General features: G+C 42.2%; 2 protein-coding genes across 3 annotated transcripts; one reads left to right on the top strand and one right to left on the bottom strand.

Moving 5' to 3' along the window:
- The first annotated feature begins 117448 nt into the window (after positions 1 to 117448).
- Positions 117449 to 186529, top strand: NINJ1 (ninjurin 1). The gene is made up of 4 exons (XM_088478692.1): positions 117449 to 117657; positions 168195 to 168420; positions 178110 to 178279; positions 181694 to 186529. Exons 1-3 carry the CDS (start codon positions 117586 to 117588, stop codon positions 178259 to 178261), a joined length of 450 nt encoding a protein of 149 aa, XP_088334818.1. The 5' UTR covers positions 117449 to 117585; the 3' UTR covers positions 178262 to 178279; positions 181694 to 186529.
- Positions 186530 to 202418: 15889 nt separating this feature from the next.
- On the bottom strand, positions 202419 to 229366 carry CARD19 (caspase recruitment domain family member 19). 2 transcript variants are annotated; one of them, XM_088478697.1, is made up of 6 exons: positions 229143 to 229366; positions 213711 to 213853; positions 211795 to 211948; positions 207332 to 207391; positions 206283 to 206354; positions 202419 to 203746 (listed from the first exon to the last, which is right to left on the bottom strand). In XM_088478697.1, exons 1-6 carry the CDS (start codon positions 229162 to 229164, stop codon positions 203631 to 203633), a joined length of 567 nt encoding a protein of 188 aa, XP_088334823.1. In that variant the 5' UTR covers positions 229165 to 229366; the 3' UTR covers positions 202419 to 203630. The 2 variants fall into 2 exon arrangements, with proteins under 2 accessions (XP_088334823.1, XP_088334824.1); XM_088478698.1 differs by lacking the exon at positions 229143 to 229366 and adding an exon at positions 224119 to 224363.
- Between the last annotated feature and the right edge of the window lie 45064 nt (positions 229367 to 274430).

Raw genomic sequence — 274430 nt, 5'->3', positions numbered from 1 at the left:
TCCAGAGATTGAAATTCCTGTTTCGTAGGCAATCATCTAACATGAGAAAGTATTTCACTAATCTCATCCAATATTTTAGAAGCAGGAGTATTAATAGGCTGAGTATCTTCCGGTGATAATCTGCCTAGGGAGGAAGATATAGTAGGGGAGGATGGCATTGAAGTAGCACCTGAAGAAAAAGGTATAAGCGTATTTTAGGAACTGACATATCTATGAGATCCGCTGTCGGATCTACTACCGACTTTTGACTTGAACCTTTGTTTCTTGTCTTTCCCCATTCTTATATTTCTGGAGAGTTCTGTGTCAAAATTAAGCACCAAAATCAACTTCTGTCACCGCAGCAAATCTTTTTTAAGGTGTACCGAAAGTTTTAAGCAGAATTTGGGGATTTTTGAAAAAACAATTTTTTTGCCTATTTTTAAGGTCCGGGTCTTACGGAATTTTTCATCCGGGTAAATATATTTCTGGAGAGTTCTGTGTCAAAATTAAGCACCAAAATCAACTTCTGTCATTTATTATTTATTTATTATTAACAGTTTCTTATATAGCGCAGCATATTCCATTGCGCTTTACAATTGAAAACATTGATAGAACAAAACAGGGTAATAACAGACAGACATAGAGGTAAGAGGGCCCTGCTTGCAAGCTTACAATCTATAGGGAAATAGGCATTGATACACAAGGATAGGTGCTATATATATTGCAATTTGGTCTGGCCAGAATGCAGAGTTTCTTGGTGGGCTGCATGATCCAGTCACACAGGAATGTCGGCAAAATGTCAGGAGTATGTGAAAGAAAGACAATATGTGAGGTTATGTGTGGACTGTGAGAGGGGATGTGATAAGACATGGAAGCTATGAAGGTTTATGTGGTCGGTTCTGGAATCTGATAAGCTTGTCTGAAGAGGTGAGTTTTCAGGGAACGCTTGAAAGATTGAAGAGTAGAGGTAAGTCTTATTGTGTGTGGTAAGGCATTCCATAGAGTGGGTGCAGCCCGAAGAAAGTCCTGTAACCGTAAATGGGAGCAAGTAATGCGTGGGGATGAGAGACGCAGTTCTTGTGCTGAGCGGAGAGGTCGGGTTGGGAGGTATTTTGAGATGAGTGAAGATATGTATGTTGGTGTAATTCGGTTAATGGCCTTATGTGTAAGTAACAGTATTTTGTATTGAATACGGTAGAAAACCGGCAACCAATGGAGGGACTGACAGAGCGGGGCAGCAGACGATGAACGTTTGGCAAGGAAGATAAGCCTCGCAGCTGCATTCATAATGGATTGTAATGGCGATAGCCTGTTTTTGGGAAGACCAGTAAGGAGACTATTGCAATAGTCAATGCGGGAAATAATGAGTGCATGGATTAGAGTTTTTGCAGTGTCTTGTGTGAGATATGGTCGAATTTTGTATATGTTTTTTAGATGTATGTAACATGATTTTGAGACAGATTGAATGTGGGGAACAAAGGACAATTCAGAATCAAGGATGACACCAAGGCAGCGAGCTTGTGAGGTGGGGTGGATTGTTGAGTTATCAACAGTGATAAAGAGATCAGATTGGTAACTGTTATTGGCCGGTGGAAATATAATTAATTCTGTTTTAGAAATATTAAGTTTCAGGTAGCGAGATGACATCCAAGATGAAATGGCAGAAATACATTCAGTGACACGGACCAATACAGATGGTGATAAATCTGGAGAGGATAGGTAGATTTGAGTATCATCCGCATACAGATGGTACTGAAATCCAAAAGAGCGGATTAGTTTGCCAAGAGAGGTGGTATAGATTGAGAATAGCAAAGGAGCTAAGACAGAGCCTTGCGGTACTCCAACTGATAGAGGTAGCGAAGAGGAGGCAGAATCAGAAAAACGAACAGAAAAAGAGCGATCAGATAGGTAGGAAGAGAACCAAGAAAGGGCTGTGTCCTTAAGACCTAGGGATTGTAATGTTTGTACGAGAAGAGAGTGGTCAACAGTGTCAAAAGCAGCAGAGAGATCTAGAAGAATTAGAAGTGAGTAATGGCCTTTAGCCTTGGCAGTGACCAAATCATTTACTACCTTAGTCAGTGCTGTCTCTGTGGAGTGCTGGGAACGGAAGCCAGACTGAAGTGGGTCCAATAAGTTGTGGGTGTTAAGAAAGTGTGTGAGGCGGGTGTAGACAAGTCTCTCCAGTAGCTTGGAGGGGCATGGGAGCTGGGAGATAGGATGGTAATTAGAGAGAGTGTTAGGGTCAGAATTTTGTTTTTTCAGAATGGGAGTAATCACTGCATGCTTGAACAGTGATGGAAAGATGCCAGTAGAAAGAGAGAGATTACAGATTTTAGTTAGGGTTGGGATGAGCACAGGAGACAGAGCTTTACTAATTTGTGAGGGTATAGGATCTAGAGGAGAGGTAATAGAGTAGGAGGATGAGAAGAGTGTAGATACTTCATCTTCATTTGTGGGGTCAAATGAAGAGAATGTGCCAGAGGGTTCAGGTAGGGAATTGAGTAGGTCACTAGCTGAGGAAGAGAATAACATTTCATTTCGGATATTATCAATCTTGTCCTTGAAATAGGAAGCAAGATCTTGTGCACAGATAGTAGCAGGTGACTTGGGTGAGGGAGGGGTAAGAAGCAGTTTAAATGTATTAAAAAGTCACTTGGGGTTAGAGGCTTGAGCAGAGATAAGAGATTGGAAATATATTTGCTTGGCAGTGTCCAGAGCAGTACGATAAGAGTTGTAGATAGACTTATATGTGAGGAAGTCACTTGGAGTGCGAGACTTTCGCCACTGACGTTCTACTTTACGTGAGAGTTTTTGTAGATGCCTTGTTAAGTTAGAATGCCACGGTTGACGTCTGAGTCTACGTGGAGTGTGATGGGTAGCTGGTTTAGCTGTGATGCAGCAGTCTCAGGAGAAGTGAGTGCAGAAATTGGTGAGAGTTGTTGTTGTAGAGAGGTAGATAGTTGTTGAAAGTTAATCACATTAATATTTCTGCGGGTTTTAGGAGGTTTGGTTGAATTCACTGACATTGAGGTTGATGTAATGGAGGAAAGTGTGCAGGTGATAAGATTGTGATCTGAGAGAGGGAAAGGAGCATTAGTGAAATCAGAAACTGAGCATAGTCTGGTAAATACAAGATCAAGGCAGTGGCCCTCCTTATGAGTAGAGGAGTCAGTCCATTGGGAGAGGCCAAGAGAGGAGGTTAGAGAGAATAGTTTGGAGGCATGAGGAGATTGTGGACTGTCAATGGGGATATTGAAATCACCCATAATGATGGTGGAGATGTCTGAGGATAGGAAGTGAGGGAGCCAGGCTGAAAAATCTTCCAAAAATTGGTGCGGTGGCCCAGGCGGGCGATAGATAACAGCAACTCGCAGAGAGAAAGGGGTGAAAGTCCTGATAGAATGTACTTCAAATGATGTAAATGTGAGTGAATGTACCTGTGGGAGAACTGTGAATGTGAAAGATTGGGAGAGTAATATTCCTACCCCACCTCCTTTGCAATTGCCAGGCCTGGAGTTGTGTGAGAAGTGTAGGTTACCATGTGAAAGTGCAGCAGGGGAGACAGTGTCTGATTGTGTTAGCCATGTTTCTGTTATTGCCAGAAGGTTGAGGTTGGTTGAAATAAAGAGGTCATGGATGGATGTTAGTTTGTTGCAGACAGAGCGTGCATTCCATAAGGCACATTTTAGTGACTTGGATGGTGAAGGGAGGCACGCAATATTTATGAGGTTAGCTGGATTTATAGTTTGTTGTGGGTGTGGCATGTGGGTTGGGCCTGGATTTGGAGATATGTCACCAGCTAATAGAAGCAACAGGAGCGAGATATAAATATATTTGTGGGATTTGACTGAATGTTTGTTATGGCGAGAGGTTGTGGATGTTATTGTCAATGTGTTTAGATAAGTTAAAAGCTCATATGTGTTTGTAAGAGAAGAGGAAAGTACTGAGGCAGCAATATGTACAAAAGGATGAGCTGCAGGGAGAGTAAAGGATGTAGTAGTCTTAGAGATGATTCCATGGAGTGAGATCATTAATAGAAGTTTCTGAAACATTTTTGCAATACATTCAATAATGTACAACACACAAACTACTGGTAAGGAATGATATTGTAATTACCTTGTTGTAGATGTTGTTCAATGTTTGTTCAACTGTTTTTTTTTAACTGTTATATAATTACACTTTGTGTTATAACACACTTAGTGCTTATAATACAAGGCTGCCATCGACATCCACGGCTGCCTCTATACTGATTCTAAACTTAAAGAAAGTGTCATTGAGACATGCTACAGCTGACAACAAATGCTAACTAATCAATGAAGAAATTTGGCACTGGGTTTGTGTAAACACAAGCAGTATCCTACCATAAACTAGGCATCACTGAACAACATCCCCCACCCAGGTAATACAAAATACAATCAAGTCATTACATCTAAATCTTTGCTATCAGAAATAAATTCCATTATGCAGAAATGTAAGAGCAATATGTTGCTTGATAGATGGGAATGGGTAACATACTTTTTAAAATCCAAACAGCTGATCTGAGTGATTGCAAAGCACTAGTTAGACTATGCAGCTTGTAGAATGGGTAACATACTTTTTAAAATCCAAACAGCTGATCTGAGTGATTGCAAAGCACTAGTTAGACTATGCAGCTTGTAGAATGGGTAACATACCTGCAGGGATGACAAGAAATATGTCATGGCAGCAAATCTTTTTTAAGGTGTACCGAAAGTTTTAAGCAGAATTTGGGGATTTTTGAAAAAACAATTATTTGGCCGATTTTTAAGGTCCGGGGCTTACGGAATTTTTCATACGGGTAAATATATTTCTGGTGAGTTGTGTCAAAATTAAGCACCAAAATCAACTTCTGTCACCGCAGCAAATATTTTTTAAGTTGTACCAAAAGTTTTAAGCAGAATTTGGGGTTTTTTGAAAAAATAAATTTTGGGTCGATTTTTAAGGTCCAGGGCTTACGTAATTTTTCATATGGGTAAATATATTTCTGGTGAGTTGTGTCAAAATTAAGCACCAAAATCAACTTCTGTCACCGCAGCAAATCTTTTTTAAGTTGTACCAAAAGTTTTAAGCAGAATTTGGGGATTCTTGAAAAAAAAATAATTTTGGCCGATTTTTAAGGTCTGGGGCTTATGTAATTTTTCATACGGGTAAATACATTTCTGGTGAGTTGTGTCAAAATTAAGCACCAAAATCAACATCTGTCACCGCAGCAAATATTTTTTAAGTTGTACCAAAAGTTTTAAGCAGAATTTGGGGATTTAAAAAAAAATAAATAAATTTTGGCCAATTTTTTAGGTCCGGGGCTTACATAATTTTTCATATGGGTAAATATATTTCTGGTGAGTTGTGTCAAAATTAAGCACCAAAATCAACTTCTGTCACCGCAGCAAATATTTTTTAAGTTGTACAACAAGTTTTAAGCAGAATTTGGGGATTTTTGAAAAAATAAATTTTGGGTCGATTTTTAAGGTCCGGGGCTTACGTAATTTTTCATCCGGGTAAATATATTTCTGGTGAGTTGTGTCCAAATTTAGCACCAAAATCAACTTCTGTCAACGCAGCAAATCTTTTTTAAGTTGTACCAAAAGTTTTAAGCAGAATTTGGGAATTTTTGAAAAATTTTTTTTTTAGCCGATTATTAAGGTCCGGGTCTTACGTAATTTTTCATATGGGTAAATATATTTCTGGTGAGTTGTGTCAAAATTAAGCACCAAAATCAACTTCTGTCAACGTAGCAAATCTTTTTGAAGTTGTACCAAAAGTTTTAAGCAGAATTTGGGGATTTTTGAAAAAAAAAATTTTGGGTTAATTTTTAAGGTTTGGGGGTTACTTAATTTTTCATCCTGGTAAATATATTTCTGGTGAGTTGTGTCAAAATTAAGCACCAAAATCAACTTCTGTCACCACAGCAAATCTTTTTTAAGTTGTACCAAAAGTTTTAAGCAGAATTTGGGGATTTAAAAAAAAAATAAAAAAATTTTGGGCAATTTTTAAGGTCTGGGGCTTACGTAATTTTTCATACGGGTAAATATATTTCTGGTGAGTTGTGTCAAAATTAAGCACCAAAATCAACTTCTGTCACCGCAGCAAATGTTTTTTAAGTTGTACCAAAAGTTTTAAGCAGAATTTGGGAATTTTTGAAAAAATATATTTTTGGCCAATTTTTAAGGTCTGGGGCTTACGTAATTTTTCATATGGGTAAATATATTTCTGGTGAGTTGTGTCAAAATTAAGCACCAAAATCAACTTCTGTCACCGCAGCAAATCTTTTTTAAGTTGTACCAAAAGTTTTAAGCAGAATTAGGGGATTTTTGAAAAAAAAAATTTTGGCCGATTTTTAAGGTCCGGGGCTTACGTAATTTTTCATCTGGGTAAATATATTTCTGGTGAGTTGTGTCAAAATTTAGCACCAAAATCAACTTCTGTCAACGCAGCAAATCTTTTTTAAGTTGTACCAAAAGTTTTAAGCAGAATTTGGGAATTTTTAAAAAAATTTTTTTTTTAGCCGATTATTAAGGTCCGGGTCTTACGTAATTTTTCATATGGGTAAATATATTTCTGGTGAGTTGTGTCAAAATTAAGCACCATAATCAACTTCTGTCACCGCAGCAAATCTTTTTGAAGTTGTACCAAAAGTTTTAAGCAGAATTTGGGGATTTTGAAAAAAAAAATTTTGGGTTAATTTTTAAGGTTTGGGGGTTACTTAATTTTTCATCCGGGTAAATATATTTCTGGTGAGTTGTGTCAAAATTTAGCACCAAAATCAACTTCTGTCAACGCAGCAAATCTTTTTTAAGTTGTACCAAAAGTTTTAAGCAGAATTTGGGAATTTTTTTAAATTTTTTTTTTTTAGCCGATTATTAAGGTCCGGGTCTTACGTAATTTTTCATATGGGTAAATATATTTTTGGTGAGTTGTGTCAAAATTAAGCACCAAAATCAACTTCTGTCACCACAGCAAATCTTTTTTAAGTTGTACCAAAAGTTTTAAGCAGAATTTGGGGATTTAAAAAAAAATAAATAAATTTTGGCCAATTTTTAAGGTCCAGGGCTTACGTAATTTTTCATACGGGTAAATATATTTCTGGTGAGTTGTGTCAAAATTAAGCACCAAAATCAACTTCTGTCACCGCAGCAAATCTTTTTTAAGTTGTACCAAAAGTTTTAAGCAGAATTTGGGGATTTTTAAAAAAATAAATTTTGCATCGATTTTTAAGGTCCCGGGCTTACATAATTTTTCATATGGGTAAATATATTTCTGGTGAGTTGTGTCAAAATTAAGCACCAAAATCAACTTCTGTCACCGCAGCAAATATTTTTTAAGTTGTACCAAAAGTTTTAAGCAGAATTTGGGGATTTTTGAAAAAATAAATTTTGGGTCGATTTTTAAGGTCCGGGGCTTACGTAATTTTTCATCCGGGTAAATATATTTCTGGTGAGTTGTGTCAAAATTAAGCACCAAAATCAACTTCTGTCAACGCAGCAAATCTTTTTTAAGTTGTAACAAAAGTTTTAAGCAGAATTTGGGAATTTTTGAAAAAAATTTTTTTTAGCCGATTATTAAGGTCCGGGTCTTACGTAATTTTTCATATGGGTAAATATATTTCTGGTGAGTTGTGTCAAAATTAAGCACCAAAATCAACTTCTGTCAATGTAGCAAATCTTTTTTAAGTTGTACCAAAAGTTTTAAGCAGAATTTGGGGATTTTTGTAGAAAAGAATTGTTGCCGATTTTTAAGGTCCTGGGCTTACGTAATTTTTCACATGGATAAATATATTTCTGGTGAGTTGTGTCAAAATTAAGCACCAAAATCAACTTCTGTCACCGCAGCAAATCTTTTTTAAGTTGTACCAAAAGTTTTAAGCAGAATTTGGGGATTTTTGTAGAAAAGAATTGTTGCCCGATTTTTAAGGTCCGGGGCTTACGTAATTTTTCAAACGGGTAAATATATTTCTGGTGAGTTGTGTCAAAATTTAGCACCAATATCAACTTCTGTCACCGCAGCAAATCGTTTTTAAGTTGTACCAAAAGTTTTAAGCAGAATTTGGGGATTTTTGAAAAAAAAAATTTTTTGGTCGATTTTTAAGATCCGTGGATTACGTAATTTTTCATACGGGTAAATATATTTCTGGTGTGTTGTGTCAAAATTAAGCACCTAAATCAACTTCTGTCACCGCAGCAAATCTTTTTTAAGTTGTACCAAAAGTTTTAAGCAGAATTTGGGGATTTAAAAAAAAAAAAAAAAATTTTGGCCAACTTTTAAGGTCCGGGGCTTACGTAATTTTTCATACGGGTAAATATATTTCTGTTGAGTTGTGTCAAAATTAAGCACCAGAATCAACTTCTGTCACCGCAGCAAATCTTTTTTAAGTTGTAACAAAAGTTTTAAGCAGAATTTGGGAATTTTTGAAAAAATAATTTTTTGGCCAATTATTAAAGACCGGGGCTTACGTAATTTTTCATACGGGTAAATATATTTCTGGTGAGTTGTGTCAAAATTAAGCACCAAAATCAACTTGTCACCGCAGCAAATCTTTTTTAAGTTGTATCAAAAGTTTTAAGCAGAATTTGGGGATTTAAAAAAAAAAATTTTGGGCCAATTTTTAAGGTTCGGGGCTTACGTAATTTTTCATACGGGTAAATATATTTCTGGTGAGTTGTGTCAAAATTAAGCACCAAAATCAACGTCTGTCACCGCAGGAAATCTTTTAAAAATTGTATCAAAAGTTTTAAGCAGAATTTGGGAATTTTTGAAAAAAAAATTTTTTAGCCGATTTTTAAGGTCCGGGTCTTACGTAATTTTTCATATGGGTAAATATATTTCTGGTGAGTTGTGTCAAAATTAAGCACCAAAATCAACTTCTGTCACCGCAGCAAATCTTTTTTAAGTTGTACCAAAAGTTTTAAGCAGAATTTGGGGATTTTTGTAGAAAAAAATTGTTGCCCGATTTTTAAGGTCTTGGGCTTACGTAATTTTTCATATGGGTAAATATATTTCTGGTGAGTTGTGTCAAAATTAAGCACCAAAATCAACTTCTGTCACCGCAGCAAATCTTTTTTAAGTTGTACCAAAAGTTTTAAGCAGAATTTGTGGATTCTTGAAAAAAAAAAAATTTTGGCCAACTTTTAAGGGCCGGGGCTTACGGAATTTTTAATACGGGTAAATATATTTCTGGTGAGTTGTGTCAAAATTAAGCACCAAAATCAACTTCTGTCACCGCAGCAAATCTTTTTTAAGTTGTACCAAAAGTTTTAAGCAGAATTTTGGGATTTTTGAAAAAAAAAATTTTGGCTTAATTCTTAAGGTTCGGGGGTTACGTAATTTTTCATATGGGTAAATATATTTCTGGTGAGTTGTGTCAAAATTAAGCACCAAAATCAACTTCTGTCATTGCAGCAAATCTTTTTTTAGTTGTACCAAAAGTTTTAAGCAGAATTTGGCGTTTTTAAAAAAAAAAAATTTGTACCCGATTTTTAAGGTCCGGGGCTTATATAATTTTTCATATGGGTAAATATATTTCTGGTGAGTTGTGTCAAAATTAAGCACCAAAATCAACTTCTGTCACTGCAGCAAATCTTTTTTAAGTTGTACCAAAAGTTTTAAGCAGAATTTGGGGATTTTCGAAAAAAAAAATTTGGGGTTAATTTTTAAGGTTTGGGGGTTACGTAATTTTTCATCCGGGTAAATATATTTCTGGTGAGTTGTGTCAAAATTAAGCACCAAAATCAACTTCTGTCACTGCAGCAAATCTTTTTTAAGTTGTACCAAAAGTTTTAAGCAGAATTTGGGATTTTTGAAAAAAAATAAATTTTGGCCAATTTTTAAGGTCTGGGGCTTACGTAATTTTTCATACGGGTAAATATATTTCTGGTGAGTTGTGTCAAAATTTAGCACCAATATCAACTTCTGTCACCGCAGCAAATCTTTTTTAAGTTGTAACAAAAGTTTTAAGCAGAATATGGGGATTTTTGAAAAAAAAAAGTTTTTGCCAATTTTTAAGGTCTGGGGCATACATAATTTTTCATACGGGTAAATATATTTCTGGTGAGTTGTGTCAAAATTAAGCACCAAAATCAAGTTCTGTCACCGCAGCAAATATTTTTTAAGTTGTACCAAAAGTTTTAAGCAGAATTTGGGGTTTTTTGAAAAAATAAATTTTGGGTCGATTTTTAAGGTCCAGGGCTTACGGAATTTTTCATATGGGTAAATATATTTCTGGTGAGTTGTGTCAAAATTAAGCACCAAAATCAACTTCTGTCACCGCAGCAAATCTTTTTTAAGTTGTACCAAAAGTTTTAAGCAGAATTTGGGGATTTTTGTAGAAAAAAATGTTTCCCGATTTTTAAGGTCCTGGGCTTACGTAATTTTTCATATGGGTAAATATATTTCTGGTGAGTTGTGTCAAAATTAAGCACCAAAATCAACTTCTATCACTGCAGCAAATCTTTTTTAAGTTGTACCAAAAGTTTTAAGCAGAATTTGGGTATTTTTGAAAAAAAATATTTTGGGTCGATTTTTAAGGTCCAGGGCTTACGTAATTTTTCATATGGGTAAATATATTTCTGGTGGGTTGTGTCAAAATTAAGCACCAAAATCAACTTCTGTCATCGCAGCAAATCTTTTTTAAGTTGTACCAAAAGTTTTAAGCAGAATTTGGAATTTAAAAAAAATAAAAATTTTTGCCCTATTTTTAAGATCCGGGGCTTATGTAATTTTTCATACGAATAAATATATTTCTGGTGAGTTATGTCAAAATTAAGCACCAAAATCAACTTCTGTCACCGCAGGAAATCTTTTTTAAGTTGTACCAAAAGTTTTAAGCAGAATTTGGGGATCTTGAAAAAAAAAATTTGGGGCCGATTTTTATGGTCCGAGGCTTACGTAATTTTTCATACAGGTAAATATATTTCTGGTGAGTTGTGTCAAAATTAAGCAACAAAATCAAGTTCTATCACCGCAGCAAATCTTTTTTAAGTTGTATCAAAAGATTTAAGCACAATTTGAGAATTTTTTAAAAAAAAAATTTTTGGCCGATTTTTAAGGTCCGGGGCTTACGTAATTATTTCTCACGGGTAAATATATTTTGGGCGAGTTGTGTCAAAATTAAGCACCAAAATCAACTTCTGTCACCCCAGCAAATCTTTTTTAATTTGTAACAAAAGTTTTAAGCAGAATTTGGGGATGTTGGGAAATAAAAATTTTGGCCGATTTTTAAGGTCTGGGGCTTACGTAATTTTTCATACGGGTAAATATATTTCTGGTGAGTTGTGTCAAAATTAAGCACCAAAATCAACTTCTGTCACCGCAGCAAATCTTTTCTAAGTTGTATCAAAAGTTTTAAGCACAATTTGAGAATTTTTTTTAAAAAATTTTTTTGCTGATTTTTAAGGTCCGGGGCTTACGTAATTTTTCATACGGGTAAATATATTTCTGGTGAGTTGTGTCAAAATTAAGCACCAAAAAGCAACTTTTGTCACCGCAGCAAATCTTTTTTAAGTTGTACCGAAAGTTTTAAGCAGAATTTGGGGATTTTAGTAGAAAAAAATTTTGCCCGATTTTTAAGGTCCTGGGATTACGTCATTTTTCATATGTGTTAATATATTTCTGGTGAGTTGTGTCAATATTAAGCACCAAAATCAACTTCTGTCACCGCAGCAAATCTTTTTTAAGTTGTACCAAAAGTTTTAAGCAGAATTTGGGGATTTTTGAAAAAAAAAATTTTGGGTTAATTTTTAAGGTTTGGGGGTTACGTCATTTTTCATCCGGGTAAATATATTTCTGGTGAGTTGTGTCAAAATTAAGCACCAAAATCAACTTCTATCACCGCAGCAAATCTTTTTTAAGTTGTACCAAAAGTTTTAAGCAGAATTTGGGTATTTTTGAAAAAAAATATTTTGGGTCGATTTTTAAGGTCCAGGGCTTACGTAATTTTTCATATGGGTAAATATATTTCTGGTGGGTTGTGTCAAAATTAAGCACCAAAATCAACTTCTGTAATCGCAGCAAATCTTTTTTAAGTTGTACCAAAAGTTTTAAGCAGAATTTGGAATTTAAAAAAAAAAAAAAATTTTGCCCTATTTTTAAGTTTCGGGGCTTATGTAATTTTTCATACGAATAAATATATTTCTGGTGAGTTATGTCAAAATTAAGCACCAAAATGAACTTCTGTCACCGCAGGAAATCTTTTTTAAGTTGTACCAAAACTTTTAAGCAGAATTTGGGGATCTTGAAAAAAACAATTTGAGGCCGATTTTTAAGGTCCGAGGCTTACGTAATTTTTCATACTGGTAAATATATTTCTGGTGAGTTGTGTCAAAATTAAGCAACAAAATCAAGTTCTTTCACCGCAGCAAATCTTTTTTAAGTTGTACTAAAAGTTTTAAGCACAATTTGAGAATTTTTTTAAAAAAAATTTTTTGGCCGATTTTTAAGGTCCGGGGCTTACGTAATTATTTCTCATGGGTAAATATATTTCTGGCGAGTTGTGTCAAAATTAAGCACCAAAATCAACTTCTGTCACCGCAGCAAATCTTTTTTAAGTTGTAACAAACGTTTTAAGCAGAATTTGGGGATGTTGGGAAAAAAAACATTTTGGGCCAATTTTTAAGGTCCGGGGCTTACATAATTATTTCTCACGGGTAAATATATTTCTGGTGAGTTGTGTCAAAATTAAGCACCAAAAAGCAACTTTTGTCACCGCAGCAAATCTTTTTTAAGTTGTACCTAAAGTTTTAAGCAGAATTTGGGGATTTAAATAAAAAAAAATTGGGGCAATTTTTAAGGTTCGGGGCTTACGTAATTTTTCATACGGGTAAATATATTTCTGGTGAGTTGTGTCAAAATTAAGCACCAAAATCAACGTCTGTCACCGCAGCAAATCTTTTTAAAATTGTACCAAAAGTTTTAAGCAGAATTTGGGAATTTTTGAAAAAAAATTTTTTTAGCCGATTTTTAAGGTCCGGGTCTTACGTAATTTTTCATATGGGTAAATATATTTCTGGTGAGTTGTGTCAAAATGAAGCACCAAAATCAACTTCTGTCACCGCAGCAAATCTTTTTTAAGTTGTACCAAAAGTTTTAAGCAGAATTTGGGGATTTTTGTAGAAAAAAATTGTTGGCTGATTTTTAAGGTCCTGGGCTTACGTAAATTTTCATATGGATAAATATATTTCTGGTGAGTTGTGTCAAAATTAAGCACCAAAATCAACTTCTGTCACCGCAGCAAATCTTTTTTAAGTTGTACCAAAAGTTTTAAACAGAATTTGGGGATTTTTGAAAAAAAAAATTTTTGGCCAATTTTTAAGGTCTGGGGCTTACGTAATTTTTCATACGGGTAAATATATTTCTGGTGAGTTGTGTCAAAATTAAGCACCAAAATCAACTTCTGTCACCGCAGCAAATATTTTTTAAGTTGTACCAAAAGTTTTAAGCAGAATTTGGGTTTTTTTAAAAAATAAATTTTGGGTCAATTTTTAAGGTCCAGGGCTTACGTAATTTTTCATATGGGTAAATATATTTCTGGTGAGTTGTGTCAAAATTAAGCACCAAAATCAACTTCTGTCACCGCAGCAAATCTTTTTTAAGTTGTACCAAAAGTTTTAAGCAGAATTTGGGGATTTAAAAAAAAAAAAAACATTTTGGCCAACTTTTAAGGTCCGACGCTTACGTAATTTTTCAAACGGGTAAATATATTTCTGGTGAGTTGTGTCAAAATTTAGCACCAATATCAACTTCTGTCACCGCAGCAAATCGTTTTTAAGTTGTACCAAAAGTTTTAAGCAGAATTTGGGGATTTTTGAAAAAAAAAATTTTTTGGTCGATTTTTAAGATTCGGGGCTAACGTAATTTTTCATACGGGTAAATATATTTCTGGTGTGTTGTGTCAAAATTAAGCACCAAAATCAACTTCTGTCACCGCAGCAAATCTTTTTTAAGTTGTACCAAAAGTTTTAAGCAGAATTTGGTGATTTAAAAAAAAAAAAAAAAATTTTGGCCAACTTTTAAGGTCCGGGGCTTACGTAATTTTTAAAACGGGTAAATATATTTCTGTTGAGTTGTGTCAAAATTAAGCACCAAAATCAACTTCTGTCACCACAGCAAATCTTTTTTAAGTTGTAACAAAAGTTTTAAGCAGAATTTGGGGATTTTTGAAAAAATTAATTTTTTGCCGATTTTTAAAGACCGGGGCTTACGTAATTTTTCATACGGGTAAATATATTTCTGGTGAGTTGTGTCAAAATTAAGCACCAAAATCAACTTCTGTCACCGCAGCAAATCTTTTTTAAGTTGTACCAAAAGTTTTAAGCAGAATTTGGGGATTTTTGAAAAAAAAAATTTTGGCTTAATTCTTAAGGTTCGGGGGTTACGTAATTTTTCATATGGGTAAATATATTTCTGGTGAGTTGTGTCAAAATTAAGCACCAAAATCAACTTCTGTCATCGCAGCAAATCTTTTTTTAGTTGTACCAAAAGTTTTAAGCAGAATTTGGCGTTTTTCGAAAAAAAAAATTTGTGCCCGATTTTTAAGGTCCGGGGCTTATATAATTTTTCATATGGGTAAATATATTTCTGGTGAGTTGTGTCAAAATTAAGCACCAAAATCAACTTCTGTCACTGCAGCAAATCTTTTTTAAGTTGTACCCAAAGTTTTAAGCAGAATTTGGGGATTTTGAAAAAAATAATTTTTGGCCGATTTTTAACGTCCGGGGCTTACATAATTTTTCATACGGGTAAATATATTTCTGGTGAGTTGTGTCAAAATTAAGCACCAAAATCAACTTCTGTCACCGCAGCAAATCTTTTTTAAGTTGTACCAAAAGTTTTAAGCAGAATTTGTGGATTTTTGAAAAAAAAAATTTTGGGTTAATTTTTAAGGTTTGGGGGTTACGTAATTTTTCATCCGGGTAAATATATTTCTGGTGAGTTGTGTCAAAATTAAGCACCAAAATCAACTTCTATCACCGCAGCAAATCTTTTTTAAGTTGTACCAAAAGTTTTAAGCAGAATTTGGCGATTTTTGAAAAAATAAATTTTGGGTCAATTTTTAAGGTCCGGGGCTTACGTAATTTTTCATATGGGTAAACATATTTCTGGTGAATTGTGTCAAAATTTAGCCCCAAAATCAACTTCTGTCAACGCAGCAAATCTTTTTTAAGTTGTACCAAAAGTTTTAAGCAGATTTTGGGGATTTTTGAAAAAAAAAATTTTTTGGTCGATTTTTAAGGTCCGGGGCTTACGTAATTTTTCATACGGGTAAATATATTTCTGGTGAGTTGTGTCAAAATTAAGCACCAAAATCAACTTCTGTCACCGCAGGAAATCTTTTTTAAGTTGTACCAAAAGTTTTAAGCTGCATTTGGGGATTTAAAAAAAAATAAAAAATTTTAGCCAATTTTTAAGGTCCGGGACTTACGTAATTTTTCATACGGGTAAATATATTTCTGGTGAGTTGTGTCAAAATTAAGCACCAAAATCAACTTCTGTCACCGCAGCAAATCTTTTTTAAGTTGTACCAAAAGTTTTAAGCAGAATTTGGGATTTTTGAAAAAAAATAAATTTTGGCCAATTTTTAAGGTCTGGGGCTTACGTAATTTTTCATATGGGTAAATATATTTCTGGTGAGTTGTGTCAAAATTAAGCACCAAAATCAACTTCTGTCACCGCAGCAAATATTTTTTAAGTTGTACCAAAAGTTTTAAGCAGAATTTGGGGTTTTTTGAAAAAATAAATTTTGGCTGATTTTTAAGGTCCAGGGCTTATGCAATTTTTCTTATGGGTAAATATATTTCTGGTGAGTTGTGTCAAAATTAAGCACCAAAATCAACTTCTGTCATCGCAGCAAATCTTTTTTTCGTTGTACCAAAAGTTTTAAACAGAATTTGGCGTTTTTCGAAAAAAAAATTTGTGCCTGATTTTTAAGGTCCGGGGCTTATATAATTTTTCATATGGGTAAATATATTTCTGGTGAGTTGTGTCAAAATTAAGCACCAAAATCAACTTCTGTCACCGCAGCAAATCTTTTTTAAGTTGTACCAAAAGTTTTAAGCAGAATTTGGGGATTTTTGTAGAAAAAAATTGTTGCCCGATTTTTAAGGTCCTGGGCTTACGTAATTTTTCATATGGGTAAATATATTTCTGGTGAGTTGTGTCAAAATTAAGCACCAATATCAACTTCTGTCACCGCAGCAAATCTTTTTTAAGTTGTACCAAAAGTTTTAAGCAGAATTTGGGGATTTTTGAAAAAAAATATTTTGGCTTAATTTTTAAGGTTCGGGGGTTACGTAATTTTTCATATGGGTAAATATATTTCTGGTGGGTTGTGTCAAAATTAAGCACCAAAATCAACTTCTGTCATCGCAGCAAATCTTTTTTAAGTTGTACCAAAAGTTTTAAGCAGAATTTGGAATTTTTTTTAAAAAAAAATTTTTGCCCTATTTTTAACATCCGGGGCTTATGTAATTTTTCATACGAATAAATATATTTCTGGTGAGTTGTGTCAAAATTAAGCACCAAAATCAACTTCTGTCACCGCAGCAAATCTTTTTTAAGTTGTACCAAAAGTTTTAAGCAGAATTTGGGGATTTTTGAAAAAAAAAATTTTGGGCCAATTTTTAAGGACCAGGGCTTACGTAATTATTTCTCATGGGTAAATATATTTCTGGTGAGTTGTGTCAAAATTAAGCACCAAAATCAACTTCTGTCACCGCAGCAAATCTTTTTTAAGTTGTACCAAAAGTTTTAAGCAGAATTTGGGGATTTTTGTAGAAAAAAATTTTGCCCGATTTTCAAGGTCCTGGGATTACGTCATTTTTCATATGTGTTAATATATTTCTGGTGAGTTGTGTCAAAATTAAGCACCAAAATCAACTTCTGTCACCGCAGCAAATCTTTTTTAAGTTGTACCAAAAGTTTTAAGCAGAATTTGGGGATTTTTGTAGAAAAAAATTTTGCCCGATTTTTAAGGTCCTGGGATTACGTCATTTTTCATATGTGTTAATATATTTCTGGTGAGTTGTGTCAAAATTAAGCACCAAAATCAACTTCTGTCACCGCAGCAAATCTTTTTTAAGTTGTACCAAAAGTTTTAAGCAGAATTTGGGGATTTTTGAAAAAAAAAATTTTGGGTTAATTTTTAAGGTTCGGGGGTTACGTCATTTTTCATCCGGGTAAATATATTTCTGGTGAGTTGTGTCAAAATTAAGCACCAAAATCAACTTCTATCACCGCAGCAAATCTTTTTTAAGTTGTACCAACAAGTTTTAAGCAGAATTTGGGTATTTTTGAAAAAATAAATTTTGGGTCGATTTTTAAGGTCCGGGGCTTACGTAATTATTTCTCACGGGTAAATATATTTCTGGCGAGTTGTGTCAAAATTAAGCAACAAAATCAACTTCTTTCACCGCAGCAAATCTTTTCTAAGTTGTACCAAAAGTTTTAAGCAGAATTTGGGGATTTTTCAAAAAAAAATTTTGGGCCGATTTTTAAGTTCCGGGGCTTACGTAATTTTTCATCCGGGTAAATATATTTCTGGTGAGTTGTGTCAAAATTAAGCAACAAAATCAAGTTCTGTCACCGCAGCAAATCGTTTTTATGTTTTACCAAAAGTTTTAAGCACAATTTGAGAATTTTTTTAAAAAATTTTTTTTGAGGATTTTTAAGGTCCGGGGCTTACGTAATTTTTCATACGGGTAAATATATTTCTGGTGAGTTGTGTCAAAATTAAGCACCAAAAAGCAACTTCTGTCACCGCAGCAAATCTTTTTTAAGTTGTATCAAAAGTTTTAAGCAGAATTTGGGGATTTTAAAAAAATAAAATTGGGGCAATTTTTAAGGTTCGGGGCTTACGTAATTTTTCATATGGGTAAATATATTTCTGGTGAGTTGTGTCAAAATTAAGCACCAAAATCAACGTCTGTCCCCGCAGCAAATCTTTTTAAAATTGTACCAAAAGTTTTAAGCAGAATTTGGGAATTTTTGAAAAAATTTTTTTTTAGCCGAATTTTAAGGTCCGGGTCTTACGTAATTTTTCATATGGGTAAATATATTTCTGGTGAGTTGTGTCAAAATTAAGCACCAAAATCAACTTCTGTCACCGCAGCAAATCTTTTTTAAGTTGTACCAAAAGTTTTAAGCAGAATTTGGGGATTTTTGTAGAAAAAAATTGTTGCCCGATTTTTAAGGTCCTGGGCTTACGTAATTTTTCATATGGGTAAATATATTTCTGGTGAGTTGTGTCAAAATTAAGCACCAAAATCAACTTCTGTCACCGCAGCAAATCTTTTTTAAGTTGTACCAAATGTTTTAAGCAGAATTTGGGGATTTTTTTGAAAAAAAAATTTTTGGCCAATTTTTAAGGTCTGGGGCTTACGTAATTCTTCATACGGGTAAATATATTTCTGGTGAGTTGTGTCAAAATTAAGCACCAAAATCAACTTCTGTCACCACAGCAAATATTTTTTAAGTTGTACCAAAAGTTTTAAGCAGAATTTGGGTTTTTTGAAAAAAAAAATTTGTGCCCGATTTTTAAGGTCCGGGGCTTATATAATTTTTCATTTGGGTAAATATATTTCTGGTGAGTTGTGTCAAAATTAAGCACCAAAATCAACTTCTGTCACCGCAGCAAATCTTTTTTAAGTTGTACCAAAAGTTTTAAGCAGAATTTGGGAATTTTTGAAAAAATAAATTTTTTGCCAATTACTAAAGACCGGGGCTTACGTAATTTTTCATATGGGTAAATATATTTCTGGTGAGTTGTGTCAAAATTAAGCACCAAAATCAACTTCTGTCACCGCAGCAAATCTTTTTTAAGTTGTAACAAAAGTTTTAAGCAGAATATGGGGATTTTTGAAAAAAAATTTTGGGCCGATTTTTAAGTTCCGGGGCTTACGTAATTTTTCATACGGGTAAATATATTTCTGGTGAGTTGTGTCAAAATTAAGCAACAAAATCAAGTTCTGTCACCGCAGCAAATCTTTTTTATGTTTTACCAAAAGTTTTAAGCACAATTTGAGAATTTTTTTTTTAAAATTTTTTTGCCGATTTTTAAGGTCCGGGGCTTACGTAATTTTTTATACGGGTAAATATATTTCTGGTGAGTTGTGTCAAAATTAAGCCCCAAAATCAACTTTTGTCACCGCAGCAAATCTTTTTTAAGTTGTACCAAAAGTTTTAAGCAGAATTTGGGGATGTTGGGTAAAAAAAATTTTGGCCGATTTTTAAGGTCCGGGGCTTACGTAATTTTTCATACGGGTAAATATATTTTTGGTGAGTTGTGTCAAAATTAAGCACCAAAATCAACTTCTGTCACCGCAGCAAATCTTTTCTAAGTTGTACCAAAAGTTTTAAGCAGAATTTGGGGATTTTTCAAAAAAAAATTTTGGGCCGATTTTTAAGTTCCGGGGCTTACGTAATTTTTCATACGGGTAAATATATTTCTGGTGAGTTGTGTCAAAATTAAGCAACAAAATCAAGTTCTGTCACCGCAGCAAATCTTTTTTATGTTTTACCAAAAGTTTTAAGCACAATTTGAGAATTTTAGTAGAAAAAAATTTTGCCCGATTTTTAAGGTCCTGGGATTACGTCATTTTTCATATGTGTTAATATATTTCTGGTGAGTTGTGTCAATATTAAGCACCAAAATCAACTTCTGTCACCGCAGCAAATCTTTTTTAAGTTGTACCAAAAGTTTTAAGCAGAATTTGGGTATTTTTGAAAAAAAATATTTTGGGTCGATTTTTAAGGTCCAGGGCTTACGTAATTTTTCATATGGGTAAATAAATTTCTGGTTGGTTGTGTCAAAATTAAGCACCAAAATCAACTTCTGTCATCGCAGCAAATCTTTTTTAAGTTGTACCAAAAGTTTTAAGCAGAATTTGGAATTTAAAAAAAAAAAAAAATTTTGCCCTATTTTTAAGATCCAGGGCTTATGTAATTTTTCATACGAATAAATAAATTTCTGGTGAGTTATGTCAAAATTAAGCACCAAAATGAACTTCTGTCAACGCAGGAAATCTTTTTTAAGTTGTACCAAAAGTTTTAAGCAGAATTTGGGGATCTTGAAAAAAAAAATTTTTTGGCCGATTTTTAAGGTCCGGGGCTTACGTAATTATTTCTCATGGGTAAATATATTTCTGGTGAGTTGTGTCAAAATTAAGCAACAAAATCAAGTTCTGTCACCGCAGCAAATCTTTTTTATGTTTTACCAAAAGTTTTAAGCACAATTTGAGAATTTTTTTTTTTAAATTTTTTTGCCGATTTTTAAGGTCCGGGGCTTACGTAATTTTTCATACGGGTAAATATATTTCTGGTGAGTTGTGTCAAAATTAAGCCCCAAAATCAACTTTTGTCACCGCAGCAAATCTTTTTTAAGTTGTACCAAAAGTTTTAAGCAGAATTTGGGGATGTTGGGTAAAAAAAATTTTGGCCGATTTTTAAGGTCCGGGGCTTACGTAATTTTTCATACGGGTAAATATATTTTTGGTGAGTTGTGTCAAAATTAAGCACCAAAATCAACTTCTGTCACCGCAGCAAATCTTTTCTAAGTTGTACCAAAAGTTTTAAGCAGAATTTGGGGATTTTTCAAAAAAAAATTTTGGGCCGATTTTTAAGTTCCGGGGCTTACGTAATTTTTCATACGGGTAAATATATTTCTGGTGAGTTGTGTCAAAATTAAGCAACAAAATCAAGTTCTGTCACCGCAGCAAATCTTTTTTATGTTTTACCAAAAGTTTTAAGCACAATTTGAGAATTTTAGTAGAAAAAAATTTTGCCCGATTTTTAAGGTCCTGGGATTACGTCATTTTTCATATGTGTTAATATATTTCTGGTGAGTTGTGTCAATATTAAGCACCAAAATCAACTTCTGTCACCGCAGCAAATCTTTTTTAAGTTGTACCAAAAGTTTTAAGCAGAATTTGGGTATTTTTGAAAAAAAATATTTTGGGTCGATTTTTAAGGTCCAGGGCTTACGTAATTTTTCATATGGGTAAATAAATTTCTGGTTGGTTGTGTCAAAATTAAGCACCAAAATCAACTTCTGTCATCGCAGCAAATCTTTTTTAAGTTATACCAAAAGTTTTAAGCAGAATTTGGAATTTAAAAAAAAAAAAAATTTTTGCCCTATTTTTAAGATCCAGGGCTTATGTAATTTTTCATACGAATAAATAAATTTCTGGTGAGTTATGTCAAAATTAAGCACCAAAATGAACTTCTGTCAACGCAGGAAATCTTTTTTAAGTTGTACCAAAAGTTTTAAGCAGAATTTGGGGATCTTGAAAAAAAAAATTTTGGGCCGATTTTTATGGTCCGAGGCTTACGTAATTTTTCATACGGGTAAATATATTTCTGGTGAGTTGTGTCAAAATTAAGCAACAAAATCAAGTTCTGTCACCGCAGCAAATCTTTTTTAAGTTGTACCAAAAGTTTTAAGCACAATTTGAGATTTTTTTTAAAAAAAAATTTTTAGCCGATTTTTAAGGTCCGGGGCTTACGTAATTTTTCATATGGGTAAATATATTTCTGGTGAGTTGTGTCAAAATTAAGCACCAAAATCAAGTTCTGTCACAGCAGCAAATCTTTTTTAAGTTGTACCAAAAGTTTTAAGCAGAATTTGGGGATTTTTGAAAAAAAAAATTTTGGGCCAATTTTTAAGGTTCGGGGCTTACGTAATTTTTTCTCACGGGTAAATATATTTCTGGTGAGTTGTGTCAAAATTAAGCACCAAAAAGCAACTTTTGTCACCGCAGCAAATCTTTTTTAAGTTGTACCAAAAGTTTTAAGCAGAATTTGGGGATTTTTGAAAAAAAAAATTTTGGGTTAATTTTTAAGGTTTGGGGGTTACGTCTTTTTTCATCCAGGTAAATATATTTCTGGTGAGTTGTGTCAAAATTAAGCACCAAAATCAACTTCTATCACCGCAGCAAATCTTTTTTAAGTTGTACCAAAAGTTTTAAGCAGAATTTGGGTATTTTTGAAAAAATAAATTTTGGGTCGATTTTTAAGGTCCGGGGGTTACGTAATTTTTCATATGGGTAAATAAATTTCTGGTGAGTTGTGTCAAAATTAAGCACCAAAATCAACTTCCGTCAACGCAGCAAATCTTTTTTAAGTTGTACCAAAAGTTTTAAGCAGAATTTGGGGTTTTTGAAAAAAAATATTTTTTGGTCGATTTTAAGGTCTGGGGCTTACGTAATTTTTCAAATGGGTAAATATATTTCTGGTGAGTTGTGTCAAATTAAGCACCAAAATCAACTTCTGTCACCGCAGCAAATCTTTTTTAAGTTGTACCAAAAGTTTTAAGCAGAATTTGGGAATTTTTGAAAAAATAAATTTTTTGCCAATTATTAAAGACCGGGGCTTACGTAATTTTTCATACGGGTAAATATATTTCTGGTGAGTTGTGTCAAAATTAAGCACCAAAATCAACTTCTGTCACCGCAGCAAATCTTTTTTAAGTTGTATCAAAAGTTTTAAGCAGAATTTGGGGATTTAAAAAAATAAAATTGGGGCAATTTTTAAGGTTCGGGGCTTACGTAATTTTTCATATGGGTAAATATATTTCTGGTGAGTTGTGTCAAAATTAAGCACCAAAATCAACGTCTGTCCCCGCAGCAAATCTTTTTAAAATTGTACCAAAAGTTTTAAGCAGAATTTGGGAATTTTTGAAAAAAATTTTTTTTAGCCGATTTTTAAGGTCCTGGGCTTACGTAATTTTTCATATGGGTAAATATATTTTTGGTGAGTTGTGTCAAAATTAAGCACCAAAATCAACTTCTGTCACCGCAGCAAATCTTTTTTAAGTTGTACGAAATGTTTTAAGCAGAATTTGGGGATTTTTTTAAAAAAAAAATTTTTGCCCAATTTTTAAGGTCTGGGGCTTACGTAATTCTTCATACGGGTAAATATATTTCTGGTGAGTTGTGTCAAAATTAAGCACCAAAATCAACTTCTGTCACCGCAGCAAATATTTTTTAAGTTGTACCAAAAGTTTTAAGCAGAATTTGGTTTTTTTGAAAAAATAAATTTTGGGTCGATTTTTAAGGTCCAGGGCTTACGTAATTTTTCATATGGGTAAATATATTTCTGGTGAGTTGTGTCAAAATTAAGCACCAAAATCAACTTCTGTCACCGCAGCAAATCTTTTTTAAGTTGTACCAAAAGTTTTAAGCAGAATTTGGGGATTTAAAAAAAAAAAAAAAATTTTGGCCAACTTTTAAGGTCCGGGGCGTACGTAATTTTTCATATGGGTAAATATATTTCTGGTGAGTTGTGTCAAAATTTAGCACCAATATCAACTTCTGTCACCGCAGCAAATCGTTTTTAAGTTGTACCAAAAGTTTTAAGCAGAATTTGGGGATTTTTATAGAAAAAAATTGTTGCCCGATTTTTAAGGTCCTGGGCTTACGTAATTTTTCATATGGGTAAATATATTTTTGGTGAGTTGTGTCAAAATTAAGCACCAAAATCAACTTCTGTCACCGCAGCAAATCTTTTTTAAGTTGTACCAAATGTTTTAAGCAGAATTTGGGGAATTTTTTTTAAAAAAAATTTTGGCCAATTTTTAAGGTCTGGGGCTTACATAATTTTTCATACGGGTAAATATATTTCTGGTGAGTTGTGTCAAAATTAAGCACCAAAATCAACTTCTGTCACCGCAGCAAATCTTTTTTAAGTTGTACCAAAAGTTTTAAGCAGAATTTGGGGATTTTTGTAGAAAAAAATTGTTGCCCGATTTTTAAGGTCCTGGGCTTACGTAATTTTTCATATGGGTAAATATATTTTTGGTGAGTTGTGTCAAAATTAAGCACCAAAATCAACTTCTGTCACCGCAGCAAATCTTTTTTAAGTTGTACCAAATGTTTTAAGCAGAATTTGGGGATTTTTTTTTAAAAAAAATTTTGGCCAATTTTTAAGGTCTGGGGCTTACGTAATTTTTCATACGGGTAAATATATTTCTGGTGAGTTGTGTCAAAATTAAGCACCAAATCAACTTCTGTCACCGCAGCAAATATTTTTTAAGTTGTACCAAAAGTTTTAAGCAGAATTTGGGAATTTTTGTAGAAAAAAATTGTTGCCCGATTTTTAAGGTCCTGGGCTTACGTAATTATTCATACGGGTAAATATATTTTTGGTGAGTTGTGTCAAAATTAAGCACCAAAATCAACTTCTGTCACCACATCAAATCTTTTTTATGTTGTACCAAATGTTTTAAGCAGAATTTGGGGATTTTTTTTTTAAAAAAAATTTTGGCCAATTTTTAAGGTCTGGGGCTTACGTAATTTTTCATACGGGTAAATATATTTCTGGTGAGTTGTGTCAAAATTAAGCACCAAATCAACTTCTGTCACCGCAGCAAATATTTTTTAAGTTGTACCAAAAGTTTTAAGCAGAATTTGGGTTTTTTGAAAAAATAAATTTTGGGTCGATTTTTAAGGTCCAGGGCTTACGTAATTTTTCATATGGGTAAATATATTTCTGGTGAGTTGTGTCAAAATTAAGCACCAAAATCAACTTCTGTCACCGCAGCAAATCTTTTTTAAGTTGTACCAAAAGTTTTAAGCAGAATTTGGGAATTTTTGAAAAAAATAAATTTTTTGCCAATTATTAAAGACCGGGGCTTACGTAATTTTTCATACGAGTAAATATATTTCTGGTGAGTTGTGTCAAAATTAAGCACCAAAATCAACTTCTGTCACCGCAGCAAATCTTTTTTAAGTTGTATCAAAAGTTTTAAGCAGAATTTGGGGATTTAAAAAAAATAAAATTGGGGCAATTTTTAAGGTTCGGGGCTTACGTAATTTTTCATATGGGTAAATATATTTCTGGTGAGTTGTGTCAAAATTAAGCACCAAAATCAACTTCTGTCACCGCAGCAAATCTTTTTTAAGTTGTACCAAAAGTTTTAAGCAGAATTTGGGGATTTTTGTAGAAAAAAATTGTTGCCCGATTTTTAAGGTCCTGGGCTTACGTAATTTTTCATATGGGTAAATATATTTTTGGTGAGTTGTGTCAAAATTAAGCACCAAAATCAACTTCTGTCACCGCAGCAAATCTTTTTTAAGTTGTACGAAATGTTTTAAGCAGAATTTGGGGATTTAAAAAAAAAAAAAAATTTGCCCAATTTTTAAGGTCTGGGGTTTACATAATTCTTCATATGGGTAAATATATTTCTGGTGAGTTGTGTCAAAATTAAGCACCAAAATCAACTTCTGTCACCGCAGCAAATATTTTTTAAGTTGTACCAAAAGTTTTAAGCAGAATTTGGGTTTTTTGAAAAAATAAATTTTGGGTCGATTTTTAAAGTCCAGGGCTTACGTAATTTTTCATATGGGTAAATATATTTCTGGTGAGTTGTGTCAAAATTAAGCACCAAAATCAACTTCTGTCACCGCAGCAAATCTTTTTTAAGTTGTACCAAAAGTTTTAAGCAGAATTTGGGGATTTAAAAAAAAAAATAAAATTTTGGCCAACTTTTAAGGTCCGGGGCTTACGTAATTTTTCATATGGGTAAATATATTTCTGGTGAGTTGTGTCAAAATTTAGCACCAATATCAACTTCTGTCACCGCAGCAAATCGTTTTTAAGTTGTACCAAAAGTTTTAAGCAGAATTTGGGGATTTTTATAGAAAAAAATTGTTGCCCGATTTTTAAGGTCCTGGGCTTACGTAATTTTTCATATGGGTAAATATATTTTTGGTGAGTTGTGTCAAAATTAAGCACCAAAATCAACTTCTGTCACCGCAGCAAATCTTTTTTAAGTTGTACCAAATGTTTTAAGCAGAATTTGGGGAATTTTTTTTAAAAAAATTTTGGCCAATTTTTAAGGTCTGGGGCTTACATAATTTTTCATACGGGTAAATATATTTCTGGTGAGTTGTGTCAAAATTAAGCACCAAAATCAACTTCTGTCACCGCAGCAAATCTTTTTTAAGTTGTACCAAAAGTTTTAAGCAGAATTTGGGGATTTTTGTAGAAAAAAATTGTTGCCCCGATTTTTAAGGTCCTGGGCTTACGTAATTTTTCATATGGGTAAATATATTTTTGGTGAGTTGTGTCAAAATTAAGCACCAAAATCAACTTCTGTCACCGCAGCAAATCTTTTTTAAGTTGTACCAAATGTTTTAAGCAGAATTTGGGGATTTTTTTATATAAAAAATTTTTGGCCAATTTTTAAGGTCTGGGGCTTACGTAATTTTTCATACGGGTAAATATATTTCTGGTGAGTTGTGTCAAAATTAAGCACCAAAATCAACTTCTGTCACCGCAGCAAATATTTTTTAAGTTGTACCAAAAGTTTTAAGCAGAATTTGGGAATTTTTGTAGAAAAAAATTGTTGCCCGATTTTTAAGGTCCTGGGCTTACGTAATTTTTCATACGGGTAAATATATTTTTGGTGAGTTGTGTCAAAATTAAGCACCAAAATCAACTTCTGTCACCGCATCAAATCTTTTTTATGTTGTACCAAATGTTTTAAGCAGAATTTGGGGATTTTTTTAAAAAAAAATTTTTGGCCAATTTTTAAGGTCTGGGGCTTACGTAATTTTTCATACGGGTAAATATATTTCTGGTGAGTTGTGTCAAAATTAAGCACCAAAATCAACTTCTGTCACCGCAGCAAATATTTTTTAAGTTGTACCAAAAGTTTTAAGCAGAATTTGGGTTTTTTGAAAAAATAAATTTTGGGTCGATTTTTAAGGTCCAGGGCTTACGTAATTTTTCATATGGGTAAATATATTTCTGGTGAGTTGTGTCAAAATTAAGCACCAAAATCAACTTCTGTCACCGCAGCAAATCTTTTTTAAGTTGTACCAAAAGTTTTAAGCAGAATTTGGGGATTTAAAAAAAAAAAAAAATTTTGGCCAACTTTTAAGGTCCGGGGCTTACGTAATTTTTCAAACGGGTAAATATATTTCTGGTGAGTTGTGTCAAAATTTAGCACCAATATCAACTTCTGTCACCGCAGCAAATCTTTTTTAAGTTGTACCAAAAGTTTTAAGCAGAATTTGGGGATTTTTGTAGAAAAAAATTGTTGCCCGATTTTTAAGGTCCTGGGCTTACGTAATTTTTCATATGGGTAAATATATTTCTGGTGAGTTGTGTCAAAATTAAGCACCAAAATCAACTTCTGTCACCGCAGCAAATATTTTTTAAGTTGTACCAAAAGTTTTAAGCAGAATTTGGGTTTTTTGAAAAAATAAATTTTTGGCCAATTTTTAAGGTCTGGGGCTTACGTAATTTTTCATACGGGTAAATATATTTCTGGTGAGTTGTGTCAAAATTAAGCACCAAAATCAACTTCTGTCACCGCAGCAAATATTTTTTAAGTTGTACCAAAAGTTTTAAGCAGAATTTGGGTTTTTTGAAAAAATAAATTTTGGGTCAATTTTTAAGGTCCAGGGCTTACGTAATTTTTCATATGGGTAAATATATTTCTGGTGGGTTGTGTCAATATCAACTTCTGTCACCGCAGCAAATCGTTTTTAAGTTGTACCAAAAGTTTTAAGCAGAATTTGGGGATTTTTGAAAAAAAAAATTTTTTGCTCGATTTTTAAGATCCGGGGCTAACGTAATTTTTCATACGGGTAAATATATTTCTGGTGTGTTGTGTCAAAATTAAGCACCAAAATCAACTTCTGTCACCGCAGCAAATCTTTTTTAAGTTGTACCAAAAGTTTTAAGCAGAATTTGGGGATTTTTTAAAAAAAAAAAAATTTCGGCCAACTTTTAAGGTCCGGGGCTTACGTAATTTTTCATACGGGTAAATATATTTCTGTTGAGTTGTGTCAAAATTAAGCACCAAAATCAACTTCTGTCACCGCAGCAAATCTTTTTTAAGTTGTACCAAAAGTTTTAAGCAGAATTTGGGGATTTTTGAAAAAATAAATTTTTTGCCGATTTTTAAAGACCGGGGCTTACGTAATTTTTCATACGGGTAAATATATTTCTGGTGAGTTGTGTCAAAATTAAGCACCAAAATCAACTTCTGTCACCGCAGCAAATCTTTTTTAAGTTGTACCAAAAGTTTTAAGCAGAATTTCGGGATCTTGAAAAAAAAATTTTGGGCCGATTTTTAAGGTCCGAGGCTTACGTAATTTTTCATACGGGTAAATATATTTCTGGTGAGTTGTGTCAAAATTAAGCACCAAAATCAACTTCTGTCACCGCAGCAAATCTTTTTAAAGTTGTACCAAAAGTTTTAAGCAGAATTTGGGGATTTTTGAAAAAAAAAAATTTGGGCCAATTTTTAAGGACCAGGGCTTACGTAATTATTTCTCATGGGTAAATATATTTCTGGTGAGTTGTGTCAAAATTAAGCACCAAAAAGCAACTTTTGTCACCGCAGCAAATCTTTTTTAAGTTGTACCAAAAGTTTTAAGCAGAATTTGGGGATTTTTGTAGAAAAAAATTTTGCCCGATTTTTAAGGTCCTGGGATTACGTCATTTTTCATATGTGTTAATATATTTCTGGTGAGTTGTATCAAAATTAAGCACCAAAATCAACTTCTGTCACCGCAGCAAATCTTTTTTTTTAAGTTTTATCAAAAGTTTTAAGCAGAATTTGGGGATTTAAAAAAAAAAATTTTGTGCCAATTTTTATGGTTCGGGGCTTACGTAATTTTTCATATGGGTAAATATATTTCTGGTGAGTTGTGTCAAAATTAAGCACCAAAATCAACGTCTGTCACCGCAGGAAATCTTTTTTAAATTGTACCAAAAGTTTTAAGCAGTATTTGGGAATTTTTGAAAAAAAAAAATTTTAGCCGATTTTTAAGGTCCGGGACTTACGTAATTTTTCATATGGGTAAATATATTTCTGGTGAGTTGTGTGAAAATTAAGCACCAAAATCAACTTCTGTCACTGCAGCAAATCTTTTTTAAGTTGTACCAAAAGTTTTAAGCTGCATTTGGGGATTTAAAAAAAAATAAAAAATTTTAGCCAATTTTTAAGGTCCGGGACTTACGTAATTTTTCATATGGGTAAATATATTTCTGGTGAGTTGTGTCAAAATTAAGCACCAAAATCAACTTCTGTCACCGCAGCAAATCTTTTTTAAGTTGTACCAAAAGTTTTAAGCAGAATTTGGGGATCTTGAAAAAAAAAATTTGGGGCTGATTTTTAAGGTCCGAGGCTTACGTAATTTTTCATACGGGTAAATATATTTCTGGTGAGTTGTGTCAAAATTAAGCACCAAAATCAACTTCTGTCACCGCAGCAAATCTTTTTTAAGTTGTACCAAAAGTTTTAAGCAGAATTTGGGGGTTTTTGAAAAAAAAATTTTGGGCCAATTTTTAAGGACCAGGGCTTACGTAATTATTTCTCTTGGGTAAATATATTTCTGGTGAGTTGTGTCAAAATTAAGCACCAAAAAGCAACTTTTGTCACCGCAGCAAATCTTTTTTAAGTTGTACCAAAAGTTTTAAGCAGAATTTGGGGATTTTTGTAGAAAAAAATTTTGCCCGATTTTTAAGGTCCTGGGATTACGTCATTTTTCATATGTGTTAATATATTTCTGGTGAGTTGTGTCAAAATTAAGCACCAAAATCAACTTCTGTCACCGCAGCAAATCTTTTTTAAGTTGTACCAAAAGTTTTAAGCAGAATTTGGGGATTTTTTTTAAAAAAAATTTTGCCCGATTTTTAAGGTCCTGGGATTACGTCATTTTTCATATGTGTTAATATATTTCTGGTGAGTTGTGTCAAAATTAAGCACCAAAATCAACTTCTGTCACCGCAGCAAATCTTTTTTAAGTTGTAGCAAAAGTTTTAAGCAGAATTTGGGGATTTTTGAAAAAAAAAATTTTGGGTTAATTTTTAAAGTTTGGGGGTTACGTCATTTTTCATCCGGGTAAATATATTTCTGGTGAGTTGTGTCAAAATTAAGCACCAAAATCAACTTCTATCACCGCAGCAAATCTTTTTTAAGTTGTACCAAAAGTTTTAAGCAGAATTTGGGTATTTTTGAAAAAATAAAGTTTGGGTCGATTTTTAAGGTCCGGGGGTTACGTAATTTTTCATACGGGTAAATATATTTCTGGTGAATTGTGTCAAAATTAAGCACCAAAATCAACTTCTGTCACCGCAGCAAATCTTTTTTAAGTTGTACCAAAAGTTTTAAGCAGAATTTGGGGATTTTTGAAAAAAAAAAACATTTTGGCCGATTTTTAAGGTCTGGGGCTTACGTAATTTTTCATCCGGGTAAATATATTTCTGGTGAATTGTGTCAAAATTTAGCACCAAAATCAACTTCTGTCAACGCAGCAAATCTTTTTTAAGTTGTACCAAAAGTTTTAAGCAGAATTTGGGGTTTTTGAAAAAAAAAAAATTTTTGGCCGATTTTTAAGGTCCGAGGCTTACGTAATTTTTCATATGGTTAAATATATTTCTGGTGAGTTGTGTCAAAATTAAGCAACAAAATCAAGTTCTGTCACCGCAGCAAATCTTTTTTAAGTTGTACCAAAAGTTTTAAGCACAATTTGAGAATTTTTTTTTAAAAAAATTTTTGGCCGATTTTTAAGGTCCAGGGCTTACGTAATTATTTCTCATGGGTAAATATATTTCTGGCGAGTTGTGTCAAAATTAAGCACCAAAATCAACTTCTGTCACCGCAGCAAATCTTTTTTAAGTTGTAACAAAAGTTTTAAGCAGAATTTGGGGATGTTGGGGAAAAAAATTTTGGCCGATTTTTAAGGTCCGGGGCTTACGTAATTTTTCATACGGGTAAATATATTTCTGGTGAGTTGTGTCAAAATTACACACCAAAATCAACTTCTGTCACCGCAGCAAATCTTTTCTAAGTTGTACCAAAAGTTTTAAGCACAATTTGAGAATTTTTTTTAAAAAAATTTTTTGCCGATTTTTAAGGTTCGGGGCTTACGTAATTTTTCATACGGGTAAATATATTTCTGGTGAGTTGTGTCAAAATTAAGCACCAAAATCAACTTCTGTCACCGCAGCAAATCTTTTTTAAGTTGTACCAAAAGTTTTAAGCAGAATTTGGGGTTTTTGAAAAAAAATAAATTTTGGCCAATTTTTAAGGTCTGGGGCTTACGTAATTTTTCATACGGGTAAATATATTTCTGGTGAGTTGTGTCAAAATTTAGCACCAATATCAACTTCTGTCACCGCAGAAAATCTTTTTTAAGTTGTACCAAAAGTTTTAAGCAGAATTTGGGATTTTTCAAAAAAAATAAATTTTGGCCAATTTTTAATGTCTGGGGCTTACGTAATTTTTCATACGGGTAAATATATTTCTGGTGAGTTGTGTCAAAATTTTGCACCAATATCAACTTCTGTCACCGCAGAAAATCTTTTTTAAGTTGTAACAAAAGTTTTAAGCAGAATATGGGGATTTTTGAAAAAAAAAATTTTTGCCAATTTTTAAGGTCTGGGGCTTACGTAATTTTTCATAAGGGTAAATATATTTCTGGTGAGTTGTGTCAAAATTAAGCACCAAAATCAACTTCTGTCACCGCAGCAAATATTTTTTAAGTTGTACCAAAAGTTTTAAGCAGAATTTGGGGTTTTTTGAAAAAATAAATTTTGTGTCGATTTTTAAGGTCCAGGGCTTACGCAATTTTTCATATGGGTAAATATATTTCTGGTGAGTTGTGTCAAAATTAAGCACCAAAATCAACTTCTGTCATCGCAGCAAATCTTTTTTTAGTTGTACCAAAAGTTTTAAGCAGAATTTGGCGTTTTTCGAAAAAAAAAATTTGTGCCCGATTTTTAAGGTCCGGGGCTTATATAATTTTTCATATGGGTAAATATATTTCTGGTGAGTTGTGTCAAAATTAAGCACCAAAATCAACTTCTGTCACCGCAGCAAATCTTTTTTAAGTTGTACCAAAAGTTTTAAGCAGAATTTCGGGATCTTGGAAAAAAAATTTGGGGCCGATTTTTAAGGTCCGAGGCTTACGTAATTTTTCATACGGGTAAATATATTTCTGGTGAGTTGTGTCAAAATTAAGCACCAAAATCAACTTCTGTCACCGCAGCAAATCTTTTTTAAGTTGTACCAAAAGTTTTAAGCAGAATTTGGGGATTTTTGAAAAAAAAAAATTTGGGCCAATTTTTAAGGACCAGGGCTTACGTAATTATTTCTCATGGGTAAATATATTTCTGGTGAGTTGTGTCAAAATTAAGCACCAAAAAGCAACTTTTGTCACCGCAGCAAATCTTTTTTAAGTTGTACCAAAAGTTTTAAGCAGAATTTGGGGATTTTTGTAGAAAAAAATTTTGCCCGATTTTTAAGGTCCTGGGATTACGTCATTTTTCATATGTGTTAATATATTTCTGGTGAGTTGTGTCAAAATTAAGCACCAAAATCAACTTCTGTCACCGCAGCAAATCTTTTTTTTTAAGTTTTATCAAAAGTTTTAAGCAGAATTTGGGGATTTAAAAAAAAAAATTTTGTGCCAATTTTTATGGTTCGGGGCTTACGTAATTTTTCATATGGGTAAATATATTTCTGGTGAGTTGTGTCAAAATTAAGCACCAAAATCAACGTCTGTCACCGCAGGAAATCTTTTTTAAATTGTACCAAAAGTTTTAAGCAGTATTTGGGAATTTTTGAAAAAAAAATTTTTTAGCCGATTTTTAAGGTCCGGGACTTACGTAATTTTTCATATGGGTAAATATATTTCTGGTGAGTTGTGTCAAAATTTAGCACCAAAATCAACTTCTGTCAACGCAGCAAATCTTTTTTAAGTTGTACCAAAAGTTTTAAGCTGCATTTGGGGATTTAAAAAAAAAAAAAATTTTAGCCAATTTTTAAGGTCCGGGACTTACGTAATTTTTCATACGGGTAAATATATTTCTGGTGAGTTGTGTCAAAATTAAGCACCAAAATCAACTTCTGTCACCGCAGCAAATCTTTTTTAAGTTGTACCAAAAGTTTTAAACAGAATTTGGGATTTTTGAAAAAAAAAACATTTTGGCCGATTTTTAAGGTCTGGGGCTTACGTAATTTTTCATCCGGGTAAATATATTTCTGGTGAATTGTGTCAAAATTTAGCACCAAAATCAACTTCTGTCAACGCAGCAAATCTTTTTTAAGTTGTACCAAAAGTTTTAAGCAGAATTTGGGGTTTTTGAAAAAAAAAAATTTTTGGTCGATTTTTAAGGTCCGGGGCTTATGTAATTTTTCATACGAATAAATATATTTCTGGTGAGTTATGTCAAAATTAAGCACCAAAAGGAACTTCTGTCACCGCAGGAAATCTTTTTTAAGTTGTACCAAAAGTTTTAAGCAGAATTTGGGGATCTTGAAAAAAAAAATTTTGGGCCAATTTTTAAGGTCCGAGGCTTACGTAATTTTTCATATGGGTAAATATATTTCTGGTGAGTTGTGTCAAAATTAAGCAACAAAATCAACTTCTGTCACCGCAGCAAATCTTTTTTAAGTTGTACCAAAAGTTTTAAGCACAATTTGAGAATTTAAAAAAAAAAAATTTTTTGGCCGATTTTTAAGGTCCGGGGCTTACGTAATTATTTCTCATGGGTAAAAATATTTCTGGCGAGTTGTGTCAAAATTAAGCACCAAAATCAACTTCTGTCACCGCAGCAAATCTTTTCTAAGTTGTACCAAAAGTTTTAAGCACAATTTGAGAATTTTTTTAAAAAAAAATTTTTGCCGATTTTTAAGGTCCGGGGCTTACGTAATTTTTCATCCGGGTAAATATATTTCTGGTGAGTTGTGTCAAAATTAAGCACCAAAATCAACGTCTGTCACCGCAGCAAATCTTTTTAAAATTGTACCAAAAGTTTTAAGCAGAATTTGGGAATTTTTGAAAACATTTTTTTTAGCCGATTTTTAAGGTCCGGGTCTTACGTAATTTTTCATATGGGTAAATATATTTCTGGTGAGTTGTGTCAAAATTAAGCACCAAAATCAACTTCTGTCACCGCAGCAAATCTTTTTTAAGTTGTACCAAAAGTTTTAAGCAGAATTTGGGGATTTTTGAAGAAAAAAATTGTTGCCCGATTTTTAAGGTCCTGGGCTTACGTAATTTTTCATATGGGTAAATATATTTCTGGTGAGTTGTGTCAAAATTAAGCACCAAAATCAACTTCTGTCACCGCAACAAATCTTTTTTAAGTTGTACCAAAAGTTTTAAGCAGAATTTGGGGATTTTTGAAAAAAAAAATTTTTTGGTCGATTTTTAAGATCCGGGGCTAACGTAATTTTTCATACGGGTAAATATATTTCTGGTGTGTTGTGTCAAAATTAAGCACCAAAATCAACTTCTGTCACCGCAGCAAATCTTTTTTAAGTTGTACCAAAAGTTTTAAGCAGAATTTGGGGATTTTTGAAAAAAAAAAATTTGGCTTAATTCTTAAGGTTCGGGGGTTACGTAATTTTTCATATGGGTAAATATATTTCTGGTGAGTTGTGTCAAAATTAAGCACCAAAATCAACTTCTGTCATCGCAGCAAATCTTTTTTTAGTTGTACCAAAAGTTTTAAGCAGAATTTGGTTTTTTTCGAAAAAAAAAATTTGTGCCCGATTTTTAAGGTCCGGGGCTTATATAATTTTTCATATGGGTAAATATATTTCTGGTGAGTTGTGTCAAAATTAAGCACCAAAATCAACTTCTGTCACTGCAGCAAATCTTTTTTAAGTTGTACCAAAAGTTTTAAGCAGAATTTGGGGATTTTGAAAAAAATATTTTTTGGCCGATTTTTAACGTCCGGGGCTTACATAATTTTTCATACGGGTAAATATATTTCTGGTGAGTTGTGTCAAAATTAAGCACCAAAATCAACTTCTGTCACCGCAGCAAATCTTTTTAAAGTTGTACCAAAAGTTTTAAGCAGAATTTGGGGATTTTTGCAAAAATTAATTTTGGGTCAATTTTTAAGGTCCGGGGCTTACGTAATTTTTCATATGGGTAAATATATTTCTGGTGAATTGTGTCAAAATTTAGCACCAAAATCAACTTCTGTCAACGCAACAAATCTTTTTTAAGTTGTACCAAAAGTTTTAAGCAGATTTTGGGGATTTTTGAAAAAAAAAAATTTTTGGTAGATTTTTAAGGTCCGGGGCTTACGTAATTTTTCATCCGGGTAAATATATTTCTGGTGAGTTGTGTCAAAATTAAGCACCAAAATGAACTTCTATCACCGCAGGAAATCTTTTTTAAGTTGTACCAAAAGTTTTAAGCTGCATTTGGGGATTTAAAAAAAAATAAAAAATTGTAGCCAATTTTTAAGGTCCGGGACTTACGTAATTTTTCATATGGGTAAATATATTTCTGGTGAGTTGTGTCAAAATTAAGCACCAAAATCAACTTCTGTCACCGCAGCAAATCTTTTTTAAGTTGTACCAAAAGTTTTAAGCAGAATTTGGGATTTTTGAAAAAAAATAAATTTTGGCCAATTTTTAATGTCTGGGGCTTACGTAATTTTTCATATGGGTAAATATATTTCTGGTGAGTTGTGTCAAAATTAAGCACCAAAATCAACTTCTGTCACCGCAGCAAATCTTTTTTAAGTTGTACCAAAAGTTTTAAGCAGAATTTGGGGATTTTTAAAAAAAAAAATTTGGGGCCAATTTTTAAGGACCAGGGCTTACGTAATTATTTCTCATGGGTAAATATATTTCTGGTGAGTTGTGTCAAAATTAAGCACCAAAAAGCAACTTTTGTCACCGCAGCAAATCTTTTTTAAGTTGTACCAAAAGTTTTAAGCAGAATTTGGGGATTTTTGTAGAAAAAAATTTTGCCCGATTTTTAAGGTCCTGGGATTACGTCATTTTTCATATGTGTTAATATATTTCTGGTGAGTTGTGTCAAAATTAAGCACCAAAATCAACTTCTGTCACAGCAGCAAATCTTTTTTAAGTTGTACCAAAAGTTTTAAGCAGAATTTGGGGATTTTTGTAGAAAAAAAATTTGCCCGATTTTTAAGGTCCTGGGATTACGTCATTTTTCATATGTGTTAATATATTTATGGTGAGTTGTGTCAAAATTAAGCACCAAAATCAACTTCTGTCACCGCAGCAAATCTTTTTTAAGTTGTACCAAAAGTTTTAAGCAGAATTTGGGGATTTTTGAAAAAAAAAATTTTGGGTTCATTTTTAAGGTTTGGGGGTTACGTCATTTTTCATCCGGGTAAATATATTTCTGGTGAGTTGTGTCAAAATTAAGCAAAAAAATCAACTTCTATCACCGCAGCAAATCTTTTTTAAGTTGTACCAAAAGTTTTAAGCAGAATTTGGGTATTTTTTAAAAAATACATTTTGGGTCGATTTTTAAGGTCCGGGGGTTACGTAATTTTTCATATGGGTAAATATATTTCTGGTGAGTTGTGTCAAAATTAAGCACCAAAATCAACTTCTGTCACCGCAGCAAATCTTTTTTAAGTTGTACCAAAAGTTTTAAACAGAATTTGGGGATTTTTGAAAAAAAAAACATTTTGGCCGATTTTTAAGGTCCGGGGCTTACGTAATTTTTCATCCGGGTAAATATATTTCTGGTGAATTGTGTCAAAATTTAGCACCAAAATCAACTTCTGTCAACGCAGCAAATCTTTTTTAAGTTGTACCAAAAGTTTTAAGCAGAATTTGGGGTTTTTGAAAAAAATAATTTTTTGGTCGATTTTTAAGGTCCGGGGCTTACGTAATTTTTCAAACGGGTAAATATATTTCTGGTGAGTTGTGTCAAAATTAAGCACCAAAATCAACTTCTGTCACCGCAGCAAAATTTTTTTAAGTTGTACCAAAAGTTTTAAGCAGAATTTGGGAATTTTTGAAAAAATAAATTTTTTGCCAATTATTAAAGACCGGGGCTTACGTAATTTTTCATATGGGTAAATATATTTCTGGTGAGTTGTGTCAAAATTAAGCACCAAAATCAACTTCTGTCACCGCAGCAAATCTTTTTTAAGTTGTATCAAAAGTTTTAAGCAGAATTTGGGGATTTTAAAAAAAAAAATTTGGGGCAATTTTTAAGAATCGGGGCTTACGTAATTTTTCATACGGGTAAATATATTTCTGGTGAGTTGTGTCAAAATTAAGCACCAAAATCAACGTCTGTCACCGCAGCAAATCTTTTTAAAATTGTACCAAAAGTTTTAAGCAGAATTTGGGAATTTTTGAAAAAAAATTGTTTTAGCTGATATTTAAGGTCCGGGTCTTACGTAATTTTTCATATGGGTAAATATATTTCTGGTGAGTTGTGTCAAAATTAGGCACCAAAAGCAAATTCTGTCACCGCAGCAAATCTTTTTTAAGTTGTACCAAAAGTTTTAAGCAGAATTTGGGGATTTTTGTAGAAAAAAATTGTTGCCCGATTTTTAAGGTCCTGGGCTTACGTAATTTTCATATGGGTAAATATATTTCTGGTGAGTTGTGTCAAAATTTAGCACCAAAATCAATTTGTCACCGCAACAAATCTTTTTTAAGTTGTACCAAAAGTTTTAAGCAGAATTTGGGGATTTTTGAAAAAAAAAATTTTTTGGTCCATTTTTAAGGTCCGGGGCTTACGTAATTTTTCATCCGGGTAAATATATTTCTGGTGAGTTGTGTCAAAATTAAGCACCAAAATGAACTTCTATCACCGCAGGAAATCTTTTTTAAGTTGTACCAAAAGTTTTAAGCTGCATTTGGGGATTTAAAAAAAAAAAAAAAATTTTAGCCAATTTTTAAGGTCCGGGACTTACGTAATTTTTCATACGGGTAAATATATTTCTGGTGAGTTGTGTCAAAATTAAGCACCAAAATCAACTTCTGTCACCGCAGCAAATCTTTTTTAAGTTGTACCAAAAGTTTTAAGCAGAATTTGGGATTTTTGAAAAAAAATAAATTTTGGCCAATTTTTAAGGTCTGGGGCTTACGTAATTTTTCATATGGGTAAATATATTTCTGGTGAGTTGTGTCAAAATTTAGCACCAATATTAACTTCTGTCACCGCAGAAAATCTTTTTTAAGTTGTAACAAAAGTTTTAAGCAGAATATGGGGATTTTTGAAAAAAAAAAAATTTTGCCAATTTTTAAGGTCTTGGGCTTACGTAATTTTTCATACGGGTATATATATTTCTGGTGAGTTGTGTCAAAATTAAGCACCAAAATCAACTTCTGTCACCGCAGCAAATATTTTTTAAGTTGTACCAAAAGTTTTAAGCAGAATTTGGGGTTTTTTGAAAAAAAAAATTTTGGGTCGATTTTTAAGGTCCAAGGCTTACGCAATTTTTCATATGGGTAAATATATTTCTGGTGAGTTGTGTCAAAATTAAGCACCAAAATCAACTTCTGTCATCGCAGCAAATCTTTTTTTAGTTGTACCAAAAGTTTTAAGCAGAATTTGGCGTTTTTCGAAAAAAAAAAATTTTGGGCCAATTTTTAAGGACCAGGGCTTACATAATTATTTCTCATGGGTAAATATATTTCTGGTGAGTTGTGTCAAAATTAAGCACCAAAATCAACTTCTGTCACAGCAGCAAATCTTTTTAAAATTGTACCAAAAGTTTTAAGCAGAATTTGGGGATTTTTGAAAAAAAAAAATTTTAGGCCGATTTTTAAGTTCCGGGGTTACGTAATTTTCCATACGGGTAAATATATTTTTAGTGAGTTGTGTCAAAATTAAGCACCAAAATCAACTTCTGTCACCGCAGCAAATCGTTTTTAAATTGTACCAAAAGTTTTAAGCAGAATTTGGGGATTTTTAAAAAAACAAATTTTGGGCTGTTTTTTAAGGTCCGGGGCTTACAGAATTTTTCAAATGGGTAAATATATTTCTGGAGAGTTCTGTGTCTAAATAAAGCACCAAAATCAACTTCTGTCACCGCAGCAAATCTTTTTTAAGGTGTACCGAAAGTTTTAAGCAGAATTTGGGGATTTTTTTAAAAAAAAATTTTAGCCAATTTTTAAGGTCCAGGGCTTATGGAATTTTTTAAATGGGTAAATATATTTCTGGAGAGTTCTGTGTCAAAATTAAGCACCAACATCAACTTCTATCACCGCAGCAAATCTTTTTTAAGTTGTACCAAAAGTTTTAAGCAGAATTTGGGAATTTTTGAAAAAATAAATTTTTTGCCAATTATTAAAGACCGGGGCTTACGTAATTTTTCATATGGGTAAATATATTTCTGGTGAGTTGTGTCAAAATTAAGCACCAAAATCAATTTGTCACCGCAGCAAATCTTTATTAAGTTGTACCAAAAGTTTTAAGCAGAATTTGGGGTTTTTTGAAAAAAAAAATTTTGGGTCGATTTTTAAGGTCCAAGGCTTACGCAATTTTTCATATGGGTAAATATATTTCTGGTGAGTTGTGTCAAAATTAAGCACCAAAATCAACTTCTGTCATCGCAGCAAATCTTTTTTTAGTTGTACCAAAAGTTTTAAGCAGAATTTGGCGTTTTTCGAAAAAAAAAATTTGTGCCCGATTTTTAAGGTCCGGGGGCTTATATAATTTTTCATATGGATAAATATATTTCTGGTGAGTTGTGTCAAAATTAAGCACCAAAATCAATTTGTCACCGCAGCAAATCTTTTTTAAGTTGTACCAAAAGTTTTAAGCAGAATTTGGGGATTTTTGAAAAAATAAATTTTTTGCCAATTATTAAAGACCGGGGCTTACGTAATATTTCATATGGGTAAATATATTTCTGGTGAGTTGTGTCAAAATTAAGCACCAAAATCAATTTGTCACAGCAGCAAATCTTTTTTAAGTTGTATCAAAAGTTTTAAGCAGAATTTGGGGATTTAAAAAAAAAAAATTTGGGGCAATTTTTAAGAATCGGGGCTTACGTAATTTTTCATACGGGTAAATATATTTCTGGTGAGTTGTGTCAAAATTAAGCACCAAAATCAACGTCTGTCACCGCAGCAAATCTTTTTAAAATTGTACCAAAAGTTTTAAGCAGAATTTGGGAATTTTTGAAAAAAAATTGTTTTAGCTGATATTTAAGGTCCGGGTCTTACGTAATTTTTCATATGGGTAAATATATTTCTGGTGAGTTGTGTCAAAATTAAGCACCAAAAGCAAATTCTGTCACCGCAGCAAATCTTTTTTAAGTTGTACCAAAAGTTTTAAGCAGAATTTGGGGATTTTTGTAGAAAAAAATTGTTGCCCGATTTTTAAGGTCCTGGGCTTACGTAATTTTCATATGGGTAAATATATTTCTGGTGAGTTGTGTCAAAATTTAGCACCAAAATCAATTTGTCACCGCAGCAAATCTTTTTTAAGTTGTACCAAAAGTTTTAAGCAGAATTTGGGGATTTTTGAAAAAAAAAATTTTTTGGTCCATTTTTAAGGTCCGGGGCTTACGTAATTTTTCATCCGGGTAAATATATTTCTGGTGAGTTGTGTCAAAATTAAGCACCAAAATGAACTTCTATCACCGCAGGAAATCTTTTTTAAGTTGTACCAAAAGTTTTAAGCTGCATTTGGGGATTTAAAAAAAAAAAATAAATTTTAGCCAATTTTTAAGGTCCGGGACTTACGTAATTTTTCACACGGGTAAATATATTTCTGGTGAGTTGTGTCAAAATTAAGCACCAAAATCAACTTCTGTCACCGCAGCAAATCTTTTTTAAGTTGTACCAAAAGTTTTAAGCAGAATTTGGGATTTTTGAAAAAAAATAAATTTTGGCCAATTTTTAAGGTCTGGGGCTTACGTAATTTTTCATATGGGTAAATATATTTCTGGTGAGTTGTGTCAAAATTTAGCACCAATATTAACTTCTGTCACCGCAGAAAATCTTTTTTAAGTTGTAACAAAAGTTTTAAGCAGAATATGGGGATTTTTGAAAAAAAAAAAATTTTTGCCAATTTTTAAGGTCTTGGGCTTACGTAATTTTTCATACGGGTATATATATTTCTGGTGAGTTGTGTCAAAATTAAGCACCAAAATCAACTTCTGTCACCGCAGCAAATATTTTTTAAGTTGTACCAAAAGTTTTAAGCAGAATTTGGGGTTTTTTGAAAAAAAAAATTTTGGGTCGATTTTTAAGGTCCAAGGCTTACGCAATTTTTCATATGGGTAAATATATTTCTGGTGAGTTGTGTCAAAATTAAGCACCAAAATCAACTTCTGTCATCGCAGCAAATCTTTTTTTAGTTGTACCAAAAGTTTTAAGCAGAATTTGGCGTTTTTCGATAAAAAAAATTTGTGCCCGATTTTTAAGGTCCGGGGCTTATATAATTTTTCATATGGGTAAATATATTTCTGGTGAGTTGTGTCAAAATTAAGCACCAAAATCAACTTCTGTCACCGCAGCAAATCTTTTTTAAGTTGTACCAAAAGTTTTAAGCAGAATTTCGGGATCTTGAAAAAAAAAATTTTGGGCCAATTTTTAAGGACCAGGGCTTACGTAATTATTTCTCATGGGTAAATATATTTCTGGTGAGTTGTGTCAAAATTAAGCACCAAAAAGCAACTTTTGTCACCGCAGCAAATCTTTTTTAAGTTGTACCAAAAGTTTTAAGCAGAATTTGGGGATTTTTGTAGAAAAAAATTTTGCCCGATTTTTAAGGTCCTGGGATTACGTCATTTTTCATATGTGTTAATATATTTCTGGTGAGTTGTGTCAAAATTAAGCACCAAAATCAACTTCTGTCACCGCAGCAAATCTTTTTTAAGTTGTACCAAAAGTTTTAAGCAGAATTTGGGGATTTTTGAAAAAAAAAATTTGGGGTTAATTTTTAAGGTTTGGGGGTTACGTCATTTTTCATCCGGGTAAATATATTTCTGGTGAGTTGTGTCAAAATTAAGCACCAAAATCAACTTCTATCACCGCAGCAAATCTTTTTTAAGTTGTACCAAAAGTTTTAAGCAGAATTTGGGTATTTTTGAAAAAATAAATTTTGGGTCGATTTTTAAGGTCCGGGGGTTACGTAATTTTTCATATGGGTAAATATATTTCTGGTGAGTTGTGTCAAAATTAAGCACCAAAATCAACTTCTGTCACCGCAGCAAATCTTTTTTAAGTTGTACCAAAAGTTTTAAGCAGAATTTGGGGGTTTTGAAAAAAATAATTTTTTGGTCGATTTTTAAGGTCCGGGGCTTACGTAATTTTTCAAATGGGTAAATATATTTCTGGTGAGTTGTGTCAAAATTAAGCACCAAAATCAACTTCTATCACCGCAGCAAAATTTTTTTAAGTTGTACCAAAAGTTTTAAGCAGAATTTGGGAATTTTTGAAAAAATAAATTTTTTGCCAATTATTAAAGACCGGGGCTTACGTAATTTTTCATATGGGTAAATATATTTCTGGTGAGTTGTGTCAAAATTAAGCACCAAAATCAATTTGTCACCGCAGCAAATCTTTTTTAAGTTGTACCAAAAGTTTTAAGCAGAATTTGGGGATTTTTAAAAAAATAAATTTTTTGCCAATTATTAAAAACCGGGGCTTACGTAATTTTTCATATGGGTAAATATATTTCTGGTGAGTTGTGTCAAAATTAAGCACCAAAATCAATTTGTCACCGCAGCAAATCTTTTTTAAGTTGTATCAAAAGTTTTAAGCAGAATTTGGGGATTTAAAAAAAAAAAAAATTGAGGCAATTTTTAAGGTTCGGGGCTTACGTAATTTTTCATACGGGTAAATATATTTCTGGTGAGTTGTGTCAAAATTAAGCACCAAAATCAACGTCTGTCACCGCAGCAAATCTTTTTAAAATTGTATCAAAAGTTTTAAGCAGAATTTGGGAATTTTTGAAAAAAAATTGTTTTAGCCGATATTTAAGGTCCGGGTCTTACGTAATTTTTCATATGGGTAAATATATTTCTGGTGAGTTGTGTCAAAATTAAGCACCAAAATCAACTTCTGTCACTGCAGCAAATCTTTTTTAAGTTGTACCAAAAGTTTTAAGCAGAATTTGGGGATTTTGAAAAAAAAAATTTGGGGTTAATTTTTAAGGTTTGGGGGTTACGTAATTTTTCATCCGGGTAAATATATTTCTGGTGAGTTGTGTCAAAATTAAGCACCAAAATCAACTTCTATCACCGCAGCAAATCTTTTTTAAGTTGTACCAAAAGTTTTAAGCAGAATTTGGGGATTTTTGAAAAAATAAATTTTGGGTCAATTTTTAAGGTCCGGGGCTTACGTAATTTTTCATATGGGTAAATATATTTCTGGTGAATTGTGTCAAAATTAAGCACCAAAATCAACTTCTGTCAACGCAGGAAATCTTTTTTAAGTTGTACCAAAAGTTTTAAGTTGCATTTGGGGATTTTAAAAAAATTAAAAAATTTTAGCCAATTTTTAAGGTCCGGGACTTACGTAATTTTTCATACGGGTAAATATATTTCTGGTGAGTTGTGTCAAACTTAAGCACCAAAATCAACTTCTGTCACCGCAGCAAATCTTTTTTAAGTTGTACCAAAAGTTTTAAGCAGAATTTGGGATTTTTGAAAAAAAATAAATTTTGGCCAATTTTTAAGGTCTGGAGCTTACGTAATTTTTCATATGGGTAAATATATTTCTGGTGAGTTGTGTCAAAATTTAGCACCAATATCAACTTCTGTCACCGCAGAAAATCTTTTTTAAGTTGTAACAAAAGTTTTAAGCAGAATATGGGGATTTTTGAAAAAAAAAAAATGTTGCCAATTTTTAATGTCTGGGGCTTACGTACTTTTTCATACGGGTAAATATATTTCTGGTGAGTTGTGTCAAAATTAAGCACCAAAATCAACTTCTGTCACCGCAGCAAATATTTTTTAAGTTGTACCAAAAGTTTTAAGCAGAATTTGGGGTTTTTTGAAAAAATAAATTTTGGGTCGATTTTTAAGGTCCAAGGCTTACGCAATTTTTCATATGGGTAAATATATTTCTGGTGAGTTGTGTCAAAATTAAGCACCAAAATCAACTTCTGTCATCGCAGCAAATCTTTTTTTAGTTGTACCAAAAGTTTTAAGCAGAATTTGGCGTTTTTCGAAAAAAAAAATTTGTGCCCGATTTTTAAGGTCTGGGGCTTATATAATTTTTCATATGGGTAAATATATTTCTGGTGAGTTGTGTCAAAATTAAGCACCAAAATCAACTTCTGTCACCGCAGCAAATCTTTTTTAAGTTGTACCAAAAGTTTTAAGCAGAATTTGGGGATCTTGAAAAAAAAAATTTTGGGCCGATTTTTAAGGTCCGAGGCTTACGTAATTTTTCATACGGCTCAATATATTTCTGGTGAGTTGTGTCAAAATTAAGCACCAAAATCAACTTCTGTCACCGCAGCAAATCTTTTTTAAGTTGTACCAAAAGTTTTAAGCAGAATTTGGGGATTTTTTTTTTAAAAAAATTTTGGGCCAATTTTTAAGGACCAGGGCTTACGTAATTATTTCTCATGGGTAAATATATTTCTGGTGAGTTGTGTCAAAATTAAGCACCAAAAAGCAACTTTTGTCACCGCAGCAAATCTTTTTTAAGTTGTACCAAAAGTTTTAAGCAGAATTTGGGGATTTTTGTAGAAAAAAATTTTGCCCGATTTTTAAGGTCCTGGGATTACGTCATTTTTCATATGTGTTAATATATTTCTGGTGAGTTGTGTCAAAATTAAGCACCAAAATCAACTTCTGTCACAGCAGCAAATCTTTTTTAAGTTGTACCAAAAGTTTTAAGCAGAATTTGGGGATTTTTGTAGAAAAAAAATTTGCCCGATTTTTAAGGTCCTGGGATTACGTCATTTTTCATATGTGTTAATATATTTATGGTGAGTTGTGTCAAAATTAAGCACCAAAATCAACTTCTGTCACCGCAGCAAATCTTTTTTAAGTTGTACCAAAAGTTTTAAGCAGAATTTGGGGATTTTTGAAAAAAAAAATTTTGGGTTAATTTTTAAGGTTTGGGGGTTACGTCATTTTTCATCCGGGTAAATATATTTCTGGTGAGTTGTGTCAAAATTAAGCAAAAAAATCAACTTCTATCACCGCAGCAAATCTTTTTTAAGTTGTACCAAAAGTTTTAAGCAGAATTTGGGTATTTTTGAAAAAATACATTTTGGGTCGATTTTTAAGGTCCGGGGGTTACGTAATTTTTCATATGGGTAAATATATTTCTGGTGAGTTGTGTCAAAATTAAGCACCAAAATCAACTTCTGTCACCGCAGCAAATCTTTTTTAAGTTGTACCAAAAGTTTTAAACAGAATTTGGGGATTTTTGAAAAAAAAAACATTTTGGCCGATTTTTAAGGTCCGGGGCTTACGTAATTTTTCATCCGGGTAAATATATTTCTGGTGAATTGTGTCAAAATTTAGCACCAAAATCAACTTCTGTCAACGCAGCAAATCTTTTTTAAGTTGTACCAAAAGTTTTAAGCAGAATTTGGGGTTTTTGAAAAAAATAATTTTTTGGTCGATTTTTAAGGTCCGGGGCTTACGTAATTTTTCAAACGGGTAAATATATTTCTGGTGAGTTGTGTCAAAATTAAGCACCAAAATCAACTTCTGTCACCGCAGCAAAATTTTTTTAAGTTGTACCAAAAGTTTTAAGCAGAATTTGGGAATTTTTGAAAAAATAAATTTTTTGCCAATTATTAAAGACCGGGGCTTACGTAATTTTTCATATGGGTAAATATATTTCTGGTGAGTTGTGTCAAAATTAAGCACCAAAATCAACTTGTCACCGCAGCAAATCTTTTTTAAGTTGTATCAAAAGTTTTAAGCAGAATTTGGGGATTTAAAAAAAAAAAATTGGGGGCAATTTTTAAGGTTCGGGGCTTACGTAATTTTTCATACGGGTAAATATATTTCTGGTGAGTTGTGTCAAAATTAAGCACCAAAATCAACGTCTGTCACCGCAGCAAATCTTTTTAAAATTGTACCAAAAGTTTTAAGCAGAATTTGGGGATTTTTGAAAAAAAAAATTTTTAGGCCGATTTTTAAGTTCCGGGGTTTACGTAATTTTCCATACGGGTAAATATATTTTTAGTGAGTTGTGTCAAAATTAAGCACCAAAATCAACTTCTGTCACCGCAGCAAATCGTTTTTAAATTGTACCAAAAGTTTTAAGCAGAATTTGGGGATTTTTAAAAAACAAATTTTGGGCTGTTTTTTAAGGTCCGGGGCTTACAGAATTTTTCAAATGGGTAAATATATTTCTGGAGAGTTCTGTGTCTAAATAAAGCACCAAAATCAACTTCTGTCACCGCAGCAAATCTTTTTTAAGGTGTACCAAAAGTTTTAAGCAGAATTTGGGGATTTTTTTAAAAATAAAATTTTAGCCAATTTTTAAGGTCCAGGGCTTATGGAATTTTTTAAATGGGTAAATATATTTCTGGAGAGTTCTGTGTCAAAATTAAGCACCAACATCAACTTCTATCACCGCAGCAAATCTTTATTAAGTTGTACCAAAAGTTTTAAGCAGAATTTGGGGATTTTTGAAAAAAAAAATTTTGGCCGATTTTTAAGTTCCGGGGTTTACGTAATTTTTCATACAGGTAAATATATTTCTGGTGAGTTGTGTCAAAATTAAGCACCAAAATCAACTTCTGTCACCGCAGCAAATCTTTTTTAAATTGTACCAAAAGTTTTAAGCAGAAGTTGGGGATTTTTGAAAAAAAAAAATTTTGGCCGATCTTTAAGGTCCGGGGTTACGTAATTTTTCATATGGGTAAATATATTTCTGGTGAGTTGTGTCAAAATTAAGCACCAAAATGAACTTCTGTCACCGCAGCATATCTTTTTTAAGGTGTACCGAAAGTTTTAAGCAGAACTTGGGGATTTTTTTAAAAAAAAAAAATTTGGCCAATTTTTAAGGTCTGAGGCTTATGGAATTTTTCATCCAGCTAAATATTTTTCTGGAGAGTTCTGTGTCTAAATAATGCACCAAAATCAACTTCTGTCACCGCAGCAAATCTTTTTTAAGGTGTACCGAAAGTTTTAAGCAGAATTTGGTGATTTTTGAAAAAAAAAATTGGGACCGATTTTTAAGGTCCAGGGCTTATGGAATTTTTCAAACGGGTAAATATATTTCTGGAGAGTTCTGTGTCAAAATTAAGCACCAAAATCATCTTCTGTCACCGCAGCAAATCTTTTTTAAAGTGTATCAAAAGTTTTAAGCAGAATTTGGGGATTTTTAAAAATAAAAATTTTTGCCCGATTTTTAAGGAAATTTTCACGTGGCGAAATATGTGGGAGAGTTTGTGTCAAAATGAAGCATCAGAATCAACTTCTGTCACAGAGGCAAATCATCTGGGAGATGTACCGAAAGTTTTAACAGAATTTGGGGCACTTTTAAAATTTTCATTTTTGGCCAATTTTTAAGGTCCGGGGCTTAGGAATATTTTCATGTGGGTAAATATGTGTGAGAGTTCTGTGCCAAAATTAAGCATTAGAATAAACTTCTGTCACTGTGGCAAATAAATTGGGAGATGTACCGAAGTTTTAAGCAGAATTTGGGGAACTATTAAAATTTTCATTTTCTGGACAATTTTTAAGGTCCAGGGCTTAGGAATATTTTCATGTGGGTAAATATGTGGGAGAGGTCTGTGTCAAAATTAAGCACCATAATCAACTTCTGTCACCATGGCAAATCATTTGGGAGATGTACCGAAAGTTTTAAGTAGAAATTGGAGCACTTTTAAAATTTTCATTTTTGGCTGATTTTTAAGGTCCGCCGCTTAGGAAAATTTTCCTGTGGGTAAATATGTGGGAGAGTTCTATTCCAAGATTAAGCATTAGAATCAATTTTTGTTACCATGGCAAATAATTTGGGAAATGTACCGAAACTTTTAAGCAGAAGTTGGGGAATGTTTAAAATTTTCACTTTTGGCCGATTTTTAAGGTCCGGGGCTTAGGAAAATTTTCATGCAGGTAAATATATGGAAAAGTTCTGTGTCAAAATTAAGCACCAGAATCAACTTCTGTCACCAAGGTGATCCATTTGGGAGATGAACCGAAAGTTTTAAGCAAAAATTGAGGCGCTTTTACCATTTTAATTTTTGGCCGATTTTTAAGGTCCGGCACTTAGGAAATTTTCATGTGGCCAAATATGTGGGAGAGTTTGTGTCAAAATTAAGCATTAGAATCAACTTCTGTCACTGAGGCAAATCATCTGGGAGATGTACCAAAGGTCTTAAGTAGGATTTGGGGCACTTTCAAAATTTTAATTTTTGGCCAATTTTTAAGGTCTGGGGCTTAGGAAAATTTTCATGCTGCCAAACATGTGGGAGAGCTCTCTGTCAAAATTAAGTACCAGAATGAACTTCTGTCACCATGGCGAATCATTTGGGAGATGTACCGAAAGTTTTAAGTAGAAATTGGGGCACTTTTAAAAAAAGTTTTTGGGCCGATTTTTAATGCCCGGGGCTAATAGGAAAATGATCAGGTGGCTAAATATGTGGGAGAGTTATGTGCCAAAATTAAGCATTAGAATCAACTTCTGTCACTGCGGTGAATCATTTGGTAGATGAACCGAAAATTTTTAAAAGAATTTGGGGCACTTTTAAAATTTTATTTTTTAGCCGATTTTTAAGGTCCGGGGCTTAGGAAAATTTTCATGCAACTAAATATATGGGAGTTCTTTTCCAAAATTAAGCATTCGAATCAACTTTTGTCACCGTGGCAAATAATTTGAGAGATGTACCGAAACTTTTAAGCAGAAATTGGGGCACTTTTAACATTTTCAATTTTGGACAATTTTTTAGGGCCGGCGCTTAGGAAGATTTTCATGCTGCCAAATATGTGGGAGAGTTTGTGCTAAGAGTAAGCATTAGAATCAACTTCTGCCATCGCGGCAAATCATTTGGGTGATGAACCGAAAGTTTTAAGCAGACTTTGGGGCACTTTCAAAATATTCTTTTTTAGCCGATATTTTAAGGTCCGGGGCTTAGGAAAATTTTCATGCGGCCAAACATGTGGGAGAGTCCTGTGTCAAAATTAAGTACCTGTCTCAACTTCTGTCACCACGGTGAATCATTTGGTAGATGTACCAAAAGTTTTAAATAGAAATTGGGGCACTTTTAAAATGTTCATTTTTGGCTGATTTTTAAGGTCCGGGGCTTAGGAAAATTTTCATGCAGGTAAATATGTTGGAGAGTTCTGTGTCAAAATTGAACAGCAGAATCAACTTCTGTCACCATGTTGAACCATTTGGGATATGAACCGCAAGTTTTAAGCAGAAATTGAGGCACTTTACCATTTAAATTTTTGCCCGAATTTTAAGTTACGGCGCTTTGGAAATTTTCATGTGGCCAAATATGTGTGAGAGTTTGTGTCATAATTAAGCATTAGAATCAATTTCTGTCACCGCGGTGAATCATTTGGTAGATATACCAGAAGCTTTAAACAGAATTTGGGGCACTTTTAAAATTTTCATTTTAGGCCAATTTTTAAGGTCCGGGGCTTAGGAAAATTTTCATGTGGGTATATATGAGGGAGAGTTCTATGTCAAAATTAAGCACCAGAATCGACTTCTGTCACCACGGCGAATCATTTGGGAGATGTACCGAAAGTTTTTAGCAGAAATTGGGGCACTTTTAAAATGTTCATTTTGGCCAGTTTTTATAGTCCGGGGCTTAGGAAAATTTTCCTGCGGCTAAATATATGGGAGAGTTCTATTCCAAAATTAAGTATTATAATCAACTTTTGTCACCATGCCAAATAATTTGGGAGATGTACCGAAAGTTTTAAGAAGAAATTGGGGCACTTTTAAAAAAAATTCTTTTTTGGCCGAATTTTAAGGTCCGGGGCTTAGGAAAATTTTCATGCGGCCAAATATGTGGGAGTTTGTGCGAAGGTTACGCATTAGAATAAACTTCTGTCACTGTGGCAAATCAATTGGGAGAAGTACCGAAGTTTTAAGTAGAAATTGGAGCACTTTTAAAACTTTCAGTTTTGGCCGATTTTTAAGGTCAGCCGCTTAAAAATCGGCCAAAAATGAAAATGTGAAAAGTGCCCGAATTTCTGCTTAAAATTTTAGGTTCATCTACCAAATGATTCACCGTGGTGACAGAAGTTGATACAGGTGCTTAATTTTGACACAGGACTCTCCCACATGTTTGGCCGCATGAAAATTTTCCTAAGCCCCAGACCTTAAAAATTGGCTAAAAATGAACATTTTGAATGTGCCCCAAATTCTGCTTAAAACTTTCGGTTCATCTCCCAAATGATTTGCTGCAGTGACAGAAGTTGATTCTAATGCTTAACCTTGGCACAAACTCCCACATATTTGGCTGGCGCTTAGGAAAATTTTCATGTGGCCAAATATGTGGAAGAGTTATGTGCCAAAATTAAGCATTAGAATCAACTTCTCTCACTGCGGTGAATCAATTGGTAGATGAACCGAAATTTTTTAAAAGAATTTGGGGCTCTTTTAAAATGGTCATTTTTAGACGATTTTTAAGGTCCGGGGCTTAGGATAATTTTAATGCAGCTAAATATATCGGAGAGTTCTATTCCAAAAATAAGCATTATAATCAACTTTTGTCACCGTGACAAATAATTTGGGAGATGTGCCGAAACTTTTCAGCAGAATTTGGGGAATGTTTCAAATTTTCATTTTTGGCCGATTTTTAAGGTACAGGGCTTAGGAAAATTTTAATGTGATTAAATATATGGGAGAGTTCTGTGTCAAAATTAAGCACCATAATCAATTTCTGTCACTGTGGTGAATCATTTGGTAGATGAACCGAAAGTTCAAAGCAGAAATTGGGGCACTTTTACCATTTTCATTTTTGGCAGAATTTTAAGGTCCGGCGCTTAGGAAAATTTTCATGCTGCCAAATATATGGGAGAGTTTGTGCCAAGAGTAAGCATTAGATTCAACTTCTGTCATCGCGGCAAATCATTTGGGTGATGAACCGAAAGTTTTAAGCAGACTTTGGGGCACTTTCAAAATATTCTTTTTTAGCCAATATTTTAAGGTCCGGGGCTTAGGAAAATTTTCATGCGGCCAAACATGTGGGAGAGTCCTGTGTCAAAATTAAGTACCTGTCTCAACTTCTGTCACCACGGTGAATCATTTGGTAGATGTACCAAAAGTTTTAAATAGAAATTGGGGCACTTTTAAAATTTTCATTTTTGGCTGATTTTTAAGGTCCGGGGCTTAGGAAAATTTTCATGCAGGTAAATATGTTGGAGAGTTCTGTGTCAAAATTAAACAGCAGAATCAACTTCTGTCACCATGTTGAACCATTTGGGATATGAACCGCAAGTTTTAAGCAGAAATTGAGGCACTTTACCATTTAAATTTTTGCCCGAATTTTAAGTTACGGCGCTTTGGAAATTTTCATGTGGCCAAATATGTGTGAGAGTTTGTGTCATAATTAAGCATTAGAATCAATTTCTGTCACCGCGGTGAATCATTTGGTAGATATACCAGAAGCTTTAAACAGAATTTGGGGCACTTTTAAAATTTTCATTTTAGGCCAATTTTTAAGGTCCGGGGCTTAGGAAAATTTTCATGTGGGTATATATGAGGAAGAGTTCTATGTCAAAATTAAGCACCAGAATCAACTTCTGTCACCACGGCGAATCATTTGGGAGATGTACCGAAAGTTTTTAGCAGAAATTGGGGCACTTTTAAAATGTTCATTTTGGCCAGTTTTTATAGTCCGGGGCTTAGGAAAATTTTCCTGCGGCTAAATATATGGGAGAGTTCTATTCCAAAATTAAGTATTATAATCAACTTTTGTCACCATGCCAAATAATTTGGGAGATGTACCGAAAGTTTTAAGAAGAAATTGGGGCACTTTTAAAAAAAATTCTTTTTTGGCCGAATTTTAAGGTCCGGGGCTTAGGAAAATTTTCATGCGGCCAAATATGTGGGAGTTTGTGCGAAGGTTACGCATTAGAATAAACTTCTGTCACTGTGGCAAATCAATTGGGAGAAGTACCGAAGTTTTAAGTAGAAATTGGAGCACTTTTAAAACTTTCAGTTTTGGCCGATTTTTAAGGTCAGCCGCTTAAAAATCGGCCAAAAATGAAAATGTGAAAAGTGCCCGAATTTCTGCTTAAAATTTTAGGTTCATCTACCAAATGATTCACCGTGGTGACAGAAGTTGATACAGGTGCTTAATTTTGACACAGGACTCTCCCACATGTTTGGCCGCATGAAAATTTTCCTAAGCCCCAGACCTTAAAAATTGGCTAAAAATGAACATTTTGAATGTGCCCCAAATTCTGCTTAAAACTTTCGGTTCATCTCCCAAATGATTTGCTGCAGTGACAGAAGTTGATTCTAATGCTTAACCTTGGCACAAACTCCCACATATTTGGCTGGCGCTTAGGAAAATTTTCATGTGGCCAAATATGTGGAAGAGTTATGTGCCAAAATTAAGCATTAGAATCAACTTCTCTCACTGCGGTGAATCAATTGGTAGATGAACCGAAATTTTTTAAAAGAATTTGGGGCTCTTTTAAAATGGTCATTTTTAGACGATTTTTAAGGTCCGGGGCTTAGGATAATTTTCATGCAGCTAAATATATTGGAGAGTTCTATTCCAAAAATAAGCATTATAATCAACTTTTGTCACCGTGGCAAATAATTTGGGAGATGTGCCGAAACTTTTCAGCAGAATTTGGGGAATGTTTCAAATTTTCATTTTTGGCCGATTTTTAAGGTACAGGGCTTAGGAAAATTTTAATGTGATTAAATATATGGGAGAGTTCTGTGTCAAAATTAAGCACCATAATCAATTTCTGTCACTGTGGTGAATCATTTGGTAGATGAACCGAAAGTTCAAAGCAGAAATTGGGGCACTTTTACCATTTTCATTTTTGGCAGAATTTTAAGGTCCGGCGCTTAGGAAAATTTTCATGCTGCCAAATATATGGGAGAGTTTGTGCCAAGAGTAAGCATTTGATTCAACTTCTGTCATCGCGGCAAATCATTTGGGTGATGAACCGAAAGTTTTAAGCAGACTTTGGGGCACTTTCAAAATTTTCTTATTTAGATGATATTTTAAGGTCCGGGGCTTAGGAAAATTTTCATGCGGCCAAACATGTCATAGAGTCCTGTGTCAAAATTAAGCACCTGTATCAACTTCTGTCACGACGGTGAATCTTTTGGTAGATGTACCAAAAGTTTTAAACAGAAATTGGGGCACTTTTAAAATTGTAATTTTTGGCCGATTTTTAAGGTCCGGCTCTTAGGATAATCTTCATGCAGGTAAATATGTGGGAGAGTTCTGTGTCAAAATTAAGCAGCAGAATCAACTTCTGTCATCATGGTGATCCATTTGGTAGATGAACCAAAAGTTTTAAGCAGAAATTGACGCACTTTACCATTTTAATTTTTGGCCGAATTTTAAGGTCCGGTGCTTAGGAAATTTTCATGTGGCCAAATATGTGGGAGAGTTTGTGTCATAATTAAGCATTAGAATCAACTTCTGTCACTGCGGTGAATCATTTGGCAGATGTACCAAAAATTTTAAATAGAATTTGGGGCACTTTTAAAGTTTTCATTTTAGGCCGATTTTTTCATGTGGGTAAATATGTGGGAGAATTCTATGTCAAAATTAAGCACCAGAATCAACTTCTATCACCACGACAGATCATTTGGCAGATGTACCGGAAATTTTTAGCAGAAATTGGGGTACTTTTAAAATTTTCATTTTTGGCCAATTTTTAAGGTCCAGGGCTTAGGAATATTTTCATGTGGCCAAACAGGTGGGAGAGTTCTGTGCCAAAATGAAGCATTAGAATCAACTTCTATCACCGTGGCAAATCATTTGGGAGATGTACCAAAGTTTTAAGCAGAATTTGGGGAATTATAAAAATTTTCATTTTTGGCCGATTTTTAAAGTCCGGGGCTTAGGAATATTTTCATGTGGGTAAATATGTGGGAGAGTTCTGTGTCAAAATGAAGCACCAGAATCAACTTCTGTCACCACGACGAATCATTTGGGAGATGTACCGAAAGTTTTAAGTAGAAATTGGGGCACTTTTAAAAAAAAAATTTTGGACGATTTTTAAGGCCCAGGGCTTAGGAAAATTTTCATGTGGGTAAATTTATGGGAGAGTTCTGTGTCAAAATTAAGCATTAGAATAAACTTCTGTCACTGTGGCAAATCAATTGGGAGAAGTACCAAAGTTTTAAGCAGAATTTGGGGAACGATTAAAATTTTCATTTTCTGGCCGATTATTAAGGTCCAGGGCTTAGGAATATTTTCATGTAGGTAAATATGTGGGAGAGTTCTGTGTCAAAATTAAGCATTAGAATAAACTTCTGTCACTGTGGCAAATCAATTGGGAGAAGTACCGAAGTTTTAAGTAGAAATTGGAACACTTTTAACATTTTCATTTTTGGCCGATTTTTAAGGTCAGCCGCTTAAAAATTGTCCAAAAATTAAAATGTTAAAAGTGCCCCTATTTCTGCTTAAAATTTTAGGTTCATCTACCAAATGATTCACCGTGATGACAGAAGTTGATACAGGTGCTTAATTTTGACACAGGACTCTCCCACATGTTTGGCCGCATGAAAATTTTCCTAAGCCCCGGACCTTAAAAATCGGCTAAAAATGAACATTTTGAAAGTGCCCCAAATTCTGCTTAAAACTTTCCGTTCATCTCCCAAATGATTTGCTGCGGTGATAGAAGTTGATTCTAATGCTTAACCTTGGCACAAACTCCCACATGTTTGGCTGGCACTTAGGAAAATTTTCATGCGGCCAAATGTGTGGTAGAGTTTGTGCCAAAATAAGCATTAGAATCAACTTCTGTCACCGCAGTAGATCATTTGGGAGATGTACCGCAAGTATTAAGCAGAAATTGGGTCACTTTCAAACTTTTAATTTTTAGCCGATATTTAAGGTCCAGGGCCTAGGAACACTTTTCATGTGGCCAAACATATGGGAGAGTCCTGTGTCAAAATTAAGTAACTGTATCAACTTCTTTCACCGCTGTGAATCATTTGGGAGATGTACCAAAAGTTTTAAACAGAAATTGGGGCACATTTAAAATTTTCATTTTTGGCCAATTTTTAAGGTCCGGGGCTTAGGATAATTTTCATGCAGGTAAATATGTGGGAGAGTTCTGTGTCAAAATTAAGCAGCAGAATCAACTTCTGTCACCATGGTGAACCATTTGGGAGATGAACCGAAAGTTTTAAGCAGAAATTGAGGCACTTTAGCATTTTAATTTTTGGCCGAATTTTAAGAGACGGTGCGTAGGATATTTTCATGTGGCCAAATATGTGGGAGAGTTTGTGTCATAATTAAGCATTAGAATCAACTTCTGTCACCGCGATGAATAACTTGGTAGATATTCCAAAAGTTTTAAACAGAATTTGGGGCACTTTTAAAATTTTCATTTTAGGCTGATTTTTAAAGTCCGGGGCTTAGGAAAATTTTCATGTGGGTAAATATGAGGGAGAGTTCTTTTTTTTTTTTTAATATTATTTATTCAATAGATGCAGAAAGTACAAAGATGAGAAACATATTGGAGCCTGCGCAGAGGCTCTAAATAAACTGATACTAAATTATTATCTCTCATAGAAGACATTTAGTAAATACAACAAACACATCTATATAATTTTTTTTTTTTCCATAGAATAAAAATAAAAAGAAACAAAATGATTAGAGAAATAGGCGTGGTGTGGCAGACCACAAAAGAAGGAAAGAGGAAAGGAAAATATAAGAACCCTAATGGACTAAAGTGCGATTCAATTTAAGATTATAGAAATCCATCATTGGAATGCTAAAGGTGTTTGAAAATTCGAGGTCCATGGATCCCATATTTTAATAAAACTTTTGGAGGAGTTGTGTAATATACTTGTCATATGTTCCATGGAATAAACGTGCCATACTTTAGATATGATCTCATGTATTGTGGGGATTTTAGAAGTTTTCCACATTGTAGCGATACTACAAGTAGCCGCTGAAATAATATGTCTAATAAGTTTGTGTTAGTGATGAGTGACATCTGGAGCTTGAAGTGGCAATAGATAATATTGAGGGTTAAATGGTATATATACTCCAATCAAAGTGTGGAGGAGGGATCTAATTTCCTCCCAAAACGAGACAAGCTTTGTGCAGGACCACCATGTGTGTAAAAAAGTTCCAATGTCAGTGCCACATCTCCAACACAAATCTGAAGTATCAGGAAACATTTTATGTAGTTTTGATGGTACATAGTACCAACGGTAAAAAAGCTTATAGGCATTTTCTTTTATTCGGACACATAAAGAGCTAGAAGCTAAATTTGTATAAATATCTGCCCAATTTTCATTATCTAGAGTTCCGTCTATATCTGCCTCCCATGCTACTTCATGCGTATCTTTTATATCACTATTAGACCATGTGAGACCTGTGTATAGCGTTGAAATGAGGCCTTTGGAACTAGTGTTACGAAAAGATAATGATTCACAAATAGTGGTCTACTGGTGAGCCGACTTTTCATGGTGGAGTGAAAATGTCTTAGCTGTAAATATTGATAAAAAAGCTTATGTGGGATGTTAAACTTAGTTTGTATGTCCGTAAATGTAGGAAAAGTTGAATCTTGAGTAATATCGTTCAAGACCTTAATCCCCCCGTCTTGCCACTGTCTAGAAATAAGTCGAACGACAACCCGGTAAAAACTCAGGATTATCAAACAAAAGGACCATAGGGCTTGGATATGGAGCGATGTGATATCGACGGTTAGCAAGATCCCAAATTTCTAAGGAAAATGACACAGTTGGATGGATTAAACTGGTTTTGGGTCTAGACTCTAGGAAGCCACAATAAGGCAGATAGCGATTCTACACGGATGGCATTTGCTTTGAGCAAGACCCATATTCTTTCTGATTTTGGTTGGCTCCACATAACGCATTGAGAAAGCCTGGCAGCGATGTAGTAAAGTTTGAAATTTGGGAGGCCTAAACCACCTCTTGATGTATGTCTCTGCAAAACATCACGCCTGATCCTTGGACGCTTTTTAGACCATATAAATTGGGAGGTAATACGCACTAAATATTTAAATACGTATGAAGGAATCCTCACCGGTAATGTTTGAAAAAGATACTGTGGGAGAGTTCTATGTCAAAATTAAGCACCAGAATCAACTTCTGTCACCACGGCGAATCATTTGGGAGATGTACCGAAACTTTTTAGCAGAAATTGGGGCACTTTTAACATTTTCATTTTTGGCTGATTTTTATGGTCTGGGGCTTAGGAAAATTTTAATTCGGCTAAATATATGGGAGAGTTCTATTCCAAAATGAAGTATTAAAATCAACTTTTGTCACCATGGCAAATAATTTGGGAGATGTACCGAAACTTTTAAGCAGAATTTGGGGAAAGTTTAAAATTTTCATTTTTGGCCGATTTTTAAGGTTCGGGGCTTAGGAAAATTTTCATGCAGGTAAATATATGGGAGAGTTCTGCGTCAAAATTAAGCACCAGAATCAACTTCTGTCACCAAGGTGATCCATTTGGGAGATGAACCAAAAGTTTTAAGTAGAAATTGAGGCACTTTTACCATTTTCATTTTTGGCCAATTTTTAAGGTCCGGGGCTTAGGAAAATTTTCATGCGGCCAAACATGTGCGAGAGTTCTGTGTCAAAATTAAGCATTAGAATAAACTTCTGTCACTGTGGCAAATCAATTGGGAGAAGTACCGAAGTTTTAAGCAGAATTTGGGTAACGATTAAAATTTTCATTTTCTGGCCGATTTTTAAGGTCAGCCGCTTAAAAATCAGCCAAAAATGAAAATGTTAAAAGTGCCCCAATTTCTGCTTAAAATTTTCGGTTCATCTACCAAATGATTCACCGTGGTGACAGAAGTTGATACAGGTGCTTAATTTTGACACAGGACTGTCCACATGTTTGGTCGCATGAAAATTTTCTTAAGCCCTGGACCTTAAAAATCGGCTAAAAATGAACATATTGAAAGTGCCCCATATTCTGCTTAAAACTTTCGGTTCATCTCCCAAATGATTTGCTGCGGTGACAGAAGTTGATTCTAATGCTTAACCTTGGCACAAACTCCCACATATTTAGCTGGCGCTTAGGAAAATTTTCATGTGGCCAATATGTGGGAGGGTTTGTGCCACAATAAGCATTAGAATCAACTTTTGTCACCGCAGCAGATCATTTGGGAGATGTACGGCAAGTTTTAAGCAGAATTTGGGGCACTTTCAAAATTTTCATTTTTAGCCTATTTTTAAGGTCCAGGGCCTAGGAACATTTTTCATGTGGCCAAACATGTGGGAGAGTCCTGTGTCAAAATGAAGTACCTGTATCAACTTCTTTCACCGTGGTGAATCATTTGGTAGATGTACCAAAAGTTTTAAATAGAATTTGGGGCACTTTTAAAATTTTCATTTTTGGCCGATGTTTAAGGTCCGGGGCTTAGGAAAATTTTCATGTGGGTAAATATGTGGGAGAGTTCTATGTCAAAATTAAGCACCAGAATCAACTTCTGTAACCACGGTGAATCATTTGGGAGATGTACCGAAAGTTTGTAGCAGAAATTGGGGCACTTTTAAAATTTTCATTTTTGGCCAATTTTTAAGGTCCCGGGCTTAGAAAAATTTTCATGTGGCCAAACAGGTGGGAGAGTTCTGTGCCAAAATTAAGCATTAGAATCAACTTCTATCACCGTGGCAAATCATTTGGGAGATGTACCAAAGTTTTAAGCAGAATTTGGGGAATTATAAACATTTTCATTTTTGGCCGATTTTTAAAGTCCGGGGTTTAGGAATATTTTCATGTGGGTAAATATGTGGGAGAGTTCTGTGTCAAAATTAAGCACCAGAATCAACTTCTGTCACCACGACGAATCATTTGGGAGATGTACCGAAAGTTTTAAGTAGAAATTGGGGCACTTTTAAATTTTTTTCCTTTTTGGACGATTTTTAAGGTCCGGGGCTTAGGAAAATTTTCATGCAGTCAAATATGTGGGAGTTTGTGCCAAGATTAAGCATTAGAATAAACTTCTGTCACTGCAGCAAATATTGATGTGTTTTGATCACCATTCAATTTTGGGATTTAGAGGCTTATTTATCAATATCAGCTGAATTAGTTTTTAGATAAAATTGATTGTTTTATATTATTTGACAGGAATGGCAGAGCTTCACCACCGCTATTTAAACAGGTTAAGTTCATACACCAGTTACACTTTGAGAAAGGCTTGGGGCTGAAACACGTCTGTGTGACTGGAAGGACCACGGCTGTGGGGTGACTATACCATTTTAAGAAGTGTTATTCATTGTGTGGTTGTACCTAGTATTTAATTACAGTATTACACTATGGTTGTTCTTGTTGTTCCAACTTCCCTTTGAGGCTTTGATCCACATTGGCTTTTGTGGACTGCAAACCAGTTATCCATACAAGAAAAGAGAAAGCCACCTTCAATTTGGGAGGAGACGGACCACCTAATCCTACATGTAAGTAGGAGTAAGAAATCTGTACTACATATATTGAATTTGCCTGCCAACTGTATATTCTTCTGCTTTATTTTGAGGGATTACCGGATAATGGACTATGGCCCTGATTCAGACCCGGACGCAAGTGGCCGTTCGCACGTTCGGCGTACGTGCCAAAAAATTTTAATTCAAGCGCTCGCTCGTAATTTCATATGCAGCTAATCTTCCGCCCCATAGTCTCCCAACCCCTCCTCTAGCTAATGAGCGAGCCAAATTGCGACCGTACATCTCCAATTTTGCTTGCAGGGAACGCTCGCACAAGTACAAACCGGAAGTGGGCCTGTCAGATTTCGATTACCTGCTCGTTCATTCTGCATACCTACTTCAATCGTATCATGCCAATCAATATATCAATTAGCTTAATTGCTCTTCACATGTTTGCAAATCGTTTTTTTTTTCATTTTTAATAAACTTTACTCTTGTCCGTGTTTTTTTTTTCTCGCAGAATACGTACGGTTTAAACAATGGTTTACTTTATCCAAAATACATGTTTTATCCAATTATCCTATTGTTTTCCGTGTTTTGTCTTACGCATATTTTACTTGTTTCATTTCTTTATTTAAATTAGCTAACGCATTTCACTGCATTAAGCCTATCATAACTCACATTAGATTTTTCAGCCTGTAGAACACATGACTCATACACTAACCAATAGAATGGTTCCTGTTAATTTTCCAACTACATTAGCCAATCAAAATTATTATCTGGTCTTTATTAAAACTGATTTTTTTTAAAATACACCATTGCCATCATGAGAGCCTCTGCGTTCACCAGGCGGGAGCTTCTGGTACTTACGGAGGTTATGGACCGGCGGATAACCAGCCAGCCTCCCCCCATCAGCAATAGAGAGAAGCGTTCCACCTATGCGGAGGTTCGCCGCCGCCTGAGCTCCTTCGGCTCACGCCGACAGATCGGCCAGCTCGAGCGCAGGTAGTCCGATCTGCAACGCCGCACGCCACGCTTGCTGGCATGTTTTAGACAGCGTATAGCTGAAAGTAAGTCTATTTTTTTTTGGTTTCCTGATTTTTTTTGCCGCCCTATCTGCGTTTGCATGTTTTCATTCTTGCCCTGTTTCTTTATTTAGTACATATCTGCGTGTGCATGTTTTTTTTTTAGGATTTTCTAAAGGAAACAAATTAAACAAAAGTTAAATTGTTATCCATCATTTAGGGGCAGAGCGCAGACTACGCCGTCATCGCCAGTGACGACATCGGCCTCGTCCCCTATCCCCAACTCCCAGCCAATCCTTCTCTCCCCAACCTTCCCCTAATTCACCCTCCACCCCAGCCTGGCCAGACCCGGACGCCCCTCCCTCTCGGATAATTCCCATCCCTCAAAATTGCCCCTTCCCTCAACCCCCCTCTCTCTTTTCATCACCCTCCCCTCCACCCACCCCTCTCTTTTACACCCCCTCACCACCTTCCGAAATAACCCCTCCTACATCCGACCTGCATTGGCCTACCTCCGAGGAGGACGATGGTGGGGCTACAGGTCCAGGCGTCATTGTGAACGGTATGTTTCCCTTTTAAACTATGTTTTGTTTTGTTTTTTTTTTATTTTGGGGGATGTTATCCTTTGCCTGTGCATTTTTCAATTTTTAGGTATTTCTAATGTTTGTTATATATATCTTTGTTTAAAAATGTCTATGATGTTTTCCCCTTACACATATCACACATGTCCAAACACTGATACTTGTATCTCTTGTTTACAGTACCAACAAATTTAGTTTTTGGGCGTACTTCTCCATTTTTTGTAATTTTATTTTTATGTGTCATTTTTTTAAATTTACTTTGGCAAAGAATTTTGGTTTTGATTTGTAATTTTTAATAAAATTGTCACTTTTTGTAAAGTCCAATTTGCTTTTGAAGTTGTTTGGAAACAAAAATTAAGGTTTCATTTTATTAAGCACCACAATTTTTTAACCCACAGAGGACCAGAGGCAGCTGACCGAGTTAGCAGCTTGTGTGCAGAGGCTGAGGGGCCATGTTATAGGCCTGCTGGTGGTCCTCGATCAGATGTCGGGTATACTGTGCCACTAATTTTTGATTTTTACCCCGAATTTTTCATGTTTTAAAAAATAAAAAATAAAATTTTGGTTTAAAGCCTCATTCCTTCTCTGTAAATATTAGATTGTTTAACCTTACATAAGTCGACTATTGCAGCAAGTTTTTTAAAGTAATGTAACTTAGATTGTAGAAAGCTAAATTATGTAAGCTGGCACATTAAACACCTAACAATACCAATAGGTTTGTAGAATTACCTGCATTTGTTGTTAAAATTATTTGGTGGGTAAGGTAAATATTAAATGAAACCTGCTTAGGCCGAGATTAGAAAACATACTGATTCACCATAATACCTTTTGGTGTTTGTTTTTAGCCACAAAGCATGGTAAAATATTGAACAATTTTATTCATTACAGGATTAGCCATTAAGCAAGTTTTCCTTTTTTGAACCAGGTTACACTTGCATGTAATTTAGAAATGAAATGTTTGTTTAAACTTAACAAAAAATGTATTATTCACAAATAAGAAACACAAAGTGATTTTTCACAATCAATACACACAGTGAAAACACACTCAAAAATACAGCCTACACCCAAAAAATAAAATTAAAACAACAATCAAGAACTGTTTTACGAAGTAGCATGCCAACATAATTCCACAAATGAGGCGACGACAAATTTGTTCCAGAAGTTATATCCAATGTGTCCACATGAAGTCAATTTTTAGGATCAGGTAGTAGTCATCGTTTTTCCGAAAAATATTATAGAATAAAACACAAAAAGATTTAAAAAAATGTTAAAATTTATAATTAAATTATTACATGTCTACATTGTGTCAAATAACTTCATTTGGGACAATAATTACCAAAAAAATCTGGCCACCACATCATCGCGTATGGCCCCCCCACATACTGACCTCCGACCAACCTCGGGGGGGCCATCCTCAGGCAAGGCATCCTCTGGCTGCATTGGGACACCACTCCTTATGGCGATGTTGTGAAATATCCCACACAGGATCACAATTTTCGAAACCATATCCGGCAAATACATGAGCTTGCCACCAGAGCGGTGGAGGCATCTGAATCGGCCTTTTAAAAGGCCGATACAGTGCTCCACCACTTGCCTGGTGGCTGTAAGTGCAGAATTAAAATCACTTTGTGGGCCTGGTGTGGGAGCCAAATAAGGAGTGAGCAGCCAGGACGTGCAAGGGTAGCCACTGTCTCCTGTGAAAAAGAAGTTACAAAATCAGGATCACTGTATATCAAGCTTTGCATTGGTATCTAATAAAGGTCTCCACTTACCCAGAAGCCACGCATCACCAGCTTGTAGGTTGTTTAATTTATGCCAAATCCCTGATTGCCAGATGACGAATGAGTCATGTGCACTCCCGGGTAATTTTGCTTTCAGGGACAGGATCTGGAGGGAGGCATCACATACCACCATTACATTCAGTGAGTGATAGTGTTTTCAGTTCCTAAAAATTGCCTCCAGCCGTGCTGGAGGCTGAAGTGGTATGTGAGTACCATCCACAACCCCTATGATGTGTGGGAAGCCAGCTATTTGGTAAAAATTGGCTTTCGCCACACTAAGGGAAGCCATATCCAAAGGCATTTTAATAAAATGATGGAGGTGCTTGAAAAGGGCCTCCATCACTGCCCTCAGGATCCTTGAAAAGGAGGATTGGGAGATTCCCACAACTATTCCCACTGTGGTTTGAAAGGATTCTGAGGCACAGAAATGTAACACCGACATTAATTGTGTAAGTGGTGGTATTGCTGTAGGACTGTCAATTTGCCGCTCAAGATCACTCTCTATTAATGAGAGAGTGTCTATGATGATTTGTGGTGGAAGACGGTAGCGCCTTAACACCTCATCATCTGGCATTCCAAAAAGGGTGACACGTGTTCTATATATCTGGGGCCTTGCACGCCTACGATGCCTATGCCTGGGACGAGATTGAGGTTGGTCGACTTCCGGCAGCATGGCCAAAATAATACGACCAACATCAACCTGAAATGGTAAGTAATGTAGTTAATGTATGTTGAAATTAAAATAAAAAAAAAATACTTATCTTTCCATTAAAATCCAAAGATGCTTACATGCCGGGGTATTGTCATGATTGCAACAACCTACATTTCAACATAAAAAAATTAGTTTAGAAGTTTGGGTGGTCATTGTGTAATCTTCAGAATTTAGAAAATGGGCAAAAATATAGGGGGGGAGCACAAATTTCGAAAATTTGTAAACCTACATTGAGAGGACTTACAAAATTTGCAAATAAAAATACCCCCCCAAAATTTGAACGCGAAATAGTTTGCATTTTTACAAGGGGGAAGAAGGAAACAATAGTGCGCTAAATAGTTTGCATTTTTACAAGGGGGAAGAAGGAAACAATAGTGCACTAAATAGTTTGCATTTTTACAAGGGGGAGGAAGGAAACAATAGTGCGCTAAATAGTTTGCATTTTTACAAGGGGGAAGAAGGAAACAATAGTGCGCTAAATAGTTAGCATTTTTAAGATCACAAAAAAAAAAAACTTACTGAGTCCAAAATATGCGAAGAACAATACATGAACATTTTAAAATCCAGTTATAATCAAAACTTACCAATACACGATAAATAAGTCACAGTCCAAAAACTTCGTTGGGGCCCAGCCAAAAAAAAACTACAAAAAAACATACATAATATTTTAAGAAAAAAAACATCTATTTTGTAGACACATAATTTAAACAAGGATGATGGGAAAAAACTTACTCCAAAAATAAACCACCAATAAAATAACCACACAAAAAAATGCGAACGGAAAATTTGAAAAATAAAGCGCCTCGAACCAACTCCAAAAAAACGCCTCCATACACTACTCCCTCCAACAATACACTCCTAACCACGAAACCTCCAACAAACAACACCCGCCACCTCGACTCGAGTCACAAAAAGTCATAGTGTTTAGTTTCCCGCTCAAATTAAGGACGGATCATAGGAATGCACAATCAATAATGCGGTCGAATAATAAGGACGCATGTATAAATACATCACGGAAAAACACAAACGGTCTGGTGTAGTTCAAGTTTTTACAAGCAAAATGGCTACAGACCAGCCAAACAATGGCCAAGAGGCGGCCGGTAAGTATTTCTCTCTTTTCTATTCAAGGATTATTTAGAACCAGAATATAGTGAAAGATTGACATCTAAATTTTAATTAATTTAATGTAAATAGGTGTTGAGGATGACATGGAAGAGGCTGCTGGGCCCAGTATTCCGGCCAAAGCTGGCAAAAAGAAAAGGCAGCCACAATTCACAAGAAAGGAGATGGAGGTTTTGATTCAGAAGTGTGTGGACATCCTGCCACAGGCAGACAGGAATATGGGTGTAAGCCAGAAGTGGAGAATGTGGGAGGAGATAGCCAGTGCTGTCAATAGGGTGGGTGAGGTGGTCCGTCTAGCCCGGGATGTCAAACGCCGGTAAGTTAAAAAAAGATTTAAAGAAAAAGTGGATACAGGGCCAAATAATGCAGGAATAATGCCAACTTTTTCACCCAGAGATGGCAAGACTTCAAATATCGGCTGAAGCAAAAACTGGCTGACAGGGCTAGGCATGCAAGGGGGACAGGTGGGGGTCCCACCCCTGTGTCACTGGAACTGACTGATTTGGAAGAGCTGGCACAGGGGTGTGTGCAGGATGTGGAGGTGTTTGGTGTGTCCAACATGGATACGGACATGCCAGACTTTGCGGCTCCTCATGTTGTCCCAGGTAAATGTTGTGATGTAACCAACTCTGAAATGTTTTTGTGACAATATGTAGATTCTAATGATCCTCTTTTCTCTTTTTGCTCACAGAGACACAGGCGGATGAGTCTGCTCCAGAGGGGAGCCTTGGCCGCAGAATTTCTGCTGGCTCTGCAGGGGAGGAACCAGTACATCCGGCTGAGGACCCTGCAAAAGCCAGTCCAGGGCAATCCCCCTCGCAGGCAGTGGCACTCCTCACAGAACTCAATTTTAAATCGGATTACCATACGGAGATTCTGCAGAGGATGGACGCCAGTCTGCTATGGGTGGCTGAGGCCCTGGAGCAAAATGCTGCGGCCAACGTGACCATTGGTCAGGCCCTGGCTGAAAATACCAGGGCCAACATCAGAATAGCCAATGCCCTGGAGCAGCTCGTTCGCCAGCACATGGTGGAGCCGACCTTCCTTCCTGCCGGAACATCAGGATCCTCCACCTCTGGCACAACAACAGCCATTCCTCCAAATGTGCCTAGCCCTGTGCCTAGTCCAGAGGCCACAACATCTGCCTCTGGACAGGCCAGCCAGAGGACATCCCGGACCCGGTCTGGCGCCCACCCTCCCCCAGCCAAACGGGGGAAAAAACGATGACAGCACTGGCTACTTTTCCCACACTCCTTCTGTGCTTGCCCCATATTCCTTTAGGGCCAAAACTTCCCTCTCCTTTCTTGTGAATTGTTTTTAATGTGTTTTTTTAATTTTGCCAAAACTGGCAATATTTTTTGGATAATTCTTTCATTTATTATTGGCTAACAATGACCAAAAACCTTAATTGCCAAATGCACATGAAATATTAAAAAATGTGTTGATGAAATAAAAAAAAATACAAATGTTCTCAATTGTATTGTGACATTGGCCCTCATTCAGAGCCACTCGCAAGCGGGCGCACGTACGTTAGGCGTACATACAAAAATATTTAAATTCAAGGGCTCGCTCGTATTTTCGATCGCATCTAAAAATCCTCCCCAAACTCAGATGACCCCTCCTCTAACTAACGAGCGTGCGAAATAGCGAGCGTACATCCCCGAAATGGCTTGAAGGGAACGCACGCACAAGTATAAACCGGAAGTGGCCATGTCAGATGTCGATTACCTGCTCCTTTATTCTGCCTACCTCCATCAATCGTATCATGCCAATCAATGTATCAATTAGCTTAATGTTTTGTTTTTTTCAACACAATGCAAGAAACTTTACTCTTGTCCGTGTTTGTGTTTACCCGCAGAATACGTACGGCTTAAACATTCGCATTTATTGCTCAAAAAACATGTTAGCCACAATGAGACAATTGTTCTATTGCTGTGGATCCCTGCATATTTTCCGGGGTTCATTTCTTTATTTAAATTTGCTTACGCATGTCACTGCATCAAGCCTATCATAACTCTCCAGAGATTTCTGGCCCTGTCGAACACATGACTCATACACTAACCAATCAAATTGCTCCTGTTAATTTCCAAGCTACATTAGCCAATCAGAAATTTTTGGCACACTTTATCAAAAATGAATTTTAAGAAAAACACCATTGCCATCATGAGAGCCTCCGCATTCACCAGGCGCGAGCTGCTGGTGCTAACGGAGGTGCTGGATCGGCGTATCACCAGCCAGCCTCCACCCATCACCAACCGGCAGAAGCGTTCCGCGTATGCGGAGGCACGGGCCCGCCTGCGCTCCTTCGGCTCACGCCGCAACATCGGCCAGCTGGAGCGCAGGTGGTCTGACCTGCAATGGCAAACGCCCCGCTTGCTGGCATGCTTTCGCATGCAGATATTGGAAAGTAAGTGTTATGTATTGTGGTTTTCATGTTTGTCTTAGTGGGGCAAACTGCGTGTGCATGTTTTCATGTCTGTCCTATTTTTTCATTCTCATCATATCTGCGTGTGCATGTTTTTATGTCTGTCCTATTTATTCATTCTCCTCATATCTGCATGACCATGTTTTCCCTCTATTTCTGATATATTCATTCTACTCATATTTGCATGTTTTTTGTTGGTGGTGGGTGATTTTAAAATGTTATTTGGGCAGGATTTGGCCAGAAACTAACCACAATTTGTTTGACATCTTTTAGGGGGACAGGCAAGACTACGCCGTCACCGTCCGGCCAGACGGCGGTCCCGCCCACTCTCACCCACCCCCAGCCAACACTCCACCCCAAATAATTCCCCTATTCCCCCCTCCTCCCAAGCCTTCCAAGAGCCTCTCCCGGAATTGTCGGGCCTCCTTCCCCTCCGTCCCCCTTACCCCACTCCTCCAACCACCCCTCTTCCAATTACCCCCTCCCCGGAGTCCGTGATAACCCCGCCCCGTTCTTTGGGGAATGAAGGCTCCTCTGAGGATGAAGATGGAGGGACTTCGGGATCTGCCGTTTTGGCTACCGGTATGTTTTTCTTTTGCGTTTTTTTTAACCACAAACTGTTTGTATGTAATCATGTGTCGTTCCTTTATTCGTGATTTTTGGGTTCTTTTTTGGTGATTTAGCAGTTTGCCTTTACCTCTTCCTGCTGATTTCAACATACACATATCACACCTGTGGGTATTTCTACATAGGCCTTGTAAATTTTGCAGCACCCCTTTTTTTAAAAATTTTGGTTTTGGAGTGATTTCGTTGTGTTTTTGCTTTTTTAATGTGGATTCCCTATTGTTTGATTAATCCACACACTTTTCTCACCCACAGAGGAACAGAGGCGTCGGCAAGAGGTCGAACATTGTGTGGCACACATGCGCCAAAATGTAATTGGGGTGCTTGTGGCCCTTGACCGTCTGTCTGTTATCCTTCGGCAGTAGTTTTTTTTTGTTTTTATCTTTTTCAAAATAAATTGTTTATTTCTAATATACGTTCTGCCTCATTCGTTTTTTCAGAACCAAAGATAGTTAACCCTGACATAAGTAGACTGTTCCTGCAAGGTTTTGCATTTTTTAAAAATTAGATTGGGTTTTGTATTTGTATGTAAAACACCCTCAAGAAACACATAACAGTAACAATGTCATTTCCCTTTTTGTGTGTAGTGGCAATTAGATATTTCTACATTTTACAGGTTCCTAGTTGGTGGGCAAGCTGCTTAGGCGAATCTTACAAAGCCAAATGATTGGACAGGCTTCCTTTTGGTGTGGGTTGGGAACCTGAAAACATATTTCTTTTTTGCTCAACTGGCGTCAGTACTGGATTACCCCTTAGTCAAATGTAAGGTGTGTTAACCTGGTTAAACTTGCTGGTAACGTCCAAAAAAAGGAAGAACATTTAACTCTCCAAACATTTAACTGAGAAATCAAAGTGGTCACTCACAAAAAAAACACACAGTGAGAATCTCAAATACAACACATACCCAATAAAAAACAAACAAAAAAAACAAATCAAGAACTGGTTGAGGAAGGACCATGCCAAAATGATTCCACAAACATGGCGTTGCGATATGGGTTCCAGAATATATTCCCAAAATGAGCAGATCCAGGTTTGGTAAGGGTAGCATGAAGTAGTGAGCGTTGTAGTGCCAAAGATTATGTGAACAAACCGAAGATGTTGAAAAAAAGAAAACAAAATTAGATGTTCGCAAACAAACACAAACACATTAGGTTAAAACACTGTTTTGTTCAAACTTACCTAAAAAATCTGGCCACCACATCATCGCGTATGGCCCCCCCACATACTGACCTCCGACCAACCTCGGGGGGGCCATCCTCAGGTAAGGCATCCTCTGGCTGCATTGGGACACCACTCCTTATGGCGATGTTGTGAAATATCCCACACAGGACCACAATTTTCGACACCATATCCGGCAAATACATGAGCTCGCCACCAGAGCGGTGGAGGCATCTGAATCGGCCTTTTAAAAGGCCGATACAGCGCTCCACCACTTGCCTGGTGGCTGTAAGTGCGGAATTAAATGCACTTTGTGGGCCTGGTGTGGGAGACAAATAAGGAGTGAGCAGCCAGGACATGCAAGGATATCCACTGTCTCCTATGGAAAAGAATTGACAACATCAGGAACACTGTGTATCAAGCTTAACATTGTTATGTACTAAAGGTCTCCACTTACCCAGAAGCCACGCATCACCAGCTTGTAGGTTGGTTAATTTGTGCCATATCCCTGATTACCGGATGACGAAGGAGTCATGTGCACTTCCGGGTAATTTAGCATTCAGGGACAGGATCTGGAGGGAGGCATCACATACCACCATTACATTCAGGGAGTGATAGTGTTTCCTGTTTCTAAATATGGCCTCCAGCCGGGCTGGAGGCTGAAGTGGTATGTGAGTACCATCCACAACCCCTATGATGTGTGGGAAGGCAGCTATTTGGTAAAAATTGGCCTTGGCCACACTAAGGGCACCCATATCCAAAGGCATTTGAATAAAATGATAGAGGTGCTTGAAAAGTGCCTCCATCACTGCCCTCAGGATCCGGGAAAAGGAGGATTGGGAGATGCCCACCACTATTCCCACCGTTGTTTGAAACGATCCTGAGGCACAGAAATGTAACACCGCCATAAATTGCGTAAGCGGTGGTATTGCTGTTGGACTGTCAATTTGCCGCTCAAGATCACTTTCTATTAATGAGAGAGTGTCTATGATGATTTTGGGAGGTAGACGGTAGCGTCTTAAAACCTCATCATCGGGCATTCCAAAAAGGGTGACACGTGTTCGAAATATCTGGGGCCTTGCATGCCTACGATGCCTACGCCTGGGACGAGATTGAGGTTGGTCGGCTTCCGGGAGCATGGCCAGAACAATCCGCCCCAGATCAACCTGAAATTCAAAGATTTTAAAGTAAGGCTTTTGACCCACCCCAAAACTATATTAAAACAACTTAGCTTGATGATACCATCCATTGCTGCTTACATGCCGGGGTATTGTCATGATACGTCCAAACTGAAAATAAACAACAAAATTACTTGACACATTTCACTCTGTGCATTTTTGTTTACAAATTTTGTGCTAGACCAAAGTTAAAATATGCCAAACACCCATTTAGCAAAACAGCAAAGCGACATTTAACACAGTACATCAAAATGGGTCGAAATGTTGGCACAAAAAGCGAAAGAGAAACCACCAAAAAGTTAGAATGATTATTAAGCTGTTAAAAATGCGCTAATTAGTTCGCTAATACAAGTCACAAGAGTAACTACTAAAAATGCGCTAATTAGTTCGCTAATACAAGATAAAAAATGGACTTACCAAGAGCAAATATATAAGAGTCAAAATCAAAAGGTCTTTTGGGTCGAAAATAAACAAAATCTAAAATAGAAGAAATTATGGATCCAAAATTTACCAAAAATAAGAAACACAATGAAACAACAATTGAACAAAAGTTAGACTTCACAAAACTTACCAAATCAAGAAACGAGGTCCCAAAAATATAAACCAACAAAGATAACGGAAAAAAAAAACGCAAATCTAACCAACAAACGAATCTCCAACCGCCAACTCCTTTCTACGCAATCAATAAACTCCAGCCAAGATAACCTCCAACAATCCAAAAACGCCACCTCGACTTGAGACACACCAAGCCATAAATAGTGTTTCGTTTCCCGCACAAATTAAGGAGGGATCATAGGGCCGCACAATCAATGATGCGGCCGCAAAATAAGGACGCATGTATAAATACGTCACGAAAACACATTCAAATTCTGGTGTATTTCTTGTTTGGACCTCAGACATGGCGACAGACCAGGGAAAAAATGCCCAAGAGTCAGGCGGTAAGTCTTTCATGCATTTTGTATCAATGATTAATTTGAAACATAAGATTAGGCAAGTTGTGATTTTGTGAATTCTGTAAATTTACACAAATAGGTAAGGAGAATGACATGGAAGAGGCTGCTGGGCCCAGTATTCCGGCCAAAGCGGGCAAAAAAAAAAGGCAGCCACATTTCACAAGAAAGGAGATGGAGGTTTTGATCCAGAAGTGTGTGGACATCCTGCCACAGGCAGACAGGAATATGAGTCTAAGCCAGAAGTGGAGAATGTGGGAAGAGGTAGCCGTTGCTGTCAATAGGGTGGGTGATTATGTCCGTCTAGCCCGGGATGTCAAACGGTGGTAAGTAAACCCTTGCCCCCCCTAAAAACAAACCCCATTTTAAACCAAAGGATAATGGCTTCCATTTTTTCCCACAGATGGGGCGACTTCAAATATCGCTTAAAACAAAAACTCGCGGACAGGGCTAGGCATGCAAGGGGGACAGGTGGGGGTCCCACCCCTGTGTCATTGGAGTTGACGGATTTAGAAGAGCTGGCACAGGGGTGTGTGCAGCCTGTGGAGGTGTTTGGCGTGTCCAACATGGATACGGACATGCCAGACTTTGCGGCTCCTCATGTTGTCCCAGGTAAATCTTTGGATGTCATCAACTCTGAAATGTTATTGTGCCAATATGTAGATTGTAATGTGAGGCTTTTCTCTTTTTTCCTAACAGAGACACAGGCGGATGAGTCTGCTCCAGAGGGGAGCCTTGGCCGCCAAATTTCTGCTGGCTCTGCAGGGGAGGAACCAGTACATCTGGCTGAGGACCCTGCAGAAGCCAGTCCAGGACAATCCCCCTCGCAGGCAGTGGCCCTCCTCACAGAACTCAATTTCAAATCGGATTCCCATACGGAGATTCTGCAGAGGATGGACGCCAGTCTGCTACGGGTGGCTGAGGCCCTGGAGCAAAATGCTGCGGCCAACGAGACCATTGGTCAGTCCCTGGCGGAAGATACCAGGGCCAACATCCGCATCGCCAATGCCCTGGAGCAGCTCGTTCGCCAGCACATGGTGGAGCCGACCTCCCTTCCTGCCGGAACATCAGGATCCTCCACCTCTGGCACAACATCAGCCAATCCTCCAAATGTGCCTAGCCCTGTGCCTAGTCCAGAGGCCACAACATCTGCCTCTGGACAGGCCAGCCCGATGACATCCCGGACCCGGTCTGGCGCCCTCCCTCCCCCATCCAAACGGGTGAAAAAACGGTGACAGCAATGGTGACTTTTCCCACAATCCTTCTGTGCTTGGCTCATATTCCTTTCGGGTCAAAACTTCCCTCTCCTTTCTTGTGAAATGTTTTTATTTTTTTGATGTATGTTTATGTCAACAGTTATGTTGGGACAATTTGTTTGATTTGGGAACATATCTTTGGGCAAAAAAGATGTCCCCAAAATTTTTAAAATAAGTTTTTTTGTTTGAGCAATAAATTGGAAATTAAACAATGACATTGGATTGTGAAATTATTGTACAAATGGGTTACATTTAATCCTGGGCCAAAAGGCAAAAACTCGGCCAAAAAAAAAAAAAAAAAAAAAGGGCTCTTTAAGGAACGTTTAAAAATTCATATAATTCGGCAAATTCAAGAGGCACAAATAAAATGGTGCGAAACTGAAAACATGATGAAATTATTGTTACAATAGGCCCTAACCAACAAATTGCTGCCCAAATAAACCCCCCCAAATGTACGCAAATTGACTGTGTCATCCTGACATTAGCAGCTCTGAGTTCCACCTGCGTACGTTTTGTGCTATCCCAAAAAACTGATATCAAAACACATACCAAGCCGGTTCTCAATCCAACACTAATTGCTTTTCTGCCCGCCCGCGATTAATCGCAACAACATCATGGAGTCCAGGGACGGAGGAGAAGGCCATCGCCAATGTGGTCGAGTAATCCAGACCCTAAGCTGTGTGAGCATTTGGAAGGGAAAGAGGATCATCCAGTGACGTAGGAGTCGGTCCGTACACATTTTACGCTCGCATCTGCTAATGTATGTACGCCCCAAAAACGCCTCGCCACGCCTGCGTTTTTTCCATCTCCACCCTCGTCAACACCCTAAAACGCCCTGTTCTGTCAATCACATTTGACATGTCACTTCCTGTACGCTATTTTAGGAACGAGTCCCAAAAAACTCGCAATCTGCAGTACGCACATGCGCAGTGTTACACCGACGCATGCGCGGTTATTCAACATCGGAACGCAACGAGCGTACTGCTGTTAACGAGTGGCTCTGAATGAGGGCCCTTATTTGAAAAATGGTTTAGAGTTAATCCTGGCCCACAAGCCAAAAACGAAATCCAAAAAAAAAACAAAGGGTTAAAAAAAAATGGTTTCTTTAAGGAACACTTTGAAATTAAAATAAGGATGCAAATTCACCAGGCCAAAGCAAAATGTTAAAATACACACAAACATGATGACAATATTGTTACAAGATCAAAAAAAAATTGTAAAGAACATTCCTAAAAATGTACGCTAATTGATTGTGTAATCCTGAAATTAGCAGCTGAGATTTTCACCTGCGTACGGTTTTGTGCTAACCAAAAAAACTCTTTTCAAAACACATTACAAGCTGGTTTTCAATTCAAAGTTGATTGTTTTTCTGACAAGCCGTGATAAATCGATGAAACATCGAGGAGACCCGGACCGGAGGACAAGACCATCGCCATTGTGGTCGAGTAATCCACACCCCAAGCTGTGCGAGCAGTTTGAACGGAAAGAGGATCAGCCAGTGACGTATGACTTGGTACGAACACATTTGACGTTCGCATGAGCTAATTTATGTACGCCCCAAAAACGCCTCGCCACGCCTGCGCTTTCCCATCTCCACCCCCGTCAACGCCCAAAAACGGCCTGTTCTGTCAATCACATTTCACATGTCACTTCCTGTTCGCAATTTGACGAACGAGTCAAAAAAAGCTCGCAATCTGCCATACACACATGCACAGTGTTACACCGGCGCATGCGCGGTTTCACAACATCGGAACGCAATGAGCGTACTGCTGCTAACGAACGGCTCTGAATGAGGGCCTATATTAGAGGAAAGAAAAGTTTGTTTATAAAGACTGTCATTTGGAAGTCCACTCATATATATCTCAGAAAAAGGAGCGCGTGATATATTGTATTGTTTTCATTTCTGAGTAAGTTGAGGTTTACTCATCTTGCGAGCCGCCCGGTGCCATCCACGGTCGTGATGATGTTCCCAGCCTGTGACCTCCGTCGCAGTGCTGAGATCACAAATGCAGCAGGGGGTGTCATAGATCTTCTGCTGCATTTGCATTATTGCAAGGATCGCAATTGTAAATTGCGATTCTTGCTGAATCAGGCCCCCAGTTTTACATCCCTCAGGCTATTGGAACCTACTCATGATCTTTACTAAGGTAGTTAGCCTATGATATTAAAGTGACACAAGTTGAGCTTGGTCACTGGTGTGTTTATAAGGCACAGACGCTCACTCCTTGTTATTCTGGAAAAGGGGGGTGTCAGGATTCAGCCTGGGATCAGCTGTTACTTACCACAGTGCTGGATAACCCTGACTAGCAAGTGCGGGCAGACATCAGGTGCGGTGGTGGGTGATATGCTGAGTATTCTCCCCAGGGCTCAAGTGACTTCCACGCGATCCTCCATTTTGGAGTTCCCGCAGCAGTGGTTATGGGCGCAGCCATGTTGTCTATATCACCTGATTGGTCTCTTATCCAATGGTAGCCTTGTCAGTTCTCAGCTGACTCTCTTCTACACTGGACAGCTACCTTAGACTATATAGCTGGACTCCAGGAAGCAGTAAGTTGCCTGTTCAACTCTAGTCTATACCTAGAAGCTGCTTGCTGCTAGTATCATTTCAGGCTCCACGCTGAATGTTTCCAGTGACTATCTCCAGTAATTTACTTCAGCACTAATCTATGTGCTGATCTCTAGTGATATACTTCAATGTATTCTTTATGTGACATTCTCCAGTGAATCCCTTCCGTGACATTTCCAGTGTACTCTCTACTTGACACTTCCAGTGGATCTCTATGTGATCCTTCCAGTGTATTCTCCAGGTGTCATCCTCTAGTGTTACTCTTCAGTGATAATCACCAGTGTCTTACTCCACTATTTATCCTGCGTCTGTACTCAGTACATCATCCATGTACTAATTTCAAGTAATTCACTACAATGCTTCACCCACGTCTGGATCACCAGTTTATGTACTTAGTACATCATACGTGTACTAATTTCAAGTATTCTGCAACAGTGCTTCCCCTGCATCTTGATCTCCAGTGTGTGTACTGGGTACATCATCCATGCACTCATTTCATTTATTTTACTACAGTACCGCCCCTGCATCTGGATCACCAGTGTGTGTACTCAGTACGTCATCTGAGTTTTGCCTTTAGAATTCTACTCCAGTGAATCCTCTATGTGTAGTCCTCCAGTGTATCCTCTACATCTACAAGATATTCTCCAGTGCATCCTCTTTGTGACACTTTCAGTGATGTTCTCTACATTACACTTTCAGTGACATTCTCTGTGATATTTTTCAGTGACATTCTCTACGTGATACTCCTCAGTGACATTACCTATGTGACACTCTTCAGTAATATTCAGTGATATTCACTCCCGTGTTACCTGTGCTCTACATTGGTCTCTAACGATACTCCCTAGTGTTCCCTGTATCCACCACTACCTACACCCACCAGTGTTTTCCTGCTACCTCCCCACCTAGTTCCCTCGAATGCAGGGGAGGCTTCCTGGGACCTGTGGTTCCACAGCAAAAGACAATATTAACACTTCTATTTTACAGAACACATTTATACCATCAACCCAACACCCACAGGGGTGCCGGGGATAGCCCTGGGTTATCAGCCTAAGCTTGGGGTGCCTGGAGTGGGGGACCTCTTTATTGGGAGGGTCCCCACCTCCCCAGAGATCCCCGGCCTGGGCTGACTAGCGGTCAGGGGTAATGATTTGGATGGAGAACCCAGTGAAAAGGTTTCCCTGGCTGTGGCATTACTCCCCAGCTAGAAAGAGTCCGGTGCTGGAAATTACAGGGGACCCCTACTTGTTTTTGTCCCATTTTCCACAAACAGGACTGGATCAGAAAATCCCTATGCTTGTACATAAAGTATAGGGGCCCCCTATGCATTTTGACCCCTGTATTTTAAAAGCCAGCACAGGCTGTACAGAGGCCCAGGCTGGTTATATTTCTGAGGAGGGGGTGCACATCATTATTTAAAAAAAAAAAAACTATTTTAATATGGACACACAGAAACATGCTCGTATCTCATGGATATGTGCAAGTTTCTGTTATTCTGGCCTGCTCAGGATAAACTCACTATCCTGGGGCTGGTCTATTGTTTTTGCGAGTTCTCAAGCAGTAATATGTGCGAGTGAAGCACTCACACCCTACTACTTTGCCCAAGTTTTATATAGAGAGAATGGGAAAACATCTGGATGCGAGATGTTTTTTGCAAGTTATATTAAAGCCCAAAATATGGGAGTTTTACTATTGTCGAACCCTATTACATTTGCGAATGAGTAAAAAATGCGAGTTCAGTGCTAAACTCCCATTTTAAACAAAATCACAACATATTACATTTGGCTTTATGTGTTTGTGGTACTTCCTCACATATAAGTAATGTTATCAATACATCAGGATGCTAACATAATTATTAACAAGGAAGTAATGACTACTGTAGTTTTGTCACCCAAAGTTGTACAAGATTCTTAAGGAATTAAATAAGCAATTATATAAATACTGTGGGATAAAATATGTGAATAACATCTTAACAAAACTTTTTTTAAATGGCACCTGTGTGCAATTTTGATTTGTAATTTTGAGCCAAAGTAAACAATAGTTGTATGGGAAAGCGTACCAATTATTCTCAAACCAATTTCGTATAATTCTGATTGACAGAAATTACTTGACCTTCATAAGTACAGATGTGTCCTTGCTCATCTAGCTTCAATACGCCACGCAGCACAATATGCTTGGCGTGAGACGACAGGTCCTGTGCAACTCTGCTAGAATCGGGCGTCTTTCTCTGCCGAAAATGCAAAGCCTCAATTTGATGTGACTAGGGCGCACCAGGAGCTGTGCTGGTTCATTTGATATGGGCACTGCGTGCAACTGAGACTGTAAATGGAACTTGGCGTGGAAAAAAGCTGTGGCCGCTTCATCGTAGCTCTGTAAACACTAGATGATATATTGGACGATTTGTCATTTTGGGCTGAATCGGAATGACATATTGTCCACATGGTCCAGTGTGTGCACACTACTGCTCGCTCCCATGCGTCATTCATCGCATCTTCAGATCTGCCTGCAGTGCAAAGCAAAGGAGCCGATGTTACTACCACTCCTCTATTGGCCATTTAAGTTGCCTTTCTTCTCAAAGAACAACAGAAAGGACTCAACATGTCTGAGGGTGTCATTTTCTGCATCAGGGCAGGCCCATGTTTACCTAGTCATAGCTGACTGAACAATTTGTTGCCCTCCACTGGGCCTCAGCAATGGCCAGCAACTGCACCTGCTGAGCCTGCTGCATAGTGGCCACATTAGTTAAGGCGCTGAGAATTTTCTCCACCTTGCTATCTGAGCTGAGAGAGTAGTGAAATTGGGCCTCCTGTAACGTACACCGACAAGCCAATGTTTCTGACACATCAGGTATTGTTTAGTGATGAGGCAAATTTCAAGATTCAAAAAAACCTTTATATTTAAATGTTATTATATTACACTGTTTATGCTATATTGCACTTAAAAAAAAACATTAAAAAATTATATAAAAAAAACCCTTTATTAATATATAATTATTTGTTAATATATGTTGCCATCATTTCAATACAGAGCTAATTTTCTTATAGTTTTACTAAAAGAAAAACAATTTCTTTCACAAGAAATAACAGACTGGAGATTTTCTTAGCTTTAAGTAGTATGGTATCAAGACAGAAATTATGGCTTTGCAGGTCTCTGGGATCATGAGCCCCAAAGAGTGAGGGCAGACGAGGGAGCTAAACTTCAAGTCAGTTAGGGACTTTCCAGTAGCCAGGAATCTCACCCTCTCCTCAGCAGGGATGGCCCTACACAACTTGTTATTCTGCCTCCGGATGTAGGGAGTCACCAGATGCAGTAACTCCTGTAAGGTGGCATCATCCGTACACAGGAAATTGTGGAAATCCTCTGGATTGTTCTCCAGAATCTCCATGAGCAGTGGCATGTGAGATAGATTCCCTATGCATCAGCCACTCCTTTATCCAGCAGGACCTCATGACTCTTCTCCTATTCAGGGCCCTCTACCTATCAGCAAACAGCATACTAAAAGTGTTACACATGTGCAGTGTGAATCATGTGCAGTAGAAAAAAACCTTGCTCATTTGCAGAAACATCGGTTTTGCATTTATCTGTCAATCAGGTCCTAAATACAAGGTCGACCATAAGTGTGGAAACACCCTTATAAAAAGGAAATTAGTAAGAAAATATTAATCCAGTGTCTACCCATATGATATGGGAGTGGGGGAAAACTTTTTAAGGTATGTCACCAGTGTGGCGGCCATCTTGAAGTTGGCCATCTTGGATGCAACTCTATTTTTTTTAATTGGGAAGGTAGACATGTAACAAGTCAAACAGATGCAGCATTGCATAAAAAAAACAATGGTCTTCTTCTTTTAATGTATTCATTCTCCACTCCCACATCATATGTGTAGACAATGGATTAATATTTCCTTACTCATTTTATTTTTATAAGGATGTTTCCACAATTATGGACCACCTTGTGTATAACAAAATTAACAAAAAGGGGGAGGCAGAGACAGAAGACTCTTGTTTGGGGGAACTCTTATCTGTTTAAAATGAACTTTTATTCGATCTTATCATGATCAGATACACCTACTAAACATAGACACTGGTATACTGGTGAGAAAATAACATTATTCCCCACAGGTACCATAAACATCAAAACATTTATTTAAAAAAATAATAAATCATAAATCTATATCTTGGTGATACTGAACTTGACAGTATTGCAAGTAAAATGGTGATATTTAGTTGTATTACAAATCTCTCTCAACACTTGTGTTAGGTACTAAGGCAACTAGTTAGCCTTATTCACCGATAAAGTGTGTATTAGGTTATGAGTACCTAATAGCCAGTGGCGGGCTAGGCCGGGGGGCAGGGTGCCATCTGCCCCCAGGCCGGTACAATTCTAGTGTGTCAGGGCCGGCAGGCACTGGCAGGCAGGCAGAGGATGCGATGCTATGGCTCCCGTGCTGCTGCTCAGAGAGAGAGAGACGATTCAAGTAACAGGAGCTACCACAAAATGGCTGCCCCCATATCAGGCTACAAAAAGATGGCCGCTGTTGACCAATGGGGAGCAGGTTTCCCTACCCACAATTCCAAGAGGCTGGAGAATGATAAAGGGGGCGTGGCCTATCGGGGGAGTGGGAAGAGCCTAAAGAGGAGCTGAATAAGAATGATAAAATAAATGTTTTATCACACCCATGGAGGAGAGAGGGCAGAGATGAGGAGTGCCTGCTTCCTGTCTTCTTCACCCATACCAGGTAAGTGAAGGGTGTCACAGTGGCATAAACTTTGTGTTGTTTTGTTATTTAAAATATGTGTGTGCTGACTAAGTGTGACTGTATGTGTGTGCTGACTAAGTGTGACTGTGTGTGTGTGCTGACTAATACCCCTTTTCCACCTAAATTCCGGGTCTGACTCGGAGTTGGAACAAAGTTCATATCCGGATCAGACCCGGAATTTTGCCGACTCGGGATATTCCCGAGTCAGGACCACTCACACCGGAGTCGGGTCTGCATAAACCCGGCTTTTGCAGAGTGAAAATGGTTGCTTGGATATGATGTCATCTCCAAGCGCCACTGAAGCCGGACCAATCGGCCGGCTAGCAGCACACTCCAGGTCATCATGACGAGACCCTACCTCAAGGGTCTCGTCGCAAGCCCCGATGGTCGCGACAGTCTCGACCATCATGACCATCTCCTGGTCACTCGCTAAAGTTGTGGGTGGTAACCCACAGCTTAGTGAGCGGCCGGGAGGCCGTCGAAAAGAAAAAATGCGACTGCCCTCATTCAGAGCGAGCATTTGCATTTTGTGGACGGCTCTGAATGAGGTCCTAAGTGTGACTGTATGTGTGTGTGTGCTGACTAAGTGTGACTGTGTGCTGACTAAGTGTGGCTGTGTGTGTGATTGTGTGTCTGTATTATATATATATATATATAGATATATATTTATAATCTGTGCGTGGTCAAAGTAGATATTTTGAAGTGGGGGTATGGAAATATCAGGGAGGCTTTACTTAGGCAGGCCCAAATCCTGAGCCCCCTGATATTTCCATACCCCCACATCCTCTTAAACACCGCACACATTCCCTCACTGTCACAGCACACCACACACCATAGCTCATAGCATACTTCACACCACAGCACACTGCCCACCTCACCCTGCTCTGCTCTGGTCAATGCGGTCACTGCGCTTTCTTCCCTGGGCCCTTCCCCAATCTTTCTCCTTGGTGGCACTGGCATTTTGAATTCAGTGCCGGCTGTGAGCAAATGACAGCTCACGGACTGTCAACCAATTGGGCGGACACGTGGCCGCTCCTGATTGGCTGCCGGTCCGTTAACCGTGATTGGCTCGCAGCCGGAGCCAAATTTAAACATGCAGCTACTTGGTGACCGGCACTGAGACAGTGATAGCCCCAGCCTCCCCTGATTGGCTGCTGCTCCATGAGCCATGATTGATTCGTTGTTGGAGATAAATTTAAACAAGCAGAGAGCAGCCGCTTGTTGACTGGCACTGGGACAGTCCCAGTGCCAGACGGGTGCCGAAGTGAAGTGACGGCATGACATACCATTTCATACCCGCACACTTCAAGCAATGTATATATATATTTTATTTTATTTTGTCAGAAGGTGAAAAACAAGCACCTTATTGTATAATATATTCAATGTCGTTGAAATAAATAAAGGTAATTATGATGTGTACCATATAGGTTAAAAAATCAGGCATGTAGTAGTTTACTGTGGTACACACCCCCAACACTACTGTCATGCCCGTTTTTAAAATTGCACTCGCCGTTAGAAAAGCAGGGCCACTTGCTCTGGTTTGCTCCCCAGGCTGAAAGTTGCCAGCCAGCCCCTGCTAATAGCTGTTCCTATACCTCTCATTATGATATTTTGTAATATGCAAATATGACAGGCAAATGATTAAAAGTAGATCATTACTTCAGCAAGATACAGGCGCTTTTCATAACTGGTCCTATATCAAAGTCAGACATCTTTGCACTATGTATTGTGCCTTCTCAGTGAGAAACTCTAATCTTCATCCACAAAGGAATGACACTGTTTGAATCTGTATACATAATGACCATAGCTGATGAATCCTGTTTTCTATTAATAGAACATTGCCGTCGTGCAACTGTATTTTCTATGTGCAAAGAATCTCTGCTGTATAATAAATACTGCCGTGTAAATTGTGCTCTCCATGTCCAAAGGATTTTCGCTATATGTCATATTTGCATATTACAGAATACCATATTGAGATTTAAAGGAACAGCTATTAGGTACTCATGGGATGCAGTTATGGCCACCGGTCTCAATCCCGACTGCGGAATCTCAGCAAAGGAATTTAACATAGATGAATGCCGACGCCTATGTTAATCCCGACGTCGGAATGCCGAGGATGCCAGCCCGAATGAAGGTAAGTTTGGGGCACCCTTAGCGTTAGCCGCGGGGGGGGAGGGTTAGAATTAGGGGCTCTAGCAGTGTTAGCGTTAAGTTTGGGGGGTGATTAGGGTTAGGCACCCCTGGGGGGTTAGGTTTAAGGTGTGGGGAGGGGGAGTTAGGTTTAGGCACCCCTGGGGGGTTAGGTTTAGGGTGTGGGGAGGGGGAGTTAGGTTTAGGCACCACCCCGGGAGTTTAGTGTTAAGCACCCCTAAGGTAGGGTTAGGGTTAGGCAGGGAGAGGGGAAGGTTAGGTAACTTACCTGATCCTGTAAGGATTTCATCATGTTGGCCTGATGCTGTTGGGATTTGAACTAGCGGCTAAACAGCCGCCGAGTTTTCAATCCCATTCCGGTACTCATAACCTTATACACACTTTATCAGCGAATAAAGCTAACTAGTTGCCTTAGTACCTAACACAAGTGTTGGGAGAGATTTGTAATACAACTAAATATCACCATTTGGACTTGCAATACTGTCAAGTTCGGTATCACCAAGATAAAAATGTATGATTTAATATTTTTAAAAAAAAATGTTTTGATGTTTCTGGTACCTGTGGGGAATAATGTTCTTTTCTCACCAGGATACTAGTGTCTATGTTTAGTAGGTGTATCTGATCATGATAAGATCGAATAAAAGTTAAATTTTAAACAGATAAGAGTTCTCCCAAACAAGAGTCATCTTTCTCTACCTCCCCCTTTTTGTTGTTTGATTCACAGACTCTAGGGGAGCACCACCGGGAATAGGAATACCATAAAATCGTCTCTTGAAGTGTTTATTAGTGTAGATGAATAATTACCGGCTTACATTGTTGTAGACCACCCCAAAAAAAATTGCATAACAAAATTAGTAAAACACGTCCCCTCTTGTATCATACCAGATACCAACTCTCTCTCTACTAGCTCCGTCGCTCCGGGCCTCGCACCAAAAGGGGGCGGCTGTCGATTTTGATCGACAGCTCGCACCATTTTGGAGGCGTGGCATGGGGGTGGCTTCACAAACGGAGGCGTTCCCATGCGAACGCCTGCCATTTGTGGGTAGCCCCACTGACATCACCAGTGACTGGGGCTTGCGGTCACGAGACCCTACCACAAGGGTCTCCTTGCAAGCCCGATGGTCGCGATGGTCTTGACCATCGCGACCATCATCCTGGCCGCTCGCAACAGCTATGCGAGCGGCCGGGAGGCCGCTCCAAAAAAAATAAAAAAATAAAAACGCCCTGATTCAGAGCGAGTGCCTCTGGGCCTGATTCAGAGCCATACGCTATTTGCGGATGGTCGTTCTGAAAAAGAGGCTGGCTATTTAAATGAAGTGCTCGCTCTTTGCGGTCTGTTGATGCCTCTAAGTCTGAACGAGCGAGCAAAACCTGCGGCCGCTATTTTGATAAAAACGCCCCCTGGCCGCTCGCATCATACGTCATCTCTGGTATTTATTAGATTAATCGAGTGCAATCATGCGAGCAGTTCTGGCTAAAAGACAACCAAGTGACGTGGTCAATGACGCTGCTTTGTTAATTATGCACTCCCATTAAACGCCCGTTTTGACCGTTTGGCACGCCTGCGTTCGGATCTCCACTCCCCGTTTTCAAGCACCTTCCCCTGTTACCACCCACAAACGCCTCATCCTGTCACTCAAATTAGCAGGCATTTGCTATTTTGCGAGCACATGAATTTCGACCGCACTGACTGGTTCGCGCATGCGTATTAAGAGCCGTGCACATGCGCAGTTGTGCGAACATAGCTCGGAACAAACGAGCGGCCGCTTACGAGCGGCTCTGAATCATGCCCACTATCCCGTCAGCAAAAATCTCACCCGTGCAGCGCGGGTCTCTCTGCAGCATGTATGGCAGCTGCCTTCCTCTGCAGCTATTCTTATGTCCCCTGCCGGCACCAAAATCAGCCTTGTAGCTGATTTCTACCCACCGTGTGTGGCGTCTGTCCTCCCCTCTCCGGCTGCCACTCATGATGTCAGCAAAAGGGAGCTGTGTCTGGGCAATCACAAGCTGTTTGGTGAAGCCCAGGAGTAAATTCCCGGGTGGCACCATTCAGACATAAGCAGGGCAATTTCCTGGGACTTAAGTCTTGGGAAATTCCCTGGTTGATTGGAAGGTCGTGTTCCCGGGTAGGTACCTTTCAGACATACGCGACATCCCGGGAATTTGGCCAAGGCAGGACAAATTCCCGGGAATCTCGGTATGTCTGAAAGACATGGTATGTAATTAGACAAGTTGAGACTTGTGGTGTAGATACAGTAATAAATAGGAGGTTCCTCTGGCAGGTAAGTGGCGGTAGTTATTTTATTTAGAGTTGCGAGGTAATGATGTTCTTGAAAATCAGAGATACGTGAATGTTGTGAACCCAGGTCTGTTTGCGCTAACACAATATATTTTTTATGCTCCAATAATACACTTTCCTAGAATTATAGCTTTGCGTTAAGGGAGAGTTTGCTCTATAGAAGCTGAATTGAGGGCCTGATTCAAAGATGGATGCTAATGCGATCATAGCTGAGATTTCATAAGCAAAGCAGCTGTGAAAATATGCTAATGGCTTCAAAGATCACTGCTGCCTTCTTACATGCATATGACGTCGCTTACCTGCGTAATTAGACGCACATCAAGCGGCTATTTTGCCCTTGTGTCAGGTCCGACCAGCCGCAGACTTGGCAGCTGTCCTGACTTGCAGAGGGTTCCCATGCTGCGTAGGAGATCGCAAGGGCTAATTTATGCACGCCCATGTAACAGGCATTCAAACTGTTACCTCCCTCAAACGTTGACTACCTGTCATTCAATTTGCGAGTGGATCCTCTGTGCATACGTAATCGCAATTCGATCACTGCACGCGCACAGTGCGAGTTATACGCATGTCCACTGGAAAACAATCTCTCAATATACGTCTGAAATCGTCATTGCGTTCATTTCTGACTTAGGCCCTGAGTCCACAATTGTCCTTTTTCTGTGTTTTGGCTTTATTGTTACCTTTCGTTAACTGCTATATGTCCTAAATATGAGCACTCAGCTTAAGGTCAATGGTAAATTTACTAAAGTGATAGTTTTTAGAAGTGGCGATGTTGGGGGCGTGTCCTGTCCAGCAAGCTGAGAGGATGTGCTTTACCTCAGCTCCTGTTGACTATCTCTATTGGGGGCATTTCTCGGGGGTTCCCCACACTCACTCCCTGCACAGGGGCTCATTATCGATGGCTCCCCCATTCAGCCTCTACCCACGGGCTCCAGGAAGCTCCAACATCTTCCTACAAGGTGCGGCCTAACTCTGGCAAGAAGCCGCGGTCTCAATTAGTGGATCCGGCCGGGCATACATCCAGCGGCTGCCGCTGAGCCGCTACTGCTGCGGCCTGCTCCCCACCGGGTAATACCAGCGCCGCTGCCTCCTGCCTCCAGGTGCCCTTGGGGGACGGGGAAGGTGACACAGTGAGGCCTAACGATGGAGCCCCGGTCTGGTGAATACACATGGCCGCCATCTTGAAATATGCTCCTGGCGTGGCGCCTCCGCCCCTCCTATATCTGCTGAACCTACCTGTACCTCCGGAGTCTTACCTGATCCCTCCACTGACCATAGCAACCTGTGTCTTAGGTGGCCGACGGAGACCCAGTTTCTCCTCCTGCGCTCGTGGTGCTGGGGCCGCCCGCTCTGCATCCCTGTGGCGCTGTGGACGTCAGCTGACCAGCTCTTGAAGCCCTCTGCCTGTACCATCACTGCTGCAGCCACCCTGGGACCAAGTGGTGAGATTCCTGCTTCCCTCTCCCTTGTCATCGAGATTGGAGGGGGTGAGCTGCTGATATTTCTCCCTGTTCACTTGCTTAGCCTGCTGCCACACATATATGGATTTTGCTCCCCCCTTTGGCAACCTGCTATGATTACACTTCTGTAAAGGTGACACCAAGTTCCTATCCCTGGTCTAACTCAAATTAATATGTAAAGGCATCGTCGCGGACGCCAGTTGGAAGACAAAGGTAATACCTCCCGCTAAACCCGCAGCTCATAAGAGACCCAGGGAGCCCACCACTACTCATCATACCCTGCCAGCGGGTCTGGCGCTGTCTGTCGGCGGGAGCGTTGTCATAGCGCAGTACAGCGCCGGTCCTTCACCCTCCAACCCCCCCCGCCCGCAACCAACACACTCATTCCAGGCCACTGGGATCGCTGCTTACAAAGACTTCCTTCATCTCTGTACTACCCCCACATATGAAGGGGTCTCTGCACTCCTGCTGAATAGCTGGGACAATTGGGGGGTAAACAGAAGAGGACTTCCCTTAACGTGCAGTCCATCCCTATGCCAGTGACCCTGATGCCATTTTCCCTATGCTGAACCAGCAGATATCTTATGTGTAGATTTGAGTGATAAAAATGTGTGTCTCTGTTCTGTCAGAACTTTCCGGGTATATATACCTACTGTACTAATTGGGAAGACTCTGGTTACACTCTCCTATATCTGTGCAGTCGATGAAAGATCTACTACTGTTATAACCTATAAAGATAATTTACATGGAAATCTAAGGCAATTGAAATCACACACTACTGGTACTAAACTTTTACATCATTGCAAAATTGACTTGGAGCTCCCCCTTGTGGCCATTAGTGAAGTAACAAATACCAAACTCCAAATATATAACCCTGGACATATCTCAACTGCCGCATAGATACTTGAAATAGTTCTGAACATTTCTTAAACAAGAAGTTCAAGAAGACTTCCGGTGGGCGGTCAGATAGTTTGGCCGCTTTTATTTAGAGCTCCCTACTCGACATATAAGAAGTGGTTCTCACCTGCTGCGAGTGCCGATACTTGGATCCCCAATATCGACAGAAGGCCTCAGGATACTGCCAGGAAAGTGTGGCTATTGCCCCGGCTCCCTGTGCATCATACTGCCGGAATCTAGCTGCACACAGAAGCAGCGCTGCTCCTGACCGCAATCTAGGAATTGCGGCTGAGCATACACTCTGATAGAGCCAAAATCACTCCTGGCCTTGCGGTTGAGAAACTCAACCGCAGGCTTCTGCACGCAGTTTCGATGGTCGCGATGGTCAAGACCATCGCGACCATCATCCTGCACGCTCGTATATGCTGTGGGTGGTGACCCACAGCTATACGAGTTCCAGGAGGACGCTCCATATTAATGGAGGTGGGCCCTGATTCAGAGTGAGCGCTCTGGTCAGAGCGTCCGGCTCTGAATCAGGGCCTATGTCCACAGTGTTCGATTTTCAAGATATATGTGGTAAATCACATGAAAAAATTATAAATAAGTATCAAAAGTGAAATATTGCATTCATCACATGTTATATATCCATGTCGGTCAAAGAATATTATACTGGTCTCAGAACAAACATAGATAAAAATATCAAATATGAAACATCAAACATATACACCAAATTTGGTATATATTATTATAAATATGACATACATAAAACACAGATATATTCAGAAAAAGAATGGGCGAAAATCTTTTACAGGATAATTTTGAGAACAAAAAGACTCGGGGAGTCCTATCAATCTTACGTTATTACGTCTGCTTCGGTTCTCTAGGTCCTCTATTTTATCATGTAGTGCCGTTATATTCATGGGTATGCACTAGTGTTTTGGTTTCATGCAGCTCGTCCTCCAGCACCGACACCCTCTCCTCTAATTCCGTCAACCGTTGGGAGTGTTGTCTTAGTTGAGTGACAGCTGAGTTGATGGCTTCTGTCAGTGGGGCTAATTTTTGGTCTAGTAAAGGTAAGATTATAGGGAAAGTGGTTTCTCCGCACAGAATATACACATGGGTATTCATACAGGATATTTAACCAAAATTGTAAAGAATGATATAGGGTAGAATATCTCACCCGTAATAACTCATATTGGTGGTGCTCCCCAGAGCCGAATTTGTGCTTTAGATAAAGGAAACAAAGAAAAGAAGGCTCTTTTGTGGGGCACTCTTATGTTTAAACAAAAATAATAAAATATAACTTTTATTTCTTCACTTAAAAATTCCTCAGGATAACCGAAAAGGTAGGTTATAATTTAGGTAAAACTAACTAACAATTAACCGACATGTGACACTAGCCCACAACATAGATATACATAAATGTGAAGAGACATATATAACAGAAATCTTTACCAGTATTAATATAAGACAGGAGTTACACATAAAAAATAATAAATCTCCTTATTTTAAAAGGGAGTTATATTACTCTTGCCTGTGACTTTTGTTCATGTATTTCACTTAATATAGCAATGATCTGGGTACTATGTCCACAATGTAGATTTTCAAGATGTATGTGGTAAATCACACGAAAAAATTATAAATAAGTATCAGAAGTGAAATATTGCATTCATCACATGTTATATATCCATGTCGGTCATAGAATATTATACTGGTCTCAGAACAAACATAGATAAAAATATCAAATATGAAACATCAAACATATACACCAAATTTGGTATATATTATTATAAATATGACATACATAAAACACAGATATATTCAGAAAAAGAATGGGCGAAAATCTTTTACAGGATAATTTTGAGAACAAAAAGTTCTCATGCAGGGTATATCTCCTGTTATGAGTGAGCTTGATATATATGGTCTGATATATACAAATATATTGGCACCCTAATGTATATTCCCAAGATACAGCAATGATATATATATATTGTATCTATTATATGGAGATATCAAAATTATATGCATAGGCATCAATGATAAAGTATTGCATAGATCATGAGTCACACTTGTGTACATATATAGCCATAGAAAAATAGGTAAATATCATGCTCTATAATATCTGTACACCTTAAAGGTAGCTTTCTGTCATTTATATTGCTCCTGATGACAGAATGTACCCCTGCCCAGTCCAGTGTCTGGTAGTGCAATGATATACAAGATAAAGATTATGCATAAACAGTGACCTCACATTGATGTGGCTGATACCTAACAAAGCATAGCAAATAATGCATATATGGGATGCTGTTTACTTAGAAACAAATCAATAGAATGCTCCTAGTCTCAGAATCGTTGCTCACTCAGGTAATATCAGCTTATAGATACATATGAAGTCCCACACAGGGAAGATACATATTACCCATGATGAATAAGTAAGGAGGAAGTGGAGATCAGCGTGTGCACCCGCCGTTGGCTCTCCATCAGTCACCTCTGCAGGAAGTCGGGACGCGCGTTTCGCCTATTGGGCTTGATCACCCGCACATGGATGGAGAGTCTCGGCTCTCTCTTTAAATACTAGCTAGCGGGGATTACTCCCGGTCATATGGAAAGTGAAAGGGGATTATCCATTGGTTATCCAAAACACGTGATGTGTATTGGATGTTACCTTATTGTCCATTGGTTAGCTGAAACACGTGATGTAAACATCAGTGAAAAGTATAGTAACAAATAGCCACTACATTAATTATAATGTATTCATATGAGATGTCCATCATGTATTCCACTACATAGTATTTTAAGCATTGTTTACATCTTCAGGAGATAGCTTATCTATCTAAAAAAAAAAAAAAAAAAATTTCAATATAAAAACATTTTTTTACTTGTAGATGCAATTGGACACTTCACATTATTTTGTTACTACTTAATATTTTTTTCTTCACCCTTTTGTAATATGTCCTTATGATAGCTCTTTCCTCTATATCACTTTCTCTTACTTAATTGGGACAACATCTTCACCTTCTATTTAGTTACACATATCCTTGTTCATCTAAGGTGGCACTCTGTAATTCAGGGTCATAATTACCCTCTTACACTAAGACACTCACGCATCTTTTAATTAATTAGTATTTATTACACATTGTGGATGAAGGCTATGAGTAATAGCCCGTTCCCTTAACACTTCCCCAATATCACTTATCTCTTTATATCTCACATACACGTACGTTATTTAATTTCGGTACATATGTCCAATATTGACTAACTATTATTATTTTTTAGTCCTCTGACCAGAAAATATCTATTGTCCTTTTCTATTACGGTAGTAATAGTTGACATATATTATGGGCAAGTCTTATTTCCACTCAATATGCATCCATGATGGCATAGTATTTTTAGGTTATCTATATCACCTATATCTGATTTCAAGTATGTGATTATGCAGGAGGAGAATGTTTCTAATGCTCTGCAATGCGTTGCAACAGAGCTAATACATTCATCAGTACTGCTATTATTGCAGCTTTCTTCCTCTCACTTCTTAATCACCACATGAATGCTCACTCTTCATCAATATCTATTGATATATGATGAGCAGCAGCATGGGTTTCCGCCCCTGTGATGTTTTACCTTTTACTTTTTCTTGCATCTATCTTGAGCACTCTCATTACAGACTTTCACGGAAGTTTCCTGCAATATGTTTATCAGGATCCATCCTGCTGATACAATGGAATAGCAGATGCTCATCTTACTTATTCTGATCCACACTATGCTGGGGGAGTACGCTCACATGCCATCCTATGATATACATGATGACATGCAGCAGCTACAATCCCAGGCAAGATGTGTGGATAGTTTTTACTTTTAATTCCTATTCACTTTCTATATGCCATGCATCAGGTTATAATTAGTCTACACTAATATATAAGTAGACATAGATGCATATATATGGCTACCTCTCATTTATATTCATATATATATGTCCACTGTAGGTATTGTTTGAAAGATAATGGAATGGTGCATCATATTATAAATAAACCTATTTTGGAACTTTCTGCGATCCCCTCTACCCTGTCCCGCTTTGCAAACCTTTAAATTTATATCCCTGAGAGATATGGAGAGGGACAACCAATATATCTCTAAACCATGTTTTTATACTTACTCAATCATTGTTTGTAAACATATTTACATTAGCGCAGATGGACACTGACACTAGTGGCTATTTGTTACTATACTTTTCACTAATGTTTACATCACGTGTTTCAGCTAACCAATGGACAATAAGGTAACATCCAATACACATCACGTGTTTTGGATAACCAATGGATAATCCCCTTTCACTTTCCATATGACCGGGAGTAATCCCCGCTAGCTAGTATTTAAATAGAGAGCCGAGACTCTCCATCCATGTGCGGGTGATCAAGCCCAATAGGCGAAACGCGCGTCCCGACTTCCTGCAGAGGTGACTGATGGAGAGCCAACGGCGGGTGCACACGCTGATCTCCACTTCCTCCTTACTTATTCATCATTGGTAATATGTATCTTCCCTGTGTGGGACTTCATATGTATCTATAAGCTGATATTACCTGAGTGAGCAATGATTCTGAGACTAGGAGCATTCTATTGATTTGTTTCTAAGTAAACAGCATCCCATATATGCATTATTTGCTATGCTTTGTTAGGTACCAGCCACATCAATGTGAGGTCACTGTTTATGCATAATCTTTATCTTGTATATCATTGCACTACCAGACACTGGACTGGGCAGGGGTACATTCTGTCATCAGGAGCAATATAAATGACAGAAAGCTACCTTTAAGGTGTACAGATATTATAGAGCATGATATTTACCTATTTTTCTATGGCTATATATGTACACAAGTGTGACTCATGATCTATGCAATACTTTATCATTGATGGCTATGCATATAATTTTGATATCTCCATATAATAGATACAATATATATATCATTGCTGTATCTTAGGAATATACATTAGGGTGCCAATATATTTGTATATATCAGACCATATATATCAAGCTCACTCATAACAGGAGATATACCCTGCATGAGAACTTTTTGTTCTCAAAATTATCCTGTAAAAGATTTTCGCCCATTCTTTTTCTGAATATATCTGTGTTTTATGTATGTCATGTTTATAATAATATATACCAAATTTGGTGCATATGTTTGATGTTTCATATTTGATATTTTTATCTATGTTTGTTCTGAGACCAGTATAATATTCTATGACCGACATGGATATATAACATGTGATGAATGCAATATTTCACTTCTGATACTTATTTATAATTTTTTCGTGTGATTTACCACATACATCTTGAAAATCTACATTGTGGACATAGTACCCAGATCATTGCTATATTAAGTGAAATACATGAACAAAAGTCACAGGCAAGAGTAATATAACTCCCTTTTAAAATAAGGAGATTTATTATTTTTTATGTGTAACTCCTGTCTTATATTAATACTGGTAAAGATTTCTGTTATATATGTCTCTTCACATTTATGTATATCTATGTTGTGGGCTAGTGTCACATGTCGGTTACTTGTTAGTTAGTTTTACCTAAATTATAACCTACCTTTTCGGTTATCCTGAGGAATTTTTAAGTGAAGAAATAAAAGTTATATTTTATTATTTTTGTTTAAACATAAGAGTGCCCCACAAAAGAGCCTTCTTTTCTTTGTTTCCTTTATCTAAAGCACAAATTCGGCTCTGGGGAGCACCACCAATATGAGTTATTACGGGTGAGATATTCTACCCTATATCATTCTTTACAATTTTGGTTAAATATCCTGTATGAATATCCATGTGTATATTCTGTGCGGAGAAACCACTTTCCCTATAATCTCACCTTTACTAGACCAAAAATTAGCCCCACTTACAGAAGCCATCAACTCAGCTGTCACTCAACTAAGACAACACTCCCAACGGTTGACGGAATTAGAGGAGAGGGTGTCGGTGCTGGAGGACGAGCTGCATGAAACCAAAACACTAGTGCATACCCATGAATATAACGGCACTACATGATAAAATAGAGGACCTAGAGAACCGAAGCAGACGTAATAACGTAAGATTGATAGGACTCCCCGAGTCGATCAAACCAAGAGAATTACTGCCGCTTGTCTCCTCATGGCTGCCTACTGCTCTAGGTATTGAGACGCCGACAAATCTATCCTGGTGGAGAGGGCACACAGAATCGGCCCATTGCAACAAGAATCGCAGCAGCGCCCAAGACCTGTAATCTTTAAGATCCTGAATTATGCCGATAAGGTGTGCATTATGGAGGTGTATCGCAAAACTAACTCGTTGTCCTTCGAGGGCAACAAGTTGTTCCTGTTCCAGGACTTCTCATTCCAGGTTTCATAACAACGGCGAGAGTTTTCTCCCATCTGCAAGGAACTCTTTAACAAAGGAATACGCTTTGCATTAATGTATCCAGCAAAATTGCGTATTATGCATGAGGGCAAGCCTGTTTATTTTGATTCACCTAAACCTGCTCAGAATTTCCTGAAATCTCTGTAGACTAGTTCTGCTTCGCCTCGTCCCACCCGGAATGACGACGACTGATCTATGAAAATGTTACATTTCTTGATAAGTATATTGTTGATATCATTATGTTGTGGATAGTGTATTTTCTATTGTCCTACGGGCAATTTATGCTGTGCATTGCCTCAAATGTTTCAAGGAGTATTACTCCTGTTAGTTCTGATTTAATTTTTCAGTTTTATTATATGTATTACATACTACAATCTTTAGGATTGTTTTATTGGAGCCATAATTCACATTTATATAAATGCAATTATAAGCAACTTTTGTGGTTACTTGCCTGGGTTCTTAAAATTAAAAATTATGTTAGGATTTTTTGGATAATAGCTAATAATTGTTATCTAAATGCAGTTCTTGTTTATAAGTTGCACACTATGGAATATATATTGTGTTACAAGATTTTCCTCCCTTGTCCAGCTTGCTGGGACTGGATGAGAGGAAACGATAGGTATAAATATGTACACTTTCCACCTAGGGCCGGCATTGGTTGATGTATACATCAGATTCACAAAGGCCATTAACTAAAAGTACCTTGAAATTCCTTACATGGAATGTTGAAGGGCTGAATACCCCTATAAAAAGGAGGAAAATATTGCGTCATTTAAAACGTTTCTCACCAGACATGGTGTTTTTACAGGAATCCCATTGGAAGCAAGGAGATTCAAATACTCTTAGGGACAATTGGGTAAAGGAATTTAAAAGCACATCTTTCACTACTAAAACCAAAGGGGTGATTATTTTATTTAGTAAATTTATTACTTATGAGATATTAGATGAAAAGGCTGACCCAAATGGTAGATTTTTATTTCTGAAAATACGGATAGAAGTTGACATATTTACTTTTGCATGTATCTAAGCTCCCCCTGGTCCTAATACATCCTTCTTTTCTGACATATACTCTAATTTACAAGTTTGGGCAGAGGGAACTCTAATTTTAGGGGGCGACCTTAATGTGACTATGGAACCCGCTGTAGATTCATCAGGTAGCTCAGACGGGGGAAGGTCTAGACGTGGTACACCACCCACTCTATCGTTACTTATAGACACATTCCAGTTGATAGACCCCTGGCGTCACTTGCATCCCGTGTCCAGAGAATATACTTTCTTTTCCCATCCGCACAACTCATTTTCTAGGTTGGACTATTGGTTGGTCTCTGAGCCCCTGCTACACAGAGTGTTAGACTCTGAGATAGCGGATATCCTGATATCTGACCATGCTCCAGTGTGGTTTTCTCTCAGTTTACAATCCCCTACTCTCTTTTCACATAATTGGCATTTTCCAGACTATCTTTCCTCCTCGGAGGACTTTAAACAGCAATTAATAGGCCATTTTCAAAATTACATAGATGACAATATAATTCATAAACAAGATATCAATCTTCCCTGGCAAGCCTCTAAACCAGTTATGAGGGACCATGTGATAGCCTATGTCTCATATAAAAGGAAATCTCTCAAGCAAAGGTTCCAACAGGCTAGTGCCTCGGTAGCCAGAGCTTATGTTAAACTGATGCAGGATCCCTCTGACTCCCATTCCGAGAGATATCGAGACGCTAAGGCTTTATATGACCTGTTATGTTTGGAACAAGCCCAAACTAACCTTAATTTTCAAAAGCACAAATACTTTCGTTGGGGGAACCGTCCTGGGAAACTCTTAGCAAGAATGGTAAAATCTTATACATCATCTAAACCTATTTCTTTAATTAAATTAAGTCCCTCGGAGTCCACTAGGATGCCTGACAAAATAGCGGAGGCATTCTTACAGTACTATGAAACATTGTATCGGGCACCTATGGACGACTCAGATAAGGGAATGGAATTCTTAAATCAGACAGGATTAACTAAACTCACATTATTAGATAGGGAGAGTCTTTTATTACCTATAACAGAGCAAGAGATTGCCTCTATTATAAAATCGTTACCCACTGGTAAAACCCCGGGCCCTGATGGGCTGTCAGCAGCGTATTATAAATTACTCATATCACAAGTCACTCCCCAACTTTCAGTTTTATATAATTCAATACTTAAGGGGAATCCGGCACCACCTACATTCAACACTGCACGTATTATAGTTCTTCCGAAACCTAACAAAGATCCTGCCCTGGTCTCCTCATATCGCCCAATTTCTCTGCTCAATCAGGACCTGAAATTGCTTTCCAAAATTATGGCCCAGCGTCTACAGTTACTGCTCCCTAAATTACTACATCCGGCTCAAACAGGCTTTATTGAAGGACGTCACTCTACTCACAATATCCGCACTGTTTTAGCGGCAATGTACCAGTCACATGTGGAGAAAAGAAAAAGACAAATTGTGGTGAGTTGTGACGCTGACAAGGCATTCGATGGAGTGTCTTGGTCTCATTTAATACGTATATTTAATTACCAAGGGTTTGGCCCTGATTTCATTCATATATTCAAAACACTATATCAGGATCCGAAAGCCTTTCTGACAATAAACTCTTTAAATACCCGACCATTTTGTCTGACTAGAGGTACGAGACAAGGCTGCCCGCTCTCACCACTACTTTTTGATTTGGCCCTAGACCCCCTACTACGCCATTTTGAAAAGGCAGGGGGCTGGCGAGGCATTTTCTTGGCAGGACATGAGATTAAATTTTCGGTCTTTGCCAATGATCTATTATTGTATTTTGCTAACCCCAGGGAGGCTATACCGCTCCTCCTGCAGATCCTGCAAGTATTTGAGGAGATAGCGGGTTTTAAAATTAATTATGCTAAAACTGAGGCCGTGGCCTTTTTGGAAGAGGCTAGGGCAGGATGGGGAGATTCCTGTCCCTTTAGATGGGCAGATAAATACATCACTTATTTAGGTGTCAATGTTCCTTCACATCCTTCTCAATTGTATGCTGTTAACTACACCCCACTGTTGTTAAAAACATACACAGATTTTAATAAATGGGCCCATCTCCCATTGTCCTATATAGGTAGATGTCATCTTTATAAAATGATCAGTTTCCCTAAATTTCTTTACATTTTTCAAATGCTACCACTTATCCCAGATAAGAGAGACCTTAGACTTTTCAATCAGGCTTTACAAAAATTCATATGGGCTGGAAAACGCCCCAGGATTTCACTATTTAAGTTGCAACAACAAACACATATGGGAGGGGTAAATCTACCATGTCTTAGACAATATGCCCTGGCCGCTAATTATCGAATAGCAATGGACTGGATTGGAGGTCATAACACTTACACCACGTATTCTATGGAGCAGGCATTTACGCCACACCATAATTTGGTGTCTCTTTTACATACCCATCCTCTTAGTTTACACCCGCAGCTAAAGAAAACATGTTAATAAATACGACATTGTTACAGTGTGTATATTAAAATCAATAATAATAATTCCTTATACAGCTAAAACCAAAATATATATATGAAATGTGATAATTTTCCCAGAGCTTAGAAGTTTACACAGAACTGGTTATTCCAGCATATCAATAGATGGGAAGAGACCCCACAATACAAGCTAATTAGCATTTGTTTATCCTAGCTAAGAGCCACAGCTTCCTGCCTAAGACCCTATACAATAAGGTTTGAATGTCCTTTTATGGGCAAGATCCCACAGGTGAGGAATGGGAGGAGGGCATTCACACAAACACTCTACAGAGACACAGGTAAGGGAGAGCAGGATGGCATTCACACACACTTGGAGAAACACACATGCTTGCAAGGACACACCAGGGAGACACAAGGACAGCAGACTTTCTCCCCAAGATGCAGCTTCAATCGCCTGGAGATATCTGCTCATAATGGCTAAGTAAACTGTACATTAGTTAGCCTATAATGGGTATTTGTAACTAACTTTGATTTAATCTGTTTATAGCTTATATAGATAGTTTGTAGTGATTAATATTGTGGTTCATAGTGGAATCTTTGTTAAAGGCCAGGTTGTCAGGCTGTGGTGCTTTGGTTGTGCCTTGGTTTGTGTTAATCTGTAGTAGATGATATGAAGATTGATTTGCGGTGATTTGGGTTCAGTTTTATATATATGGCTGGCTGTGATATATACATATTAAGTTTCTTCTTTCCCCCTTCCTTCCCATGTGTTGTATTCTCGTGGTCTGACTGTATCATTGTGTAGTTGAGATTGGGATGGAGATTGGGTGAAATGCTGCAATCTGTAGATGTATATTTGCTTGATATCAGCTAGTGGTTGTGGTTCCATGGGAGTTGCAGATTGCTAGCCATATTGTGATAGTATTGTGAAGTTATATATTATCATAGTTTGGGAATTTAAAGATGCTACCTCCATGTGGTATGAACAAAGGAAATTCCATGTGCTCTCCCCCTTCCCCCATTGACCCATGTGTTCAATGGAAATTGAAGTTGGTCCATGTGGTTGGTGGATGCTTTATAGTATTATGATAGAATTGTGTACTATGAGTTGTATACTGGTATTTTAACTATTACAGAGGAATCAGCTTATATGTATTATACAACATTATAGTATCTGAAAAGCTTGTATAGTATAGTGGATGCAGTGTTATATCATGGAAGTTGAAAATATTAGACACTGGTATACAATATAATGTACTGTTTTGGTCCAAAGATATCACACAGTTGTAGTGGGTGAAGGTAGTGGTATTCCAGAACATGGCATTATGGGAGATTTCAATGAGGGACATTCAAAATGGAGTTTGTGATCAGAGACCATGCGGTTTGAACAATAAGACAAAGGGTCACAACAACCACCACACACAATCTCACACAGCAGCCATTTCTCTCTCTCTCTCTCTCTCATCTTTGTATCGTCTATATTGTATTTTAACAAGCATTGATTTTATGAAGATTTGATATATAAAAACGTTTTACTTATAACACTTGGTGTGCATCGTTATCTTTATGAAAGGAAATTATCCAAATGATTTAAAAGGTATATAATTCTGGTTAACACTTTGCGAAGTTCATATATTTATGTTACTTATAACCTGATAGTTATTATATGAAAAATAGAATAATTTGCTTCAGATATATTGGGATTAAATGAGCTGGCAATGGCCGGTGTGTACAAACGGAAAAAAAGGAAACAAACCACCCCGTAGCAGACATGCATAGCATGGCGAGTTATTAGAACACAACTTCACTTATCCAAACAGTCCTCACTATTTTTTTACCATTATGGGGCAACCCATCTTTTCCACCTGGCAATTCAACCCAATTTCAACGCTGGCATACTAGTGGCATTAGATATATTTATCAATTTTTACACGACCAAACACTCCAACCTCTCACTCACTCCCAAATGCAGGAGAAATTATTATTCCTTTATTTCCTTATTTGCAGGCAATGAGTTATATTCAGGCCATGTTGCGTGGATTTTTGGCAGCTGATTTAAACTGGCGTCTAGATGATGCGTTACGTTGCAAACCACAGGGACCTTTTTCTACTTCCTTTATATGTGCCCGGCCTCTTATTAATTTAGAGACAAGTACTACAGGACTTGCAAAATGGAAGGAGGTCTTCCCGCAAATCCCCATAGAAAGTGAAACTATTGCTCTTTCATGTCTTAAAATGAATAAACGATTGGGATCAGTCTCTTATAATGAAATGCATCTCAAACTTTTACATAGAGCATACTACACCCCCAAATTGAAATATATTATTGGAGATGCACCTAATGCCAATTGTTATAAATGTTCAGCACCTGACGCCGATATAGTACACTGCCTGTGAGATTGTCCACGTGTACAGGTTTTCTGGGATGAACTTAATAGCTATATAAAAGAGACTCTAAAAATTGCTTTTGTGCTCTCTAAATTTGGGCTTTCTGGAATATAACCACAAACACACATTCACAGGGTTTGCCAAAAGGAAATAAGTTACTTCTGACCAAATTGACTGCAGCTGCCAAGAAGATCATTCTCTCACAATGGATTGAACCCAACCCACCTACCCTTACATTATTACATCCTAGAATAATATTTCTGTTTGCTATGGACTGGACAGAGACGTCCACCAATAAAGAAAACAGTACTGAAAAGTTTTTGGTACATGGTTACCTTATATTCATACATTATCCCCATCACTTAAGGATTCTTTACGGAGATGTTTCCAACTAACGTCATGGTTTAATTTGGAAGTATTTGATAATGGTCCTCCCTTTTGATTTTGATTCTGATTTTGACTCATACTACAGCTATAAGACGGCCCGTTAATGTTAATGGTAGGGATGTGCAGGCTCGGTTCTACTCGGTTCCGTTCGGTTCTTTTTACCGGATCTTATTGGGTTTCAGCTGTCACGAGTTTTGGATAGCCAATAAGATTCGGTAAAAAGAACCGAACGGAACCGAGTAGAACCGAGCCTGCACATCCCTAGTTAATGGTAACGATAATGGTAATTATGACTGTAACTAAATATGTAACAGTGTTTGTAGCTACTTCTTGTGTGCGCAACTGCAATTTATATTTATATTTGGATTTATATACTGCAAATATTATAATTGTTTTGTTGGATGATTCTCGGCAATGTGTTTATTATGCTGAGGATTATTTAAGATGTAATTGTATTACAATATGCCGTTTTCCTAACAATAAAATGTTTAAAAAAAAAAAAAAAAAAGAAGTGGAGATGTTGCCCATAGCAACCAATCAGATTCTAGCTAGCAGGGTTTTACATGGGAAGGACCCGGATGAGCTGCAGTCTAAATGGGTAACACGGGTCGTCCAACCAGGGTCTCATTTACTGCATGGGGAGAGCCACATTCTGGCACAACGAGATGGTGTCATCTCCAGGTACCGGCACTGCACCCATGTGCAGTGTGAACGGTGATGATCCGGTATTAACTCGGATCGGCGCCACGATGGAAAAGTGTTATTAATCAAGTGGCATATCAGTACAGAATAAATCAGTTAATTTTGCTTTTTGCTCCTGGATGAAAGCAGACTAACCTCCATTTATAATTTTTTCCTCAGGTAAGTATAGTCTTTAGTATCTTCTTTTGACGTGTGCACTTTGTATAGCCTAGTTACTATAAAGATATTAGAAAAGACCTCTCACAATGCCTCTATATGGTTATTTCTGGTGCAGCCTTTACAATTATTGGAAAGCTCCCAGACACAGAGCAGATTCAGTCCTTGCCGTCAGCCTTTCATAAGCAATAGGCTCAGAGTCTATGGCTGGGTACAAACGTAAAAATTTTCTGTTCAGCCATCCAACTTGTTCAGTGGTTCTCAAACTCGGTCCTCAGGACCCAACACAGTTCACTTTTTCCAGGTCACCCAGCAGGTGCACAGGTGTATTCATTAGTCACTGACATGTTTTAAAAGATCAACAGGTGCAGCTAATTACTTCACTAGTAATTATGTGAGGAGACCTGCAAAACATGCACTGTTTGGGGTCCTGAGGAACGAGTTTGAGAACCTGTGAACTAGTTGATTGGTTGGAAAGAAAATCTGGTAAGGTACGAAAGCAAATGACAATCATCAATTTGCTTCCAAACGCCGGAAAATGGACAAAAACTGTTGTTTGAACAAATTGTTTAGATCAAACATTTAACAAACTTGTCTGAACGACCATTTTCATCTGTTTTCTGGCATTTAGGAGCAAATTGCTGATCATCAGTTACTCCCATACCTTACCAGATTTTCATTCCAACCAATCAACTAGTTGGATGGTTGGACAGAAAATCTTTAGGTGTGTATGCACTCTATAAGGGTACGCCTCAATCACTGCCCATAAGAAGTGGCTAGTATGGGCTTCATAGAGGTAGGTGGGATAGACTCCATACACCCTCCTCTCAGCTCTTCCGAATGGCCACCCTGAAGTGTCTCCTTACATCATAGGTCTGCTCTCCAGTTATGGGGCCCGTACATCTATGGGCCGATTCCCAATTCTGCCAACGCCGATTCCCAATTCTGCATGACAGGATATTACAGTTGGTTCCTATTTGGCACCTGGGAGACGTTAACCCAGTGCAATTCTACAAGCCTGTAAGTGACAGCTATGAGACAGAAGATTTCAATTGGTACAGTACTGAAATATTTAAAAAAGGAGAGAGCCACCTTCCTAAATTTACTATATGGTCATCCATGTGTGTGATTACACAACTCCCCAATTTATCTGATCAGCAGTCATGTTGAACAACCATGTCTCAGTGTCTGTGGACAGCCTTAAGGTGGGTACACATGGTATGATGTAGGTAATGATCAAATCTCGTTAACGATTTCCCTTGAATTTTTGAACACTCCCGGACAAACAATATTGTGCATACACATGGAACAATTGTACAAACGATCAAACGATATAGATTGGTCGTTAACGACTGCAAATCATTAACAATATATCATTTGGCAGCAAATATCCTCACAATGCATCTTCTGTCTCCCCATCGGCTGGCACAAAATGGTGGAGGGGAGTGGCCAGGAAAAGTGACAACAAATAGTTCATCGTCCATGAAATCATTCATCGTGCATACACATGGAACGATGTGTGCCAGATCGTGGCAGGTCAAGATCTCTGCATGTTGAAGAGATCAGCGGGAACGGGCATCACATCATTATGATGCCCACAGACAGACAGTATTTAAACGATTTGTCGAAAACGGCAATATCGTTTAAAAGTCTCACACAAGAAGAACTTTATGCAAAAGTTGAGTTATCCCAGTCTGTCAGAATTTGAATTTGTTTTTCAGTGAGGTCAGTGCATTATGTCAGACAATGTAGTCACACGCAGCCCACATCCTCTGTATTGTAGTGTGTTTAGAGAAGGATCTTATCCTTATCAAACACCAGCACATGCCTGTTTCTTGTTTTATTCTGTTACTATATTTAAGTTTCCCCAGTATGTCAGAGGTGTAGAATATACTGCCGTCTTTGTGATCTAGCCATTTGATGACACACATACTGTAGTCCTCACTGATGAAGTGCACTAAGGGCCTTATTCAGCAGTGCACACTAATGCACTGCTGAATGCAGATTCCCGATGATCGGGAATCTGCGCAGGCACATCACCCATTCTGTGCATGTGCAGTACGGGTCTGCGATCCCGTACAGAGACTGGCAGCAGACTGGCAGTGATTGACAGTCTGCTGCCATCTGTGGGCAGGGAGGGGGCAGCTATGGCCTCCATTTTGCGAAATGGAGGCATGTATCGCTGCCGTTGGGGGGGTGGAAAGAAGCCAGGATCTCCATCAGCTGACGGAGATTTCCTGGCTTCTTCCTCTCATCTGCAGTGGCCAGCTGTGTGACCCCATGGGTCACCTTAGCCGGCCGATGTTATGCAGTTTATCCGATGCTGTGTTGAACAAAGCAGCTGGGATATGTAATGCAGCAGAAGGCGTGATGAACCCTGCTGCATTACCATATCTGCACAGATGGAATAGCTAAGCTACTTGCGAGCAGCTTTGCAATTCCGTCCATTGCTGAATAAGGCCCTAAATACGCACCACTAAGTAATCTGATTTTGCACACACTTACCAAGATAGTTTTATAATTATCCAGGTATATGAGGGTATGCCTAGCTACTTTACAGCTTTAGCAACTAAAATTCTACTCCTGGTATCCCCAAAAAGCAACATTATAATTTGCTTTGGTGTAACTTACCATATGGAAAAACAAAATAGTGTTGCTTTAATCATCACCAGGGGCCTGAATCAGAGTTGTACGCTATTGCACAGCTGCAGGGAAGTGGCTGTACAATACCGTACAACTAATATACTAATGCTGTAGGAAGAGTCAGAGGGAAAAATACACCTCCTGCAGGCATTGCAGATCCAAGTGCTGCATCCTAAGACGCAGCACTGGATCTACAGTGAGACCATCGGCCATCTGAGTAACCCTAAAGTCACTCAGATTGGCGCTCGCAGCTCCGTAGCCGAGGCCAGAAAGTCTGTGTCGGATTCCGGAACAGAGGCCAGCACTGGCTCAACCCCGCTTTTCAACAGGTGCAGCCTGTCAATCAGACTGTGGATCAGGGGTCACTGTGTGCGAGGGTGCAGGACCCGTTCCGCACATGCACAGATGCCCCACCACTGGAGTTGTATGCTAACCATTTTATTAAACAATTTAATTGCACCTCTTTCTTTCCTAAAACTGCTGCCTTGGTATACGTCATTAGGCATATTACATATGCATCCCGAGGTGGATCTACTGTGAAACTAATGAAGCTTAAACTTCAGCGCCCCTTATGCCAGAGGGGCCCTGAAGCAATTTTTTTTTTAATAAGTGAATATTTCAACAAAATCAATGGAGTTTTTTAAGTGTGTGTTATTAAACTAAGGTTATTTTAGTGATAGAATCATAAGCCAATGGGTTGAAGTACTTAATATTGACCTTAGCATATTCTCTACAGTAGTGGATGTAGGGGCAGTTTCTGAGTACCCAGAAACACCCCCTGATCAGTACTGGCTAGCAGGGTCTATAGCTCTGACCAGAGGATAGCTCTTATGAGCCGGCCGGGTGCAGAATAGAGAGCTGCTGTCAGTGTTACTGCTGAGTGCAGTACTACCAGGTGCCACTACATGCTCCCATCTCTATTTGTGCTGTCCCATCTGCCAGAGGTCGGCCCTGCAGTGCTGACTGAGGGATATCATGCAGCTCAGAGGCGGGAGCATGCAGTGTGCGGGAGAGACCTGACTCAGGGGGATTCCAGATACTCCACTAATGAGAATCAATAGCTGGGATCCTACAGAGGAAGGGAGTAAGTTCTGGTTTTGTATGCGATATATCTACAGTCTCTCTCTCTTTCTGTGGGGTTTCTAAATCTATTTATATATCTATCAATCTATCTACAGTATCTCACTCTCTGGAGGGTTTAACATCTATTTACAGTCTCTCACTCTCCGGGGGGTTCTAGATCTATCTAACTACAGTCTCTCACTTTCTGGGGGATTTCTACATCTATCTATCGATCTACAGTCTCTCACTCTCTGGGGGGTTTCTACATCTATCTACAGTGTCTCATTCCCACGGGGGTTTCTACATCTATCTATCTACAGTGTCTCACTCTCTGGGGGGTTTCTATATCTATCTACAGTCTCTCCCTCCCTGGGGGGTTTCTACATCTAATCCATTTGGGCCTCAAGGTCCTGGCAGGGCAGCAAAGCCCTTTGGACCTTGTTGGATGTTGTCCTATGCTGGTTGCAAAGGGGCCCCCATAACAGTTCAAGCTTCAGGGCTCCAAAAACGTAAATCCACCCCTGTAAACACCAGGACAGTTCTGGTGAAGGAGGTTAATAGGGTCAACTGATTTATAGATAAGGCGACATGGGGAATGGCTTAGGCAGATCTAGTCACATATTTAAGGCCTAGTGTCCCGATTTTTCCATTTGAATTTTTGAGGTGTTTTATTCTATTTATTAGCACAGTTTTCTTTGGAAGCACTTGATCTTCAAACGTTTATGGGTAACCCACACTCAAATGTTTTTTTTTGTTTTTTTTTGCAGTTTAATAACTTTTGAATTAGTTGCATCTTTCTTTTTCAGACACTATTAGGAATAGTCTTCATTTTTCAAACAGAAAATGTACCTGTTTGAAACAGTACTGTGGTTTACACAGAGACAAATTTACGCAATAGGAGCTTTTAATGCCCTAAATCACATAAAATGCACACACCCATTTTACAAAGAACATTCTGTAGCTTTGCTGGACCTGTCACTTAGCCATAAGTACGTATTAACATTCTCCTGTTAAATACATCCCCTCTGAAAAGATAACTTTACTGAGCTATAACCCTCACCTCTCTGAAAATGGCATTAACTCATTAAAGCTGCATTATCAGTTAGCCAGAATTGCTGTTATTTCATCATTTAACATGGTGCCTAAAAAGCTCATAATGGTGTCCCCATCTGTAGCTTCACACCACACATTCTTTAGTAAGCGCTGCGAGGGCAGAATTTGGGTAGAATTTTACACAATAACCAGGAATGCATTTTCAAAACACAAATCACTAGTTTTTAAATAATACGATCTCTGAACAAATGAAAATAAATTTGAATACCACTTTTCACAAACAAAACTAAAATGTCCTGATCGCATAACTGGTAACCAGCCCATGGTACAGTATGAGCGTTGATGCTTCATTGACCCGGCCAACTCAATGTAACCAATTAACTGGGTAAGTTTGCAGCCCACATGTAACAGTATTATAGCAGTCATTGGCCCATAGTATATCCCATCATATGTACCAGATGATCTAAACATTCCTTACCAGATGTTGTTCGGACAGGCAGTTATTTGGCCCATACACTGAGCATTTTGCAGACAATTAAGTCTAAAACCACCAAAAAATGAGCCTAAAACATCACATTGTGCTTATGTGATACTCCACTGTCATGAAATATAATTTAGCTGTACCCCAGACATAGCCTATGATCCACAGTTGCAGGAGAACCATGGCTGTGAGAGAATACAAGCCCCACAATCCATTGGGGCAATGAGAAATAGAAGTTGCCAGGGCAGCCGGGATGCTGTCATGAAGGCTGGGCCTAGTTTGAGATCAGAGGGGGACAGTGTGGGGGTCACATGCCTCAGGCAGGAAAGCTGTCCAGTGTGAGCCACAAGCTATAAAAGGAGACATCTCCTGACCATTGTGGGGGATTGTGAGGTACAGTACCTCTCTGAGCAGAGAAGCTGCACCGTTTGCTGCAAGAGGCTAACACTGACAGTGTCTGAGGGGAGATTCTCAGCTGTTTTTGCTAACTTGCTGAGTCACTAACAATCGCAACTGCAAATGCAATAGTGATTATGCACGCAGTTCCACTGCAATAGTATGCTAATCCAATGCGATTGCTATGCCGCCACAGCACAACATAAGGATGCCCACTTTACCTTACACACATTCGTAATATTTAGCAAGACTGCAAAACCATCGGTACAATCGAATACCATCGCAGCCTACCACACACTTGCACAAGGTCAGACCTTACAAAGAAATTGCTAATTTCTTCACACGCTGAGTCCCAAAGCTGTGTAAGGCATCGCAGTGGATAATTTATGCATGCCCCTGCAACAGCGTTCAAACGCACAGGCTTGCCTGCATTTCCCCGAACCCCCCCCCTTAACCATCCCCAAAACGATCACTCTCCGTTGGGTCTGCGTAATCACTGCGATAGCAGTCCTGATCGCAATGGCAGGTTTGCGCACCTGCACTGTGATACATGCGCAGAACTCAACAATCGCCTGGGATCGCTGCTACTCACCTCCGCGCCGGCGTCCTTGGGCTTAGGTGTTCAGTTGCTGGGAGTGGAGGTGAGTGGTTGCTGAGTATTCTTCCCGGGGTCTGCTAGGGCTTCGGCTTCCGTGTGTGCGTCCTGGCTCCCGTGGTAGCGTGCATGGGTGCAGCCATTTTGGTCCATATCATCTGACTAGTCTCCCCAAATGGTAGCCCTGCGGTCACTCAGCTGATCCTCTGATCCAATGACCAGCTACCTACGGGTATATAGTCTCATTTCAGGAACAGAAAGATGCTTTCCCAGTGACTGTGATGCCAGCATTTGTTCCAGGCTCTAGGTTGCTTTTCTCAGCCTGAGTTACATGCTTCAGCTGCTAGGCTGATTGTTCCAGGCTCTAGGTTGCTTTTCTCAGCATATCCCATAGCTAGTCTGCAGTGATTATTAGTTTGTGACTGGATCTACTATCAGTTTTACTACCTGTTTTATTTGCAGAAGCTCTCTATACTGAAATCCCTGAGTTACATGCTTCAGCTGCTAGGCTGATTACCACAGTGTCAAGTTTCTTGCTGCTTTCTGGATTTCTGTTCAGCTCTCTTATACCCCTTTTACACCGGAGCTAAAACCCGGGTTATTGCAGGGTTAACCCGGGCAGCTCCCTGGTGTAAAAGGGGAGAGGGTTGGATCGCTGGGTCGAGTGACCCGGCAATCCAACCCAGGTAAATAGAAGGGTTCAACACGGGTGTAGCCCGTGAAACCCTGCTGTGAGAACAGCGCACTCCGGGTCACGATGACCTGGAGTGCGCTGCTAGCCGGCCGATTGGTCCGGCTTCAGTGGCGCTTGGAGATGACGTCATCTCCAAGCGTCCACTTTCACGCCGGGAAAGCCAGGTCTATGCAGACCCGACTGCGTTGTGAGCGGCGCCGACTCGGGAATATCACGAGTCGGCGCCGGCTAAATTCCGGGTTTGATCCGGATAGGAACTCTGTTCCAACTCCGGGTCAGACCCGGAATTTTGGTGGAAAAGTTGTATAAACTGACTCCCTGTTTAGCTGATTAACTATGTTCCAAGTCTCATCTCTCCTGCTGAATTCCCTGCAATTATTATCTTCCATGTACATTTCCAGTGTAACAAGTTCACTCACCAGCATCTGTGTTCCCTGCACAGCAACTTGTATCCTGAACCTATTCCTTGTGTTACAACTTCACCAATTATTGCAGTGTCATTCTCTAGTCTCCTCGTCTCTCCCAGGCACCTAGCCAGAGGGCCCCGACCTGCTAACTCGGTGCGGCAAAACCCACATCCGAATTGGAAGAGTCCCTGGTGAAGACCACTGAGTGGGTTAGACTCTGTGCCTCTGGCTAAGTCAAGCCAACACCTGGGTTTGACCTATATTGAGGGAACTAGGACTGTCACTTCCCTAGTTGCCCTCTAGCCATCCGAACCCCCCGACTCTCTGTCCTCCACAGAGGAACTTCTTGCACCGGGGTACGAAATCGCAGTTTTGATTGGTAGTGAATTAGACCCTGAGACTGTATGGGAAGATTGGAGCTGCAGGAAACTGTGAGGCCAATACATAATTTGGGCTCGATCCAACTAGGTGAAATTATCTCGCACCCGTGAGAAAGTGTGCACACTTACGGTGTCTCCGGACTCGCACAAATTTTAGCCACGAGCAAAAATGTGCGAGTCCAGGGTTATATCAGGCTACTAGGGGGGGGGGGGGGGGGGCAAATTACTGTGCCTTTGCCAGTGTTTCTATGCTGCAGCAATAGCAATTTGCCCCCTTCTCACTTAAGTTGATCAAGCACTTTAGTACATGCTGCTGTGACCTGCCTGTCAGGTTGAGGTTCTGCTGATGTGCTAAAGAATAGCTGACTGCTGATTACAGTGAATGCTGCATCCTGTCTTGGAAGGTTGACGTGGTGAGAAAATAAAGTAACATTTTACTGCACACAGCAGCAACCGCTTCTAGTATCAGACATTACTGCTATTTAGAGTGATATACAGCGCTGGAACACACAACAGTTTTGGGCCCTAGCATGCACACTAAGATCCCCAGCTGTGACCTGGGTTGCGAACTTGCAAGACACCTGTTTAGAGACCAAACTGTCTTTAGTGACTAGATCATTTATACCGCTTTTACACCTAAATTCCGGGTCTGACCCGGAGGTTGGAAAAGGGTTCCAATCCAGATCAGACCCGGAATTTAGCCGGCGACGACCCTGGATATTCCCGAGCCAGCGCCGTTCACACCGGAGCCGGGTCTGCATAGACTCGTCTTTTCCGGCGTTGAAGTGGACACTTGGAGATGATGTCATCTCCAAGTGCCACTGAAGCTGGCCAATCGACAGGCATGCGGCACTATCCAGGTCACCCTGACCCGGATCGGGCCATTTACACTGCAGGGTTTCACGTGTTAAACCCTGCAGGTTACCTGGGTTGGATTGCTGGGTCACTCGACCCGGCAATCCAACCCTTTCCCCTTTTACATCAAGGAGCTACTCGGGTTAACCCTGCAATAACCCGGGTTTTAGCTCTGGTGTAAAAGGGGCATTAGACAGTTTAGGGATGTAGTTAATTAATAAAAATTGCTTTAAACAAAAGGTCTCTAGGACAATAAGAGGGCAGAAATATATTTAGAGTAAAAAGAACTTTAGTGAATGTTATATTTGTGAACTGATTTATGCCAGCATTGTCGCATAGTATCATACTGTCATAGTAAATATTATTAATAATCTAAAAGAAAACAGTTAACCCATTGGTGTGATTAAATTAACTGTAAGGAATTACATTACCTAATCTACTTTAATGCATGTGATATTGTTTAATTTGAGCTTCACTGAGCATGATTGATGTACTTGTTATGTATGCAAACCTAGTTGTCATTTTAGGAAGAAACATTATTTAAATACTAAAAATATTTATATGCAATGTTGACCCTTCTTAAACGGCGTCCTCAGGAAATAGACTCACCCATCTGATTAAATATAACTTTACCTGGGTAATATAAATAAAATAAACTTTTGCATTATCTGTTGTGCATTTACTATGTCTGGTGAAGGAGAACCCTTGCCTCTCTGCTATGGTGTGGAGTAAAGGATGGAGCTATAATTCTGCTAAAGACAGAGAGCCAAAGCGAGAGTTGACCTCCTTTTGTTTTGATATAAAAACATTTTTTTTTATACATGTGTGCCTCCTCAGCCATTGACCTGGAATCGGTATGAATTACCGCCGGACGCAAGTTCAAATCCCAACAGCGGCTGCCCGACATGGGTGAAAATCCCGATCGTCCCCAGGTAAGTATTTACTAACCTCTCCCCTAACTCTAACCTTTCTTAGGGGTGCCTAACCCTAACCTTCCCCCCAGTGCCTAACCCTAATCCCCCCTCTAAGTGTCTAAACCTAACTCCACCTTCCCCGCGGCGTAAACCTAAGTCCCTTGGGGGGTGCCTAACTCTAAGTCCCCCCCGGGGGGCGCCTAACCCTAACCTCCTGGGGGGGTGCCTAACCCTAAGTCCCCCCCGGGAGCCCTAAACCCCCCCCTGCGGCTGTTCGCAGAGGCGCCCAGCATCTCTTCGATCGTGATGCCGGGCGCCGGTAAAATGACGCCTGTCATTTAACCCTCGCCGGGATAAATCAGTCGGGAAGCCGGCCATCGCCAAATACAGTAGGTGGCAGTGCAACATCTCCCCATCCCCACATAAATCATGGCAAGCATATTGATCACAAGACAGTCCTGTCAAAGTGGCACAGTTGAGAGGCCCCTCCATACCTCTTAAATCGACTACTTCCTGTACATCCTGTAACTAATTTATGTATACTCTCCAGTTGACTGGGGACAAAAAGTGCATTCGGTAAGGCTAACTTGAAAAGGAACAGACACTATAGCAGGGGTTCCCACCCACGGTCCTCAAGGCACACTAACAGTCCAGGTTTTAGGGATAGCCATACTTGAGCACAAGTGACTTAATTAGTGCCTCAGTTATTTTGATTTAACCATCTGTGCACAATCATGGATATCACTAAAACCAGGACTGTTAGTGTGCCTTGAGGACCGAGGTTGGGAATCACTGCACTATAGGGTATATGTGTATGATATATCCTGTGTAATAACGACATGAAAGAAAAAGTGGTTAAGCTGCTTATAGATGTACTGAAGCTGCCTCATTATTCTATTTAACAATATCCCTATAAAAGTACGGTAACTTAACAGCAGAATCATACACTTCAGATCAATCAGCCCTGTGTTAATGCACAGAACAGGTGCAGGTGTAAGTTTCTGTATATAGAAAATGAAGAGAGTTAGTAAATTCAGCTACAAAATAACCTTGCGGATTACATACAGTCAGGTGCATAAATATTGACATTGACAGAATTTTCATATTTTGGCCTCTATTCACCACCACAATGGCTTTGAAATGAAACAAATGATGTGCTTTAACTGCAGACTTTCAGATTTTATTTGAGGGTAATTACATCCAAATCAGGTGAACGGTGTAGGAATTACAACGGTTTCTATAAGTGTCTCCCACTTTTTAAGGGGCCAAAAGTAATGGGACTATTAACTCAAAAGCTATTTCATGGACAGGTGCGAGCTATTCCCTCATTATTTCATTATCAATTAAGCAGGTAAAAGGTCTGGAGTTGATTCTAGGTGTGACATTTGCATTTGGAATCAGTTGCTGTCGACTCTCAATATGAGATCCAAAGAGCTGTCACTGTCAGTGAAGCAAGCCATCATTAGGCTGAAAAATCAAAACAAACCCATCAGAGAGATAGCAAAAACATTAGGTGTGGCCAAATCAACTGTTTGGAACATTCTTAAAAAGAAAGAGCTCAGGAGAGCTCAGCAACACCAAAAGACCCGTAAGACCATGGAAAACAACTGTGGTGGATGACAGAATTATTTGTCTCAGATGAGACAAAGATCAACTTGTACCAGAATGATGGGAAGAGAAGAGTATGGAGAAGGAAAGGAACTGCTCATGATCCAAAACATACCACCTCATCAGTGAAGCATGGTGGTGGTAGTGTCATGGGGTGGGCATGTATGGCTGCCAATGGAACTGGTTCCCTTGTATTTATTGATGATATGACTGCTGATGTGTTTCGGGCAATATTGTATGCTCATATTCAGTCAAATGCTTCAGAACACATTGGACAGGGCTTCACAGTGCAGATGGACAACGACCCGAAGCATACTGCAAAAGCAACCAAAGAGTTTTTTAAGGTTAAAAAGTGGAATGTTATGCAATGGCCAAGTCAATCCCCTGACCTGAATCTGATTGAGCATGCATTTCACTTAATGAAGACAAAACTGAAGGGAAAATGCCCCAAGAACAAGCAGGAACTGAAGACATTTGCAGTAGAGGCCTGGCAGAGCATCACCAGGGATGAAGCCCAGCGTCTGGTGATGTCTATGCGTTCCAGACTTCAGGCTGTAATTGCCTTCAAAGGATTTGCAACAAAGTATTAAAAAGTGAAAGTTAGATTTAGGATTGTTTAGTTTGTCCCATTACTTTTGGCCCCTTAAAAAGTGGGAGGCACATATAGAAACCGTTGTAATTCCTACACCGTTCACCTGATTTGGATGTAATTACCCTCAAATTAAATCTGAAAGTCTGCAGTTAAAGCACATCTTGTTTGTTTCATTTCAAAGCCATTGTGGTGGTGAATAGAGGCCAAAATCTGAAAATTCTGTCAATGTCACAATATTTATGCACCTGACTGTATGTAATAATAAATAAAACAAAAATAACACATATAATTCACTTTTGAAAGAATATTATAGTGTTCATTCTAGCACCCTGCACCTGTCACAACCTGTGCAGTTCCTCTTACCTGCCTGGGGTGTCACTCTCTGTTTCAGTCCTTCTAGCACACTCTGGTCTGGATCTCAGCAGTTTGTTGCATCAGCTGAGTGTTCTAGAAGCACCAGAGCAGAGAGTGACACCCCAGGCAGGAAAGAGGAACATTAATAATAGTATATACCACACATCAATGCAAAAGAATCAATCTCCTCAATGAATCCAGAAGCTGACAGAAAAAAAATAAAAAATGTATAAAGTTCATAGTGAGTAACAAGATCCTGTGTCTGCCAGTCAGGAAACTGTGTTAATGAGATGGTCCACAGATCAATATTTGTGTTTCTTTGTGTAGAAATATGGCTTTTTTTGTAAGTAATTAAGGACCCTAATTTATCAGAAGGCTTGGGGGTTTATTTACGAAGTGTCGGGTTGCAAGACCTGGCGCTTTTGACCATGTTTATGCCCTATATTTAAAAGGGCAATATTTTTAATAGCCGTGTCTTACTAGTATAGTGTTCATTCCAACACCCTGCACCTGTCACAACCTGTGCAGTTCCTCTTTCCTGTCTGCTCTGGTGCTTCTAGCGCACACTGGTCTGTATATCAGAAGTGTGTTGCATCAGCTGAGTGTGCTAGAAGCACCTAAGGCAGGAAAGAGGAACTGCATGTGTTGTGACAGGTACAGAGTGCTAGAATGAACACTATATTAAAAGCATTGCCCTTTTAAATATCGGGCATAAACGCCAGTTGCTTCGAAAATAAACCGTGTTGTATAATTGCCCTATAGATATTAAAACATCCATCATGCAGTAACAGAACTTCATCACCAGCGCCCTGAGGCAAGGTCTCCTATTAGTCATATAGCAGAAGCAGATGTGTAAATGGCTATGCGTTGCCTCTCCAGTGCTACAGGCAGTGGCAGTCAAAGCTACAAAGATCAGTTGCCTTAAGTTGTGGGCACTGGTATTCAGTAGGTACCCTGCTCACCTCTTTGCTCCCAAAATACCCTACACCTTGTCAGGGCCGCCATCAGGGGGAGACTGCCAGGACTGGAGTCCCGGGCCCGGACTCTCGGAGGGCCTGCACACTAATACTCCCTGCCACTGCACAGTACAAGTAAGGTTGTGACCGGCCCAGCCTAGGACCGCCCTCCCTGCTACTATCCCCTTGAAAAAAGTTATAGGTCTGGCCGGGGGCCAGCTCCTACCAGCATGCTCCAGCCGCCCACTACTACCCCCAGAGGCTGGTTCCTGACCCGACACGATTTGGCTCTGAGGGGCCCGCCATCTGTCTGCAGTTGCACGCTGCACACACAAGCAGGACTGGCCTGGAGTATAGGCGAACCACCGGTATCTGCATCTTCTGCTACCATTGCCTGGAGAAGCTGAACTGAGCAGAGCAACACTGGGGTGGGGGCGGGGCCTTGCTGTCTGATGACTCCTCGGTTAATTAAGCCAGTGATCCAAGGAGTGTGAAGTAAGCTGAGCTGTCTGTTTCAGACACCTCTGATCACTGGCTGAGGGAAACGTTGAGTTATCAGTTAGCTCTGCCCCCACCCCAGTTAGTGCAGTGTACTGTCCAGCTTCTCCAGGGACCCTGGCAGCCAGTGTCAGGTATGACAGCAGCATGCAGAGCAGAATCAGAGGAGCCAACTGCAGGACTCTGGGAAGCTGCAGAAGAATGAACATGGCTCTAGACTACTTTCTCTTTCTGGCCATCATTATAGATAAGTGTTGCCCGGGGTTGGGGAGGCACAGTGTGGGTGGGAAGAGGGGGCACAGTGTGGATGAGATGAGGGAAGAGGGGGCACAGTGTGGGTGAGATGAGGAAAGGGGAGCACAGTGTGGGTGAGATGAGGGTAGAGGGGACCTAACCGTCCGGTAAGTGCCTAACCCTAAATCTAAAATAAAATTTAAAAAATCATGTGTCGACCATTTTGACTGTCGTCCATTTGTACCTGTCAACCCTCTTACATGTCGACCTTTAGTGTGTCAATCTTTTGTCCCTGTCGACCTATTGACTTATCTAGGGGGGCCCTGCCTAGTTTGTCAGTCCTGGGCCCCACAATTTCTGATGGCAGCCTTGCGCCTGGTGCCCAGAAGTGAATGCTTCTAGTGCCTGCAATAATTACTCTATTGATGTGTACATTTTCTCCAAACATCATTGGATATTGCAAGAGAACACAGCTCCACCAAACTTATGTGTTTAAGAAATCATCCCATAAACCAAAGCGTGCTCATTTTACCCTGTCTGTTGTACAGCCTGGACCTGTATGATGCAAGCAAGGGGTGATCCATTTTGCAATGGGTGACCAGGCAAATAGTGAAGTAAATGTAGACTTATTTCTAGAATACTGCAGAGGGCTAATTATGTTCTGTATCTACTCCTTACAGCACTTCCTCCTCTTATTCTTCTGGAAACAAAATAGAGAGCCACCAGGAACCACCATGTAACTTCAGTTAAGGCTGTAAACTTTAACACCACAGTTGCCACTGACTTCTATGCAGATGCATCTTTGTCTACCACAAATTGGACCCTTTATTTTTCAAGTCAAGTGGGGGCAAATTGCTCAGACAGTGATGCCGCAACAGTTTGTGTAGTTCCCTGCTACTTTATCATTTCCATTACAGGTAAGCAAAAAATAAAATCACCGTAGACAAAACAAACAATAATATTTGTTAAATATATAATTATACGGGATGCAATCGAGAAGCCAGCTGACGTAAGCCCGACAGCCGGCTTCCCGACTGCTTTATCCCGGCGACGGGATGCCGGGCGCCGCAAGCGAACAGCCGCGGGGGGGGAGGGTTAGGTTTAGGGCTCCCGGGGGGACTTAAGAATAGGCACCCCCCAGGAGGGTTAGGCTAGGGGGAGGGTGGGTTAGGCACCCCCGGGGGACTTAGAATTAGTCAGCGGGGAAAGGGGGGTTAGGTTTAGGCACTTAGAGGGGGTTTTAGGGTTAGGCACAGGGGGGGAGGTTAGGGTTAGGCACACCTAAGGAGGGTTAGGGGGGTTAGGTTAGTAAGTACTCACCTATGGACGATCGGGATTTCCAGCGCTGTCGGGCTGCCGCGATCTCTTCATTTGTCTGCCTGATGCTGCCGGGATTCGAACTCCCGGCCATGCGCCCGGCGGTATTTCATACCGCTTCCTAATTATACAATGGAAAAATTGCATGATATGGTAAAATTCATGCCAGCACTCATGCTTTCTATTTAAATATTGATATACCATAGCCCAAAGTGTGATGCCAAACATCATAAACTGGGATGTGTGCTCCAGAACCAGCTACACTTGTATATACTAGCTAACTAGTACTCATTGATCACTGAACATAACACGTGGTACATAAAATAATATAGGCCTATTCATCATCGATAAATGGACCGGTTACCATGCGAAAACGTTAGTTTCCGCATAATTTAGTTAACCGGCCATTCATCATCAGGGGTCCCAAATGGACCACCTGATATTCAGCAAACTCTAAAAACTGAAAGTTCTCGGATCACCACTCCAAGTTCCAGGGATACAAAGAGGGATCCATGCGGATACCTCCGCCATTTATCACTACCTCCCCGGTGGCTTTGCGTATGTCTGACCTCTGGTCACGCATGCGTAGCCGCTATGATGGGAAGGAGGGGAGACACCTGCTTTTCGGAGCAGCTGTCCCTGCAAAGGTGCAAAGTTTCCCCCGCTGTGAGTTGGATACCCTATGGCAAAGTTTTTCTACCACTGTGCCGTGGCACACTAGTGGCTGTCAAGTGTGCCGCGGCGGTCAGCTTAGCACACTTGTACTGTACAGTAATGTGTTTTATTCCTGAGGAGGCCAATGTAGTGTGTTTTTTTCCTGTGGAGGCCAATACAGTATGTGTGTATATTTTTATGTGGGAGCCAATGTTTATGTTTTTTCATTTGGTCACGCACACCGCATAGCCGGATAGTGTGCCTTGGCAATTTTAAAATATTGTGTATTGTAAATCAGTGCCCTATAGGCTCTATTCATGATGTTAATTATTGGGTCTGAACAGACCCAGATAATTAACATTCTAATTTACCGTGGACGCCGGAGCAATTCTTCATTGCTCTGGTACAGAGACAGCTGATGTGAAAATCAGCTGTCACCCCGCGAGCGGATTCACTGCTCCGAAAGGAAAGTGAATCTTTTTACTGCTCGTTTCGGAGCAATGACGCTAGTGCACATGCGTGACCTACAGCTCACGCATGCAGGTATGCAGTCGGGAAGCCGGTGGACCTAATCCCGACAGCCGGCTTCCCGACTATCATATCCCGGCATGGGTCTAAAGACAGGTGTCGATATGCCGATCCCTGTCATTAGACATACGCCGGGAGCCCGACGCCCAGCATCCCGATCGAAGGGATGCCGAGCGTGGATAGCCGCGGGGGGGGGGGGAGGGTTAGGTTTAGGGTTCCCGGGGGGGACTTAGGGTTAGGCACCCCCCTGGGAGTTTAGAGGTAGGTTAGGGGGAGGGTTAGGCACCCCCAGGGAGGACTTAGGGTTAGGCACCCCCCCGGGGGATTTAGGTCTAGGCAGCGGGGAAGGGGGGGGTTAGGTTTAGGCACTTAGAGGGGGGATTAGGGTTAGGCACTGGGGGGGAATGTTAGGGTTAGGCACCCCTAAGGGAGGCTTAGGGGGTAGAAATAGGTTAGTTAGTACTTACCTTAGGACGATCGGGATTTCCTCCTCTGCCGGGATGCCGCTGTCGGGATTCCAACCGCTGGGCATGGGTCCGGCGGTAAATCATACCGATTCCCGCATGCACACAGGAGACCCGATGTCTGGCGGAAGGAGCCGGACCCCTATTCGCAACCCGGGAGTAGCGGGAGCACTCGCTATCTGGGAATGCTCCCGCAATCATGCTCTGAAAATATATTTTCGGAGCTTGATAAAGTTTGCCCCATACTAGTGTATGGGGACAGGCGACAATTCCGCAAGAGGAAGGTAAGTAGGAGATATATGTGATACTAATGTATGGGGACAGGGGGCCATTCCGCCAGAGGAAGGTAAGTAGGAAATATCTGTGATACTAGTGTATGGGGACAGCAGGCCATTCCGCCAGAGGAAGGTAAGTAGGAGATATCTGTGATACTAGTGTATGGGAACAGGGGGCCATTCCACCAGAGGAAGGTAAGTAGGAGATATCTGTGATACTAATGTATGGGGACAGGGGGCCATTCCGCAAGAGGAAGGTAAGTAGGAGATATCTGTGATACTAGTGTATGGGGACAGAGGGCCATTCCGCCAGGGGAAGGTAAGTAGGAGATATCTGTGATACTAATGTATGGGGACAGCCGGCCATTTCGCCAGAGGAAGGTAAGCAGGAGATATCTGTGATACTAATGTATGGGGACAGCCGGCCATTCTGCCAGAGGAAGGTAAGTAGGAGATATCTGTGATACTAATGTATGGGGACAGCCGGCCATTCTGCCAGAGGAAGGTAAGTAGGAGATATCTGTGAAATCTCCTGCTTTACCTTCTTAATGAATGACCTATAACTTAATTTTTACAATTGCAGGTGAAAATTTGGATTTCACCTGCTTTGTAAAAATTAAGTGATGATGAATAGAGCCCTACTGTATACGAGATGATATTATGAGCATTCTTATATCAAGATTTTGATGCCAAAAATACATATCACATACATTAGCGCTAGTAAAATAATGCAGTAAGAAGCTATTACCACACACCAGTACTAGAGAAGTGAAGTTACAGTGCTGTGTAACCACATGTGAATGGTGCTGATAATACTTTGGCTGCAGGAATAATAGAGGCACTTTCACTTCCAGTGTCCGCCGCTCGGAGGGGGAGGAGGTTCACTTCCCTCCCCTGCCAGCAACAGCACTGACACTCTGCACTATACACAGCAGCCGGGTCCCGGGTGCCCGAATCCTACAGCTGACCGACACCCGCTGCATGCTGTGCTGCCTGGGACTATGGGGACCCGCCCAGATGACATGGAGCTGAACGGGCGACTGGAAGAGAGAGCCCACCTACAGGATGGGGAGGTAAATAAAAATGGGCGCTGGATGGAGGGCCTCACAGGGGGAGGCCAGGTGGTTCTTATAGCAGCAGAGAGCGGGGGCTGAGTGTGAGACTGAACAGGGGGTTGTCTGCTGGTCTCCCTTGGAAGAGAAGAATTCCTAATTCTGTCCTTGCAACTAGCAGCAGTTATTGCATCCTGTTCTCATCCACGTATCTGCTGCAAACTGATTCACCAGCGATGATTCCATCTGGTTTATATACTGTTTCTGTACGCTTGAATATATATAAATAAATTGTATAATTGTCTATACCACTGGGCAGCATTAACTAAGGTATTCAGCACAGTATGACACAATCAGAGTTTAAACAAGGTGCACAGTAATGATTTATTCAACCTTTTATTATGCATATGTTATGCCTGTACACAAATATATGGCAAAAGAATAGAATGTGGGGTACACTAAGTTAGCGTAAGTAAACTCATACCTTTATCCTTTTTACCGAGAGACCGACTATTCGTGACTCACTGTTTATGACTGACTTACTGACTGTCTGTGACCGTGAGGCCGACTGTCTATGAACCGAGAGAGAGAGATTGCCTGACTGACGGAGAGACCACCTCACCACTGGTTCTCTGCCATGGATGGCAAAACTAGTTAACATCGTCCGGGAACCACGGTAACTATAGATGTTTTGAAAACATTGATGGATGATGGCCATCCCTAATACACATAACATCTATCTATCTATCTATCTATCTATCTATCTATCTATCTATCTATCTATCTATCTATCTATCTGTCTATCTATGCGGTCCGGGAATGACACTCCGCTATACATAGAACAGTTCTGGCCTGGGTGCACAACAAAATAATATCATAGATCATCCAAAATAGCAGCACTCACGGGACTGTTAATAAATGAAGATACAGACACTCACTGAATATAATATTGCAAAGTAAATTAGTCTAATAGTATTGTTTAATATGTTGTGAAGTGAAAACATAGGGCCTGATTCAGAGCTGAACGCTCTGACCAGAGAGCTCGCTCTGAATCAGGGCTGTCCTATTTAAATGTGGAGCGGTCTTTTGGACGCTCGCATAGCTGTGGGTTACCACCCACAGCTTATGCGAGCGTCCATGACCATCGGGCTTGCGACGAGACCCTGCGGTAGGGTCTCGCTTCCGCAAGCACAGGAGTGATTTTGGCTCTATCAGAGCCAAAATCACTCCCACTGACATCATTACTGATGTCAGTGGGGCCGGATCCAGACGTTAGGCGTTCCCATGGGAACGCCTTTGTCTGGCAGCCACGCCCCCGGCACGCCCACCAAAGGGGGCGTGCTGTCACTCACCATCGACAGCACGCCCCCTTTGGTGCGAGACCCCGAGCGACGTATTTCTCGTCGCTCGCCGGGTCTCGCGCATGCGCACGACGGAGCTCCCTCCGTCGTGCGCATTCGCCAAACATCGACCCGCGAGCGGGTCTGAATGACCCCCGTAGTACACAAATGTATTTTTAGAGCATAAATACATATGTTTATTGCTTTTGTGTTGCATCATTTTGTCCATTTGTGAGAAAGACCAGGGAAATTCCAGGTCATCTGAGATGCCTACTTACATTTCCAGCTTACGGGAACTGTGGGTAGTGCTGACTGGGCTGTGTGAACTTTCTCACAATGTTATCAGTTGAGTTTTGAGCACACAAGTGTATTTCATGGCTGTGCTTTCATCCTGGGGGGAAAAACATGTGTGCTTATACTAATCCCTTACTGACTGGAGTGGAAAATATTGTGGACAGAAATAAATATATATTCTCATATTTATATAACATCCATAATAATTGTGTATAGATAACATTCCTTACATTATTTCTAGAATATTATGATTGTAAAGCTACTATAGCACACTTAGGGCCTTATTCAATTAGTGGCGAAAAGCTGAGATCGGCGATAGGCGGATGTTTTCACCTCATTCGCCTGTTTTGAGGCGAAGTTTTCGCTTACTTACACAATGCGCGCTCCTGCTTTTCGCCCTATTCAGTTGTAAAACAGGTGAAAACGCATATGTGCAAATGCAGCGAATAGCGATACTAGCGAAAGGACAGTTTTTTGGAGGGAAATCAGTCTGTACCCCCTAAAAAACCTAACTGACCCGGGCAATCAATATAGAAGTGTATTAATAGCCTTAATAAAAGTAATTAGAGATCTTATATTGAGTCAAAGGGCTGTTATATGCATATTTGCATAAGTGTTGAAAAATTATATAATGCAATGTCTATTATGAAAATTAATTGCTGTAGTTAAATTGGGAGTACATGTACAGTCAGGTGCATAAATATTGGGACATTGACAGAATTTTCATATTTTGGCCTCTGTTCACCACCACAATGGCTTTGAAATGAAACAAACAAGATGTGCTTTAACTGCAGACTTTCAGATTTAATTTGAGGGTAATTACATCCAAATCAGGTGAATGGTGTAGGAATTACAACGGTTTCTATATGTGCCTCCCACTTTTTAAGGGGCCAAAAGTAATGGGACTATCAACTCAAAAGCTATTTCATGGACAGGTGTGGGCTATTCCCTCATTATTTCATTATCAGTAAGCAGGTAAAAGGTCTCGAGTTGATTCTAGGTGTGACAATTGCATTTGGAATCAGTTGCTGTCGACTCTCAATATGGGATCCAAAGAGCTGTCACTATCAGTGAAGCAAGCCATCATTAGGCTGAAAAATCAAAACAAACCAATCAGAGAGATAGCAAAAACATTAGGTGTGGCCAAATCAACTGTTTGGAACATTCTTAAAAAGAAAGAACGCAACGGAGAGCTCAGCAACACCAAAAGACCCGGAAAACCACGGAAAACAACTGTGGTGGATGACAGAAGAATTATTTCCCTGGAGAAGAAAAACCCCTTCACAACAGTTGGCCAAATCAAGAACACTCTCCAGGAGGTAGGTGTATATGTGTCAAAGTCAACAATCAAGAGAAGACTTCACAAGAGTGAACATAGAGGGTTCACCACAAGATTTAAACCATTGGTGAGCCTCAAAAACAGGAAGATCAGATTAGAGTTTGCCAAACAACATCTAAAAAAGCCATTACAGTTCTGGAACAACATCCTATGGACAGATGAGACAAAGATCAACTTGTACCAGAGTGATGGGAAGAGAAGAGTATGGAGAAGGAAAGGAACTGCTCATGATCCAAAACATACCACCTCATCAATGAAGCATGGTGGTGGTAGTGTCATGGCATGTATGGCTGCCAATGGAACTGGTTCCCTTGTATTTATTGATGATGTGACTGCTGAGAAAAGCAGCAGAATGAATTCTGAAGTGTTTCGGTTTCGGGCAATATTATATGCTCATATTCAGTCAAATGCTTCAGAACTCATTGGACGGCACTTCACAGTGCAGATGGACAATGACCCGAAGCATACTGCAAAAGCAACCAAATAGTTTTTTAAGGCTAAAAAGTGGAATGTTATGCAATGGCCAAGTCAATCCCCTGACCTGAATCCGATTGAGCATGCTTTTCACTTGATGAAGACAAAACTGAAGGGAAAATGCCCCAAGAACAAGCAGGAACTGAAGACATTTGCAGTAGAGGCCTGGCAGAGCATCACCAGGGATGAAACCCAGCGTCTGTTGATGTCTATGCGTTCCAGACTTCAGGCTGTAATTGCCTGCAAAGGATTTGCAACAAAGTATTAAAAAGTGAAAGTTAGATTTAGGATTGTTTACTTTGTCCCATTACTTTTGGCCCCTTAAAAAGTGGGAGGCACATATAGAAACCGTTGTAATTCCTACACCGTTCATCTGATTTGGATGTAATTACCCTCAAATTAAATCTGAAAGTCTGCAGTTAAAGCACATCTTGTTTGTTTCATTTCAAAGCCATTGTGGTGGTGAATAGAGGCCAAAATATGAAAATTCTGTCAATGTCCCAATATTTATGCACCTGACTGTAAATGGGTGCTAGTATATTTATATATCTGTAATGTTCAGATTTCAAAAATGTTAAAAATTCACCTGCTGCAGCCTCCTGCAATACTAAAAACACTTGTCCCATCCATAGATCACCCCAAAATTCCTGTCCCAGTACTTTAGCCCCATTTTCAAACACTTTTTAAATTTTCGCCCAAAAATGACGTTTTTTTTTTAGTGTGAATTAAGATACATCTTTTATTTTTTTTGCCTAATTAGTCATCAGGGGGGTGTCCAAAGGGTTCTGAACAAAGTCCCCACATTTTTTGCCCAAAATACGGATTTTGCACATCTTTTCTCTTGCCTCTGGGTGGAGAAACGTTTTCGCCTATGGAGTTTTCGCCCAGGCTAAAACGTCCTGGAATTGAATAGGGCAATACTTCGGAAAGTGGCAAAAACTGCGCATCGACGAAAATTTTCGCGATCACGGCTTTATGCCTGTAATTGAATACAGGCATTAGGGGGGAATTCAATTAGCCGTGAAAAGCAACATTTTGACGAAAAGCATTCGCAAATGCGAACTTTTTGTAAAAAACAGCGCATCGTGCAAATCTATTGCCGAAGGTTTCTGCACAAGAAGTTACAGTTATTTCCTCTAATCTTCTTCATCATGATCTAACATAACCCCTTCAATTTACATTTCTCTCAGTAGACTGTAACATTTAGGGTGATGCAGAGTGGAATGTAAAATAGTCATCCTTACCTACTGTCCCTGGATGTCCGTTATGCGCCTGAATTCCGTGGGGCTCTCCCCGTCTCCGGAGAGACTAGGCCAGCCTCCTGTAGGCAGCGCGCCTCCTGAATGAAGTGTGTGGCCTGGGGGCTTCATTTGCATTTAATCACATAATTTTCGGCCCTACTCCCTGTCTTACACTGCTGCGAGTCGTGGCTTTCTACAGAGGGCTGATGAGGCCTCCTCACCAACGTTTCAGAACGTGACTGTGTTCTTTCATTAGTGCTGTCATAGCTATAACACACTGAGTAACGCTTATTTTCTACTTCAGGGTCCATAGGGTATCCACAGGATACCTTGGGGTATAGGTGTGACGTCAGTCATCGGGCACCATAGAGTTAAGCTTTCAGCCTCCCAGGATGCACTAGGGTCCCCCTCCTATACCCCGCCCCCGAGCCAAGGCACCTCAGTTTAGTTTGGTGCCCGGCCGGAGTCGGGTGCACCTGTTGGAGTGGGGGCTAGAAGAGCCCCTGAAGCTTTTTCTTCATGCAGCTGTGGCTGCACATCTGGATGAACAGCATGGACAGTCAGTCCTGACGTCCATGCTGTCTTCCCTACACCCCCGCCGGTACCAGAACGCCGGTACCGATCCGGGGATGCTGGTGAGCATCTGGGGTCACAGCTAGCGGTGACCCCAGATGTTCCGGACCATGGCCGGATTCAAGGGGGACAGCAGGTAAGCAGCGGGGTCCCGCGGTGGGTCCCCGCTGTCACATGGTCCAGAGTCCCCAGGCAGGGGGCTCCCTGGGGACTGGCTGCAGCGTGGAGCCAGGTATTGAACCTGCGCTTCCACTACCCCCTGGGACAGCGGACCGCAGCAGAGCGGTAGCGCTGCGGCGTCCCGGGGGTTAAATGCATGCCAGGGGAGCGCGCCTTCCCTGTCTCACAGCCGGCGCCTCCCCCGCTGCACACAGCCCTCTCTGCACACTGCCGACTGGTCCTGCCCCAGGCCAGCCTCCTCTCTGCTCCTCGGCGGCCATCTTTCCAACGCATGATGAACGCTGCTGGAAGCGCTGGAAGGAAGCATCGTGGTCTGGGTCCCCCCGCATACCTCTCCTCCGATTTGGGTCAGGTCTGTGTATGCTGCGCTGTGTCCTACCAGGCCCTGTGTCTGCGTAGTTGAGTGATCAGCGCTGTTAGTGCAGGAATTGATTTTTCTTTGCATTGTATGTGACTGTGCTAGCGCTGCTGCCTGTAACTTTTCTTCTAACTCAGCTTTATTACTGTCCCTGTCCTTTCTGCTAAGCCCTTGCGGTGCGGTGCTGCAGGGTGGTCTCTCGCCTATTTAATATATAATTGGTGAGAGGGGTCACATACTTGGTGCCATCATGTCTGAAAGTGATTTTCCTCTCCGACTACAGTGTGCTACGTGTAAAGTACCGTTAGCAGAGGGGGAGGGTAGCGCGGAGGGCCTCTGCCGGCAGTGTTTGTCTTTGGCGCGGCCTATTACGGTTACAGCACCTGTACAGGAGCCGCCCTGGGCTTGTTTCGCTCAGGCGCTTACAACCTTAGGGGGCCAGTTAGCTCCGCAGCCCGCGTTTACGCAGATGGGTTTGTCCCAGCAGTCAGTGGTGTCGTCACCCATGCAGGGTTTCCCACGACAATTGGTGGTACCCCACAGTCTCCCTATTTCCCCGCTCCAGGAGCCGGCGTGGGTTAACTCCCTGACGAGTTCAGTACAGCACTTGTCGGATGTGTTGCAAGGGGAGTCTGTGATGCGGCCACATAAACGGCCGGTGGCGTCTCTGTCGGCTCCTTATGAGGATGACGAGGGGACGTCTGATGATGGGGAGATTCTGGATCCTTACGATCAGGAACCTCTCCATACTAAGGACGCTGACGCTAAGTCCAAGGTATATATTCCTGGACTTATTCGGGCAGTCCGCACAGCCTTGGTGATTGAGGACGAAGTTCCCCCAGCGGCTAAATCAAAGTATGCCTTTTTTAAAGATGTGAAGGGCGATGCCACAGTTTTTCCTCTTTCGGGTCAGTTAGTGGACCATTTAGAGGAGGCGTGGAAACAGCCTGGCAAAAGAATCCAGCCGCAGAGGCACCTGGCAGTGGCTTATCCGTTCGCGGATAATTATTTTGCAAAGTGGGAATCCCCTCCACAGGTGGATTCTCACGTGACCCGTCTTGTCCGTAGTGCCACATTGCCGATGCCATCCATGTCCTCCCTTAAGGATGCTACGGACCGCAAGGTGGAGATCTGCCTTAAGTCCGCTTATTCCCTTGCGGGGGGGGCAGCACGGCCGGCTATGGCCATTTGCTGGGTTGCCAGAGTGATGGAGCGCCGGGCGGATTCATTAGAGGCATCTTTTGATTCCGACTGTCCGGCCGAACAGGCGGAGTTGATTGGTAATCTCCGTGATTCGGCCACTTATATCAACGAGGTGGCCTTAGACATTAGTACTCTGGTGTCTAGAATTTCTTCAGCAACGGTGGCTGCTCGTCGCACCTTGTGGCTGCGATCCTGGAAGGCGGACGCAGATTCCAAAAAGGGTTTGGAGGCGTTGCCATTTACTGGAGAAGTTCTCTTCGGTCCGGATCTGGACAAGATTATGGCCACGCTGGCGGCAGCCAAATCGGCTTGTCTCCCGTCGGCCGCTGCTCCTTCTGGTTCTGGACCATCGTCCTTTCGGTCTTATAGGGCCCAGGGCAGGCCCAAACCACAGTCTTTTCCTCGACAGGGGCCAAGCCCCGGAAGCAGGCATGGAGTACCAGACGTCCGGCCCCTAAGCCAGATGACAAGCCTGCGGCCTGACGGTCCGGGCCTCCCTTTGGGGGATCCCAAAGTGGGAGGCCGCCTGCTGCAGTTCGCCCAGTGTTGGTCGGTCACTACGACAGACACTTGGGTTCTCGAGGTGGTCTCCCACGGGTACGCCCTCTCTTTCCGGCACAGACCCCCGGCTCGATTCTTCACCACGGGTCTACCATCAGACCGGAACAAGGCTACAGAGCTGCGGAAGGTATTGCACACTATGCTCCAGGCTGGAGTTATAGTGCCTGTTCCATTCTCCCAGAGGGGCCAGGGTTTCTATTCAAATCTTTTTTTGGTACAGAAACCCAATGGGTTGTATCGTCTGATTCTCAACCTCAAGGCTCTCAACAAGTCTTTGCGGGTTCCGAAGTTTCGGATGGAGACCCTACGGTCCATCATTCTGGCGCTGGAACCTGGGGACTACATGGTGTCATTGGACATACAGGACGCTTACCTGCATGTCCCTATTATTTTGCGCCATCAACAGTTCCTCAGGTTTGCAATCCGCAGCGACCACTTCCAGTTTCGGGCGTTACCTTTTGGCCTGGCAACAGCACCACGTGTGTTCACCAAGGTGATGGCGGTCATGGCGGCTTCTCTGCGGCTGCAGGGAGTCCGCATGTTGCCGTACTTGGACGACCTTTTATTGGTGGCAGGATCTCCAGAGCTCCTTCTACGCCACTTGGACCTGACCATTGCGCTACTGCAACGGCACGGCTGGCTAATCAACTGGCAGAAGTCCACTCTAATCCCGTCTCGGCGGATTCTGCACCTCGGAGCCTTATTGGACTCGGAACAGCAAAGGATCTTCGTGACGGGGGAAAAGATCTCTGCTTTACAGTCGAGGGTGCGCAGTTGTCTGCACAGCCGCCGGGTGTCTCTACACTCGGCGATGAGGTTACTGGGCTCCATGGTGTCGGTGTTCGACATGGTGGAATATGCCCAGTTTCACTCCAGACCTCTGCAGCACCTGATCCTGTCCAAGTGGAACGGGCTGCCTCAGTCTCTGAAGTCCCAGACGATTGTGCTCACCCCGGAGGTTCGCCTGTCCCTTGCCTGGTGGTTACAGACGACCCATCTCAGCAAGGGACGTCCGTTCTGGGTTCCAAATTGGGTCCTGTTGACAACGGACGCCAGTCTTTGGGGCTGGGGAGCAGTTTCGGGTCCACACTTGTTCCAGGGCAGGTGGACGCCGACAGAAGCGGAGCTTCCAATCAATATCTTGGAACTCCGTGCGGTCTTCAATGCTCTCCAGCAGGCACATCGGGTTCTCCAGGGTCATCCGGTACAGGTCCAGTCGGACAACGCTACCACCGTGGCCTACATAAACAGGCAAGGAGGAACCCGAAGTCGGGCGGCTCTCGTGGAGGTCTCTCGGATCCTGGTATGGGCGGAGCGCAATCTTCCGGCCATATCAGCGGTCTTCATCCCGGGAGTGCTAAATTGGGAGGCGGACTTTCTAAGTCGCCAGGACGTTCATCCGGGGGAATGGTCCCTGCACCCGGACGTTTTTCAACTGCTGGTGGACAGATGGGGTCTTCCAGAGATCGACCTCATGGCGTCCCAGCACAACAACAAGTTGCCGGTGTACGGGTCTCGCACAAGAGACGAAGGGGCGTCTCTCGTGGATGCTCTGTCCGTCCGGTGGACGTTCCGGTTCGCATACCTGTTCCCTCCGGTCTCCCTTCTTCCACGGGTAATCCGGAAATTCAAACAGGAAGGAGGGACGCTCCTGTTGATCGCTCCCGCGTGGCCCAGACGGCACTGGTTCTCAGACCTTCAGGGTCTGTCTGTGGACAATCCTCTGCAGTTGCCGCTACGACCGGACCTTCTGTCACAGGGTCCTTGTCTTCACCCGGACCTGACTCGGCTGTCTTTGACGGCGTGGCTGTTGAGACAGCCATGCTGAGGTCCAGGGGGCTTTCCAGCTCTGTGGTGCATACCATGTTACGAGCTCGGAAGCCGTCTTCCGCGAGGATATACCATCGCGTGTGGCATACGTTCTTCCAGTGGTGTCGACCGAGAGGTTATGCACCGCGGGAATTTTGTCTGTCTCGGATACTCGCCTTCCTACAAGCGGGACTAGATCATGGGCTTCGCCTTGCTTCTTTGAAGGTACAGGTTTCGGCCCTGTCCGTCTGGTTTCACCGTAGGATTGCTACAATCCCGGATGTGCGCACCTTTATGCAAGGTGTTCTCCGCATTCAGCCGCCCTTTGTTCCACCTGTGGCGCCTTGGGATTTGGCTGTGGTCCTGAGGGCTCTCCAGGGACCGCCGTTTGAACCACTGGGCTCAGTGGATCTTAAATGGCTAATAGCTAAGACTGTTTTCCTTCTGGCTATTGCTTCGGCCAGACGTGTTTCTGATTTAGGGGCTCTTTCTTGTAAACCCCCTTTCTTGGTTTTTCATGGGAACAGGGCAGTGCTCCGCACTCGGCCCGAGTTTCTTCCCAAAGTTGTTTCCCAGTTTCATGTTAACGAGGAAATCGTTGTTCCGGCCTTTAACTCACCTGGTCTGTCAGTGGGTGAGGCCTCTTTGGATGTCGTGCGGGCCTTAAGGACTTATGTTGACCGCACTTCTTCGTTTAGGAAGTCGGACGCCTTGTTTGTCCTCTATGGCTTCCGTAAAAAGGGTTGGCCTGCTTCAAAGCAAACTTTGGCAGCCTGGATCCGTATGGCTATTTCTGAAGCTTATCTTCATGAAGGCCTGCCGGATCCTCCTTCTGTGAAGGCTCATTCCACTAGGTCTGTGGGTCCTTCGTGGGCAGCTCGACGTGGTGCCTCTGCAGTCCAGATCTGCAAGGCTGCTACGTGGTCCTCTGTCCATACCTTCGTGAGGTATTACAGGTTTGACACCTTCGCCTCTCAGGATGCTTCCTTCGGGCGGCGGATTCTCCTTTCTGCACAGGAGCGTCCCCGCCCTTAAAGGATACTGCTTTGGGACATCCCCAAGGTATCCTGTGGATACCCTATGGACCCTGAAGTAGAAAATATGAGATATGGTAAGAACTTACCCTTGTTTTCTCTATTTCTACGAAGTCCATAGGGTTCCACAGGACTCCCGCCCTGTCGCACCTGTGCTGCAGATGGGCTTTGCTCTGGTCACCGGTTTTTCCGTCTCCCTCTGGTGAGAATGTGATTCTTGTGTGTGTCCAGATCTTTTTTCTCTCTCTTCCTTCTCCTCCTCCGGCCTATGGCTTGGTAACTAACTGAGGTGCCTTGGCTCGGGGGCGGGGTATAGGAGGGGGACCCTAGTGCATCCTGGGAGGCTGAAAGCTTAACTCTATGGTGCCCGATGACTGACGTCACACCTATACCCCAAGGTATCCTGTGGAACCCTATGGACTTCGTAGAAATAGAGATAACAAGGGTAAGTTCTTACCATATCTCATATTTTTTTCCTATGTTGGAGAAATTGAATGTTTGTACTGTAAATTACCAAAAAGATAGAAAACATAACGCTTATCGACATAAATGTCTTTTAGGCACTCCCTCTCATTTATTTGAAAGTTAACACCAAGCCATTAGAAGTTTGGAATAAAGCCGTAAATGTAAAAATCCACACCGTAATATGTGTTTAAATCATTTTACTAATCCAAATTAATGTAAAAATTCCTAGTACCTTTACGTTCAAAATTAAAGTTTATCTAATATTTCTTTTTGTCATGCTCTTGGGATACCAGAAGGCATGGGGAACTTCACCAAGGCATCATACAGCCATTTTTGTCTTTCCCTCAGTGATGTCACTTATTTCACGTTAATTCATAAGTTAAATGACTGGCTCCACATGGTGTTTGTGACAAGTGCAGTATAAATACATATACAGTATACATATTTTAATGTTATGGATTACTGAGACAAAACTAGGCAATCTCTGACTATTTTAGAGGGTATAAAAAATACAGCTGCACACTGAGTACTAATGATAGTCAAAATAATCCTGGTGAACTCTACAATTAAAATGGAGTATAAATGAGGTTCTTTGTACATGTTTGGTCAAAAATGTTTGCCCATCCGCTGTGTCAAGGTGAACGGGTCCCTAACATCCCTATTACTAACACATTATGTCAATTTATCCAGGACTTATCTACGATGGTGCCTATTCTAATATGTAGACAGCAATGTAGGAGCCTGTACAGATGACTAAAAGGGCAGATTGGACCTCTAGTTGCACCACTGCTAGTATAAGGTTGTCTAACCCTGTTCGACGGTTGAATTTTTCCTTTATCAACACCCTTGATAATGCACATATGCTCCCCACATATACTTAAATTGGATATTGAGCTTCACGTCAACATATTATTATTATTATCATCCTTTATTTATATGGAGCCACAAGGGTTATGCAGCACGGGTTCCGGACTATAGACAGACAGTAATTAGTTAGACAATGTCTATATAGACACCAGATGTTAGACAGTTAATAGTTAGACAAGGATAAAAGTTCGACACAGACAAAAGTCAGACACACCAAAGTTAGACATGTAAAAAGTTCGACAGCTACAAAAGATCGACATGAAAAAGATCGACACAAAAATCTTTGACACTTTTTTTTTTTTTAGGGTTAGGTTTGAGTTAGGCACTTCCTGGAGGGTTAGGGTTAGGCACTTACCCACACGGTTAGGGTTAGGCACCTACCCACACGGTTAGGGTTAGGCACCAGGAGGGAGGGTTAGGCACCAAGGGGAGGGTTAGGGTTACGGTGAAGATTAGGGCTAAAAAAAAAATTGTCGACCATTTTTGTGTCAACCATTTTCATGTCGAACTTTTGACCCTGTCGACCTTTTGTACCTGTCGAATTTTGTACATGTCTAACTTTAATGTGTCTGACTTTCGTTTGTGTCTAACTTTTTTCCCTGTCTAACTATTGACTGTCTAACATCTGGTGTAAATCTAGACATTGTCTAACTAATTACTGTCTATCTCTTATACCAGACCCCTGCAGCACCTAACACAGTCCATAAACAATTGAGCAAAACATGAAAACAGTGACTTACAGTACAAGACAATGCACGACAATTACATGATTTATAAACATTGCTGTATCAGCGGTCATAACACTCAAATAAGCATGAGGAAGGCAGAAACCAAGGGTTAGGTGCCATTGTAGGGAGTATGGAGTAGATCTGTGGTTCTCATACTCGGTCCTCAGACCCCACACAGTTCACATTTTTCAGGGCACCCAGCAGGTGCACAGGTGTATTCATTACTCACTAACACATTTTAAAAGATCCACAGGTAGAGCTAATTATTTCACTTGTGATTCTGTGAGGAGACCTGGAAAACATGCACTGTTTGGGGTCCTGAGGACCGAGTTTGAGAACTTGTGAAGTAGATGATAATATAAGTACAGATGTGTCCTTGCTCATCTAGCCTCAATACGCCATGTAGCGCGATATGCTTGGCGTGAGTGAGCCGCCAGGTCCTGTGCCACTCTGCTAGCGTCGGCCCTCTCATGGGACCAGGCGCGCAATGGGCTGTTTGGCGCGACTGCAGCAAAGACTAGTGAAGACACATATGTAGGTAAGTAAGGGAAGGACAATCACATAAGGGAAGAGGGCCCTGCTTTGGGGAGCTTATATTCTAAAGGAATGCTATATGTCTTGACTATTTTTTATTTACATTCTCATTAGGTCTTGTCTGAACAGATACATACGGGGAATCTTACTAAATTACTTATTGTGGAGTGCGGATACGTTTGGTTGACTCATTGCTGTACAAGCCGGATAGAATAACAAATCTCTGTTGATAATATTCATTACCTCTGTAAAAGTGAAATCAAAGATGCATTAACCTTAACTTATTCTGGAATATGTTGTATATGAGATTGAGCTATTCTGTTGATTTCAGCTGTAACTTTTTCGTTAAACAAGCATAGTGTTAGTGATTTGCTTACTTTTGTGATACTTTCTACAGAGCTGGTTTTAAACAAACTGGTTCTGTGAGCAGATACTGTATACAGACAGGGCTCTTACTTGTGATTATTGGGCTCGCCCTCATGTGTTCCCAACAAACCTCATGTACCAGCCATACTGTATCAGCTTGCATCTCTTACCTATTTGTGTGATAGAGTTGTGCTAACACTAAAATTGCAGTCAAGCCTCCTAAAACTCACACTTTCGGAGGTTTGACTGCATTCCCCATATATATCAAGCTTGCGTATGTGCTGGAGAACTCCCGGGTCATAAACCCGAAAGTCCTCATGCCGCAAAGCAAGAGCTGTCATTTGCAATTTTAATTGCAATACTACATGCATACTGCATTAATATACGCTGCTATGCATGCGGTAAGTGGAGGGTTCCCGTCTGTTATTACGCAGTCTAGTTTTATTACTGTTTAGTTCCCAATTGTAAGGTGCAACAGAATATGCTGGCGCTATATAAGTAACTGTTATTAATAATAATATCACACAGTTCAGTTGTTTATTTAGCTTCAGTCATTCATCCACTGCAGTTAGAGAGGTGATGTGTTGCTGCATTAAAACAAACGATGGGCAGCTACTGTTCCTCATCTAAAGTCACTGATTTGGACAAGTTAATAAAATGCCCTGTAACCTATATGTCCGTATGCTATAGTACACCAGTACATTTTTGCTTTTAAGTCAATCTATTTACAGTGCAGTGACAAAGACATTTAAAGGCTAAGGCCGGGTACACATCAGAACAGCGTGTATCCCAGCCAACCCAACGCCCGATGGAAGGATAAAGGATATATCGAGGGCTGTTCAAACTGCGCGATCTAGAGTGCAACTGCGCGATATACCCTTCCATCCCGCATTCACCTGCATGCCGTCGTCAGTCTGGTCGGCCCATCTGAGGTGCAGCACATCAGATAGGACGACGTCGCTGATGACGTACGTGAAAGCACAATTGAAGGTACACATGGAACGATATGGATGATATATATCGATCTGATCCGCGTTGGAACGATATATCGTCCAATATATCTTCTGATGTGTACCTGACCAAAGAAGCAAAGAGGATAATGTTTTCTCATTCAGTTCCAGCCTCACTGACAAAGTTTATGATGACAGCTGACAGCCAGCAAAGACTGATTAACTGAACAAAAGACCGTACAGTATATATTGTCCATTTTTCACTTTAAAGGGGCCCTATCATGAAGAAATGAAATGAGGTATGATAATATATTATAGAATGATAGCCTATTAGTGAAGCTTTTATCACATTTGTACCTTGTGTATATATTTTATATATAACTTGCTGTGTTTCCCGTCGCCCTGCATACTTCCTCTCTAAGTGGCTGATTCTGAGTCAGATGGATCTCTGCGCACTGAAGCAAATGGCGAGTTTTAACATTCAGCACATGTCCAGATGCAAATGTACACATTGTTGCATATCTCCATCCTATTCGGAGTCGGACGGAACTTGGGGCCTGATTCAGAGCCGGACGCTCTGACCAGAGCGCTCGCTCTGAATCAGGGCCCTCCTACCTAAAAATGGAGCGGCCTCTTGGACGCTCGCATAGCTGTGGGTTACCACCCACAGCCTATGCGAGCGTCCATGATGATGGTCGCGATGGTCTTGGAGATATGCATCGGGCTTGCGACGAGACCCTGCGGTAGGGTCTCGTGGCCGCAAGCCCTGGAGTGATTTTGGCTCTATCAGAGCCAAAATCACTCCCACTGACATCACTAGTGATGTCAGTGGGCCCAGACGGTAGGCGTTCCCATGGGAATGCCTCCGTCTGGCAGCCACGCCCACCAAAGGGGGCGTGCTGTCAGTCACCATCGACAGCACGCCCCCTCTGAGCTGTTCTGACTTGTGGCAGTGTGGTTAACGTGTAGCGGATGGGGCTGGTGCAAGCGCTGATACTAATGATGACAGCTGTGTTTGGCGTAAAATCAGTGGGCGGCACATCTTACCACTTGCAGATTCACAGAGTCTAACAGCATAAGGGAGTAAATCGGACATCCGTAACTACCTGCAAATACAGCATGCAGACTAGGGATGGCCATCAGTGTGGTTACTATTGATGGTTACCATCGATGGCGATGTAACAAGTGGCCACCGATGGTTACCAGCTATGCAATGGATGAGCATCGATGGTTTCACCGACCGATGGTCATCCCTGTTGTTTGACTGGTAGCGGGGCTTCACAGGTGTTTGGGGCGGAGCTGTGATCCATGTCCCGGCACCTTGTAAAAAAGGAAAAGAAAAAACCCATTCGGTTATGCTGTGCCATTGATGGAGGGAAACCATCTGGTTTTCCCCCATGGTAAAAGCATTCGATATCGGCCATAAACCATTGATGACTATGAATCAGCGATGGTCATCCCTAATGCAGACACTACACAGAATCGGTTATCCATTTAGGTCTATGATAGAGCTCTCCGTATTGCTCAGATCAGAGGACATCTCTCCACTATTCACCACCACCTCTCAACTTCACAAACTTGTACTACACATGTATATCAGGTCTACGAAGACTAGGAAGGAAAGAGCATGCATATGATTGGTTGAGGGATTGCCCTTGATGTAAGTGACAGCTCTGACACGCAATTATCATGTCTCCTTTTCACTAGATCCATAGGCAAGGTGTGTAAAGAACTGTATGGGGTAACTTGATGATGCGATTTGTATCATCAACTTGTATGATATTTCAAATAGTGTAGTCAAGTCATTATCACCACAGTGAGCAATAAGGTAGGTGGGAGATGCTAGATGATGCAATTTGCATCAAGTGGGTGGTAGCAAAGCCTATGATGAAACTATTTGCGTCATTACGGCCCATTAAAATTCGTCCGCTGATGTTGGCGAGGCTTGATGACCGAAAGTGCATTGTGACATGTTCCTGCCCCCCTTTCTGCAAGAATTGGCTGCTCTCTCAGGAGAGCAGTAGGTCTCCCCCTAATTCAGGAGTCTCTTGGAGATTGTGGAAGAGTAGCCAGCTTTCTCGGAAATGGGTCTTTGTCTATAGACAGTTCTATAGTGTCAGCATTCTAATGAGGTCAGTGACAGGGCCTGAAATAGGAAGTATTGTAAGTTAATTTATTCTGATCATGGGAGGAGAAAAATATACAAACAAGAAAAAGCACAATTAAATACAGACAATGGCTCTAATTTTATAATAGGTGATTTTCATTTTTGTATGAGCGAATGGTTAAATGTGGACAGCGTCTCCTTATATGAGTTTCTAAAGAGCTCCACAGGTCTGATCCAAGAGCAAGAGATAAGCATTCTCTGCTGGGCTGATGTAAGTGGCTTCTGTATTTTGTAGTTTGATTTTAATATTTCCTGCTTTCATTCATTGCACAACTTTATTGCAAATCTGCAGTTCCTATTGTGGTGAGACTTCTCTTTCTAGAAAAAAAAAATATAAATTCTAAAACATATTAAACTGCTCGGCACTGCAGGCAACTCTAAGCAACACCCTGGGTGCACTCCCAAAAAAATCGCATAGTCTCACAGATAGGTGCCGGCACTCTCAGGCTTTCTTTTTCAAAAAAAAAAAATTCCATTAAACAAGTAGTGGAGTCAACGTTTCAATTTATCACTATACATTTTCATCAGGTCCTCATGAAGATGTACGGTGATAAATTGAAGCATTGACTCAACTGCTGGTTTACTGGTATTTTTTTCTTGGAAAAAGAAAGATGGCGGCACTCACAGGCTATCTGCTAGACTATTTTATATATATACTCGAGTATAAGTCGACCCGAATATAAGCCGAGGTACCTAATTTTACCACAAAAAACTGGGAAAACTTATTGACTCGAGTATAAGCCTAGGGTGGGAAATGCAGCAGCTACTGGTAGTAATCCCCCCTCTGGTACTGTCCCCAGTAGTAATCCCCCACTGGTAGTGCCCCCAGTAGTAATCCCCCCCTGGTAGTGCCCCCAGTAGCAATATCCCCCCCTGGTAGTGCCCCCAGTATTAATCCCCCCCCTGGTAGTGCCCCCAGTAGCAACATCCCCCCTGGTAGTGCCCCCAATATTAATCCTCCCCCTGGTAGTGCCCCCAGTAGCAATATCCCCCCCTGGTAGTGCCCCCAGTATTAACCCCCCCTGGTAGTGCCCCCAGTAGCAACATCCCCCCCTGGTAGTGCCCCCAGTATTAATCCCGCCCCTGGTAGTGCCCCCAGTAGCAATATCCCCCCTGGTAGTGCTCCCAGTAGCAACATCCCTCCTGGTAGTGCCCCCAGTATTCCCCCCCTCCCTGGTAGTGCCCCCAGTAGCAACATCCCCCCCTGGTAGTTCCCCCATTATTAATCCCCCCCTCTGGTAGTGCCCCCAGTAGCGATATCCCCCCCTGGTAGTACCCCCCCCCCCCCCCAGTAGAAAGAAATGTAAAAAAAAAAAAACACTTACCTGTAACCGCGCTCCTGGTCCCGACGCTGCTACCGGCTCCTCCGCCGCTTTGCATAATGGGAGAGACGTCGTCATGACGACGTCTCTCCCATTACCCACTGTGGGAGCCGGAAGATGGCTCCCGCAGTGGGAGCAGAGCCGCTGAAAGTCTGACAGACTCTCAGCGGCTGCTGATTACACCAAACACATAGCTGCCGGCTCCGGCGGCTGTGTGTTTAGCAGTGTGTAGTGCTGACCGAACTCCGTCCGGTCAGCGCTACACACGCGGTGCAGGCTGTGTCACAGTGACACAGTCTGCACCGCGGCCCGCATGGTACGCTACTCAGCAGCGTACCATGCGGGCATGACTCGAGTATAAGCCGAGGGGGTGCTTTTTCAGCACAAAAAATGTGCTGAAAAACTCGGCTTATACTCGAGTATATACGGTAATATATATATATATATATATAATCATCATCCCACTGCGTACATAGTGCTCATTAGGAGTGACATGCACGCATGCGCCAGTAGAGAAGAGGACCAAGAACAGAGGAGGGTTAGGGCGTAGAGTGGGCAGGGGTGTACAGCGGGCTGTGAAGAGGTGGGTAAGACGGGGGCAGCAGCACACTGATGTTCACCCAGATACTGTTTATGCATTCCTGCCGTGCAGGTTATTCACTCTTCCCAATTCATGGTCGGACGGACCCGGTCACCCTAACCTGTTTTCTAAGTGCTCTGTGAGTTGTGTGTACGGTTACAGTTGTTTTGGGTAATGTTGTGCATCCCTCTGACTGTAAAGAGCGGAGTGTTATTCGATTCTTGAATGCAAAGAAAGTGAGACCTGCCAAACGTTATCGTCAGGTGTATGGTGATGTGAGAAAGTGGTGTGAAATGTTCAATAAAGGACGAACAAACATACATGATGAAGATCGACCGGGACGCGCATCAATTGTGCATACCTCCCAACAAATGAATTGTTTAAATCGAGTTCTCTCGCATGCAGAAGGCGTGTGTGTCCAAAAAGGTGTGGACTCGCCGCATGCCCCGCGTTTTCTGCACTGTGGGGGCATGCTAAGCACTCCCCGAGCATCTGGGCTTCCCCCAGGCTCTCTTCCCTGCACTGTTTAGATGCTGTGCACATGAGCATGGCATCTATCCAATACTCACTTGCTGCTCTACTGTGTAGAGCACCAGTCACCAAATTCTTCTCTCACCTTCACCCTGCCCGCAGGAGGGACAGCAGGCGGTTGGGAGGTATGCTTGGCACAGTTTTGGGTCTGAGGTTTTCAGTCATTCACCCTATAATCCGGGCATTGCTGTAAGCGATTTTCACATATTCACTAAGCTCAAAGAGTTCCTGGATGGAAAACGTTTTGGAAGTGACGATGAGTGGAAGCTTGCAGTAAGCAATTAGATTCAATGGACTGGAGGCAGCCGAGTACAACTAGGGGATTCTAAAGCTCGTGGGCAGATTAATGGTTAAATGAAAGCGGTGATTATGAGGAAAAAAGTTTTATTTTTTACAGGTAAACGGTTTTTACTTTCTGGATCACCTAGTCATTTGTGATCAATTAATATTCAGAACATAAGACTTAACTTTTTACTTATTATATAGCATGCCACAGATAGATCTTCATCAGTGGCGTACAGCGGAGACTGCTTGTCAAATAGATATAAAAGAGTATGATGATCCATGCCAAATTTCCATGGCCCAGGCCCGATATTCGACATCCAAAAGTGGTGTGGTCTACCAAAAAAGTGAGTCTCCTCACCCAAAATAGTTGTGGAACCACTTGACATGTGACTGATTTGGCCAATTAAGAGTATGATCTAAATTATAAATTGGTTTGTAGACATATAAATACTATCTGCTTATCAGAACTACAGCAGAGATGTCACCTTCATCAAACGTGACCACGCATGAGGCTGCCTGAAGAAGGAAAGGCATAACTGAAATGTGCACCATGTTTGTTACTCTGATTGTTTAACCATAACAGAACAGCTTTGATGAACATACAATAATCAATTGTCTGTGACTCTCCAGCTGTTAGCATTCCCTAATAGCAAAACTGTGGCAGTGCATGCTGGGACTTGTAGTTTCACAACAGCTGGAGAGCCACAGGTTGGCCAGACCTGCTCTGGAGTGTCATTGTGAGCTGTAGCATTAAGCTCCTACCAAACTATCACCTTACCTAGAAGCTTCTGCTTGTCCCTCATACTCACCTTACCTCTTCCGTTATTTTTAGGTAGCAAGCAGCATTGATTTGCTAGGTCTGTGTTACAGAAAGAGCAGAACTCTGTGAGCAGGTGGTTGTGGAGCTTTAAATACTATGACTTTTGGCTCTGTCTGTGAACTTGGCATTCTAAAGCCTTTCCCCAGTGTCTCTATTTACCTTACCTGACCTAATGACATACCTTACAGAAATACTATTACCAGGTCTCGCTCTCTTTCATTTTCCATTTTGTTTTGATGATGTGCACTAGCTACATGTACAAGGGAACAGTTGACAGTGTAGTAGATTCTACAAAACAAAAGTTCATAAAAGCCTGATTCCGGATGGGTGGTGTGCGTGCACTAGAGAGGAAGTGTGTAATGTGTAACTTTTATTAAACTTTCCACTTGACGCAGTGTTCTCTGGCAAGAAAACTGTGATATTCCAAAAACCTAAGGGACTTCGTTCTTTGGCAGTGAAAGTAACTGTCTGATTGCAGCGGGTTTCTGGCTCCCTGTACTGATTTTGGCACGAGTGCCCCTTTTCACCAACTAGAGAAAATGAGTTCTTCTTTTGTGGGACAAAATTATTTAAAGAGATATAGGAATGGATAGGAAAGTACCGCGTATGCATCGCAGTGCACGTGCGGGAGTTAACATTGCAATCATGTACGCAGATACAAAGCCATCGCAGAGTGAGTGACAGGAGGTCAGCTTTTGGGGGGTGGTGACGGGGGAGTGGTCGGAGAAACGCAGGCGTGCCAGTCCGTTTGAACGCCATTACTTGGGCACAAATTAGTCACTGCAATGGCATACGCAGCTTGTGTACTCACTGCATGCAACGATAGTTGTAATTTCTGAGACGGGTCAGGGCTGTTGCTGTAATTGTGCATGAGGGGCCGATGTTACTCGATGGTACCGATGTATACGCAGGTCTGCGAGATCTTACGGATGTGAGATAGCGGTAGTGGGCGTCTCTATAATAGCTTTGTGATTGCAGACATTAGCATATTTTCGCAGCAGACCTGCGTGCATAATCGCAGCCGTGATCGCAATAGCGATCCGTAGTGAATCAGGCCCAGAGTCAACTGTTTTTTCCCTGCAAAATGACTTGATTTTCCCAGCTCATCATTCTGTGTTCTTCCCAGAGATTCATTTTGCACCTTCTAGTTGAGCCTCGGGGCCGTATTCAATTAGAAGCGAAAAATCGTTATCGGCGATAATTTATAGCGTATGACGTCATTTTCGCTGTTTTCACTTTTCCCCATATTCAATTTCAAATACTTTTCGCAGGTGCGAAAAGTCTTTGGCAAGAACTGGGGATAACTTTTCGCCTGTGAATAGGTGGCGAAAAAAAGTGCAGAATTGGAGCTTTGGGGTGCAGACTTTAAAAAAGTACCCTGCAGCCTTTGGAATGTTCCCTAAAAGTAATCTGTGTCAAAAAATAAATAAAAAAGTACCATAAGACACCCCAAAAAAAGTTGTTTTGTATTGAGGACAAAAAAAAAAGTCGGGGGACAAACTTAAAAAGTAGCGAAATAGACTCAGGGGGGGTCCCCAAGTATGCGGCAGGTGTTTTATAGAATGCGGTTGGTTGCGGCAGGTGGATTTTTGAAGAATTTTTAAATTTCACTTTAGGGACTTCAAAATATGCTTGCACCCATTTTCATGTACCCCAAATTTGATGGGACTAGTTGTTTTCCATAAAAAAATGTTGCTAATTGCTATTTTTCTACACATTTCCAAAGACGCATAAAAGCACCTGCCGACACCGTTTAAAAACCCCAAATACCTTTAGCAGGCCATAGTGATCCCCCATGTTAGACCATCTTTTGGGGGGTGACAGGCTGATTTCCCCAAAAGTGACAGGACTTTTCGATACTTACCTTTTCGCCGGGTCCCGTTTTCGCCGATTCCTAATTAAATACGGGGCAACGCGGGCAGGCGCCCGATACTTTATCCCCAGGAAAAGCTGCGATGACGGCGAAAAGTCCGACCTCTGAGTTTTCACTTCTAATTGAATATGGCCCTCAGAGTGAAAGCACATTTCTAGTTGTATACCGTCCAATGTAATAATAAATATCAAACATGCAAAATGACAAATTATGTAGAATATTTAGTGTCTCCCTAATGTGTAATAATTCATTTAAGCCACAACATGGGATGATTGAAGAAGTGTTTTAGGAGATAAATGTAAACATGAACATAAAGTAGTCCTTAGATGTTTGTAGGTAGAACTTTTCCACTTTGTGCATTTTAAGATATCTGCAAACAAAATGTTTCCTGTGCAGCAACCGTCTGACATGCCCCCGGAATAACTCTTTGATATTAGGCTTTGCATTAAAGGAACAGTAGAATATCAAACATACGCTATCCCAAATGTTTATTTACTTATGGTCAGGAGTTAATGAGGTACGGTGGGCGTCCCAGCTTCCTGTGTGAGTCTGCTATGTAGTTCCTGATGGAGTTTCTTATATGTTTGTATGATGTGAGAACAAAAATGTGTATTGACAGATTTTAAAGTTTAATGGGTAGGTATTGAACAGCACTAATGTGTTAATTACTGTAGTTATGTTAATTGTTACTTATTTAATTATCTACTCATCATCAATGTTTGTTTGTAATGTGCCACAGAACTCAGCAATGCCAAAGAGTCGTAATAACAAACCATATATAAAAAAGAATAAGTACATACAGTACATGGTTGATGAGACAGGAAGTAGAGAGGGACCTGCTTGTAAGAATTCACAATCTAAAGAAGGAGGGGGCAATACTGAGACAGTATGAGTTAACGGGAAGTGATAGTAGCTGGTAGTACTCTTGGGGACTAGTAGCAGGTGAGGTCGAAGAGGCTTTAGTTAAGAGGTAGTTTTTGAGAGTGGTTCAAGCAAGGGGAAGAATCTGGTCAGGCCCGGCAATGGTCATCATCATCACACAGGAGAAGTCTTGAAGGTGGGGGGGGGAGGGGAGTAGTTGAAGAGGAGGCAAGGAGCATGTAAGAGGAAGATGTGAGAGAATCTTGTATTTCATAAGGCCATAGATGAATCAGATGAGTTGGTGAAGGCTTTGACTGGGTGGACGAGTAGCTTGAATTTAATGTTGGAGGGAAGATCAGCCTTACCAAGACATTTATGATGGATTATTGCAGAAATAGTTGGGTGAAGGGGAGGCCAGATAGAAGGAGGTTGCAGTAGTCCGTGTGTAAGGAAATGCATGGGTGATGGGTTTGGCAATTATGGTAGCATGGTCTGACAAGATTTTGGATGGGTCAAGGAGAACACCAGTCCTAGGGAAACTCAGAGAGTGTGTTGTTAACGCCAAGGGAGACTAGAAGGTAGGTAGTGACAACTTGAGGAAGGAAGATGGTGAGCTTACTTTTGAACATGTCGAGCTTTGGATATCATTGTGACATCCAAGTGGAGATGTTGGATAGTCAGTTGGGCAAATGAGAGAGAATAGCAGAAGAGTTAATCGGAGGAGGGGTAGTTTTTGGGTATTGTCTGCGTAGAGGTTATAATGGAGGCTGAATGAGTGTTCTACAGATGTGTCATCATACATCTTTGCTCAGAGTGCGACACTCAGGCGTCCTAGTTGGGACTTGTAAATTATCATGTGGGCGCACTAAGACGTGAGATAATCCACGTCATGCAATACAAGGCTTAACCGCTGTTGGCGAATGCTCCACTGATGCAAACTACAATACTGAATACAATACTGTAGGCATTCTTATATTCTGTACTGTAGAGAGACGGCTTTGCCGCTAATCACTAGATATTGTCGCCAGCTGCTTGCTAATCGGTACACATAACGTACATATACATGTATACTATTACACTGAACTGGCGGTGTTGTACAGACGACCTTTAGCTTGGTGTAAAGATGCTCTTTCTACTTCAGGGTCCATAGGGTATCCACAGGATACCTTGGGGTATAGGTGTGACGTCAGTCGCAGGGCACCAAAGAGTTAAGCTTTCAGCCTCCCAGGATGCACTAGGTCCCCCTCCTATACCCCGCCCCCGGGCCAAGGCACCTCAGTTTAGTTTGGTGCCCGGCCGGAGTCGGGTGCACCTGTTGGAGTGGGGGCTAGAAGAGCCCCTGAAGCTTTTTCTTCATGCAGCTGTGGCTGCACATCTGGATGAACAGCATGGACAGTCAGTCCTGACGTCCATGCTGTCTTCCCTACACCCCGCCGGTACCAGAACGCCGGTACTGATCCGGGGATGCTGGTGGGCGTCTGGGGTCACAGCTAGCGGTGACCCCAGATGCTCCGGACCATGGCCGGATTCAAGGGGGACAGAGGTAAGCAGCGGGGTCCCGCGGTGGGTCCCCGCTGATCACATGGTCCTAAGTCCCCAGGCAGGGGGCTCCCTGGGGACTGGCTGCAGCGTGGAGCCAGGCGACCAACCTGCGCTTCCACTACCCCCTGGGACAGCGGACCGCAGCAGAGCGGTAGCGCTGCAGCGTCCCAGGGGTTAAATGCATGCCAGGGGAGCGCGCCTTCCCTGTCTCACAGCCGGCGCCTCCCCCGCTGCACACAGCCCTCTCTGCACTGTGCTGACTGGTCCTGTGTCAGCGTTCCTCCCCCAGGCCAGCTTCTCTCTGCTCCTCGGCGGCCATCTTCTCTGCAACGCATGGTGAACGCTGCTGGAAGTCTGGAAGGAAGCATCGTGGTCTGGGTCCCCCCGCATACCTCTCCTCCGCTGTGGCTCAGGTCTGTGTATGCAGCGCTGTGTCCTACCAGGCCCTGTGTCTGTGTAGTTGAGTGATCAGCGCTGTTAGTGCAGGAATTGTTATTTTTCTGCATTGTATGTGACTGTGCTAGCGCTGCTGCCTGTAACTATTCTTCTCTAAACTGTCAGCTTTATTACTGTCCCTGTTCTTTCTGCTAAAGCCCTTGCGGTGCGGTGCTGCAGGGTGGTCTCTCGCCTATTTAATACTTAATTGGTGAGAGAGGTCACATACGTGGTGCCATCATGTCTGAAAGTGATTTTCCCCTCCGGCTACAGTGTACCACGTGCAAAGTACCGTTAGCGGAGGGGGAGGGTAGCGCGGAGGGCCTTTGCCGGCAGTGTTTGTCCATGGCGCGGCCTATTACGGTTACAGCACCGGTACAGGAGCCGCCCTGGGCTTGTTTCGCTCAGGCGTTAACAGCTTTAGTGGGCCAGTTAGCTCCGCAGCCCGCGTTTACTCCGATGGGTTTGTCCCAGCAGTCTGTGGTGTCGTCACCCATGCAGGGGTTCCCACGACAATTGGTGGTACCCCACAGTCTCCCTATTTCCCCGCTCCCGGGTTCTCAGGAGCCAGCGTGGGTTAACTCCCTGACGAGTTCTGTACAGCACTTGTCGGATGTGTTGCAAGGGGAGTCTGTGATGCGGCCTCATAAAAGGCCGGTGGCGTCTCTGTCCGCTCCTTATGAGGATGACGAAGGGACGTCTGATGATGGGGAGATTCTGGATCCTTACGATCAGGAACCTCTCCATACTAAGGACGCTGATGCTAAGTCCAAAGTATATATTCCTGGACTTATTCGGGCGGTCCGCACAGCCTTGGTGATTGAGGACGAAGTTCCCCCAGCGGCTAAATCTAAGTATGCCTTTTTCAAAGATGTGAAGGGCGATGCCACAGTCTTTCCTCTTTCGGGTCAGTTGGTGGACCATTTAGAGGAGGCGTGGAAACAACCTGGCAAAAGATACCAGCCGCAGAGACGCCTGGCGGTGGCTTATCCGTTCGCGGATAATTATTTTGCTAAGTGTGAATCCCCTCCACAGGTGGATTCTCACGTGACCCGTCTTGTCCGTAGTGCCACATTGCCGATGCCATCCATGTCCTCCCTTAAGGATGCTACGGACCGCAAGGTAGAAATCTGCCTGAAGTCCGCTTATTCCCTTGCAGGGGGGGGCAGCACGGCCGGCTATGGCCATTTGCTGGGTTGCCAGAGCGATGGAGCGCTGGGCGGATTCATTAGAGGCTTCTTTTGAATCCGACTGTCCGGCCGAACAGGCGGAGTTGATTGGCAATCTCGGTGATTCGGCCACCTACATCAACGAGGCGGCTCTAGACATTAGTACTCTGGTGTCTAGAATTTCTTCAGCAGCGGTAGCTGCTCGTCGCACCTTGTGGCTGCGATCCTGGAAGGCGGACGCAGATCCAAGAAAGGTCTGGAAGCGTTGCCGTTTACCGGAGAAGTTCTCTTCGGTCCGGATCTGGATAAGATTGTGGCCACGCTGGCGGCAGCCAAATCTGCTTGTCTCCCGTCGGCCGCTGCTCCTTCTGGTTCTGGACCATCGTCCTTTCGGTCATCTAGGGCCCAGGGCAGGCCCAAACCACAGTCGTTTCCTCGACAGGCTGGCCCTAAGAAATCGGTCAAGCCCCGGAAACAGGCATGGAGTACCAGACGTCCGGCCCCCAAGCCAGATGACAAGTCTGCGGCCTGACGGTCCGGGTCTCCCCTTGGGGGATCCCAGGGTGGGAGGCCGCCTGCTGCAGTTCTCCCGGTGTTGGTCGTTCACTACGACAGACACTTGGGTTCTGGAGGTGGTCTCTCACGGGTACGCCCTCTCCTTCCGGCACAGACCCCCGGCTCGATTCTTCACCACGGGTCTACCATCAGACCGGAACAAGGCTACGGAGCTGCGGAAGGTATTGCACACTATGCTCCAGGCTGGAGTTATAGTGCCTGTTCCATTCTCCCAGAGGGGCCAGGGTTTCTATTCAAATCTATTTTTGGTACAGAAACCCAATGGGTCATATCGTCCGATTCTCAACCTCAAAGCACTCAACAAGTCTTTGCAGGTCCCGAAGTTTCGGATGGAGACCCTACGGTCCATCATTCTGGCGCTGGAACCTGGGGACTACATGGTGTCATTGGACATACAGGACGCTATGGTGGTCATGGCGGCTTCTCTGCGGCTGCAAGGAGTCCGCATGTTGCCGTACTTGGATGACCTGTTATTGGTGGCAGGATCTCCAGAGCTCCTGTTACACCACTTGGACCTGACCATTGCACTGCTGCAACGGCACGGCTGGCTAATCAACTGGCAGAAGTCCACTCTAATCCCGTCTCGGAGGATTCTGCATCTTGGAGCCTTATTGGACTCGGGACAGCAAAGGATCTTCGTGACGGAGGACAAGATCTCTGCTTTACAGTCAAGGGTGCGCAGTTGTCTGCACAGCCGCCGGGTGTCCTTACACTCTGCGATGAGGTTACTGGGCTCCATGGTGTCGGTGTTCGACATGGTGGAATACGCCCAGTTTCACTCCAGACCTCTGCAGCACCTGATCCTGTCCAAGTGGAACGGGCTGCCTCAGTCTCTGAAGTTCCAGACGATTGTGCTCACCCCGGAGGTTCGCCTGTCCCTTGCGTGGTGGTTAAAGACGACCCACCTCAACAAGGGACGTCCGTTCTGGGTTCCAAATTGGGTCCTGTTGACAACGGACGCCAGTCTTCGGGGCTGGGGAGCAGTTTCGGGTCCACACTTGTTCCAGGGCAGGTGGACGCCGACAGAAGCGGAGCTTCCAATAAATATCTTGGAACTCCGTGCGGTCTTCAATGCTCTCCTGCAGGCACAGCGGTTTCTCCAGGGTCACCCGGTGCAGGTCCAGTCGGACAATGCTACCACCGTGGCCTACATAAACAGGCAAGGAGGAACTCGCAGTCGGGCGGCTCTCGTAGAGGTCTCTCGGATCCTGGTTTGGGCGGAGCGCAATCTTCCGGCCATATCAGCGGTCTTCATCCCGGGAGTGCTAAATTGGGAGGCAGACTTTCTAAGTCGCCAGGACGTTCATCCAGGGGAATGGTCCCTGCACCCGGACGTTTTTCAACTACTGGTGGACAGGTGGGGTCTTCCAGAAATCGACCTCATGGCGTCCCGGCACAACAACAAGTTGCCGGTGTACGGGTCTCGCACAAGAGACGAAGGGGCGTCTCTGGTGGATGCTCTGTCCGTCCGGTGGACGTTCAGGTTCGCATACCTGTTCCCTCCGGTCTCCCTTCTTCCACGGGTAATCCGGAAATTCAAACAGGAAGGAGGGACGCTCCTGTTGATAGCTCCCGCGTGGCCCAGACGGCACTGGTTCTCAGACCTTCAGGGTCTGTCCGTGGACAGTCCTCTGCTGTTGCCGCTACGACCGGACCTTCTGTCTCAGGGTCCTTGTCTTCACCCGGACCTGACTCGGCTGTCTTTGGCGGCGTGGCTGATGAGACGGCCATGCTGAGGTCCTGGGGGTTTTCCAGCTCTGTGGTGCGTACCATGTTACGAGCTCGGAAACCGTCTTCCGCGAGGATATACCATCGCGTGTGGCATACGTTCTTCCAGTGGTGTCGACCGAGAGGTTATGCACCGCGGGAGTTTCGTCTGTCTCGGATTCTCGCCTTCCTGCAAGTGGGACTAGATCATGGGCTTCGCCTTGCTTCTTTGAAGGTACAGGTTTCGGCCCTATCTGTCTGGTTTCACCGTAGGATTGCTACAATCCCGGATGTGCGCACCTTTATGCAAGGTGTTCTCCGTATTCAGCCGCCCTTTGTTCCACCTGTGGCGCCTTGGGATTTGGCTGTGGTCCTGAGGGCTCTCCAAGGACCGCCGTTTGAACCACTGGGCTCAGTGGATATTAAATGGCTAACAGCTAAGACTGTTTTCCTTCTGGCCGTTGCTTCAGCCAGACGAGTTTCTGAGTTAGGGGCTCTTTCTTGTAGACCCCCTTTCTTGGTTTTTCATGGGAACAGGGCAGTGCTCCGCACTCGGCCCGAGTTTCTTCCCAAAGTTGTTTCCCAGTTTCATGTTAACGAGGAAATAGTTGTTCCGGCCTTTAAATCACCGGGTCTTTCCGTGGGTGAGGCCTCTTTGGATGTTGTGCGGGCCTTAAGGACTTATGTTGACCGCACTTCTTTGTTTAGGAAGTCGGACGCTTTGTTGTCCTCTATGGCTTCTGTAAAAAGGGTTGGCCTGCTTCAAAGCAAACTTTGGCAGCCTGGATCCGTATGGCTATTTCTGAAGCTTATCTTCATGAAGGCCTACCGGTCCCTCCTTCTCTGAAGGCTCATTCCACTAGGTCTGTGGGTCCTTCGTGGGCAGCTCGACGTGGTGCCTCGGCAGTTCAGATCTGCAAGGCTGCTACGTGGTCTTCTGTCCATACCTTCGTGAGGTATTACAGGTTTGACACCTTCGCCTCTCAGGATGCTTCCTTCGGGCGGCGGATTCTCCTTTCTGCACAGGAGCGTCCCCACCCTTAAAGGATACTGCTTTGGGACATCCCCAAGGTATCCTGTGGATACCCTATGGACCCTGAAGTAGAAAATATGAGATATGGTAAGAACTTACCCTTGTTATCTCTATTTCTACGAAGTCCATAGGGTTCCACAGGACTCCCGCCCTGTCGCACCTGTGCTGCAGATGGGCTTTGCTCTGGTCACCGGTTTTCCGTCTCCCTCTGGTGAGAATGTGATTCTTGTATGTGTCCAGATCTTTGTTCTCTCTCTTCCTTCTCCTCCTCCGGCCTATGGCTTGGTAACTAACTGAGGTGCCTTGGCCCGGGGGCGGGGTATAGGAGGGGGACCTAGTGCATCCTGGGAGGCTGAAAGCTTAACTCTTTGGTGCCCTGCGACTGACGTCACACCTATACCCCAAGGTATCCTGTGGAACCCTATGGACTTCGTAGAAATAGAGATAACAAGGGTAAGTTCTTACCATATCTCATATTATTAAGCTTTGAATAAAAGCATACTCTGACACATGTAGTGTCATGCATCCCTGCCTGTTAAACTGCTACTACAGGCACTGACAACAGCATCTTGTCAGTGGGCTCTGTGGGTTAGTGATAAAGGTGTTTGTCTAACACAGCTGTCATCTGGGGTTCAATTCCTATTAAGGCCAGGGGCATTGAGCAATGTGATTTTGTAATCACTATTATTTTATCTACAGTATATTTAATTTTTAAATGTAACTTTTGCATTTCTCTGCACTTCAAATATTTGGCAATCAAGACACACAAAGTTCTTGTTCCTTTTTCTACCATACTGTATCTTGGCATAGCCTGCCGCACACCCAACCACAAACACACAGCACAAGTCGCAATGCACCTCCGCATCAATTACGCACTTTCAGTTTTTGATAAATGGAGAGGATTTCATGTTGACCATTGGTAGGGTACTGCTGTTTAACTCATTGCAAAATACTATAGCTCCGCACCCTCCCCCCAACCTTCATATCTTCACAAACAGAAGAGGTAAAAATTGAGAAAAGCAGAGGGACAAGAACAGAGCATTATGGGACCCCATATAGAGTTTTTCTGCCATATTAGTCTCTCAGAGGGAGATAAAGCCTTGGAAAGAGATAAAGTGAAGAACCAATCCGCTTCTGACATTTATCTAGCAGACTCGTTGAAATGACAATAGTAGCTGACTGGGTGCTTTGGGCAACTTTTTACTGTTATATGTGTGATATAATTGGAAGGGAGAATGTCCCAAAATTAGATACACTGGGGTATATTTACTAAGGTGCGGGTTTTTAGAAGTGGTTTTGTTGCCCATAGCAACCAATCAGATTCTAGCTATTACCTTCTAGAAGGTGCTAGATAAATGTTAAGTAGAATCTGATTGGTTGCTATGGGCAACAAAACCACTTCTAAAAACCCGCACCTTAGTAAATATACTCCACTGATGGAGTAAATAGAAAGTGAACCAGTAGGCAACACTGTTCGCAAAAGGAGTGATCAGTGTGCAGGATAAAAAGATGGTCAACTGTAATCAGAGGGGTCAAGGGAAATGAGTAGGTTAAGGTGACCTTTCATGGTAGTTGTGAGTAGATCGCTGGTCACTCAATCAGGATATCCGTAAGATATCACCTGTTACCTTCCCTTGTGGGCAGCAATAGAGGGCTGGAGAACGTTATAACAGCTATGTGTCAGGATGCGGCCTTGGATCGGCCGCTAATCACCATTGTTCTGGCTTCCCCTGATCTTCCTGACGGTCAGACACCAGGTGTGGTGGCGAGTGGCGCTGAGTATTCTTCTCGGGGTCCGCTAGGACTTACATGTGTGCGTCCTGGTTCCGTGGTCCGGTCATGGGCGCAGCCATGTTGGTCTCTATCAGCTGACTAGTCCCTCATCCAGTGGTAGCCTGGCCAGCTCTCAGCTGACTCCTTCATCCAATGGTTGGCTACCTAGTGGTATAAAGTAACCTCCACGTTACAGGAAGGGGCCTGATCAACTTCATTCGCGCTTCAGTATTTGTGGTTATAACATCGCTCCAGGCTCCATGCTGAAGATATTCTCCAGTGTTTCTTCACCTTAGGATTTTCCAATGTGCTCACCCAGCCTTTATGCTGGCATCAAGTGTTCAGCTTCCATGCTGATTTCGGGTGTTCAGCCCTCTCGCTGATTTTCAGGTGTTCACTATTCAGCTCACGCTCTGATCTCCTGTGTTAAAGTATTCAGTTCATGCGCTGATCTCCTGTGTTAAAGTATTCAGTTCATACACTCATCTCCTGTGCTAAGTTTTCAGCTCACTAGCTGGTCCCTTGTGTCATAGTTATTCAGTTCTTATGCTGGCCTCTAGTGTTATACCTTTATTGTCTCCGCTATGGTCTCCTATGAATTTACTCTGTTCTTATCTAGCATCTGGATTCCAAGTGCTCTCAGTACCCTATCCAGCATCTGGGTCCCAAGTGCATTCAGTACCCTTCCATGTGTTAGCCTTCAGTATATCTTCTACGAGACTTTCTCCAGCATTACCTTCTCTACGTGTCTCCCACCAGTGTGTTCCCTACGAGTACTTTCCAGTGAGGGTAGTTCTCTTTCTACCCTACCACCTTGTTTTACTGCTAGTTTCCAGGTACCTGACCTGAGGGCCGCGACCTGCCCACTGGGTGCTGCAAAACCCATATCCCAATAGGAGGGGTCACTACTTCCTCCTTATCTGCTGTCACTCCACACCTCAGTACCCTGACTCCCAGCCCTCTTCCAAAAGTTTCATGTGCGTGGTCGTGACACTATGAGCTACTACCCACAGCCGTAATTAGAGCATGTGCCCAGTGGTTGGAGCCGGCTGCCTTCACCCGTGTATGCGCCGCCGCCACTGACTGCCCGCTGGCTACCGCATTGTATGATAGTAGCGGTGTGCCTGGATCCCCTGCAGGACACACTGCTGCTAATATACATTACAGCGGGCAGCGCTGCAGCTGCCTGCGCTGTGCCCCCTCTTTTCCTGCAGTGTCTGTAGTGACTGGACACTGGCACACACAGGATCCTGTCTGTGGCTGCTGCTGGGCACAGCCGCACAACAACAAAGGTATGCAGCATAGCTGCTCCCGGGAGGGGGTGAGGAATGATGAGGAGGAGGAGGAATGAGGTGGAGGGGCTCTACCATGGTATTTGTGCATAGGGAGCTCTACCATGGCATTATAGTATAAGGGGCTCTACTGTGGCATAACGTGTATAAGGGGCTCTACTGTGGCGTAAAAGTGTATAAGGTGCTCTACTGTGGTGTAAAGTGTATAATGGGCTCTACTGTGTGGCATAACATGTATATGCGGCTCTACTGTGTGGCATAATGTTATAAGGGGTACTACTGTATGCATAACGTGTATAAGGGGTACTACTGTCTGTGACGTAATGTGTATAATCGGCACTACACTGTGGCGTACCATCTATAAGAGGTACTGCTGTCACTACTGTGCTATGTAAATTGGTACTATTCTGTGTTCACGCCCCTTCCCCATGAAGCCATGCCCCCTATATGTGCTTCTCGAATGATGTTTCATTTTGAGAGGCCTCTTCATTTAATAGTATAAATAATGTTTATTTTTTTATTTCCCTTTGCTATATCCCTATATTTAATAGAATTTGTTATAATATAGCACATTTACTCATAAGCTGAACCATATCTCAGGAGGGTTGGGTATGAGATCCCGGCGGTCGGGATGCCGACAGTCAGAATCCAACACCCATACGTAGGTAAGACTAACCCTTACCCCTAACCCTCCCTCCTAAACCTAACCTCCCCCTCCCCGCACAATAAACCTAACACTCCCTCCCCGGTGCCTAAACCTAACCTCCCCCTCTAGTGCCTAACCCTAACCCCTACTCCTAATGCGTAACCCTAACCCCACACCCTATCCCTCCCCCTAACGCACGATAGTTACCTTTGGGATGACGGCGGTTGGGATTCTGGTGCCGGGATCACGATGCTGTCGGGATTGCGGGAACGGTATTTCGCCCGTCGGCAGTCCGCATGCTGACTACATCCCGCTCAGGACTATATATTTATTATATTGTAGTGTAGTTTTATAAAATAATAATAAAATAATAAAAATGTTTTTCAGCAATGTTTTTTTATCATAAGTTTTCATTTTTCTAGGCATAGGCTACTTTAGAGCTCAGCTGTGTGGTCTCATCATATATTAGGATGATGAGAATAAACTATACTGTCTTATGATTATCAGGTTTCATGAGAGACCAGACCAGCCAATAAGAAGGAATCCCTCTTTTAACTTATGTTGATTAAAGAGTTATAAAGATTAAAAAGTTATCGGTGCACTTTGTGTTAAAGTTGTGTCTCAAACCCGCAGCCAACAGCAAGTGACCTCGTGTCTCCACAATGTTAATAAGATAAGACTGCACATAGCTAGAGCTTTAGCTTCTAAAAATATCAAGAGGAGTAACAATGTTAATATATTACTCAGTGCAATGTGTTATACAGATGTCTCATGTATTCATGGCAAACTCGCACTTCAGTTTTAAACTTCCATATTTTTTTTTTTTTAGAGAAAAATCATGGGTTTGTTTTTCTACGCAGCCCTGAGGGTGTGGGATGGTAGGGAACATCTTTATTTTAAGGTACAAATGTTGGGATATAGGGCCTGATTCAGAGCCGCTCGTAAGCGGCCACTCGTTCGTTCGGAACGATGTTTGCACATCTGCGCATGCGTACGGTTTTTAATACGCATGCGCGAACCAGTCAGTGCGGCCAAAAATTGTTTGTTCTCTATATAGCGAGTGCCTGCTATTTTGAGTGACAGGAGGAGGCGTATGTGGGTGGTAACAGGGGAAGGTGCTTGAAAACGAGGAGTGGAGATCAGAACGCAGGCGTGCTTAAAGGTCAAAGCGTGCGTTTTATGGGTGTGCATAATTAATACATCAGCGTCATTGACCACGTCACTGGGTTATTTTATAGCCAGAACTGCTCGCAAAATTGTGGTAGGAAAAACCAACCACAAGAATAGCGAGCAGTTCATACGCTGTTTGATGTACTCGATTAATCTAATAAATAGCGGACATGACGTATGATGCGAGCGGCCAGGGGGCGTTTTTATCAAATAAACGAGCGCATGTTTTGTTCGCTCGTTCAGACATGGAGGCGGCAACAGACTGCAAAGAGCGAACGGTTCATTTGAATAGCCACCCCCTTTTTCTGAACGAGCGAGCGCTAATTGCGAGCGGCTTTGAATCAGGCCCATAGTGCAGATCCCCTTTGACAGCTCCCCTAATGACTAATTTGGCATTTATTTTTCAGTTAGCTTAATTGGCCCAATAATTACATGTAATTTTTGGGTGTTTAATAAAATTGGCCTCATATTACCCCCAAATCAACTTTTTCGTTAGTTTAGCCAGCCCAAATGTAATTACAGTATTTTTTTAATAATTGCTTTTTATCATATTTTTTAACTATTTAAATTGACCTCAAATTACAACAAAAATCACCTTTATTCTACTTTTGTTTTTCATTTAATTTGTTTGAGATTAAATGAAAAAAGTTTGCTCTTTCGAATTTTTTCAGTTTCTTGAAAAATCCACACATCAGCCATTTGATACAATTTAAAAACCTCCAGTACTTTCCTTATGCCCACTAACATAATGATTCTGCTAATGAAATTGTCACTTTTTTGGGGTCCAGGGTGGTTTCCCCACTTTTTCATGGCCTTCTCCCAAGTCGTGTGCTATAACTGGCACACCCTCCCCGCAAGTAGCACAAGTTGACATTTCTAATTGGATCGAGTGTTTCTCAGGAGCGAGCATTCGTGCAAAGTGTCCTAATTGGATTGACCCCAAGAATAAGGTTGTCCCAACCCATTCAAGAGAGGAGGGGGTGAGCGGGTAAGCTGCTAAGGGGGACATTTTTTTCCCTTTGCAGGACTGCTAAGGCAGAGGCGGATCCAGTGAAGGGTCGATGAGTGCAATTGTGTCCACCTGTAAAACTTCCCACTACCTGCGGTCGCTGTATAGGAGCGCAGTGACACAATGGGCAGAGAGACTACTGCAGCTTCCCTGGACCCTCCGCAGTGGCCAGCCGTAGTGGGCAGTGACGCTTTACATGTGGGGGCGACTGCACCACCCTCCCCTGGAGAGTTACGTATCGCGTATTTGAATTCAGGATTTTAGGCCACGTGTATCATATCTGTTGTCAAATATTAACTCAATAGCAGAATACTGATTGTTTTGCCATGCTTGTAGTAGCTTAATGCAAAAGACTGATTTGGTTATTAGGAAAAAGATAGTTTCTTGCCAGTAATAAAAACTGACAATAGTATTATGTTACAGTATGTATCTTACAGAAAACAGTGTAGTTTACTAAGGGCAGTCACTCTTGTGCATTTAAGATATGTAATCCACATTTGGTTAATCTGGTCTGATACCAGCTACTATAGATAATCCATTCTGACCCCACCTAGAAAATACAAGAACATACAATTTTCTAATATACAGTCAGGTCCATAAATATTGGGACATTGACAGAATTTTCATATTTTGGCCTCTATTCACCACCACAATGGCTTTGAAATGAAACAAACAAGATGTGATTTAACTGCAGACTTTCAGATTTAATTTGAGGGTAATTACATCCCAATCAGGTGAACGGTGTAGGAATTACAACGGTTTCTATATGTGCCTCCCACTTTTTAAGGGGCCAAAAGTAATGGGACAAACTAAACAATCCTAAATCTAACTTTCACTTTTTAATACTTTGTTGCAAATCCTTTGCAGGCAATTACATCCTGAAGTCTGGAACGCATAGACATCACCAGACGCTGGGTTTCATCCCTGGTGATGCTCTGCCAGGCCTCTACTGCAAATGTCTTCAGTTCCTGCTTGTTCTTAGGGCATTTTCCCTTCAGTTTTGTCTTCATCAAGTGAAATGCATGCTCAATCAGATTCAGGTCAGGGGATTGACTTGGCCAGTGCATAACATTCCACTTTTTAGCCTTAAAAAACTCTTTGGCTGCTTTTGCAGTTTGCTTCGGGTCATTGTCCATCTGCACTGTGAAGCGCCGTCCAATGAGTTCTGAAGCATTTGACTGAATATGAGCATATAATATTGCCCGAAACACTTCAGAATTCATTCTGCTGCTTTTGTCAGCAGTCACATCATCAATAAATACAAGGGAACCAGTTCCATTGACAGCCATACATGCCCATGCCATGACACTACCACAACCATGCTTCACTGATGAGGTGGTATGTTTTGGATCATGAGCAATTCCTTTCCTTCTCTTCTCTTCCCATCACTCTGGTACAAGTTGATCTTTGTCTCATCTGTCCATAGGATGTTGTTCCAGAACTGTAATGGCTTTTTTAGATGTTGTTTGGCAAACTCTAATCTGGTCTTCCTGTTTTTGTGGCTCACCAATGGTTTGCATCTTGTGGTGAACCCTCTATATTCACTTTTGTGAAGTCTTCTCTTGATTGTTGACTTTGACACATATACATCTACCTCCTGGAGAGTGTTCTTGATTTGGCCAACTGTTGTGAAGTGGTTTTTCTTCACCAGGGAAAAAATTCTTCTGTCATCCACCACAGTTGTTTTCCATGGTCTTCCGGGTCTTTTGGTGTTGCTGAGCTCTCCAATGCGTTCTTGCTTTTTAATAATGTTCCAAACAGTTCATTTGGCTACACCTAATGTTTTTGCTATCTCTCTGATGGGTTTGTTATGATTTTTCAGCCTAATGATGGCTTGCTTCACTGATAGTGACAGCTCTTTGGATCTCATATTGAGAGTTGACAGCAACTGATTCCAAATGCAAATGTCACACCTAGAATCAACTCCAGACCTTTTACCTGCTTAATTGATAATGAAATAACGAGGGAATAGCCCACACCTGTCCATGAAATAGCTTTTGAGTTGATAGTCCCATTACTTTTGGCCCCTTAAAAAGTGGGAGGCACATATTGAAACTGTTGTAATTCCTACACCGTTCACCTGATTTGGATGTAATTACCATCAAATTAAATCTGAAAGTCTGCAGTTAAAGCACATCTTGTTTGTTTCATTTCAAAACCATTGTGGTGGTGAATAGAGGCCAAAATCTGAAAATTCTGTCAATGTCCCAATATTTATGGACCTGACTGTATTTGCCGGGAAGCAATTCCTCCATCTGTTTATCCTTGCCCACTAGTATTCCACAGTACGGATAAACACTTTATAATGGGACTTTATGGAAGTCTGGTGTTTGTTGTGTAACAACTACCAAGTTATGGAATACACTAATTTTTTTATAATATTTGTTGTAATATTTGGAAAAAAAAATATGTAAAAGAGGCTGGGTACACTAGACGATGTGCAAACGACGCGATGATCATCCCACTTTCCCTTCATCCCCAAATATAGGGATTGCTGATCGTAGATTCCCGATTATCGGGAATCTGCAAATGCTCATGACCCATTCTGAGAGTGTGCAGAATGGATCCTGCGTAGTCACATGCAGACCCTTCTATGCCTCTGCCTGATTGACAGACAGAGGCATTTAAGGTGCGACACGGGGGCGGGGTCATCCAGCGTTCCCGGAAACAGACGTGTCAGACCTGTTTTTCGGGAGTAGCAAGGCCAGGGACTTCATTGACCGACGCAGGCTTACTCAGCTGGCTGGTGGCCCAGCGTCATCCACCATTGCGGCCACCGATGGTCGCGATGGTGATCCTAGCCTGCGACCTCTGTTGCAGTGCTGGGATCGCAGATGCAGCAGGGAGGGTCAAACACCTCCTGCTGTATTTGCATAATAGCAAGGACGTAATTGCAAAGCTGCCTTCGTGCAGCTTTGCAATTGTGAACCTTGCTTAATCGCCCCCCTAGCGCTTACACTTTGTTCAATCAAAAGATGTGAGGGATGTCGTACAGGAGTGCAAAATAGTGCGTATACATATGACGATGTAGACAATTTGTCACTCCAATTTGATTCAAAACGTCAAGGAGCCACAGGTCTAAGATACACAAAGCACAGCCATGTTTTGTTATGTAGAAGTAGTGTGGACAATATTACATGCCAGAAAGTGACATATTCACACCTAAATATAATGCTCTTTATGTGTTATGCTGGCCATGGCCATACACTAGCGCGATTTCGGCCGATTGCACAATTTTAGACGCGTCGTGCGATGAATTGTGTGGAAATCGTATAGTATTTAGGTAGGATACGATCCGATGCGCGTTCCTGTCGCTCTTGAATCGTATTGTATGATCAGATGTGCAGCCCATATTATCCATCGTAATCGTATGCAGATCGTGTGTGAAAAAAACACCAAATCGTGCGACCGGGACTGCCAAGGAGTTCAAGGGAAATCGTAAGATGAATTTCATTGCGCTAGTGTATGGCCAGCATTAGGGCTAAAATCTACATACATTTCCTGTTTTGATGCAAAGTATGTACATGAGAAAAGGGAGAAAACTATTTCTGTATCATGGAGCATTAAAATTCTTCCCAAGCCTTCTCTACAAGTCTCATGTGACACAGTACATTGCAAGTACAATAGGCTTTTATAATATTGCTACTTATCTTGTAGTGTTGAGAAGGTCATATGTCAGCCAGGCTGTAATGGGTCATTTACTAACCAAGAGTTTATCAGGTCATATTGTGCAGTGCAACATAGATGTTACACAGAAGCTATTTTATACAGCATTGAACATCTACAGAGTCCAGCACTTGATGTCATCATAAGTACAACAAACAAAAATACAATTTATGTCAAGTCTCTATGACACTGTGAGGCGCTCCTATGACAGGTGTTTGTTTAGTTTATTGAGGGGGTGGGTTAGTAAGCCGTCCACTGCAAAAAAAAACCCTGAATGCTGCAAGTCTTTTCTGCCTCAGTAATTTGCTATGATCATAATAACCTTGTCACACTGTAGTGAGGATCGTGTTACACTATTACTCCCACTAATGCTGAAACCTAATGCTGAGTCTGTTTCATGTTACATACAGTGTACAGACTCAGGGTAACACAACCTTCAACTACAGTGTCACAAGATTACTGTGACAGCAAATCACTGAGGGACAAATACAAAACTAATAAAATGCAGGTTTTAACAGTAAAATCACCTAGCCGCAGACTGTCACTTAAACTACGGATCGGTCCGCAGACCGTTCTTCCGTCTGATCGGCCGATTGGTAAGCTATATACACTTACCAATCGGCCGCTCGAAATGTCTGGACTGAAATCACAACTGGATGGGCATCTAAATGTTCCTGCCCAATTGTGATGTCATTGTAGGCGGTCCCTGCAGTCTGTATACGGGCGGTCGGCAGGTCGCTAATCCAGACGTACATACCGATATATCTGCAAGGCTGTGCTGCAGAACCGTCCTGATATGACACAGACACAGACACATTGGGTGTACACACCCGCCAATACACTCACAATATATCGTACGTCATAGAATAATATTAGTGAAGTAGTAGCAAAGAGTTAGAAGACAACATTACTGTCTATACACATCTGTAGATGTTTAATGTGGCTAAAAGTGGAAAATTAAGTTGTCAAACTGCACGGTTGTCAAAATGCGATTTCCTAACGTTCAGATGTCTTGTATGATTTCCCTTGAGAGTCTTCCCTTGAAATTCTCTATACGATTTGTCAAATAGTGTACACGATTGCACATACGAGCATCACATCATATGTATCACATCGTACACGATAGGTCGAAATCTTACCGCTTTTCCATAAGATCTACGATGCAGAAATACCACGGCAGGGACGCGCATCGTAATTGTACACATACTGCACACGATGTACACAATTGGTCGATACGATTGATCTAAATCGGCCATATTGTGCACCGTGTATGGGCTGCATTATGGTACATACACACAGTACGATCTGTACCACCAATGACTTGAATGATATCTTTCATCCTGCCACATCTCTGAACAGACAAAGTTGACAATATCGTCCAAGTTGGCCTGCATGCATGGACGATGAAAGATATCTTTACCATCCATGTGGGAACGCGCATCGTTATTGGTGACTGCAAAAAAGTGAACAATATGAACGATATCGTTCATGCAAGTCGTACCGTGCGTACGCACCATTATAGGGAGACATCACTGTTGATTAATCTGAACACTCTTTGCTACTTTTTGGCTAATATTATGCTACTATTTAGGTAATATGCTACTATTTAGGTAATATGCTACTATTTAGGTAATATGCTACTATTTGGCTGATATTATGCTACTATTTTAATCATTTTGTGCAACTCTTGCGCATTTGAAATGCTATATTCTTGCATATTTCATATAGACGAACAGGCATGTTTTAATAGAAGAACATGCACAATAAGATCTGCCTAAAACATGGCGCACCACTTTGCAATAGCTTTGAGAAAAAAATATACGTTGGCTTTTTAGAGTGGTATAGGTATAGGTTTCAGTGTGTACTAGCAGTGCTATAAATAAGGGTGTGTGAGCAGTGCTGCAGCCCAGGGCGCATGGCCAATGACATCCCACTTGTTTTGCAGGGTGCCTGGAACGGCAACGCGCAGCCTGGAACATCTTTAGTATGCTCTGGGTACTTCTGTTCTTGCTGGTCCTGGTGACCCCGCTCCCTCAATATGACATCATGATGTCACCTGTTCTGTTCAGGGAGGACTGCACAGGGTATATTTTCACCTGCTACAACCCTCTGCACTGGTGTTTTCCAATGAAAGAACAACTCCTAGTGACCCTAGCTTGTATAGATTAGTAGAAAAAGAATCCTATAATTTCTACTATTTTGGCACTAAAATGGAATTAGGGGGTATTATATGACTAAGCACACTTTATACAAGTGTACTGGATTCCTGCATCAAATTGGTATGAGCCTGATAGTAATTAGTGATTGTCACCTGACACTATTTCAGTGTTGTTTAGTGTTGTTTTGCTATTACTGTATATCATATAATAAGTAGTACATTTACCATGCCAAGTCTATTTGCATACAGCCGTTATAAACAAGGGATCTGAGGAAAGACAGACATTCACATAGAGATCTTTGCATCTCTCTATAAATAATGGGCTGTCTGTGCCATTGGCATATTACAGAGGTCACAGCAGGGAAAATGGAACATGTTTTTCTATCATCTATCCCTTTGACATCATCTATTGCTCTAATGGAAATGGTTGCTGCCAAGTCTGACTATGTAATGAGGGTGATTCAATTAATTTGAATAGCTCCGGAAAGGAGTTCCTGGAGCTATTCAATTGACTGCGCTGTGTCCTGCACTTAGGGCCGTATTCAATTAGTTTCACCTCCGTGAAAAAGTTCCGCCTACCCTGACTTTTCGCCTACATCGCGTGTTTTGGATGTGAAAACTTATTGTGCGCATCCCCACTTTTCGCCCTATTCAGTTACTAACCAGGCGAAAACGGCAAGCGGCGGAATGCGAACAGGCGGAAAGTACTGTCAGAATAGTGGTAATCAGTCTGAACCCCCCAAAAAGATGCACTAATATTTTGGATCAATGTAGAAGTGTTCCAATAGCCATAATAAAACTAATTGGTGTACTGAAGTTCTTTTAAATCCTTGTTATTAGCGTCCTTGTTAAAGTTGTGAAGAATGGCATTAAACAGTATTTTGGGGTGAAAATAACTAGTCCAGTCAAATTTGGGGTACTTGAAAATGGGTACTAGCATCTTTTAAATTCTCTAGAGTGAAGTTTAAAAAAACGTGAAAAACGCACTTGTTGCATGTACCTGCAGTCACAAAAACACCTGACCCATCCTTGCAGACCCCTAAGAAGGCTATTTCGCTAGCTTTTATGCTTGTCCCCCCACTTTGTACTTTTTCGTCCCCAAAATGAAAGTACTTTTTTGGGGTGTTCTTAAGTTTTTCCCCTGAATTTTTTGACAGTTATTCTTTGGGGGGCTGTCCCAAGGGTTCTCAGTGGCTTCCCCACGTTTGCACCCCCAAAATAAAAATTTCTGCACTTCTTTTCTCCTGCTATTCTTAGGCAAATCTTTTTCGCCTATTACATTGCATTGATTTTCCGCGTAGGCAAAAACCGGCTAGAATTGAATTTGGAGATAAGTTCCGATGACGCGAAAAGCCCCGATCGGTGATACTTTTCCGCGGAAAACGGCTTTTCTGCTTCTAATTGAATATAGCCCTATGTCGGAAGATGCCGATTACAGTAAGTCGGAGGATCAACTGCACCTGCACTGACAGTTTCTAATTTCCTCCAAGCAGATATTAATATCCCATGACATTCAATGGACAGGTTACCATTCCTGCGGACTTGGAAAGTTGTGAAAAACAGCACAAGAACTGCAATTAAGTGTTTATCTAAACATACATCTATACACATACCTCCCAACTGTCCCACATTCAGCCGGACAGTCCTGTTTCTTGGGGCTGTCCCACCCACAGGCCACAGTGTCCCGCGGTGGGGGGGAAGTTGGGGCGAGCATACACCGCTGCTCTGCATAGCAGAGCACCGGGTAAGCAGAAGGAGAATAGATACCATGTGCATGCGGACAGCATCTGTTCTCTAGTGTAGGGAGAGATTGGGGGCTGCCCAGCATCATGAGGCCCCGCACTATTTCCCAATGCTCCACCCCTTTTTGTGAAGCCCCATCCCCTTTTTGGACGCGCGCACCTACACGGCGCAACCTGTTTCTCCTTGGTTAACTAAAATGTTGTGAGGTATGCTATACTTCAGAGATCACAAATGGCTTTGTGTGCATGCAATTCTTTCACCAAAGAATTAAATAGTAAACAAAATAAATGAGACAATATTGCAGGAACTGCCAGGTAAATTTGTTAATTAAAGATCATTTCATAGGCCAAACTGCCAGGAACCACCAGGGATGCCTCTGCACAAATTATTTTTGAAGGTTGTAGCACCAATCATGCTGCTTAGAAAGTTGGATGCTCCAAAGTTTTGCAATGGTAGAAGACTATGCATAAAAACTCTCAAAGCCCGTGTAATTGAAACCATTATCATAACAGGATATGGAGCGGATGTGTTCATTCCTTGCATCCCACTTATACTCTCTTTTGCAATGACCATCAAATAACGCACAAGGTCAATCTTTTAAGGTAGCAGGTATTGAAACTCCTTGCTTTTCTCATGGGCGGTTGTATATGGCATGTTCAATAGTGGGAGCTTCCACAAGCCTTTTCATTCTGGCTCCTAATGGAAAAACAAACAACATTGTTTATACCTCAGTGTTGAGGTAACAGTGTCTAAATACTCTATATAAATGGATAGATAGGTCCTTTTCAGGGCTAAAACCATGTTAGCAGGATCTATGGAATAGGGTTATAGGCGAGGACAATGTAAAAAATGAAGGCTGCAGATATACTTTAAAGTCAAACCGGGTATCCCAGATAGTTTGTAATATCAAAAAATATTTTGCAATATTCCATGCTAGGAAAATTGTACTTTTCAGTGAAAGCAACATGGCTGCTTCCACTCATAATAAATTCAAATATGCAGTGATATAGGGGTTTCCTGCAGAATATTTTTAGTGAGCCTTTTCTAAAAACATTACAGTAAATAAATGTTGTTTACAGTATAGGTAGTACAGGAAGCCACTACCATATACATATGTCCCCACCGGAACAATTTAAGCAGGACAGTCCCACTGCCTCACCCACGAGCGGCAGTGTTGGGGGTACGCTCTGCTGCTCTGCATAGCAGAGGTGAATAGATGGGTTCTATTCCCACCAAGGCCCTGTGTGGAGTTTGCATGTTCTCCCTGTGTTTGCATGGGTCTCCTCCTGGTGCTCCAATTTACTACCACAAACATAATGATAAATTATTTGGATTATGACAATTATGTGTGTCCTCGCGATGTAAATGATAAATATTCTGTGTAAACTGCTGCAGAAAACATGTGCACTATATATGCAGGCCCCTTCCTCTCTGGCAGCGCAGTAGATTCACATGCGCGGGTCTCCGGGGACATGACGTCCACGCCTTGTTACCGGGGACATCACTACTGCGCATGCGCAATTCACCAGGTATGTCTGCTGCTTCATTTTCCTCGGTAATTAAAGTCTGAAGAAAGAGGTAAGTATACTAATTATATAGGTGCAGAGTATGCGGTGCGGGCCCTCCTGGACCCAGGGGCCTGTGTGCACCCCACAACCTGAATCCATTATAGATACGCCACTGCATACAAGTATATGATGCATGTAACAAGTGCATGCTAAATAGCAGTCAGAGCTCCAGAGGAGCAGACACGCAGGATTCCTGTGAAGAGAACCTCCTCAGAACAGCTCAGTGCCATATTGTGTTTCCTAGAATTTTTTGTGACAAAAGATGTATTTACAAAAACTGTGGTTCTCTGTGGGAAAAAGTGAACTGAAAGACGACCATACTGAGAAAAAGGAACTACTATATAAATCATGTGAAAGGAAATATCCTTCATTTTAGAATTTATTTTGTTTTTCAACCTGTTCAAAATGGTACATTCTAGCATATATTTACAGTCATTTTCAACATGTTTTATTTTATGCAACACGGGGAGAAATATTATTGTTTTTGGTTTAATTTTTCAAGCCATCATAACTGTAGGGATCAGATGAGCCTGATTTTCATGAATTAGCTTACTTTTATCCATCAAAACGGGAAAGAATTTTTGATGGCATTATCAAATACTTTACTGATCAACCACCAGCAGGGGTCAGAAATTGTACCTGTAAGAAACTCCTCTTCGTACTGGCAGCCCTTGTTTGTTTAAGGCTCGTTCACATGTAGTATATGCTGGAAAATAACTGAAAACGAATGAAACTAATTTTGCTTTTGAGGCATTATTAAAATGTTTCCTTTGCGCTTTTCACTAATACAATCTGTCATTTTGCTGCATTGTAAAATTTTAACATGGCTACGTTAACATTTGGAACACAGTTCTGGGAACAATTTATTTGAATATTATTTGACGTATTCGTGCATTAATGAATGAAAAGTGCAAACAAGAAAGGTTGGTGTGGACGAGTTCTAAATGATAGTTTCAGATGTGTAAAGGGGCCTATCCATTAGCAAATAAAATAAACGATTGAACGATATATCGGTCAATCGTTCATTATATCTGCTAATGGATAGGCCCTGAACAATGACAGATGTGCACTCCCGCGGCCGAAAAATCGCATCTATCATCTCTCCAACATGTTGGTCAATTATCGCATATAGCTGTACGATATTAGCAATATCATGCAGTTTATATGTGGTAAACGACGAACAACGAAAGATATTTTTTAGAAAGCCACTCCCAGGATGCTCTGAATTGCTTCTTTAATGAATATTCAAACAATCATTTTAAAAAATCCACTCCCTGAATTATGTCATGCGATATCGTTCATCGTTTGCTATATCATTTGCAAAATCGGTCATGTACATGACCAATATCGTTCAGCGCAGCCACCGGAATTTTCAAGGGATATCTTTTGTCTTTCATCGCTCAGAAATACATCTGCTAATGGATAGGCCCCTTTAGTCTACAGACTTTTGTCTAATCTCCATCCAGTCATGTAGTCCATTTCTAAATTGTAAAAGAATACCACTACTAATACAGAGGGCCGTCAATAAAAAATAGCGGACCCTGGGCAGATGTATCAAACCTTTGAGAGAGAAAAAAAAACAACCAATCAGCTTTTAACTGTCATGTATTTCTTCGATGTCAACACTTGTACAGGGAGGGGCACTTTGCTTATGGAAATAAATAGGTTAATCCACTAAATTCCTAGGAATAAGTTATGCATCTGAATGGTGCTGTTCCATGGAAATCAGTTGTGTTTCAGTTTTGTTACAGCAAGCAAGAATATTTCTCATTATTTTAAACAGAGAAGTACAGTTAACGAGCCGCACCTCACCTCAGCCGCGCTCCTTCCTTCTGTAATCTTGGCTGGACTGAGACTATATAAAATATCGGAATTCTGCGACTAGACCATGAGATACATAAATCCATAACCTCCCAGGACGCTCTGAATTCCTTCTTTAATGAATATTCAAACAATCATTTAAAAAAATCCACTCCCTGAATGATGTCACGCGATATCGTTCATCGTTCGTCGTTTGCTATATCATTTGCAAAATCGGTCATGTACATGACCAATATCATTCAGCGCAGCCACCGGAATTTTCTTGGGATATCTTTTGTCTTTCATCGCTCAGAAATACATCTGCTAATGGATAGGCCCCTTTAGTCTACAGACTTTTCTCTAATCTCCATGCAGTCATGTAGTCCATTTCTAAACTGTAAAAGAATACCACTACTAAGACAGAGGGCCGTCAATAACAAATATCGGACCCTGGGCAGATGTATCAAACCTTTGAGAGAGAAAAAAAACAACCAATCAGCTTTTAACTGTCATGTATTTCTTAGATGTCAGCACTTGTACAGGGAGGGGCACTTTGCTTATGGAAATAAATAGGTTAATCCACTAAATTCCTAGGAATAAGTTATGCATCTGAATGTTGCTGTTCCATGGAAATCAGTTGTGTTTCAGTTTTGTTACAGCAAGCAAGAATATTTCTCATTATTTTAAACAGAGAAGTACAGTTAACGAGCCGCACCTCACCTCAGCCGCGCTCCTTCCTTCTGTAATCTTGGCTGGAGTGAGACTATATAAAATATCGGAATTCTGCGACTAGACCATGAGATACATAAATCCATAACCTGCTACATCAGTGACTGGTATACATAATATATGGTGATCTGTGCAGAAAATTGTGCTTGTGACATTTTATAATACGTTGGCAAAAAAAATAATGCCATGCCCCTTCCCGTCCCCCAACTCTGACAAAAAAAATATTATGACAAAATGTGATGTTTGACGACCGTGATTATCAGATACTGTATGCGCGCAGCTGCACATTGCTACTGCAAATGCCCAATAACTGAATCCCCACTTAGAACTACTTACATAGTTGTAGCCAGTAATCATTGGCCATAGCCAGGATATTGCCTTGGATTATAATGTGCTCAGTGCTAAATCAGTTAGGTAAGTTCCGGACTACTCTGATAGCGCTGGTATTTACCTTTAACAAAAAAAAAAGGATGAGCTTTAGTACAGTACACATATATGGTATATATCTCAGTTAACTTTTGAGATGAATCATTGAATATTGAGGGTTTTACCTTTCCTTACCTGAGAACTACTATTTAATGCACAATCTGGTGATGATTAGATGTCGGCCTATAGTGCAGCACTAAATTTGCTTTGACTTTTGACACTCCTGTAGCAAAAGAATAGAATGCCATACAGGCCATCTCTGCTTATGGAAGATTTGTTACTGCTATTTAGACTTCATTGAAAATTCAGATCATAATTCTAGCTTTTAATTCAATTTCTAACGCGTTTCTTTGCAAACACTGATTTAATGAACGTGTTTATGCAGTACTCTGCCTCTGTACTACCTGATATTTAAGTCTAGGGAGATTCACTAAGCCGTGGAGAGCGATAAAGTGCCAACCATTCAGCTCCTAATTGTCATTTGTCAAACACAGCCTGTAAACTGACAGTTAGGAACTGATTGGTTGGTACTTTATCACTCTCCACGGCTTAGTGCATCTCCCCCTAAATGTCCGATTAATCCACAAAACCTGGTAAAAAACTATATTCCATATATACAAATTATTTTATGTCACCAGTACATGACAAGTACAGAAAATTTGGCTTTGTGCCATTCATCGGGCCCGATTTATGGGAGTGATGCAGGAATGTTGGTGAAAGTGGCTGCATGCACAGACTCTGTACTGCTCAAATAGGAGATTATACACGGACCGAGAAACTGCACCTGCTTTGCATCTGGCTGGTGCAAGTTTACTCTGTGAGACTGATGGTGGGGTTTAAGGACGCACCAATCAGTATTACAGCGTGTACGTACAAGGCAAGTGGGCGTCTCAGTCCTTGCACATTAGAAAGCATGGATATACACAAGGGAAGGACTTGGTAGCGGCATCTGCATAAAGAAGCAGACGGGCAACCGCCAATAGACGCAGCTGCGGCCACTTGTGAGTCCATCTCTGCATCAGCTCCAGTGTGTGGTAAATCGATACACCTGGTAAGACAGCAGTAGCAAGCAAGACAGCCACTTATGAATGTAATGACAAGTACACAACCAATTGGGTTTTGGATTACGTTAGGTACAGAATATAATTTGGGGTTGATTTTACAATCTAATAGATGTGTGAAATACTTTATACATAAGAGAGCGGAAATCAATTGCAGCTCTTGGTGGCAAAAGATTAAATTGTTCCATAATAAATAGTAATAAATAACAAATGTGTTTAGAAAAAGATGCTGTTTGTACTGTCCACCATTTATGCATGTGTAGCATGTCTTTCCTCTATGCCACCATGCTAAGGAAGTTACAGGATATGACATCATACCTTGGAATGACTGGTTTCATCACTAGTGTGGCAATTTGACATCAGAGCTGGGACTGATTGGTTTCCTCACTAGTTTGGCAGTGTGACATCAGAGCTGGGACTGAGAGGTTTCATCACTAGTTTGGCAGTGTGACATCAGAGCTGGGACTGAGAGGTTTCATCACTAGTGTGACAATGTGACATCATAGCTGGGACTAAGAGGTTTCATCACTAGCTTGGCAGAGTGACATCAGAGCTGGGACTGAGAGGTTTCATCACTAGCTTGGCAGTGTGACATCAGAGCTGGGACTGAGAGGTTTCATCACTAGTTTGGCAGTGTGACATCTGAGCTGGGACTGAGAGGTTTCATCACTAGTTTGGCAGTGTGACATCAGAGCTGGGACTGAGCGGTTTCATCACTAGTTTGGCAGTGTGACATCAGAGCTGGGACTGTGAGGTTTCATCACTAGTGTGACAATGTGACATCATAGCTGGGACTAAGAGGTTTCATCACTAGCTTGGCAGAGTGACATCAGAGCTGGGACTGAGAGGTTTCATCACTAGCTTGGCAGTGTGACATCAGAGCTGGGACTGAGAGGTTTCATCACTAGCTTGGCAGAGTGACATCAGAGCTGGGACTGAGGGGTTTCATCACTAGCTTGGCAGTGTGACATCAGAGCTGGGACTGAGAGGTTTCATCACTAAGCTTGGCAGTGTGACATCAGAGCTGGGACTGAGAGGTTTCATCACTAGCTTGGCAGTGTGACATCAGAGCTGGGACTGAGAGGTTTCATCACTAGTGTGACAATGTGACATCATAGCTGGGACTAAGATGTTTCATCACTAGCTTGGCAGAGTGACATCAGAGCTGGGACTGAGAGGTTTCATCACTAGCTTGCCAGTGTGACATCAGAGCTTGGACTGAGAGGTTTCATCACTAGCTTGGCAGTGTGACATCAGAGCTGGGACTGAGAGGTTTCATCACTAGCTTGGCAGTGTGACATCAGAGCTGGGACTGAGAGGTTTCATCACTAGTGTGACAATGTGACATCATAGCTGGGACTAAGAGGTTTCATCACTAGCTTGGCAGAGTGACATCTGAGCTGGGACTGAGAGGTTTCATCACTAGCTTGGCAGTGTGACATCAGAGCTGGGACTGAGAGGTTTCATCACTAGTGTGACAATGTGACATCATAGCTGGGACTAAGAGGTTTCATCACTAGCTTGGCAGAGTGACATCAGAGCTGGGACTGAGAGGTTTCATCACTAGTTAGACAATGTGACAGAGCTGGGACTGAGAGGTTTCATCACTAGTGTGACAATGTGACATCATAGCTGGGACTGAGAGGTTTCATCATTAGCTTGGCAGAGTGACATCAGAGCTGGGACTGAGAGGTTTCATCACTAGCTTGGCAGAGTGACATCAGAGCTGGGACTGAGAGGTTTCATCACTAGCTTGGCAGTGTGACATCAGAGCTGGGACTGAGAGGTTTCATCACTAGCTTGGCAATGTGACATCAGAGCTGGGACTGAGAGGTTTCATCACTAGCTTGGCAGTGTGACATCAGAGCTGGGACTGACAGGTTTCATCTCTAGCTTGGCATGCTATCAGTATTCATTGTGTAGATCTGGTTCAAATATTCTCTTTGCAATTTTCTTGTACTACCAATTGCCATTACCAGCGTTTCCCATGCATGTTGAACAAGAAAAGCTGTGACAGATTCATGTATACAGTAATAGATTTTGATGCTATACTAACTTGACAGTACTGATGTGGGAAATTGCGTATCAGTGTGACACAGCCCTCAGTTGCAAATGATTATCTAATGCAGATGTGCTAGGAAATTGAAAGGAAGTCCAAAATAAATAGCTAACCAAGCAGTGTCTAACTTATGTGATATGCTTAGTCTCCTATGGCCAGATCTGCTGTCCTTCTATAAGCTAATATGTGTTTAATTACATTCACTCTCCCGTCATGCTAAGTGTCTGTGTCTTCATTACAGGTTGTACATGAAAGAGGCAGAAGACAATTGAATATGAATCATTACGCCAATAAGAAGAGCGCAGCAGAGAGCATGCTGGATATTGCCCTGCTGATGGCCAACGCTTCGCAACTAAAAGCTGTAATTGAGCAGGGACCCACATTCTCATTTTACATCCCCCTCATCGTTTTGATCTCCATATCGCTCGTCCTCCAGGTTGTGGTGGGCGTGTTACTCATCTTCATCGGTTTGTACCTTGCTACTATGTTAATCAGAGGGGGATCAGTCACAAATGAAACCATACTTTCTTGCTTTCTCCTACTTTGCTTCTGGAAGATGAGGAGGTGAGGTGGGAAAAATTTTGGCGAGTCTTGATGATGCAAATCACATCATCAAATGGGCAGGGCATGCATGTCATCCATCCTCACCTACCTCAATAGACACTGAGTGGCAGGGGGATGATGATGCACTCCACATAACACGGCAGGATGATGTAACATATATATTGTCCCTGCCCGACTTGTAATTGCACTCCACAAGAATTGTCTCATCTCTGTGGAGTCTGGGAGGTATCTCCCTAATTTTGATGCCCCTTAGACCTTCTAAGAGAATAGGCAACTACATTATGATTTAAAATGCTCAGGTGCTTTTCAGGGCAGGTGGCGGACATTAGTACCAAGACATGTTAGTTTATTTTATTTATATTTGAAAGTCATATCCAATACATTTGGTTTTACCAGTATTAAAGTTTGTTGTTTGTTTTTTCAACTTATGAAATGTAACAGACTATAAGTTAAGATGCTTGTTAGTGATGACATTGGTATTCTGGTTTTACAGCAGGAATAAAGTAATAGTTACTGTTCGGAGTGGGCTAACAATAGGTAAGCCAGTAAGGAATGCAGAATTGAATTCCAATTATACCATCCAGCAGAATGGTTCTAGTTTTATAGTTTGTGTTCAGGAATAATTTACGGAAAGAGTAGATGCTTGGAATAAACTTTTTGATACTGTAGTTCATTAAACAACTGTAAATGCATTTAAATTAATTTACACATCCTCTGGAATGCCTCCATGGAGCTTGGAGAGCCCAAATTTTGTTTTAACGGGGAAGCCACTTCAAATGAAAGATGCAGTCACCGTCCCAGAAACAACAGATTGGAGAGGGTACTGACTTGTACTGATGGAGCCTTGTGCAGCTTTTCTAACCATGTCACCCAGGTCCAGAAACTTGACAATTCTCTGAACATTGAAGCAATTGACTTTCTCCTTCTGACCTGCTCCTCCCCACTCCATTATAGGACGTCCCTCTCCCAGTGTCTGAAACTGGGTGCTATATTGCACTGAGACTTGAGAGCTTGCAGTGTAGTAGAGATGAGTAGAAGAACTAAAAAAGTATTGGATAGTAAGGGCCAGATTTAATTATGCTCGATACATACCACGTGAGGAAAAGTGCTTGTAGCCTCTGGCTTATACGTCCGGAGCTATGGCTATAACTAACGGTTTGCAAATGTTACTGTGGTGACAAAGTCGCTTCCCCATGGCCCGGGAACAGCACCCTGCAGTCACTAGCACTACTGCAGAGCCGCCCATAGCGTCCAAGGGATGCTCCAGACAGGCACCCTGCAGGCTGTGAAGCTGCCCAGTGCATCCTTAGGACGTACCAGGCAGCGCTTTGCTTACCAGAGCCAGAGGCCCCACCCCCTAGGTGTGATGTCACGGCACAGGGTGGTATTGAGCCCTGTTACGACACTGCTCAGTTACAAGCCCTTTTCCTTGTGCGGTAAATGCGCAGCTAACTGGCGTTAACACATAGAATCTGGGATAAGTGCCTGGAGCTATGGGTTAATGCTTCACGGCCGTCGCAATAAGGGCAGAAAGTCCTACTTGCCTCTAATTTAATTTCGAGCTCCAGGCACTGCTTCAAGGTTAATCGAATCCGGCACTATGGGGGGAATTCAATTCAGCACGATGGTGACTAGCCGCGGGAGGGAGCTCCCGCAGCTATTCAATTCAATGCGCTGTGTGCCTTGTCGGGAAGCAGATAAGTCAGAGAATGCCGATTCTCGCGACTTAACCTGGGTGTTAAGGCACGGTAACCGGCATTCTCCAACTAAAGTGCCAGGCGCACGGCAGTTAGCGCCGCGCTAAGCCGGCAAACAGCTGTGTGCCCGGCCCTTTTGTCAGATTTCTCCTCACATCATCAGGGGGGTGCGAGAAGAAATCCTTTGCCCCTCCTAACAGCGCGTTGAATTGTAAGCTCTGTATGGTACAGCTTCCGGTGGTTCCTGTATTCTGGTTATAGGAGGCACACCAGAGATTGAACCCCCCCCCATTTGCTACATAGGGGGAGGACAAATAGAGCGGTGGATGTACAAAGGCTGACAACTGCTCCAATCATTACATAGTTTGTTTATAACAGTTAATTTGAATTAATTGCACCTGTATTATGAATGTTCTATATATTACTATTTCATATAGGGTTGTCTGTGAGGGTCAATAGTAGAATACAAAATGCTGGCTGGCTAGTTAGCAGTTAGTGCAGTAATTGATACTTAAGCATTTTTCTAGGTCAGGTGATATTTACTTTTCAGATTATACAATGTGTTCTTTGCCTAAAAGACATAATCCCTGTGTTACTATAACTGTCTGAGATACAGTCAGGTGCATAAATATTGGGACATTGACAGAATTTTCATATTTTGGCCTCTATTCACCACCACAATGGCTTTGAAATGAAACAAACAAGATGTGCTTTACCTGCAGACTTTCAGATTTAATTTGAGGGTAATTACATCCAAATCAGGTGAACAGTGTAGGAATTACAACGGTTTCTATATGTGCCTCCCACTTTTTAAGGGGCCAAAAATAATGGGACAAACTAAAGAATCCTAAATCTAACTTTTTAATACTTTGTTGCAAATCCTTTGCAGGCAATTACAGCCTGAAGTCTGGAACGCATAGACATCACCAGACGCTGGGTTTCATCCCTGGTGATGCTCTGCCAGACCTCTACTGCAAATGTCTTTTTAGCCTTAAAAAAACTCTTTGGTTGCTTTTGCAGTATGCTTCGGGTTATTGTCCATCTGCACTGTGAAGCTCCGTCCAATGAGTTCTGAAGCATTTGACTGAATATGAGCATATAATATTGCCCGAAACACTTCAGAATTAATTCTGCTGCTTTTGTCAGCAGTCACATCATCAATAAATACAAGGGAACCAGTTCCATTGGCAGCCATACATGCCCACGCCATGACACTACCACCACCATGTTTCACTGATGAGGTGGTATGTTTTGGATCATGAGCAGTTCTTTTCCTTCTCCATACTCTTCTCTTCCGATCACTCTGGTGCAAGTTGATCTTTGTCTCATCTGTCCATAGGATGTTGTTCCAGAACTGTAATGGCTTTTTTAGATGTTGTTTGGCAAACTCTAATCTGGTCTTCCTGTTTTTGTGGCTCACCAATGGTTTACATCTTGTGGTGAACCCTCTATATTCACTCTTGTGAAGTCTTCTCTTGATTGTTGACTTTGACACATATACACCTACCTCCTGGAGAGTGTTCTTGATTTGGCCAACTGTTGTGTAGGGGTTTTTCTTCACCAGGGAAATAATTCTTCTGTCATCCACCACAGTTGTTTTCCGTGGTCTTCCGGGTCTTTTGGTGTTGCTGAGCTCTCCGGTGCATTCTTTCTTTTTAAGAATGTTCCACACAGTTGATTTGGCCACACCTAATGTTTTTGCTATCTCTCTGATGGGTTTGTTTTGATTTTTCAGCCTAATGATGGCTTGCTTCACCGTTAGTGACAGCTCTTTGGATCTCATATTGAGAGTCGATAGCAACTGATTCCAAATGCAAATGTCACACCTAGAATCAACTCCAGACCTTTTACCTGCTTAATTGATAATGAAAAAACGAGGGAATAGCCCACACCTGTCCATGAACTAGCTTTTGAGTTGATAGTCGTATTACATTTGGCCCCTTAAAAAGTGGGAGGCACATATAGAAACCGTTGTAATTCCTACACCGTTCACCTGATTTGGATGTAATTACCCTCAAATTAAATCTGAAAGTCTGCAGTTAAAGCACACCTTGTTTGTTTCATTTCAAAGCCATTGTGGTGGTGAATAGAGGCCAAAATATGAAAATTCTGTCAATGTCCCAATATTTATGCACCTGACTGTATAAAGCTATAATAACATATGGCTAAATATCTATGAGTAATAATTATACCCAGGCCATTGATTTTCTCATTATATTTGTGCTGAATGATGTGTGACGTTCAATGTACTGGGAAAGATAAAATGGTCTCTAGGTGTAATATGATCAGTTGCTGTATTATAAATGAACTAAACAGGAAAGACAGGCAGATAGTCTTGTTGCATTATATAAGCCATTATTATTATCATCATTTATTTATACGGCGCCACAAGTGTTCCGCAGCGCCTTACAAAGTACATAGACAAAAAAGTAACCATTGACTTACAATACAATACAATACAGGACATGGATAAACATTGCTATATTAGTGACATTAACGCCCGCATAAGCAGCCAAGTGTTAGTTGCCGTAGTGGCTAGTAAGAGATAAATTAAATTACAGTAGGGAGAAGCACAAGAGGGTAGAGGGCCCTGCTCGAAAGAGCTTACATTCTTTAAGGGAGGGGAAGACAAACAGGAGTGACACAGAATGGGGTGGGCCGGGAGAAAGTAAGATGTAGCAGCAAGTTAGGATGAGAGCTGGAAGGCTTTAATGAAGTAGTGGGTCTCTCGTTTGAAAGATGGTAGAGAGGTGCAGAGTCTGATAGGAAGAGGGAGGGAGTTCCAAAGGTGAGGAGCAGCAAGGGCAAAGTCTTGGAGGCGGGAGTGGGAGGAAGTAATCAATTGGCATGAAAGGCGGCGTGTATTAAGTGAACGAAGAGGGCGGACAGAAGAGTGAAGGGAGATGAGATCAGATATGTAAATGGGAGAGGAATGGGTGAGGGCTTTGTAAGTGAGTGTAAGAGCCTTGAATTGGGTTCTGAAAGGGAATGGGAGCCAGTGGAGGGCTTGCAAAAGAGGGGAGGCAGATGTAGAGCGTTTGGAGAGGAAGATGAGCAGAGCAGCAGCATAGAGCACAGACTGGAGAGGAGAGAGATGGGATTTGGGAAGGCCAGCTAGGAGAAGGTTACAGTAGTCCAGTCTGGACATGACCAGTGAATGTACAAGGGTTTTGGTAGCATCCTGGGTGAGAAAGGGTCTGATCTTGGAAATATTCTTGAGATGGAAACGACAGGACTGTGAGAGGTTCTGAATGTGTGGTTTAAAGGAGAGGGAAGAGTCCAGGATGACTCCAAGACAACGCACTTTGGGGCTAGATGAGATAGTAATGCCATCTATTAATAAAGAAATAGTGGGACATGATGTTATGTGGGAGGGAGGGAAGACTATCAGCTCAGTCTTAGACATATTAAGTTTGAGAAATCGCTGGGACATCCAGGAAGAGATAGCAGAGAGACAGTTGGAGATAAGAGTCAGTAGAGAGGGGGAAAGATCAGGTGAGGAAAGGTAGATCTGAGTATCATCAGCATAGAGATGATAATGGAGGTCAAAAGAGCTGATGAGTTTACCTAGAGAAGACGTATAGAGAGAGAATAGGAGATGTCCAAGAACAGAACCTTGGGGATCACCTACTGTGAGAGGCTGTGGGGGGGAGGAGTCACCATGAGAGGAAACAGAGAAGGAACGGTCAGAGAGGTAGGTGGACAGCCAGGAGAGAGCAGTGTCACGTAGACCAAGGGAGTGAAGTATATGCAGCAGTAGAGGGTGGTCCACAGTGTCAAAAGCAGCAGAGAGATCAAGGAGAATGAGCAGTGAGTAGTGGCCCTTGGATTTGGCAGCAATGAGGTCGTTGCTGACTTTTGTGAGGGCAGTTTCAGTGGAGTGGAGAGAACGGAAGCCAGACTGAAAAGGGTCAAGGAGGGAGTGGGAGGAAAGAAATGTGGTGAGGCGGTTGTAAACAATACGCTCAAGGAGTTTGGAGGCAAAAGGGAGGAGAGAGATTGGACGGTAGTTAGAGAGAATGTTAGGATCAAGGTTAGGTTTTTTAAGAATGGGGGAAACACGGGCATGCTTGAATGCAGAAGGAACAGTGCCAAATGAGAGGGAGAGATTAAGGAGGTGGGCAAGATGGGAGCAGGCAGAAGGAGAGAGGTAGCAGAGGAGGTGGGAGGGGATAGGGTCGAGGGGAGAGGTGGAAGGGGGGGGAGGACCGGATGAGGGCCATGACTTCCTCTCCAGATACAGGGGAGAAGGATGTTAGAGTTGGTAAAGTTGATTGGGAGGGGTGATCCGGGAAAGGAGGAAGTGGAGAGCTGGGGGACTGGTTGGATATGATGTCCTGACGTATGGAATCAATTTTAGATGTGAAATAGGTAGCAAAGTCAGTGGCAGAGAGCAAGGAGGGGAGACGAGGAGGGGGTGGGCAGTGGAGGGAGTTGAAGGTGGAAAAGAGACGCTGGGGATTTGAGGGCAGGGAGGAGATGAGATTCTTGAAATATGACTGTTTAGAGAGGGAAAGGGCAGCACTGTAGGATGACAGCATGAATTTGAAATGGAGAAAATCTGCCTGAGAGCGTGATCTTCTCCACTGTCGCTTGGCGGTTCGTGAACATTTTTGCAGGTATCTAGTGCATTTGGAAAGCCAGGGTTGAGGTGTGAATTTGCGAGGGCGAGTAGTGATCGCCGGAGCAACAGAGTCAAGAGCAGATGTAAGGGAGGCATTGTATAGGAAAGCAGCTTGTTCAGCGCAGGAGAAAGAGAGGATAGGGGAGAGAAGTGAGTCAAGTAGGGAAGAAAAGAAAGCAGTGTCGATGGCTTCAATGTTACGCTTAGTGATGGTGGCTTTCGGAGGTAGTGGAGGGGAAGAAGAGAGGGATAGGTTAAAAGAGAGGAGGTGATGGTCAGAGAGGGGGAATGGGGAATTGGAGTAAGCAGAAATATCACAACGGTGAGTGAATACCAGATCAAGCAAATGCCCACTCGCATGGGAGGGTGAGGAGGTCCATTGGGAGAGTCCAAATGAGGAAGTGAGGGTGAGTAGTTTGGAGGCAGCAGATTCTGTGGGGATATCAATAGGAATATTGAAGTCACCGAGGATAATAGAGGGAAGGTCTGAGGAGAGAAAGTGAGTGAGCCAGGAAGCAAAGTTGTCAAGGAACTTGGAGGGAGGGCCAGGGGGACGGTAGATGACAGCTACTCTGAGGTGTACTGGTTGGAAGAGGCGTATAGCATGAACTTCAAATGTGGAGAATGTAAGGGATGGTTCTGATGGTATATGTTGGTATGAGTAGCCAGGGGATAGAAGGACCCCAACACCACCACCATGGCGACCCCCAGGCCTGGGGGTGTGGGAGAAGGTGAGGCCCCCATAAGAGAGAGCTGCAGGAGAAGTGGTGTCAGAGGGTAAAATCCAGGTTTCAGTAATGGCCAGGAGATTCAGGGAGTTGGAGATGAAAAGGTCATGGGTGGGGGCCAGTTTGTTACAGACTGATCTGGCATTCCAGAGGGCACAGGATAGAGTGACAGAGTTGATAGGAGAGATGTGAATGAGATTATCAGGGTTGCAATAACGTGGAGATGAGAATACTTTGGGAGACCGAGATGAATAGAGTGTAGGGATCATGCGTGCTCCTGTGCTAGGAGGGGACCCTGTAGGAAGTGGGCAGGGAGGGAAGTTAAGGAGACGTGAATGAAAGTGGGGCGAAGTGACAGGGAGAAAAGTAAGGGAGGAAAGATTACCAGTGGGGTAGTAGGATCCTTGGGGGGTATAAGAGAAAGAAAATGGAGTAATGGGAGAAGAGGGGGAGGAAGGCAGAGAGAGAAGGGGAGATAGGAGGAGGTGGAGGAGACCAGGGGGAAAGGATAGAGGTGGAGTCAGAGGGCAGAACAAAAGATTAGTTAGAAACTGAGTGAAGGGAGGAGACAACATGGTCATGGTAAGGATGAGGTACAGTGTCAGCACAACAAAAATATATTATAGAGTTTAGAAAAAGTGGAGATAAGATGGGAGCAGAAATTGAATATTAGAGTAGAGAGTAGCAGTAGCTAGATCATGTAAGACTAGACCAAAGTACTAATGTAAAAGACATTATTACAGAGTTAAGCTGATATTAACAGTATTCAGTAAGATTATCTGTTAAGCACAGAGGCAGCACAAATAGTAGCAAGTGATGACCAGAGTTTTTTTGGAGCAACCAGAGTTCAGTTTTGAAAGTCCAGGTTATGCAGTCAGGAGTTTGTAGCAGTGAGATTTTAAAATCACCTTTGTTGATGGTTTTTCTCCAAATCTAGATTAGGTTTTTAGAAGTGCAGATCGGTTGTTTCCCTTCTGTTCCACTTCGGTTCAACGCTGGTGTAACGCTAGTATTAATCTTAAAATGCACTTTTGAATAGTGCACTTCTGAATGGGGCAATTCCAGCCAGGCTATTCCAGGCTACTAATGACCAATATGTAGGAGACCTGGCATGTTAAATTACTGATTGCTTACAAGCCCAGCACCCTCCCACTAATATGGCTAGCAATAAATTGAGTTAAACAAACACACAGCACATACCACTAGGCTAATAACAGGCTCAATGAGCTAACTAACAAAGAAACTAAAAACATCAAACTAATTAGTTCCTGCCAGTGACACTGCTGATTATCTTTAGAACCTTAGAGAGGGGTCTCTCAGTGGAATGTACCATGTGAGAGGAGACACAGAATACCAGTAATGAAACATATACAGTAAAGGTGCATACACACACAACGATGTTAGTAACAAACGATTTTAGTGAACGATTTTCGTTCAGATTTTCCCTTGAAAAAGTGAACGAAAATCGTTCACTAAAAATCATTGGTTACTAAATTACTGAACGATTTTCATGAACGATTTTTCTAATCATGCATACAGTGAATGGAAATCGTTCATCGTTTACCGTTCATCCTGTACAACATGAAAAATTTTCTAAACGAAAATCGTTTGTTGGACAGTCAGAGTGGATGATGAACTACAAACGTGAACGCGCACGAACGATTATGGTTCATCATTCACCTTAAAAAGATGAACGACTTAATGTCGTTATAGTTAAATTGTTCAAAAAATCGTTATGTGTGTAAGCACCTTAACTCTGTAGCTGAGTTTAATCTCTCTTACACCATTATTTGTGTGATATGACACATACTGTATAACAAGATATGTCACACATCAGAAAAAGTGTTTTGTAATCAACTGGAGGGATATAAGAATTAAATGGTGCAGACGGCAATACCGAGTGGGAAAAACTCAGTGAAGGCCCAGTCTGTTGTACAGTATTGACAGCCACATACTGTATATTCCATTTGTAAAATTAAATTGTTTGGAGTTGAAAAAATTTTTTTATTATTCTTTTAAGAGTTATACCAATACGGAGTCTGGTAACTGATGTAATTTAATTTTATTACACTTTGACTCAGAATTAATTAAAATGACCAGAAAATACTGTCAGTAGTACAGTACTAATAGAAAATAATGTAAGGAAGCTGACCGCTAGGGCTTGTCCACATGACCGTACTGCACCCGTGTTCTACACATGGACTGCAGTGACATGTAATTCATCGGAGACCACATGCAAGTGATGCTGATTTGCAGCGGGTCACATATATCATTAGGTAAAGGCTAATTACTTATTACACTGTGATGGTGTGGTGAGTATATAGTTAGAATGCATGTACACACTTGATATGAGCACCTAGTATATTTGATCCACAATTGTAAAGTAGGATCCAGTCTATGTATTATTTCATAAATAAGGTATGTTTTAGTATGATTTCCCCTTAAGCATATTTTATATATCAGTGTAAATATTAACATAATTTTTCTGATCACTGTTCATGTTTGCAGTACCAGAGAATGTGACTTATCTGTTTTTATTGCAGTAAAGTATGATCTTAACAATCCTGCCAGACACGCCAAACTGGACGACCTTAACAATGCTGCAACGGGACTTGTGTTCGTCATTGTGGTGGTCAATGTGTTTATTACAGCATTTGGTGTCCAAAAACCAGCAGAGGCTCCAACAAAACTATAGAGCATAACATGATAAAAGGTAAATATAAATATATTTTAATAGAACCATTATCCTACAGATGTGTCCACATATATCTAGCCTCCTTGCGCAGTAAACAGCTTTTCTAGCCACGCCATGCCGTGGCGCAACTTGGTAGCGCCAAGTGTGTTTTCATGCGATGTTTTTCCCTTAATGTGTCTTATTTACAAAGCACTGCAAATAGGATGCACAAGCATCTTCTGCTGATTAAAATGACGTGCGGCATGCCTATATTCTGTGTGCGACTGCAATTATGTCTGCATGCAAATGATACGTTAGTGTCACGGCCCCAAAAGCCACTGACACTGTAACATAGCATTCTGCATGCAGATATAGCCGCAGTCGCACACAGAATATAGGCATGTTGCATATCATTTTAATCAGCCGAAGATGCTTGTGCATCCCATATGCAAAGCTTTGTGAATAAGACGAAATATAAGGGAAAAAGTCGCACGAAAGGACGCTCAGTGCTACTGAGTTACACGGCGCTCACGTGTTGTGTAGCGCAGCACACGGAGGATAGATGTATGTGGACACATCTGTATCACACCAGTTATAATGGATAAAATAACTGTGCCAGTCACAGTGTGATACATTATTTCGCTATAGCTATTCTGAAAGTTGTCTAAATTGAGCATTATTCAATGTTTAAAATTATGGTTTAATAAATGAGAAAAAAAAGTTTTTAAATAACTGCTCAAATAACACATTCCACACAAAAAAAAATCCTGTGTATCTACATAATTAAATGTATTACCATGAGTGGGCAGTATACACTTAAACTGAACAGAGGGCATGATTCAGATTTGGGAAAGGAGTAAAGCCGGGTACACACTGTAGCGATGTCAGGACGATGTGTTTCGTAACCACATATTGCCTACATCGCTCAGTGTGTACCAGCGATTGAGCGCCCCCGCAGTCCCTAGCGACGGTCGCCAGGTTTGTTGTGCTGCACATATCGCTAGTGACAAATGCATTGTTAATGAATGACGTAACAGTGATCGTTACGCCATTCATTAAAGTCATCCAGTGTGGACGCACACTGTTGACAGGCATTCGTTCCGATGTCAGAATGAATGCCTGTCGCTCCAGTGCGTACCTAGCTTTAGATAGAGCAAGTACCTGTGCACCTGGACAAACCATGCTGCAATTCAAGGGGTGCAAATACATACTATTTTTTTGCATGTGGGGTAAATACTGGCTGCTTTTGCATTTAACCTACAAATGCTGGACAGCTTTATATTTAAACTGTGATTTAGATTTCAGTTTGGCCACACCCCTCCCAAATATATATCTCTCTTCACATTTTACATCTGCCCCACCTCCAGTGCACCATGGTTTTGGCAAGTTGCACGGTTACTTGCTCTTTCTTAAGGCCCCCATACACGTTTTTCACACGATTTGGCAGTTTTCGACTGATCGTGTGAAAAGTAGTGTTATCATACACGATTACGATGCCGATGCGCGTCCCCGGGGTAGTGTATCGGCATCGTAGATCAAATGGTTTTGCAGAAAGATTTCAACCTATCGTGTATGATTTGACGCACATCGTACGCACTTTTGCTGAAGTACGATGCGATGTACGATGTCCCTGGACACTCCCCTCCTCCATTTTTTGACATTTCAGCAGATGCATCGTGTGTGTATTTGCTGCATAAGATATATCGTAAACGATTTACAATCGTTTAAGATACATTGGATCGTATGGTCGTTTGTACAATCGTACACAATTCGTACAGAATGTCAAAGGTATGGGGGCCTTTATGCTATTCCCAAATCTGAATCAGGCCCAGAGCCCCCTGGTGGCTAAATTAGAAAGAAGAAATTAATTTGATCCTAGCAAGTTGTGATCCTTGGGCCAACCATCCGTTGGACATGGGAATCCCCTTAAAATTATTCAACAAGGAGTGAATTGATGAACATGTATGATGACATATGTGTGTGTGCGTGTTTGCCAATTTTGCAGCTGAATTTAAAGTGGTGAAATAATTGGAGTTTTAAATCTTGCAGCTACTTCATTGAAAAATTCACACTATTGGCAACCCAGAGTCTATTACATTTGTTCCTTGTTCCTAAGGGTAATATTTAGGTGCGTTTGTTGAGGTTCAATGTACTTGGTGCAATGTTATGTAATCATTTTATGGCCAGATTACTCTTTTGGTGGGTATTGGAAAAGCACTGGTTTAGCTGGGAATAACTTCCGTTACAGTGAATTGTCTTGTTATATTGGGATATGTTGTAGTATCAAATCTGAAGATAGTCGCTAGGAGAAAACCTCAAAGAATAGCACTTAAAATTGAGCTAACTCAAGTATACCTTGCACACGTTGGCAGTCCGCTCACAAAGGCACTGTACATTGATTTGTATTTATTTTATTATATAAAGGGGCATATTTCTTACATTTTGCAGCCAAACCACCGAAAAGTAACATTCTTTATCGCCACATATTGATATTTGTGATGTACACTCGGGGCTATTCATTATTTGTCAGAAGCGAGGACGCGGGCTCGGGAAAGAGGCCGTCCCAGCAAAGGCTATAAAGAAAAAGTGTATCTTCCTGATTCGGACCCGGCTTATTTAATGTGCATACTTAGTCATCATAGGATCACTTTCCAAAACAAATTGCAGAAATGTAAGCCATAGGCTACAATTAGCTAACAGGGCCAGGCTCTGGTAAATTGCCCAGCTACTCTAAAATGCAGTAAATAGGCCCAAAGTGTTTTCCATTTGATCTGTTGCTTTCCCCGAAGGTTCCTTCTAGCTATTTTGCCTCCAGGAATGGGGGCAAGCTACCTAAAGACATTAGGGACTGGCAAAGTGCCCAGACTCTGTTTGGTTTAGCACAATTTTACATAGATAATTTATGATTGTATAGACCTGTAACGTCATTGCATTTCATGTATTGTGGCTTTCGTTTATAAGTTATCCTAGTGCCTATTCCTCCATTTCGAGAACCTATTCAACTGTGTGACTTTGATCTATTATGGACTTTTTCAGCTGGAATTAAATTTCTGCTCTTTGTTATATCAGGACAAATAAGGATTTCCTTTGAATGCATAATGGATAAAATGTTTTTTAGGGAATGAACAGGAAATGTGACACAAATATTAACTAGCTAGTGCTGCCTATTACAGGAAGCCTGAATATGTGTAGGGCCCACTTTTATATCGTGGGGTGACCAAATCATCTGTCTCACTTGAATTTCTGAAACAACATATCTCTAGTAACACTGAACTAACAAAAGGTCACTATTATCATACTGCAACGACACCTGGGAACCCCAATTGATCAAAGTTGACTTATAATACCCAACCCACTGAGAGGGCAGTAGCACAATTTTGCAGTGAATCCCAGAAAGTCACTGATAAATGTGTTTAACCTATTTTTGTCCTTTTCTTTTTTTTTTTTTACCAGTTATACTTCAGGAATACAAAAGCGAGTATTTATTTGTGAAGATAAAAAGACAAATTCAGAATGGGAAATATCAGTTATGGAACGTTACGGTATTTCCACCACCACCGGTTATGGATCCACAAAAGTTTTGCACTCTTTGGATTTGCCCCTAAAACGGAAAGTGAGAAGTTTGTCAGCTAGTACGCAAGAATTGTGGAAAGAATATTAACTTCGCTCTCCTAGAAATCACTTCAGTAATCTCTGCTGTCCATCAGGCATTCAGAGAATGCTGGAATATCAATGCAAGTATCAGGAATCTGGAGTACCGTGGATTTTTCAGGGACATTTAATCCAATTCTCTTACTGAAATTACAGATAAATATCGTTTTGTTGTCCCACTGCTTAAGTGTCTTCCACCACCACAATAACAATTTCCAGAAAATGTAGAACAGACTGGAGCATGGTCATGAAATGGTACACTGCATGTGCCACCAATATGTAACTGGTGCTGACGTGGGCTCATCTACGCCGGAACATTATTATAGAATATAATCACTGTGTAGCCCTATTCCGGATGCTGTAACCATTTAATTGCATGGTTTAAATGCATCACAGCTGGCAGCATAGGGCATAGCATTTTTTTTAAATAATTTATTTAAAATAATGTATTTTTAAATGAATTACGTAAAGAAAAAAAAACCCACACACGTCAACAGCTCATGGTCATTTTAGATAGTGATACATTAAGCAAGTACGGATCAACAATTTTTAAGTAATGAATCAGTGGCATTGCCTGCCAGTATAGTAGTGAAACCATAATGACATAGAAATTAAGGGCTGCTCAGATACAAAATATAGTCAGAATTAAATAAACCCTGTAGACCACTAGTCCAATGTTGCAATTTTATGATCAATTTTGTTGCCTTAGATTAAAATGGCTGCAGTAGTCTCCGCGTGCAGTCTTTTTGCCCATTGAGATCCATTTGGCTCGCCTACCCAATAATGATGGACCACAACTCACGGTCAACTAGTAGCCTCTCTTCTGTACCAAATGCAAAGATAGATGGGGGAGATGGCGTGACATAGAGAACATTAAGCGCTTTCATGCCACAAATGCTTTCCCCGCTGACAGCAAGTAGAGAACGGTTTTATTACTTTCTCTCATGCTCACCTCTGCCGTGTATTTCATTGCGATCAGTGTTATACGGCATAAACGTCACTTGATCTATACCCTGCACCATTTTCCATAGCATACTTCTTTGTTTACCGTACATTTTAAAATCCTGCTTCATCTGATGTGATCTGATGAGACACTAAGGACATTTCTGTATGCCCAGGGGTGAGGTAACCATGGAGCTATTACAATGTGGACAGTCATGTACAGTAACGCAGCAGAGTAAACACAATGGGGAAAAAAAACCTGTGTAGCATATTAAGCAGATATCACAGACATGTTTTAGCCTTCATGCATCTCACGAAAAAAGATAATTAGAAAAACATTAGTGTTCACAAGTATTGAAGGTGAAATGTAATGTGCATCCTGCTTGTGTCCATCTTTGGTACGGTGATATATAGTTAATGCCATGTTACCTGTTGTCGCTGTACACAATGGAACAAGGGTCAATAATTACACAATATATATTAGGCACAAGTCAGAAATTGACTGTGTATATTTTGCCCATTATGCCACTATGATACAATTATACACAGACTATATTTAGAGAGCATTACAGAGATATCTATGCAAGTTATGACAGCTCTATATACTGTACACTTCGTATTGTCAAGCAAAACATTTCAGGGAGTGATTAGATCCTGCAAAGTCCGTCATTGGTCAAAATGAAAGTAAATCCCTATATGCATATTTTGTTTGTTATATACATTCTATTTTATTCTATCTTTAGCTATTTCGTTTTATTGCTGGTGTCTATTAGAGATGTGCGCAGTCCCCCATGTGTTGGTCTTGACAAAACCACCCTCAAGAGTTTTGGTTAGGATTCGGGTTTGATTTTTTTAAAAAAATGTATAAAAAAAACAGCTAAAATCATGTAACTTGGACCCTGTGTTTGTTCCTATGATACTATTAACATCAATAACAGTTATTTCCAGTTCATTTTGGCCACCTTAGAGTACCTGAAATCACAAGGGCAGGACTTGAGTGCAATCCAAAACACACGAGATCCATTTAATAAATCCGAATTGCGAAAAATCTGATCCCCAAAAGGATTCCGAAATGGGGGACTCTGTTCAACTCCTGAGTTCGGGTGTGTTCGGTTTTTTTAAAACACCGAACTGCTCATCTCTAGTGTCTTCTCTCTAGTGGAGTGTAACATGGTGGAATAAATCCTCTCCTGCCTTTGTTTAGGTGATGTGTATAACGGTATGTGTACAGCGCCTGTGCCGGCCTCTGTCATCAGCTAGTGCTCATTCTAGGTCTGGTGCTGTGCAGGTCGCCGCACCGTATAAAGGGTACTCTCGTGCATGCGGAAAGGGGGTGTGGCCACGAGCTAGGGTGTATGTCTTTGAGACACGCCCCCTTTTCATCACTCTTGGGGACCGTGCCCAGCTATTACGGACATGCTGGACTGCCCCCAAGCTCTCCCCTGTGAATAGATGCCATGCGCACGGCGTCTATTCACCTGTGGCGAGCGCTGCACTGCAATTTTCCTTTCCCACTGGACACTGCAGCCCACGGGTGGGGGCAGCAACTTGCAGGTTGTTTCAGCGGGAACGCTAATCAGCCAAAGATCAGAGGCTTTGCATTATACAGCACGAAACCCAAAAGGGCCTGATTCTGAGCTGGGAGTAAAGCATAAAAAAAAGAGCAAGTAACTGTGCACCTTGGAAAAAGCACATTGCACTGCAGGGGGGGTGATTCAAAATGTGTCGAGAACTTAAATTGAAATTGCTGAGTAAAAATAAAGCTGTCCAGCATTTTTGGGTTACATGCAGAAGCAACCAGTATTTACCCTGCATGCAAAAATAATAACTGTATTTGCCCCCCTTGCATTGCAGCATGGTTTGTCCAGGTACAGTACTTGCTCTTTTTTGCTTTACTCCCAAGTCAGAATAGGCCCAAAGTGTGTATCTAACCTACAAATTAAGATAGGCATTTAGTTTAAAAGACCTTGTGAGCCTTTCACATTTAAATATGAAAAGACAAATCCTACAAGGAACTCAGGGCTTGATTCAGACCCGAGAGCTGAGCGCTCGCAAGCGGGTCAATGGTGGCCCAGTGCGCATGCGCACGACGGATAGCGAGACCTGGATAGCGACGGGCAAACCGTCGCTCCGGGTCTCGTATCAAAGGGGGCGTGCTGTCGATGTCCCATGGGAGCGCCTACCGTCTGGGGCCGGCCCCACTGACATCATAAGTGATGTCAGTGGGAGTGATTTTGGCTCTGTTTGAGCCAAAAGCACTCCAGGGCTTGCAGCAACGAGACCCTACCACAAGGGTCTCGTCGCAAGCCCGATGGTCGCGATGGTCTTGACCATCGCAACCATCTTCCTGGCCGCTCGCTATAGCTGTGGGTGGTCACCCACAGCTATGCGAGCGGCCAGTGGGCCACTCTAAAAAAAAAAAATAGCCCGGCCCTGATTCAGAGCGAGCGCTCTGTCAGAGCGCCGAGCTCTGAATAAGGGCCTCAGTCACAGCTAGAAAATGAAAAGCATGTTCACAGAAGTGATTTAATAGTTATGCTGATGTATTTTTATCTATAAAAGTGCTATAAACCCTTCTTCTGCCGCTGTACATAACCTTTACTGTGCCACTACTAGTAAACAGCTGGTAGAGCACAGTACAGGTTTTATAATTTATTGCTTCAGCATTATGTGTAAATGTCAGAAGTAAAAGGTAGGAGTTTAATACTAACCATAAGCCCGTATGTAATTAGCAGTGATGTACGGTCACACACATTACCACTGTATACAGTACCCTAACATCAAGGAATTTTCTATGCACCTCTATGGGGGGAAGGAGATATCTGTGATGTACATGGTCGCAGGGTGCTGGCAAAAAAAGTTAGAGCACAGGTACCTCCTGGCTATCACAACTAATTGAATTACCCCGGAGTGAACCTTCATAGAGATTTCCAGATTGAGAGTATAACCAGCCCACATATAAATATATGTATGTATATAATCTGTCAGTGCTTGGAATATCTTGCAAACACCACGTATACACTGAAAAATAGATTTGATAGAATATATATAGGTTTGTTGCACTTGTAGATACGATACAAAGAATACATTACTTTCTATGACCAATTTTTATAAAACCACTTGTATTTTATGCATTTTATATATACTTATATAAAAAAACTATTGTTCTATTAAAGTGTTTTTTGCATAACGTTATTGAAGTTGTGGAGATTTGGCTCACGCTGCTGTTTGATTTTCTAACCTAAATGCCACACATGACCTATATGATTATCATGGCACATACCCACAGAGGATGCCGAGTGATTGGTTATTTACTGACCATATGATCCGGCCTCTCTATGCGTGTCTGGCGGGTGTGATTGGTTAACCCGCAGTCAGCTCTCCCTCATGGATGATGATTGGCTCATGTACCACATAAATAATATGACATCGGGGGCACTCGTCCTGAAAAAGCTTGTGCAGTGAAACGCGCCTCGGCAGCGGCATGTCTGTGTCTCTATCTCTGTATCATATTACTACATTTGAAACTACAACAATAGATTACTCTACATGTGGATACTAATACATGCTTTAATGCTGATCCTGGCCATTTTTATATGAACGGATTAGAATGTGGAAAACTCAATCAGATAACAATGTTGCAAATGAAGTGATACCAGAGTTACTAAACAAGTAACCATTACCACTGTTATATTATGTGCCTACTGAATATCACATTTCAGGTTAACTATAAAATAATATGTATCAAAGTTGCAATACTGATATCTAATAAATATAATATAGTATCATAAGTGAACATTTGACTGTGAAATAAGGTGCCCCTTTAGCACGGGATGTAGTCTGCATCCCGTCGTGCGGGATGCCGACGGTCTGAATACCGGCGCTGAAATCCCAACAGGTCGGGATCCCGGCACCAGTATCCCGACCGCCGGCATCCCAAATGTAAGTATCGGGGTGTTAGGGGGAGGTTAGGGTGCGGGGTTAGGCATCAGGGAGGGAGTGTTAGGATTAGGGTTAGGCACCAGGAAGGGAGTGTTAGGATTAGGTTGCGGGGAGGGGGAGGTTAGGTTTAGGCACTAGGGGGGGGGGGGGGGTTAGGGTTAGGCAGTGGGGAGGGTGGTTTAGGGTAGGGGTTAGAAAAATACTTACCGTGACTTCCTATGGGTGTCGGGATTCTGGCTATTCTGACTAGCGGCATCCCGACAGCCTGGATTTCATACCCAGCCCCTTTAGCACAGTGATTAATTTTACATACTGAATATATGATTTGTGGTTGGAGAAATAATAATATTGAGAGTGATACTAGTATCACCTTGCAACATATAGGCGAGACTATTGAGACCTCATATCCACCACCTCCGACATACAAAACACATGAGAGGAATGAATAAGTTGGAATATGGAATAGCCCCATACAAATAAACAAGGCTACAAATGAAGTAATACTAGGGTTACAAATAAGTATATATGATGTATTATAAGTGAAGATTGGACTGTGAAATAAGGTTCCCCTTTAGCACAGGGATTTATCTAATATACGAAGTTTTATACTGAACACATGGTTTTTATGACAGTAACATCAACATCATCTCGCAACATACAGGTGAAATAATTATTGACACCAATCTCCTTAATACAAACCACGTGTGAGAGGAATGAATTACCTGTATATTCAAATATTTAAAGTGGAAAATTGATTGATGTCACCACAAATAAACAAAAATTAGGAAGTTATAATAATGAAGAATAAGACAATAAAACAGAGACCCGTTTTCTCTTTTTTAACAACACATTCTTTATTTCTGATCACTTACTTAACTGTATTTGTTCTATCTCCTTTTTTTATATTTCACTGTGGCAGGACTCAACCAATAGGATATGGGATCAGTCTTGTAACTAGATAATTAAAAGTGATATTTTACTATTTAAGTTAGTGCGCCTTCCATAGCAACTCCTTTCTCTCTTGCCAAGTATGATTTTCTAACCTTGCAGATAAATTAAAGACTTACTGTATACTTTTACAGCACAGCTAATACCAAGGTTATTGCCGGGTTGTTGCTCGGTGTAAAAAGGGGCCAACCTGGATAGCTTGCAGGGTTTAACTCGGGAACAACCCATGTAACCCTGTAGCGTAAACGGGTAACCCGGTTCCCGTTTACAGCATAGGTAGATCCGGATTTCCCAGCATTTGGAGATGATGTCACCTCTACACGCCGGCAGTAGAGTTCCACTGCACACGGGTGCAGTGTGAACAGCGCAAATCTGGATCGACGCTACAGCGTGAACGGGTCTGTCCAGGGTCTGACCCAGTTTGGAACCATGTTTCAAATCCCGGAAGTGTACAAGGTATTACAGTAGCAGATTTTGTAGCCATTGAGATAGTCAACATTGGCCACGGTGTAGTAATTTTTGATTCTAAACTTCTATGTTGGTATTACTGTAGTTTAGTATAACAGATAATACTTTTCCACTCTTTTTTTTACACATTGCACTATTGCATAGTTCTGAGGATGAGGGAAATTGTCATAAAACTAAGCAAAAAGGATATACACCTTGCAATCTGTGCCTCATGTTTCATTGTAGGTTTTTAAGACAAGGCTGACAAAAGCCCTGATAAAAATTCACACATTGGCTAAAAAATTTTTTAGGGGACATTAATATAATTATAAAAAAATGTTAGTAAGTTACTGCAAGAAAAGTTCTGCAACCAATTCCCTGCAATTAGCTCAGGTCCTTAACATGCGGTTTATAATATAGATGTACTGTAGTTTATACAGTGGCATGAAAAAGATTAGCCCCTACCTGGTTTCTTCTGTTTTTACATATTTCTCACACTTAGGGGTCTATGTATGAAGCAGTGAGACGTGGAGAAGCAGACCCGTGGAGAATCAACCAATCGGCTCCTATTATTTTATAGACTGTACTTGATAAATGCTACTTCAAAGCTGATTGGTTGCTATGGGCAACTTCTCCACTGGTCTGCTTCTCCATGCTTTTCACTGCTTGATACATAGGCCCCTTAATTGTTTCAGATCTTCAAACAAAATTGCATATTAGAGAGACAATCTGAATAAAACACAAAATACTGTTTTTAAATGATCATTTCATTTATTGGAGGAAAAAAAGTTATCCAACACAAACTGGCCCTGTATGATAAAGTAATTGCCCCTTTAGTTAAGCTAGGTACACACTGACAGATAAATCTGTCTGGTGGGAAGGAATATCTGGTAATGTATGGGAGCAAATGCCAATAGAAATTTGCTACAAAACCCTGGAAGACGGACCAGATTTTCCTTTTCACCAGACAGATTGGACAGATATATCTGTCAGTGTGTAATGCTGGGCATACACGGCAAGATAAAATGTCTGTCAGACCGACAGACATTTTATCTGGCCAGCTGCCAGCCGCAGATGTCCGCGGCATACACTGTGCGAGAAATCTCACAGTGTATAGCCCGACATCTGCGCTCCCACCCCCCGGGGGAGGAGACATTTCCCTGTTCCTTCCGTAGGAAGGAACACAGGAAATGTCTGTCTGTCGGCCGCGCTGGGCATACACTGCCCGATGCGGCGACAGTTACCGGGTAAATATCGCATCGGACGGGCATGTTGGACAATCCAGCATGCCCCGATCCGAGGCAATATTTAACCCCTCGGTCGCCCCCCCCACGTTACAATTATCGCGGCGATCCGCCGATATCAGGCGGATCGTCCCGATAATTGCAGCGTGTATGGCCAGCATTACTCATTCAACCAATGAACCAAACTGAATGAATAATTAGGTTCAATTAGACTAGAGACAATCAGGCTTGATTACTGCCAGACCTGTTTTAATCTAAACGTCACATAAATATAGGCTTGCCATATCATTCCTTTGAATTTGGAACACACACGTGGAATTATTACACTCTAAAGTACCAGGTCTGCCCCGGTATTGGAACATGGTTCAAGTCCGGATCAGACCCAGGAAAGACCTCATTCCCATGGTCGCGCCGATCCGGGCTATTCCCGGGTCGGAGCCGTTCACACTGCACACAGCTGAAGTGGAACTGTTCTTCCAGCACTTGAAGATGACATCATCTCCAAGAGCTGAGAAAACCCGGAAGTCCCCTTGCTGTAAGTGGGACCCAGGTCGGATGACCAGGGTTACCCATTTACACTGCAGGGTTACAAGGGTTGTTCCAGTGTTAAACCCTGCACAGCTACCCAGGTTGGATTGCCAGGTCATTCGACCCGGGAATCCACTTGCCCCTTTTACACCTAGCAGCAACCAGGGTTAACCCTGCAATAACCCGGGTTTTAGCTGTGGTGTAAAAGGGGTATTACACAGGTTCTGTGGATGATTAAAAACCAGGTGATATGGAGACTTGAAATCGGCCAGCCACAGAATTCGTGTAATTCATACAGTGTGTGTCCCAAATTAAAGGGATGATATGGCAAGACTACTTAAATAGAACAACAAGCAGCACAGTATGAGACGCGATCAAAAAACAAAATCAGAAAGGACAAAAACATTGATGATATGCCATGCTGTGATCTCATTGTGACTAAACACTGCTGATTTTCAAGTCTGGTAAGTGCACCCCTTTTTTATATTATATATATTCACACAAGATATATATAGAACTAGAAGATAAGATAGCGGCAGGCGGTTGGCGATCCATCACTGCTGCGGCCTTCTCTGCCTGGGAAAAGGGGGGAGTGCTTGGGGGAAGGCACAGCTGCAGTGAGCCAAGAGCCCTATGCTGCATACACATGGGACGATTTTCCTGAATGATATGAACGATATTGTTCAACGATAAATCGTTCATTTTTATGGCAGTGAACGATCGATCGCCAATGACTCAACGATGCGCGTTCCGCAGAATGAACGATAACGATATGCTTATGGTCGACCGTACATGCAGGCCAACTTGGGTGATTTTGTCAAGATTTGCCTGTAAAGACATGACTTCACTGAAATATCTATCATAGATACCAACCCAAAATCATTTGCCCTGCACTACAGAAAATTGGAGGGAAATTATCAGCGCAGGGGCGGAATTAGCGGGCGGGTGCAGAGCCGGTAGCCTTGCACCGTGGCCCGCTGTGGTGCAGGGGACCCATGGCGGATCGAGAGGAGCCGCGGAGAAGAAGCAGCCAAGGAACCAAGGTAAGTGGTGCGCGGAGGCTGCGCTGGTATGGGGGGTGGAAGGAGGCATGGCTGAGATACTCTGGGGGGGGGAAAGGCTGAGACATGCACTGGGGTAGGGGGGGAGGAAGGCAACGCTAAGACACTCTGGGGCAGGGGGGGAGGCAAGGTTGAGACATGCACTGGGGCTGAGACACTGCGGCAGAGGGGGGGAAGGCTGTGACATGCACTGGGCGCGGGGGGGGGGGAAGGCTGAGACAATGGGGCTGGGGGGAAGGCTGAAACACACGGCTGAGGGGGGGGCAAGGGCTGAGACATGCACTGGGGCTGAGGAGGGGAAGGCAAGGCTAAGACACTCTGGGGCAGGGGGGGAGGCTGAGACACACTCGGGGCTGGGGGGGGGAGGGGCTGAGACACTCTGGGGGCACGGGGGCGGGGGGGAGGCTGAAACACATGGGCTGTGGGGGGGAGGCAAGGCTGAGACATGCACTGGGGCTGGGGGGGAAGGATGAGACACTCTGGGGCAGGGGGGGGAGGCTGAGACACACGGACTGGGGGGGAGGCTGAAACACACTGGGGCTAGGGGGGGAAGGCAGAGACACTCGGGTTGGGAGGGAGGCAAGACTGAGACACTCTGGGGCGGGGGGGGAAGGCTGAGACACACACTGGGGCTGGGGGGGAGGCAAGGCTGAGACATGGCACTGGGGCTGGAGGGGGGGAAGGCAAAGCTGAGACACACACTGGGGCTACGGGGCGGGAATATGGGAAAGATTTCTGGACTGCACAACCTGACATATATAATATACGTATTATATACTATATATAGTATATATAAATGGGAGGTGCCTACCTGATGAGATTAATTGCAGGCACAGAAACAGACAAATCTTAGGTGCACAACTCCAAATTATTAATAATACTATAAATGGCAATAACATTTTGCAATCAATAGAGGTTTTAACATAATCTGGGCCAAGGTTATGCGGCCTACCCACCATATCCAGGTAACCTCCCTTAGGTTAGGTCCCTAACATACTAGGGTTCAAATCCAGAGCGCAGCGACCCCCCAAAACTGGCCCAGCCAAGCTGCCCCAGGGCACCACCATAGTAAGAAAAAGTGCAGTTTAAAGAAATAGTTAAGAGCAGCTGCAGCTGCATACTAAAGGATGAAAATAAAAAAGTGAAGTACACTATATATTAAACACAGTGAAGGGTTAAAATGTGTTATTAAGGGAAATGTGTTATAATGCAGTGCCCTGAAACAGATCATCCAATGCAATCCAGGGGGACCCACGCCCCAAAAATGAACCAAAAGTTGCACTACAGTATATAAACTTGTAGGACTCACCTAGAATTGTGCCTAATACCAGTGGTGCATATACATTACCAGACTCCATGCTTTTAAACCAATAACGAAGGGTGCTAATCCAGATTGAGAGCGTCTCCTTTCCCTCAGAAGTGCAATAAAGCACATTAAATGGAGTATATGGGAAAGATTTCTGGACTGCACAACCTGACATATACAGATTTATATAAATATATATATAGTATAATATATATATATATATTGTGACACAGTCTAGGTTAGGGGGTCCCTCTCCTGGGTAGAGGACTCCTTCCTTACACACACACACACAGCAGTAGGGAAGCAGCACACCAGTCTGGATGCAAGTACAAGCTGGTCGGCCGCCAGTCTTTATTGTACAGTGTCAGAAATAACACAAAGAAAACATAAACGTAAATCCTAGCCCTGTCGGGGCACTAACTTCACAGGTAGTTCCCTCACTATCAGAACCTGGCAGGGCCTAATGCCCTCGCCAGCAACAAAGCACAGCACAGTACTCACAGATAGGTTGTCACAGACCACTTACCAGTGATCCTATCACATATCCCCCGCTTTGTTTTCGACCTATGGGGCGGAACAACTGAAGCCCCCAAACAATGAACGCGTGACAACGCGTCTGCATTAAACAACAGGGCCCCCTGGCCTGTGTTCCACCGTCCACTGTGGCACCGGGTAGGCATCGAATTTTGAAACACTGTTCAACTTTCGGAAGTCATTGCAGAAACGCACACTCCCGTCGGGCTTTGGAATCAACACAATGGGACTTGACCATTCACTATGTGATACTTCAATAACCCCTAACTCTAGCATATTTTTAATTTCTTTCGACACCGATGCTCTTGGTGCTTCTGGTAACCTATAGGGCTTTAGATTAACTTTAACCCCTGGGTCAGTGATGATGTCATGTTTAACGACCGAGGTTTTCCCAGGTACGTCAGAGAACAGCACCCTATTTCTAACCAGAAACTCCTTGACCTCTCGTTGTTGAATTGCCGACAGGGTTTTTGCCACTGTCACTTCGGGAACTAAGGGCCCTGGACTTACTGGAGGGGGCTCGGACGGCCGACAGTACCGTTCTATCTTTCCAGGGCTTTAACAGATTTATATGGTATATCTGTTCCGGCTTTCTTTTCCCCGGCTGGTAAACTTTGTAATTGACCTGTCCCACTCTTTCTAAGATTTCAAAGGGCCCTTGCCATTTAGCCAAAAGTTTATTTTCCACCGTGGGAACCAACACTAACACTCTGTCCCCAGGAGCAAAGCTGCGTAACCGAGCATTGCGGTTGTATACCCTCTGCTGTGCCTGTTGAGCCTGTTTCAGGTGCTCTCTCACTATCGGCACCTCTATAATAGGCAATGGAACATGTGGTCCCTTAAAACGTGTTCTGGGAGCATGATACTGACTCTCAGGGCTGGATGCGCAAAAGTCAGATACCTCTTTATGAAGCCCGGGCCAGAAAAACCTCTGCATTATTCGCTCAGTGGTTTTCTCTACCCCTAGATGGCCTGCCGTTATATGACCATGGGCCAGATCCAACACTGTTCTTCTGTAGGCTTTGGGAACTATTAGTTGTTCCCCAATATCTACCCCTTCTTAGTCACCTGATATAACAAATCCTGACACATTGCCATGTGGGGATAGGACAAAGGACTATCAGGGTCTATGGGTTTACCATCAACTACTTTTACATTCTCCCTGGCTTTTACCAAAGTAGGGTCTTTCAACTGCTCCACGGCAAAGACCTCTCTTCTGACCTCTAAATCAGGCAGACGATCAACTGGCCCAACAACACTTCCCACCTCAATGGGAGGCACATCAGTTGGCGGGCCACCGTCACGCTCCGCATTCTCTAGTTCGCCAATCATAGTAGAAAAAGGGAATAACTCTGACTCAGAAGAAACTCCCTCCTCCACTACATCGACAACCTTCTCAAATGGATCGGGGTTGTTCACTTCTGGAACAAAACGGCTTTCCCACAACTTCCAGAAGTGAGCAAAGTCTCTCCCCAATATTGCATCGTACATCAGACCAGGCACCAAACCCACAGAAACTATAGCAGAGCCACATGGTGTCTCGATGTTCACCTCGGCAGTAACATAATATCGATTATCCCCATGTATGCAGGTCACACCAACGGTTTTCCCCTTATGCCTCAAGGGGTTCACCAGCTCAGCTTTTATAAGTGTCACCAAGCTACCAGAGTCTAACAGTGCCTCTACTCGGTTGCCATCTACAGTGAGTACACACATGTGCTTATCAGTCTCAGCCTGCCGGTCAGCCGTACAGGCTGTCTGTGCAAAGAAAGACGCCCTGCGGTAGACATGAGCAGTATCACATTGCATAGGTTCAGTTGTAAGTGAACAATTAGCGGAAATATGGCCGAAGTCACCACACCGGAAACACTGAATCATATTAATGTCTGGTCGTTTACGGGGCAAGAACCTTCCTGGCCTGGCAGGCCTGTCTCCAGGTTCTACACCCTCAGTCTTAGGTACATCCCACCGACCAGTACCCTTCTCCCCTGGAACAGTCTTACCAGTGTCTGTGGGAGTTCGCCGGTGCACCATTGGGGCTTGGTGGGGCATACTCATCAGCTCCTCAGCCGCCACGTACCTCTCCACCAGCTCGACCAACTGGTCCGCGGACTTAGGGTCTGCATGGCTCACCCACTTGCGCAGAGTCACAGGTAATGATCGCAGGTGCCGGTCCATCACGACCCTTTCCACGATCTGTGGTCCCGTCAGCGTCTCGGGCTGTAGCCATTTTGAGGACAGATCGACGAGGTCATGCATCTGTGAACGTGGAGGCTTGTCCATATGGAACTCCCAGCGTTGGTGACTCCCAAGCGAGTTAGGATCTCCTGTTTTAGTTTTTTATAGTCCTTGGCATCAGCCAGGCATAACTCGAAATAGGCCTTTTGTGGCTCCCCAGACAGAAAAGGTGCCACCAGACTTGCCCACTGCTCCTTGGGCCAACTCTCCCTTTCGGCCGTTCTTTCAAATGCGGTGAGATAGGCCTCCACATCATCGCCCGAAGTCATCTTTTGGAGGAAGGGACTGGCTCGTATGGAGTGAGTGGTGGTGGGAGGACCAGTAGTAACATCTCTGGGCCAGGCGATCAGGTGCTGTACCACCTCTTATGGCCTGGCAGGTTTCCTCGATGGCGACCTGTTGTTGCCTCTGGGCTGTCTCCAAGGCCAACAGTTGCACCCTGGTGGATTCCTGCTGAGCTCTGGTAGATTCCTGCTGAAGTTTGTTCGTCTCCTACTGAGCTGCTGTAGCTTGGAGCAAGGCCTTAATAATGTCCTCCATTTTGTCCTGGGGTGTAGGTTGGAAGCTGAACCTTGCCTCTCTGAGCATTGGCTGACGCCTCCGCTATGGGACTCCAAGGACACAGTGTTATTTCCACACTCACAAGTGTCTCTGAGCAAACTCCCTGTCTGCTCTCCCAGGTGAGACAATCAGCCCTCAACACACCCAGTCTGCCTCTCTTTGCTCCCCTTCTCTTTCACATGGAACAGCAATATACAGACTTTTCTATTGCAGCTATCACACTCTCAGCTGCAGCCCATCCCTCTCCTACAGGGATGGCTCCTATAGCCATTGTGACACAGTCAGATTAGGGGGTCCCTCTCCTGGGTAGGGGACTCCTTCCGTACACACACAGCAGCCAGGAAACAGTACGCCAGACTGGATTCAAGTACAAGCTGGTCGGCGCCAGTCTTTATTGTGCAAAACAGAAACAACAAAAGAAACCATAAACATAAATCCTAGCCCTGGCCGGGCTCTAACTTTACAGGTGGTTCCCTCACTACCAGAACCTGGCAGGGCCTAATGCCCTCACCAGCAACAAAGGCACAGCACAACACTCACAGATAGGTTTTCCAAGTGTCTCTGAGCAAACTCCCTGTCTGCTCTCCCAGGTGAGACACTCAGCCCTAAACACACTAGGCTTATATTGGCCACTCTCAGGTGGGCACCCTAATAAGCCTGTTACCAGGCTGCGAGAACCAAAACCTGGAGTGGCCGTGGGTGGAGCCCTCCCTCTTCTCTCACCCACAACCCGCAGGTCCCAAACCGGCTTTTCAAAAAGCCGAAACTCAAGCCTGCTACACTGCAGACTTTCTCCTGGGGATTTTAAACACATAGGACAGGAATCTGGGATAAATGTCCCTGTCACAGACCACTTTACCAGTGATCCTATCAATATATATATATATATATATATATATATATATAATGGGAGGTGCTACCTGATGAGACTAATTGCAGGCACAGAAACAGACAAATCTCAAACGAGGGGAAGGCTGAGACACACACTGGGGCTGGGGGGGTTGGGGGGTGGGCTGAAACACACACTTGGGCTGGGGGGGGAGGCAAGACTGAGTCACACTGGGGCAGGGGGGAGAAGGCTGATACACACACTGGGGCTGGGGGGAGAAGGCTGATACACACACTGGGGCTGGGGGGGGAGGCAAGGCTGAGACACACTGGGGCAGGGGGGAGAAGGCTGAAACACACACTGGGGCTGGGGGGGGTGGCAAGGGTAAGACATGCACTGGGGCTGGGGGGGGAGGCAAGACTGAGTCACACTGGGGCAGGGGGGAGAAGGCTGATACACACACTGGGACTGGGGAGGCAAGGCTGAGACACACACTGGGGCTGGGGGGGGCAAGGTTGAGACACTGGGGCAGGGGGGGGAAGGCTGAGACACACACTGGGGCTGGGGGGGGTGAAGGCAAGGCTGAGAGACACTCTGGGGATGGGGGATAGGCTGAAACACACACAGGCTGGGGGAGGCAAGGCAGAGACATGCACTGAAGCTGGGGGGGGGGGAAGGCTGAGACATGCACTGGGGCTGAGGGGGGGGAGGCAAGGCTGAGACATGCACTGGGGCTGGGGGGGGCAAGGCTGAGACACACACTGGAGCTGGGGGGGGCAAGGTTGAGACACTGGGGCAGGGGGGGGGGAAGGCTGAGACACACACTGGGGCTGGGGGGGGGTGAAGGCAAGGCTGAGAGACACTCTGGGGATGGGGGGATAGGCTGAAACACACACAGGCTGGGGGAGGCAAGGCAGAGACATGCACTGAAGCTGGGGGGGGGGGGGAAGGCTGAGACATGCACTGGGGCTGAGGGGGGGGAGGCAAGGCTGAGACATGCACTGGGGCTGGGGGGGGCAAGGCTGAGACACACACTGGGGCTGGGGGGGGCAAGGTTGAGACACTGGGGCAGGGGGGGGGGAAGGCTGAGACACACACTGGGGCTGGGGGGGTGAAGGCAAGGCTGAGAGACACTCTGGGGATGGGGGGATAGGCTGAAACACACACAGGCTGGGGGAGGCAAGGCAGAGACATGCACTGAAGCTGGGGGGGGGAAGGCTGAGACATGCACTGGGGCTGAGGGGGGGAGGCAAGGCTGAGACATGCACTGGGGCTGGGGGGGGCAAGGCTGACACACTGGGGCTGGGGGGGGAGGCAAGGCTGAGGCACACAGTGGGGCTGAGGGGGGCAAGGATGAGACACAATCTGGGGCGGAGGGGAAGGAAAGACAGATACACTCTGGGGTGTGGGGGAAGCAAGGCTGAGACACACTCTGGGGCTGGGGGGGGGAGACAGAGGCTGAAACGCTGGGGGTGGGGGGGAAGAGGCTGACACACTGGGGGTGGGAAACATGCTGAGGGGGAGAATGAGGCTGACACGCTGTGGGAATGGTGCCGAGAGACACACTGGGTCTAAGGGAATGGGGCTGACACACACAAGGTCTGGGGGAATGGGGCTGAGACACTCACTAGGTCTGGGGGAATGGGGCTGAGACATACTCCTGGAGCTGGGAGAATGAGGCTGAGAGCTACAGGTGGGCCTGGGGATGTAGAGATGCAGGGGGGCCTGGAGAGACATATGGAGTCCTGGAGACAGACCAGGGGGCCTGGAGATGGAGAGACATGGAGACCAGGAGAGAGACACAGGGAGCCTGGAGAACCACAGGGGGACATGAGGATGGAGAGATGTAAGAGGGTCTGGAGTAACACTGGGGCCTGGAGAGACACAGAAATTGTTTGATCAGGGAAATTCACATTTTGCCCTGCACAAAAACTTCTGTTACTATAAATTATCTGGTTATGATGATGACATTGGTTATATTTTCTACGTAAATAGGCATCTTCCAGACAGTGTGATCTACATGAATAGTGTATACCAGCTGAAGACGCTGCCCAGTGAGGCTTAAATTCACCATATAGGTAAGAACAGACTTCCAAACTGACTGGCCTGTACCTAGTGCAGAGGGATGGACGGTGAATCATTCACCAAGATTTCTGTTGCCGACCCTGCTCCCCTCAGCGGCTTGCAAAAGCACTTCCAGGCCCAAAAAGGAGGGAGTATACTGCCCCCCTCAGCAGACCCACCCCCATAAGGGCTGCTTCTAGAATTTTCCCGGGCTGGTTTTCCATCCCAATCTGCCCCTGGCAGGGGGGGTTGCGGTGTAAACCGTGATAAAAAGGCTGTGCAGCAGGGGGGGGGGGTGTTGCGGTGTGAAGGGTAGTGAAAGAAAGGCTGCGCAGGGGGGAGTGTTGCGGTGTGAGGTGGTGAAAAAACAAAGATGGGCAGGACAGACTGGATTTAGTGAGGGGTGGTGAAAAAATGTTGGGGTGCCAGGAATGGGCAGGGGGGCCCAAAGCATATTCTTGCACCTGGGCCCACCACTCTCTAGTTCCGCCACTGTATCAGCGATGTCTTTGGTTGTGCAGGTCGTACTGTGTGTATGCAGCATTAGAGTGATCCTGTCAGGATCACGATCACAGTCTTGATGGAAAGCGGTGCAGGCAGCTGAGGCTCCCCTAAACACTGCGAGGTCTGGCTGCAGGAAGACTGTCTTTCTGCAGCCGCGAACCTCAAGCTCACGCTGTGCCTCGGGTGGAAGAAGGGGACTGTTGGGGAGGGAGCCAAGCGGCCGGCACTGCATCCTGAGCTGGGCAGCTGCTGGTAGATCACCTTCCAGCAGAATCCTGTGGATGCAACTGTGTCAGGGAAAGCCCGGCTTAGTGTGGTCGCATCTGATGTGAGCACACCAGGCTAGGGGCTTAAAAACTGTATTTTGTGTTTACTCGAGTTGTCCGTCTTATATAAAATTTTGTTTAGAGATCTGAAATAATAAAAAGTGGCAAATATGCAAAAATAGAAGTCAGGAAGTGGGAAAAAAAAATTCACGCCGTTGAATAGTGCTAATTTATAGAGTATAATTATGTGTGACTAGGAAAGACAACAGAGTGCCAGGACAAGGATGGTACTCAATTTTTATGTTACGTTTTGAAGTTTTCAAATTTGCACTGATAAACATTTAGAATTTGTAAATATTTAACTAAATTAGGGATACATTTCTTCCATATATGTATTATATCCTGATCGGACACAATGGGATTAGAACCATACAGCTGGAGCTGCCCCGGTCACTCTTAAGTGCTGTTATTGTGTACTGGAAATGTCTAGGAGTAACAACAGTTCAGCCACAAAGTGGTAGGCCACACATGCTTACAGAACGGGACTGCGGAGTGCTATATCCTGTAGCATCTAAAGATAGTTTGTCCTTATTTAGAATACTCCTTTAGAATGTAAGCTCTCACGAGCAGGGACCTCTTCCCTCATGTGCTTCTCCTTACACTTTCTTCTACTCCTTACTCCCCATAAGGGCACCTAACACGTGACTGCTAACTCCCTGCTGCTTATTGTGAGCGCTTTAATCGCTGTTAAGTCGTGTCCTTGTCCTGCACTGTAATGTACTGTAAGTTACTTCTTTCTTGTTCACTTACTAGTTTTATGTATTATGTAAGGCGCTGCGGAACACTTGTGGCGCCATATAAATAAAGGATAATAAGAATAATAATAATACTCTACTGATTTTTAAACTGCTTCTGGAAGCAACGTCAGTACAAGAACTATTCATCTAGGGTAAAAGGAGTTGTGCAGAAGCCTCAGATCACCACGTGCAAAGTCAATCAATCGGCCAGAGTGGTGTAAAGCGCACAGTCCTTGGGCTCTGGAGCAGTGGAACTGTATTCTCTGTAGTGAAGAATTACAGTTCACAATCTGACAAATAAATCTGGAGGATGCTGGGAAAACACTTCCTGTCTGAATGTGTACTGTCAACTGTGTAAAAGGAATAATGCTCTGGGCTGTTTTTCATGGCTGAACCTAGGCCCCTAAGTTCCTGTGAAGAGACATCAATGACATTTTAGAAATTTGTGCATTGCCAGCTTTGTTGCATCAGTCTGGGTAAATCCCATTCCTGTTTCATTATGACAATTACAGTGCACAAAGTGAGGTCCATCAAAAATAAAAAGTAATTTGCCAAGTTTGGTGTGAAAGAAGTTGATTAGCCTGCACACAGCCCTGACCTTATCCCCAATCAAACACCTTTGGGATGAATTGGAACTCTGACTTAGAGCCAACCATCAATGCCAGATCTCACTAATGATCCTGTGGCTATATGAATATAAATCCCTGCAGCGATGATCCAAAATCTAGCCTTAGCAGAAGAGTGGACGCTGTTCTAACAGCAAAAAGTAAGACTAATTCAATATTAATGAGATGATCAACAAGCACATATGGGTCTGGTGGTCAGGTGTCCAACAACTTTTGACGATGTAGTGTATATCGGTGCTTGGTATTTGTCTTATAATTTTATTAGCTAGTCATAGGTCCATTTTTCTTACTTCATTTATACACATCTACAGTTTTATCTGTTTTTATCAATTTTGCAGTGCTGACTATACAAGGTTTTTATTATAACCATTTAAATTATTAATCAGCACATTTTAAAATTCTAATGCCGCATATCCACTACACAATATAATGAACGATTACGATATCGTTCATTATACTGTGCAGTGGATATTGAGCCCGCACTGAACGATATATCGTTCAGTGCTGGCACCCTCCTTCATCCCCAAACCTGCACAACCTGACGTTATCGTCAGGTTGGACGGCAGGTTCGGGCGATGAGCGACGTTGTCAATGACCAGCGGGAGCACGCATTGCCGGATGTTGACGGCATATCCACTGCACGATATTGCGGACGATGAACGATAATGATGTCGTTATCGTTCAATTTATCGTGTAGTGGATATGCGCCTTAAGAAAGTAACTTCTGGTTTGCTGAAATGCTCAATGACAGTGCAGCAACCTGTGTATTACCATTGATGGCTTCCCTCATGTATTGGGCAAAATATATTACAGATTGTGATGCATTTCATTCTCATTGACGGCCATATCCAATTAGACGTGCAAAGACCCATTTTGGCGAAAAGTTTTTGCCGATGCGAACTTTGCGCTATCGTGCAATCCTATTCCCGGAGCTTCGGCCAATAATGACATGTCATTTTTGGGGTGAAAAAAATAAAAGTGTTGGAAAATGGTTTTACTGTAGTGTGGAGTTCGAATGGAGTGACTGGAGGCCACGTTGCAGAAAGAAAGGTTCACAGAACTTTTCTTCTCCACTTGGGAAAGCTACATCGAAACATTATCCCAATCATTGAAAGAACAATTAGAGAAATGTTTTAGAAACACACTCTGGTATGAAACACGTCTTTGCGCAAATGATCCCCCAATATTATTTTAAGGTATATAATTACCCCACTGAGAGTTCTGAAAAAAAATAAAAAATTGTCGAGAACCCGGTCTTACATAAATGCGAATTTGTTAGTATTATTCATACATATATTTATATTGTGTTATTGATTGTATTGCAGTGATGTATTGGTACAGATATTTACTGATTAGTTATTGTATCTGTTCCCAGATGTTGATTTTTCTGTATAATTGCCAGAAATACGCCACTGTTCATATTAATATCAATTTTATATTTGTAATTTTTATATTATTAAACACAATTGTTATGCTTCAATAAAGAAACATAAAAAAAAAAAGAAGTAGTGGGTGAGGTATTTTGGGGGGACAGGTGTTTTAAACATTGCAGGTGGCTGCACCAGGTGTATGTTTAAACATTTTTAAAAGTGCACTTTTACGACACAAAAATAAAATTGCATCCCTTTTAATGTACCCCTAATAAAACTGCAGCATTTATTTTGGCAAAAAAAAAAAGATTGTCATTTTTCCACTTATACAAATATGCATATAACATCCATTTCACACAATTTAAGAACCCCAAATACTTTTATTAGGTCCACTAATACACTTCTAAATTCATTCCCTCTGTCAGTTAGCCTTTTTATGGAGTACAGACAGATTTCCCCAAATTCACCTTTACTTTTCGCAAGTTACTCCACTAACAGTTTTTGTAATAGGATAGTGCGAAAAACGGGAGCGCACATAGACAAAAGACGCGAAAATACTGCACTAAAGTACACAAATTGTGCGAAAACTCAGACGTAAAGTTTTAGCATTTTTCGCGTCTAATTGGATATGGCCCTTAGTGGTTATTGACAATTCTAACAGTGAATCACTGTCCCTTTCACACAGCTTCGGTGTTTATGGTAAAATTAAAATCATGGTTAATGGGCATATTTTGTTGGTGATTAAACTAATGAAATGCTGGAACATTAGAGCCAATTTTTTTTATTATATTGATTTATATTTGTGTTAACTGCTCCATTTCAGATTCCAAAATCAGGAATAAAATCCATTTCCACCAAAAATCCCATTTAAAACATAAACATCACCTCTTATTAAAAAAGATGAAAAGAAAACGCAATTACTACTTTGCTTTGGAAATACTGTATCTCACAACAAAGTACAAACTTTGGCTTAAAGCATCAAACTTGCAATATGCTGTATATAACACATGAATAATACAGTTTATTTTAGACCACAAAACATGTGGCCATTTCCAGAATTCAAATTCGAACCCATCAAGTCGCCTATATTTTATAAAATAATTTTATCAAAACAATATTCTAAAACTAAAAGTTTAACATAACATAATGTAAGTAGACGTGTGAGCTCCCCTCCCAAATACACACACACACAAAAAAAAAATAAAGGACTAAACTTGACCCATCTTTTCTTTCAGTTTTGTTCAGTAACGGTTCATTGTAAATATAATGCTATTTAAAATATATGTACACATTTACCTTTTTTTTGTCAGTCAGCAATCGCCTTTGGTCCTAAGTGCTTACTATAAAACATGGACGGCAATGTTTTTTTGCAAAATTCCATGTGGAAAACAAACTCCTCCCACATTTACTTCCCCCTCCCTTATGTGGGTGGAGGTGTGTTATAGTGCATACACCATGGACTAGTAAAGTTCTTAATCTTTGGTATAAATTAGTGCATAAGAAATTGTTCAAGTATCCAAAAACTCTGATTTTCACTGACTCATCACCGTCTCCTCCAAGTAAGATATCAAGATATTTTTGATGCGTCGTCCAAATCCAATTGCAGAAAAACCAAATACTTTTTTGGCTGGCCCAGGCGATTTTACCTCTGCAATGAAATAAGATTCAGTTAATCTATTCAAGCTTGTATGCACGATGGTCTGAAATTAAGATACCCTTCTTACGGAGCAGATATTTACTTTTCTCACTGCGCCAACACTGTGCATACACAAGTACGATCACAACAGCTTCAACACACATCACCATATCTGGGTTGCAAAAGCATATTCTCAATGTTAAGTTCAGCAAGGGCGTATTAGCCACAATTGAGTGCTATGCAGAGTTTGACACTGAAAATACAGATATGTCCTCATACATCATTGCTTCAGTTATGCCAAACAGCCCCCCTTGTAGCGCCAGGTCCAATGCTACTCTGCAACTAGGACGCACTAAGAGACTGTGCGGATTAATGTGACACTTGTACATCTGTGTGCGACTGAGTCTCTGAATCTATATACAAAGTGCTATGATGCAGCGAACGTGGCTTTCTTCCACGCCGAGTTCTGGTATTCTTCGTATACAGCCTCAGTCACACACAGATATACAAGTGTTCCATATCAAAATAATCAGCACAGTCTTCTGGTGCGTCCCAGTACAGTACATTGCGACTAAGGGCCAGATTCAATTAGATGCAAAAAGCCACAACTTGGCAAAAACTTTTGCACAAAAATGTGTATTGTGCAATTCTATTCCCAACGTTTTCACACGTGCGAAATTTCCATAGACAAAAACCGGCAAACTGTTTTCACCATCTCAGGGCTGGTGAAAACTTGTGCAAAATGCCTATTTTTGGATAAAAATGTGGGGACTTGTTAAAAGTACTGGGTTATGTATGGATGGGACAGGTGTTTTGAACATTGCAGGTGGCTGCAGCAGGTGTATTTTTTAATATTTTTAAAAGTGCACTTAATAGGCACAAAAATATACTTGCACCCATTTTAAATGTTCCCCAAGTTTAACTGCAGCAGTTATTTTCTCCAAGAAATCTTGCTTTTTATCATTTTTCCATACTTATACAAATATGCATATAAACAGCCATTTGAAACAATTTAAGAACCCAAAATACTTTCATTAGGTCCACTAATCACTTCTATATTGATTTCCTATGTCAGTTAGGATTTTTATGGGGTACATACTGATTTCCCCAAAATGTGCTGTACTTATTGCTGGTTTCACCATGTCAGTTTTTGTAGAAGGATAGTGCGAAAAATGGGGGCGCGCATAGACGAAAGACACAAAAATATTGCACCAAAACACGTGAATCGTGCAAAAACTTCTCTGACGTTAAGTTTTCACTTTTTCGCTTTTCATCGCCATTTTCAGCAAAAAGACAACCCGGCGCTAGCAGAGTCACACGGGACCTGGCAGCTCGCTTGCGCCAGGCATTTCGCGCCATGTGGCGTATTGAATTGAGTACAGATCAAATTTTCACCAAATACAAGTGTGCTGAATAGCAAATGGTGACATTTAAAAATACACGTAAAAGCTTCAGGAGCTATGCAAAATGGAAGATATATGATTTAAAAGAAGCTTAAATGCAAATCCATTATATGTGTAAAATAAGCATTTTCCTACTGCTCACGAAAAATGTGCAAGCATAGGTCTCAGGTCCTGATTCAGAAATATACGCTAATGCATTCGCAACTGGGATCTCTTACAGAATGCACTTTCTAAAATAAGCTAATGCCTTCCTAAGCTTAGCCGAGCATAGGGATGCCCACTGCTGCCTTCTCGATCCGTCCGACGACATACAACAGCGTAAACATCGGTAACATCGACGTGCAGCCACGCAGCTCGTAGGTCTGACCAGCCGCAAACACTGCAGCTCTCCTCACACAAAGAGCTCTCATGCTGCAAAGGAGATCGCAAGGGCTAATACGTATGCACGCCCATGAAACAGCACTTACACGGTCAGACACGCCTGCAGTTTTCTAACCACCCCGCTGTTACCACCCCCCAAACGCCCGATTAGCTGTCAATCACTTTGCGAGTGATTCCTGTGTACGAGAGTAATCACAATGCAATCGCTGCGTGTGTGCATTGTGGCGTTTGCAAATGCGCAATAGGAAACAATCGTTTGTTCTGCAAAAATATCGGCATTGTGACCATCTCTAAATCAGGCCCCCAGATCTAACACGGACTACTCTCCACACTTAGAGAGGCGGCACAATGGAGGGAAGAGATTCTTCAATGTAGGCTAAGTATAGGACATGCTTGTTCATGTAGTGGCTGCATATATAGGTGGTGAGACACTTGCAGACGCCCGTTAGGAGATATGCGTATTGTGAGGGTGCTTGGCCGCTGGTGCTAGATAGGGTAATCATCAGGACAGAACTTGCAACTGTTTTAAATGAATTTATAAAAGCCACTGCCAATACATTATGACAGGCTGAGCTGGGAATACTTTAAAAGGAAAGCCCCACAATGTGGGGTCCCCCTGCCATAACCGAAAAGAAGAAGCCATTTTAAGTAACACAATGGGAGATTTTATACCAAGATCCCATATATAAAAACAAATAATAATGAAATGACATTTTAAACATAGAATTTTGAGTCTATTTTCTAATAAAGTGATGCTCACTTACCGGAGTTATTGTAATACATTACAAATGCCAGACCTGCTGCAATGCTAAAGCATGCCAGGAAGAAGATGGGCCCTGTAAAAGGAATTAGTATATCAAATTCATGGAAGAATATATAAATATAGTGTTATTAGTTCAACAATGAGGTTATGATTACATTTTCCTTGTTTTAAAGTGGAGCATTTCCAGTGAATTATCAGAAGGTCAGATACCCAGGACCCCTGGCGTTGGAGTGCCACCAAGCCCAAAGGGCAGGGACAACTTTCAATTCACATCCTACTTCTAGCGAGTTGTCATATGTAGAGAGCACTGATTGGTTGTTGCTGTAATCACATTTCACAATGCTATGTGTTAAAAAGACATTTGGGGTCTATATACTAAGCCTTGGCGAGTGATAAAGTGGAGAGAGATAAAGTACAAACCAATCAGCTCCTAACTGTCATTTTACAGGCTGTGTTTGAAAAAGGACAGATAGGAGCTGATTGGTTGGTATTTTCTCTCTTTCCACAGCTTAGTACATCTCCAGAGAGATATAAAGTACCATCCAATCAGCTCCTAACTATCATTTACAGGCGGTGTTTGAAAAATGAAATTTTGGAGCTGATTGGTTGGTACTTTATCTCCGTTCACTTTCTCTCTCTCCAAGGCTTAGTACATAGACCCCAGAGTTTCAAAGTTCTGTGCCGTCTGCAGCTGGAGAATAAAATTATTTGTCGGTAGAGAGTCACAGCAGTGTCTCCCACATGGCTGGAGGCCCGGGAAATTGGGCTGTGAGACTTTCTATTTATTTTATGTGTATAACCAATTCAGAAGCGTAATACCATCCCTGAAACGTTAAAAATCCAAAAATACAATTTCACAGAGGAGAGGGGTCATATTTCCAAATAGCTCCATTTTCTAAAATAAATGTCTCTCATTATGCATGTGCCATCATTAGGAAATATTTTAATTAAATTCTGAAAGGGAGGAAAAGAAAATAGCCCACTGAAGTGTTTCTGTGTGGGTGCTGCCATGATACATACACCATGCACCCACCTGGCTACTGTACTTACCTCGGTCATTGAGGATAGTTTTCTCCTGGACTGGACTCCTATCTACAGGTTCTGAGGTATCTGGGATAATTAGAAAATAAAGATATTATGGGCCTGGAGAAAGTCTACTGAAACAAAACACAATTGCATTCTGGGAAATGGATAATTCCCCATTAGAGCAGTTATGTATGAAGTAATAAAATAATAAAAATATACAAATATGGTTCTAGGATAGATCAAATGTAGGTGTGAATGGGTGGAGCTAGCTCTCCAGTGTGCTAAGCTACCATTAGCATGGTTTTACTGTTCTACAGATGTACAATGGTGGAGATTCAGAAAAACTACTACAGTACAGTTAACAGTGTAGAAAATTAGGTGTTGCTAATAGCAACCAATCAGATTCTAATGGTCATCAACTTGGAAAATGAGAGCAAACATCTGATTGGTGCTATGGGCACCATTACTTCTCTTAAAGTTTCCAGTAAAAAGCTTTTATAAAAATATCTTTGCATCCAGAATATGCCCCTAACTGTCATTTTTGAAACAGTGCCTGTAAAATGACAGAAACTGATTGGTTGGTACTTTATCGCTCTCCACTTTTTCTCCGAGGTTTGAGAAATTTCCCTCTGGGTGATACTACTGAAAGCCACCTAACAATACAATGGTTGACACATAGGGCTCTATTTACTAAGCAGTGTTAGGAGATAGAGTGAAAAGTGATAAGAAAGTGATAAAGGTGCCAGCCAATCAGCTCCCAACTGTCATCTCACATGCTGTTTGAAAAATGACAGTTGGGAGCTGATTAGCTGGCATCTTATCACTTTCTTCTCTACCTCCTAACACTGCTTAGCAAAGAGACCCCTTAATGACATAATGGTGACATCACAGTTACTAAAAAGATAAATCTGTATGTGACCTCTTATAGCATTACGGTAGGAAATATAACAATAGGTGACATCATAACAGGGTTACAGGGTTGGCAACATCAGAATGGTTGACATCACAGATGATAGAATGGGTGTCATTACATAATGCAACATCACTGATGGCATTAATATCTGACTCTACAGTTGAAGAAATGGGTGACAATGATGCATCACAGTTGGCAAAATCAGTGATGACATCAGAATCAGTGATATATCTGACACATAATGACATCAGTATGTATGACAACAATGACACATTGCAATGTGTGCCATCACAATTGCTGGTGAAGACAAGAAAATGGGTGAGATCACTGTTGAAAGCAAAATAGACATATGAGTTGACAACGATGAAATCACTATTAACTAACATCACTGATGGCATTACATCAGTGATAGCATCACAATGGTTGACTTCAAAGATTATAGTAGTACAGATGACATCATTGATTACAAAATAGCTGTAATATATAGTATCGTCATTGATGACGATTACAGCTGTGATTATACTGATGACATTACATAAAGCGATATCAATGATGACATTTAATGTGTGAAATTACTGATGACATCTTGGCCATCCCAATTAAAATTCCTGTAGTCACTCCAGAACTCACTATTACTTTACTGAACCTCCGGAGAGGCTTTTGCTTTATGAGTTACAGATGTGTCCTTGCTCATCTAGCCTCCATGCAACGCTTATGCCTGGCATGAGTGAATCGCCAGCTCCTGTGCAACTCTGCTAGTGTCGGGCATCTTTGTTTTGCTGAAAATGTGTCTAAGTTGCCATACAATGCGACTAGGACGCTCCAGGAGACGGTGCTGATTACTTTGATATGAAACGCTTGTATATCTGTGTGCAACCGAGTCTGTAATCGGTACTTGGCGTGGAAAAAAGCTGCGGCCACTGCATCGTAGCACTTCGCATGCTGATACAGAGACCTAGGCCCATATTCAATGTGAAGCGAAAAGCCGGAATCGGCGAAAAAGTTTCGCCGATGACGTCATTCCGCCAGGCGAAAAAGTATCGCCGCATTCAATTTCAAAGACTTTCCGCTTTGGCAGAAAGTCAATGTAATGTAATAGGCAAAAAAGTTTTTGCCTATTAATAGCAAGCGGAAAAAAGTGCAGAATTGGGGTACAACTTTGCGGGAACCCCCGTGCAGCCTTAAGACAGTCCCCTAAAGGTAAACTGCGTCAAAAGTTTTTTTAAAAAGACTTAACACCCCAAAAAAATCACTTTCAATTTGGGGACGAAAATAAAAAAAGTTGGAGGACAAAGTTAAAAATTTGTTAAATAGACTCCAGGGGGGTCCCAAAGTATGCCCCAGGTGTTTTTTCCATTGCAGGTGCTTGCGGCAGGTGGATTTTTCACGTTTTTTAAAACTGAACTTTAGCAACTTTTAAATATGCTATCCCACATTTTCAAGTACCCCAAATTTGCTGGGCGAAGTTATTTTCTGCAAAAACTCCTGAATACTATTCTGCACCACTTATACAAAAACGCTATTTAGCAGCTATTGAGCCCGTTTAAAAACACCAAATACCTTCAGCAAGCAAAATCGGGGGTAACCATAGCTAACCCCTATGTCAGAGCATCTTTTGGGGGTCAGGCTGATTTCCCCAAATCTGACAGTACTTTCTGCTTGTTTAAGTTTCGCCGGGTCCCGTTTTCGCGTACTTTCAAATTGAATATGGGGATACGCGGGCGATACTTTTCCGCCTGCAAAACAGGCGAAAAGTCCGGGATGCAGAAAAGTATCGCGGGTCCGCTCAAATTGAATACGGCTCCTAGTCGCACACAGATATACAAGTGTTGCATATCAAAATATAAAATTAATCTCCTGGTGCTTCCTAGTCACATCACCATTTATGGCAAAAAAGAGGTTTGGCATCAGAGTCTCACGGGACCAGGCACTTTGAGAGGGGCTGCAGCAAGGACGAGTGAGGACACTTCTGTATGAGGAAGCCAGGAGAGGAGAGGCTAGTGGGTGTTTTACCTGCCAGGAAGGTCCCTACATTTGGATTTGTGCAGCAGAGATAGCAGCTGTGTCTGTGCAGTGAGGCTGACCAGGAGGTGTTTGTTACAGCTGCTATTGTCTTCGGAAGATGGGCTTTGTAGAATATGGGCGAGTTCTGCACCATCCTGCCACCCTGTGTGTAGGGGCACTGCAGGTTATGTGCCCTACAGGGAACATTGCCCTTAATGTTCTTTCTCCAGCACTAGACTTCATTTAAACAATATCACCTCACAAACTAAATCTAATTTTTGCATCCATGTGCTAATGTAAAAGCACTTGTGCTCTTAATTCATATTCATCAAGGAACATGCGTCCAAATCCTCCCATCTTTTCCATTGTGCAGACGCTGATATTTTGGACTTTGGGCCCAATTCAGAGTTGTACGCTATTGCGCAGTGGCTGCGCCTTTGCTAATGCCGCAGGAGGTGTCTTGTGCAAATAGACACCTCCTGACGGGTTCTGTGATCCGCAGCTGCGCCTAAACACGCAGCATCTGATCACTCTGCATGACCATCGGCCATCAAAGTAACCATTCCGCCCATCTGAGTGGTTAGCTGAATCCAGTGAAGCTGCGTACAAGGACGCAGCCACTAGCTTCAACACGCTCAGAAAATGGGACTGTCTCGCCCCCGTTTTAAGGGACACTGCCTGACGCTGCCCCCACTTCACCCACAGACGACTGGCAGGCTCCGGCATCTGAGCACTGCAAGCGAGATCGCAGAAGGAGATCTGTACATGCGCAGATCTTCTAACGGAGTTGTATGCAAAACAATGAGGAAATAAAGGCTCTTGTGCACCATCTAATGGAGAACACAATAATTGCTCTTCTGCTGACAAAGCAATTACAAACTCTTTGCCATTTATATTTGTATTCAAAGTGATCTTTTGTCTAGAATATAAAAGTAGGTGTATGGCCTCCACTTACTGTACATGGTTTCATTCAGTAAGACGAGTGATGCCCGCAATTCAGCAATGCTGTCCTCAATCTTGTAAGCAACGTGTTGTAAACTGAAGCCTGTATGGAAAAGGCCGCCTCGCCGAAAAGGAGAGCAGCCTCAGGCATCAGGGTCTTGTCATATAGGGTATTTAAATTATCAGTGGAATTTTAATTTTCAGTTTAAGGGGGCGGTTCTTTTAGCCATGAGGTTCTGTAGCAGCCTCCTGCAGTATGTTTATGTGCAAGCAAAAAAAAAAGGCAATGACCATAATGGAAACAGCTCTTGATTGCACCTCTCAGATCATTAACCAAAGCATCACACGGAATAATAACCTGTGCTACTGCAGAACCTTGCGCCTAATTGACCCTTAAGACAGGAATAGCTTTTAAGTGTGAGAAACAAAACAAACTTCAGAGTTAACAATGGACAATCTCTATATAGTTTGTTTTATACAGTATTGTTAATTTAACATAAAACAATTCTGCGCTGTTTAAATAAAAGTAAAAATGTTACACACATCATGTTTTCAATGACCGAATATACATATTACACATATACACGATCATGGTCTGGTTACAGAATTTCTGCTTTTTACAACTCACGCAGGTTGCTTTTGCTGGGCAGTGTGGCGTACACTTTATCCGCGTTGTTCCGGAGAGCCCTGTAGAACTCCTGACATTCTTTTTGCCCCTTTTTCTGTAGATGTTTCAGCAGGTCAGACAGCCGAGTGCGGAGAGGGATTTTCAAGCTCCTAAACTGTAAATGAGAATTATTAACGGTACAGTAAACACCCTCCAAACTACAGCATTACGCAATGTAATCCTGCTACAAGAATCATTTACAGTATTCTTGAAACAGATATGTGCAAACAATTCCATACACTTATCAGCATTTTACCAACAACAGCCCTGGACAATAATATTCCCATGAGACTGCTTCAGTCAATCAGGCAGAGGCATAGAAGGGGCTGCGTGCGATTATGCAGGACCCGTTCTGCACATTCGCAGAATAGGTCCTGTGCTCGAGGAGATTCCAGATAGTCGGAATCTGCGTCCAGCTTTGCACTTGCGTGAATGCTGAATTAGCCCCTTTATGGAGCACGTTTCATACATTTTGTAGAAACTGCAGTTTCTGCATAATTTTATGAATTGTTGCTATGCAAAGTACTAATAGCACAAAGCAAGATATTTTACATAAATCTCCTGCAGAGTGCCAATTAGCACTGCAGATCGCCATCCCCATTACTATCAATGGGGACTACAGTCTGACACCTATGTACCAAAAAGCAAAGCTTTTTGATGTTTGGCCCCATTAGTTTATATCATCTTCAGATGGTGTAAACCGCTTTAAGCCTATGCAAGCTTACAAGCATGAGAGAGATCTTCCAATCACTCTACTGCAGCCTCCGGCCGGTTCCAGAAACTGACACTGTGTACATGGGCATTTCTGCTTCCCCCGGAGAAGTCTTTCACAAAGAAAGACTCCTCCAAAAAGCCTGGGAAGTAGCTCACAGAGGGTATCGCTACTACTGTCGCTGTCGATTCAGTTTAGTACATAGCAGGGATATTTTCGTTCATTATGAAAATAACCGGCGCGATAAGAGTATTTATAATCATGGGAGTTCTGCAATTATTAATAAATAGGCCTCTAAATATCATGTCTCTTGTACAAGAATTTAACTTAAATTGTTTCACTTAATTGAATCGTTGCATAAAAATATTTAGTACAGTGGGCCCATATTCAATTAGTTTCGCACCTGCGATAAAGTTTCACATGCCGGACTTTCCGCCAACATCGTGTGTTTTGGACGCGGAAACATATTGTGTGCGCCCCCCCTATTTGCCGTATTCAATTCCAAACCACGAATGTGAAACAGGCAGAAAGTGCTGTCAAAAGTCGGGAAATCAGCCTGAACCCCCAAAAAGATCCACAAACATTGGGGATCAATATAGAGGAGTACTAATAGCCCTAATAAAGGTATTTTAGGTCCTTAAATTGCTTGCTATTAGCGTCCTTATAAAAGTGGTGAAGAATGACATTAAGCAGTATGTTATGGTGAAAATAAGTATTCCTGTCAAATTTGGGGTACTTGACAATGGGTGCTAGCATATTTTAAAGTCTCTAAAGTGAAGTTAAAAAAAACATGAAAAACGCAACTGTGGCATGTACCTGCAATCCCAAAAACACCTGACCCATCTTTGCAGACCCCCAAAAAGTCTATTTCGCTAGTTTTTATGCTTGTCCGACCACTTTTTACTTTTTCGCCCCCAAAATGAAAGTACTTTTTGGGGTGTTCTTAGGGTTTTTCTCGGGATTTTTAGACACAGTTCTCCTTTGGGGGGGTTGCTACAAGGGTTCTGAGTGGATTCCTCAGCTTTGCACTATAAAAAACAGAGGCGAATCTTGTTTCCTCCGATCGAAAAGCCAAGGTTGGCAATACTTTTCCGCAGATCTCGGCTTTTCGCGTCTAATTGAATACGGCCCTTAATATGGCATTAGGCAGATTATAATACAGTACCCTTTCAGCTTCCTTGTTAGACAGAACCTGAGGATAGACACGATTTAGCTGCAAAATGATTTTGTCCACGACATGCTCAGTCAAGCTCCTGTTGCTCTTCAGGTATTCAGTGTCCTGTAGAAGCCGGTCAGTATATGAGGGGCCTAGATTGATGAAATGTGCTCTATTAGTTACTAACAAAAGGTTTCTTAAACAACTTATCAAAATTGGACAAATTGGTGCACTAAAACAGCAAGTGTTTTTCTCTACTAGCAAATCACACCAAGGTTCATAATTAGCATATCCCATGCACAAATTCATAAAATCCATTTACCCCACTGGGGAGATTCACTTAGCCAGGAGGTTTCCATGGGAACCTTGCACACTAATAGAATGCAGGTTATGTAGGAAGGAAACCTCATTAGCTTTTGCTACACTCCATAAAGGTTAGAGAAAAAAAACAGGCCAGGTTTTCCTCTCATATTTTACCCGCAATGTGCACAGCCGCACATCGCACAAGGGTCCAATGGAGCGCCATGCTTAACTGAATCTCACTCAATGGGTCAGATTCTGAATCGGAAGCAATGCCAATATTCAAGCAAATGGTTGAGGTTTTTCAACTTCGGATGCGACAATATAGTGAAAATGTTGCACATCGCATGCGTCAAATGGTGTGTGTGTGCAAAGTCACGATTGAAATGCAGGGACTCGAAAAAGTATTGGAAATATATTGGGCAGTTACTGGGAGGTGGCTATTCAGACACAGGGAGATGGTCCATTTTATGGGCGTGTCGCAGGCATGGACTCTCTGCCTGATTCAGTGTTCTACGCAAACCCAGTGGTTTGCATACTGTACAACCTCAATGGTGGGTGTCCTGCACATGCGAGGGACCTGTACCGCGCATGTGCAAAACAAGTCCTGCAAGATCGCAAGCCGCAGCATGATTGACCTGCTGCGGTTGTTTGGGGACAGGGCGGCGCTGCCTGCGTTTCCAGAAAACAGGGGGGTGTCGGCAGTGCCGAGGTAAGCATCTGTGTCTTCTGATGCAGATTTACTGGCCTCACAAGCTTAGGCTTATTCGGATGGCAGATGCTGCAAACATGGCGGCCGATGGTCACGGTGTTGATCCAATCCTGCATTTTCGGATGCAGGCATCAGATCTGAGATAGCGGCAAGAGGTGTCTTTTCCTCATATGCCTCCTGCGGACATTAGCATTTCTGCACAGCAGCTGCATCACTGTGCAAAAGTGTCCATCTCTGAATCAGGCCCCCAAATGTGCAATCGCGTACACTGACGACAATATTCTGACGAAGAAACTGAACCTAGCACGGGGCTGGTGCAAGTTTCAATGGTGCGACTAATGGTTGCGACTTAAGGTGCACCAAGCGGTATTTCAGCATCTAAGGATGCATAAAGTGTGCGTCTCAGTCCTTGTACATTCAGACGCACGGCTGTACACCAGGGAGTGGCTTTAGCATAAAGTCACAGATGCAGGACCGGCAAAGGATATGCACACACAGTGCTGCAGCTCCTGACTCAGGCCCTGATTCAGAGCCGGACGCTCTTACAGAGCACTCCCTCTGAATCAGGGCCGGGCATTTTTTTTTTCAGAACGGCCTCCTGGCCGCTGGCATAGCTGTGAGTGACCACCCACAGCTATAGCGAGCGGCCAGATGATGGTCGCGATGGTCAAGACCATCGGGCTTGCGACGAGACCCTTGTGGTAGGGTCTCATTGCCGCAAGCCCCAGAGAGCTTTCGGCTTTCGCTTTCGTGGGAACGCCTCCATCTGGGCAGCCATGCCACAGGCCCGCCCACCAAAGGGGGCGTGCTGTCACTCAACATCGACAGCACTCCCCCTTTGGTACGAGACCCGGAGCGACGGATTGCCCGTCGCTATCCGGGTCTCGCGCATGCACACAACAGAGCCGGCTCCGTCGTGCGCATGCGCACTGGCCTACCATCGACCCGGTTGCGATCGCACAGCGCTTGCGACCGGGTCTGAATCAGGCCCTCAGGCCCAATGGGTTTGATAAAGTTTTTATTAGAAAATGACACAGATTGCTGTAAATATGGCACAATTCTGGAGGTAAAATCCAATGGGCAGGACAACATTTAAAGAACAGTAACAGAATACAGTTCACCTTCTACTACAATATCTTTAAGTTTGGGATTGAACAGTCAACCAAGTGAGCGTGAAAATGATTCATTAGCGATAGCTGTTCAGATCGATACTTTCAGTCACTCACTCAATCTTTAATCCGTCTTTCATTTTATTCCGATAGCCTCATAAGGAAACTGACATTTTCTTATATTTTCACAGACTATCAAAATCCTTTTACAAAACCCCAGAGACCTCTCTGGAATCAATTATCTGGCTCTGTGCACTCAGGCAAAGCAATTACATTTGACAGTCATTGTGCTACAAATCTGTATTGAATCTGAGGGTTTTGATAACAATTTTCCTCCTGCCCCTGCTATTTCCACTCAGAAAACCTGGTGGGACAACAGCTTCCTCACAGAGCGCTGCCCCATCCCCATCTGCAGGTGTACTCATGCAGTCTATTGACAGGGAGAGACAGCCAGGTGTGGGACTTCTCTAAAGAAACACCACCTAAAGGCCCCCATACATCAGCAATTGATTGCTGGAATCGTGCAATTTGCAATCGATTGTGTATAAAAATCTTTCCCTTTTTCAATTGATTGTGGCAATTCTGCAATCTGCAATCAATTGAAAAAGGGAAAGATTTTTCTACACAATCGATTGCAAATTGCACGATTGCAGCAATCAATTGCTGATGTATGGGGGCCTTAAGCTGATTTGCCAGATCATTCTGAAGATAATGCCCATCTGTCCTGATTGCCAGGAAAATTTGCCATTACTGACTAAATTAGCCCCAAATGTCTGCATCTGTGGACAAAAGTCAATCTGTTACTGTGGGGGGGGTGGGGTGTATCAAACCTTCGAGAAAGATAAAGTGATAACGTGGAAAGAAATAAAGTACCAACCTACCAGCTTCTACTGTAACTGGAATTTTACAGACTATGGGGCCCAATTATCAACGAGTTCTAACATACGCAACGAGTTTTAAAACTCGTTGCATATGATAAATGGTGCTCCAGCCAATCAGCTCCCAACTGTCATTTTTCAACCAGATGACAGTTAGGAGCTGATTATCATACGCAACGAGTTTTAAAACTCGTTGTGCATGATAATATGACAGAAGCTCATTGGTTAGTGCTTTCTCTCTCTCCAAGCCTTGATACATTTCACACAGTATTTGAATGGGCAGGTTCCAAATAATTGGTTGCCTGATGACAGCATTGACATGAATATGTGGTCATTGTCTAGCCACACTGCTTACAGCCCTGGTTCAGCCAGTAACAATGACAATATCCTTAGCAACTGAAAAAGGCAGCAGGTACTGATGGGAGGAGTTGGCTGAAAGTACCCAGACGTACGCGGGCCATACATCTATGGCCCCGATTTCCCATTCTGCCAATCCGACGACCCGCGATCCGATGGCCATCAATGACAGGCGATCCTTCCAAGAATCAGGGAAAGGGATCAGGGAATCGAGATTGCATAACATGTTGAATATCCACGATTCTCCGATGTTGGCAAAAATGGGGAATTGTGGCAATCAGGTGCAGATGTATGGGCCCCATTGCTAAAAGCAGAGTAGACACTAGTACCTGGGCACCTAGAACTGTGCCCACATACAAAAACAATATTTTGTTTTGTGGGTCAAGTTATTTAAATGAGCTTCAAGGGCTAAAGTTATGCGGTCATTGCTGTGCTGGCGGGTGGCTGCAGTGCATCATTGTAACAAGACTTGACTATTACACAAAAAGGGCCACAGCATAGGCTTTCAGTGGGATCGTAGTGCAGAATCCTGTTAATGCATTATGTAGGAATTATTCAGTTTAATGAGAACGTTTTAAAGTGTTTGGCAGTAACAAAACAGACTATCATGGCCCTCCTTCACTCTCACCACTAGGACAAAAACTAGCCATATTTTAGTATGAAACAAACATTAAAATTAGTAAAAGGGGTGATCCTAAAATGATAATAGTCAGCATTAGTGTAGATGGAAACATTGATTTTATAATGTTTCATGCATTTGAAAAAGTATAAATTGGTTTTAAGTTTTAACGTCAACATTTTTAAAGACTTGCAGAAAAGTTTTCTTTTCTTTTTTTTTTTAAGTGGAACCATCATATATTTTAAACTGCACATGTAAACAACTCAACAGAAAGCACAATTTACATCAGGGATGGGGAACCTCCTGCCTGGGGCCTTATAAGGCCCTCGGTATCATTTGGTCTGGCCCTCAGAGCTTTTTTCTGCTAGCCTCATCTGGCTAGCATGGTGCCTAGAATGGGACCCTGCAGCCAGAATCTATGTAGCAGTGCCGCCTGGAGCGTCCTTAGAATACTTCAGACGGTCACACCGCTGCCCTTACGGCATTGCTGTAATCAACGGCGATTGTGGTCCCGCCCCCATGTGACATCACATGGAGGGGGCATGGCCTAAACCAGGACCGTATATAATGATAGACAGATATCTATCTATCTCAAAATGGCCCTCAGCAGAAAAAAAGTTCCCCACCCCTGGTTTACATGAATTAAAGCCTGTTTTCAATGCATTGGTAACAGTTTACAAATACAGATTCATTGCAGGAAAAAGAAGTCCTAAATCCGAAACATTAAATCTGAAGACATGTTTGTCTTTTACTTAGGAGTTCTAACACACTGCACACTAATCCTCTTATTGGTCATCTCGCTGACTCATCTCATTTAGGGCCTGATTCAGAGCCGCTCGTTCGCTCCGAGCGATGTTTGCCCAACTGCGCATGCGTACGGATCGTTATACGCATGCGCGAACCAGTCAGTGCGGTCGAAATTCATGTGCTCGCAAAATAGCGAATGCCTGATAATCTGAGTGACAGGAGTAGGTATATGTGGGTGGTAACAGGGGAAGGTGCTTGAAAACAGGGCGTGGAGATCCGAACGCAGGCGTGCTTAAAGGTCAAAACGGGCGTTTTATGGGTGTGCATAATTAAAACAGCAGCGTCATTGACCACGTCACTGGGTTATTTTATAGCCAGAACTGCTCGCAAAATTGTGGTTGCAAAAACCAACCCCAAGAATAGTGAGCAGTTCATACCCTGGTCGATGTACTCGATTAATCTAATAAATAGCGGACATGACGTAGGATGCATGCAGGGGGCGTATTTTTTCAAAAAACGACCGCAAGTTTTATTCGCTCGTTCAGACCTAGAGGCATGAACAGACCGCAAAGAGCGAACGGTTGATTTGAATAGCCACCCCTATTTTCTGGACGAGCGAGCGCTAATTGCGTCCGGCTCTGAATCAGGCCCTTAGCTTATGACTAACGTGCTATGTTGAAATTTTTATTTGGATAGGAAATAGACATTAAAGTATTCACCAGAAACTCAGTAGAACAGAATGCAAGAAACCATTAAAGTCTTATCCTTCCCTTGTTACACTTGTATTCTGCAAATTCCTCATCAACAGGCTCTTCCAGGACAACCAAAGTTTGGAACTCCTACTCAGGACTGTATTTATTTAATATCATACAGTAAAAATGGACATATCCTCTGCGCTTACTAACTCTCCATTGTGGCGCCATATAAATAAAACTGAATAAGCTATAAGTTTACTTTTGGACAGCGGGAGAAACCAAAGCACCCAAAGGAAATCCATACAAACATGGGAAGAACATACTCCACACAGATAGTGCCCATATTGGGATGGAACCCATGGCCCCAGCGCTCTGAAGCAGCCATGTTTACGCTGGAAGATTGTGGCTTGTTTTAAACAATTTTTCATTATCAACAACAGGAGATACAAAGGTAAGACAGACATTTCCTGTCTATCCTTGGGATACCACAGTTAACTATTAGGAACCACCAAAAAAAAAAAAAAACACAAGTTCTGCGAAAACATATTTTTATTTTTTAACCAAATACAACATGTCCCCTCCACCTTTTTTAAAAATAAAAGTATAGGTCCATTAACAAAAAATTGTAAGAACAACCTACAAATGCACTAGTCCTAAATGAATATCTTGACAGTCTCAGTTATAACCAATATGAACCCGAAACACCAAGGTGAGTCTGAAAGAGTCCCAGCACTTTCCAGCACAGGGGGTATATTTACTAAAGTGCAGGTTTTTAGAACTGGAGATGTTGCCCATAGCAACCAATCAGATCTACTTATCATTTCTCTAGCCCCTTCTACAAGATAATAGCTAGGTAACTGATTGGTTGCTATGGGCAACATCTCAACTTCTAAAAACCTGCACTTTAGTAAATATACCCGCAGGTCTGATAACTTATTGAAGTGTATGTATGTCTAGACTCTTTTTGTTTTTTGACCCCATTCCTCCAATATAGGCATCTGGCCTGTGATGACTGGTCTGGGAGTACTTCCTCACTATAAAAAGTTAATCCTACTCCAATAGCGAGCCTGTCATAAAGATAATCCCTCCAGGCTGGCCAGTGTTGGCGCTGGTTATTGAGTTTATTAAGTTTATAAGGTCAGGGCGTCATGTGGCTTGTGTTTGTAATGAATGATTCCTCAGCACCTGCTGGCCATTGCTGGTCACATTAGAACTATTAAATCAATAAACCCCTCTACTTCACCTACAAAGATACTTTGATGTGTTCTCTCCCCCAGAACTCCCACCATTCATACTATTCGGTAGGGTCCAGCATTGAAATATGGGGAGCAATTCAATTACAGGCTATGTACGCTGGTGCTGGACTAAGGGGGCACCTGTTGCTGGATACGCTGGCATCCTGAGCATGCACTGCAGACTGGAGCGGCACTCGAGTACCTGAAGCAACAAGTTATATCTGCAACAAGGGAAACAGGAGTTTATGTATCAAGCAGTGAAAAGCATGGAAAAGTGGACCAATGGAGAAGTTGCCCATAGCAACCAATCAGCTCTGAAGTAGCATTTATCAAGTACTGTACAGTCTATAAAATTATAGATAGGAGCTGATTGGTTGCCTTGGGCAACTTCTCCACTAGTTCATTTCTCCATGCTTTTCACTGCGTGATACATAAATCCCACAGAGAGCTGTTCTGTCTGCAGCAGCCCCGTCCACACTCCGGAGGACCGTGAGGCCACAGAGGCATCAGAAGCCTGCCAGGCTGTGTGACATATACTGAAGGTACTGTGTGGCATAATGTCATTTTGTTGGTAGGGGCCCCCACAATCCTTAATCTGGACCTGATGTACATCCATCTACATCGCAAGTGGTCCTTCGCATCCCATAGAAATGAAACTGGCTGAGGCTATGCTCAGCGGCTCATCGTTTTGAATTGAATCGGCCCCATAGATTTTTATGTTGTTCGATTCTGTACTTAGCAGGAGAGTACAGAAGCTGTAGAGACTCCAGTTTTGGATCTCTGCTACTGTAAATTACAGACAGAAGATCTTTGTGAGTGTGCAAAAGGTGGGTGAAGCAGGGGACAGACCCAACACCAAACTGCCAAAGCTCTATACTATTATTGTGACAATAAGGAAGAATGTTAGTGATTTGTTTGGAGGTTAAACTTGCTGCACAAGGATCCTGAACACATAGTACCAGAGTACAGACAGCAATTTTTACTGCTTCTTAAATTAGGGTCATCCTACTTACTGTCATATTTCTGTGAAAGTCCCTCCCACATTTATAGTTACAGACTTTTAAGCAACTTTTACAGTTATTAACAAGGGCGTAACTAGACCTAGCAGGAACCCATAGCAAAATTTTCACGGGTCCCCCTAGGTCCCTGGCCCCCTTCCTCAGTCCGCGTCCCCTCATACATAGTTTTCAGTTATTTTTAGTTCACTTTAATGTATTTTCTTATATATGGACAGGCAGAGTCCTTTTATTCCCCTATAAAATATACATAATCTTTAGTCACACATACTGTAGTAATAAATCCCTTGTCTGAAGATGGGCAGTAAACACCTAGTGAATGTATTTAAGTGTTGTAACTGTCAATAGCTAACAAGCCCTCAAAATTGTATTTCAGCAATCACAAAGCCAGCTTAACCTGTATTCCTAACATTGTACCACGGTTTCTCAAGGTGACCTGTAAGTAAATATAGCGCAAATTAAAAGAAAAAACTACTGTATCATGAGCTAGTCCATGGGGTGTATTTACTAAAGTGCGGGTTTACAAAAGTGGGGATGTTGCCCATAGCAACCAATCAGATTCTACTTAGCATTTAGCTAGCACCTTCTAGAATATGATAGCTAGAATCTGATAGGTTGCTATTGGTCACTTTTGTAAACCTGCACTTTAGTAAATATACCCGAGAGCCCGGGGAGGTGTGAAATCCACTAGTTTTCTCTTTTACTAAAATTAGCAAAGATCCAGCCCAACCAACTCCTCGCAATTGAAGAAAATAGGAGCAAACTCTAAATATACAGTGATTTAATAGGGTACATAAAGTAATAAAGGACAATGCCAAATTTCTTAAATTTTGCAAATTAAACTACATACAGTTTGTATGCTCTCCCTTTGTTTTGTGTGGGGTACCTCCAGAAGCGTGCAAATGGGTGTCTGCAGCTGGGAAATAATCATTTTAAACTTCCCTGGAGCATGATCTCAGGTTTCTAAATAAAATGCTGTAAATAAAAAAAAATAGAAACACGACATCGTTATCGTTCAATCGCTTGTTAATCGGCCGCAAATGGGGCAGTTTAATGTAAAAAACGACCAGTGATGCGCGTGCGCGCTGTTCGTTTTTGACATCTATCATCGCCTGAACATGCTGGTCAACCTGACGACTTTATCAGGTTGACCATGTTAGCTGATGATTGATGTGCCTACACTGAACGACTGATCGTTTAGTGTAGGCACATCACAGACTGTGAAACGACTGCATGATTACAATGTCGTAGTCGTGCTCTCGTTTCACAGTCGCCTAGTGGATGTGCGTGTTACGAATCAGCTCTGGTTGCCTGGCGCTTTCCATTTAGGAGAAAGTTACATTTTGCAATTAAGTGGCTAGGATTAGAGTTTAGATGTAGAAAACTGTACATTAACCATAAATTAAAACCCCAAGCGTTGACATCCTTGATTTACAGGAAAGATATTTTAATAGAAATTGGTCTTTTGTCAAACCAGCAAAAAATATTAACTCTAGTGGCATCATGGTACAGTAAGTACATACTCTGTTTACTTTAGTTTCTTTCTAAAAATCTTAAGCTAGGTACACATGGCTGAACCCACCACTGCGACAACGGAAGAAAGGACGGCAAAATATATCAGGCGGTCCGTACACACTGCACGATCCAGTGTCCGACCACACGATATATCATACACCTGCACCATGCACCCTCCTGGTGTCGGCAGCTGGGTCGCTCCATCTGCCGTGCATGAGCGCCCGACGGAATGACCCCAATGTCGCCACACAGGAGCGCGCATAGTGCACACACACTAGATGATCCGGATAATAGGTCGGTCCAATTCACCATTTCATCTGAGAAATCGTCTAGTGTGTGCCCAGCATTATTGAACTTTTTTATTTTTAGCAGGAGCCAATAAATGTCAACAACGGTTCACTAGTATAAAATGAAAGAGAGTTTGGTATTGAAAGACCTTTTGAAAACTAGAGTTGGATACATCACACTGGGTGGGTAGGAGCATGGCACTGACAGGCGGTGCTGGACTGTAATAGTACGCCAATGTTATTTTATTTATTCTAATTAAGGAATGCACAGTAGGTGGCGAGTGCAAGCCATGTCCTAAACTTAACTCCTCACACAAGACTGTAGGAGGCTAAGTAAAATAAAAAATATATAATAAATATATATATATAATATATATATATTTAAAAATTTGGTGCAAGAAATACGTCTTTACTTAGTCGAAGCTGCCAGGACAATTCCTCAGTGGAGCAGATAATGTGTTCTGCAGAATGGCACTTTGCAGCAACCCAATGTATAAATAAGACACATGCAAGGGGTGAAAGACTCTGCAAATCATGGACTGTAGGTAAACAGAGAGATGAATTCAGAAACTGCCGTCAGCTATGTGAGCTTATATATACTACTCAGTCACCCCAGAGGTTATATGAAGTCCTGGGAAAGGATTAATAATGAACTGCTCGCAGCAGGTCATGGAACATTTTAGTAGCACGATTTATCATTATTCAGGAACATTGTGGAAGAAGTGTGACTCCAGTCCTCAGATCACCTCTCTAACAGATGACTGGGACATTTTTACAAAGCACATGACTTGTAATATTTGATAACCACAGATGCACAACAGTTGTTGTCTCTATCTGACATGCAGCAAAGCTGCCCAATGTCAGTTATTAAAACTTTGTATTACAGGCAGGGTCAGAGCTCCCCTCCACATGCAGTAATGACCATGGGGTGGGCTTGGATCACTGACCTGACATGGTGAGATTAGGAAGTGCTGCAGCCTCTCAGGGGTGAGAATATAATCTTCGAAGGAGAACTTCCTTGTTTGGGTGTCTGTCTGTCCCTCCCATGGTGAGTGTCAGTGACAGCGGCAAGAAACCAAACCCAGCAGCCCTTACTATGCTTCAGGTTACACCCAGAGAACCCTCCCCCTGCCGGCTGCAAGGCTTAAGGTGGAATTTACTGCCAATGACTGGCTCTGGCTGCTGGCAGCTTCCTTCCTGTGCACTGCAGCATTCACCAACTTCCAAAGCTTCAACTTCTGAGCATTAACCCCTTGAGTGCCTGCAGTTCTCAGCCCAGTTGGTCCTGCTCCATCAATATTACACTTTTATGTCCACTGCCAAAGCAAAACAGTTTTGTTTTTGTGTAAGATAAGGGAATAATGAGCAGATCCTAACCAATCAAAATCTCCAAAAATGTAATTTTATATACCAAAACCAGTAAAATATAATACATTATACCTGACATAGGGGGAGAGGTATCAAACCGTCTGAAGAGTCGAGAAGTGGAGTGGTTGACCATAGCAACCAATCAGCTTCTTAGCTATCATTTTATAGAATGTAGTATTGGTTTCTATGGGCAACTTCTCCACTTTCCAGGTCAAACGAAATATACATCTAAATTATCAAGAAATATACATCTAATACCCCTTTTACATCACAGCAAAAACGGGTTTTCGCTGGGTCTACCCGGGGCGTAGCTCAGTGTTAAAGGGTCCCTGAAAAATAACCCAGGTCAAGTGACCCAGCAATCTAACCCAGGTAGCTACCAGGGTCTGACCCAGGATGGACCTGGGTAATGGTGCAGTGTAAACGGCGCAACCCAGGTTATCCAACCTGAGTCATACCTAAAATGAACTGATTGGTGGTTGTGGAGCAGTCACCTCCCACTTTTTATAACCTCACAAGTTTAGCAGGGCAGACCCAGGTTCAGTGTGAACGGGGCTGACCTGAGAATAACCCAGATCGATGCTGCTGTGTAAATGGTGTCTGACCTGGGTTGGAGCCATATCTGAAAAACCAGGTCGGACCCGGGTTTTTGGTGGAAAAGAGGTATAAATGATCTAAAACGCAGCTTGCCAATTTAGTGTGTTCTGTTTGCATGGCTTATCTAGTCTACGGTACTAAATGAGTTTAAATATTAATAAACTTAGCCAGATTATTGCAATAAGTATCAAGAATATAATAAACAATTTTGTCAGACCAAGACATGGTAGGCATGGCCAGTGACTAACAATGGTTAACAACCATCAATGGTTTACCACCGATGGTTGATATTTTTGCAATCGATGGTGGCGACCCACGAAATCCCACCCCTGATTGGCCCACCAAGTGCTGCATTCATATATTATTCCAGACTTTCTGGCTGTGTTATTCTAGCTATAGTGGGCCACCAGTGAAGAAAAAGGCATGGAGAGGCTATGACTTCATAGGTCTGTGGGCATGTCATATCCTGCCCACATGGTAAATGGGCCTGTGTGCAACAGAGTTGTGAGGCATGACCTACAGTGATTGCTCTGATACTTTGTAGCTCTTCAGGAACTTAAGCCGGGTACACACTAGACGATATGTCATCCAGTCTGGCGGATCGGACTACATATTGTCCACATCAGGCAGTGTGCACCCGCTATGTGAATGCAGCATGGCCCTCGCTGTTTTTCCGAAGCGGCCAGCATCGGCAAATGTGTACACGCAGCCCTGCCAGGACCTGCCGCAGACGACATTGTGCTGGGTACACAACATTAAGTATGTACCCAGCATAAGAAGTAAATCAAGAAACTGTGTCCAACCATCTCATACTCATGGGCCCAATACCTCACTTAAGCTGCATACACACGTAAAGATTTTCTGTCCAACCATCCAACTAGTTGATTGGTTGGAATGAAAATCTGATAAGGTATGAAAGCAAATGACAATCAGCAAATTTGCTCCCAAACGCTGGAAAATGGACAAAATTGTTGTTTGAACAAATTATTTAGATCAAACATTTAACAAACTTGTCTGAACGACCATTTTCATCTGTTTTCTGGCATTTAGGAGCAAATTGCTGATCATCAGTTACTCCCATACGTTACCAGATTTTCATTCCAACCAATCAACTAGTTCGATGGTTGGACAGAAAATCTTTACGTGTGTATGCACCTTAAAGCTGGCCATACATTAGACCAACTTTTTTCCACCATCCAACTAGTTGGTTGGTTAGAATGAAAATCTGATAGTGTATGGGAGCAAATGACAATCAGCAATTTGCTCCCAATCGCTGGAAAACAGATGAAAGCGGTCGTTCAGACAAGTTGGTCAAGTCGGTTTGATTTATACAACTTGTCTGAACAACAGTTGAGACAAGTTGGATGAAAGCTGATCTAGTGTATGGCCAGCTTTAGGTTGCCTAAGAGAATTAATTGCATGCACTGTTTTCAGAGCTGACTTAGGGCCTGATTCAGACCCGCTCGCGAGCGCTATGCACTCGCAAGCGGGTCGATGGCCGGGTAGTGCGCATACGCGGCGTGCGCGCTGCACGTGCGCAAGCCCCGGAGCGAGCGAGAAATCACTTGCTTTGGAGCTCGCATCCAACAGGGGCGGCTTACGATATTGATTGACAGCTCGCCCCGTTTGGTAGGCGGGTCGGGGGTGGTGGCTGGCCAAACGGAGGCGTTTCCAAAGGAACGCCTGCCGTTTGGGGGCGGTCCCACTGACATCACGAGTGATGTCAGTAGTGAGTTTCCAGCTCTATTAGAGCCGGAAGCTCACTGGGGCTTGCGGCAGACGAGACCCTACCACAAGGGTCTCGTCGCAAGCCCCAATGTTCGCGACCATCACCTGGCCGCTCGCTAAAGCTTAGCGAGCGGTCAGAAGACCGGTCCAAGAAAAAATAAATGCCCTTCAGACCTGCGAGCGGGTCTGAATCAGGGCCTTAACGCCATGTGACAAACATGTCACAATTCACTTCATGTTAGTTAGGACATTCTCCCATTGTTTTCATTCATTAACTGCAAAGGATCCAAGCATTATGGGGCTTTTTCCTTTTTTCCCAAATTATACTTCTTTTTGGACTACACATGTGCACAACAAAATTTGAACAGCTCTGTGCCTATGTAGATTTGGACGCAACTTGCGCTAACATCTCCTTATTCTTAGATAGGCTGGAGGGGGCACGCAAGCGTTGGCCAAGTACAGTAATTGCATATTAATAGAAATGTGCCCCAAAGCACGATGTAAGTAAAACGCATATACTGTACGCATATACTGTACGTCTGTCAGGAGGCAAATAACTTGCATTCTAATACTCGCCCACATACCACTTAGACCTCCTCACATGCTACATACACCAGCGGTGACGCTAGATTTTGTGTCACCTGAGGCAACGATTCACCCTTTCCTTCATAACACGCTTGTTCTTGCTACAGAGGAGGGTGGTGAACACATGATACATAAGGTAGCAGATTAACAAGGCACAAATTTAAATAAAATACAAAAATACAGGTGCTCCTAGGAATTTCAAATTCACTGCAAATGCTGCTCCCTCAATGCTGAGTCGCAATATACAAGAAGTACAAAATAAATAGCGAGACACTATTCCCTAGAGCACAGGTTCTCAAACTCGGTCCTCAGGACCCCAAACAGTACATGTTTTCCAGGTCTCACAGAATCACAAGTGATATAATTAGCTCCACCTGTGGATCTTTTAAAACGTATCAGTGAGTAATGAATACACCTGTACGCTTAATGGGTGACCTGGAAAACGTGACCTGTGTGGGGTCCTGAGGACCAAGTTTGAGAACCTCTGTCCTAGAGGAAACAGCCAGCCCAATTGGGCCGAGAAACGTGTTAGGGCGTCTCAGAAGTGAACTGTCTTCTTATTTGCACCAAGGGCCTGACTGAGATGTGGACATTAGTGTACTAGCAGCTGTAATTTTGTACGCAGCTGCCATGCGAAAATATGCTATGCTACAGCTGCCTGCAATGTACTGAGATGCCCACTGGTGGCCTCGCATATCCACGCAACTGCATATGAATACACAGTGCTTGTCGCAGATCCTTCGGTAATCGACCAAATGAGTAATCCTATGGTCACACAGAATGTGCGCGGGACCTAAGACACTGGCGGCACATATTCTTCGTATGGGATTGCAGATGTAGGCAGATACATGAAAATGGTCACGACACATCTGCGTTTTTTGCCACCACACCCTGTTACCTTCCACAAAACAGTCACATTTGATCACAATTCATTTCAAACGCATGCAGAGTCCACCGATAATCGCTCAACTATATGAACATCACAATTCAAACTAGGGATGTGCAGGCTCGGATAGGTTCGAGTTTGCACGTGGAGTTCGGATTTTTCCCTCCAAAAAAACGGAACTCAGAAAGAGGCAAAACGTCATCTTGCACGGACGAACATCATCATTCCTGGACAAAAAGTGCATTTTAAGCTGCCTTAGTGTCTTGTTATTTTTCCGGAGTGCTGCCTGTTGAAATATATATATATATATATATATATATGGAATGCCTACATGTGAGAGTAATTGTTGTCCCTGTAACTACTACAAATGCTTTTGAATGTGATCATTGCAATGTAGATTGGAACATGGAAAATATCCGGCTCAGACAAAGCAGAGGAAGGAGTTAATATTTTCTATAGGGAAACTGTCAAAGTTCTACTAAACACTTTCCGCTAACATTCCCCACACTACAGCTACCCAGCATAATGCCTGACATTGTAGTACTTCCCATGCTCCACCCAGAAGACACGTTGCATGTTCTTAACTGTTAAACCGCCAGCTCTTTGGTTCCCTAGGGTTCAACAGTCTGTTTAGAACCCCCATATTGTCACATGTATCCCAATATTGTCACATATATCCCGATATTGTCACATGCATCCTGGACATTCCAGCTGAATCCATGCACTGGATTTTCGCCCCTATGATAGATAGGGGCCTATATACCTATGTGCACAGACCTCAGCTGAACCCACAGCTCATGTACTCACACATTCGGTAGCTGGAGATCATGGCTCATTTCTTTCAGAGTCAGCTCATATTGTGAATGGCCAAAGTTCGAACAAAGGGAAAGAAAGTGAAATGTTTCTCTGATCAAAGCAGGATATAATACAGTATGTGCTGTGCCCAGCAGAGGGCTCTTCCAGATTGTTACAGAATGCAAGGAATTCTGGGCATCTGCTGTCTGCATGTTTCATATCTCTATACCAGTGGTTCTCAATCAGTCCTCAGAACCCCACACAGTTCACGTTTTGCAGGTCACCCAGCAGATGCACAGGTGTAATCATTACTCATGACACATTTTAAAAGGTCCACAGGTGGAGCTAATTATTTCACTTGATCCACAGAGACATGGAAAACATGCACTGTTTGGGGTCCTGGGGACCGTCTGAGAACCTGTGCTCTATACTAATATAATAAGAGAGTTGTGTTGTCTGTTTGTTGCAAGTTGGCGCAAAAACTACTGAACCGATTTTCCTGAAAACTGCATCATTTTGCACTGGAGACTCCTAGAAATAAGTAACCTGCACTTTGTTTCATCTCCATCCGTCAAGTTAAAGCTGAGCAATAACAAAAACATCAATGCAAAATAGGGTGGCCAGTCCCGGACGTCAGAGATCACGCTGCACAGCCCCATGCCAGCCCGTCCCATCCACAGCCGCACATGCCCGTCCGCCCGCGGAGGGGAGTAGACTGGAGTGCAGCGGGTCGCTGCTGCTGTGTGACTGCCCTGGCCCGCTGCAAGAGTCAATTAATATATTTTTTTTTCTTAGTGTGGTGCTGAGCGGGCAGGCAGGCTGTGGGTGAGGGTAGGGTTCACTAGGAAATTAAAGTTGCAGTGTTGGAGGGCCTTGAAAGTTTTATTTTTTTCCTGCGGGCCTGTGCTTTTGGGCCAGAAGCACAGACCCACAGGAAAAACATAAAACTTTCAGGGCCCCCCTACACCACAGAAATAAAATAACATGGGGGAGGGCTACAACGTTTTTTCTTTTTTCCTGTGATTCTGTGCTGGAGCATTTTTATCTTTGTAAAAGTAAAGGAGAATGATATTTGCAATGTTCAACTCAATCCCGGTAATCCCGGGGATGAGATTTTTTCAATTCCGAATCCCGGGATTGAAAAAATGGGCCGGGATTGGCTTTCCTAGTGCAAGATATACTGTAGTTGTGGCACCATGTGCGTGGCTGGTAATGGGTGGGGGGAGGGGTGATTTGGGCCCGCGCTCACTTGAATAGGATAGGCTACATCAGTGGCATCACAAGGGGGGTGCGGGCCGCACCTGGGTGTCACCCGCTGAGGGGTGACACAAAAGTGCTGACTCCTCGTAAGTGACAGGAGTCGGGTGCTGCACTGTAGCATTATGTGCAGCACTTGGCTCCAGACACAGTGAGATAGCCGGCACTGAACAGAGACTGGTCCCCGGGGCAGTACGCATCACCGAGAGCCCCGGAGTGACTAAAACAGGAGTTCGGGACGTGATACCATGCCCCTTACCCTCAAGGCCACACCCTCTGTCTGTGAGGCCCCACCCCCTTTTTGCAGGGTATCACCACAGTGAGGGACACCACTGGGCTACATAGCAGTCTGTGCACAGGGCACACAGTGACATTGGTGTGAGTGGTGGGTGAATAGGATAGGCTACATAGCAGTCTGTGCACAGGGCACACAGTGATGTTGGTGTGAGTGGTGGGTGAATAGGTGAGACTACATAGCAGTCTGTGCACAGGGCACACAGTGACATTGGTGTGAGTGGTGGGTGAATAGGATAGGTTACATAGCAGTCTATGCACAGGGCACACAGTGACATAGGTGTGAGTGGTGGGTGAATAGGACAGGCTATATAGCAGTCTATGCACAGGGCACACTGACATTGGTGTGGGTGATTAGGATAGGCTACATAGCAGTCTGTGCACAGGGCACACAGTGACATTGGTGTGAGTGGTGGGTGAATAGGATAGGCTACAAAGCAGTCTGTGCACAGGGCACACAGATAGGATAGTTTACATAGCAGTCTGTGCACAGGGCACTCAGTGACATTGGCGTGAGTGCTGGGTGAATAGGATAGGCTACATAGCAGTCTGTGCACAGGGCACACAGTGACATTGGTGGGAGTGGTGGGTGAAGGCGCTGCTGCCACCAGTCTGTATAGCGCTACTGGTCACATGGGCCACTCCCGTGACAGGGCACCTATGCTAAGCAATACAACTAGAATACCTCATATATAAAAAATGTTGGCAGAAGCTAGCAGAACATACTGTATATACAGTATCTATCTATAGTATAACTTTATATATTATGTGGTATTACATTACATATAACTAGGGGTGAGCGGGTTCGGATTTCTGAAATCCGAACCCCCCCGAGCCCCCCCGATCCGAGTCCGATCCGAGTCAGGCTCGACTTTTCCCGCCTGACTCGGATCTGAAATCGAGGCAAAACGTCATCTTCCCGCCTTCCGAGTCTCGCGGGTTTTGGATCCTATATAAGGTACACACGTCGGCGCCATTTTCTCACTCGGCTGTGGACAGTGAAGAGGGAGGGTGGGAGTTAGGGCTGTGTAGTGTAGTGTAGTGTAGTGCTGCTGTTGTCCACTACTTCAAAGTCCATAGGGGCTGGCTGTGTTGTGCTGTGCTGCTGTTGTTAATAGGGGCTGTGTCCACTACTTCAAAGTCCATAGGGGCTGGCTGGACTGTGTTGTGCAGTCAGTTCTCCATAGGGGCTGTGTCCACTCCAAAGTCCTGTGCAGTGTCCCAGTCCTAAAGGAGTGCTGTAGTGTTGTCCAGGGGGTGCTCTGTCCATCAGGGGTGCTCCCCCCAAGTGCTAAAAAAATAATATATTTTCTGTGTTTGTGAATTGTGTGCGCAGTAGCCGCACGTGCATCAACAAAGTAGTGCCAAGCGTGCGCCTGTGTCATAAGTAAAGGGCCGGCTGGCTTGACCGTTAAGGGTGCTGTAACCCCCGAAAGTACACTCCAGTCCAAACCAAAAAAAAAATTATTTTCTGTGTTTGTGAATTGTGTGCGCAGTAGCCGCACGTGCATCAACAAAGTAGTGCCAAGCGTGCGCCTGTGTCATAAGTAAAGGGCCGGCTGGCTTGACCGTTAAGGGTGCTGTAACCCCCGAAAGTACACTCCAGTCCAAACCAAAAAAAAATTATTTTCTGTGTTTGTGAATTGTGTGCGCAGTAGCCGCACGTGCATCAACAAAGTAGTGCCAAGCGTGCGCCTGTGTCATAAGTAAAGGGCCGGCTGGCTTGACCGTTAAGGGTGCTGTAACCCCCGAAAGTACACTCCAGTCCGAACCAAAAAAAAAATTATTTTCTGTGTTTGTGAATTGTGTGCGCAGTAGCCGCACGTGCATCAACAAAGTAGTGCCAAGCGTGCGCCTGTGTCATAAGTAAAGGGCCGGCTGGCTTGACCGTTAAAGGGTGCTGTAACCCCCAAAGTACACTCCAGTCCAAACCAAAAAAAAATATATTTTCTGTGTTTGTGAATTGTGTGCGCAGTAGCCGCACGTGCATCAACAAAGTAGTGCCAAGCGTGCGCCTGTGTCATAAGTAAAGGGCCGGCTGGCTTGACCGTTAAGGGTGCTGTAACCCCCGAAAGTACACTCCAGTCCAAACCAAAAAAAAAATTATTTTCTGTGTTTGTGAATTGTGTGCGCAGTAGCCGCACGTGCATCAACAAAGTAGTGCCAAGCGTGCGCCTGTGTCATAAGTAAAGGGCCGGCTGGCTTGACCGTTAAAGGGTGCTGTAACCCCCGAAAGTACACTCCAGTCCAAACCAAAAAAAAATTATTTTCTGTGTTTGTGAATTGTGTGCGCAGTAGCCGCACGTGCATCAACAAAGTAGTGCCAAGAGTGCGCCTGTGTCATAAGTAAAGGGCCGGCTGGCTTGACCGTTAAGGGTGCTGTAACCCCCGAAAGTACACTCCAGTCCAAACCAAAAAAAAAATTATTTTCTGTGTTTGTGAATTGTGTGCGCAGTAGCCGCACGTGCATCAACAAAGTAGTGCCAAGCGTGCGCCTGTGTCATAAGTAAAGGGCCGGCTGGCTTGACCGTTAAGGGTGCTGTAACCCCCGAAAGTACACTCCAGTCCAAACCAAAAAAAAAATTATTTTCTGTGTTTGTGAATTGTGTGCGCAGTAGCCGCACGTGCATCAACAAAGTAGTGCCAAGCGTGCGCCTGTGTCATAAGTAAAGGGCCGGCTGGCTTGACCGTTAAAGGGTGCTGTAACCCCCAAAGTACACTCCAGTCCAAACCAAAAAAAAAAATATTTTCTGTGTTTGTGAATTGTGTGCGCAGTAGCCGCACGTGCATCAACAAAGTAGTGCCAAGCGTGCGCCTGTGTCATAAGTAAAGGGCCGGCTGGCTTGACCGTTAAGGGTGCTGTAACCCCCGAAAGTACACTCCAGTCCAAACCAAAAAAAAAATTATTTTCTGTGTTTGTGAATTGTGTGCGCAGTAGCCGCACGTGCATCAACAAAGTAGTGCCAAGCGTGCGCCTGTGTCATAAGTAAAGGGCCGGCTGGCTTGACCGTTAAAGGGTGCTGTAACCCCCGAAAGTACACTCCAGTCCAAACCAAAAAAAAATTATTTTCTGTGTTTGTGAATTGTGTGCGCAGTAGCCGCACGTGCATCAACAAAGTAGTGCCAAGAGTGCGCCTGTGTCATAAGTAAAGGGCCGGCTGGCTTGACCGTTAAGGGTGCTGTAACCCCCGAAAGTACACTCCAGTCCAAACCAAAAAAAAATTATTTTCTGTGTTTGTGAATTGTGTGCGCAGTAGCCGCACGTGCATCAACAAAGTAGTGCCAAGCGTGCGCCTGTGTCATAAGTAAAGGGCCGGCTGGCTTGACCGTTAAGGGTGCTGTAACCCCCGAAAGTACACTCCAGTCCAAACCAAAAAAAAAATTATTTTCTGTGTTTGTGAATTGTGTGCGCAGTAGCCGCACGTGCATCAACAAAGTAGTGCCAAGCGTGCGCCTGTGTCATAAGTAAAGGGCCGGCTGGCTTGACCGTTAAGGGTGCTGTAACCCCCAAAAGTACACTCCAGTCCAAACCAAAAAAAAAATTATTTTCTGTGTTTGTGAATTGTGTGCGCAGTAGCCGCACGTGCATCAACAAAGTAGTGCCAAGCGTGCGCCTGTGTCATAAGTAAAGGGCCGGCTGGCTTGACCGTTAAAGGGTGCTGTAACCCCCAAAGTACACTCCAGTCCAAACCAAAAAAAAAATTATTTTCTGTGTTTGTGAATTGTGTGCGCAGTAGCCGCACGTGCATCAACAAAGTAGTGCCAAGCGTGCGCCTGTGTCATAAGTAAAGGGCCGGCTGGCTTGACCGTTAAGGGTGCTGTAACCCCCGAAAGTACACTCCAGTCCAAACCAAAAAAAAAATTATTTTCTGTGTTTGTGAATTGTGTGCGCAGTAGCCACACGTGCATCAACAAAGTAGTGCCAAGCGTGCGCCTGTGTCATAAATAAAGGGCCGGCTGGCTTGACCGTTAAAGGGTGCTGTAACCCCCGAGAGTACACTCCAGTCCAAACCAAAAAAAAATTATTTTCTGTGTTTGTGAATTGTGTGCGCAGTAGCCGCACGTGCATCAACAAAGTAGTGCCAAGAGTGCGCCTGTGTCATAAGTAAAGGGCCGGCTGGCTTGACCGTTAAGGGTGCTGTAACCCCCGAAAGTACACTCCAGTCCAAACCAAAAAAAAAATTATTTTCTGTGTTTGTGAATTGTGTGCGCAGTAGCCGCACGTGCATCAACAAAGTAGTGCCAAGCGTGCGCCTGTGTCATAAGTAAAGGGCCGGCTGGCTTGACCGTTAAGGGTGCTGTAACCCCCGAAAGTACACTCCAGTCCAAACCAAAAAAAAAATTATTTTCTGTGTTTGTGAATTGTGTGCGCAGTAGCCACACGTGCATCAACAAAGTAGTGCCAAGCGTGCGCCTGTGTCATAAATAAAGGGCCGGCTGGCTTGACCGTTAAAGGGTGCTGTAACCCCCGAGAGTACACTCCAGTCCAAACCAAAAAAAAATTATTTTCTGTGTTTGTGAATTGTGTGCGCAGTAGCCGCACGTGCATCAACAAAGTAGTGCCAAGCGTGCGCCTGTGTCATAAGTAAAGGGCCGGCTGGCTTGACCGTTAAAGGGTGCTGTAACCCCCAAAGTACACTCCAGTCCAAACCAAAAAAAAAATTATTTTCTGTGTTTGTGAATTGTGTGCGCAGTAGCCGCACGTGCATCAACAAAGTAGTGCCAAGCGTGCGCCTGTGTCATAAGTAAAGGGCCGGCTGGCTTGACCGTTAAGGGTGCTGTAACCCCCGAAAGTACACTCCAGTCCAAACCAAAAAAAAAATTATTTTCTGTGTTTGTGAATTGTGTGCGCAGTAGCCACACGTGCATCAACAAAGTAGTGCCAAGCGTGCGCCTGTGTCATAAATAAAGGGCCGGCTGGCTTGACCGTTAAAGGGTGCTGTAACCCCCGAGAGTACACTCCAGTCCAAACCAAAAAAAAATTATTTTCTGTGTTTGTGAATTGTGTGCGCAGTAGCCGCACGTGCATCAACAAAGTAGTGCCAAGAGTGCGCCTGTGTCATAAGTAAAGGGCCGGCTGGCTTGACCGTTAAAGGGTGCTGTAACCCCCGAAAGTACACTCCAGTCCAAACCAAAAAAAAATTATTTTCTGTGTTTGTGAATTGTGTGCGCAGTAGCCGCACGTGCATCAACAAAGTAGTGCCAAGCGTGCGCCTGTGTCATAAGTAAAGGGCCGGCTGGCTTGACCGTTAAAGGGTGCTGTAACCCACAAAGTACACTCCAGTCCAAACCAAAAAAAAAATTATTTTCTGTGTTTAGCCGCACGTATATATCAAATCGATATAACATAAATGGAGGACCAAACTTTCTCCGATAAAAATAAAATAGAGAAAGATCAAGAACCACTTCCTCCTAGTGCTGAAGCTGCTGCCACTAGTCATGACATAGACGATAACATGCCATCAACGTCGTCTGCCAAGGCCGATGCCCAATGTCATAGTAGAGGGCACATACAATCCCAAATGGCAAAGTTCAGGAAAATGACCTTGAAAAAGACATTTAAATCAGCTGAAGAGAAACGTAAACTTGCCAATATGCCATTTACAACACGGAGTGGCAAGGAACGGCTAAGGTCGATCCCTAGTATGTTCATGACTAGTGGTTCAGCTTCACATGACGATGGAAGCCCTCCTCCCACTAAAAAAATCAAAAGAGTTAAGCTGGCAAAAGCACAGCGAAGAACTGTGCTTTCTAAGAAGATATCACAAATCCCCAAGGAGAGTCCAAGTGTGGTGGTGGTTGCGATGCCTGACCTTCCCAGCACTGGACGGGAAGAGGTGGCTCTTTCCACCATTTGCATGCCCCCTGCAAGTGCTGAAAGGAGCACCCACAGTCCACTTGCTGATATGCAAATTGAAGATGTCACTGTTGAAGTACAACAGGATGAGGATACTGGTGTAGCTGGCGCTGAGGAGGAAGTTGGCGAGGAGGATTCTGATGGTGATGTGGTTTGTTTAAATCAGGCTCCGGGGGAGACAGTTGTTGTCCGTGGGATGAAAAAGCCCATCACGGTCATGCCTGGGCAGAAGACCAAACATTCCACCTCTTTGGTCTGGCAATATTTCTATCCAAATCCGGACAACAACTGTCTTGACATATGTACCATATGTAAAGGTGAAATAAGTAAGGGTAGGGACGTCAACCACCTAGGAACATCCTCCCTTATACGGCACCTGCAGCGCGTTCATAAAAAGTTACTGTCAAGTTCAGAAACTTTGGCTAAGACCGTAAGCAGTCCAGGGACACCTAAATCCCGTTGTCCTGTTGTATCCAAGCGCCTGCAAACCACACCGTCAACTCCCTCCTCGTCAATTTCCTCCTTAGTCAGGATCGGAAGTAGTCCTGCAGGCCATGTCACTGGCATGACTGACTCTCCTATCCGGGATTCCTCTGGAGGATCCTGCATTGCTACGCCTACTGCTGCCGCTGCTGCTGTTGCTGCTGCTGGGAGTCGTTCATCATCCCAGAGAGGAAGTAGGAACACCACTACTTTTACTAAACAATTGACCCTCCAACAGTCCTTAGCGAGGAGGATGAAGTACGACAGCAGTCATCCTGAAGCAAAACGTATAACTGAGGCCTTGACTGCTATGTTGGTGTTAGACGTGCGTCCGGTATCCGCCATTAGTGCAGTGGGATTTAGACAATTGATGGAGGTAGTGTGTCCCCGGTTCCAAATCCCGTCTAGATTCCACTTCACTAGGCAGGCGATACCGAGACTGTACAGAAACGTCAGAAAAAGTGTCCTCAGTGTCCTGAAAAATGCCGTTGTACACAATGTCCACTTAACCACGGACATGTGGACAAGTGGAACAGGGCAGACTAAGGACTATATGACTGTGACAGCCCACTGGGTAGATGTATCACCTTACGCAGCAACAGCAGCAGCGTCACCAGTAGCAGCATCTCAGAAACGCCAGCTCGTTACAAGGCAGGCTACGCTGTGTATCACCGGTTTCAGTAAGAGGCACACCGCCGACAACCTCTTAGAGAAACTGAGGGAAATCATCGCCCAGTGGCTTACCCCACGTAGACTCTCCTGGGGATTTGTGATATCTGACAACGCCACCAATATTGTGCGGGCATTACATCTGGGCAAATTCCAGCACGTCCCATGTTTTGCTCACACAATAAACTTGGTGGTGCAGAATTTTCTGAAAAGCGACAGGGGCGTGCAGGAGACGCTTTGGGTGGCCCGAAAAATTTCTGGCCACTTTCGCCATTCAGCGACTGCGTGCCGAAGACTGGAGCGCCAGCAAACACTCTTGAACCTGCCCCGCCATCACCTGAAGCAAGAGGTTGTGACGCGGTGGAACTCAACCCTCTATATGCTTCAGAGGATGGAGGAGCAGCAAAAGGCCATACAAGCCTATACATCCACCTATGACATAGGCAAAGGAGGGGGTATGCACCTGACTCAAGCGCAGTGGAGAATGATTTCCGTGTTGTGCAAGGTTCTCCAGCCCTTCGAACTTGCCACACGTGAAGTCAGTTCAGACACTGCCAGCTTGAGTCAGGTCATTCCCCTCATCAGGCTTTTGCAGAAGCAGCTGGAGAAAGTGAAGGAGGAGCTAAGACGGAGCGATTCCGCTCGGCATGTGGGACTTGTGGATGAAGCCCTTCATTCGCTTTGCCAGGATTCCAGGGTGGTCAATCTGTTGAAATCAGACCACTACGTTTTGGCCACCGTGCTCGATCCTAGGTTTAAAGCCTATGTGGTGTCTCTCTTTCCGGCCGACACAAGCCTGCAGAGGTGCAAAGACCTGCTGGTGAACACACTGTCAGCTGAAGCGGAACGTGACACGTCAACGGCTCCTTCTTCATTTTCTCCTGCAACTGGGGCTGCCAGGAAAAAACTTAGGTATCCTAAGCAACCCGCTGGCGGTGATGCAGGGCAGGCAGGACCAAGTTTGGACATCTGGTCCGGACTGAAGGACCTGGCAACAATTTCTGACATGTCTACTGTCACTGCATATGATACTGTCACCATTGACAGAATGGTGGAGGATTACATCGGTGACAGCATCCAAGTAGGCATGGCAGACAGTCCATACCTGTACTGGCAGGAAAAAGAGGCAATTTGGAGGCCCCTGTACAAACTGGCTCTATTTTACCTGAGTTGCCCCCCCTCCAGTGTGTACTCCGAAAGAGTGTTTAGTGCAGCCGGGAACCTTGTCAGCGAAAGGCGTAGGAGGTTGCTTCCACAGAATGTGGAGAAGATGATGTTCATCAAAATGAATTATCAGCTCTTCCAGGGAGACCAGCCTCCAGAAGGTACAGAGGGACCTGTGGTGGTGGATTCAAGTGGGGACGAGTTAATACTTTGTGAGGATGAGGATGTACACACTGAAGAGGGTGAGGAATCGGTGGATGAGGAGGATGAGGATGACATCTTGCCTCCATAGAGCCAGTTTGTGCAGGGACACATTAATTGCCAGCTTGTTTTGTGGGGGCCCAAACGAACCAATCATTTCAGCCACAGTTGTGTGGCAGACCCTGGCGCTGAAATGATTGGTTTGTTAAAGTGTGCATGTCCTGTTTATACAACATAAGGGTGGGTGGGAGGGCCCAAGGACAATTCCATCTTGCACCTCTTTTTTTTCTTTGCATTATGTACAGTTTGGGGCCTAGTTTTTCAAACTGCCATCCTGTCTGCCACTGCAGTTTCACGCCTAGATGGGTCACGTGTTTGTGCCGCCCACTCGTGTCGCTTAGCATAGTCATCCAGCTACCTCGGTGCAACGTTTTGGACATAAAAACACTATTGTGAGGTGTGAGGTGTTCAGAATAGACTGGAAATGAGTGGAAATTAAGGTTATTGAGGTTAATAATAGCATAGGAGCAGAAAAACCTACAAATTCTGTGATTTTAGCTGTTTTTATGCTTTTTTTAAAAAAAATACAGATCCAAAACACAAAACCCAGAACCCAAAACACGGAAGGGTGGTTTTGGCAAAACCAATCCAGATCCAAAACACGAAGAAAGATCCAGATCCAAAACCAAAACACAAAACACGAAAAGTGGCCGGTGCACACCCCTACATATAACTAGCATCTGGGAATTGATTTTATATCTCAAGCACACCTATAATTCATAAATTTAAATGGTCGAATAAGGACACTTAGGGGCCTATTTATCAATGGATATTTGCGGATGAGCTCCTATCGGAGCTTCTTTTTCAATACAATGGGGGAGATGTACTAAGTCTTGGAGCGTGATAAAGTACCAACCAATCAGCTCCTAACTGTCAGTTTACAGGCTGTGTTTTAAGAATGACAGATAGGAGCTGATTGGTTGGTACTTTATCTCTCTTCACTTTATCACTCTCCAGGGCTTAGTACATCTCCCCCATTATGGTGGTACATAATTTCTTATTGCCACGATAAACGGTGTAAAGTAATTATAATTAAAACCTGATAATAAATGGGCGCCGTTAGAGGTTAAGGGACATATATATTATGTGGTGAAAAGCCCTTTCTCCTGCAATAAAAAAAAAATCTTCGAGTATATAACTATATATTGTATACTGTATTTATGACACAACCTCTCCTAACTTGTTTATTTTTTAAGTTATAGATCCCAATTGGTACTTGATTAACCCCCCAAACCCCTCCCTATTGACTGACCACTATTTAGTATGGAGGAACCCTGTTGTTGGCTCACCGGACTGTGTGGGTGTGTCAGGTGATCATCATGTGATTGTCCTGGACAGTTCAAATATCTGCTCAGCTGCCATAAATTGTCTCTGGGAGAGTTATCATGGGTTCAAATTAGGGGTGTGCACCGGGCACTTTTCGTGTTTTGGTTTTGGATCTGGATCTTTCTTCGTGCTTTGGATCTGGATTGGTTTTGCCAAAACCACCCTTCCGTGTTTTGGGTTCTGGGTTTTGTGTTTTGGATCTGTATTTTTTTTTAAAAAAGCATAAAAACAGCTAAAATCACAGAATTTGTAGGTTTTTCTGCTCCTATGCTATTATTAACCTCAATAACCTTAATTTCCACTCATTTCCAGTCTATTCTGAACACCTCACACCTCACAATAGTGTTTTTATGTCCAAAAGGTTGCACCGAGGTAGCTGGTTGACTATGCTAAGCGACACGAGTGGGCGGCACAAACAGTGGCAGACAGGATGGCAGTTTGAAAAACTAGGCCCCAAACTGTACATAATGCAAAGAAAAAAAAGAGGTGCAAGATGGAATTGTCCTTGGGCCCTCCCACCCACCCTTATGTTGTATAAACAGGACATGCACACTTTAACAAACCAATCATTTCAGCGCCAGGGTCTGCCACACAACTGTGGCTGAAATGATTGGTTCGTTTGGGCCCCCACAAAACAAGCTGGCAATTAATGTGTCCCTGCACAAACTGGCTCTACGGAGGCAAGATGTCATCCTCATCCTCCTCATCCACCGATTCCTCACCCTCTTCAGTGTGTACATCCTCATCCTCACAAAGTATTAACTCGTCCCCACTTGAATCCACCACCACAGGTCCCTCTGTACGTTCTGGAGGCTGGTCTCCCTGGAAGAGCTGATAATTCATTTTGATGAACATCATCTTCTCCACATTCTGTGGAAGCAACCTCCTACGCCTTTCGCTGACAAGGTTCCCGGCTGCACTAAACACTCTTTCGGAGTACACACTGGAGGGGGGGCAACTCAGGTAAAATAGAGCCAGTTTGTACAGGGGCCTCCAAATTGCCTCTTTTTCCTGCCAGTACAGGTATGGACTGTCTGACATGCCTACTTGGATGCTGTCACCGATGTAATTCTCCACCATTCTGTCAATGGTGACAGTATCATATGCAGTGACAGTAGACATGTCAGAAATTGTTGCCAGGTCCTTCAGTCCGGACCAGATGTCCAAACTTGGTCCTGCCTGCCCTGCATCACTGCCAGCGGGTTTCTTAGGATACCTAAGTTTTTTCCTGGCAGCCCCAGTTGTGGGAGAAAATGAAGAAGGAGCTGTTGACGTGTCACGTTCCGCTTCAGCTGACAGTGTGTTCACCAGCAGGTCTTTGCACCTCTGCAGGCTTGTGTCGGCCGGAAAGAGAGACACCACATAGGCTTTAAACCTAGGATCGAGCACGGTGGCCAAAATGTAGTGGTCTGATTTCAACAGATTGACCACCCTGGAATCCTGGCAAAGCGAATGAAGGGCTTCATCCACAAGTCCCACATGCCGAGCGGAATCGCTCCGTCTTAGCTCCTCCTTCACTTTCTCCAGCTGCTTCTGCAAAAGCCTGATGAGGGGAATGACCTGACTCAAGCTGGCAGTGTCTGAACTGACTTCACGTGTGGCAAGTTCGAAGGGCTGGAGAACCTTGCACAACAAGGAAATCATTCTCCACTGCGCTTGAGTCAGGTGCATACCCCCTCCTTTGCCTATGTCATAGGTGGATGTATAGGCTTGAATGGCCTTTTGCTGCTCCTCCATCCTCTGAAGCATATAGAGGGTTGAGTTCCACCGCGTCACAACCTCTTGCTTCAGGTGATGGCGTGGCAGGTTCAAGAGTGTTTGCTGGCGCTCCAGTCTTCGGCACGCAGTCGCTGAATGGCGAAAGTGGCCTGAAATTTTTCGGGCCACCCAAAGCGTCTCCTGCACGCCCCTGTCGCTTTTCAGAAAATTCTGCACCACCAAGTTTATTGTGTGAGCAAAACATGGGACGTGCTGGAATTTGCCCAGATGTAATGCCCGCACAATATTGGTGGCGTTATCAGATATCACAAATCCCCAGGAGAGTCTAAGTGGGGTAAGCCACTGGGCGATGATTTCCCTCAGTTTCTCTAAGAGGTTGTCGGCAGTGTGCCTCTTACTGAAACCGGTGATACACAGCGTAGCCTGCCTTGGAACGAGCTGGTGTTTCTGAGATGCTGCGACTGGTGACGCTGCTGCTGTTGCTGCGTAAGGTGATACATCTACCCAGTGGGCTGTCACAGTCATATAGTCCTTAGTCTGCCCTGTTCCACTTGTCCACATGTCCGTGGTTAAGTGGACATTGGGTACAACGGCATTTTTCAGGACACTGAGGACACTTTTTCTGACGTTTCTGTACAGTCTCGGTATCGCCTGCCTAGTGAAGTGGAATCTAGACGGGATTTGGAACCGGGGACACACTACCTCCATCAATTGTCTAAATCCCACTGCACTAATGGCGGATACCGGACGCACGTCTAACACCAACATAGCAGTCAAGGCCTCAGTTATACGTTTTGCTTCAGGATGACTGCTGTCGTACTTCATCCTCCTCGCTAAGGACTGTTGGAGGGTCAATTGTTTAGTAAAAGTAGTGGTGTTCCTACTTCCTCTCTGGGATGATGAACGACTCCCAGCAGCAGCAACAGCAGCAGCGGCAGCAGGAGGCGTAGCAATGCAGGATCCTCCGGAGGAATCCGGGATAGGAGAGTCAGTCATGCCAGTGACATGGCCTGCAGGACTACTTCCGATCCTGACTAAGGAGGAAATTGACGAGGAGGGAGTTGACGATGTGGTTTGCAGGCGCTTGGATACAACAGGACAACAGGATTTAGGTGTCCCTGGACTGCTTACGGTCTTAGCCAAAGTTTCTGAACTTGACAGTAACTTATTATGAACGCGCTGCAGGTGCCGTATAAAGGAGGATGTTCCTAGGTGGTTAATGTCCCTACCCCTACTTATTCCACCTTTACATAAGGTACATATGGCAAGACAGTTGTTGTCCGGATTTGGATAGAAATATTGCCAGACCAAAGAGGTGGAATGTTTGGTCTTCTGCCCAGGCATGACCGTGATGGGTTTTTTCATCCCACGGACAACAACTGTCTCCCCCGGAGCCTGATTTAAACAAACCACATCACCATCAGAATCCTCCTCGCCAACTTCCTCCTCAGCGCCAGCTACACCAGTATCCTCATCCTGTTGTACTTCAACAGTGACATCTTCAATTTGCATATCAGCAAGTGGACTGTGGGTGCTCCTTTCAGCACTTGCAGGGGGCGTGCAAATGGTGGAAAGAGCCACCTCTTCCCATCCAGTGCGCTGGGAAGGTCAGGCATCGCAACAACCACCACACTTGGACTCTCCTTGGGGATTTGTGATATCTTCTTAGAAAGCACAGTTCTTCGCTGTGCTTTTGCCAGCTTAACTCTTTTGATTTTTTTAGTGGGAGGAGGGCTTCCATCGTCATGTGAAGCTGAACCACTAGTCATGAACATACTAGGGATCGACCTTAGCCGTTCCTTGCCACTCCGTGTCGTAAATGGCATATTGGCAAGTTTACGTTTCTCTTCAGCTGATTTAAATGTTTTTTTCAAGGTCATTTTCCTGAACTTTGTCATTTGGGATTGTATGTGCCCTCTATTATGACATTGGGCATCGGCTTTGGCAGACGACGTTGATGGCATGTTATCGTCTATGTCATGACTAGTGGCAGCAGCTTCAGCACTAGGAGGAAGTGGTTCTTGATCTTTCTCTATTTTATTTTTATCGGAGAAAGTTTGGTCCTCCATTTATGTTATATCGATTTGATATATACGTGCGGCTAAACACAGAAAATATTTTTTTATTTTTGCTGGAGAGTAGTGCACTTTGTGGGTTACACCAGCCTTTAAGAAATGAGCCAGCCGGCTCTTTACTTATGGGACACAGACGCACGCTTGGCGCTGCTTTGTTGATGCACGTGCGGCTACTGCGCACACAATTCACAAACACAGAAAAAAATTTTTTTTTGGGTTTGGACTGGAGTGTACTTTGGGGGTTACAGCACCCTTTAACGGTCAAGCCAGCCGGCCCTTTACTTATGACACAGGCGCACGCTTGGCACTACTTTGTTGATGCACGTGCGGCTACTGCGCACACAATTCACAAACACACAAAAAATATTATTTTTTTGGTTTGAACTGGAGTGTACTTTGGGGGTTACAGCACCCTTTAATGGTCAAGCCAGCCGGCCCTTTACTTATGACACAGGCGCACGCTTGGCACTACTTTGTTGATGCACATGCGGCTACTGCGCACACAATTCACAAACACAGAAAATATATATTTTTTTGGTTTGGACTGGAGTGTACTTTGGGGGTTACAGCACCCTTTAACGGTCAAGCCAGCCGGCCCTTTACTTATGACACAGGCGCACGCTTGGCACTACTTTGTTGATGCACGTGCGGCTACTGCGCACACAATTCACAAACACAGAAAATATATATTTTTTTGGTTTGGACTGGAGTGTACTTTGGGGGTTACAGCACCCTTTAACGGTCAAGCCAGCCGGCCCTTTACTTATGACACAGGCGCACTCTTGGCACTACTTTGTTGATGCACGTGCGGCTACTGCGCACACAATTCACAAACACAGAAAATAATTTTTTTTTGGTTTGGACTGGAGTGTACTTTGGGGGTTACAGCACCCTTTAATGGTCAAGCCAGCCGGCCCTTTACTTATGACACAGGCGCACGCTTGGCACTACTTTGTTGATGCACGTGCGGCTACTGCGCACACAATTCACAAACACAGAAAATAATTTTTTTTTTGGTTTGGACTGGAGTGTACTTTGGGGGTTACAGCACCCTTTAACGGTCAAGCCAGCCGGCCCTTTACTTATGACACAGGCACACGCTTGGCACTACTTTGTTGATGCACGTGCAGCTACTGCGCACACAATTCACAAACACAGAAAATATATATTTTTTTGGTTTGGACTGGAGTGTACTTTGGGGGTTACAGCACCCTTTAACGGTCAAGCCAGCCGGCCCTTTACTTATGACACAGGCGCACGCTTGGCACTGCTTTGTTGATGCACGTGCGGTTACTGCGCACACAATTCACAAACACACAAAAAATATTATTTCTTTGGTTTGAACTGGAGTGTACTTTGGGGGTTACAGCACCCTTTAACGGTCAAGCCAGCCGGCCCTTTACTTATGACACAGGCGCACGCTTGGCACTACTTTGTTGATGCACGTGCGGCTACTGCGCACACAATTCACAAACACAGAAAATATATATTTTTTTGGTTTGGACTGGAGTGTACTTTGGGGGTTACAGCACCCTTTAACGGTCAAGCCAGCCGGCCCTTTACTTATGACACAGGCGCACGCTTGGCACTACTTTGTTGATGCACGTGCGGCTACTGCGCACACAATTCACAAACACAGAAAATAATTTTTTTTTTGGTTTGGACTGGAGTGTACTTTGGGGGTTACAGCACCCTTTAACGGTCAAGCCAGCCGGCCCTTTACTTATGACACAGGCGCACGCTTGGCACTACTTTGTTGATGCACGTGCGGCTACTGCGCACACAATTCACAAACACACAAAAAATATTATTTTTTTAGCACTTGGGGGGAGCACCCCTGATGGACAGAGCAACCCCTGGACAACACTACAGCACCCCTTTAGGACTGGGACACTGCACAGGACTTTGTAGTGGACACAGCCCCTATGGAGAACTGACTGCACAACACAGTCCAGCCAGCCCTTATGGACTTTGAAGTAGTGGACACAGCCCCTATTAACAACAGCAGCACAGCACAACACAGCCAGCCCCTATGGACTTTGAAGTAGTGGACAACAGCAGCACAGCGCTGCACAGCACAACACTACTCTGCACTACACTACACTACACTACACAGCCCAGCCAGCCCTAACTCCCACCCTCCCTCTTCACTGTCCACAGCCGAGTGAGAAAATGGCACCGACGCGGGTACCTTATATAGGTTCCAAAACCCGTGAGACTCGGAAGGCGGGATGATGACGTTTTGCCTCGATTTCAGATCCGAGTCAGGCGGGAAAAGTCGAGCCTGACTCGGAACTGCCTCGGATCGGGGGGGCTCGGGGGGGTTCGGATTTCAGAAATCCGAACCCGCTCACCCCTAGTTCAAATGTAAATTTCCCTTCCAGTTGTCTCTCCCATTCCCCTTGAGGGCTGCTGTTTGGGACATGACATTAGTGTCACGTTTAACTTTACCAGTAGTTGAGTGGAGATACTGACCTACATTGAGACTGTGGAAGAGATGTATCAAAACTTCTAAAGGGGACAAGTGGATAAGTTTCCCATAGCAACCAATCAGATTCTACTTATTTTATAGAATTACTAGATAAAAGATAGCTAGAAGCTGATTGTTTGATATGGGTAACTCTCCAATTTGCCCTCTTTAGAAGGTTTGCTACATCTCCCCCTGAGCGACCGGGACAAGCTGACCTGAGATCCTAGAGGGAGGATCTGGGTCCCAGAGTGCCAAGCAGTGCTGAGGGGCCCTGCCACTCTCAGTATTGTTATTGAAAGTATTGGGAGCGTGTCCACATCAATGAGGGGGCGAGAGAATGTCATGTGCTGGGCTACCCCTTTTTCACCTCCAGTCTGCACCAGTCACCCTTTCACTGCCACACTCACCAGGGGCATATGTGTGCGGCACACATTATTTGCAGTCTTAATGAACATGTAATCAGGTTTGATTAAATATGAATCAGGACTACTGGAAATTCCTTTTGGCCAACAACTGCAATATTCAAGCCTCAGTTATCATCACACAACCACACCAATTGGGCTCCATGGGATCTAGTGCTAGGCTTGAGCAGCCAGAAATCAGAACTGTTGTATTAGGTCACCTTTGTGGGTGGCCTCATTGGACAAAAGGTTGACTTTCTTGACCAGCACTTTAATGGGTCGTGGTTTCCAGGACTTGTTGATATTGTGTTAAAATTCTATGAAACATTGGAGCTGATTCTGAGTTGGGAGAAAAGCAGAGAAAGCAAATAACTTTGAACCTGGGTAAAACCATGATGCAGTGCAGGTGGGGCAGATTTAAAACGTGCAAGAGAATTAGATTTGAGAAGTGCAGTGTAACAATAAAGCTGTCGAACATTTGTGGGCTACAGGCCTGATTCAGTTTTGTATGTACAACACCAATTGTGAGAGACCTGCGCATGCACAAGATCTGCTCGCAGTCTCCCCGTTTGTGGGAGGGGAAGTGGGCGAGCGCCGGCCTCCATTCCAAAAAGCGAGGGCGTGTTGCCCTCATTTTCTGGGAGTGCCGAGGCCAGGGTCTGCGTTTTCCGACACAAACTTCCCGACCTCAGCTACAGAGCTGCGAGGGGCAATCTGGGTGACCTCAGGTTTACTCAATTTGCAGATGGTCTTGCAGAAGATCCGATGCTGCATCTTATTTGCACCCCTTGCAGTGCAAAATGGTTTGTTCAAGATACAAAGTTGCTTGCTTTTTTTGCTTTGCTCCCAATTCAGAATCATCTCCATTATTTGATAGTAGTAGGTCGGGTGCGCTCTTCTTATGGATGCTGAGTGAGTTGGGTGGTGGTATGCAGTGTGGTGTGTAGTGCTGTGAGAAATGACAGACACAGAATGCTGGGGCCAATTCGTTTAATGAGAGGCACAATGCTGCTCCGATGTGGTCCAGAGGGGTGGGAAGTGGTTGAGTGGGGGGGGTGAAGAAATGGGGACTAGTGGGAGAGATGTGATGGGCTGGCTCCGGTGGGAAAGTAGGTCGACCCTTTCAGGGGGTTCCTTGCCGAGCGGTTCTTGACCAGCACGTTATCCCTGCTGGACCTATGGTCTACAGTCTTCAGAGCCGTCTGAGAGAGTGGGGTCTGTGGTAGGAAGTTCGTGTCGGTGGCGTCCCGCTCGGTGGTAATGAGATGCAGCATCTCTAGTTCTTAGGTGTACCTACTGGTAGGTTGCTTGTGTGGTGCACGTTGTGGCCGGGTAGCGGACATGGGTACGTACACTTCTTTGTCTTGCCTTTGTCTGCTGGTTCAGTGGCTGGAACGCAGGTGTGGCAGAGTCATTGGCAGCAAGGTTGGGTTCGGAGGTGGGTGCAGTATCTGCACTGTACCTGGATCCGATGATGTGGTAGCTCGCTGAGGGTGAGCGGCAGGGGGTCAGGTGGTGAGTTACCCTCCTCTGCGTGTGGCGGGCGTTGAATCGCCACTGGTGTGGATGGCGGTCTGGGATGTGCTCTGCGGCCTCCCGGGGTGGGGATGCCGGTGGCTGCAGAGGCTGCCAGTGACCTGGGCCTGGCGAGTGTGCCTGTGTGGTGGGAGAGCGGGTGTGGGGATGTGCACGGGCGGTAATCACAGGTTTCTCATGAGCTAAGTAGAAGACGTCCATCTTCTACTGTGGCGCTCAAACACAGTGATGAGGTGACGCAGCGCATGGGCAGTAATAGGGTCGATGGTCATGCAGGTTAGGGATCCTTCCTGTATGAAGCATGTGCAGCAGCACTCTCCAACTCCAGCACTAAGATGGGAAGGGATTGTAATTAGAGGTTCATAATTGTCCCAATAACAAAATCATTGGTTTGACATTAGGGACAGACTGAGGCTTCTGATTAGCCCTGGCAGTCCCCCTGCACAAGTTGCACTCACAAAAGTGGTGCAGCCTTGCTACAAAAGGGGCTGCGAGTCACGGGGTCCAGGCCTCGCGGCCCACCCCCTACTTTCAGTATCCCGGCCGAGCAGAGCGCCGGGAGGCGGAGCTGCTCACCCAGCGTTTAACACAGGACCGTCTCATCAGGCCATTGGCCCTTCTGGTATTATTGTAGTGTAAGTAGGTGCTCTTAAGTTTAGTGTCCTTTTTCTTCCTGAATGGTAATACAGTGCCTTCTTTTATATTATCAATTGAAAAACCTTACATGAGCAGCTTTAAATCTCATTCTCCATTTACTTATTTGGCCATTAAAACCTTAAGTAAAGCCACAGCTACTTGACAAACATTTTATTTCTTTTATGTAACCTCCCTTCAGTGTGCGGTGTGGTATATAGGTGCATTTGGAGTGATACACCCCCTATTGCCCCAGGCTAGCTCTCCAGGGTGTTGGCAATACCTGAGAAGGGGGTCCCTGCCCATGCAGGCTTTATTACAGTCACACATATAGATACAGGTATAGACATTATGCAGTAACAGTTCTTGTTGAATAACTTGGGCGCCAGACCTTCTCTTATAAAAATATACCACTTTATTTCTCTCCTCCTGCACATGACTTTAAAGGACAAGAATATGGTTACAGCAGCTTCTCCTCTCCCTCCAGCTCATATACTTGGCATGTCAGATGGTATATGACAATCTTATGGATATGGTTACATTACATCACACTCTTCTTCACCAGCACAGTCTTTAAGCACAGTCACAATGAATGCTTTGCATTTTGCAAACACAGGTCCACCTGGCCCGTTGCTGGCTGATGCCTGTAGTTCTCCACTACATACATGCAGGTCCACCTGGCCCTTCGCTGGATGGTGCCTGTAGTTCTCTACTTCATACGTGTAGGTCCACCTAGCCCTATGCTGGCTGGTGCCTGTAGTTCTCCACTTCATACATGCAGGTCCACCTGGCCCTTCGCTGGCTGGTGCCTGTAGTTCTCCACTTCATACATGCAGGTCCACATGGCCCTTCGCTGGCTGGTGCCTGTAGTTCTCCACTTCATACATTCAGGTCCACCTGGCCCTTCGCTGGCTGGTGCCTGTAGTTCTCCTCTTCATACGTGTAGGTCCACCTAGCCCTATGCTGGCTGGTGCCTGTAGTTCTCCACTTCATACATGCAGGTCCACCTGGCCCTTCACTGGCTGGTGCCTGTAGTTCTCCACTTCATACATGCAGGTCCACCTGGCCCTTCGCTGGCTGGTGCCTGTAGTTCTCCACTTCATACATGCAGGTCCACCTGGCCCTTCGCTGGCTGGTGCCTGTAGTTCTCCACTTCATACATGCAGGTCCACCTAGCCGTATGCTGGCTGGTGCCTGTAGTTCCACAGCTTCACACACATCTCTCATAACTTCTTTTGCACTCTGGGCCTGATTCAGAGCCGGACGCTATTTGCGGACGGTCGTTCTGAAAAAGGGGCCGGATATTTAAATTAAGCGCTCGCTCTTTGCGGTCTGTTGGCGCCTCTATGTCTGAACGAGCGAACGAAACATGCGCTCGCTATTTTGAAAAAACGCCCCCTGGCCGCTCGCATCATACGTCATCTCCGCTATTTATTAGATTAGTACATCGAAAGGCATATGAACTGCTCGCTATTCTTGTGGTAGCATTTTCCTACAGCAATCATGTGAGCAGTTCAGGCTAAAAGACAACCAAGTGACGTGGTCGATAACGCTGCTTTGTTAATTATGCACACCCTTACAACGCCCGTTTTGACTGTTTGGCACACCTGCGTTCGGATCTCCACTCCCCGTTTTCAAGCACCTTCCCCTGTCACACGATTTCCGACCGCACTGACTGGTTCACGCATGCGCATTACAACCCATACGCATGCGCAGATGTGCGAACATCGCTCGGAACGAACGAGCGGCTGCTTACGAGCGGCTCTGAATCAGGCCCTCTGTCTCTTCTTTGTCTCTTCTTAGACAATATACAGAGTGTCTCATACCCAGTCTGCCTCTCTTTGCTCCCCTTCTCTTTCACATGGAACAGCAATATACAGACTTTTCTATTGCAGCTATCACACTCTCAGCTGCAGCCCATCCCTCTCCTACAGGGATGGCTCCTATAGCCATTGTGACACAGTCAGATTAGGGGGTCCCTCTCCTGGGTAGGGGACTCCTTCCGTACACACACAGCAACCAGGAAACAGTACGCCAGACTGGATTCAAGTACAAGCTGGTCGGCGCCAGTCTTTATTGTGCAAAACAGAAACAACAAAAGAAACCATAAACATAAATCCTAGCCCTGGCCGGGCTCTAACTTTACAGGTGGTTCCCTCACTACCAGAACCTGGCAGGGCCTAATGCCCTCACCAGCAACAAAGGCACAGCACAACACTCACAGATAGGTTTTCCAAGTGTCTCTGAGCAAACTCCCTGTCTGCTCTCCCAGGTGAGACACTCAGCCCTAAACACACTAGGCTTATATTGGCCACTCTCAGGTGGGCACCCTAATAAGCCTGTTACCAGGCTGCGAGAACCAAAACGTGGAGTGGCCGTGGGTGGAGCCCTCCCTCTCCTCTCACCCACAACCCCCAGGTCCCAAACCGGCTTTTCAAAAAGCCGAGACTCAAGCCTGCTACACTGCAGACTTTCTCCTGGGGATTTAAAACACATAAGACAGGAATCTGGGACAAATGTACCTGCCACAGACCACTTTACTAGTGATCCTATCACACCATACTGATACCACAGTGAGCCCCCCTTTAATGGCTGCTGGGGGGCTTTTATGCATAAGGGACTCCTCTGGTACCTTAATAGTAAAAGCTCCTGGGAAATTCCTCTTCCCCATCTCTCCAACACATATACTGACATCTCTTACCCCTCATGGGTGCTGAACACTTCACTGGGCTGCTCACGCTGCAACATTCCAGCTCTTTCTCTGTGGCCTCTCACAGACTTTATCTCAGTGATCTCACTCCAGATCTCTCTCTCCTTTGGCGTTAGATGGGCATCGTGGCAGCCACCATGGCCCCACCAATCTCCCCCTGCCAGGGGAGCATGAGGGCTACATTTCTGCTTCCAGCTCTGAAGCTTCCCAAAGATGTCTGCTCTCTCCCAAATTCTTCTTCTCAATTCCTTTGTTCTTCCTCCCCCCTCCTTTCTCTTATCTGACTGCTACACACCCAGTCACCCCACCCCTGCGTGTCTATCTCTTCAGCCCCTCCTTTACCTGATAACTGATCCCCAGGGTCTCAGGAATGCAATATCTACAACAGGAAGCACACTTTAACACTGAGAGGGGTGTATTTACAAATACCATCCCTTAGAGGGTGTTACATTTACTAATCATTCTATGAAGCAACAGAATTTCAGATGGGAAGTTTGTAAAGCAATGAACAAGACATAATTTCCACTAAAGTGTCTTACTAATTCCTGTCATTAGATGGCGCTCTTATCATGTACAATGTTACATCCAGTATTGCTGACTGAATTTATTTAATCTTTGAATGATAATCCTCCTGTATATAACACAATTGTACAGTTTTGTAAAATTCCATTTGCAAGCTGGTCACACATCTGCTTAATTATGGTCATTCTATCGCATGGCACAACAACAGGTGCTCTTCTGTATTAACCTAGATAATTATCTTAATAATTATGCTAATGATTTTTAAAATAAATATGCTGTTTTGGGAAGCTGTGAGTGAATAGGAATAATTGGGTATGTGTCACTAGTCTATTCAGTACAACTAGGTTTTATGAACATGAAACTTGGGAGCCAGGGTCTGAGAACCTAATTAGATGTTTGGGTGACAGTGGATTCGATTCTTATTCCATATAACTGGCATAATATAGAACTGTCTGCTACAATTCTTTATTTTCAGACGTTATACAATGGAATAAGCACATATGTTCAGGAAGAGTCTCAATTATAACTAGCTGTATTCTTCAATAACTGAATTGCAATCAGGGATGAGCCTGTAACGAAGATGATGCAGCTGTGTAGGCAGCAGCTATTGGGGCAGCAGAGATTAAAGGGATCTGCATACTTGGGCCACAATGCCCCAACCCCTGTCTGTCATAGTGAACAATTACTTTATCATTTGTTATTATTAAGAATCCTCACTTAGTAGACAGGTTTCATGGATGAGCTATACTCCTGCAGAGCATATTTGTGACATAATACAATTTCACCCTGATAAATGTAATTTCTTATTGCCGCTATTCCCTGCCATTAGAGGTGCTGTATTGGAATAATTTATTATGGATGGAAATCAGAAGGCAGTGGTTAGGAACCATCAATGGTTTCGATTTGATGGTAGTACTTTTTCCATCGAATAACGGGAATTAGCATAGCTGGATTTGATGTTGGAAGCCCGGCAATCATTCAATCCCATGTCCATCCCTACAATTCATCACAATACTATTGGTGGGACAATGCATTCCATATGACTTTCCAGTATTCTTTTCCGCATACTGCCGGGTTTGAACCTGGCCATAACAATGCACATTGGTGCCCATTGCCGCACACATGTACCTAGCAATAACCCTTCAAATAGAAAGATGATCAGAAGATGTTAGCTAATGGAACTTGTTCAATTACAACATACCACTGTTTCCATACATAACTATGGGGACAGCTGCTGCAAGTTTTGTTGTACTGAATGCAACAGATATCTCTTAATTAGCAGGATACATTTGGAAACACCTGTTTCCACACATTTTAAAGGAATAAATCAGTTGATAAATAGGACGCTGAAACTATATTAGTTCCCTGCATAATAGGAGTATTTTAAAGGTTGACAACTCCCTATCCTGCATCTAAAGAACAAGAATTAGCAATAATGATATAAGGAAAAGTACGTCTTTGTAAAGTGTTGTAAATTGAAAATCTGATGTGCATACCTCCCAATATTTGACAATTGTTAATTGGGTCAGTGTGTGCCGCAGCCTAAGAAAAGGGGTGTGGTCATGCCCAGGGGTGGGCCAAGTATACCTACTGCTCTAGGCATCTCTCAAACCCCCTTCCCTCCCCTAAAAATATCCCTGCACTGATAAATAGTCCAACGTAGCAATTAAAGCAAAAGTCCTGAATGTAAGGGCAACAAGAGAGTCTCATAAAATCAGCACTGTCCTGGCTAAATGAGGCAAATGCCCTGATTTAGGGGTCCAGCGTCCAGGTACCACTGGCAAAATGAAAGACTTGCTCAGCTGCTGCATTTCTGGGCCAACATATCATGGAGGCCCCTTGACAGCTTGGAGCTTGGACCAAAAAGCACATTTGGGGTAATTGCATGGACTCCCGGGTGTTTAAATTGTGGGCTAGCGCCCCTGGTATCCTAGCCAGCGGTTAGTTACTGACCTGCAAATTACTGCTATGGGATGTGTGATTATGCGCTAAAACAGAGACCAGGGTTGCCCATGGGGAGGGGGGTTGGAGCAGAGATTTAGGGGTCTATTTAATAAACTTAAAAAAGGCTTTTCTCCAGCAGCTTAGCAATGTTTTGTTTTCTCTTTATTTAATTATTTGAAAAAAAGTAATTAATCACTGATTTCTCCACCTTTTCATTTCTCCTTTCTTATCCTTGCGCCTCCATAGTTTTTAATGGGGGCTGTGCGGGATCAGTCCCCATTAAAACCCAATGTCACCAATGCTGATCAGCGCATTTACAGTGCATGCCAGCATCTTTTGAAGAATCTTTTCACTACGACAGTCTATTACCACAACAGCTGTCCGGCGCTTCATAGATTAATACAGCGGTAATTTCAAAGCGAGAAGTGGAGATTTTTTTCATACCGCTTTTTACTTTCCTTTTTAAATAGACCCCTTAATGTATAAGTTAATTTGGTTACATTTTAGGGCTTATGGGGTGTCAAATTTCTTTCTTGTCCCATGCACTAACATTTGTAGTTATGGCTCTGAGAGACTGCGTAATTAGAATTGTGTAAGGCCATTGTTGCGCTGAGTTTATAATACTGTATAACAGAAAAAAGAAGAAAGGGTGCGTTCCACACAGCAAATTATTATTTAATACACAATTCACCAGTCAGGTAAGCATTATCCATACCAGATTAAGAATAATACAGTACTGTAGATAGGTTGTCATATTAGCTAAACACCAGGGAATAAGAGACTTTTGAAAGGATTGAAAAGATTAAAGTAGAGCTGCGAACCAGAGCCCAACGCGTTTCATCTCACAAGTTCTTCAGGTGATTGGTCATGGCTTATGGCTTTCAAGGTTTAAATAGTATTTAAAAAATACAAGCATCAGAGTAGCCAGCTACCTGCACTGTTATTTGTGAACAGTGTCAGGTTACAGAATTGCAATAAATCCTGTAGAAGGAGTACCTGCCTCCTAGCGTTAGGTAATGAGGGGGGTTACTGTACAGAGGCAGTTAGTCTAAAAACAATGTGAAATTCAATATTCTCTGTTTAACCATCACATAGCAAAAGTTTCAAATGTGGTCTGATCACTGACCCAATGAATGAGTTTAATGTAACAATGTTATAATACTGTGTGCCTAGGTCCAGATTCAGTCTTTCTAAACAGATGGCAGTCTCTGATTGTGTAAACAGACACCAAAGAGACACTATGGGCCAGAATCAATTAGATGCAATAAGCCCCGTTTTCCCGATAAATTATTGCTATCGCTATAATTTCGAAATCGTGCAATTCAATTATTGCATGTGCAATAATTGCATAGACAGAAAATGGCAATAAGTTTTCACCATGAAAAAAAAACTACAAAATCCATATTTTTGGCTAAAAATGTGGGGATTTGTTTCAGAACCCTTCTATATATATTATTTTGTGTATTAAAAGAAAATTATTATATAAGTGAGTAAATTAATTTTAATGTAAGAATCCAGGAATTCAGAGGAACATAATATTACATTTTTATTTGTTTTAATAATAAATGGTGATTAGATATATTTAATTCAGCCCATGCACCACACTATTATCTCAGTTAATTCACGTTATGTATTATTCAATTCTCTTTAAAAGTTCCTCATTGCATGTCTCTGGCTTATCTGGCTTATTCATAATATTATGTACATTTTGTAAAACTATGTGAAGCAATGCTCGATTTACAATCTACGGGCTCATTTATTATCACATTTAGTTATTAATTCCCAGTCTTAGAATTCATAGTAATTCAAGTAATAACTTCTCGCTAATTAGACCTTTTCATGAGGTTCGTATAATCAATCTAGATGTTTATGTCTTACTATCCTCTTTATGTACTTACACAGAGTAATAATTCACCCAGAGTTTGGCATATAAAAAGCTAACTCTATAATATGTGAAATAAAGGTTGGCAGTGATCTGGGGCAGATTGCAGGAATGAGGATTTAGGGTGAGGCAGACGGGCATAATGTGCTACTATTTCCTATTGTCTTTCACTGTACATCATGAAATTAAGTCCAGTGTGTGTGTGTGTGTATTAGAGATGTGCACCGACCCCTGTGTTTTGGCTTTAGATCTAATTCATCATTGGGTTTGGTTTTGCCAAAACTGCCCTCAAGTGTTTTGGTTTTGGATCTGCATTTAAAAAATAATAATAATTAAAAAAGCCAAAATCACATAATTTGCATCTGTTTTTGTTCTTATGGCATTATTAACCTTAATAACATACATTACCAGTCATTTCCAGTTAATTTTGACCACCTCACAAAATTGTTTTCATCCAGTTTAGAAAAAAATGTTGCACCGAGCTAGCTGGCTGACTAAGCTAAACGACAGCAGTGACACACCTACTGTAGGAAATAGAGTGGCACTGCAGTGGCAGACAGGATGGCAGTCAGTTTAATAAATAACTATCCCATAGAAACCAACAATATTTTAATTAATCAAGAACTATATCAGAAGCCAAAGGGAGGTTGAGTATGTATGTAGTGGAAGGTAGGGAAAGGAAGGAAGGATTGATTTGTAAGTTAAATTATTTGCAAAAAGACAGTCACCAATGCCCCAATCAGCACATAATGCAAAGAAAAGAGGTGCAAGATGGAATTATTCCACCCACCCTTATGTTGTAAATCAAAAGGACATGCACAGTTTAACAAACCAATCACTACAGGGACTGCCACTTTTGTGGCTGAATGATTGGTTTGTTTGGGCCCCCACAAAACAAGCTACCAATGGGCAGCTAACATTACTGCTAATGATGAGATTAAGGCAGCTAACAGTGTTTTTTTTAATGATGGGCTTACGGCAGCTAAGATACAGTGCTATCAATGATCTCTAAAGTGACTAGATGTGGTCATCATCATCCTCACCAGTGTTTATATCATATTCACACAATATTAATTCATCCCAGCTGGAATCCACCATTACAGAAGTCTTAACTTTGACGTAATTGCTGGTAAAGGTCTTCCTCATGGAATTTATAGTTCATTTTGGTGAACATCATATTTTCTACATTTGCGCAAGTGGCCTCCTATGCTGATTACTGACAAGGTTCCTGGTTGTGCTGAAAACTCTTTTCGAGTACACACTGGAGGAGGGCCGCTTAAGTAAAGCAAAGCCAGTTTGTACAAGGGCCTCCAAATTGCTTTGGTTTCCTCCCAGTAGTCATAGAGACTGTCTGACATGTCTATTTGTACACTGTCATTAAAATAATCCTCCACCACTCTATAAATGATGACCGTATCAGATTGCATTATGGTAGAGGTGTCATTAATTCTGGATAACACTTTTAGACCTGACTAGATGTCTGTTACGGTCTCCTAGGACTCACCGTCTAAGACCTCTAGAATCACAATGCGAGATCTTCCACCAATAACAGCCACCCGCTGTTCCCTTAGAACTGAAAGCTCTCACCGGTACTTAGGTGGCCGCCTGGACTTACACTCGAGATAGTAGAGGCTTACATGGCTATCTTAAGATGACTAGGTGTAATGAGACTGTGAGAACTAGTTATGCAGGCTGAATGTAGCCTAGAAAGCAGATAGAGATCCTGGCAGAGGTGCGGCTTTGAGAGACAGAGTGCTGCTATGAGGGCCGGTATAAATTCAGATAGTGTTGCGGCCTTGCTGGCTGAAGTGCGGCTATAACAGCCGAGGTGTGGCTATAGAGCCAGGAAGATAGCAGACTGAGTTGCACCCTAGTGGGTAGTGGTGCGGCTATACAGCCGGGATGCGACTTTGAGAGCCGGGATGGTAACTGGCTGAGTTGCAGCTTAGTGGGCCACGGTGTGGCTATACAGCCAGGATGCGGCTTTGAGAGCCGACGAGATGCTAACAGACTGAGTTGTGGCCTAGCAAGCCATGTGGCAGCTATACAGCCGGGATGCGGCTTTGAGAGCCGAGATGGTAACAGACTGAGTTGCGGCCTAGCGGATCGTAGTGCGGCTATACAGCCGATATGCGGCTTGAGAGCCGGGATGGTAACTGGCTGAGTTGCGGCCTAGTGGGCTGTGGTGTGGCTATACAGCCGGGATGGTAACAGACTACAATGAGCGGCGAGGCCGCAGGGACAGCATGACTCAGGAACACTGCAGGCAGAAATAATTAACACTCTAGATGGAGGAGTGACAGTACAGGACAAAAGTATCAAGGATACACAGCTGAACTGGCACAGACAAGGTCCACAACTGGCAAGAACCGGAAGGACACTCTATAGCCGGCAAGGCGGTGAAAAACCAGCAGGGTTAAGAAAGGTGTTAGTATCAATGAAAACAAGGCAGGAGATTAATAGAATCCACATGTGAGGAGAAAAGGTCATGAAGTATCACGTGCTGCAATCCGGCATCCTAATCTCCTAGCAACTAGAGATGCTGTCCCAGTACTGTGTGTACATTGTACGGAAGTAGGATTGCGAGTGTGTGATTGGCGATGCAGAGAAAGAGAGACACCCAGAGCGCGGGCAAGTAACAAGGCTGGTGACTTGTGAAAATGTTGTTAACTGATCTGCATCACCAGTGGGTCTCTTGGGAAAGCTCAGTTTTTTTCTTGCAGCTGGTAGAGAAACTGAAGGAGGAGGCATTCTTGTGTTATTTATTTGCTACTTGAGCTGTCAATTGCTCACCAGGAGCTCTTTGCATCTCTTAAGATATGTGTCAGTTGGAAAGAAAGACATGACATACTACTTAAACCTATGATTCAGCATTATCGATAAAATGTAGTGATCCAATTTCAAGATGTTGACATCCTTTGGAACCTGGTGAAGCGAATAAAGGACTTGATCTACAAGTCCAACATACTTAGCAGAATCGCTTCATTTCATCTCCTTCAGTTTCTCAAGCTTCTTTTCCAAAAGTCTAACTAGGGGAATCACCTGACTCAAGCTGGCAGAGTCTGAACTCACTTCACAGGTAACTAGTACTTCGTATGGTTTCAGCACCTTGCACAACACGGAAAGTATTCTCCACTGTACTAGACTAAGGTACATTCTCCCTATGTCATGACTTGTGGTGTAGTTTTGGATTGCTTGTTGCTTTTCATCCATTCACTGAAGCATATACGTAAAGGGTGGAATCCACCTACCTCTTGTTTTAGTTGGTGGCAGGGCAAATTGAACTTTGCTTGCAGTCACTGCCATCTTCTACATGCAGTTGCTGAATGGCAAAAATGTCCTGAAATTTTTTGGGCCACTGCCAGCATCTCCTGCATAATTCTCTCATTTTTAAAATAATTCTGCACTACCAATTGTGTGAGCAAAATGAGATGTGTTCGAGTTATGTAATCTTTCATTTGCCCAGTACCACTTGTCCACATATCTGTGATTTAGTGGACAGTGAGTAAAGTGGCACTTTGTAGGCCAATAATAAAAAATTTGAACGTCCTGGTACAGGCGAGGAATTGATTTTTTAGTAAAATGGATTCAACATGGAATTTGGTAGTGGAGACACAGGACCTCTATTAACTGTCTAAAACCTGATGCATTAATGGCGTGGACGCAGATCTGATACTAGCATAGTCGTCAAGGGGTCAGTGATCCACTGTGCAACTGGGTGACTGTTGTCAAACTTGCTTCCTCTTGCAAAGAATTCAATTGTTTTTTGAAACTACTACTACTAGTCTTCTTGGTCCCCTTGTGGGATGAAAATGGGATGAAAATCCACCCCTAGCAGCAGCAGGCCTGGCGCTCAAGGATTCTTCTGAGCAATCCTGGATAGGGGAGGACTCAATTAGCCTAAAGGTAGCCATACATCTGCGACGTATCATCGCGATGCAGGGATGCGATCGTAAATTTCCGATTGTCCATCGGAAACTTCCGATCACCCACCATCGATGTTCTTCAATCCGTCGCCGGATCGTAGACATTTGTCATGTTAAATGTCGGTGATTTGACCATTGCGGCAAAATCCAACATGTTGGATTACTGAGATCCTGCAATGCCGGGTTGCAGCATCGCGGGATCGCGGCAATCTATCGCAGATGGAATGGCCCCATTAGAAACTTGGATATAATTAAAATATACACCAGTTGCTAGGGGGAAGAATCTTCTAATCAAACACCACTAAGAGCAGCTGTGAATGGGCAGTCAACCCAATATAAAAATCAAGAAAACAACAATTACAAAGCGCTATAGAGGTGAGAGAAACCACAATGAATTTATAATCAACAATAATTTATTGAAAATGCAGCTGCATAATTTAAAAATATCACCTTATAGCAATAAAAAGCATCCTTTCATAGTATGTTTTCTTTGCATAATAGTATAAACAACAGATTATACAATTATATCTGATCAAAACCTATTCATAAAGCTTTGAAATATATATATATATATATATATATATATAAAGAATCCAATAGTCAGTTTCCAAGCCAAATGATGTGGTTATAACTACTGAAATATATTTGTATATGTGCACATATAATATTGCTGCCCCAGTTCAGGAGACTGATATAGTCAGATATCGTTTTTATGACTCTAAAAGATGATACACAGTCATGCACCTATTTCCTTTGAAAAAAATCAGTTTTATCGGAAGAAATGCGTCAGGAGATTTGCTTGGGACCAGTGGCGTAACTTCATCCCAGGTGCTTGGAGGCAAGATAAATGTTGGTGCCCCCCCCCACCTCCTCCAAATTAAAATATACCACCCCCCCAGCACCTATGCCAGCCCCAGCTGCCGCCGCCACCCCTATGCAGTTCCTTTTATACAATACCCCCAGTAGTGGTCCACCTATGCAGTGCCTCCAGTAGTGGTCCCCCTATGCAGTACCTCCAGTAGTGGTCCCCCTATGCAGTACCTCCAGTAGTTGTCCCCTTATGCCCCCCAGTAGTAAGGCCCCTGTAGTGCCCCCAAATGATGCCCCCAGTAGTAATGCTGCTGTAGTGCCCATATATGATGCCCCCAGTAGTAAGGCCCCTGTAATGCCCCCTGTAGTGCCCCATATGATGCACCCAGTAGTGAGTGATTGCAGAGCGATCGCAATGCTAACTCACGCACGCACACTGCGGTGCATACGCATGCGCAGTATGCACCATCGGACGATCTGCGTACGCTGTTGCAGTTGCAATCCGTAATGAATTAGGCCCCCAGTGCAGCACCTACAGCACACACAAATTGTACAAAACAAAAACAAAATTCCCAAATTACAACTTTTGCAGGCACCAGCGTGCACTGTGCACCAAATAATGGTCCTCTGTTAGGAGGAGCTCTAGGTTGCAATGTAAACAAAGCAGTGGGCACTGCGCTATGGATATTTTGAATAGAATATTATTATTGTTAGATTTGTGCCATAAGAAAAAATAAATCTAATAAAAAATATACAATAATATTATTAATATTCTTCTACAGGTTGAGTCTCCTGTATTCAAATATTCTAAAATACGGAATATTCTGAAATACGGAATTTTTTCAGCATGGCTGAGATAGTGAAACCTTTGCTTTTTGATGGTTCGATGTACACAAACTTTGTTTAAGGCACAAAATTAATAAAAATATAGTATAAAATTACCTTCTGGCTGTGTGTATAAGGTGTATATGAAACATAAATGAATTTCATGTATGTACACAAACTTTGTTTGAGCCATAAAAATATAAAAAATATTGTATAAAATTATTTGCAGGCTGTGTGTATAAGGTGTATATAAAACATAAATGCATTCTGTGTTTAGATTTGGGTCCCATTCCCAAGATATCTCATTACGGTATGCAAATATTCCAAAATATATCCAAAATACCCCTGGTCCCAAACATTTTGGATATGGGAGACTCAATCTGTATTATTAATTGAAGTATGCTTTTTATGTATATGTCCTTGTCTGTTACTTTTTAAGCAAATTTTTAAGCATCTCAATAAGGAGATGACCACAGCTGTTGTACAACTCTCTGGGTGCTTCTGGTGCAAGGGTCTCATTATAGGACCTGACAGTATAAATACCTACCATCTGTGGTCTTCTCTTTATTGAAGATATCCTCTCCATTCCACTACCCCAGTGGTTCTCAAACTCGGTCCTCAGGACCCCCCAGCAGGTGCACAGGTGTATTCATCACTCACTGACACATTTTAAAAGATCCACAGGTGGAGCTAGTTATTTCACTTGTGATTCTGTGAGGAGACCTGGAAAACATGCACCATTTGGGGTCCTGAGGACCGAGTTTGAGAACCTGTGCACTACCCTAATGGGTGAACTCCAAAGTGTGGGGATCAATTACGTCTAAAAGAAGTACCAGTATTGGACTCTGGGCCTGATTCAGACCCGCTCACGAGCACTGAGCGCTCACAAGCGGGTCGATGTTTGCCCTGTGCGCATGTGCACGACGGAGCCGGCTCCGTCGTGCGCATTCGCGAGGCCCAGATAGCGACGGGCAAACCGTCGCTCCGGTCTCGAACCAAAGGGGGCGTGCTCTCGATGTTGATGCGTGGCTGCCCAGACAGAGGCGTTCCCATGGGAATGCCTACCTTCTGGGGACGGCCCCACTGACATCATAAGTGATGTCAGTGGGAGTGCTTTCGGCTCTGTTTGAGCCGAAAGCACTCCAGGGCTTGCGGCAGACGAGACCCTACTACAAGGGTCTCATCGCAAGTCCGATGGTCGCGATGGTCTTGACCATCGCGACCATCTTCCTGGCCACTCGATATAGCTGTGGGTGGTCACCCACAGCTATACAAAAATCAAGAGGGACGACCCTGATTCAGAGCGAGCGCTCTGTCAGAGCGTCCGGCTCTGAATCAGGGCCTCTTTACGGATTAAAAATTCTCTTTTACATTTGGGGTGCTTTTTGGACATTTTTTGTATGTATTGTATTTATGGGATCCATTCGTGACAGGGGATCTGTCTGGAGGTGCGGCCAAGTCGGTAACACTATATTTAGTTTATTGCAACAGCTACTATATGGATAAACAGTATTTCTTTTTAGCTTGGCCCTTTTATCTTCTCCACTCATCTTCTTCATATATACTGTCTTAATGCATTTGTGGAATTTTCTCTCAACCATCCTCCCTTTAAACTGATTACAAAGGACAAAACCCACACGTGCACTAGGCACAACTCAGATAACATGAATAATCTTACATTTTAAGCTTATACTGTATATAAAATTCATTGGTCTGTTTGTTTATCTGTCTGTCTGGTTATGCTATCAGACACCCCTGCACCGATTGGGATGAAACCAATGCGAGGTGATCCAGTTGGATCCTGACCGGGTTTTAGGGGGTTTAGGGTTCCGGTCGAACCTCTGATTGGTGTACGCTGGGCAGAACTTTGACCCGAGGAGCCTGTTCTAGGCCGTCCACTGGATGGATCTGGATGAAAACTTCACAGAGGAGTGGCAATTGTGGGATGCCTAATGGAGTGGTTGGGGTCCTAGTCGGTCCTCATGGCAGAGTGCACTGGGCAGAACTTTGACCCAGGGAGCCTGTTCTGGGCTTTCCATTGGAAGGATTTGAACGACATCACATTATAACAAATATAATTTAAACCCGGGCAATGCCAGGTACTTCAGCTAGTACTCTAAATATTTAAAAAATAATCATTTTACTTATAAATTGCTTTTATTCTAACTTTAAGTGATTATTTAGCCCTACATTTTAATATCCTATGGAGAGTGATTTACATATAATATAACCAATTTCCACAATGGCCTGCTTACTTACAGGCAGGGCAATCAATGTTTAAGTGTACTGTCATTTTTTATCAGAATCCAAAACACTTGAGAGTGGTTTTACAAAACCAAAACCAAAATACGAAGATGATTCCAGATCCAAAACACAGGGGTCCGCGCACATCTCTAATTTTAAGAGACCTGTGGTAATAGGAGTGAGACAGAGATTGCTCAGGTGGATAACACAGACACCCCTCCCTCTTCGGCAGTGGGGGCAATAAATTGTAGTTAGAAAGGGGAAGTCTGGAAGAGGATGTAAGGATGGGATATCTGGGCGATTCTACTACTTTTAGAAAATGGGAGTTGCTGTGTCATGTGGGGGTGATTATTATGATTTAATTTGTATTTGTTGATGAGTGATCTGCAATATATTTGCTTGAACTTAAAGTATGACAAAATATATTTTTAATGGAGAAAATCCAGAAAAAATTTGGATTTTCTTCAGAGCCATTCTGTCTTAGTTAATATGTGTTAGCTAGGCTGGGGTTGGAGAATCATTAAACTTCAGCTCCACTAAGTAAATACCGTTCCTGCTGATGTTATACATTATCATATAAAAATCATCCATTTGGGTCATAAAAAATGGACCCCTGAGACATTGGCATATCTATAATGGGTGCACACAGGATCCTCGCACCAGGGGAGCCCACACCCTGCACCCATAATTATACTTACAGAACCCCTCCAGAGTCCCACATCGGTCGACACTGCAGTACAGCATAAATCACTGGGAAAATGGATATTTGTGGGTTGGGGATATTGGGAGCCCCAGGCACACCTTTTTTTAATGATTTATCCATATTTGATTGCACAAGATCTGCGTATCTCATCCATACGCATTACTTGTTCCCATGCACAGTTATAGGACTTTTTTTGGGCTGCACCCACTCTGTGGAATGCCCCCCCACACACAATAAGACTTGATGCTAGTCTCCAAACATTCAAGCATTCCCAGAAAACTCACCTTTTCAGACAAGCTTATCAGATTCCAGAACCACCCACATAACCTTCATAGCTTCCCTATCTAACTCCCTTCTTACAGTTGATTAGGAATATGGGTGGCTGGCGCTATGTTCCTTGTGACGTCTTAGTTGTGGACTTCGGAAGCCACCAGGGAAGAGGAGCTATCAACAAGGCTCCAAATGGAAATATTGTGATATGGAGTAGTTCTGGCGCTTCTAGGGCCACAGATGTGTATTTCCTTGTTGATATTTTAATTCCAAGATATGTACTAGCCTGAGGAAGCAGACGTAGGATCTGGGAAACGCGTTGCTATAGGTAACCCATGACATCATCCACCACCCATTCTAATTAGGGGTGAGCGGGTTCGGATTTCTGAAATCCGAACCCCCCCGAGCCCCCCCGATCCGAGTCCGATCCGAGTCAGGCTCGACTTTTCCCGCCTGACTCGGATCTGAAATCGAGGCAAAACGTCATCATCCCGCCTTCCGAGTCTCGCGGGTTTTGGAACCTATATAAGGTACCCGCGTCGGCGCCATTTTCTCACTCGGCTGTGGACAGTGAAGAGGGAGGGTGGGAGTTAGGGCTGTGTAGTGTAGTGTAGTGTAGTGCTGCTGTTGTCCACTACTTCAAAGTCCATAGGGGCTGGCTGTGTTGTGCTGTGCTGCTGTTGTTAATAGGGGCTGTGTCCACTACTTCAAAGTCCATAGGGGCTGGCTGGACTGTGTTGTGCAGTCAGTTCTCCATAGGGGCTGTGCCCACTCCAAAGTCCTGTGCAGTGTCCCAGTCCTAAAGGGGTGCTGTAGTGTTGTCCAGGGGGTGCTCTGTCCATCAGGGGTGCTCCCCCCAAGTGCTAAAAAAATTATATATTTTCTGTGTTTGAGAATTGTGTGCGCAGTAGCCGCACGTGCATCAACAAAGTAGTGCCAAGCGTGCGCCTGTGTCATAAGTAAAGGGCCGGCTGGCTTGACCGTTAAAGGGTGCTGTAACCCCCAAAGTACACTCCAGTCCAAACCAAAAAAAAAATTATTTTCTGTGTTTGTGAATTGTGTGCGCAGTAGCCGCACGTGCATCAACAAAGTAGTGCCAAGCGTGCGCCTGTGTCATAAGTAAAGGGCCGGCTGGCTTGACGTTAAAGGGTGCTGTAACCCCCAAAGTACACTCCAGTCCAAACCAAAAAAAAATTTCTTTTCTGTGTTTGTGAATTGTGTGCGCAGTAGCCGCACGTGCATCAACAAAGTAGTGCCAAGCGTGCGCCTGTGTCATAAGTAAAGGGCCGGCTGGCTTGACCGTAAAAGGGTGCTGTAACCCCCGAAAGTACACTCCAGTCCAAACCAAAAAAAAAATTATTTTCTGTGTTTGTGAATTGTGTGCGCAGTAGCCGCACGTGCATCAACAAACTAGTGCCAAGCGTGCGCCTGTGTCATAAGTAAAGGGCCGGCTGGCTTGACCGTTAAAGGGTGCTGTAACCCCCAAAGTACACTCCAGTCCAAACCAAAAAAAAATTATTTTCTGTGTTTGTGAATTGTGTGCGCAGTAGCCGCACGTGCATCAACAAAGTAGTGCCAAGCGTGCGCCTGTGTCATATGTAAAGGGCCGGCTGGCTTGACCATTAAAGGGTTCTGTAACCCCCAAAGTACACTCCAAAACAAAAAAATATATATTTTCTGTGTTTGTGACTTGTGTGCACTGTGGCTGCACGTGCATCAACAAAGGAGCAGCGCCAAGCGTGCGCCTGTGTCACATAAGTAAAGAGCCGGCTGGCTCATTTCTTAAAGGGTGGTGTAACCCACAAAGTGCACTACTCTCCAGCAAAAATAAAAAAATATTTTCTGTGTTTGTGTGCGCTTTAGCCGCACGTATATATCAATATAACATAAATGGAGGACCAAACTTTCTCCGATAAAAATAAAATAGGGAAAGATCAAGAACCACTTCCTCCTAGTGCTGTTGCTGCTGCTGGTAGTTGTTCATCATCCCAGTGAGGAAGTAGGGACATCACTACTTTTACTAAACAATTGACCCTCCAACAGTCCCTAGCAATGAGGATGAAGTACGACAGCAGTCATCCTGAAGCAAAACGTATAACTGAGGCCTTGACTGCTATGTTGGTGTTAGACGTGCGTCCGGTATCCGCCATTAGTGCAGTGGGATTTAGACAATTGATGGAGGTAGTGTGTCCTCGGTTCCAAATCCCATCTAGATTCCACCTGCATCCTCAAAGCAGCAGCGACAAGCGTGCGTCTGTCTGTAAAAGGGTGGTGACACCCTCAAAGTGTGCTACACAAACAATTAAAATATTGTTCTTTTTTTTCTGTCTTTGTGAAATGTGTGGGCTGTAGCCGCACCTGCATCCTTAAAGCAGCAGCGACAAGCGTGCGTCTGTCTGTTAAAGGGTGGTGACACCCTCAGAGTGTGCTACACAAACAATTAAAATATTGTTCTTTTTTTTTCTGTCTTTGTGAATTGTGTGGGCTGTAACCGCACTTGCATCCTCAAAGCAGCAGTGACAAGCGTGCGTCTGTCTGTTAAAGGGTGTTGTAACTCTCAAAGTGCTCCAAAAAATAAAAAACATTTTTTAATGTGTTTGTGACTTGTGTGCGATGTAGCCGCACTTGCATCCTCAAAGCAGCAGCGACAAGCGTGCGTCTGTCTGTTAAAGGGTGGTGACACCCTCAAAGTGTGCTACACAAACAATAAAAATATTCTTCTTCTTTTTTCTGTCTTTGTGAATTGTGTGGGCTGTAGCCGCACCTGCATCCTTAAAGCAGCAGCGACAAGCGTGCGTCTGTCTGTTAAAGGGTGGTGACACCCTCAAAGTGTGCTACACAAACAATTAAAATATTGTTCTTTTTTATTCGGTCTTTGTGAAATGTGTGGGCTGTAGCCGCACCTGCATCCTTAAAGCAGCAGCGACAAGCGTGCGTCTGTCTGTTAAAGGGTGGTGTAACTCTCAAAGTGCTCCAAAAAATAAAAAACTATTTTTTTAATGTGTTTGTGACTTGTGTGCGATGTAGCCGCACTTGCATCCTCAAAGCAGCAGCGACAAGCGTGCGTCTGTCTGTTAAAGGGTGGTGACATCCTTAAAGTGTGCTACACAAACAATAAAAATATTCTTCTTTTTTCTGTCTTTGTGAATTGTGTGGGCTGTAGCCGCACCTGCATCCTTAAAGCAGCAGCGACAAGCGTGCGTCTGTCTGTTAAAGGGTGGTGACACCCTCAAAGTGTGGTACACAAACAATTAAAATATTGTTCTTTTTTTTTCGGTCTTTGTGAAATATGTGGGCTGTAGCCGCACCTGCATCCTTAAAGCAGCAGCGACAAGCGTGCGTCTTTCTGTTAAAGGGTGGTGTAACTCTCAAAGTGCTCCAAAAAATAAAAAACTATTTTTTTAATGTGTTTGTGACTTGTGTGCGATGTAGCCGCACTTGCATCCTCAAAGCAGCAGCGACAAGCGTGCGTCTGTCTGTTAAAGGGTGGTGACACCCTCAAAGTGTGCTACACAAACAATAAAAATATTCTTCTTTTTTCTGTCTTTGTGAATTGTGTGGGCTGTAGCCGCACCTGCATCCTTAAAGCAGCAGCGACAAGCGTGCGTCTGTCTGTTAAAGGGTGGTGACACCCTCAAAGTGTGCTACACAAACAATTAAAATATTCTTTTTTTTTCGGTCTTTGTGAAATGTGTGGGCTGTAGCCGCACCTGCATCCTCAAAGCAGCAGCGACAAGCGTGCGTCTGTCTGTTAAAGGGTGCTGACACCCTTAAAGTGTGCTACACAAACAATAAAAATATTCTTCTTCTTTTTTCTGTCTTTGTGAATTGTGTGGGCTGTAGCCGCACTTGCATCCTCAAAGCAGCAGCGACAAGCGTGCGTCTGTCTGTTAAAGGGTGGTGTAACCCTCAAAGAGCGCTCCACAAACAATAAAAATATTCTTTTTTTTTTTCTGTCTTTGTGAATTGTGTGGGCTGTAGCCGCACTTGCATCCTCAAAGCAGCAGCGACAAGCGTGCGTCTGTCTGTTAAAGGATTACATCGGTGACAGCATCCAAGAAGGCATGTCAGACAGTCCGTACCTGTACTGGCAGGAAAAAGAAGCAATTTGGAGGTCCCCGTACAAACTGGCTCTATTTTACCTGAGTTGCCCCCCCTCCAGTGTGTACTCCGAAAGAGTGTTTAGTGCAGCCGGGAACCTTGTCAGCGAAAGGCGTAGGAGGTTGCTTCCACAAAATGTGGAGAAGATGATGTTCATAAAATGAATTATCAACTCTTCCAGGGAGACCAGCCTCCAGAACGTACAGAGGGACCTGTGGTTCCAGCAGGGACGAATTAATACTCTGTGAGGATGAGGATGTACACACTGAAGAGGGTGAGGAATCGGTGGATGAGGAGGATGAGGATGACATCTTGCCTCCGTAGAGCCAGTTTGTGCAGGGACAGATTAATTGCCAGCTTGTTTTGTGGGGGCCCAAACGAACCAATCATTTCAGCCACAGTTGTGTGGCAGACCCTGGCGCTGAAATGATTGGTTTGTTAAAGTGTGCATGTCCTGTTTATACAACATAAGGGTGGGTGGGAGGGCCCAAGGACAATTCCATCTTGCACCTCTTTTTTTTCTTTGCATTATGTACAGTTTGGGGCCTAGTTTTTCAAACTGCCATCCTGTCTGCCACTGCAGTTTCACGCCTAGATGGGTCACGTGTTTGTGCCGCCCACTCGTGTCGCTTAGCATAGTCATCCAGCAACCTCGGTGCAACCTTTTGGACATAAAAACACTATTGTGAGGTGTGAGGTGTTCAGAATAGACTGGAAATGAGTGGAAATTAAGGTTATTGAGGTTAATAATAGCATAGGAGCAGAAAAACCTACAAATTCTGTGATTTTAGCTGTTTTTATGCTTTTTTTCAAAAAAATACAGATCCAAAACACAAAACCCAGAACCCAAAACACGGAAGGGTGGTTTTGGCAAAATCAATCCAGATCCAAAACACGAAGAAAGATCCAGATCCAAAACAGAAAACACAAAACACGAAAAGTGGCCGGTGCACACCCCTAATTCTAATCCCTTCTCTTTTTTATGTCATTTCCTTTTTTTTTTTCTTTTTTTGCATGCCAATATTATGCTTTATAAATTTTAGAAGGATCTGTGTATAAATTTTATTATATTATCAGATCTTTTGTGTCCTATTTCGGACTTATGATGAAATAAAATACTATTTTTATATACAATCATCTTTTATTCCAAAATAATTTTTGGGCCACAATCCAAAAAACTGTCAGCGTAATACCGACGGACATCGATTTGGGTATAGCGATCCACACTATGGAAGCTTGTTACGTTTATCTCTCCATATAACGACTGTGAGCTATTGAGGACCACGACAGAAGGTCCAACGTTGCATAGCGCAACCACCGTAGGACAACGGTGTCAATTGTTTCCAATGCGCAAGAATCACCTTTAAAGGGTGAGTATACATCGAAATTTTAAAATATAAGAAAATACCATCACAGTATTACACTACATTCTATCATTTTTAATTTTTTCGCATATCATGGAACTAAAATATCGGCAAGGAAATAAACATCTGTGGTCCCAGAAGCGCCGAAACTACTCCATCACAATCTTCTTACAGTATACACATATCATCGCATATTTTCTCTTTCTTCACTTTCACATCCTCCTAAGCCAACTTTCCTGTGTGACTGGAACATGCAGCTCACCCATAACCTCTGCAATCTGGCTGGACCAATTTTTAATATGTAGCACCTATCCTTGTCTATCAACACCTATTTCCTTATAGAGTGTAAGCTTGCAAGCAGGGCCCTTTTACCTTTATGTCTGTCTGTTACTACCCAGTTTTGTTCTATTAATGTTGTTTCCAATTGTAAAGTGCAATGGAATATGCTGTGCTATATAAGAAACTGTTATTAATAATAATAATAATAATAATAATTCCATCCTCCCACTGACCAGTAGTCCACTTTCTAACACCAGTGGAAGCTGGGGGGTTTAACTTCAAACTATTTAGAAATATGGAACATACCATTGTTTAATTCAGCTGTCAAATAAAAAGCTTTCGCTAAAGGTGCCCACACACATAGCGACATTTTACACGATTTGGCCGATTTCGAGAATCGTGACGACGAATCGGGTAAAAAAGTACAAATCGTGAGTTTATACTCACGAGCACGATGCCGATGCGCGTCCCCACTCGTCGTATATCGCATCTTCTGATCTGCCATGCCGTAGAGCAGATTAGCCAACCATGAACACGATGGAAGCCGATCGTGAGGGTTTTTTTCCTCACGATGAATCGTACAATTCATCACACAATGCGGAATTTGACTGACAGAAGCCTGGACACGCCCCATCGCCATCTTCTGCAGCATTGTGTATGGAGCAAGACAGTCGCACATTGAGGAGCCTGCACACTGGATTCTTGTTTTGGACAATTTTTGGTGAGTATTGGTACAGTTTAAATACAACCACACTGACCACCAATATGTGCTCCCCACTGCCCACCAATGTGTGCCCCAAGGTAATAAATGCATGACCCAGCCACCGCCCGCCGTATTGAGGCAGGCGGTGGCTGGGTCATGCATTTAAGCTCCCACTGCCCACCAATGTGTGCCCCCAGGTAATAAATGCATGACCCAGCCACCGCCCACCGTATTGAGGTGGGCGGTGGCTGGGTCATGCATTAAGCTCCCCCACTGCCCACCAATGTGTGTAATATAACAAAAAAATAAATAAACACGTATTTTACAAAATTATCACCATACATTACATTTAAAAACACACATTATTTAAAGCTGGGGGTCTTCTACCTTTCGGTCTCCAGCTGTTGTGGAACATTAAAAATGTGAACTATAACAACATTACATTTAACAAAACTATATACACAAATATTTAAATGTCCTTTTTTTTCTTATTCATAGATAATGTCCATGGATTCTGAACGTGAATTCGTTACAGGATTCATTGAAATCCTGCGCTCGAAAGAGTGTCTGTGGAAGATCAGTTCTCGGAAGTACCACAATAAGTCACACAAGTTGGCCGCACTAGAGGAACTTTTCGTGTATACGAAAAAATACTTATCTGATGCAGACCTGAAAACTGTACGGCAAAAGATTCAAAATCTCAGGACAGTGTACATCAAAGAAAAAAAGAAGGTGGATGACTCCAAAAAATCAGGAGCGGGCACAGATGAAATATATATTCCTGCGCTGTGGTACTACCATATGATATCATTCATCAGTGATCAAGAGCCTCAAAGGGAATCTATCGTCTTGAGGGAGAAGAGGAGGTTGCAGAAGTCTTGGTAAGTAGTGAGTAGTGACACAGGGCCTGATTCAGAGCCGGACGCTATTTGCGCTCGCTCGTTCAGAAAAAGGGACTGGCTATTTAAATGAACCGTACGCTCTTTGCGGTCTGTTCACGCCTCTATGTCTGAACGAGCGAACAAAACATGCGAACGTAATTTTGAAAAAAATGCCCCCTGGCCGCTCGCATCATACGTCATGTCCGCTATTTATTAGATTAATCGAGTACATCGGACGGCGTATGAACTGCTCGCTATTCTTGTGGTTGGTTTTTCCTACCACAATCATGCGAGCAGTTCTGACTATAAAACAACCAAGTGACGTGGTCGATGACGCTGCTTTGTTAATTGTGCACACCCTTAAAATGCCCGTTTTGACCGTTTGGCACGCCTGCGTTCGGATCTCCACTCCCCGTTTTCAAGCACCTTCCCCTGTTACCACCCACAAACGCCTCATTCTGTCACTCAAAATAGCAGGCATTCGCTATTTAGCGAGCACACGATTTTTGGCCGCACTGACTGGTTCGCGCATGCGTATTAAAAACCATACGCATGCGCAGTTGTGCGAACATCGGTAGGAACGAACGAGCGGCCGCTTACGAGCGGCTCTGAATCAGGCCCACAGTTTAAACCAAAATCCTTAATGTTTTTGTTGTTACATCCCAAATGTCCAATTTAGTCAGTGGTTCACAGACAGTCCTCCTGCCATGGTACAGCACCTGGTCCATTAAAATAGGTCATGTACTCCTCCCTCACTTCTTTGGCATGTGCAGTGGATGTTGTTGTGGTTGGTGGTGCAGACACAGATGTCAAATGTTCAATGTCCTCCAGGAGTCCTACATCTTCTGGTCTAGCTGGTCCTCGTTGAGTAGATTTTCTTCGCAGAAAGTTGTGCAGCACACAGCACGCCATCACGACCCAGTCTATCTTCTCCACATGTAGATTGATGGTGGTGTGGAAAATGCGGAAGCGGTTGCTCATTATTCCAAATGCATTTTCCACAATGCGCCGTGCCCGGGATAGACGGTAGTTGTAGATCCTTTTCTCTCTGGTCAGGCCCCTGTGTGCATATGGCTTTATCACATGGTCATGTAATGCAAAAGCCTCGTCTGCAACGAAAACGTAATTTAGGCCGTGCTTTGTTTGGTCCAGTGAGGGCAAGTTGAGGGTTTTGTTGGCGAGTCTCTGGTAGAAAGCCGTCTTTTTGAAGGACCCACCATCCGAAGCACAGCCATTCTTGCCGACATCCACAAACAGAAATTCGTAGTTGGCATTCAACACTGCCATGAGAACGATGCTGAAGAATCCTTTGTAGTCGTAGTAATATGATCCGGTGTTGGCAGGTGGGTTGATGCGGATGTGTTTCCCATCGATGGCTCCTCCGCAGTTAGGGAAATTCCAACGTTGTTCAAAATCTTCCGCGATGCTGGTCCACTCCTCCACGGTGTTAGGAAACTGTAAAAATAGTAAAAAAGGGATTAAAACATGACTATAATATTTTTTTATATCTCTTTTTCCTATATAGACTACCACCCAATACCCTGATTTATCATCCACACCAGACCTCAGTCTGCTTGGTGGTGACAGTGAGCCAGAGAATACCACACAAGTGGAAACTCCATTTCCACCTGGACCCTCATCTTCTCAACAACCCCAAAAAAAGAAAAAAAAACAAAGGAGAAAGGAGAATCTTACTGAACGTGAGGACAATTTTTTCCAAAACGCAGAACGGCTGCTGCAGAAACCCCCAGATGCAATAGATGATTTCACAGCTCATGTGAACAGCACATTGAGAAATATGGATACAGATATCCAAAGAAATTTTCTAAGGTTAACCCACGACCTGTTGAGTATGAGCAAAAATCTCACAAATTCTACATACATTGCAGATCCAATGCTATTTTCCCCTGTCCCAAATTGGTATGTCCGCCCCCCCCCCCTGCCCAGTTAGATATTACTCCCCCACCAAGCACCCCAAGCACCAGCACGAC

Source organism: Taudactylus pleione, unplaced genomic scaffold, assembly GCF_031769625.1.
Source record: "Taudactylus pleione unplaced genomic scaffold, aTauple2 ptg000217l, whole genome shotgun sequence".
Lineage (NCBI taxonomy): Eukaryota > Metazoa > Chordata > Amphibia > Anura > Myobatrachidae > Taudactylus > Taudactylus pleione.
Note: the sequence above shows the minus strand (reverse complement) of the source record. Positions and strands in the feature narration are given on the sequence as shown.

Excerpts from the sequence above, each read along its gene's own strand:
- NINJ1 (XM_088478692.1), top strand. The coding sequence starts at position 117,586 with ATGGGGACCCGCCCAGATGACATGGAGCTGAACGGGCGACTGGAAGAG. Across the intron at positions 117,658-168,194 it reads CCCACCTACAGGATGGGGAG|GTTGTACATGAAAGAGGCAG; the intron begins GTAAATAAAAAT and ends TCTTCATTACAG. Across the intron at positions 168,421-178,109 it reads CGTGTTACTCATCTTCATCG|TAAAGTATGATCTTAACAAT; the intron begins GTTTGTACCTTG and ends TTTTTATTGCAG.
- CARD19 (XM_088478697.1), bottom strand. The coding sequence starts at position 229,164 with ATGATCTCCAGCTACCGAATGT. Across the intron at positions 213,854-229,142 it reads GATCTCCAGCTACCGAATGT|GCCCCTCATATACTGACCGG; the intron begins GTGAGTACATGA and ends TCATCAATCTAG. Across the intron at positions 207,392-211,794 it reads GCCCAGCAAAAGCAACCTGC|ATACCTCAGAACCTGTAGAT; the intron begins GTGAGTTGTAAA and ends TAATTATCCCAG.